This window comes from Lutra lutra, chromosome 1, assembly GCF_902655055.1.
Source record: "Lutra lutra chromosome 1, mLutLut1.2, whole genome shotgun sequence".
In the NCBI taxonomy this organism is placed as follows: Eukaryota; Metazoa; Chordata; class Mammalia; order Carnivora; family Mustelidae; genus Lutra; species Lutra lutra.
Genome location: NC_062278.1, coordinates 109,478,372 through 109,766,729, shown reverse-complemented (window position 1 = coordinate 109,766,729; position 288,358 = coordinate 109,478,372). Strand labels below are relative to the sequence as shown.

General features: G+C 40.9%; 2 protein-coding genes across 9 annotated transcripts; one reads left to right on the top strand and one right to left on the bottom strand.

Annotated features, from left to right (window-relative positions):
• The first annotated feature begins 78,445 nt into the window (after positions 1-78,445).
• On the top strand, positions 78,446-243,199 carry IGF2BP2 (insulin like growth factor 2 mRNA binding protein 2). Of its 4 annotated transcripts, none has more exons than XM_047732243.1 (16): positions 78,447-78,765; positions 80,362-80,422; positions 199,280-199,328; positions 200,517-200,568; positions 203,783-203,864; positions 206,306-206,578; positions 208,469-208,603; positions 217,827-217,949; positions 218,286-218,421; positions 221,047-221,175; positions 231,798-231,866; positions 232,796-232,912; positions 236,618-236,692; positions 237,985-238,116; positions 239,832-239,945; positions 241,363-243,199. In XM_047732243.1, the coding sequence occupies exons 1-16, from the start codon at positions 78,588-78,590 to the stop codon at positions 241,453-241,455; spliced, it is 1,818 nt and encodes a 605-aa protein (XP_047588199.1). In that variant the 5' UTR covers positions 78,447-78,587; the 3' UTR covers positions 241,456-243,199. The 4 variants fall into 4 exon arrangements, with proteins under 4 accessions (XP_047588217.1, XP_047588199.1, XP_047588226.1 ...); XM_047732253.1 differs by having other exon boundaries at positions 78,448-78,765; positions 203,801-203,864; XM_047732261.1 differs by lacking the exon at positions 221,047-221,175 and having other exon boundaries at positions 78,446-78,765.
• A 10,269-nt stretch (positions 243,200-253,468) lies between these two features.
• Positions 253,469-287,747, bottom strand: SENP2 (SUMO specific peptidase 2). 5 transcript variants are annotated; one of them, XM_047732157.1, is made up of 18 exons: positions 287,457-287,747; positions 285,184-285,239; positions 279,833-279,966; positions 279,366-279,432; positions 277,200-277,290; positions 272,730-272,898; positions 270,848-270,951; positions 269,215-269,309; positions 268,733-268,784; positions 267,844-267,910; positions 266,091-266,267; positions 264,665-264,796; positions 263,213-263,416; positions 262,089-262,168; positions 259,069-259,153; positions 256,297-256,392; positions 255,735-255,772; positions 253,469-254,773 (listed from the first exon to the last, which is right to left on the bottom strand). In XM_047732157.1, exons 1-17 carry the CDS (start codon positions 287,555-287,557, stop codon positions 255,758-255,760), a joined length of 1,725 nt encoding a protein of 574 aa, XP_047588113.1. In that variant the 5' UTR covers positions 287,558-287,747; the 3' UTR covers positions 253,469-254,773; positions 255,735-255,757. The 5 variants fall into 5 exon arrangements, with proteins under 5 accessions (XP_047588113.1, XP_047588103.1, XP_047588137.1 ...); XM_047732147.1 differs by lacking the exon at positions 255,735-255,772 and having other exon boundaries at positions 287,457-287,746; XM_047732181.1 differs by lacking the exon at positions 255,735-255,772 and having other exon boundaries at positions 287,560-287,625.
• Positions 287,748-288,358: the final 611 nt, after the last annotated feature.

Below are 288,358 nucleotides of genomic sequence, written 5' to 3'. Positions count from 1 at the left end.
TGCTATATACTTGAAATTTGCTAAGAGGGTACATCTCTATTGTTCTCACACACACAGAAAGGTAACTACACGAGGTGATGAATATGCTTGACTGTGGCAATCATTTCACAATGAATACATATACTAAAACATCACATTGTACATCTTCAATACATGTAATTTTTATTTATCAATTAAATCTCAGTAAAGCTAGAAAAAAAAGCCAGGATAATAAAAAAGCCATTCAGAATATATTACAGCACGTGACTCAGAAGTGAAAAATACTGACAAAGTCATAATAAGGTAAACACTGCATATTAATACACTGAGAATTGTGATATACCTATATTGAGAGGACAGGGAAGAAGAAAAGTATGGATATGTAAGTAAAGGGTGCTAAGATCTCAATTTCCATAACAAGAAATGGATAATGTCTAAAATTGAGACAGGAAGATATAACAATATAAACACAATATTTAGATATAGAGGTGGATACTAGGAGAAATACTAGAACAGAATGGTAAAATGAGTGTTGCTTGTTGTCTCTGAGAAAAGAACTGAGAGGAAGAAAGGGATAGAATCTCCTGCATTTTTATTTATTAAATATGATTTTTAAGTTATTTTGACAAAAACACATTTCATAAGATAAATTAGAAACAAATTAATTCTGTTCCTCCCTTCTTTACTTGTTAATGGGAATTCTACACATTCCAATTGAAGAAACTGATTTCACCAAGTGATATAGAAATGTATTGTGTTTGACTTGAAGTAAAAAGAATACCGAATATGCAAAACGTGTGCACGTGTAGGTGTGCGTAATGTGTGCATGGGCACTAATGTAGACATGTTTGCCATCACTTTCCCTGATTAAATTTTCCTTAACTGACAAAGAGGTTGTTTAATGCTTTCCAAATTTCATGAGGTTCTGGGAACTCTGAAAACAGGCTCTACTGTCTGATGTCCCTCTTGTTTCTGTTGAGAACTTTGGCTCAGCTGTGTGGCATTTCAGGAAATTCAACCACCCTGCTAGTGATCAAAACTGACCTGCTGGGAAATCAAGAAATGGACAAAGGAGGGGCTTGTTATAGCTCAAAAGAACAATGGAAAAGAAAATTAAATTCTACTTAGATGAAGCAAAGGTTATGAGAAAATAAAACTTATTCTGGAGGACCGGCTGTGTTTCTGAGCTGTGATCTTGCTGGTGATTGCAGTGACTGGCTTGTTCGTGAAGAGTTACATGACCCAAAAGCGTGGAATTACAGATTAAAGGAGAGAATACAAATGCAATGCTGTACACAGAATCCTTTTGTGAGCAAGTGTTTCCGTTGTTTTAAATTGGTAGGAAAAACTGAAACAGCTACGGATATCTGTTACAGAAATCGTTCATTCATTCAACAACCAGTGACTGTATTAGATCTTCCACTAGGCACTGAGAGTGAGGGAAAGAGGCTGGGGCAAGTGCAGATACAAAGAGAAACTTGCATAGGCAGGTCTCTGGCTGTAACAGAGGAATCAACACAGGTAGTGAAAGAAATACTGTACATGTAGAAAATGATTAAAAAAAAAAAAGGCACAGATAAAAGCTGAAAGCAGCAGCCATTACTGTGAACTGGGGGACTCAGGCCTGGTGTGAGGTGATGCTATTGGAGCCTGTGCCTTGGAGAATGGGTAGTGCATGTGGGCTGGACCTCATAAAAAGGAGTCACGTTGGGAGGGAACTGCAGATATTTCTGGTGCTTATTAAGGGATTAATAATATTTACAGAGTTAATTGTCCAGCTTGGATCTGAGAGCTGGAATCAATTTTTCTGAGACACTCATTTCCATCCAGCAGAAAGCAGGAGGGTGTCCAGCAAGTCACTCTCTGACCGGAAACTGCTGACACCAGGCACCAGCAGGCCTGCTGACTCAGGGCGATAGGAGCAGCCAAATCCTCGTCAGCCTGGGCACATGAGTCTTTACTACAGCTGTTGGGACATGGCCAGCCTTTGCAAATTGCCTTTCATGTCACTTGCCAAGTGTGAGTGTTCACTGATTTTTCTTCCCCCTGGGCAGAGGAATAAATGATAGTGAGTCCCTTGGCTTTCTCTCCTGAGAGAATGGTAGTTGTTTCAAAATGTATAATCTGGTCAACTTCATGCATGTCAGGCTCAAGTATAAAAGTCAGGCCTAATGCTAGAGGTTATAAAAGTATAATTATGTTTGTGGGTCTGCCTATTTATTATCACAGCATTTAAAAACAGCTGGATGGATGAAACATTGATGTCAAGTTTAAAAAACAGGTGAAACAATATCATATTTGTCAAGATACATACATCTGAAGTAAGATGATACATACACATTAGCAAGGTGGTAAAAACAAGCACAAAGTTCAGTATGGTGGTTAATTCTACAAGAGACAGGGATACATAGGGAGCTTCTGGATGTATTTGGTTGTATTATCTTATTTTGTAACCTGAGTGATAACTGTAAGGGCATTTCCTATACTATTCTTTATGCTTATTTGTGTGCTGAAAAATCTAATAGTATTATTACTTGCTTGCAAAAGTCTTTATTTTGCCTTTTTATGAGCTTTATTGAGATTTAATTTACATATAATAGAGTTTACCAGTTTTCAGTACACAATTGTGTACTCTTAAAATGCCAAGAATATGGTCATGAAACTGCCATTAAAATAGGAACTTAGAACATTTCTGTCACCTCCCAAAATTAAAGATATAAAATCAGACAAGAGGCAGACTTACGGTTCTAGCCATGACAGAAATTGATATTCGGGGCATGTGGGTGGCTCAGTGAGTTAAGCCTCTGCCTTTAGCTCAGGTCATGATCTCAGGGTCCTGGGATCGAGCCCCAAATTGGGCTCTCTGCTTGGCGGGGAGTCTGCTTCCCTCTCTCTCTCTCTGCCTGCCTCTCTGCCTACTTGTGATCTCTCTCTCTGTCAAATAAATAAATTTTTTAAAAAAGAAATTGATATTCCACCAGCCTTCCCACTATAACAATCATAAAATTGAATAAAATACATTAAATAACTGTTCTCAGATGTTACATAACAGGTAATGCAGTACCATGATCCCTGGGAAAAGTGAAAAAAAAAAATAAGATGAGCCTCATATTCCTTTACTTTCTATCTGGAGTCCATTTCTGAACTGTGGCGTAAGGAGGGGTTACCTAAGCAGAGCACATCAGTCTCCTGATTTACCAAAATAGAAACCAAATACTTAGTTATCTGGAATCTGTGAGCAAAGTAACAAAGATAAAGGAGCAGCACCCAGGAGCTACTCCAGAAATGTATATAGGGACCCTCTTGAGTCTGGGCAAATATTAAACTGTGTATGTATAAGACAAGGCTCCAGGAGGCTGGGCAAAGACCAACTATCAGTTAGCTGTGAGCTAAATAACTACTGAATATCACAGGGGGTAGGAAATGTTCAGCTTTGAACTGGATTGAGTGAAATCACTTACAAAAATGATACCTTGATAGAGGCTTCAGAAAGATGATATCTTAGGAGAAAAACTAATCTAGACTAATCTAAATTTTTCTTTATATCTATCCTAACAAATCCTAAAAACTTTAAGTCTCAAAAGGTTAGGCTAATCACCAAGACAGAGTAAAATCCCAATCTAGGCCCCCAATAAGGTAACATTCATGATGCTAAGCACATAATAAAAAGTTACTAGATATGTGAAAAAGCAGGAAAGTATAATTCATAACTAGGAGAAAAACCAGTGAATAGAAATACACCCACAAAGGATGGAAATGATGTTATTATCAACAAGAATTTTAAAATAGACCTTTCCCTGGGGTGCCTGGCTGGTACAGTCTGAACACCATGTGACTCTTATCTTGGGGTTGTGACTTCAAGCCCCACATCGAATGTAGAGATTACTTAAAAACAAACAAACAAACAAACTTCTAAAAAAATAGACCTTTTTTTCTAAAGAAGACATAGAGCTGGCCAAAGACACATGAAAAGATGCTGAACGTAGGGATGTCTGGGTGGCTCAGTTGTTCAGTTTCTGCCTTTGGCTCAGGTCATGATCGCAGGGTCCTGGGATCAAGCCCTGCATTGGGCTCCCTGCTCAGCAGGAAGCCTGCTCTTCCCCTTCCCACTCCTCCTGCTTGCGTTCCCTCTCTTGCTGTCTCCCTCTCTGTCAAATAAAGAAATAAAATCTTAAGAAAAAAGATGCTGAATATAACTAACCATCACGGAAATGGAAATTAAAATCACAGTGAGATATCACCTTACACCTGTCATGATGGCTAAAATAAAAAAGACAAGAAATAACAAGTGTTCAACAAGGATATGGAGGAAAAAGGTATCCATCCCCATGCATTGCTGGTGGAAATGTAAACTAGTGCAGCCACTGTGGAAAACACTATGGAGGTTCCTCAAAAAATTAAAAATAGAAATACCGTATGATCTAGCAATTATATTACTGGATGTTTACCAAAAGAAAACAAAACACTAATTCAAACAAATATATGCACCCTGGTATTTATTGCAGCATTGATTAAAACACTCAAGATAAGAAAGCAACCTAAGGGGCGCCTGAGTGGCTCAGAGGGTTAAGCCTCTGCCTTTGGCTTGGGTCATGATCTCAGGGTCCTGGGATCAAGCCCTGCATCGGGCTCTCTGCTCATTGAGGAGCCTGCTTCCCCCTCTCTCTCCATCTGCCTCTCTGCCTACTTGTAATCTCTGTCTGTCAAATAAACAAATAAAATCTTAAAAAAAAAAAAAAAGGAAAGCAACCTAAGTGTCCATTGGCAGGTCAATGGATAAGGAAGTGGCATGCACATAAAATGGGATATTACACAGTCAAAAAATGATGAGATTTTGCCATTTACAACAACATGCAGGGACCCAGCAGGTATTAAATTAGGTGAAATAAGTCAGACTGAGAAAAACAAATACCATACAATTTAACTTATATGTGGAACCTAAAAAACAAAACAAACAAACAAAAAAACAGACTTGAACTTATAGAGAAGAAAATGGTGGTTGCCAGAGGGGAGAAATAGGGAGGGGTGGACAAAAAGGGTAAAGGGAATCAAGAAGTATAGATTCCCAGTTACAGAATGAATAAGTCATGGGAATAAAAGGCACAGTGCAGGGAATATAGTCAATATACTGTAATAGTGTTGTATTGTGGAAGAAGGTAACTATACTTGTGGTGAGCACAGCATAATGTTTAGACCTGAAACTACTGTAACATTGTGTGGCACCTATACTGAAAAAATACTTTTTTAACAGTATTATAAACAAGTTTAACCACTTTGAGGAAAAAATGAGCAGAATGAAGAAATAATTTGGAAATCCTGATAGAAAATTTGAAAATGCAAAAAAGAATCAAATAAAAATTCTGGAATCTAAAAGTAAAATATATCAATTGAAAATTTCATTGAATAGGTTTAGCAGCAGAGACACAGAAAGATTAGTGAATTTAAAGATATTATAGAAATGATTGAAACTGAAGCACACTGAGGAAAGAAGCCTCAGAAATTGTTAATTAAATCTCAGTGATCGGGGTGCTTGGGTTGCTCAGTGGGTTAAAGCCTCTGCTTCACCTCAGGTCATGATCCCAGGGTCTTGGGATCGAGCCCCGCATCGGGCTCTCTGCTCAGCAGGGAACCTGCTTCCTCCTCTCTCTCTGCCTGCTTCTCTGCCTACTTGTGATCTCTGTCTGTCAAATAAATAAATAAAATCTTTAAAAAAAAATCTCAATGATCAATTATTGGACAATATCAGGCCATCAGTTATATGTGAAATTCAATGACCAGAAGATGAGGCAAGAGAAACTAAGGCAGAAAAATATTTGTTGCAATATGGGACTTGAATAATGATCAATTTTTTTTGCAATATTTCCAAAATAAAAACTCACAGATCTAAGAGTCAAAGAACACTAAGAAGGATAAAAATAAAGGAAAATACACTGAAGAACCATCATAATCAAATTTCTGGAAACCAATGAAAAAAAGAAACGTAAAAGCTGCCAGAGGGGGGAAAATGCATTAAAAAGGTAATAATGATAAGAATTATGTCTGGCTTCTGAGCAGAAAAAAATGCAAGCCAGAGTACAATGTAGCAACCATTTAAAGTGTTGTAAAAAACCCTGTTAAACTAGTATCTATATTAGGCAAAAATATCCTTTAAAAATGCAGAGGAAAAACAGGCATTTCCAATAAACAAAGCTCAGAAAATTCATTGTCAACAGACATGTTCTTTTTTTTTTTTTTTTTTTTTTTTTTTTAATTTAACAGACAGATCACAAGTAGGCAGAGAGGCAGGCAGAGAGAGAGGAAGGAAAGCAGGCTCCTCGCTGAGCAGAGAGCCCAATGCGGGGCTCGATCCCAGAACCCTGGGATCATGACCTGAGCTGAAAGCAGAGGCTTTAACCCACTGAGCCACCCAGGCGCCCCCAATAGACATGTTCTATAAGAAATTTTAAATAGATTCTTCAATCTGAAAGGAAATGATGCCAGGTGGAAGCATGAATGAATAAATGTAGGAATAAAGAATAAAAAGTAGTAGAAGTGGTAAATAGGAAGATAAGTGTAAAAGACTGTTTCCCTCATTTCTTAATTTATTTAAAAGATAACCATTTCAAGAAACAAAATAACAATGTATTGCAGGGTTTATGATGAATGTAGAAGTAAAATGTATGTAAACAACACCAAAAAGAATGGAAGAGGATGAAAACACATATTATAAGGCTCTTAAATTATGTACAAATTTATATTATTTGAAGGTAGAGTATTTTTTTTTAAAGATTTTATTTATTTATTTGACAGAGAGAAATCACAAGCAGGCAGAGAGGCAGGCAGAGAGAGAGGAGGAAGCAGGCTCCCTGCTGAGCAAAAAGCCCGACGTGGGGCTCGAACCCAGGACCTGGGATCATGACCTGAGCCGAAGGCAGCTGCTTAACCCACTGAGCCACCCAGGCGCCCCTGAAGGTAGAGTATTAAAGATGAACACTACAAATCCGAGAATAATGATTCACAATATAAAACAAAGAATGTGTACAGTTAGTAGGCCAATAGTATAGATAAATTTGGATACTGGAAAACACAAATAATACAAAAGTAGGTAGGGAAGGAAGAGGAGAAAAGCAAAGCCCAAATGAAAAACAAAACAAAACAAAACAAAACAAAACAAACAAACAAACAAAAAACAAAAAACAGCGACCAGAAAACAATTAGCAAAATGACAATTTAAAACCAGCCATAAAAAAATTACATTAAATGTAAATTAATATTCTAACTTAAAAACAGAAGTTATCAAATTAGATTTTTTAAAAAAGCAAAAACCAAGTGTACACTCTTTAAGAGGTTGCCAATAAATAAATGACCCAGAGAGATTAAAAATATAATAGAAAAAGATATATCATGCAAATACTAATCTTATGAAAATCTATGCAAACACTAATACTCTTATACAAATACTCTTTTTTTAAAGATTTTTTTTTTTTTATTTTTAAGCAATCTCTCCACCCAATTTGGGACTCAAATTTACAACTGAAATCAAGAGTCACATGCTCTACCAACTAAGCCCACCAGGCACTCCAAAAACACTTATTTTTTATAAAAGATGGAATAGCTATCAGACTATCAAACAGACCTCAGGACAAGGAGATTACCAGACATAAAGAAGGACATTTAATAATGATAAAAGGATCATCTCATCAGGAAGACACAATCATAGTTTGTATGCACCTTAATAACAGAGTTTCAACATACATGAAACAAAACTGACAGAACCAAAAAAAGAAATACAAATTTATAATTATTTTTAGCAATTTCAACACTTCTCTCTCAAGAAATAATAGGATAGAGTATCAGTAAGACTACAGAAGACCTGAACAACACCATAAATTAAATTAATCTTTAATGACATTTATAGAACACTATATTGAGTGACTGAAGAATACACATTTTTTCTAAGTGTGCATTGAACATTTATCACAAATGGCCTAGAGTGCAAGACACACAAAATTTTAAAAGTTGAAATGATATAGAGTTTGTTCTTTGACTGCAATTTAACAAAAATAGAATTCAGTTACAGAAAGATATCTGGAACATCTTCAAGTATTTGGAAATTAAATAACATGCTTTAATTAACTCATGGATCAATGAAGACCTGCAGGGGAAATTAGAAAATCTCAAACTGAATGATAATAAAGATATACCATATCAAAATTTGTGGGATTCAGCTAAAGCAGTGATTAGGAAGAAATTTATAAATTAAATGATTTCAAGTAAAAAAGGAGAAAGACTTAAAATCAATAATTTAAGTTTCCATGATTAAGAAGTTAGAAAGAAAAATGAGCATATTAAACCCAAAATAAGTAGAAGGAAGGAAAAAGATAAAGAACTAAAATCAATGAAACAAAAATCATATAATAAATGGAGGAAATAAGTGAAACTAAAGTTTGGTTTTTGTTTAGTTTAACAATATTGCTACACCCTAGCTACACTAACCAAGAAAAAGAAAAAAAGAGGATACATACTATTAATATCAGAAATGAATGAGGAAACATCATTACAGAGCCTACAGACACTATTAAAAGATGAATTTGTAATTTAAAATCTTTCCAAAAAACAAAACAAAACAAGAGCAACAATAGCAACAAAAAACTTCCATACCCAGTGTTAGCATCACCAAGTGAATTCTATCTAGGAGAGGGACACCTGGATGGCTCAGTTGGTTAAATGTCTTCCTTTGGCTCAGGTCATGATCCCTGGGTCCTGGGCTTGAGTCCTGCATCAGGCTCTTTGCTCAGTGACGAGCCTGCTTCTCCTTCAACCTGCCACTCCCCCTGCTTATGCAATCTCTCTGACAAGTTAATCAATAAAATCTATTAAAAATATCTAGGAGAGACATAATACAATTTTAAGCAAACTTTTTTTTTGGTAAATAAAGACCAGAACACTTCTCGGCTCCTTTTATGATAACAGCATTACCCTGATATCAAAACCAGATGAAGACACTATAATAAAACTGCAGAGTAAATACTTCTCATGAATGTAAGTGCAAGATCTATTCCAAAATAATGACAAATTTACTTCACCAATGTATAAAAATTTGCTGCATCACAACTAAATCAAATTTTCTGAAGCATCTAAGTTTGGATCATCATTCAAAAACCAATTGATGTAATTTGCCACATAAAGAGGGGAAAAGAGAGGAAAAACTTAATGACCATCTCAAAAGATGCAGCAAAGGCATTTGACAAAATTCAACACACATTCGTGACAAAAAAATCAACAAACTAATAATAGAGGAAAATAATTCTTCAGTCAAAGGGCATCTATGACCATGCTTAGTGATTAAAGACTGAATGTTTTTCTCCTAATATTAAAGATCAAGGCAAGTCTATCCACTCACATCATTTCTATTCGACATTATACTGGAGGTTCTAGCTAATGCAACAAGAAAAAAGAAAAGAAAAGCATACATATTGGAAAGGAAAAGTACAACTGTCTTTATTAAAAAATTACATGATTGTTTTAACAGAAAATCTTATAGAATCTACAAGAAGCTATCATATTTAATAAATAAATTTAACAAATGTCAGAAAATAAGATCAGCATATGAAAGTCAATTGTATTTCTATACAGTAGCAATGAGAAAAAAGAATATTAGAATTTAAAAACACCATTTACAGGGCACCTGGGTTGCCTTAACCCACCTCAGTGGGTTAAGCCTCTGCCTCCAGCTCAGGTCATGATCTCAGGGTCTTGGGATCGAGCCCCGCATCGGGCTGTCTGCTCAGTGGGGAGCCTGCTTCCTCCTCTCTCTGTGCCTGCCTCTCTGCTTACTTGTGCTCTCGGTACATCAAATACATAAATAAAATCTTTAAAAAAAAATAAATACACCCAATAGCACCCATTAAAAATATTAAGGAACAAATTTTACAACGTGCAAGATCTTTGCACTAATTTCTACACAACACTGCTGAGAAAACTCAAACTTAAACTAAATAAATGGGAAAATATACTATGTTCATGGATTGAAAGAAATCAAGGTTAAGATACCAATTCTCCACAAGATTTTTAGAAACTGAAAATTTGATGCTGAAATTATGTGGAAATACAAATAATCTAAAATAGTCAATACAATCTTGATAAAAAAGTAGAAATTTTGAGGACTTCTATATTTCCTTCAAAGATCTACTTTGAAGCTCTAGTAATCACTGACAATATGGTATTGACATAAAAAATATGTCAGTAGGAGAGAACACAATCCAATAATAGACCTACTCTTATATGGTCAATTGGTTTTTTACCAAAGTATCAAAGAAATTTTTTTTTTTTAAGATTTTTTTTTTTTTATTTATTTGTCAGAGAGAGAGGGAGAGAGAGCGAGCACAGGCGGACAGAATGGCAGGCAGAGGCAGAGGGAGAAGCAGGCTCCCCGCCAAGCAAGGAGCCCGATGTGGGACTTGATCCCAGGACGCTGGGATCATGACCTGAGCCGAAGGCAGCTGCTTAACCAACTGAGCCACCCAGGCGTCCCAGTATCAAAGAAATTTAATGGGGAAACAAACTTTTTCAACAAATGGTGCTGACACGAGTGGTTTCCTATATGGAAAAAGTGAACCTTGACTTTATTCGATACAAAAATTATTTTAAGATGAATTATGTAAATTTGAAAAGATAAAGCTGTAAAACTTCTAGAAGAAACCATAAAGTTAACCATCTAGTTAAAATGGAGTAAGCACCTCTCAGCTCTCTCACTGAATGTAACTAAGAAACCCAGAGAGAATGCATGGTGTGACTGAAGGCTCTAAAAAAGCAAATAATAGCAAATAAATTGATGAAGAAAACCAAGACAGAAAGTGTTGCTAATTTGGGGTACCTGGGTGGCTTGGTTGGTTGAGTGCTGGACTCCTGGTTTCAGCTCAGGTCACAGTCTTTTGGGTCATAGGATTGAGCCCCATGTTGGGCTCCACACTCAGCTCCAGGGTTGGGGGTGGGGGCTCTGCTTGGAAATTCTTTCCCTCTGTCCCTTCCTCAGGTCATGCCCTCTCTCTCTCTAAAATAAGTAAATAAATCTTTTTAAAATTTATTTGTTTGAGAAAGAGAGCATGTGAGTGTGAGAAAGGGCAAAGGGAAAGGGAAAGCAGGCTACCCACTGAACAGGGAGCCTAATGTGGGGAACCTGCTTGGTGGACCCTGGGACCACCCTGGGACCCATGACCTGAGCTAGAGGCAGATACTTAACCAACTGAGCCACCCATGTGGCCCAGCATAAACAAATCTTTAAAAAAAAAAAAGTACTACTAATTCAGCAATAAGTTTCCTCATTTTTCTTCTTCTGTTATCTACTAGCCTGAATGCAAAGGCAGCCCAAATCCCAGAACTATGCACCAGTTGTAGATAGCAAGTTTCAAGAGAAGCCCTCTCTTTCTGTATAAAGGAATGGATTTAAGACTTCTACATGTCAAAGAGAGTGGAGAAAATATTCTTTTTCCTTTTTCTCCTTCCAAACCCTCTGGCAATCCCCACTCTTGAGTTGCAATCCTGTGGTGGTGGTTAGTGTAGGCAGGGAAAGTCATATGGACACCTAAAATCTGAGATAAGGGAATACCTCTGTCTGATTAGAGGAACCATGGTCTGAAGAGAAAGTGTTGATTTTTTCTCTAGATTGCCTTCAATTCCTCAGTCCCAGAGGCAAATCTAACTATGGCAAGCTGGAAGAATAAAGTATCAACTTTATAGCCAGGGTATCAAAAGGATTCCCTGAGTGTTTGAGAATGTAAGGATATTGTGGAGAAGAGGGAGCTAAACAAAAGTTCTGCATGAACTCCTTGGCTTACACTCAGGCTATGGATGGATAGGTCTGATCTTAAATAGAATAGCAAGGTTTTGAGAAATGTACTGTGGGGCAGATCACTGCTCATGAAGCAAGCTGGTCCTTACATGGCAAACGTGAAGGATTAATCCCAATAGCACCACAAAAACTTTAAACTATGAACTTACACTGAAATGACAGAAGGTGAGTTACAACTTATATCCTGAACCTGCGTAGGCTGATTTCCTGCTAAACAAAAACAACAGCAATAATAATAATTGAAAAATAAAAATTCTCTATAGTATTTAAACAAAACACAGTCTCATAATATATTTTTCAAAATGTCTATGATGCTATCTAAAATTATTCAGCATAGAAGAGCCAGGAAAATCTCGACAATTCACCAGGGAAACGACAAGCAACAGAAGCCAACTCTGACATGACCCAGATATAAGTATCAAACAAATGCTTTCAAGCAACTATTATAAATAACCATACTCCAAGAAGCAGGGTGTACATTGTTGAAATGGATGGAAAGGTAAAAAAAAATCTCAGCAGAGAAACAGAAGCTGTAAAAATGAACCCAATAATACAGATGGTCAGCAGACACATGAAAAGATGCTCAACATCACTAATCATCAGAGAAATGCATATTGAAACCACAATGAGATATCACTTTATATCTTCCTGAATGGCTAGCATCAAAAAAGACAAGAAATAACTAGTGTTGGTGAGGATATAGAGAAAAAGGAACCCTCATGCACTGTTGGTGGGAATATAAATTGGTGCAACCACTGTGCAAAACAAAATGGAGATCCCTCAAAAAATTAAAAATAGAAATACCCAAAGAAAATAAAAACACTAATTCACACCCCTATGTTTACTGTAGCATTTCAATAGCCAAGATGCAGAAGCAACCTAAGTGCCCACTGATAGATGAATGGATAAAGAAGAAGCGGTATATACATACAATGGAATAATACCCAGCCTTAAGAAGAATGAGATCTTGCCATTTGCAACAACATGGATGGACCTAGAGGGTATTAAACTAAGTGAAATAAGTCAGATTGAGAAAGACAAATACCATATGATTTAACTTATATATGGAATCTAATAAACAAAGCAAAGCAGGAACAGACCTATAAATACAGAGAATAAACTGGTGGTTGACAAGAGGGGAGGGACATGGGGACTGGGCAAAAAGGGGTGAAGCAGAGTGGTAGGTACAGGCTCCCCATCACAGAATGAATAAGTCATGGGAATGAAAGGCACAGTGTAGGGAATACAGTCAATGGTATTGTAATAGTGTTATATGGTGAGCAATGGTAGCTACACTTATAGTGAACATAACATAACATACAGAGTTGTCAAATCACTATGTCATACACCTGAAACCAATGTAACATTTTGTGTCAACTATACTTCAATAAAACAAACAAAACCAACAGCTATTTGAGAACTAAAAAACATAATAACCAAAATTAAAATTCATTAGATGGATCCAATAGCAAAATGGAGATAACAAAGGAAAATATCAATGGACTTGAAGACTGAGCAAAAGAAATTATGCAATCTGAAAAAAAGAGAAACAAAACACTGGAGAAGGGGATGAAAATGAGCAGAGTTGTAATGAACCTTTGGGACATACAAAATCATCTCACATTTGTATCACTGGGTTCTCAGAAGGAGAGGAGAAAGTGTGTTGCAAGAGTTAAATTGAGGAAACAATGGCCGAAAACTTCTCAAATTAGTGATAAATGTAAATGTACAGAATCAAGAAATCCCACCAACCCCAAAAGGCTAAACTCAAAGAAATCTATGCCAGACATATAGTCAAACTACTGAAAATCAAACACAAATTTAAAATCTTGGGGTGCCTGGGTGGCTCAGTGGGTTAAGCCTCTGCCTTCGGCTCAGGTCATGATCTCAGGGTCCTGGGATTGAGCCCCGTGTCGGGCTCTCTGCTCGGCAGGGAGGCTGCTTCCCTCTCTCTCTCTGCCTGCCTCTCTGCCTACTTGTGATCTCTCTCTCTGTCAAATAAATAAATAAATCTTTAAAAAAAATCTTTTGAAAGTTACTAGAGGAAAACAATATATTATATACAGGAGAATAATTATTTTTTTAAGATTTATTTATTTATTTTAGAAACACAGAGAACCTGCACAGTGGGGTGGGGCACAGAGAGAGGGAGACAGAACCTGAAGCACATACTGTGAATAACATAGAACCCAATGTGGGGTTTGATCTCACAACCTGAGATCACAACCTGAGCTAAAACCAAGAGTCAGACACTTAACTTATTGTGCCACTCAGGCACCCCTTAGGAGAATAATTATTTTTAAAACTTCAGATATCTTATTAGAAACCTGTAGAGGTAGAGGCCAGAAGGCTTTGGAACAAAGACTTCACTGTGCTGAAAGAAAAGAACTTTCAACCCAGGATTCTGTATCCAAAGAAAATGTCCTTCAGAAAGCAAAGTGAAATAAAGACATTCACTAGTAAAAGAAAACTAAGATAATTTGTTTCCAGCAAATTTTCTCTAAAAGAAATGCTAAAGGAATTTTTTTTTAGGTATAAGGAGAATGATAGATCGAAACTTCAAACTTCAGGAATAGGGGAAGAACAATAGAAATGGCAAATCTGGGTAAAAATAGTACATGATTTTCTCCTCTTCATTAAAGTATATGTGATAGTTGAAGGCAAAAATTACAATATTGTCTGGTAGGGTTTTCAATGTATATATAAATGTATCATATGTGACAACATGACATAAAAATGGAGGGTAAGAGACTTATATGGTGGTAAGGTTTTTCGATTCTGCTTGAAGTGGTAAATATTAATTCTAAGAATACTGTGAAAGTTAAGTATGTATTATAATTCCTAGGACAAGCACTAAAAAAAAAAACCTGTACAAAGGGATGCAGCAAAACAAAAACAAAAATAATGTATTTGATTACAATGGAATCCTTTAAAAAATCAAATAATTCAAAGAAAAAGCAGGAAAGGAAAAAAACAGAAGTCGTAATGGGCAGTAAGTAGACTAGACCTAAATTCAATTATATCAATAATTATACTATATATAAATGGTCAAGTACACTTATCAAAAGATAAGATTGTCAAATTTAATAAAATAAGAAGACCTAACTGTATGCTATCCATTAGAAATTTAATTTCAGTGAAATGATATGGGTGGGTTAAAAGTAAAAGGACAGAAAAAGTGTGCCATGTAAACAATACAGGAGTGGCTGTATTAATATCAAACAATATAGACTTGAAAGCAAAGAAACTTACCAGAAATAAAGAGGTATATTACATAATGATAAAAGAGTTGATTCACCAAGAAGATATAACATTCCTAAAACCGTATGTACTTAACAAGAGAGCTTCAAAATAAAAGCAAAAATGATAGAATTGAAAGAATGTATGGAAAAATGCACAACTATGGAGCCTTCAACACTCTTCTCAGTTATCAATAGAACAAGCAGACAGAAAATTGACAAGAACATATAACTTAAAAACACTATCAACTACCATAAAAAGACATGAAATCATAGAGATGTTTTCTGACCATATGGAATTAAAATAAAAATTAATAACATTAATATCACAAAATGCTCTTGAAAGAAATCAAAGACAACCTAGAGAGAAAAATATACTATGTTCATGGATTGGAAGGCTTAATATACTTAGAATGTCAATTATCTTCAAATGTCATACTCCTCTCCTACAAATATAACCTCACCAATATCATGCACATTGAGTATGAAAAGCCCATTTGTGCACTATATTGTTTCTACTATCACTGCTCAATAAATGGCCCTACTTTTATTCTGGCTCTAGGTTTTGGGGGATAAATGTAAGTGGTTTCTGATCTCCTTAGGTAGACAAAATGTGAATATACAAAATACATGAGAAAATAATGGAAACTCTAAAAGGGAGACAGGCTATGGACCAATGTCAGAAGTTGGGTAAGACAAGATCTCCTACCAAAGCCAGGAATGTGAAGTTAAAACAGAGGCAAACATGATCTGGAGAACCAGAACAATTTAACAATCAGCAATTCCATGTTTAGGTGTGTATCTAAAGAATTAAAAATACATGTCTACATAAAATCTTATGCATGAAAATTTATAGCGGCATTATTCACAATAGCCAAAACAATCAAAAGCACCCAAATGCCCATCAACTGAGAAACGGATTTAAAAAAATGTGGTATATCCTTACAATGGAATATTATTCAGCAATAAAATGGAATGAAGTCCTGATACTTGCTACAACACAAGGATGACCCCTGAAAATAGTACTCTGAGTGAAAAAAGTCAGACAAAAAGTGCCATATCTTATATGGTTCTAAATGGCCAAAATAGACAAATCTATAAAGACAGAAGAAGATTAGTGATTGCCTATAGATGGAGGAGATGGATTAGGGTTTATGGGTAAAAGCTATGGAGTTTCTTCCTGGGGTGATGAAAATATTCTAAAAATGATTGCGGATATGGTTGCAAAACTTTGTGAATACACCAAAAACCACTTAATTGTACACTTTAAAAGGGTGAATTGCATAGCATGTCAATTATGCCTCAGTAAGACTATTATTTTTAAAAAAAGAAAAGCAACAGAAAGGGAGAGCTATAGCCAAACTATTCTAAATATTTGCACAAGGTCACTGTGTAAACGGTGCACTGAACCACGCCATGGCCAATGTCAGGTCTCAGCAAATTCAACAGTGTATTGGCTAAGATTCTTATTGCAACTAACCAAAATCCAACTGTAGCTGGTTTAACCAAGTACATGGGGAGTTTTTTATAACCCTATAAGAACATCTCACACAACCCAGAGGCATTTAGAAATAATCTACAGTTCTGATAATTTCCAGAAGTCTTATTCTCAAGTTTTTCTCTGAATTTTCTCAAAGAGGTTATTTTTTTTAACTTTTGAGTCTTTTTTTAAAAGATGTTATTTATTTGTCAGAGAGAGAGAGAAGGGGAACCAGCAGTCTGAGGGAGAAGCAGGCTCCCCACTGAGCAAGGAACCTGATGTGAGACTCAATCCCAGGACCCTGGGATCATGACTTGAGCCTAAGACAGATACCTAACAGGCGTCCCTACCTTTTGAGTTTTATTTGAATTTTAGGAATGACCAAATCCCCTCAGTGTCCAGTCTGAGGCAAGGTGGATAATTAATGTAGGAGTTAACTTTTTGTTCAAAACAAGGTAAAGAAATGACACTGGAGCTGATTTTGAAAAGGAGTGAGAAAGAGAATCCTCTCAGCCATGATGCCTTGAGAGTGAAGATGTTGTCCTAATCTGAACATGGCCCATTTACACTGAAACAGAAAAGACTAGAAGGGCAGGGCACATTTGATTGCCTAAAGGTATCTTCCCCCCTCTATTTCTGTTTTGCATACTCAAAACAGTCCAAAATGATATTCTCTAGTTCTTTAAAAGGCAAAATTGATCTTCTTATAACACAAACTTTTCTCAAACTTTTCCAAAAAACTGAAGAGAAGGAAACACTACTAAACTCATTTTAAGGAACCAGCAAACCCCTAATATTAATGCCAGACAAAGACCCTATAAGATGACAGACCAATACCCCATATGAGCATTAATGCAAAAATCCTCGGCAAAATACTAGCAAAACCAAAATCAGTAGCATATTTAAAATGATTATACTCCATGTACAACTGGGGTTTATTCTTAGAGTGCAGAGATGGTAATATGTGAAATCAATCAGTGTTATGCACCACATTGACAAGATGAAGGGAAAAACCCACCTGTTTATCTGAATTGAATTGATGCAAAAAAAAAAAAAAAGCATTTGATAAAAATTCAACACCCTTTTGGGGCTCCTGGGTGTCTTAGTTGGTTGAAGGTCGGCCTCTTGGTTTCTGCTCAGGTCATGATCTCAGGGTAATGGGACTGAGGCCTGCATCGGGCTTCCTGCTCAGCGTAGAATCTGCTTGAGATTCTCTCTTTCCCTCTCTCTTTACCCCTCCCCCCACTCATGCTCTCTCTCTAAAATATATCTTTTTAAAAAATTCAATACCGTTTTATGATAAAAACACACAACAAACTTAGACTAGAAGAAAATCACCTCAGTATATTAAAAGCCATATATGAAAAACCCAAAGAAAACATACTATTCAATGGTGAAAACTTGAAAGCAAAATCGATTACTATAGTTGTTTTATACCACTGCTTTGGGGTAATTTGTTATACAGTAATAGGTAACCAAAACATTAATAAATTGAAGATTCATGTGGGGCTTATTATAGTAAATGATGTGAGGTAGAAATCAAAACTAATTCTTTTCCACATAGTGACTCCAGCGTCTCAATACTTGTATATTTTCTAGGACAGAAGATTATGCCTTATTTGTACTTTGTTTCAGCATAGAATATAATGATTAATACATAATAGTTACTAAAAAATGCTTGCTAAATTGAATTTATACTGAAAATGTGTCATCCTTACTGATGCTTCTCAAGCAAGATTTCTCTTTTATATGCATGCTTGCTTTTTTTAATCCCCTTAGGGTTGTGTCATTTTCTTTAAATCTCTTTGATTCCAAGTCAAGTCAATAAAAATTTTATTACTATTGTAAACAGAAGTTATTTATACAGCATTTCTAGTTATATGAAAATATAACAGCAAAATTTTATCTGATAAAATATTTTGCTTCAATATAAATTTTAAATACCTCTAGTAATTTAAATAACTTTGTAGTATAAAAAGATACCATTAAGAAAATTTAAAAAAACAAGGCAAGGACTGGGAGAAAATATTGGCAAATCATATATCTGAGAAGGAACTTGTATCCAGAATATATAACTTCTACATTTCAATAATAAAAGGAAACTCAATTTGAAACATGGGTGAAAGACCTGAATAAACATTTCACTAAAAAGATAGACAAGTGACTAATAAGCCCATGAAATATGCGCAATGCCATTTGTCATTAGGGAAATGCAAACTAAAACTACAATTTAAAAAAAGCTACAGTGAGATACCATTTCACACCCACTAGAACGGTTGTAATTATAAAGGAAGAGAATAACAAGTGTTGGTGAGGAAGTGGGATAACTAGATCCCTCATACATCGCTGGTAGAAATATTCAAGGGTAAAAAAGTTTCTTAAAAAATAAACTTTCCATACAACCCAGCAATTCTACTCCTAGGAATCTACCTAAAGAAATAAAACACACATCCATACATAAGAACACATGTGTGTAAATTGTTCATAGCAGCCTTCTTCATCATAGCACCAAACTGGAAATCACCTAAATGTTCATCACCAGATGAAGGGATAAACAAAATATACTATATCCCTTTATGCAAATGCTATTTAGCTATAAAAAGGAAGATAATTCCAGTACATGCTTCAGTGTGAATAAACCTCCAAAAGTGCTAAATGAAAGAAGCCAGACACAGACACTGTATACGATATGATTCCATTTACATGAAACGTCCACAAGAGGCAAATTCATAGATACAGAAAGCCTGGTAGTTGGGCTGGAGGTGACAGGACGGGATGTGAAAGGTGAGATTAACTACAAATAGACATGAAATTATTTTTTGATGTGGAAATAGTCTAAAAAATGGAGTATAGTGATAGTTGTACAATTCCATAAGTTTATTAGAAGTCATTGAATTATACCCTTAAAATGGCTCACTTTTATAATTGTAAATTATACCTCAATAATGCTGTTTTTAGGGAGAAAAAAATACTCATATACTTAATTATGTTAGTGTTTTAATCAAGAAAGGATGCTAGATTGTAATCAGTACGAGCAAGCGTGGCAGAAATCCCCATTTAGTCAAAGGATATGACTTTTTTTTTTAAAGTGGGAAGCAATTGTCCCAGAAGAATCTATTCAGGAAATTCTGAGCCACCTTGTTTAAAAAGAATGTTCAACTATATATCATTGGTGCCAACTGTTTCTTTGGAAGCAATTTGGCTATTAACTCCATTCATCCATTCAGCAAAAGTCATAGAGCGCTTACTTATTTGCCAAGTATTATTTGTCAAACAAGAGGGGGATAATAAAAAATGAAAGGCATGGCTTGGCCTTTAACCTGCCAACATTTCAAAACTTGTGGCTCCATTAGGATTTTGGCCCTTCTTCCCTTTCTGACTGCTGTCCTCTCTCCTTGACTTCAGAGTCAAGAGGCTCACTGCTTTCACGTCCTTATCTCCCTTACTCACTGTTTTTTCCCTTTTAACAATATTTCAAACATACAGAAAATTAGAGAGGAAAAAATATAATAAACATCCATGTGCCTGATTAGCTCTTAATCTTTTTAGATCTCTTTTAGGTTTTAATCTTGGGCATTAAAAAAAAAATCAAATATTATAGACCCAGTTAAAGCGCATTGTGGTCACTTCTTTTTTCACAGAGGTAAATGGGATCCTGAAATTGGATCCTGAAATCATTCACACACATGTTTATATACTATTATTTTGTGCATGTATTCATAAATAATGTATAGCAATGTGTACCATTATTTTATAATTTATAAACTTTATCTAAGTGATATGATCCTTTATATTTCCGATCGTTTGTGTTCTTCACTCAACATGTTTTTTGAGGTTGATACATATTTTAACTTCTATTTAGTATTCCAGTATATGAATTAAGCAGAATTTATTGAACCTCATAATGTTGGACATTTAGGTTATTTCCATTTTTTAAATTATAAACAGTGCTACACAAACACTCTTATGCATATTTTCTAATGCAAATATGCAAGGTTTTTAATGGGCTCTACACATAGGAAGGGAATTTCTGGACCATCAGGTATACCCTATTTTTCACCTTTGGTAGATACTTCCAAAGTGCTCTTCAACAACTGTTCGATTTACAGGACCTGAGAATTCCTGTTTGTCTACATCTTTGCTAACGTATGGTTTTCTCAGATTAAATTTTGTCTATATGAAAAAGTGTAATATAGTGTTTCATTGTGATTTTAATTTACTTCTTCCCGATTACTAGGGAGGTTGAGTACTTTTCATGTTTTTTGGCTCTTGAGATTTCTTCTTCTGTCAGTTATTGTCATTCTTTGCCCATTTTGTACTGGACTGTTGGTCTTTTTCTAATTAATTTGATGTGGTTCTTTTTTAAAAATATTTTTATTAGTTTACAGAACAGTTAGTTAAATAATTTATTTCTTTTTTTTAATTTTTAAAAATTTTTTATTAACATATATTATTAGCCGCAGGGGTACAGGTCTGTGAATCGCCAGGTTTACACACTTCACAGCACTCACCATAGCACATACCTTCCCCAATGTCCATAACCCAACCACCCTCTTCCTACCCCTCCACCCCCCCCCCCCCGCCCCTGCAACCCTCAGTTTGTTTTGTGAGATTAAGAGTCTCTTATGGTTTGTCTCCCTCCCTGATGTGGTTCTTTAATCTTGGACTGTTATTTGTATTTATCTTTTCTCAGTCTATCTTTTCTCTTTTTTGTGGTGACCTTTGATAAATGAAATTTTAAAATTCTTAAGTGTCAATAAACGTATGAACTTTTTCTCTGCGATCTGTGTTTCTTATCTTGTTAAGAAATCCTTCCCTAAATTATTTTTAATTTTGTTAGGTGTGCTACTGGTTCCATGTTATTTAGAAAAAGGTCCTTACCAATTGGAAATGAATACTGGATTATTTACAAGTAAAACTAATGTTCATCAAAAAATGGTGGGGTGCCTGTATGGCTCAGTCCAGTTAAGATTCCAGACTCTTGGTTTTAGATGGGCTCATGACCTCTGGGTCAAGAGATCAAGCCCCGCATCAGGCTCTGCACTTAGAGGGGACTCAGCTTGAGATTCTCCCTCTTCTCTCCCTCTACCCCTCACTCCCAGTCTCTCTCTTAAATAAATAAATACATGTTTTTTAAAAAATGGTGGAGGTAACAACAGTGGAAACAACACTGGCAAAATTTTAATAATTATTGAAGCTGGGTAACAGATACATGGAGGCCTGTTATTCTAACCTTTCTTTACTCTTGGTTTAAAATTTTCCATACTTAAAAATTTAGAAAAAGGGAGAGATAAATGCTCTGTTAATTCTAAGGCATAAGAGTATTCTGAATCATCCACTTTTTCAAGTTTTTATTAAAATTCCAGTTAGTTAACATATAGTGTAATATTAGTTTCAAGTGTAGAATTTAGTGATTCATCACTTACATACAATACCTAGTGCTCATCACAAGTGTACTCCTTAATCCCCATCACCTATTTAACCCACCCCCTACCCACCTCCCCTCCAGTAGCCATCCAGTAGTCTCTCTTTTTCCCCTTGTTCATTTGTTTTGTTTCTTAAATACCACATGAGTGAAATCATATGGTACTTGTCTTTCTCTGACTTATTTCACATAGCATAATAGTCTTTAGCTCCATCCATGTCTTTGCAAATGACAACAAATCATTCACTTTTTTTTTTAAAGATTATTTATTTATTTATTTGACAGAGAGAGATCACAAGTAGACAGAGAGGCAGGCAGAGAGAGAGAGAGAGAGGGAAGCAGGCTCCCCGCTGAGCAGAGAGCCCGACGCGGGACTCGATCCCAGGACCCTGAGATCATGACCTGAGCCGAAGGCAGCGGCTTAACCCACTGAGCCACCCAGGCGCCCCCAAATCATTCACTTTTTAACCTGCTAGAAACTCTCTTCTGCCATAACCATTCCATTGAAACTGCTCTGAAAAAGCCACCAATGACCAGTATGAATGCAATCTTCTTAGTTTACATCTTATTTGATCTTTCTGTGTAATTTCATAATGTTTGTAATTTCTTTTTTTCTTTTAACTTTTTATCATGGGAAAATGTAAACCTATATAAATGGAGACAAAATAATATAATGATATCTCAAGTCTTCATTACTATCTTTAACAATAACCAACTCATCTTCTGCGTAGAAAAATAAGCAACTAACAAAATGAAAAGCCAACCTACTAAATGAGAGTAAATGTTTGCAAATCATATATATTGGATAAGGGGTTAATGTTCAAAACATATAAAGAACTCATACGACTCAATAAATACCACCACAACAAATACGATTTAAAATGGGTAGAGGAACTAAACAGACATTTTTCCAAAGAAGATAATCCAAGTGGCCAACAGGTACAGGAAAAGATGCTCAACATCACTAATAATCAGAGAAATGCAAATCAAAACACACTGAGATATCATCTCATACCTGTTAGAAAGGCTCTCATCAAGAAGACAAGAAATAACAGTTGGTGAGGATGTGGAGAGAAGGGAAGTCTTGTGCACAGTTGGTGGGAATGTAAATTGATTCAGTTGCTGTAGAAAACATATGGAGGTTCCTAAAAAAATTAAAAATAAAACTACCATATGATCCAGTAATTCCACTTCTGGGTATTACCTAAAGGAAATGAAAACAGGGCCCTGAAGAAATAAATGCACTCCCATGTTTATTGCAGCATTATTCACAACAGCCAATACATGGAAACAACCTAAGTGCCCACCAAGGGATGAATGGGTAAAGAAGATATGGTGTATATATATAATGGAATATTATTCAGCCCTGAGAAAAAAGGAAATCCTGCCATTTGTGACAATATAGATGGATCTTTTTTTTTTTTTTAAGATTTTATTTATTTGTCAGAGAGAGAGGGAGAGAGAGAGAGCACAGGCAGACGGAATGGCAGGCAGAGGCAGAGGGAGAAGCAGGCTCCCGCTGAGCAAGGAGCCCGACGCGGGACTCGATCCCAGGATGCCGGGACCATGACCTGAGCCGAAGGCAGCTGCCCAACCAACTGAGCCACCCAGGCGTCCCAATATAGATGGATCTTGAGCATATTATGCTAAGTGAGATAAGTCAGACAGAGAAAGACAAGTACTATATGATATAACTTACATGTGGAATTTACAAAAGCCAAACTCAGAGCAGGGGACCTGGCTGGCTTAGTCAGAAAAATGTGTGACTCTTGATCTCAGGGTTGTGGGTTTGAGTCCCATGTTGGGTGCAGAAATTACTAAAAAATATAAGTAAACTTAACAAAAATGTTTTAAAAATAAAAGTAAAAAAGCCAAACTCATAAAAATAGGAAGCAAAATGGTGCTTACCAAGGTAAGGTGGCTGAGGGGGATAGGGCAGATACTGTTTAAGGGTACAAACTTAAAATGAATAATAAAAAAATCCCTGGTGATCTAATACACAGTATAGTGAATATAGCCAATAATATTGTATTATAACATTCAACCTTGCTAAGAGACCAGAACTTAAAAATTCCAACTACTAAAAAGAAAGGATACTTACATAATGTGATAGCAATGTAATTATTGCTACAATGGCAATCATACTATAATATATAAATGTATCAAATTCACAAATTGGACCCCTTAAATTTTCATAAAATTTTTAAAAGATTTTATTTATTTACTCAAGACAGAGACAACAAGCACAGAGGCAGTGGGAGAGGGAGGGAGAGGGAGAGGCAGACTTCCTGCTGAGCAAGGAGCCCGATGTGGGGCTCCAGCCTAGCACCTTGAGATCATGACCTGAGCTGAAGGCAGACCTTAACCAACTGAGCCACCCAGGTGCCCCAAATTTTCATAATGTTATATGACAAATGTATTTCAATAAAAACAACAAAATATGTTATTAAGCACTTCTCCACATGAGAAAGAACATTTTTTTAGAAGCACTATCTCAACTTTCTAAAACAAAATAATCAACTCATAACCATGTGTGTCATCTATTCTCCAGTTACTTGCTCACTTCCCATTTTTTAAAAAAACACAAATATTTTACAACTATTTAATATGCATTGCTAAATTTTAAGGCTTGCTTTAAATTTTTGAAAAAACAATGCTGTATTTTTTAAAGTAAAAAACAGTATCTAGAAAAATAAGCAATTTCTTAATATCAAATATTCAGGGTTCAGTTTGTAATTAACTCAAATGTTATAAATGTATGTGTACATTTTATAACTTACTTGAATCATGATCAAGAAAAAAATCTATACATTGTGATTTGTTTTTGTTTTTGTTTTAAGACTTTATTTAGTTGAGAGAGAGAGAGCAAGTGAGGGAGCATAAGCAGGGGAGAGGAGTGGAGGAAGATGGAGAAGCAGACTCCCCGCTGAGCAGGGAAGACAATCTGGGACTTGAGTCCACACCCCAGGATCATGACCTAAGCCAAAGGCAGACGCTTAACTGACTTGGCTACCCAGGAGCCCTATCATTTGTTGATCTATCCCTTAATTCTTTCACACTAGGATCCTCCTCTGTTTCTCTTTTTTTCCTTGAAATTTATTTTTTTTCTAATAAAATGACTTGTTTGTCCTGAAGAGTTTCCCACAATCTGTATTTTGCTGATTGTATTCCCATGGTGTCATTTAACATGTTTCTCTATTTTCTGGGTTTTTTCCTTACAAATTGGTAATTGGATGTAGAAGACTGGTCACATTCAGATTCAATTTTTTTTTGTTTTTTGTTTTTTTTTTGGCGCAACTTGGTGCTCTTGTGATCTTCCATTAGTAGACACATGATGTCTTGTGGTCTCCTTTTGCGATGTTAGTAGCTATTAAACACCAATAACTAGATCCACTAATTCATTAGAACTTCTAAATGGTGATATGCAAAGTCTATCATGACTTTCTCATTTGTTAGCTGGAATACTTTTATAAAGAAATACTGTCATCTACTATTTAGTTACCCAGTTCCTTTATAGTTCATAAAGGAAAAACAGAATACATGGTAATTATTTGTCCTTATTCACCAACTCTCAAAAAGATGAATTGTGGTTCACTTGTATCTTCCAATAGCAACCAATTTTTAGTATTACTAGGAACAGTGTTGACAAATACATTGATACACTGTACATATTACCCCATCTTGGCCAGTGGGAGGATCTTAAAGTTGTAAGTTCTTCTGATAAAACCTTAGTGGTCTTTGATAACTTTCTTGCTATTTGGTAATATAGGCTGCCCCAGACATGGAATCAGCCATTTCTCCAAGGAATCCTAGTTCCTTTTAGTGGGAAATAGTATTTTAAGATCATGATCTGGTTGCCAGCATACTCATTTTTACTTATTGATATAAGGCCTTTGAAATGGACAGAATACTTTTTTTCCAAGATAAATCCATCATTAATTTATAATGACACTTCCAACTCAGAGTGTACACTTAACTTCTATCTTGTATTTCTCTTACCCATGCTGAGAGTGCTGGTTTTCAGTGACATTGGGAATGATACTGGAGTATCACATAATTACTTACTTTCTTCACCCCACGATATACATTCAAGTCTCAGATTAATGAAGTCAACACTAGTGCCAATAATATGACTGCCATAAACAGTTTAAAATTCTTTAAGTAATTTTGTCCTTAGGGTAATTCCACTTGGATAAGCAATCAAATTACTATTTTAAACTCACTTGAAATAGGTCCTTTTTTTTTTTTTTAAGACTATTTATTTGAGAAAGAGAGAGAGTACAAGCAGGGAGAGGGGTAAAGGGAGAGGGACAAGCAGATTCCCTGCAGTGTGGGGAGCCCCACGGGGGTGGGGGCTCAATCCCAGGACCCCGAGGTCATGACCTGAGCTTAAGTCAGACACTTAACCGACTGAGCCACCCAGGCACCCCAAAATAGGTCCCTTCTGTTTGTCTTTGCCAGTAGCCTGATCTACAGTTTGGTTCCTTTGTTTTATTTTGCTTTTAATTTTTATGAGACTGTTTTTAAATCTTAATTTTGTTTTATAATTATATAAAATGTTTACACAGTTGCTAAGTAAAATCTACAAACAAGTCTAGCTTTTATTCCTCCCCTCTTTACTCTATTCCTCCCGCCTTCTACAGATAACCTTTCAAAAAATATTACGGCTTATCTTTCCATATTTCTTTAAATATAAGCAGTTCTTTTACATACATAGTTTTTACTCTAAGATCCATTTTATTTGCTCTCTTCCTTCATTTCTCTCTCAAGATATTTTTTAGTATTCCAGAGGACCCCACGGACAACCCACCTTAAATCCCCTGATACAGAAAGAGAATCTGATGAAAGAATCATGCACAATTCTTGGGACCAATCAGGATTTCCTGGCCAGAAGGGATGCGGGGGGGCGGTTCAGGGGAGAAAGTGGTCCCGCTCAGCTCTCAGCATCTTCTGTGTGGCCAGTGGAAGTGGAAGGGTAGCTGGAGACATTCTTCTCACCAATGCCCTATCTTCTCCTGTCAGACAAGTAACTGGAGGTTCCACTAGATGGCTTAGTTTTGTGTTTTGTTTTGCTTTCTTCTGAAGATTTGGCTATTTGCAGAAATGTAAGATCAGGTTTATGGAGAAATATGAGAAATAACAGTTTTGGTGTCCTAGTTGGTAGGGTATAAGGGGTACTCAAACCACTGCTGTCCAGGACCTAGTTTGGCCTCTACTTTTTCAGTGGTCCCACCTGTCAAGGGGCTGTCTCCATGTGTGGGTGGAAGAGTCACAGCCCACTACACTGTAGTATGTTTGCTTCTTGCTGGAAGCTAGAATGGACAGAAACCTAACTGTGTGGTCTCAGCTCTTCGAGGGCCTCAAAGATTATAAATGGGCCAGATACTCCAGATTACCCGAAGGACTATGACACTAGATTCCAGCTTTAAACTCCATGATATAAAGTCACAGCAACTTTCAGATTCCTACTAACCCCCAGATCATGTCTAGTCCTATCTTCCCAGAATCCCTGCTCTGCCCGGTCCTTGAAGACACCCCTCTACTCGTACTCAGAAACCAACTCCACTGACCCTAAACAGTGAGTCTAAGTATTATATGAGTGAGGTATGAGATTCCTGGTGATACCAATTCTACCACATGGTCTCTTGTGAAGGGCGCAGGCTGGAGGACAGCCCAGGGAACTGGACTCCTGCCCTAAGCCCTTTGCTATTTCTAGGAATTCTGAAAGGAACATTTCTGAAAGTAACAGTCTCTCCAGGGTCAACAAGGCCCTCGATGTCAAAGCATCAAAAATACAAAAAATAAAAAAGCATGACTAATATATACCATGGACCAGGGCTCAGAACTCTGCTTAAACATGTACTTATTTATTGACATGTCCTCTTCTTCTGGTAGTCTATTAGAAAAAAAATTTATTATAATTAATGTGTCTTAATATCTTCACTACACAGTGCACAATGCATTCTTGCCCATAATAAGCAGCTGGAACCATGTAGTCAAAATGGAGCAGAGCAGGAGATGACAAGAAAGCAGCACTGGTTGTTTGAGCATGATTCTCTTCCTTCTGTCCACATGTAAATGTAAGGCCCTTCAGGGTTCTATCCTAGGCCATTTTCTCTTCTCATTATACCTTGTTTCCTGACACAAATTTATTTATAACCATGGCTCCCATTGTCATAGCAAGCAAATAACTCTCTTCTCTAAATTCCCAACTCAGTTTCATGTATCCAGGAAACCACAGGACTCCTCTCCTTGGACATCTCCCTGGCATTTAAAACTCAACATGCTCAAAGTAAATGACCAACTTCTTCCCCAAACTAGCTCCTCCTCCCACACTGTATTTCAGTTTGTGTCACTCTCACTCTCCTTCATGGTCTACCTGGAAACCTGAAGGGCATACTTGACTCTTCCTCTCACTGACCTCCCTTACCCATCAATCAACCTGGATTACCGATTCTATCTTCTTTTTTTTCCCTTTCTGATCCTATCTTCTAAATACATAGAGGATGGGTCTGTTTCTCCATCTCTCTTAATCCCCTGCACAAGGCACCATCCCCTCTCAACTGGATACACAGTAACAACCACCTAACTGGCTTGTCTTCAGCCTTCTCTGCAATATAGACATACTTTCATTTAAATCACAGAGTCAGAGCGTACTTGAACTCATAACAGTCTTACATTTTTTTCATTAACATTTTTAGTAGTTTTAGAATGCTGTTAGTTCTAAATACAGAAAAGAACATAGTTGGCTTATTCTTTATATAATTCTGTGTTTAATGACCTGTTTCAATGCGCATGTTTTCCTGTTGTATTTGAAAGGAAAATACAATAAGCTCTATTAAATCGGGCAAGCTCACATGAAAAAGAGACTGGGATGGAATTGCCAGAGAAAAGGAGAATGTTATGAAAGCCAAGGCAAGAGCAGGTTCAAAGAAGAGGGGTGGTTAACAATGCCAAGTGCTTCAGAGAGTATTCGGGTTGGATGACAACTCAAAAGCACCACAGAAGTCGCCACATATGAAGTCTTTGGTGACTCTGGCAAATGTCGTTAAGGTGGAATGGTAGAAGTGGAAGCAGCCGCCGTGGGCTGTCAAATGAATGGGGTATGAGGAGATGGAGACGATGAAATCTGCCAACGAGGGGCAAGAGAAAGATACGGCAGTAGCTGGTGAAGAACATCTTTGGCAGAAAATATTTTGAAGGGTAGGAGAGACGAATGGTTTGATTGAGGTTACAACGGTCAGCATGCTGAAAGAAATAAATGGGCAAGACCGGTGTCTCAACAGTCCCTTTACAAGGCTTTCAACCTTGTGAAAGAAGGACTTCCTCTACTTCGTCAGCTACAGGGATGACTAGATGACACGGGTGATGAGAATACCAATGCCAAGAGGCTGCCACAGCCAGGCTTTCAGAGCACGGGATAGTGAGAAGTGCACGAGACTACCAGGGTGCTGGGTCTGGAGCCAGGGCAGAGAACGACACTTCTGGCAGTGGAAACGTGGGTGCCTCTAGCTTCAGAAAATTGGGGTTGAGGGATTAAAAAACAACAATCTTCAAGTATTAATACTTATTAATATTCCATCCTCTTTTGACTGTGACAAGAAATCTATGTTTTACATTGTGACCTCATAGAAATATACATAAGAAACAAAAATTCCACAAATGAATACATATTTTTCTATGTATAATAAAGAAAAAATTACGAAGTGTGTGTAAGTATTATTAATACTTAAATACAATATGGAGAAGCACCAAATAAAAATACAAATAGAAAAATTGGGAAAGACAATAATTTGAAAAATGTGAATCTCATTTCTAGGTTTATATAACCTGCCTACTACTTTCCCTAAAGACAACCAACAAACTGGTTATGCATAGTTCCAATACTTGAATAAAATACTCTTATTTATTTTTATTTTTAATTTAAAATTTATTTATTTATTTTAAGGAATCTCGACATCCAACGTGGGGCTCGAGTTCATGACCCTGAGACCAAGAGTTGTGCTCCTCTGACTGAGACAGCCAGGTGCCCCTGAATAAAATATTTTTAAAGGTCAGGGTATTTATACTAACAAAAGAAATAGCCCAAATATCCATTGGATAAACCATATATGATAATAAATAATGGAATACCATGCACATGTAAAAATAAATAAGAACTACATTTGTGTATCACTACAGAGTGATACTCTGGACATACCAGTAAATGAAAAAACCAACCAAAACAAGTACGCATGGTATGCTATAGGGAAGGAAAAGCTAAAGAATAAAGGGACAGAAACTAAAGCTTTCTGAATATATTTTGTTTGGCGGGCGCCTTGGTGGCACAGTCGGTTAAGTGTCTGACTCTTGATTTCACCTCAGGTCATGATCTCAGGGACAAGGGATCAAGCCCTGCATCGGGTACCCAGTTCAGTAGGGAGTCTGCTTGAGATTTTCTCTCTCCCTCTCCCTCTGCCCCTCCCCTCCAAAAAAAGAACATATCTTGTTTGAAGCATTTGACAATGAAATCATGTAAACATTTTACATAGTTATAAAATATGTGAGTTTTAAAAGGCAATCCCTAAAAATCAAAAGCAAAGTAAGTAAATCTAACTCTACATTGAATTGGCAGGATACACACAAATTTGTGTGTGCACGTGGGGTAAAGCAAAAAAGTCATTATCTCGGTTTTCTTTCTTCCTTTTTTAAAAAAAATTATTTATTTGACAGACAGAGACAGAGATCACAAGTAGGCAGAGAGGCAGGCAGAGAGAGAGGGGGAAGCAGGCTCCCCGTTGAGCAGAGAGCCTGATGCGGGGCTCAATCCCAGGACCCTGGGATCATGACCTGAGCTGAAGGCAGAGGCTTTAACCCACTGAGCCACCCAGGTGCCCCTTATGTTGGTTTTCCAGTGTGAGGAAAAAAAAAAGAGAACTACATTAAGATAGATGAGGTTAAGTCAAAACCCTAAGGTCCTGAATTTGAAGTTCACTATAAACTCATGATGTGTTTTATCATTTAAAAAAAATATTTCCTAGCTATATCCATTGAAAAGGCCTAGAAACAAGGCCCAGTTAAGGACCAGTGAGCACCCTACTGAGACTGCAGTATCCAAAATCTATTTCACACTTAAAGAAACCAGAGCTCTTTGGAGAAATGATTGATTGATTCCATACCTGGGATAGGGATATGTAAATTTAGCCTGAAATATGTCAGAAAACAAGAAAGCTCCATTAAAGCTGAGTGAGGGTTTGTTAAAATGACCCAAAACCCAATCTTAAGAGACATCTATTGCCCAAAAATGGGACAATTGCTTGGTGGCCAAAAAAATGTCCATAAGAATAATAAATGGGGAGGGTGTGTGGATGGCTCAGTCAGTAGAGCATGTGACTCTTAATCTCAGGATTGTGAGTTCAAGCCCCATTTTGGGTGTGCAGCTTACTTAAAAAAATAATTAAGTGGAATTATTTGAAATTCTTCAAACATGTTCATGAATTCATAATGATCCTTAAACAAACAACAACAAAACTTATTAGTCACTTTTGGAAGATGCTAAGGAGCCAAATCATTCTTTTGAAATCTTGTCAAAAGGTTTTTCTTATACAAATTGTACCAGAGAGTAAACAAATAGTTGAAGTTTCTCTTAATATAAATATTCCAGATAATAAGTGAAGAATGATATAACATTGCCATTTTGCAAACAATAATGAAATCGTGGGTCTTGCTATTGATCACCAGTGATTGCTAGCATCACATAAAGAAAGACAACCAGGGGCATCTGGGTGGCTCAGTGGTTAAGCATCCAACTCTGGATCTCAGCTCAGGTCTTGCTTGATCTCAGGGTCGTGAGTTCAAGCCCTGCATTGGGCTCCATGCTGTGCATGAAGCCTACTTAAAATAAAATAATAATAACAATAACAATAAATTTAAAAAAGAAAAACAACCAGACATTATATACCTCCCAATAGAAATATACACCTGCTATTTATGTCTTGTCCCCCACCCCGGAAACTGAACCTCAATCAGATGCAGCCTCCAGATCTAACTACCAATCTAAAGGAAATAAATTGAACAGAGGAACGTGGTAAGCAACACTATAGGGACACAATCAGCAAACAAAATCCCAAATCCAGACTATGGGAAACTCTGCCAGATAAATGAATTGCTAGGAAAAAAAGAAAAGAAATAGAGGAGAGCTATCAGCTAGGGTTCGTTCAGGAAAGCAGAACAATTTTGGGTGATATAAAGGATTATATGACTTAGAGCCAACATACTTGGGAGAGCTAGTTGGGTAAGCAGTCTGTGTAAGTCAGTTGCACCTGCATTGGGCACTGGGCTTGAAGTCAAGGAGGCTGACCGGGAGACCAAGAGCAAGCTGGGTCCCTAACTATCTCTCACTGGAACACATGTTGGTCTCTCACTAACTCAAAGCCTCCAACTTTGATGATGTGGGTGAGCCACAGAAAAACTACAGCAGTGTTTTTGTTGTTGTTGTTTGTTTTGGGGTTTTGGAGTTTTGGGGGAGGGAAAGGGAGAGAAAGAATCTTCAGCAGACTCCATGCCCAGTGCAGAACCCAACCCAGGGCTTTATTTCATTACCCTGAGATCATGACCGGAGCTGAAACCAAGAGTCTGACCCTTAACCCACTGAGCCACCCCAGGCACCCCAAACTAGTACAGCTCTTAATAGCACTGTACATAAAGCTGGTCCATTAACCATATGTCTATCAGTTAAACTTGAACTTGCCTCTATTTTTCACTTCATCATTTTTTACTCTTAAATAATTTTAAAGAATTTTGTACCAGTTAAAATGTTACAATCAGTTAAAATGTTACAAACTCAAAATATGTTGCATTAATAATGCCTTCTCTGAAAAACACAAAGTTCTTATCTAAAATCCATTATAAAGTATCAATAACTTTGCCAACAGCAAATAAAATTATACTAAACTTTCCTTCAACCTTAGCTGCAATTGTAGAACATTAACCCTTCCATTATGACATTCAAATTGATCATCATATACCAGGTAACAAAAGACCAAATGACCCAGTCCTCACCAGCTCATGTATTCCTCACACTCTTCTCTCTACCCCCCTTCATTGCAATTGGTGCAACATCATGCAGTTTTTGCTAAACACCCTTGATGAAATTCTGGTGTTTGGGGTGCCTGGGTGGCTCAGTGGGTTAAAGCCTCTGCCTTCAGCTCAGGTCATGATCCCAGGGTCCTGGGACCGAGCCCCGCATCAGGCTCTCTGCTCAGCGGGGAGCCTGCTTCCTCCTCTCTCTCTGCCTGGGTCTTTGCCTACTTGTGATCTCTGTCTGTCAAATAAATAAATAAAAATCTTAAAAAAAAAGAAAAGAAACTCTGGTGTTTTCTACTCCGTTATAGTCTAGTGTATTATATTTCATTTAAAAGTAAAAAGCTGGTTAAGAGGTACTAACTTGATTTCATGGCCTACTAATGGATTGTGCCCTAAGCTGGATTATATCTACAATATTAAAATTCTCCTTTTATTAACATTTAAATTCACTGAGGTCTTTTGAGTCTCTGTATCTTTATTTTTATCCTCCATATATGTGCTTTTTGCTTTCCACAGTTCTTACTGTGATCTTTTTTTAAAATTTTATTTTGAAGATTCATTTATTTATTTCAGAGAGAGAGAGAGAAAACACACATGGGCAAGCATGGGGAGGGGCAGAGGGAGAGAAAAACTTTGGCAGACTCCTCACTGAGCTCCATGCGGGGCTCAATCCCATGACTCTGAGATCATGACCTGAGCCAAAACCAAGACTCAGATGCTCAAATGACTGCGCCACCCAGGCGCCCTAGTTCTTACTATGATCTTTACAGTTCAGGGATATGATGGAAATTCTGAGTGTGGGTGATTTTGTAGATCATGCCATGGTTTGTTTCTGCCTTCAAAGAGAAAAGTCAACCTTGCTAAGCAAAAACTCAGTTCTCTTCAATTTCCTCTTATCCAACATCTCAGGGACTGGTCTTAAAGTCCCTCTTATCACTGGGTCTCTAAAACTTAGTTCTCATCTTCTATTTGCAACTCACACAATTCTACCTTTGGAGGTGGCTTCCCTGGTTAAGCATCTGCCTTCAGCTCAGGTTATGAACCCAGGGTCCTGGGACTGAATCTGCTTTGGGCTCCCTGCTCAGCAGGGAGTATGCTTCTTCCTCTCCCCTTGCTTCTCCCCCTGCTCATGCTCTCTGTCTCTCTCAAATAAGTAAAATCTTATTTTTATTTATTTTTTTATTAGCATATAATGTGTTATTTGTTTCAGGGGTACAGGTCTGTGATTCATCAGTCTTACACAATTCACAGCACTCACCATAGCACATACCTTCCCCAGTGTCCATCACCCAGCCATCCTATCCCTTCCAACCTCTTCCACTCCAGCAATCCTCAATTCATTTCCTGAGATTAAGAGTCTCTTATGGTTTGTCTCCCTCTCTGGTTTCATCTTGTTTCATTTTTCCCTCCCTTCCCCTATGATCCTCTGTCTTGTTTCTCAAATTCCTTTTATCAGTGAGATCATAATGATATTTGTCTTTCTCTGACTGACTCACTTTGCTTCACATAATACCCTTTAGTTCCATCCACATCATTGCAAATGGCAAGATTTCATTTCTTTTGATGGCTGCATAGTATTCCATTGTATATATGTATGTATGTGTATGTGTGTGTATATATATATATATATATATATATATATATATATATATGTGTGTGTGTGTGTATATATATATATATATACACACACATACCACCTCTTCTTTATCCAGCATTTGTTAATGGACATCTAGGTTCTTTCCATAGTTTGGCTATTGTGGACATTGCTGCTATGAACATTCGGGTGCACGTGCCCCTTCGGATCACTACGTTTGTATCTTTAGGGTAAATAACCAGTACTGCAATTGCTGGGTCGTAGAGTAGGTCCAGTTTCAACTTTTCAAGGAACTTCCATGCTGTTTTCCAGGGTGGCTGCCCCAGCGTGCATTCCACCAATAATGTAGGAGGGTTCCCCTTTCTCTGCATCCTTGACAGCATCTGTCATTTCCTGACTTGTTAATTTTAGCCATCCTGACCGGTATGAGGTGAAATCTCATTGCCGTTTTGATTTGTTCAAATAAGTAAAATCTTAAAAAAAAAAAAGTCTACTTTTGTAAAATTTAAACACCGAACAAAGAGGAATCTTGAAAAGTAATGAATGGATATTTTTTCTGAGTATTCCAGTGCTAAATGACAAAACACCCCAAACCTGATGGAGTAAAACTACAATCATTTTATTATGCTATGGATTCTATGGGTCAGTAATTCAGGGAGAGGACAGTAGAATGGGGTTCTCTCTTCTCCACATGTCTGGTGCCTCATCAAGACAAGACTCATGTGGCTGAAAGATGGATCATCTGGGAGTTTCTTCACTCCTATGTCTGGGGCCTGGCTGGGATGACTTGAGGCTGGGCTCTGTGGTGTCTGTCAACTGGAATGTCATACTGTAGCCTCTCCATAGAGTGTGGATTTGTTTTGTACCTTTGTGAATAAATGCCCTGAGATTTAGGTTTCTAGGTTGTTGTTTCTTGTCCATCACTTAATTGTTCAGTGATATCTATTCAGATTTTTATTACTTTCCTTGATGTCTTTGGTTCATTTATTCATCCCCAAATATTACAGACCTACTTGTTTCAGGCGTGATGCTGAGTACACAGTTACAGAGCTCAGACACAGCTCTCACTTCAGGCAGGAATGCATTTTAGTGAAGGAGCAGAGACTCTGATATCAGGCAAACTGTAACTAGAATCACAGCTCTATCACTGACTAGTTGGAACCTTACCTGAAAAATTACATAGGTCCTAGTCTTCTTTTTCCTCCCAAGGATGGCAATACTACTCACTCAACTAAGATAGTTCCTGGAACTTGGTGGAAACCTAATGTGTTTATTCCCTTTAACAACAAGAACTCAGTGGAAAATTAATAATTACATCAACACATTCAAAACAATGTGAAAGGGTTAATATAAAGGTGTATATAGGGGTGCCTGAGTGGCTCAGTCAGTTAAGCAACTGCCTTCGGCTCAGGTCATGATCCCGGGGCTCTGGGGTCGAGTCCCACATGGGGCACCCTGCTCAGTGGGGAGTCTGCTTCTCCCTCTCCCACTCCCTCTGCTTATGCTCACTCTCTCTGTTTCAGATAAATACTAAATAAATAAACATTTAAAACAAAATAAAGGTGTATTTATAAGATTCTTTGTGAACAGAGAAGTGCCACCTAGCCTAGGCTGGCATCTTGAAAAATTTTCCATAGGACAGTAATTTCCATTTTGGGGTGGGTAGGAGGAAGGAGTACAAAAGCTGATGGGGAATCTTTGCACTGAAGGACAAAGGCTAAAAAAAAAAATGCATTCAATATTATAACATTACTTTATATATGAGGAAGTGAAAAAGTATTGTTCTGATTATGTAAACTATAGAAAGTAAATACAGAATCACTCCATATGGTAGAAATATTCAAATGTAGAGGATATATTCTGTATATCAGCAATTCTCAAAAAGCTATAATCAGAATCTTTAGGGAAGGTTGGTATGAAATGAAGACAGACATACATCACTTTAAGGGTATGGTTTTTGTTTTTTTTTTAAAGATTTTGTTTATTCATTTGACAGACAGAGATCAGAAGCAGGCAGAGAGGCAGGCAGAGAGAGAGGAGGAAGCAGGCTCCCTGCTGAGCAGAGAGCCCAATGTGGGGCTCGATCCCAGGACCCTGAGATCATGACCTGAGCCGAAGGCAGAGGCTTAAACCACTGAGCCACTCCGGCACCCCAAGGGTATGGTTTTTTAAAAGATTAAGAAACTCAGGACTCCTCTCCTGGGTGGGTCAGTTGTTAAGTGTCTGTCTTTGGCTCAAGTCATGATCCCAGGGCCCGCTCACGCACTCTCTATCTGAAATAAATAACTCCTAAAAAAAAAAAAGATTAAGAACTTCACTAAAAAATTTAATGACTAAGCCTTAAATAATGAATAGGAATTGGCTAGGTGGAAAAGAGAAAAAAAGAAAATTCAGGGAAGTAGGAACAGCACTTAGAACAGTTCTGGGGTATGACAGAGCTGGGCTAGTTGGAGGATTACAGGTGGTTTTACATGGCTGTGAGGGATGAGCATGGAAAGGCTGGCAGGGGCCAAATCTTAAATCACTCGTATGCTCTACTGAGGGAATATTGAAGGCAGCTGGGGGCCACTAAAGGATTTGGAGGAAGAAAGTGACAAAGGCAGATTTATTTTTCTAGTAGTACCCATAAATTTCCTTCCACTGTCATGATTTTTTTTAATATTTCAGAAAGTAGTTAAGTGCGAGTTTACTGACCCTGGTTGGACTCTTAATGGGTAACCACTTCTGCCATGGTAGATGCCCTATTTTTTATGCTTTCTCTGTCACACTTTGAATCTGGATTGATTGCACAGGTGGACCCGGATAGTTGTTCTGCTATTTTGAAGCAGATCTTACTCAACTGTTACCTTTGAATTGTCACTATTTTGGCTTTGGTGAGTCTATCTAGGAAGCTTCCAGGTCTGTTTACTGGGAGGTCGTAGGAGGAAGTGAAAAAGCACATTAGGCTTGTCGTTCAAGTACTTGATTCCATACTTTGCTCTGCATGACTTTGAGCAAGTCCAACCTCTCCGAGCTATAGTGACTTCACTTGAACCACGGAACTAATAATAATCGCCATGTAAAATTGTTGAGGGACTTGAGAAAATGTTCTTCAAGTGCCTGAATCAGAATAGGTGTTGCATGACAGTAACCTTGGCAGATGTGGTCTGTGCCCCACCTGGATGCCCTCAGCATGCCTGCAGGCTTTCTCTGCTCCAGAAGTGTGATCAGTCTTTGCTTGGGGTAGGCTGGAAATGCCAAGGAATTAATGCCTGCTGATGCAGCCCTTTCAACCAGTGATCATTGGAACTTGCTAGATTAAGACTCCTTCTTTCTTGTCCTCTGAGTGAGACAAACTAAAGCCCATTTTCCATATTCTTCAAGAGGTCCCCAGTGGATTGTGAGTCAGTAGTCCCCAGGGTACTTTCTCATTCAAGTGCCCTGTATTGGCTTCTTTCCCTTCCCAGCCTCACTTCTCCATGCCCTACCAGTGATCACCTCCCAAATAAATTACTTGCACTCAAGTCCTTGTCCCATGGTTGGCTTCTGGGGAACTCAGCTGAAGACAGTAACTACTGTTCATGCATTCAATAGTTATTTAGTACAGACAACGTAGCAGGCATTTTTTATTATTATTACTGCTCCATCTCCTGTAAAACTCTACACCTGGGATTTCTGGTTTCTTGCATTTTAAATATTCTATTATTAAAAAATTAAAGGAAGAATGTAAAGAAAATCCTTTCCCATAATCTCAGCAGCTTAATACAAAAACTACTTTTGTGGCTTCCTATTTCCTTCTTTTCTTTATCCACATGACACATATTTCTCAGTGGCAACAACAGGTACAAGCTAGTATTCCATGTTTTATTCTTCTCCTTAGTTTCCTACCATAGTCATTTCCCCTACCTTTAAAATTAGCATTTAAGGGCTGTGTTATATTTTATTACCCTATTGTAAGATACCGTGATGGTTAATTTTATGTGTCAGCCTGACTGAGCCATGGAGTTCCCAGATAATATTTGGTCAAACATTATTCTCAGTGTTAAAGTGCTTAGATGAGATTAACATTTCAGTTAGTAGACTAAGTAAAGCAGATTGCTCTTTCCAGCGTGGGTTGGCCTCATCTAATCTGTTAAGGGTCTGCATGGAAAAAGGCTGACCCTACCCCATGTAAAGAAATTCCTTCTATTCCGCCTGCCTTTGAAATAGGACATCAGCTTTTTATTTCCTCAGACTCCAACTGAAATATCAGCTCTTCCTGGGTCTCCAGCTTGCTAAGTCACTCTGCAGGTCTTGGGGCTTGTCCGCCTCCATAATTGCATGAGCCAATTCCTTATAATAAATCTTTTTATATACACATACACACTACTGGTTGTTTCTCTGGAGAATCCTAATACAGATGTGGAGGTTGGTTTTTTAAAATTTTTTTCCCCATTATGGCTAGCACTGCACATAAAGTCTTTATGCTTGTTTTGAATTTTATTTATTTATTTAATATTTTTTTAGATAGTTGGGGGAGGGGCAGAGGGACAGAACTTTAAGCAGACTCCACACATAGGTCAGAGCCTGACACAGAGCTCGTTCTCATGACCCTGAGATCATAACCTGAGCTGAAATCAAGAGTCAGACACTTAACCCACTGAGCCATCCAGACACCCTGATTCTATTTATTTTAAATGGACAAAATGTGAGCATTATACAAACTGAAAAGAGTTTCTTTCCTCCACAACAAAGTTAACTACTACAAGTTTCTTTTTTTTTTTAAAAGATTTTATTTATTTATTTGACACGAGAGAGAGAGATCACAAGTAGGCAGAGAGGCAGGCAGAGATAGAGGGGGGAAACAAGCTCCCTGTTGAGCAGAGAGCCTGATGCGGGGCTCGATCCTGGGATCGTGACCTGAGCTGAAGGCAGAGGCTTTAACCGACCAAGCCACCCAGGCGCCCCACTACTACAAGTTTCTTGTACCTCATTCAAGAAGTAGACTATGGGTGTATCGCACAACTGATCTTGTATGCTACACATACAGTTCTGTGCTTTTACCATTCATTGACATGATCTGGTCATTTTTTTTAAAGATTTTATTTATTTATTTCACAGAGAGAGATCACAAGTAGGCAGAGAGGCAGGCAGAGAGAGAGATAGAGGAGGAAGCAGGTTCTCTGCTGAGCAGAGAGCCCGATGTGGGACTTGATCCCAGGACCCTGAGATCATGACCTGAGCTGAAGGCAGAGGCTTGACCCACTGAGCCACCCAGGTGCCCCAATATGATCTGGTCATTTTATATGCCAACCTGCACTGCCTCAGTGCTTCTGAGAGGCTTGTTCCCTCAGCAACCCTGGCTGCTATTTTTGTAACACCACCTCTCTGTTAGGCAGATAAATCACTAATTTTACTCTACTAATTCTAAAATTCTCTACTAATTCATGTAGTCACTCAACAAATGTTCACTGAATATTTGCCATGAGCTTAGCACTGTGCCAAGCAATGGCACAGAATGGTGAGCAGAATAGGCCATAGCCTTGCCCTCATGAAGCTTGGTGTAAGGACACAGAAGCCCTGAGCCAGAGATTTCAGAGAAACCAGGAGAGTGAAGTGATGATGTTTGGGGTGCAACAGAAGACACAAGAGGGATGGCCCAGAAGGGCTTTCTGAAGAAAGTGTCACCTTACTGACACCTGAAGAATGAAGAGTAAGCTAGGGGATGGGACTGTGGGAAAGGTGTCCCTGGGAGGAGAGAGAGCAGAGGGAAGAAGAGACAGCATAAAATGGAGAAAGCTTAGTGGGCTGGAGAGATGAGGCCAGCAAGGTCAGCAGGGGCCAGATCATGGAAGCTTCATGCACTCTTTCCTGGAGGCACTGAAGGCTCTGCTTTTTGTTAATTCCTTCAGTTTGATGGGTTTTGTCTTTTAAATATTTTAATATGTATAATCTACTGACTTTTGCACTACATTCTCTGCATTATTGTTCAGTGCTTGTTCTGGGGTTTATATTGGCATCCTTAACATCCGCAGCCTAAGTTAGCATTTATATTGTATCACTTTATATAAAAGGTAGAACCTTAAAACCATATGGGTCCATTTGCCACCCACACCCACTCACCTTTATGAAACACATGTCATATGTATTATTTCTGTGTACCTTATAAATCCCACAAGAAACTGAAATTTTGCCTTAAACAGTCTTACTTTTTAAAAATTAAAAGGGAGAATGTAATCTGCTATCTGCATGTTTACCATTCCTATGCTAATGGTCTTCATTCCTTCCTAAAGATGAGTTTCCATCTTAGTATCATTTCCATTTAGCCTGAAAACCCCATTTAGCATTTCTTATACCATAGCCCCAGTAAAAAATTACCTTAATTTTAATGTGGAAAAGTCATCTTTTTGTTTGCATTATTGAAGGATATTTTTGCTGGCAATATAATTCTGGGTTGACAACATTTTCTAGCATTTAAAAAGTGTTACTGTTACTATGAACAACTATATGTCAACAAATTGGATAACCTAGAAGAAATGGATAAATTCCTCAACACATACAATACTCCAAAACTGAATCAGAAAGAAATAGAAAATCTGAACAGACCAATTACTATTAATGAAATTGAGTCAGTAATCAACATATTCCCAACAAATATCCAGGACCAGTTGGATTTACAAATTAATTCTACCAAACATTTAAAGAGCCAATATCTATTCTCCTCAAAGAATTCCAAAAAATAGAAGATGAAGGAAAGCTCTCAAATATGTTCTATGAAGCTACCAATACCCTGATACAAAACCATACAAAGACACTACAAAAAAAGGAAACTAGAGGCCAATATCCCAGATGAACACACATATAAACATCCTCCACAAAATATCAGCATATCAAATCCTACAGTACATTAAAAGGGTCATTCACCACAAAGAATTGGGATTTATCCCTGGGGTACAAGGATGGTTCAACATTCACAAATCAATCAATGTGATACCCCACATTAACAAAATGAAAGCTTCAAATGACATGATCACCTCAATAGATGCAGGAAAAGCATTTGACAAAATCCAACATCCATTTGTTTATTTTTTTAAAAAAGATTTTATTTGTTTATTTGACAGAGAGAGATCACAAGTAGGCAGACAGGCAAGCAGAGAGAGAGAGGGAAGCAGGCTCCCCACTGAGCACAGAGCCCAATGAGGGGCTCAATCCCAGGACCCTGAGATCATGACCTGAGCTGAAGGCAAAGGCTTAACCCACTGAGCCACCCCGATGCCCCTCCAACATCCATTTATGATAAAACCTCTCAACAAAGTGAGTACAGAGAGAACATACCTCACCAAAATGAAGGCCATATATGATAACCCCATAGCTAACCATTATACTCAATAGTGGAAAAGTGAAAGTTCCTGGGGTGCCTGGGTGGCTCAGTCATTAGGCGTCTGCCTTTGGCTCAGGTCATGATCCCAGTGTCCTGAGATTGAGCTCCACACCTGGCTCCTTGCTTGGCAGGAAGTCTGCTTCTCCCTCTCCCACTCCCCATCCTTGTGTTCCTTCTCTCGCTATGTCTTTCTCTGTCAAATAAATAAATTAAAACCTTTTTTTAAAAAAGTTCTTCCTGTAGGATGAGGAAAAAGACAGGATGCCAACTTGCACCACTTTCAATCAACATAGTACTGGAAGTCCTACCCAGAGCAATTAGGGAAGAAATTAGACAATAAAAGCCATCCAAATTGGTAAAGAAGAGGTAAAATTGTCTATACTTGCAGAATACATAATACTATATATAGAAAACCCTAAAGAAAAACAGTATGGGGGCGCCTGGGTGGCTCAGTGGGTTAAGCCGCTGCCTTCGGCTCAGGTCATGATCTCAGGGTGCTGGAATCGAGTCCCGCGTCGGGCTCTCTGCTCAGCAGGGAGCCTGCTTCCCTTCCCCTCTCTCTGCCTGCCTCTCTGTCTACTTGTGATCTCTCTTTCTGTCAAATAAATAAATAAAATCTTTAAAAAAAAAAAGAAAAAGAAAAACAGTATGGAGTTTCCTCAAGAGGTTGAAAACAGAGCTATCCTACGACTCAGCAATTGCACTACTGGGTATTTACCCTAAAGACACAAATGTAGTGATCCGAAGGGGCACATGCACCTGAATGTTTACAGCAGCAGTGTCCACAATAGCCAAACCATGGAAAGAACCTAGATGTCCATCAACAGATGAATGGATAAAGGAAATGTGAGATATATATAGATAGATAGATATATCTATCTATATATATTATTTTACATGTATATATAATGGAATACTATGCAGCCATTAAATAAACCCCAAAATATTGCCATTTGCAACAACGTGGATGGAACTAGAGGGTTTTATGCTAAGTGAAATAAGTCAATGAGAGAAAGACAATTATCATATGATCTCTCTGATATGAAGAATTTGAGAGGCAGTGCAGGAGATAGTGGGGGATGGGGAGGGAAAAAATGAAACAAGATGGGATCGGGAGGGAGACAAACCATTAGAGACTCTTAATATCACGAAACAAACTGAAGGTTGCTGGGGGGTTGGGGGGAGGGATAGGGTGGCTGGGTTATGGACATTGGAGAGGATATGTGCTATGGTGAGTGCTGTGAATTGTGTAAGACTGATGATTCAGAGACCTGTACCCCTGAAGCAAATAATACATTATATGTTAATTAAAAAAAGGAAAAGAAAACCCTAAAGATTCCACCAAAAAACTGTGAGAACCAGTAAGTAGATTCAGAAAATTTGCAGAATATAAAATCAATACACAAAAATCTCTTGCTTTTCTATCAGAAAGAGAATTTTTAAAATACTAATTACAGGGACGCCTGGGTGGCTCAGTGGGTTAAGCCGCTGCCTTCGGCTCAGGTCATGATCCCAGCATCCTGGGATCGAGTCCCACATCGGGCTCCTTGCTCAGCGGGGAGCCTGCTTCTCCCTCTGCCTCTGCCTGCCACTCTATCTGGTTGTACTCACTCTCGCTCTCTCTCTCTCTCTCCCTGACAAATAAATAAATAAATAAATCTTAAAAAAAAATAAAATAAAATACTAATTACAGTTGGATCAAAAAGAACATACCTAGAAATAAGTGTAATGAAGGATGTAAAACACTGAATATATATATTGAAGAATTCTGAAAACTATAAGACAATGAGGAAAGAAACTGAAGAAGACACAAATAAATGAGGAGATATTACATGTTCATGGATTACAAGAATATTGTTAAAATATACATAGTATCCAAGGCAATCTACAGATTCATGTAATCCCTATCAAGAGTCCAATCGTATTTTTCATTAAAATAGAACAAACAACCCTAAAGCTTACACAGAACACAAAAGGCCCAGAATAGCCAGGGCAATCTTGAGAAAGAAAAACAAAATTGGAGGCATCACATTATGATTTCAAATTATATTACAACTTTATAGTAATCAAAACAGTATGGTATCGGGATAAAAACAGACACATATATCAGTGCAACAGAACAGAGACTCAGAAATAGACCTATGCACATATGGTCAATTAATTTATCACAAAGGCACTAAAAATATACAATGGGAAAAGGATAGCCTCTTCAATAAGTGGTACTGGAAAAACTGGACAGCCACATGCAAAACAATGAAACTGAACCCCATCTTACATCGTATTCAAAAGTCAACTAAAATGAATTAAATAATTGCACATAGGACCTGAAAACATAAAACTAGGAGAAAATACAGGGATAAGCTTCAGACAATAGTCTTGGCAATTTTTAAAACTTAATACCAAAAGCAAAGGCAGCAAAAACAAAATATAGTCAAGTGGGACCACATCAAACTAAAAAGGGTGCCTGGGTGGCTTAGTCAGTTAAGCATCCAACTCTTGATTTCGGCTCCAGTCATGACCTCAGGGTCATGGGACCAAGCCCCTACCAGGCTCTGCACTCAGCAGGGAGTTCACTTATTTTCCTCTCCTTCTCCCTCTGCCGTCCCCCTGCTTGCAAACTCTCGAGCATGTGCTCTTTCTAAAATAAATAAATTTTTAAAAAGCTTCTGTATCGAAGAAAAAAGAATCTGGGGTGCCTGGGTGGCTCAGGTGGTTAAGCATCTGACTCTTGATCTCAGCTCAGGTCTTGATCTCAGGGTCATGAGTTCAGGCCCCATGTTGGGTTCCACACTGGGCATGGATTCTACTTAAAAAAAAAATCCATCCAACAAAATGAGAGGCAACCTATATCAGAGAAAATACTTGCAAACCATATCTTCAGTAAGGGGTCAATATCCAAAATATACTTAAAAATTCATAATTTAATAACAACTTGTGCACAAGAAATGAGGGAGAGCACACAGAGAACAGGCAAAAGTGATGGAGACCTGGTAATGAAGGGAACACCCCCTACTATCCCAATCATGCTACAAACTACAGTGGGGAGGGATAGTACCCAGGGAACATGAGCAGATTTGTCTGTGCTGGGGTTTGGGAAAAAAGCTGTAGTTTAAAAGGGCAACTAGAATATAAAGGAACCAGCCCTAGAGTCCTGCCAAATATCAGGGAAGCTGCTGGAATTCTCTCTAGGTCAGAGGTGTGGGCAAATGCCACAGTTACTACTCCTCCCTCTCTGCCATGATAGCACAGATGGGAGCACACTGCAAGTGCCATAGTATGCCTGCTGCCTCAGTGATATCTGAGTCTACACCAGCCCTAGATGCCCTGGCACAAGGAAAAAAAAAAAAAGCTGTGGAAAAAGAAAGCAACTAGAATATAAAAGATCCAGCCCTAGAACTTTGCCAAGTAGTGGGAAAGTTACTGGAATCCTCTCAGGGTCAGACGGGCTGGTTAATGTCACAGTTTATGTTCTTTCTATACATGGATAGTGAGGACAGGAGCAGTGTCCAGGTATCCTAGCCAGCCTATCTCAGTGAGCCCTGGGCCCCTGGCCAACACTAACCCCAGCCATCCCACCGGGACCACCCCAGCATGGAGCACAGTTGAAAACATCCCTAAACTGAGGAAGGAAATAGTCATCCAGGTTCAGGAAGCAAAGACAGTTGAAAACAAGATAAACCCAAAGAGGTTCATACCATATAATAATTAAAATATCAAAGGTTAAGAAAAAGAGAGAATTTGGTAAACAGTGAAAGAGAAGCAAGAAGTTACATATAAGGGAAACCCCATAAGGCTGATTTCTGCTGATTTTTCAGCAGAAATTTTACAGACTTTAAGAGAGCAGCATGATATATTCAAAGTGCTAAAAAGAAAAAAAAACTTCAACCAAGAATACTCTACCTTGCAAAGTTATCATTCATAATTAAAGGAGAGATCAAGAGTTTCTCAAACAAACAAAAGTTAAAGGAGTTTATCACCACTAAATCAGCCTTATAAGAAAATTTCTTTCCGTGGAAAAGGCCATAATTAGAAATAAAGAAATTGTGAACAAAAATATATAAAATATGACAACACATATATAAATGTTTTTTATTATTTTATTTTATTTATTTATTTGACAGAGACACAGTGAGAGAGGGAACACAAGCAGGGAGAGTGGGAGAGGGTGAAGCAGGTCTCCTGCCAAGCAGGGAGCCCAATGTGGGGCTCGATCCCAGGACCCTGGGATCATGACCTAAGCCAAAGGCAGATGCTTAACAACTGAGCTACCCAGGTACCCCTATAAATCTTTTTTTGAAGATTTATTTATTTATTTGAGAGACAGTGCAAGCAGGGGGAGAGGCAGAGAAAGAGGGAAAGGGAGAGAGGCACACTGCCTGCTGAGTGATAAGCCCTACTAGGGGCTCAATCCCAGGACCTTGAGATCATGCCCTGAGTTGAAATCAAGAGTCAGTTATTTAACAGGCGGAGCCACCCAGTGGCCCTTGACAACAATATATTTAAAACACTGGAGGCAGGGGGAGAGTAAAAAAGCAGTTCTTTTAGAATGTGTTAAAACTGAAGTGAAGGGAACCTCAGTGGTTCAGTTGATTAAGCTTCTGACTCTTGGTTTCAACTCAGGTCACGATCTCATGGGTTGTGGGATCAAGACCTGCATTGGGCTCTGTGTTCAGCAGGGAGTCTGCCTGAGGACATTCTTCCTCTGTCCCTCCCCCTCCACTCTCTCTCTTTCTGATAAATAAATCTTAAAAAGAAAAAACCCAAAAAACTTGGGGCACCTGGGTGGCTCAGTTGGTTGAGTGTCCAGCTCTTGACTGACAGCCCAGCATGTTGGGCTCTGTGCTCAGCACAGAGTTTGCTTCTCTCTCTCCCTCTGCTCCTCCCCCTTCATGCTCTCTCCCTATCTCTAAAATAAGTAAGTAAATAAATAAATAAAATTAAAAAAAAAAAAACTTAAGTGACCACCAACTTAATATAGACTGCTACATACTTGGAGTGTTATATATGAAACTCATGGCAACCACAAACCTGAAACCTATAATAGATATACACAAAGAGAAAGAAAGTCAAGCATAACACTACGGAAAGTCATCAATCACAAAGAAAGAGAGTGAGAGAAGAAGAAAGGAGCAAAGAAGAACTACAAAAACAACCAGAAAACAATTTTAAAAATGGCAATAAGTACATACCTACCAATAATAACTTTAAGTGTAAATGTTCTAAATGCTTTAATCAGAAAATGGATAAATGAATGGTGGAATGGATAAAAGAAAAGACCAATCTATATGCTGCCTCCAAGAGACTCAAATTAGATGTAAAGACACATACATACTGAAAGTATGTATGTATGTGGAAGCTTCCATGTAAATGGAAGCAAAAAAAGAGCAGAGTTAGCAATACATACATCCAACAAAATAGATGGTAAGCAAAGACTGTTACAAGAGAAAAAGAAGGGCATTACATAATGATAATAGGATCCGTCCAACAAGAGGATATAACGATTGTAAATATCTATGCACCCAATAGGGGAGCGCCTAAATACATAAAACAAATATAAATAAACATAAAGGGAGAAATTGACAGTAATACAATAATAAGAGCAAAGTTTAACATCCCACTTACCTCAATAAATAGGTCATCCAGGCAGAAAATAATTAGCCCAGATGGACTTTACAGATATACACAGAACACTCCATCCAAAAATAACAGAATGCACATTCTTTTCAAGTGCACATAAAACATTCTTCAGGATAGATTGTAGTAGGCCACAAAACAAGTCTCAATAAATTTAAGAGGACTGAAATTATATCATGCATCTTTCCAACCACAATGATATGAAACTCGAAGTCAATCACAAGAAAAAAACTAGAAAAAACACAAAGTGGAGGCTAAACAACATGCTAGTAAACAACCAATGGGTCAATGAAGAAATCAAAGAGGAAATAAAAAAATACATGGAGACAAATGAAAATGAAAACACAGTGGTCCGAAATCTTTGGAAAACCATGAAATTAGTTCTAAGAGGGAAATTTAGAGTGATACAGACCTATCTCAAGCAACAAGAAGAATCTTAAATGAGGGTGCCTGGGTGGCTCAGTGGGTAAAGCCTCTGACTCCAGCTCAGGTCATGATCCCAGGAAGCTGGGATTGAACCCCACATCGGGCTCTCTGCTCAGTGCAGAGCCTATTTCCCCATCTCTCTGCCTGCCTCTCTGCCTACTTGTGATCTGTCTGTCAAATAAATAAATAAAATCTTTTTAAAAAAAAAGTTTAAAAAAAAATCTTAAGTAAGCACTCCAACCTTACACCTAAAGTAACAAGAAAAAGAATGAACAAAACCCAAAGTTAATAGAAGGGAGAAAATAATAAAGATAAGAGCAGAAATAAATGAAATAGAGACAAATAAAACAATAGAGAAGATCAATGAAACCAAGAGCTGCTTCTCTGAAAAGATAAACAAAATTGACAAACAGATTCATCACAGACAAAAAAAAGAGGGAGGATCCAAATAAAATCAGAAATGAGAGAGAAGGCGTAATAACCAACACTACAGAAATACAAAGGATTGTAAGACTACATGAAAAATCATATGCCAACAAATTTGGCAACCCCTAAAAAAAGAGGATAAATTCCTTGACATAGATAATATTCCAAAACTGATTCATAAAGAAATAGAAAATCTGAACAGACCAATTACTACTAATGAAATTGAATCAGTAATCAACATATTCCCAACAAACATCATCCAGGACCAGATGGATTCATAGATTAATTCTACCAAACATTTAAAGAAGAGCTAATATCTATTCTTCTCAAAAGATTCCAAAAAATAGATAACGGAAGAAATCTGAATACATTCTATGAGGGTAGCATCATCCTGATACCAAAGCCAGACAAAGACACTACAAAAGAAGGAAACTAGAGGCCAACATCCCTGATGAACAGGCATGTAAAAATCCTTAACAAAATATTAGCAAACTGTTTTCAACAGTACACTGAAAGGGTCATTTACCATGATCAAGTGGGATTCATTCCAGGGATGCAAGGATGGTCCAATATTCATGAATCAATGAATGTGATATACCACATTAACAAAATGAAAAATAAAAATCATATGATCATCTCAGAAGATGAAGAAAAAGCATTTGACAAGATTTAACATCTGTTTATGATAAAACCTCTCAACAAAATGGATTTAGATGGAACACATCTCAACATAATAAAGGTCACAAATAACATCACACAAGAAAAAGAAATAAAACATATACAAACTGGTAAGGAAAAAGTAAAACTGTCTCTGTTTGCAGATGACATGATACTATACATAGAAAACCCTTAAACTACACACACACACACACACACACACACACACACACACAAACCCTGCTAGAAGCATTAAATGAATTTGGTAAAGTTGCAGGATAAAAAATTAATACCCAGAAATCAGTTTCATTTCTATACACTAATTATAAAGTAGCAGAAAGAGAAATTTAAAAAACAAGCTCACTTAAAATTGCATTGAAAAGAATAAAATCTCTAGGAATAAATTTAACCAAGGAGGGACGCCTGGGTGGCTCAGTTGGTTAAGCAGCTGCCTTCGGCTCAGGTCATGATCCCAGCGTCCTGGGATCGAGTCCCACATCGGGCTCCTTGCTCATCAGGGAGCCTGCTTCTCCCTCTGCCTCTGCCTGCCATTCTGTCTGCCTGTGCTCGCTCTCTCTCCCTCTCTCTCTCTGACAAATAAATAAATAAAATCTTTAAAAAAAAAAATTTAACCAAGGAAATGAAAGAACTGTATTCTGAAAACTTTAAGATCCTGATGAAAGCAACTGAAGATGACAAAAAGAAATGGAAAGATAGTCCATGTTCATGAAATGGAAGAATATTGTTAATAATAAGCTGGTAACAACAATTCCAGATTTCAAGATATACTACAAAGCTATAGTAATCAAAACAGTACAGCGCTGTCACAAAAAGAGAGACATAGATCGACAGAACAAAATAATACAGAAATAAACCCATGTTTATATGATCAATTAATCTAGGACAAAGGAGCCAAGAATGAAAAGGACAATCTCTCCAATATATGTTACCGGGAAAACTGGTTAGCTATATTCAGAAGAATGAAATTGGATTACTTTCTTACATCAGACACAAAAATGAACTCAAAGTGGATTAAAGAACTAAATGTGAGATTTGAAACCATAAAACTCCTAGAAAAAAATGTAGGCAGTAATTTCTTTGAATTGGCTTTAGTGACATTTTTCTAGATAATGTCTTCTCAAGCAAGGGGGAAGAAAACAAAACTAAACTTTTGGGACTACATCAAATTTTTAAAAACTTTTTTTTTTTTTTTAAGTAAGCCCTATGCTCAACGTGGGGCTCAAACTGCCAACCCCGAAATCAAGAATTGCACACTCCACTAACTGAGCTAGCCAAGTGCCCCAGAAACAACTTATACAACTCAGCACCAAAAACCCAAATAATCCCATTTAAAAATATCCCATTTAAATAATCCCATTTAAAAATGGGCAGAAGGGGCGCTTGGGTGGCTCAGTGGGTTAAGCCGCTGCCTTCGGCTCAGGTCATGATCCCAGGACCTGGGTTCGAGCCCCACATCGGGCTTTCTGCTCAGCAGGGAGCCTGCTTCCTCCTCTCTCTCTGCCTGCCTCTCTGCTTACTTGTGATTTCTCTCTGTCAAATAAATAAATAAAATCTTTTAAAAAAATTTTTAAAAAAATTAAAAAAATAAAAATGGGCAGAAGACAGGAACAGAGATTTCTCCAAAAAAGACCTATCGATGGTCAACAGACATGTGAAAAGATGCTCAATGTTGCTAATTATCAGGGGAATGCAAATCAAAACTACAATGAGCTATCGCTTCACAGCTATCAGAATGGCTCAATCAAAAATACATGAAACAAGTGTTGGTGAAGATCTGGAGAAAAAGGAATCAATGTGCACTGTTGGTGGGAATATAAATGGGTGATGCTAATATGCAAAACAACATTGAGATTCCTCAAAAAATTAAAAAATAGAAATACCATATGATGCAGTAATTCAATTATACCTATTTACCCAAAGAAAATGAAAACAATTAAAAAAGATACAGGCACTCCTATATTTATTGCAGCTTTATTTATAATAGCTACGATATGGAAGCAACCCAAGTGCCCATTTGTAGATGGATGGTTGAAGATGTGCATGCATGCGTGCGTGCGTGTGTGTGTGTGTGTAGAATGGAATATTACTTGGCCATAAAAAAGCATGGGGTCTTATTATTTGAAACAACATGGATGGACCTAGAGGGTATCGTGCTAAGTGAAATAAGTCAAAGAGAGACAAATACCATACGATTTCAGTTACATGTGGAATCTAAAAAACAAAGAAACAAAAAGCAGAACAGTACTATAAATACAGAGAACAAATGGATGGTTGCCAGAGGGAAGGGAGTGGGGGAATTGGCAAAATGGGTGAAGGGGAGTGGGATATACAGGCTTCCAGTTATGGAATGAATAAGTCATAGGATAAAAGGCAAAGTATAAGGAAGAGAGTCAATAATATATATATTTTTAAGATTCTATCTTTTTATTTGACAGACAGAGATCACAGGTAGAGAGGCAGACAGAGAGAGAGGGGGAAGCAGGCTCCCTGCTGAGCAGAGAGCCCGGTGCAGGGCTTGATCCCAGGACCCTGGGATCATGACGTGAGCTGAAGGCAGAGGCTTTAACCCACTGAGCCACCCAGGCACCCCGAGAGTCAATAATATTGTAATAGTGTTGTATAGTGAAAGATGGTAGCTACCCCTGTGGTGAGTATAGCATAACATAAAGACTTGTAACATCGTGTGTCAACTATATTTCAATAAAAAAGTATAAAGCTCAAAAACTAGATAAAAAATGCACAGAGGGGGCGCCTGGGTGGCTCAGTGGGTTAAAGCCTCTGCCTTCGGCTCAGGTCATGATCCCAGAGTCCTGGGATCGAGCCCCACATCAGGCTCTCTGCTCGGCAGGGAGCCTGCTTCCTCCTCTCTCTCTCTGCCTGCCTCTCTGCCTACTTGTGATCTCTGTCTGTCAAATAAATAAAATAAAATCTTTAAAAAAATGCACAGAGGCCCAAATAAACAAAATCACTAATGAAAGACAAGAAATAACAACCAATACCACAGAAATACAAACGATTGTAGCAGAATATTATAAAAATGTATAGGCCAGCAAATTGGACAACTTAGGAGAAATGGATAAATTCCTAGAGACCTATAACCTACCAAAACTAAAGCAGGAAGAAACAGAAAATTTGAATAGACCAATTACCAGCAATGAAATTGAGTCAATACTAAACAAACAAACAAACAAACAAAAACAAAAAACACCAAACTCCCAACAAACAAAAGTCCAGGACCAGACAGTTACATAGGTGAATTCTACCGAACATTTAAAGAAGAGTGAATACCTATTCTTGTCAAATTATTCTGGAAACAGAAGAGGAAGAAAATCTTCTGAATTCATTCTATGAGACCAGTATGACACTGATACCAAAACCAGATAAAAACACCACAAAAAGAGAGATGGAGAGAGAGAGGAAAAAAAAAAAAACCTATAGGCCAAAATCTCTGATGAACATAGAAGCAAAAACCCTCAACAAAATATTAGCAACCTGAATCCAACAATACATTTAAAAATTCATTCACTATGATCAAGTAGGACTTATTCCTGGGAATCAAAGGTGGTTCAATATTCACAAAACAGTCAATGTGATACATCACATCAATAAGAGAAAGGATAAAAGCCATATGATCATTTCAACAGCTGCAGAAAAAGCATTCAACAAAGTACAACATCCATTCATGATAAAAATCCTCAACAAAGTAGGTTTAGAGGGAACCTACCTCAACACACAAAAGGCCTTATATGAAAAACCCACAGCAAACATCATACTCGATGGTGAAAAACTGAAAGCTTATCCCCTAATGTCCAGAACCAGACAGGGATGTCTACTTTCACCACTTTTATTCAGCATAGTACTAGAAGTCCTAGCCACAGCAGTTAGACAATATAATGAAATAAAAGGCATCCAAATTGGTAGAGATGAAGTAAAATTCTAATTATTTACAGATGACATGATACCATATATAGGAAACCCTAAACGCATCACCAAAAAACTACTAGAACTGATAAATGAATTCAGTAAAGTTGCAGGATACAAAATCTATATACAGAAATCTGTTGATTTCCTATACACTAATAATGATGCAGCAGAAAGTGAAATTAAGAAAATAATCCCATTTACAATTGTACCAAAACCATAAAATACCTAGGAATAAGCAAAGAAGTGAAAGACTTAAACTCTGAAAACTATAAAACACTGATGAAAGAAATTCAAGATAATGCAAGGAAATGGAAAGACTTTCCATGCTCATGGGTTGGGAGAACAAATACTATTAAAATGTCTATACTACCTAGGGTGCCTGGCTGGCTCAGTCAGCAGCACATGTGACTCTTGATCTCAGGGGTTAGAAGTTTGAACCCCACATTAGGTGTAGAGATTACTTAAAAATAAAATCTTAAAAAATTAAAATGTCTATACTAACAAAATCAATCTGCAGAATTAATGCAAACCCTCTCAAAATACCAATATCATTTTTCACAGAACTAAACCAAACTGTCTTAAAGTTTGTACAGAACAACAAAACACCTTGAATAGCCAAAGCAATCTTGAAAAAGAAAAACAAAACTAGAGGTATCACAATTTCAGATTTCAAGTTATATTACAAAGTAGTAGTAATTAAAACACTATGGTACTGGTACAAAAATAGATACACAGATCAATGGAATAGCGTAGAAACTCCAAATATAAACCTATAATTATATGGTCAATTAATCTTCAACGAAGGAGGAATGAATGTACAATAGGAAAAAGAGAGTCTCTTCAACAAAAGATGTTGGGAAACCTGGACAGCTACATGCAGGAGAATGAAATGGGACCACTTTCTTTCACCATACACAAAAATAAACTCAAAATGGATTAAAGACCTAAATGTGAGACCTCAAACTATAAAAATCCTTGAAGTGCATACAAGCAGTAATTTCTCTTACACTGACCATAGTTAACATTTTTCTAAATATGTCTCCTGAGGCAAGGGAATTAAAAGAAAAAATAAACTATTTAGACTATGTCAAAATAAAAAGTTTCTGCACAGGGGCACCTGGGTGGCTCAGTGGGTTAGAGCCTCTGCCTTCGGCTCAGGTCATGATCTCAGGGTCCTGGAATCAAGCCCTGCATCGGGCTCTGTGCTCGGCAGGGAGCCTGCTTCCCTTCCTCTCTCTGCCTGCCTCTCTGACTACTTGTGATCTCGGTCAGTCAAATAAATAAATAAAATCTTTTTTTTTCAAAGATTTTATTTATTTATTTTGACAGACTGAGATCACAATTAGGCAGAGAAGCAGAGAGAGAGAGAGAGAGGAGGAAGCAGACTCCCTGCTGAGCAGAGAGCCCGATGCAGGGCTCCATCACAGGATCCTGGAATCATGACCTGAGCCAAAGGCAGAGGCTTTAACCCACTGAGCCACCCAGGCACCCCTAAATAAATAAAATCTTAAAAAAAAAAAGTCTCTAAAAAGTTTCTGCACAGTGAAGGAAAGAGTCCACAAAGCGAAAAGACAACCTACTGAACGGGAAAAGATATTTGCATATCACATCCAGTAAAGGGTTAGTATTCAAAATATAGAAAGAGTTGATACAACTCAAAATCCATACAATCCAGTTTAAATGGGCAGAAGACATGAACAGAGATTGCTCCGAAAACATACAGATGCTCAATAGACACATGAAAAGATGCTCAACATCACTTATCATCAAATGACATGTGATATCATGTGGTATCTCCTCACACCTGTCAGAATGGCTAAAATAAAAAACACAAGTAGCAACAATTGTCAGTGAGGATGTGGAGAAAAAGGAACTCCTTTGCTCTGTTAGTGAGAATGCAAACTGGCGCAGTCACTGTTGAAAAGGGTACGATGGTTCCTCAAATAATTAAAAATAGAACTACCCTATGATCCAGTGATCACACTTCTGGATATTTACCCCAAAAATACAAAAACACGAAATCAAAGCGATACATGACCCCTATGTTTATTGCAGGATTCCTTAAAATAGCCAAACTAAGGAAGCAGCCCAAGTGTCCATCAACATATGGATAAAGAAGATGTGGTACATATCTACAATGGACTATTATTCAGCCATAAAACAGAATGAAATCTTGCCATTTGATACAACATGGATGGAGCTAGACAATATATTTCTAAGAAATAAGTCAGAGAAAGACAAATACCATATGATTTCACTCATCAGGGGAATTTAAGAAACAAAACAATCGAGCAAAGGGAAAAAAGAGAGACAAACCAAGAAACAGACTCTGAACTATAGAGAACTGATGGTTACCATATGGGAGATGGGTGCGGGTGGAGGGATGGCTGAAATAGGTGATGTGAATTAAAGACTACACTTATTGTAATGGGAAGAAAACCAGACAGAGGAACTGCATAGACACGTTGGCCGTAAAAGGCCAACATGTACGTGAAAACATGCTCAGTATCACTAATCATCAGGGAAATGCAAATCAAAACCACAATAAGATATCATATCACACCTGTTAGGATGACTATTATTAAAAAAAAAAAAAAAAAGAAAGAACAAGTGCGGGCAAGGATGTGGAGAAAAGGGAACCCTTAGGTACTACTGGTGGGACTATAAATTGGTGCAGGCATTACGGAAAGCAGTATGGAGGCTCTTCAAAAAATTAAAAATAGATTGACCATATGATCTAGCAATTCTGCTGTTGGGTTTTTATGTGAAATAAATGAAAACACTATCAGAAAAGGCATCTGCACCCCTATGTTCACTGCATTGCAGCATTTTTTACAATAGCCAAGATACAGAAGCAACCTAAATATCCATTGATGGATAAAGAAAATGTGAGATTTACTTTATTATACAGATAGATAGATAGATAGATAGATATAGATATAGATATAGATATATGGATGACCAGTAACCAATATATGACCAATATGAGATATATATATATATATCTGTGTGTGTGTGTGTGTGTGTGTGTGTGTGTGTGTGTATAACAAAGAAGGAAATCTTGCTTTTTGCAATAACGTGCATGGACCTTGAGGGCATTATGCTAAGTGAAATAAGTCAGACAGAGAAAGAGAAATACTACATGATCTTACTTTCGTGTGGAATTAAAAACAAAAAAAAACCCAAGCTCACAGATACAAAGAACAGACTGCTTGTTGCCAGAGGCAGAGGGTAGAGGGTAGGCAAAAGGGTGGAAGGTTAAAAAAAAAAAAAATTGTTTCACTATCTCTGTAGTCTTTACTAAAAGTCAGCAGTTAATTGAAGCATTGTTCCCCTCCATGTAATGTTTTTGTGATCTTCCCTTTATCTTTTTTAAGCAGTTAGACTATGGTGCTTATACACATGGCTTCTTTATATTTGCCCTGTGTAGATTTCACTTTCTTTACTCTGTAACTGTCTGTCTTTTACCAAATACAGGAAAATTTTATCTATTATTTACTGAACTATTTTCTTTGTCTCACTCTTTTTTTTTAATAGCTTTTTAAAAAATTTATTTATTTAAGAGAGATTGAGAGCATGAGCAGAGGGAGGGGCACAGAGAGAGAGAGAAGCAGACTCCCTACTGAGCAAGGAGCCTGATGTGGTGATGAACCCAGGACCTCAAAATCATGGCCTGAGCTGAAGGCAGACACTTAACTGACTGAGCCACCCAGGGGCCCCCCATTTTTAAAAACTTATTTATTTATTTGCGAGAAAGAGCACAAGTTGGGGGAGGGGCAGAAGGAGAGGCATTATGTTTCTCTTGAGAATGGGTCACATTTTCCTGGATCTTCAAACTGTATTTTGGACCTTGTAAATATTACATTTTACGAATTCCAGATTTTAGGGATGCCTGGGTGTCACAGTCGGTTAAGCATCAAATCTTGGTTTCAGTTCAGGCCGTGACCTCAGGGTCATGAGATGGAGTGCCATGTTGGTCTCCTTGTTCAGTAAAGTCTGCTTGAGATTCTCTTTTCTTTTCCCTCGCCTCTCCCCCCAACTCATGCTTTCTCTAATAAATAAACATAAAACGTTTTAAAAATCCAAATTTTGCTATATTTCTTTAAATAATGCATTTTGTTATTGTTGTTGTTGTTTTTATATAAACCAATTTTCTTGGACAAACTGTAAACTCTCTTTTAAATGGTAGCTCAAATGTCAGTTCATTTCTTTTCTTCTTAAGCTTAAAGTCTCTCCAAGGCATATATAGTTCAGGGGTCAACCAGAGATCTGGACAGTTTATACACAGAATTTAGGGGTCTCTCTCCATGATTCTCCCCTTTCTCAGATTCCACCTTCCCCTTTCCAGTACCTGGGGTTTCCCTAAACTTTGTCCTGTGGTGCTTTAGACCAGAGAGAGTTGTGTTTTAATCATAGCATATAGAGCTGTTACGTGTATTTAGGCAAAAAGCTCCAAAAGTGGTAAATTTTTCCTGTGATATTCTTTTCCTGAGTATTTCCAAAATCTGCTTGCTTTTGATTACTCTCCAATGTCCTTAGGTTTTGTGCTTTTGTATTTTGTCCAATTTACAGTAGTCTGTGGGAGGACTGAGTCTGCTAGGAGCTACTAAGCCAAATACCCAATGGTCTATTCTTGTTTTGAATCATATGCTTAGGATAAATTTTCAGAAATGGGATTTATGGGGGGAAAAAGGTATAAAATTGTATGTTTTATAATTTGCTTGCTCATAGATATTTCTTTTAAAACACTAATATTTAGAGAAACTCATTTAGATTTGTTTAGTCTTGTTTTATTGTTTTAATTTTTAAAAATATTTTATTTGTCAGAGACAGACCACAAGCATGGGGAGCAACAGGCAGAGGGAGAAGCAGGCTCCCCTCTAAGCAGGGACCCCACACGGGATTCAATCCCAGGACCCTGGGAAATGCCCTGAGCCAAAAGCAGATATCTAACCAACTGAGCCACCCAGACATCCCTGATTGAAGTTTTGTTTTAAGTAGGCTCTATGCCCAGCATGGAGCCCAGTGCCAGGCTTAAGATCCAAATGAGCTGAGATCAGGAGTTGGATGCTTAACTGACTGAGCTACCCAGGCACCCCTGAAATTCTTCTTAAAAGGTGAATGGGTAGCATAAATGTCGGACTAGTAGTTCGACTCAAAGGAAACAGTTCACGGACTGAATAAGAGTTCTCCAAATCTCACACGAGGTGTCCACATTGACTTGGTTTCAGGATCTTCCAGCTTCAACCTCCAAGGTTGTTGACCCTAGAACCTTCTCCTCTTTAGATTCATGCCCTTGCTGTAGCCTCATGCTAGGCAGAATATATTTCCACGACCCCCCAAAGAAGGACTTCCTTTTAAACTCTGGAAACCAGCCTATTCTCTTTTCCCCATTGGTCATCCTTATTCTGGGCCTGGCCCTCAACTGGCTTTCCCACCCTAGAACCTGAGAGATTTGGGGTTTGTTCTCCTTTTTTTCTCAGAATGTCACGCAATTCTTGTGACTCTCTCCCTCCTTACTGGAGACTAGCCCTCGTACCAAGTAAAGAGGCACTATGTATTAAATAAAAGGCTTGGTTATACCCTTCCCCAGATGGTGAGAACTTGTAGACCCTACATTTACATAACCAAATTTGGACTTGCATCGACATATCAAGGGATTCTGTTTTGTTATATAATACAAACATCTTTGTGTTCCCTATCTGCCATAATAATTATATATAAAATATAACAATCCATAACTCAGTGACTTTAAACCATAATCATTTGTTTTTTACTATGTATCTTCAGACTGGCTGAGACTGAAGCTTTATGGTGTGGGCTGGGTCTGTGTTTGCTCTGTGTATTTCTCATTCCCCTTGGACCAGAGGTTGCCTGATTATTCTCATGGCAAAAAGCAAAAGTATAAGAGAAAAGGCTCCAGTGTGCCACTGTAAGCCTTCCTTTTCATTATTTTCATTCTTAACCCACCGGCCAAAGCAAGTCACATGGCCAAGCCCAAAATCAAAGTCCATGGAATCCATTCCATCTATCATGAGGCCACGACAAGGGTGTGCATGTAAAATACTCCTACAGGGCAGTGAATAATTGGGACAATAATTCAATCTACCACACTCAAGGTACTACATTTGTATTTCTTTTCTACATGGTTTTTTAATATTAAGAAATATTCAACAGCTGTTAGAGCATGGAATTTATAGTCAAGTAGACTTGGGTTTCAATCTGCACTCCAGCATTTTGTTAACTACAAGAATTTGTAATAATAATAACCTCACTTCTCTGAATCATGGTTCCTCTTGAATCATCCATAATTCCATCACCCATATTTAAACCCTGTAAATATTTTGGTGTGCTTATTTTTTCTAAGTACATTGTAATTTTCTCCACAAATTTGTAATAATACAGTGTGTTTTAAAAAAAAATTAACTTCAAAATAGCATTTCCCCAGACAGCAAAAATATTTTGAAAGAATGATTTTTTTTTCTGCTCCCCTCCCCATTTCTTTCTTTCTTTCTTTTTTTTTTTTAAAGATTTTATTTATGTACTTGACAGACAGAAATCACAAGTAGGCTGAGAGGCAGGTGGGGCGGTGGGAGGCAGGCTCCCTGCTGATCAGAGAATCCGATGGGGCTTGATCCCAGGACCCTGAGATCATGACCTGAGCTGAAGGCAGAGGCTTTAACCCACTGAGCCACCCAGGCACCCCCCTCCCCATTTCTTTAAAGACTTTATTCATTCATTTAGAAAGTGCGTACACACACACACACACACACACACACACACGAGCACACACGTGAGCAACAGGAGGGGCAGAGGGAGAAGAATCTCCAGCTGACTCCGTGCTGGGCATGGAGCCCAATGTAGGTCTTGATCTCACAACCCTGAGATCATGACCTGAGCTGAAACCAAGAGTCAGATGCTCAAGGACTAAGCCTCTCAGGTGCCCCTGCTCCCCTCCCCAATTCTTTTTTTTTTTTTTAAAGATTTTATTTATTTATTTATTTGACAGAGCGAGATCACAGGTAGACAAAGAGGCAGGCAGAGAGAGAGAGAGGAGGAAGCAGGCTCCCCGTTGAGCAGAGAGCCCAATGTGGGGCTCGATCCCAGGACCCTAGGATCATGACCTGAGCCGAAGGCAGAGGCTTAACCCACTGAGCCACCCAGGCGCCCCCCCCCCCCCAATTCTTGTCAAAGTTAAGACCCTGGTGGTGAGGGTATCAGGGGGGTGGCGTGTATCTCAGGTTGTACTCGTGACAGAATCACAGGGAAACCTCAGTAAAAATATGGACCCCCAAAGCCCCTAGACTTGCAAAGACAGAACTGGGGCGGGGCTTCAGTCCCCCCACTCCCACCCTCAAGATGGCCTGATTTTGACAGTCTATGAAGAAAAGAAAGAAAGTTCCTAAAGGGACCCAAGCCACTCCTACTTTCCACACTGGAAATCCTGGAAACTCAGAATGGTTATCCAAATATTTTAAACCACCTGCCAGTTTCAGGGAAAAGCACAGTTTTTAACTGCCACGTAATTTTTATCATATGGTTGTAACAATTTATTTTCCTTTTGCTGGGCATTCAGGTTCCAATTTGTCCCTATCTCAAGTAAATCATGTTGCAATAAATATATTATACAGAAATCTTTGGCCATGTTTCTGATTATTTCCAGTAGAAAGATTCCTAGAAGTGTGATCACTGAACCAAAGGGTATAAACATTTTGAAGGCTCTTGATAAGAACTATGTTGCCAAATTGCTTGACAGAAAGGTTATACCAATTCATTCTCACACAAGCATAATCTTTACATAGTGTTGCTAATGCTTTTAGATAGAACTCCAAAGGGATTATTTTCACTTAGGGTGAGAATGTGAAACTGTCACAGAATAGAATCGAATATGGCACATTTAAATATAAATTTCTTTTAAAAACTGAAGTTGGAAGCAATAAAATCTTTAGATATAAAAATCTGAATGACAAATGGAGGAGAGGAGTAGGAAATAAACCAGAACCTGTGTCAATACACTTCTAAGAAAAGAGGAAAAGAAACAAAACAAGAAAATGAGGTCAAGTTAGAAAATAACTTAAGGACAATACAGAGGGGTTTCAGAAACGCACTAAAGGGGGAAACGCCTGTGTTCTGATCAAACTATCAGTACACACAAGAGATCAAAGGTCTCAGACTACCTCTTAAATTCACATGCATTCGAGGAGGGTGAAAACACTCCAGATGAAGCTGGCAGCCTGCAGATTCCCCATCATCAGGGTAACCTAAAGGTTAGCTGGGCTCTGTTCATGTCTTAGATCAGATGGGCTAGGGCCCCACTATACCCAACCAAGGTCCACAGCCCTAGCAAACCTTCTGCTAATTTACAAGGGCATTTATTTTGGAAGGCCCCTCTGCCTCCCAGTTCTGGCTCTTCTGAAACCATCTCTGTTCCCCAACATGTCCATATGGTTCCCTTCTTTCAACAAGCTGCCACTCACACAGAACATTAGTGTGCTCAAGTTCACCAAGATGTGGGGGCTTGGGGGATGGGTCACATTGCCCATTATGCCACAAAAAGTTTAAGATTACATTTCAGGCTTTCTGGTTCATAAACATCCTTTTGATCATTCCTTACTGGTTTCTCCCTGGCTTTTACTCCCACAATATCCTACCCCTCCCCTCTCTTCACTCCCCCATCCTATAGGGAGCACCTTCTCCCTACCCCGACTCCCAAGAAAAATTAATTTCCTGCTTCTGTAAGTGCAGTCTTCTGGTCCTTGTTGGTTGCCTGAGCCCTAGCCAGCCCTTACGCTTTAGGGGCTTATCATGGTATTTCCTGAAACTAAGACAGCTACTTTCCCAAGAATTCTGCTAATAGATCTTACCCCTGAAAGGCACTCCCAGAAGATGCTTAGAGCCAGCCCTCTGCCTTCAGCAGGTAACTGAGATTCAGATTAAATGAACTGTCCCAAATTCTTAAGAATGAAGTGGTGAGAACCAGACTCTAGGTTTTCTGTTTCAAAAGCTGTGCTTTTCCACGTCAAATTTATATTTACCAACGGATGGCAGCTTGTTTGGCTTCTGAGTTAGTAAACCTACTTAGAGAGCCTTGGTCCCTCATCAAAAGCAGAATCTCTACCACCATTCTTTATGCCTTTTGATTCTGACAGGACTAATTGAGTTGGACAATTCAAAATTCTTTACTGCTGGATTCAAAAAGTCTGAGAACTGCTCAACTGAATACTATCACAAACCTTGTAGATGCATTGATCACCCACTGCTACCTCACTCTCTTCTCTCCGAAAAGGCAGTGAAGCCAAATGAAAAGCTTCAATGGAGTTGGGCATAATGCTAGTTTTGAAACTTAATCACACTTCCCACTGACTTCCACATCAATTTGATGATGACTTATCAGAGAAAAAATGCTTTGTGTGAAGAGAAACAATATTTAAGCCCACAGTAAGATTTTATAAGCTAGTTTTTTTTTTTTTTTAAAGACAATTTCAGAGAGAGAGAGAGCGCAACAGCAGAGGGAAGAATAAAGGGAGAGAGAGGAGCAGAGGGACAAGCAGACTCCTTGCTCAGCATGAGCCCCACCCAGGGCTTGATCCCAGCACCCTGAGATTACGACCTCGGCTGAAATCGAGTTAGATGCTTAACCGACTGAGCCACCCAGGTGGCCCTAGTCTTTTAAAAAAATAATCAAAGGGAACCACAATGCATAGTTCTTCTACTGAACCAAAACCAAATCAATATCTTACGAAGTTACAGCAACTCTCCTACCTCTGACTGGAGCACAGTCAAAAGACGCTCACTGGTGTCCTGCCTGACTTTTACATTTAGTCTTTCAGTCCAGCTTGAGTCCAAGATAAACTTCGGTAGAGGCAGGGGTTCGCTATTTGTTTATTTCATTGACATGGTAAGGGCTGTTAATAGGTCTGTGTTAGTTGTTCTTTTTAAAACAGCAAGAACCATGAAAAACTGCCTATAGCCGGCTGCTTGTGTGTTATTTAAAATGGGCCATCTGACTAATGGCAAATTTCTGATAAAAACAACAATTTTCATTTTGGCATAATATTTAGCTGTTCTCTTTGACAATGATTAGCTAAACAGACCATCTACTTCTGGAAACCATTTCTGGGGTGATTGCTAAAAATGTCTTTCATATAAAGGAGAGTGATTTGTTGTAAGTTATCTAGAAGGGTATATATCCAATTTGTCTAAAATGGGAAAAAATTGGGGCACCTGGACGGTACAGTTGGTTAAGCGTCCAACTCTTGGTTTCGGCTCAGGTCAAGATCTCATAGTTGTGAGATTGAGCCCTGCATTGTGCTCTGTGCTCAGTGCAGAGTCAGCTTGAGATTTTCAATCCTTCTTCCTCTCTGAAATAAATAAAAAAAACTTAAATTCTAAAAATGGGAAAAAATTACAAAATCAATATTTAAAAATTGAGTTACCTGGGATATAAAAAGATACTTCCCATTACAACTAGAATTTAGTCTACCCATTCTACTAACAATGGGTATTGGTTTTTAATATTTAGAAAAGAAAATCTCAAAAACCAATGACCAGACATGGTGCCAATCTTAAAAAAACAAAGTAGTGAGGATTATTCAGTTGAATACAGTAAGATGTTCAGTCATGCTTCCTCAAAAACATTGTGAAAACCAGAGATAATTTGCCTTGCTTTGAACAAAAGGACTCGCCAGTGTTATTCATCTTATACCAGGTAGATCTGTATTGTATCTTTTCTATCAACATTGCCAGAAAATGCCAACAATGCCGGACTTCTAGAAATTTTGCTTAGGTATATTTTAAAGTCACGCATTAGGTCAATACTTTATTTGGGAAAACTGTAAATTAACAACTCTGGTTTTGAGGCAACAGATCTATTTCTTCCTTGACATGTTCCCCTACCCACCACCCCACCCCTTTTTATGTGTATGTTGAGAAAACATTAAAATTAAATCTATAATCACAAATATTACTGAACGCCTTCTTTAAACTGGCATTGAGGTTTTAGAAACACAGAAGACAAATTATAAGTGTCCGGTGAGAAGGGCCACAGCCAAGAGGGTTGTGAATAACTGTGACCAATCCTATTTCTAGGAATTACCTGCTGGCTTGTCAAGCTCAAGCTCTTGCCTTTCTAGGTCTAATGGCCATCCCTCATCCCAGATATGACTCACAAATAGCCTCATTTCGCTCTGCTGAAGCCAGATCACAGTAAGAGTCAGATTTAGTTCTAAGCATCACAAGTTTGCATAGGCAAAGGTGGGTAATCAGAGTGGTGAACAGTGGACCCAGGCTCATGGTAGGGATGTTGAAGGATGGAGCATCTGAAAGAACTGGAGACCATGATAATTGATAACACTAAAGGGCAAGGAGGAGGCTGTTCTTTGTATCTCTACAATGCATTACCACCAAGAACACTGCCTTGCCTCACGTCCCTGACCCTCAGCTTCTTCATTTATAACATAAGCCGGTGGGCTGGAAGATCTTGCTCTAAATGGCTTTGAGTCTATAATTAGCGGGGAAGCTGATTTCAGCCCAACTCAAGGAGAATCTTTCTTCCAATCAACAAATCTTCTAGTAACAGGCAGCTTCAGGAGGTGGTGCTCCCGTGTTGGTATGGGTAGAGCTGGGACAATCATCTCTTAGGAAGCCTATGGCAGGATCTCATGCATCCCCTGGGAAGATGGACCAGATGACAGCTAAAACCCTTCCCAACTTTGTCTAGAAACTTTTTCTGTTTCAAATAGTTGCCAGGAGAGCAACTCCTACTGTAGCAATGTTAAAGGGCTCGAAGTTAAGAACCTCAGTAGGAAGAAGGAAAGGAAAAACAGTCTGCAGTAAGAAAGTAATATCCTCATCTGGGTGACAGGCCTGGTGCCAGCTACTTGACATCTTTAAGTTACAACATCTTGGCATCTTTAAGTTACAACAGTTCCATTAGGCATCGTTCTCCTTTTACAAAATGAAATTGAAGCTCAGAGAGGTTAAGCCACTTTATTAAGGCCACAGAGCTAATAAGTGAACGTTGGGAAATTTAATTCTAGGTGTACTGACTTCAAAATAGCATTTTCCACAATGCTTTCCTGTCTCAAAGGAACAGTGTGTAATGGGAGGAGGCAAAGAACATAGAGAAGTAGAATATCAAGGAAACCCAATGCAATTTAAATCAGAAACCATGAGCTAAAGACTAAAGTTCCATGGCCTGTAGGCAGGGGAGAGGCCACTATACCAATAATGAACATTCAGTCATAAAACAAGAGGCTCCTGGTGTTTCTGCTGACACGATTGTTTTAGACTGAATGTTTGTCTCCCTTCCAGAGAATCTGCCAGATTCCCTCACTGGGACTGCCCCCAATCTCTTCAGGCATTTACCAGTTTTCGACCTTTATTATAATTACTTGACTCATATTCCCTTAGACCACAGATTCATTTTACAGTTACTTTATCATTTTATTATGTGCTGTATATCTACAGACTTAAATGTATGATACTTTGCTTGGATATCTTCCATGTGCCCCTCCAAATCCACTCTCCACTCTTCCCTGCCCTACTGTGTGCTGGAGGCTGTCGGTTACAAATGGCACTAATGGGCTCCCTTGGCCTCTGCCTTCTGCTTCGGTTCAGCCATTAGGGAGCACAGGTAGGAGTGGGAGAAGACTAAGAGGATACTTACTGCCTCAGCTCCCAACCTGTCATGCCACAGTGAGCAGTGACTGTGCTCTCCCAAGTGTGAGGTTTCTAGTAGGTAGTCTGCCTGTCCTGTAGCTCTCTTGATCCCATCACTCTCAAGCCAAGCTCCTTGTTGCTGCTTGAGGCAGGTCGCTTCTCCAGCCCTTGTTTATGCCACCTAACTCCACCCAGACTTCCACATGGTCCTTCATTAGATTTTCAATCACCCTGAGTGTGTCACATTTCTTACCAGGACCTGGACTGATATATGTACTTAAAAACCTCATTAAAAAAGAAGGAAGGATGGAAGGAAGAAAAGAAGGAAAAAGGAAGGAAGGCTGCCCTCTCGTACTTGTAGTTCTTTCCTTTGGCAATTATCTATGTATTTGTAACTAATTTGCTTGTACTATTCCTTGATTTATCAATTTTGTCTATTATCTCATCGTTTTCCCCTCGAGGCCAATGACATTAACTCTTCCTCAGCTTCCTCTTTCCAACACAGAAGCCAATGTCTTTTGTTAAATGAGATTGGTGAATAAAAAGGCAGCCTTTGTTCTTAGATATGATGATTCAACACCAAAAAGATGTCGATTATCCTGTTAATTTATAATGTAATGTTATCTCAATAAAATATCAACTTTTTTTAAAAAAAGGTTTTATTTATTTATTTGACAGACAGAGATCACAAGTAGGCAAAGAGGCAGGCAGAGAGAGAGAGAGGAGGAAGCAGGCTCCCCGCGGAGCAGAGAGCCCAATGCGGGGCTAGATCCCAGCACGCTGGGATCATGACCTGAGCCGAAGGCAGAGACTTTAACCCACTGAGCCACCCAGGCGCCCCAAAATATCAACTTTTTATGGAGCTTGACAGGCTGGTACTAAACTTCATATGGAGAAACAAACATACAAAAACAGCCAGGAAAACACTTAAAAAGAAAGAACAAATGAAAGAAAAGAAAAAAGCCACAAGGGGGACTATGCATCCTGGACTTGAAAACATACTATAAAGCCTTTCTAACTAAACAGTGGAGTATGGGCACATGAATAGACCAAAAGAAAAGGAAGTCCACACTTAGAACCAAGTACTTATGAAACTTTAGTATGTGATAAAGTTGGCATCTCAAAATACCTGGCTAAAAGGATTTTTAAATAAATAGTACTGGAACAAATAGTTAGCTGCTTGGAAAAAAAGGTAAAATTAGATCCATACCTCATACCACACACAAGAACAAATTCTAAATGGATCTAAATATAAAAATGAAGCCACAAGAATTTTATTTTAAAAAATGAGCAAATTCCTCTTTAACCTGGGTGTAAAGGAAAGCTAACTCAAAATCAAACGGAATGCAAGAAAAGACTAATAAACTTGACTATGTAAAAGCAAAAATTTCTGCATGGGAAAAAACACTATAAACAAAGTCAAAGATAATTAAAATCGGGAAGAAGAAAATATTTGCAACATGTATCACAGATAAAGGGCTTCTATTTCTTTCATTTAAGTAACTCATAATAAAAATTGAGGAGAAACAGGGGTACCTGGGTGGCTCAGTGGGTTAAGCCTTTGCCTTCAGCTCAGGTCATGGTCTCAGGGTCCTGGGATCAGGCTCCACATCAGGCTCTGTGCTCAGCGGGGAGTCTGCTTCCCCTCTCTCTGCCTGCCTCTCTGCCTATTTGTGATCTCTGTCAGATAAATAAGTAAAATCTTTTAAAAAAACGTGAGGAGAAACATAGATCAAAACCCAACAGAAGAACAGGCAAAAGACATGAACAGAAAACACACCCCCAAAAAGGAAATAAATGTGGTTCATTTTTTTAAGAAAATAAAGGTGGTTCTTAAACATATGAAAAGAAGTTTCTTCTCACTCATAATAAGAGAGATACAAATTAAAACTAAACTGAGATACCATTTCTCACCTATCAGACTGGCAAAAAATAAAAAGTAGAATCATATACCTTGTTGGCAGGGTGTAGGGAAATAGGCACGCTTATATATTGCTGGTGAGAAGGCAAATTGGTATAACCTTCATGGAGAAAGATTTCATAACGTTTATTTAAAACACACACATGTGCACACATATATAATCTTTTGACCTAGCAATCCCACCAAGAATTTACCCTGAAGATAAACCCCCAACAACACAAAAATACATATGTACAGGTTATTTATAGCATCACTGTTTGCAAAACTAAAAACTCCTGGAAACCACTGACAGGCACATATATATGGCATATGAGGAGTAGGCAGTTGTTAAATAAAAAAGAATGAGAAAGACCTCTGTGAACTGGTGTGGAGTGATTTCCACAATATATTAAGGGAAGAAATCAAAGTGCAAAAGAGTATCTGCAGTATGTCTTTCTGTTGGAAAAAGGAGGAATAAGAAAACATACATGATTATGTTCATGTGTGCAAAAAAGAAACACAGGAAAGATAACCAGAAGTTATTAAGACTGGTTACTCTCAGGAAACAGACTATTTTTTAAAAAGATTTTATTTAGTTATTTGAGAGGGGGAGGGAGAGAGAGCGCAGGAGCCTGGAGGGGGGTGGGGCAGGAGAAGCAGACTCCCTGCTGAGCAGGGAGCCAGATACAGGGCTCAATCCCAGGACCCTGAGATCATGACCTGAACTGAAGGTATATGCTTAACTGACAGAGCCACCCAGGCTCCCCAAAAAACAGACTCTTAACTATAGAAAATAATTTAATGGTTACCAGAGGAGAGGTTGGGAGGGGATGGGTTAAATGGGTGATGGTGATTAAGGAGCACACTTGTTGTGATGAGCACCGGGTAACATATGGAATGCTGAATCACCATATTGTACACCTGAAACTAATATAACACTGTATGTTAACTAATTGGAATTAAAAAAAAAACTTTAAAAAAAAAAAGACTGGTTACTCTCAGGAGTTGGGTGGGAATGGGTTGGATAGAATAGAAGGAATAGAAAAGGGGTGAAAATCATCGGACTATATCTTCTGCATTTTGGAATCATGTTAATGTTTTAAATACTCAAAACAGGGGCACCTGGGTGGCTCAGATCATGGTCTTGGGATCCTGGGATCGAGCCCCGCATGGGCTCTCTGCTCAGCGAGGAGCCTGCTTCCCCCTCTCTCTGTGTGCCTCTCTGCCTACTTGTGATCTCTCTGTCTCTCTCTGTTAAATAAATAAACAAATAAAACGTTAAAAAAAATAAATACTCAAAACAACAACAAAAAGAGAAAGAAATTAACAAGTATGGGGAAGACTAAAATGTACAAAACAAATGAACCAATCAAATTTCAAATGAATAAAATAACTAACACTGAAGGGGGAAATAAAACACAAGTAACTTTTGAACACTGTAATTGGGCCCTATACTCTCAGGCTTAACACAAAAAAACACTAAACTAATATTAGGTAACAGGAGCTCAGTTAACAGCCACCTCTTTTTTCCCACAGAAGCATGGATTAGCAATTCTGTGTATTCTGGGACTGAGCAAATAAGTAAATATATTGTGGACAATGGGAACTGGGTTTCTCACTGTTGAAAGAGTTACAAATAGGAAAAGTGGGAGGGAAGAGAAAATGACTCCTATAGTGTTTCACTGGAATCAGAAGTATTGGTATGAACTTGTGATTTTTTAAAAAGATTTTTATTTATTTATTTGAGAGAAAGAGATAGCACATGAGACAGGGTGGGGCAGAGGGAGAAGCAGACTCCCTGCTGAACAGGAAACCCAACATGGGGCAACCATCCCAGGACTCCAAGATCATGGCCTGAGCTGAAGGCAGATGCTTAACCAATGAAGCCACCCAGGCACCTCTGGTGATTTTTTTTTTTTTTTTAAGATTTTATTTACTTATTTGACAGAGATCACAGGTAGACAGAGAGGCATGCTCCCTGCTGAGCAGAGAGCCTGATGTGGGGTTCGATCCCGGGACCCTGGAATCATGACCTGAGCGGAAGGCAGAGGCTTAACCCACTGAGACTCCCAGGTGCCTCCACCCACCCCCCAGTGATTTTTAATGTAGTAATACCCTGGCAAATATAGACAGGAATAGATCTGCATGTGTGTGTATCCACGTAATCTATCTCCTAGCCTTTTTGATTGAGAGGGTCTAGAATCAACAATATCCCAGCAGCAATGAGCATATCTAGCATGCAGATGTTTGTTTCTAAATACTGTTCTCTACTAAAGAAGCACCAGGGCACCCTAGGTAAGTGACTGATTAAAGGACTGAGGCAGAGAAAGTGCAAACCAGGAACAATGCCAGAAGTTTACATGAGCCCGTCTGAAGGGGCTCTTACTGGCTAAAAGTGGGACAATCTGAGCAGAAAAATACTTAATGATAGTAAAAGTTTGTAACAGTTTGAATAACATATGCATCCACACTGATAGATTTAATGGGGGAAAGGGGAAAGCTCTTCCTTTCAGTAGAAAGCCAACTAATATAAAAGGAATGATGAAATTAGGATCACCATTTGGCAACCATCAGTCTAGGCAAGAATCAACAATTGATACTAAAACTAGTGGTTGAACTTTTGAGGAATAATAGAGTATCTACCATTTCAAAGTATCTCCCTAAGAGATACTTAGTAACTTTATAACAGAGAAACCTGGCATACACACCACTCTCAGTAAATGAGCAAAATTTGTATCACCAAAGTTAGTAAAGGGACAAATCAGCATCATATGCCTATTGACACCAGGTACAGTATCACTGCTACGGTGTTCCTGCAAGAAAATCTATAGTCTAATCATCTAATCACAAGGAGACATCAAACAAACCCAAATTGAAGGGCATTCCAAATAAGCTGTTTTTTTTTTTTTTAATCAATAATGTCAATGTCATGAAAAACAAAAGACTAAGGAAATGTCTAGAATAAAAGAAATAGACAAAATAGTAAAATGCAACAAATGATTTGGGATTTTCTCTTGCTCTAAAACACATTTGGTGAAATCTGATAAGGTTTATAGATAGTAGTGTTGTTTATTTCCTAGTTTTGACAATTACAGTGGGGTTATATAAACACTACTCTTTTCATTTTAAAGGGCAGTTTAAAATTTTTTTTAAAGCTTTTGAGAGAGACAGACAGACAGACAGACAGCATGAGCAGGGGGATGGCCAGAGGGAGAAGGAGACAACATGGGGCTTGATCCCAGGACCCTGAGATCATGACCTGAGCCAAAGGCAGATGTTTAACAGACTGAGCCACCCCAGATGCCCAAGACTGCTGTTTTTTTTAAAGTAGATGTAAACTGATGTTTTTAGGTCTATAAGGGGACATCCTGCCCACAGCTTACGCTACTCTTCAAATAGAGAAAAGTTTAAAACAAATGTGATAAGATGTTAACATTTGGGGATCTGGGTAAATGGTATATAGGACTTCTTTAGAAGTCCAACGTTACATATATATGTTATATATGCTATAGACATGTTATATACATTTATAAATTTACATTTGTATATATAAACATACAAATATAATTTTTCCATATGTATAAAACAATTTTTAGTTTTTAAAAAATGTAGATTCCTGGGCTCAGCTCTGAAATTTTTGGTTTAGGATTTTTAGTAATGGGTCTTGGGAATCTGTATTTTTAACATTTTTCTGGTGGTTATGATGCTTAATCTGGTTTGAGAATCATTCCCTACCAGATAAAGAAATAAAAAATTTACTACTAAAGAGGTAAAAAAGAACAAACCATTTACCTCCACCCAGCTTTAAAAACAAAACCAAAAACCAGTTATAACAGAAAATGTGTGCCTTTCCATCTCCTATTCTGTTTTTCCCTCGCAGAGGTAATCATCCCAAATTTGAAGTTTGTCTTTCCAATGCATGCTTTTATACATTTATGCCATATAAATATGTTTGTATCAGCAATGGATTTTCCACATTTTCAAACTTTATAAGCGGTTTATAATAAATACTCCTTCCTACAATATAACTTTTCATTCAGCATGATATAGTTTGATGTTTAACATTGATACAAGTAGCCAATCATTGATTTGAGAAGACAGGAAAAAATTGATTCCAGAAGAAATGAATAACATCCATATTCTTTGACCTGATGTATAATATTCAATTTTTGACTATACCACAATTTTAAAAATCCTTTTTTTTTTTTAAAGATTTTTATTTATTTATTTGACAGAGAGAGATCACAAGTAGGCGGAGAGGCAGGCAGAGAGAGAGAGAGGGAAGCAGGCTCCCTGCTGAGGAGAGAGCCTAATGCGAGACTCAATCCCAGGACCCTGAGATCATGACCTGAGCCGAAGGCAGTGGCTTAACCCACTGAGCCACCCAGGCGCCCCCCCCCCTTTTTTTTTTAGATTTTATTTATTAGAGAGGGCACATGTGCTTGAGCAGGGGGAGGGATGGGGGGAGGGAGGGGGTAAAGGGCAGGGGGAGGGAGAGGGAGAGGATCTCAAGCAGACTCCTCTTTGAGCACAAAGCCTGATGCAGGGCTGGATCCCACACCCCTGATATCATGACCTGAGCCAAAACTAAGAGTCAGACACTTAACTCACTGAGTCACACAGGTGCCCCTAAAAATCCATTTTCTTGATGATGGAGCTGGGTTCCAGTTTTTCACTATCCTAGTGTGATAATGAACCTTAGATATGCTTATACACATGCAGAATTTCGTTAGAGGAGAAACTGATAGGCCAAAGGGTGTGCATGTTTATTCATCTTCTCTGGATTCATCAGTTTTCCCCTCTTTTTTTGAATCATGCATGGTCATCATAAGAACAGAAGAGAAAGCAGGGTCTATGGGCATAGATGCAGATATGAGGGTTTGATAGAATTTGTTGAAGTGTTCTTCTCATTGTTTCTATTTTCTCAGTGAAACAGAAAGCAAGGTGATTAATTGAGAGCTAGGGTGGGTGAGGAGCCACTGGAGATTAGAGGATGTGAAGAGAGGTGAGATGATAAGTAAAGGCCATCTAGGAGAATGGGAGAGACTGCCAGGGAGTGCTAAGATCCTAGATCGCCAGTTTCACTAGATACTGACAAATTGTTCTTTAGAGGAATTGTACCAGTGTACACTCTTGCTGGCAATGGATGTCTGTTTCTGACGCTATACACCTTCACCAATCCCTGTACTCAGAATTTTAGAATTTTTGCCAAGTTAATGTTTGTGAATGGTTTTAATTTCCTCAATTATTCATGAGTTGAGCTTACTGTCCATTTGTTTCATCTTCTGTGAATTAGTCCATTCGTATTCCTTCCGATTTTTCTAACAGCTGTCTTTCTCTAATTTATAAGTTCTCTTTATAAAGTTTGGATAATATACCAATGTTTACATTATGGCTATACAAATATTTTCACTGTTGAGCCTATGACCACTGCTTCTTTCTTGTATGACCATGTATTTTCCCTAGAGTTATTGATTTCATTTTCCATCACCTAGTTTTCCATATACCTATGTTTTTTTCCCAAATGCTCCAACATGCCTGGCATCTGATCAGAAATAATTACTATGCATTCATATAGAAGTTCCATTTTTTCCCCCTTAAAGTCTTCTCTTTCTTAGCCATCTATCTTCTTGTTCCAATCTGTGCTGGTTGCTCTTTGGAAACCTGCACTGGTGGCATTGTGGATCTTCTATTCACAATCTCCTGGGTTGGATTCCACGTTCCCAAATCTCCTATTTTCCTCTTCCATGGTTTTGCTGGTCCTTATCCTCCAGCTTCCCCCCAATGGGGACATATTTGAATCTATGCATTTTTTCCCCCCCAAGTCAACTGTATGCCCAATGTGGGACTCAAACTCAGGACTCCAGGATCAAGAACTGCATGCTCTACTAACTGAGCCAGGCAGGGGGCCCCTGCTCTTGACTTTTCATGCTGTGCCTTCAATAAACTCTTCAATCTGAAGATCCATATCTTTGATTCTGCAAAACTTTTTGTTGTTATTTTTTTGGTAGGGGGCATTATTTTCTCTGTTCTCTTTTTCTCAAACTTAGTTCTGAATCAACATTTGAATTTGATTTTAGGCGTGGAGCAGATGCTTTCTTATGTTTCTGTGCCTTTGCAATTGTTACTTCTGCCTAGCATGCATTTTCTTTCACTCCTTCTCCTATCCTAGCATATCCCTGCTTATCTTTCAAAACCCATTCCTGATATCAGCTCTTCCCTGATGATGATCCTCTCCCTGACCCTAGCTGAACGAGATGGTCTTTCCTCTATGCGTCCAAAGTCTATTATGGCACCTCTAAAGGCATACCATAATGCGTTTATACATCAGTCTCCCCTACTGATCATGAACTCTTTGGGAGCAGGACAATGTTTATCCATTTCTATATCCTCAGTGCCTAACATTTCCTCCTCCCACCTGTTAAGGACCATGCAAGACACATACCATCTCATACATCTTCATTTAATCCGGAGAGCAAATCTCAGGTAGTAATTGTTTATGCAACAATTATTACCTGAGCTTCTATTACATGCAAGGTTTGCTACTTGGCCAAAGAATAAAAAAAACAAAATCTCATTTCTCCTGAAATTCACCACAGAGAAGCCTTTTTTTTTTCTCCTCATGTAATTTTTGCAAAATGACATTTAATTCACATACCAAAAATTCACCTGTTTAAAATGCACACTTCCATGGTTTTTAGGATATTCACAAAATCATGGAAATCACCACTAGAAAAAATACTTTTTATCTGTATGAAGCTCTGTGTGTATACTGGGGTCAAGTTAGAGGAGGGGGCAATTTACCAGGGGAACAATTTCCAGGAAAAGGAGAGTATGTGCAAAGAAGTAGAGCTCTGAGAGCCTAGTATTTGGAAAAATATGAAAAATACAAAGAAGCCGGAGTTTATGTTGAGGTAGTAAGTGAGATTATTTTACAAATGAGGAATCTGAAGTTCAGAGAGGTGAATTAATTCAACTAAGGTCAGACAAATTTTCTCCTGCTACCTCAAGAAAAGGTATCTAAAGGTTACTCTATGACCACCAAATCATCCCCATTGAGTAAGCTGACACCACAAACACGGATATGGCTCCAACTACATTTTTTCCCCCAGCCTTCCAGCAAATAGGCCTCATTTTCCCTCCCAAATCCTTGTATTACCCATACAGACCACCCTCACCAGTTGAGCAGAAACATTTTCACCATGGTTTTATAAATTCAAACAGTTAAGGCAGCCAAAGTGATGCTATCAGAAGGTGTTCTGTCCCTGGACAAAAATATTTTGGTCATGGAAGTAAGTCCAAGGAGCACCAGGTTGGCTTGGTTGGAAAAGCATGTGACTCTTGATCCTGGAGTTGTTAAGTCTGCGCCCCAGGTTGGGTGTAGAGATTACTTAAAAAAGAAGGAAAGAAAGAAAGACAGTCCAAATTGAAGCCCTAACACTTCTTCATAGGCTCTTTGTTTAGCGAGACTATGTTGCCAGTCACGTTTCAAGCTCTGTATTGCCAGGAAGAAATTCGACTTTCCTGGGCCTCAGTTTTCCTATCTGCAAAGTAACCTTAAGAAAACTTGTCCCAGCTACCCTACTGTGGATCCTGCCCAAAGGAATCACTGAGAAACCATGAGGATCTGTACTGCCTTCAATGTTCTTAAGGAAAAGGTTAATATGCCTAATAGAAAAATGTCTCCAAATTTCTTACCTCAGTTAAACATTCATAAAATCTTAGCTTAGTAGGCTTAAGTTCAGTCCAGATCTATTTCTATTTCAATTCTCTGGGAGTGGATGAGTTAGGGGAACTCAGGAGAAAACAGGCAGAAAATAAAGTTTTGTCAGGTAGGGGCAATGACCTCTGGATTTCTGGTTTTGCATTTGGAGGCTGTCCCCTTCTCTCTCATGTGAGAGAGCAACTCTGCATTCAAAGGTAAGGAACTGTGGGGGCTACAAATCAGAGGAATGGTGGTAACTGTCCTCCACCACACTATTTAAAGACTTCTGCAGCACCATGGTTTACAGACCCGTGGCAGAATAGAAGACACAACTGTAGCAAAAACAGTTATTTCTTAGAAAAAAAATTGAAAGTGACCAGGTAAGACATGGCAAAAGAGTTCACTAGAAGCCACCTCGGCCAAGAATCTTTAGATGCTTGCTGCCCACTAAAGAATCCATGCTAAAATGTTTGTGGTTTTGCAGTAGGACCAAGGAATTGATATGCCTGAAAATATCACAGAACAAAAAACAGCTTTACTTTTTACTTTCAGAGAAGAATGAGACCAATACTCCTGCCACTCTCATTTCTCTTTCAGAAGGTGCAAATTTGGATTATCGGAAATAAAATGAGCAAACACTATCCTATAATACAAAGGTGACTATACTAATTAGGGGTATTTGTGTGAACAATCTGAAGATCACTACCTCTGGGTCTGCTGAGGTTTATACACACACACTAGTTTTCATTTGTGGTTCTCCAGTACATCTTGGTAGGGAAACATCCATACCTAGTTTGCCTATTAGTTTGGGAAATAATGGCAAAGTCCATTCTCAACTCCAGGAGCAGTGCAATCCAATCGTTTTTTAGAGAGAGGAACTATGTGAATATTTGAGACCACAGCCAGAATTCAAATAACTGCAATATCTAGTTATACATTATTTTTCCTGCGGACGACTAATTATTTAAGGAGACCTCCCTCTGCCAAAGAAAGTATTTTAAAGTTTGTTTTTTTTTTTTTTTAAGATTTTACCCATTTATTTGACAGAGAGAGAGATCACAAGTAGGCAGAAAGGTAGGCAGAGAGAGGGGGAAGCAGGCTCCCCGCTGAGTGCGGGGCTTGATCCCAGGACACTGAGATCATGACCTGAGCTGAAGGCAGAGGCTCAACCAACTGAGCCACCCAGGTGCCCCCAAAAAAAGTATTTTAAAGCTCATAGTTCCTAAGAAGAACATTATGTGTGTGAGCACTGTGTTTCTACAAACTACTCAGTTCCCCTTCATAGAGACTTCACAACAGCCCTGCAAGGATTGGTTGTTTTATCCCAAGCCACACAGCTGGGGACAGAAAGGAGGAAGGTTTGAGTCCTATGCCTATGGGGCCTTCCACCTGCCAGTGCGTCCCAAACAAGAATCACCTGGGAGCACTTAAGGAAAATAAAAAATCCAGGCTCTCAGACTCAGTCTGCAAAGGGGCCTGGAAACAAGCATTTTTATTTATTTATTTTTAAACAAGCCGCGCTCCCTCCACCCTCTTTGTCAACAGGAACGACAGTACTTCACGACCCAGCCAGGAGATCTGAACCTGTTTCATCTTTACCAAGAGATCCCTAATGTCCTCAAGAACTGTTATTCCTCAGGTCAAACCATCACCACCGCTAAGGTCCCCCAGAAGTCCAGATCTTGGAATCTTCTGCCCCTTGTTCACCTCTGAATCCTGCCAATTTTTTTTTTTCCCCCTGCCCTGTGTAATTTCATTTCCTGGCTGGGCTCTAACCACCAGACTTCCAGCCGGGCCCCGGAACTCCCAACAGCCTCCAGCCCTTCTGGCTCCTTCCCTAGCCCCTCGGCTCGGGCTGCTATCATCCCAACCCTGCCTCTTCCGTCGGTCACGTTGTTTCCTCCGCTTGGAAGGACCTCTTTCCTCCCCGGGCCCTTCCCAATGCTCGGGGAACTCCTACACAGCCCGAGCGCCTCCGCTTCCAGCCACCCTCGCCTCCCACCACGCCAGCTCTGGGAGCAAACCCGGCCTCCGAGCCCGGCACCGAGCGTCGGTCCTCCCGGCCGCAGCCCCTGCCCCCTCCCCGCTGGCCTCCCTACCCGCCACCTGGCTTCGCAGCGGCCGCTCGGGAAGCCCTCGGCACTTCCCAGAATAGAGAGCAGCTGCCAACGTCAGGCTGCCGCCCGCCGCGGGGTTCCGGGCGCATGGGGTGCGGGCGGAGGGGACGTGACTCCGCTCTGGCCTTCCGTCTTCCCCCAGCGGGCCGGGAAACTGAGGCCCACAGCCAGCGGCAACTTCCCCGGGGTGAGCAGTCCGCGAGGGCCCGGCCAGTCCCGGGCCCCAGGCATCCCGACTCCTGTCCGCGATCCCCCGACCACACGCGACGCCCGGTCGCCCCGGAGAGCCCGGCGGGGAGCGGGTCTCTGAGGGAGCGCTCCGCCCGGGACCGCGCAGGGCGGCAGACGCGGCCAACTCGCCGCGAAAGTTGCCTCCCAGCCTGCCCTCGCCTCTCACCTCCGAGACACACCTTCCCGCGGGCCCTGGCAGCCGCACTCTCACATCCGGTCCACCTTGCGCACACCCCTCTCCATGCTCTCCCACGGCCCCTCTCCCTCCCACGCCTGCGGCTCGCGGCCGCTCCCCCGCGCCCCCTCGCGCACTCCCACCCGCGCCCGGGGCGCGCCTTCCCCGCCCCGCCGCACGCCTGGCCTCCGCGCCGCGCCCGCCAGGGCTTCTGGCGCCCGGGAGCCCCAGCGCCGGGCGGCGACCCGCTTCCGCCCGCCCCGCGGGAGGCAGAAGCCCGGGTAGCCGTGCGGTGGGCGAGGGGCTCGGCGGCGCGGGGCGGGGAGGGGGCGCTCGCTAGCTCTCTCTCGGCTTCGCACACGCCCGTACAAACTCTCACACAGACACACGCGGGGTGCGCTGCCGCCGCCCGCCGCTGCTCCTCCTCCCGCCACCGCCTTGAGAGGGAGAGAGAGAGAGAGAGAGAGAGGGAGAGAGAGAGAGAGGGAGGCAGAGAGAGCGCTTTGTCCGCGCGCCGCCGCCCGGCCCGGGACTCTGCCCCGAGGAGGCAGCCGCGCCGAGTCCCCGCCTCCGCCTCTGCCCCCGGGCGGGCCGGGCCGGCCGCGGTGGGGGGAGCCAGGCTGAGGGTGGGGGTGGGTGGCGGGCGGGCGGAGGGCGGGGAGGGGGGGCGGAGGAGGAGGAGGAGAGACGAGGGCAGCGGAGGAGGCGAGGAGCGCCGGGTACCGGGCCGGGGGAGCCGCGGGCTCTCGGGGAAGAGACGGATGATGAACAAGCTTTACATCGGGAACCTGAGCCCCGCCGTCACCGCCGACGACCTCCGGCAGCTCTTCGGGGACAGGAAGCTGCCCCTGGCGGGACAGGTCCTGCTCAAGTCCGGCTACGCCTTCGTGGACTACCCCGACCAGAACTGGGCCATCCGCGCCATCGAGACCCTCTCGGGTAAGCAGTCGCCGCTACCCCCCTCCCCCCGCCTCGCCTAGCTCAGGCCGGGACGGCGCCCGGAGGGAGGCCGAGCCCTGCGGGCGGCGCCCGGCGGGGGCTCCCGCGCCGGCACGCTCACTTCCACGCACCAGACCCTCAACTCTCGCCGCCGGCCGGATCCCGGGACGGCCCTCTCCCCTCCCCCCACCACTCGGGACTCCCCCCCCTGCCCACCCAGCCGCAGCCCTGAGGCGACCCCCGAGCCGCTCCGAGGGTGCCCAGGGCTCGCTCGCTCTCTGGGGGCACCCTTCCTCCGCCTGGCTCCCGGAGCTGCTCTCCAGAGTTTCCCCACCCCCATCCTCAGAGAGCCCCCGTCCCCTCTCTTCCCTGACCTTCCCGTCACCCCCTTTGTCAGGGACCCCCTCCAAATCCTGCATCTCTTTCTCCCTTGACCGGACCTTACCCTTTTCCGTGCCTCGTGCCCGGGACCTCTCGCCCTTTGGCGTCCCCCGAGCCGCACTCTCCTTTCAAGCCCCCCTCCCCACCTCGCCTCGCGGTCCCCCACTTTCTGCACCCCCCCGGCGCCACCCTGATGATCCCCTCCGAGGTTTCGGGGCTTCCCCAACCCCAGCCCCTGCACGACGGCACATCTCTCCCGGTCCTCTCCCGAACCTCAGTCCCCTCTCGCTCGTCTCTCAAGCGCTCCTATTTTTCTCTGAATTTTTTGTCCGATTTTATTGAGAAGAACTCGGGGCTGGGGGCTTTCCGCCGTCTGTCCCCCCGCCTCCCGCTCGGCCAGAAGCACCTTTTTACGAGGTGCCCTGTCTCAACTCGGTGGGGGCTCGGGCTGAGAACCGGGAAAGAGGCGACCGGGGGGCCCGCGAGAGCGCTGGAGCCCAGACGGGAGACGGAGAGCGACACACATACACACTCGCGCGCGCGCGCACTCACCAACTCTCCCTCTCGCACACGCACCGCTCGGAGCCGCGCTCGCCCCCGGGCGGGGAGCCTGCGCCCCCCGAATCCCGGCCCGGCCGGAGCCCCTTCCCCACTGGCGAGCGAGGTGGGGGCGGGGCGGCAGCGAGGCCAAGGTGACACCCAGGAGTCGGCCGGGACTGGACTCTCGCAGAAGCAGTCCCCCGGGTGGTGGTGGGGCAGGAGGAGGGGGTCGGTGCGTCTTCTCGGGGCCACCGGGTGGAGAGGGCAGGGAGGGGAGCGCAGAGGAGCCTTCGGGGCGCGGGTTAGCGGTATGGAGAAGTGGGGGCCGGGAGAGGAGCGGGGCCGCGCCAGCCCTGCAGCTTGAGTTTCAAATGAGCTCATCCTTTCAAATTGGCGCCGCTCTTTATTAAATTTGTTTTTCCGGTAGTGCCACCCACAGCTATACCTGGGGTCGGATCCCGGCTCTCGCCCTTCCCACCTCGTCCCAAGACTAGGGGCGCCCACCTTCCTTCCCACTGGGAACCAAGTTTGCCCAGCTCGAGCCGGGTAGGAGACCCCTGGAGGGCGCCCGAAGGCGGAGCCCGAGCGTGGAGTTATGTGCGTGCCCCTCCTAGACCCCCGCCGGTTTTTATCTAAGGAAGGTTCTGTCTGAGTGCTTTAATTTCTGTTTTAAAGGTAAAGTGGAATTGCATGGGAAAATCATGGAAGTTGATTACTCAGTCTCTAAAAAGCTCAGGTAAATATCTTTTACTTAGTTATTTTGTGATACGGCCTACGTAAAAATACAAAAATACACTCCGTTTTTTAAAAAATGTGCTTTTATAGTTTAAAAAAGGGCTTTTGTTTGTTTTGTTAGTGGAGATAACACAGTTTAGAAAGTTACACTTTTTACTTTCATTATATAAGGTGTTGACTGTGCTTGGGAAATATCTGGTGCCTTATTGGGGGTGAGGGGTGGCGAACCCTAGCTGTGTGAAATTCGCTGGGACCGTTAAACTTGTTTATCAAAACTTGCCTCCCACCCCTACCCCCAGCACAGTGGCAACAAATGCTTGTCAAGACTTCCTGTGAGATGTTAAGAGTAAATATTTACTTTGTCAGCTAAATTGCTTAAGTAAACTTCGCGATTAATTAGGTTTTTTTTTAAGATAGCTTAACGTTGAATAATAAAATAATTTAGTAAGGGGTCAATATTTTGCATAGCACTCTAAAGAAGAAGGTTGTTTGGATTGGATGGCAGTTAAAAAGCCAGACTTTTTTAGTCAGTGAAACTATTGACTATTGCTTCTGAGCGTTTTGTTGTTGTTGCTTTTAAGATATGTTTGAGGCTGAACAAGAATCTGTGAAATCTGTAGGTTATATTTAAGTGCACTGTTGTTAATGAAGGAGTAAAGAGCTTTGTGGAAGTTGGATTTCTCCACAGTGATTTGCCTACGTGAGAAATATCTATGAGGAGAGAATGAGGGAGAACATCTTTGTTTAAAGTTTATTGTGGACTTTAAATCGGGGCCCTTTATTACTCATTCTAGATTTTTTTTCTCCCATGTGTCGTAACTTAGTTTATATCCCATTCACATACATTTCTTCACCATTAGTCATTAAGTAGCTGGATTGAAAACTCTAAGTGAAGTCTTTGATTTACCACCTTTACAATTTGTGATACTCAACAGTGTAACCACTAACTTGATTTTTACCAGGATTGAATAAGTTTTAAAACAAACTGACTAATTTTATAAATACTTAGATGTTGTGTTAAAGAGGTTTTAAAAACTGTGGGCGTCTTTTCAGATACTTTTATTTTAACTAAGCAACAGAATATCTTTTGTTTGCAAATGATTCTGTGAGGTGTCACAAAGCTACTGACTTTAGAAAAAGGTAAAAGTTATGATTTGCAGCTTCATGTGTAATATTAAGCTAGTTCTTCTCTCCAGGAACAGATGTAATGTGTAACTGGTTTTTCAGTTAAGTGTTTTAATTTATAAACTTTTCTATAATTTTTTTTTTTTTGCCTGAGAAATTCAAGTTGAAACTTTCTGATCTATTAAGTACTTATTGTAAGTTTAAATTACTCATCTTACAACACTTGAAAATTTGATGAATATATTGAGTAAAGCTTGAAAGAACCACCTATAACATTTGATGGGCTATTATTCTATAAATGCCTGATTCTATGGGGTGTATGTGCTGGGGGTATAGCTGTTTTGAGCCCTTTCTTGGGTTATAATTAATAAAAATCACTCAAATTTTAACTTTGTTTAGTTGGTGTCTCATTTCATGTTGCAATGTAAGTGAAATACTAATGCATCTGAAGTTATTAACTTATCCTGAGCCTTCTCACAAACAAACTTCTTCTGAACTTTTTCTTTCAAAATGAAGAGGTTATTTGTTATTAGTCAGAGTATCATTTAAGTAATTTTGCTGTGTTTATGTAAGAGTTCAGAATTAAAAGCATTCCCAATTTTTTAGTATTAAATAAAGAGCCAACTAGGACTTACATAGTCCTATTAGTACATGATTTCTTTGAACATGTGGGCGATGTGAAATACCTAGGAGGTAGATTAAATGCGCTGTGTATGATTCACTACACTGAAGACGTCTGACATACCAAATGTATGCATAAGCTGCTGCTGTAGAGGGTTGCATCATTTCTGATTGGATGGTTTTACTCTTTTTTCCCCTTTCCTTTATTGGTTTAAAATGCAGGAATTAGTTGCTTGTCCTGCAGGCTAAGGGAGAGATGGCTAATGACTGGCGTTGTGTACTGAGCTCGGACCCTGGGATGAAGCAGCTGTATGTTCTCATGTACAGGGCACTACCACAGTGCTGGCTTTGAAAAAGCAGGGTGCTGTGACATTAGAAACTAAAGCTTTTATGTTATATGGTGACTATTCTGGTGTTCCTTTGTTGCATTTCCATGAAATCTCACAAGTTAGAAGTAGATTTATCAGTGCTAAGTCAGTTCTATGTGTGGTTTTTGTGTTAGTTGAAGGGAAAATGTGAAGAAAACAATTCATGCTCATTGCTCGCTTCCTTAAAAAAAAATCATTCAACAATTGAGTGCTCATTTTCCTTATATTGTTCTGATTTCTTTCTGTTTGCAAGAATGAACTTTAGTATCTACATTCCAAATAAATTTTTTTAAGCAAATGATACTTTGGGAGGAGATGTTTTTATCTTAAGTCATGAAATTATTGGCGTGCCATTTGCTTACCAATTGGGTCTTTTGTTAAGTATCCTTCTAGCATCATTTTACATGTGCTATTATAGCAGACAGACTAGATAACCATTATTTTCTCGGGGTCCTCAGAAGCAGAAAACTCTTTTTCTTTTTTGCCACATGTGTTTCATTCTTATTAGATGCAAATTATTCTAATGCAAACCATAGACAAACCATCTATTTTTCTTACTTGCTAAGTTGGTTTCAAGCTTTGTTGAATATAAATCTTTGGATTGTTTTTCTCTATTCATATTTCTTGGTACTATATATAAATCAAAGATTGCTTAAAGAGGAAGAACCTGGTAGTGACTTTAAAATTCTGTTAAAAGTTGTGGAAACTTCCTTGAGAGAAATTTCATTTTTGATGTCGAGGAGAGTTTAGTTTAAAAACATATACAGATATCTGCATATCTACCTACACACATGCACACACAAGCACATGTCACATAAATCATTTTGGGCTAAGACATACGTGAACCTGAATGTGCTTTGTAACTAAACTTGAATGATTCTGTGAGAAACAAAACTTTGAAAAATGCAATTTCTGCCCACTGCTAGGAAGTAACCAAGTGTTGCTAGACATGCTTTCACTGAGATGGTGTGAATACTATGAGGTAGTGTAGGAAAAAGCTATGAATTTGTCTTTCATGAGTTAAAAATCAGTAATTGTGTTCTATCCAATGCAAATGAATTCGGTCTCCTATAGGAATGTTAAAGAAAACAGTATCTCAATTGTATTTTGCTTGTATGTACTACATTGTGTATAGTTGAATTAAATACCAAAAAGAAAAAAAAAAATCACCCAACCTCAAGCCCTCCCTGCAACAAAAGCTTTTGCTGCATCAATTTTTAATTTTGTAGCAATAGAAAAGACTTTTAAAGGTTAAAATCATATGATAACCTTCTATTTAAAGAATTTGTTGAATTAAAAATTAATCCCTGAATTTAATTATACGGATTACATGTGTGGATATAACATATATTAATATAAAATACATGTCAAAGTGTAAGGTAACTTATGATTTGACTTTGAGTTGGACATTTAGTTTCCCATTTTAAAAAAAGCTAATAATTTTTTCATATGTTTCTAGGTAATGCCATAAAGAATTACACATTTTTGTGACCTTTAAGAGATAAGAATTAGAATTGAAATAGAAGCAATAAAGAAAAAAACTAGTTGATAATTTAGGTGATAATGTAGATTAAAAGTTGTCGCTTACAAATATTAAAAGACTGGCCATTTGATGTTTTATATCATTTAGCTAAATTTTAAAAACCATTGAAAGCTGCAAATCAAAATCCTTTTTATGTGCTGCTTGATTTCCAATTGGTCAAATTCATCTCAGTTTTAAATTTGTATTGTAGCAATTTATAAAAGTACTAAATGACTACATCTCCCCACTAATTCTAAAAGGAGGTTTGGTGAAGTTTAATACATTTTTCAAATGGTGTTTTTAAAAATAATGTTTCCTTGTAATTATGGCTGGATATAAGATGACCAGTAAGGGATGGTCTCAGGGTTTTGTGATTTGTTCTTTTAACCTGAGATTATATGAGAGAAGATTAGTAGTATTTGTACAATAGCTTTTATATATGCTGATAAAATATGTTTTCTTTAAGAAGAATTTTTGAAAGGACATTAGGTGATTAGACCTAATCGTGAATCAAAATTTATATCTAACTATTTTGAGTAGGTGTTTTTGTTTTGTGGAGGTTGCTGCAGTTTTTCAGCTGGGGGGATATAAATGAGGTTGAAAGTACAGAAGAGGATAGTAACTTGGGCACATTTATTAAAAGTCAAAACAATGAAAATCAGATTTCTACAGGAACTTTTTACACATATCTGATACTTTTCAACTTTCTAAATATTTGCTGTCTATTGCTGAATCACTCTTCCAAGTCTTCTAATGAAATTCTCAAAAGTAGATGAGCAATTGGTCAGAGTTGTGAGAGGATATTATGTGAGCTAAGTGTGTCATCTCTGTGATTCAGTGGGGTGTGTGCACATGGGTGTCTGTGTGCATGTGTGCTTTGTGGGGGACAGTATTTTCAGACAGATGGTATCAAGAGGGAAGAGGAGGAAACCTTTAATTGAGCAACATTTGCTCTGAATTTTAGAATCTGACACGGCAAATGAAAATTGCTAGATATTTGAACCTTGTGACAAAGGGACTCCGTGTTTGCTTTGAGTGATACATAACTCTTGTGGGTGGTTGACCTTTTCGAAGCCAGGTCTCAGGCACCTATAGTGGCTTCTGCCCTAAGTGTGCTGCTGGGAGGACGATGCAATGCACAGTCTACTCTCTTCCTTTTGCTTGGATAGCCCCTCTCACTCATAGAGTTAGCTCAGTGATTCTGTGAAGGCTCTGATAATGGATAAGCCATTTTTATAAATGTTAGAAAATTCAAGATTTGAATATGCATTTTCATTTAGAAATTCTATACTGTGGAAGACAGTATATTATTTTGCACAACAGAAGTACTCTGACAGAATCAATTTCATTAGAAACATAAATATTGAACTGGTTTCTTCGGAGACTTTTACAAAAGTTTCAAAATATATTTTTAAAAATTCCATTTACATGCCACCAAAGTGTCTTTACATTCTTTTTGGTGTTGAAGAAGAGAGTGGTGTGGCTTGGCTAAGTCAGTTTGTTAAACCAGTTTTCTGAAACTTTTAGTCAAAAGCATAATTTCTCAAAAGTTATGATTAACTTCTTAATTTGAAGTATGGGATGGTTCTGTTTAACAAAACATGCCCAAGTAATTTATTAGTCAAGGTTTATCCTTTTTACACTGAAATTCAAGTCCAGTCAGTTTGGGTAGTCATTCAGAACACTATCATTGAAAAAAACGTAATAACAAATAAACAACAAACACCTACCAGTAAAGATAGCAGTCTTTCCTCCCATTTATCATCATTAAAATATTTTTAAAAATCTTTTACTTTATAATTTGACTTCGTGCTTACAAACTTGTAATTTTCATTTGGTGGCATGGACTGTATGGGTTCTATTTCGGGCAGCAAAATTGTAGAGTGCTCAGAGCATTATTTTTAAGGTTTTTCTTTTCCTGTCTTGATCATGTACTTTGGTCTTTCCGTAAAATAGTGAAGAAAAATTATTTTCTTTTATAGAAAAATTCAGGTTCTGTTGCTTTGGCTTCTAAAGACAAGGGAGGATATGATAATTGTTTCTTTAATTTGGTTTAGAGTTTGAGGGCATATTGAGGTAAAGATTAAGTAGACCGGAGAAAATGGATGCTTTTACATTAATAGCAGGCCATCAGATCGAAAAGCTAACCCAGTGCCCATCAGTGAATAGATATATGTCTCCTTCTCAAGCCTCTCTTTCTCACTGCGTAATAGTCTTGCATTTTTGAGATATATTTTGTTCATTTATTCCTGGATTTCCTTGTTATTTATCTATGCTGTACTTTATTCTTAAAATGTGATCATTCCTTAGAATTTTCCCATTCTGTGTACTATCAAGAATATTTCATAAAATAGGTGTTTTAATGAGTCCAATAAATGAAAATTAAGAGTTCTGATGCATGTTTTAGACTTTTTGATATTTATCTGTGTCATAAGAACTGTTGTACCTAATGACCAGGAAAATATTTTGGGACCATTGCAATGAGAATATTTTCAGCTTTTCTCATTATGATATAATTAATATGTGGCAGTGTGCGAGAATTTGCCTCAGGGGGAAGCTTGGATTTTTAATTTTTGTTTTAAAAGTGATCAGAAAGGTTGTTTCATGATTCCATGTGTTGATGTGTAAATAATGCTAGTAGCGTTCTCTTGGGGAGATACATGTATTTTTATGTGCCTGCATTGTATATTCATATAGTACGGTTGATGTCCCAGCCCCTTCAACACATTATTTCATTTATTCCAAATAATAATTATGTCAAGAAGATAAGACAAGTAATTTCCTCCCTTTTTTTCTGATGAGGAAACTTAGTTTCAGAGAGATTTAATAATTTGCCTAAGGCCGCATGGCTATTAAATAGTGAAGCTGTGGCTCTAGCCATAGGTCTTCTGATCCTCAGTCCAGCATGCTGAGACTTTTTGCTCCCTCTTTTTTAAGTTAAAGAAGTCAGTCAAAAACATTGGAAGGCTCAAAGGGTGCTTCTCAAGAGTGATGAAAATATATGAAAATAGCTCTGTTTGTGAATGACCCTTTGCAGTCTTATTCTTACATCAATCTGAGTGATCTGTACTTTGTTACAGTTTTTTAGAAACAAAAATAATTAGAAACAAACAGAGGCAATTTAAATGTTACCAGCAGCATTACCTCCTCCCAGCACCATGCTCGCCCATAGACAGAAGTGGGGTTGGAGTTTGTTGCTTTTTTCAGTGGTTGCATTCCTTGTGCTGTGAAATAGAACGCTGCCAAGAAAGACGTATCTCTCTACATCTTGCGCCACACGCATGAGGCAGTGAGCTATAGCTCTGGTCAAGACTGTAAGCCTTGTGGTAAAGGAAAGTCTAGCTCAAGGAATCACTTGGGTGGGTTCTTCCTGGGTTTTAACCACCCCATTGCTGGAGGTCAGGACTATGTTTTGGTTTCTTTTCCTAGTGTCTGCCAGGTCTTTCCCTAGATGTGGTGTCTCTCTGCTTCCCTTGCTGTACAGAATATGGCCTTTGGCCTCTCCTGTGGGGATGGAAGGAGTATTGGTCGGATGGCACCTGTGAAGTTTTTAGAGGTTCTTCATTAATTATATAATCACTCAAAAACATATACTAAATAACAGTTTGTGAAGTGCAGTTCATTTTCCCTTAATTGTAAACTTCTCCTGCGTTTATCCTCTTGTTTTCTTTAACTTTGGGATACTGTCTTGTGTATATGGTGGTGGTGGAAGGGAGAAAGGCACTATCAAGAAAATAATAGGTGAAAAGATTATTTCCAACTCCCCACACATTTCATTTCTTTAAGTTAGGATAGTGTGGAGTAGGATATTGCATGATCTGTGGAATTCTGACTCTGAAGATGAGGAAGGAAGGTAACTAATACTTAGAAAGCAATTCCTGTGTTAGGGGCTGCCCTAGGCTTTCTGTATCTTATTTTATCCTCACGACAGCCAGGAGAGACCTGTACTTCATCCCTATTCCAGATAGGGCTGTAAAGCTTCAGGCTCAAAAGCAATTCCTCCTTCCACCTGACCGAACCTGCTTCAAAGGAACAGTGGTCCTATTACCTTTGCTCTCCTAATTTGAATATAGTAACAGCACCCTACCAGTTAAGCAGGAGTTGTGATAATGTTTACATAGGCTAGAGAGTAACTTTGTATGTTTTTCCCAACTCAGAATAAGAAATAAAATTTACATGTATACAACAGATACGCTGAGGAAGATAAGGGGCTGAAGTTCGGTTATTTTAAAATATAATATAATTGAAAAACAGCTAAAAGTGTTAGTCATAATTGGAGGACACTTTTTGAAGTAGTCCTTCCTATTGTAGAGACGTTAGTAATTATGAAAGAGAGATGTTTTTAAAAGTCATTGTGGCTGAAAATTTAGTGTAAAAAAACATAATGTGTATGCAGTGTGGGGAGAAGGTCTGTATTCATGCCTTTGGCCCAGATATATATTTTTTAAATCCTGAAAAAAGACTCAGGCTTTTTTGTTTAGGACTTAGAATATTGTACAAAGTTTGGCATGGTTTCATTTTCATCTGTATATAAAAAAAATGTATATGTTCTAGAGAAGGAAAATATGGGATTCTCACACATTGCTTTTCATAAAATGATTCATCCAACATTAGAAAAGTTTAAACCTTTCTGACACATGAAAATGTCAGTGAAAGCATAGGGAGTAAAAAGATCTATATGTTCTTTTTGATACAATATTTAAACATTATATATATAATACATTGGTCACTTTTTTAAGTATATAAGACATAAGATACAATTATACTATCAGTGAAATATGAGATATACAAGAATTTTGCTTCTAGATATAGAGGTTGTGCTTTTTTTGATAAAATCATAATCTTATGAGCTTTATTATGATTAAAAAATAATGACTTTTCTCCATCAAGAACCTCTAATAGAGCTTAAAATGTTATCAGAGAAGACATTTTTATTATCTTGCTACATCTCTTTTCTCTTTCTCTTCAAAAAGTAAAGCAAAAAATATGTAATCGAATGGTGATTCTGCAGACAGGTTAACTTCAAACCAATTCACAAAATAACAGATATTTTGAGAAAGCTCATGTGAGGACAGGCGATAACTATATCATATGGAGACCTTTTAATTGAGTCCCTCCTGATTGTTGTGATTTTAACAATGCATAATGAAAAATGGATGTTTTTCTTCATTCTCCGGGTAAGATTTTGGAGTTAAAATATTTGTGCATCTTTGAGAGAGTCAGAGGTAGATGATTCAACAGTTTAACACTAAAAAAAAAATGGAGTTTATCCTCTTCAAATAGAAGGAAGGAAGAAGGGAAAGAGAGAAAGAGAGATAGTTGGAGGGAGAGAGGGAAAGGAAGAGGCCAGGAGATAGGCGGCCATAGGAGCATAGGTGACTGAGTGAACATGTCACACAGCTCGTGCATTCTCTAATTTCGGAGCACAGGGGAAAGACTGGTGTTCACTGATAGTGCATAGAAGACAGTAAGTGACTCCAATGGTGCCAGCAGGACTGAAAATCTCACAGTTTATTCTTTGACGTTTAAAAACTCTAGGAGTATGTGGCTGGCCTGCCCCACAAAAGGTTTTGCATTTCTTTCTATGAGGCCCTGTACTGGCCACTTCCCCCCTCTCTCTCTCTCTCTTTCTCTCTTTTACTCTCATTCTCCTTCCCCTTTACATTTCCGTGGGGATGGCTGGGCAGGTGTCTGGTGTGCAGGCCTGCCTCCAGTGTAGTGCCCCCTTGTTAGCTGAGTTTGGGGAAGCCAGGGAGGCGTGTGTGTGCTTGCTCAGTGTGTTGGAATGTGTGGGTTCTGTGGCATACACTTACCAGGAAAGTGTAGTAGACAGACACACACATACACACACACAACACAGATACACACACATACACACGCACACACACGCACGCACTCATCAGTGGTTGAGTGGTGGTGTCAAACATTGCTGGCTTTTATGAAGAGCTGAAAATTTGGGAAGGAATTTCACAGTGTTGAAAGTTTGGGATATTCCTCCCCACCCCACCCTCTCCGCCACCGAGTGCAATTGTATTTATTCTTTGTAAAGGGAAAACATCTTTTTTCCCCCCCAAATACCATTGAAGGATAGAAAAAAATTTTGTGGATGCATAATCTGGCCTTGCTCCTGGATCTTGCTGTACTTTTTCCACCTCTCTCTTTATATGAGTAGTGATGTCTTCAAATCATGGACATGAATTTGTAAAATAAGCTTTTGAAAACTCTGAGTTGTGTCAGTGCTAATGGTGATAGAATCAAGGATCTTTAGAAACCAAGTTTTAAACTAAGATATTTTAAAATGTAGGATTTAGTCTCCCTTTTGAAGAATAAATAATAAAATACTAGTCAATGAATACTTCTAATTCTTTTGCCCCTTAATATTTTTTAGTATTTTACATTCATTTATTTTTTTTATTCACAAAAGATTTGAGATGACAACGGTGCTGTTTATTCAATTATTTGAAATAAAGAAGAGAGGGATTTAGTTTTATGAAGTAGGTAAGTGAAACTGACATTTTCTTTTAAGGGCTGTAAAAGAACTGGGAACAGGTGGTCGGTTCTAATATAATTCTTTATATATCTTGGGAGATTTGCCAGGAAGAGTTGGTTCATTGATTTTTGTATTAATGGTTTGCTCTCCATGTCTATTTCAGTGATTTCAAAACAATAATTTTGATATTGGAAATTTGTGGCTTCAGTTCACTATTATGGACAAGATGTTAATATCTGCCTTAAAAATTTCCAGGCCTGCCTGGGGTGCCTGGGTGGCTCAGTCGTTAAGTGTCCGACTCTTGATTTCAGCTCGGGTCACGATCTCAGGGGGATGAGATCGAGCCTCACGTCAGGCTCTGTGCTCAGCAGGAAGTCGAGCCTGCCTAAGATTCTCCCACTCCTTCTACCTCTCCTCCTTCTTGTGTGCTCTCTCTAAAATAAATAAATCTTTAAAAAATCTTTCCAGGCCAAAGTCCTACCTTTTCTTCCCCCATGGTAGTATGTTTTACAGTATGTTCCACAAAGCCTTAGGATTCTGAGAAGATGCCAAATTCATGGGAAGGAAGAAGTGGACATATGTACATGGGAGATCCTGGCTTCTTAACCACCTTTCAGTCAGAAAACAGCTATATTCATTGCAGTTTTATGTATCGGAGTTCAGTCTAGATTTGGTTCAGAAAACTGCTTTAAAGAACAGTTTGAATGTTATCTGTCCTATAGTATGTAATTCCATGCCTTGAATCTGTTCCTTGTTCAGGCATTCCAGCAGATCCAAAGCTCTTTCTCAACGAAAATTTAGACCCTGCCTTTGCTACTTCTAAGTCTACTTCCTGTGGAATGGCCTGTCACTTTCACTTTAGTAACAAATGTTTGCTTTGCCAACTGCATGCCAGACTAAGTAAATCTATGGATTTTTCTATAATCAATAGCATAGAATGTTTGCCCTTCGGGAACTTTCTAGGGAGCTCCTTGGCCAATGATTGCAGTCCAGTTATTGGCAGAGCCAGTAGAGTCAACTAACTCTGAAGAGTCATGGGTCTGGTGACATGGGACCCACTCATTCATCAACAGCACGTTTTTGGTTCAGGAGGTCCAAGCACGTTGGCCCTCCTGCCCCTTCTTCAAGCACAGCACCCCTCCTTTTATCTGTTACATTTGGTGAGTTTCCATAAACACAGAGGTGATCTTCAGAATATTTTCAACTAGTTAGAATGGACACCTTGCAAGTCAGAGGGAACATAAACCATTATCTAATACACACTTGCACAGCATCAGTCCTGCATGCATGAGTCTTGTTCTAAAACAGGGTATTAGGGACCCCTGGGTGGCTCAGTTGGTTAAGTGTCTGCCTTTGGCTCAGGTCATGATTCCAGGGTCCTGGGATGGAGCCCCACATCGAGCTTCCTGCTCTGTGAGGAGCCTGCTTCTCCCTCTCTTTCTCTGAGTCTCATGAATAAATAAATAAAATCTTTAAACAGGATATTACTTCAAACAATATATGTTATTCTCTCAGTGATTTCTTAACATGTGGTCAGGGACTCTTGGGGGCAGTATCTAAAGTCCTTGGACTTTGCCTTCTGTGTTAAAGAGACTCCTGAATGGTTTTCATGCCCAGAGAGAGGAGGCTCCCCTCTGAGTTGTGTTCTGTGCCCCGTGCTCCATTGCTCCTGCTTCCTGAAGACTGGTCTTTGAAGATTGCTGATTTCATATCATACATTCAAGTTTCATAGTAAGATTGTTACAAGAAACCACTATATATTTACAGGGGTCCACACTCAAATCCCTGCAGATGATGTAAGTGGTGGCAAGGGGGGGCTTCTGTGACGTACAGGAGAGGTAACTCTTAAGTCAGCCAACTGCTACCATGTGGAAATGTAAGGCCAGTGTTCTCAAATCTGATTTTTCAGAAGAAGCTGGAATTCCAGTCAAGGTCTTATGTTAAATATTGGCAACAATTCAAAAAATTTTGTAGAGACTGACTGGGGTCAAAGAAGATAACTTGTGGGTTGAACCTGGCCCATGGGTTACTGTTTTGCAGTTTCTGCCACATGAAAATTCTGCACCTTCTGTAAAGACTCTCTCCATTATGTCTAGTATCTCCTATCCTGAGGCTTGCCTATGAGTGAGAGGGGAAAGTCCTTCTCTTGATAAACTGGATAAACTCGTATGTCTCTTATCTAATGATGATGATAGCTGTTTGGAAGCTCAAAATTAAAATTATGTCTCCGTTGCAGCAGCCTTCCTTAGTCTAGATAGTTTCCTGAAATAATTATTTTCTCTACTGTACCGTACCTTATACTTTAAATTTTATATAATTATTATGTTTCTCTTATATGAAACCATCTGAAATCCTTTTGTTAATTTAGAACATACATATGTAGAGTATGTGGCAATCTTATAATCTTATGTATATGCTATTTCATTATACATGTTCATGAGGAAAAAAAAAGCCCTATTTTCGTATCATTGGAGGAACATAGTTCCTCATCAGTCTCAATTACACCTTCTCCAATTAAACACTGGGCCATCTGTAGATGAAGTTTTAAACTGTTTTCTAAGAAAATATGATTCTCATATGTCTAGCAAACATTTTTTTAAGTAAGAGCTTGAATTCTGCCTGTAAATCAACATCTGATGTAAGGCAGGTAATTTTATTTTATTTATTTTTTTTTTAAAGATTTTATTTATTTATTTGACAGACAGAGATCACAAGCAGGCAGAGAAGCAGGCAGAGAGAGAGAGGAGGAAGCAGGCTCCCTGCCGAGCAGAGAGCCCGATGCGGGGCTCGATCCCAGGACCCTGGGATCATGACCTGAGCCGAAGGCAGAGGCTTTAACCCTCTGAGCCACCCAGGCGCCCCAGGCAGGTAATTTTAAAAGCATAGTGTGTACTTGGCAGGAAAATTCAGTGGTGAAAAGTAGTGCTTTTAAATATTTTGAAAAGTTTTGGCTACTGTTACACTTTCTTGTATTTAAGTTGAGGAAATTGAAAGCCGTATGGATTCTGCTTCTGGGTCCTGCATGCAGTAAATACTCATTAAGGCCAAACTAAACGGAAACTGCCAGTTACCTAAGGGACCTTAAAAAAAAAAAACAAAAAAACACACACACACAAAAAGCAAAAACAGCACAAACCCCAAGAAAACTGAAAAACAAAAACCTAGTAGAATATTTGGATTACCATTTTAAAAATGTATCTTTTTATTCTAAAGCTTACATTAAATGAAATTGCTCATTTGGAGGAATCGCTATAATGGTGGTGAGGAGTGCGTCTTGGAGAACATAAATTAGATCACCTGTGGTAAGACAAATAGGGGGCATATAGGAGTCTGAGAATTCAGGGTTTCATTTGGTTTTCCTCAATTGTGAAGGATCTAATGGTCATCGGTTCCACAAAAACAGCCAACTGTTTTTTGGACTGATCTTTGAACTTTACGGTTTTGAAGTTCCACGAGATCTGGCTCTTGTCTTGTTTTTTATTTCCACTGGTGCATCTTGAATGCCTTGAAAAGTGAAATTAGCTGCTCATTAAATATTTTTCAACTTTTAAACAATTAGAGCCATAATAAGGTATCCTTAATAATTTGCTTTTATTTCTTTTCCTTGTCTTTATTTTCAGACTGAGGGAGGGGAGAAATAGCAGTTCAAAGATTTTACTCTTTTGTGAATGGGTTTGGCAGTCTCTGTACTGAATGAATCTTTGGCCTAAGTGGAATGAAGACTTCATGGGCATTTTAGGTACAAAGGCCCTTTAAAAACAAGAGTTGCACTGCAAAGAGCTGTTGCACAGGGCCACAAAATGAGTTTTGGAAGGTAGAGCTTTAGATCTGGTGGAACCAGAATAGGTTTTCCAAATCAGTCTTTTTTTTTTTTTTTTTTTTTGTAAAGATTTGTTTATTTGACAGACAGAGATCACAAGTAGGCTGAGAGGCAGGTAGAGAGAGGAGGAAGCAGGCTCCCTGCTGAGCAGAGAGCCCGATGCGGGGCTCGATCACAGGACCCTGAGATCATGACCTGAGCCGAAGGCAGAGGCTCTAACCCACTGAGCCACCCAGGCACCCCCCAAATCAATCTTTAAAAAAAAAAAATAATTATAATAATAATAAGGATGGGTTAATCTTAGTATTACTGGATTCATTGAGATTACTCAAAAATACAGTTTTTTCTGTAGGTATTTCTTTCTCCAACCCAAATTACATTAAAAATCTGCCAGGAATCACAGAAGAAACACACACATGCACACACACCCAAAACGGCTATCCTCCTATTGCAAGATACAAGAAGCAAGTTAAGGTATGTTTTTATGTAGTAAATCCAAGATGATCTGTTTATGCAGACAGCGTCTGAAGTTGTTGTGAGAAAACAGACACGTGCAAAAATGACAGAATTTACCAGTGGGTGAGATAATTCATACCCAAGGAGATGACTGATCTTAAAATACATGTTAATCGCAAAACAAGATGCTCAGGATGCTCTGTATTAGTAATCTTTCCCTGCATGCAAATTATCCCCAAACTGGGGTGCCTGGGTGGCTCAATGGGTTAATTGTCTGACTCTTTTTTTTTTCTTTTAAGATTTATTTATTTGACAGATCACAAGTAGGCAGAGAGGCAGGCAGAGAGGGAGGGGGAAGCAGGCTCCCCGCTGAGCAGAGATTTTTTCCCCATGCGGGGCTTGATCCCAGGACCTGAGATCATGACCTAAGCTGAAGGCAGAGGCTTAACCCACTGAGCCTCCCAGGTGCCCTAAACGTCTGACTCTTGATCTGAGCTCAGGTCTTGATCTCAGGGTTGTGAGTTCAAGCCCCTCATTGGACTCCATAAAAAACAAACAAATTACCCCCAAAATGTATCAGTTTAATGCACCGAACGTTCATTATGTCTTGCATTTTCTGGGGGTCAGGAATATAGCAGCAGTTGAGCCGGGTTGTTCTAGCTCAGCATCTTTCATGAGGTGGCAGTCAAGAAGCTCTGCTGTCAGCCTCACTCATCTGGTGGCGGAAAGCCTCCTTTCTCCGTGGCTGTGGATAGAGCTTTCAGGCCTTCACAGCAGGGGCCTCTCCATAGGCCGGCTCCCAGCAAGGCCCTGGGCTCCCCGGAGTGAGTAGTCCAGGAGAGCCTAACATGGTCTACAGTGCCTTGCACCACATAGTCCATGAGTTGTGCATCATCTTGTTTTGTGTGTGAGACCGGAGATGCTAGTCCAGCCCGCACTCAGTGGGAAAGGGTCACTCAAGAAGTGAGTACCCGGAGGCGGGACTCCTTGGGGCGCCTAGGATTTAACTAAGTCAATCAGGAAAAGTCAGCAAATCAAAGAGAGCCTTGGTTGATCTGGGGTTTATACTGAGGAGAATAATGCCCTTTTGTTCATATTGATATGTAGCCCCTTTTGGAGTAAAACGAATTTCTTATAAAATACCAGTAATAACAATAACAGATTATTGAATCCTTTTATAAACCTTACTTAATTTTTCAGAACCCCTTCTAGGGTGAGGAAGGCAATGCTCTCCTTAGTTCAGAGATTGGGGACCCGAGGCCCACACTGTTCAAACTGCTTCGACAGGTCACATATTCAGCATTCGACCTGAAGTGTCTCCTCCCCCTCTCCCCAACTTTTTACCCTCCTTCTCTTCTTTGCTCCAAAGAATGATTGTAGTTACTTTCTCTTTTATAAAACACAATTTAATTTTTCCCTTTCAGCCTTATCTGTAAGAGCTGATTTTTTAAATGCAAAATTGAAAAGTTTAAAACTCTGTTCTTAAAGTATCAATAAAGATGTTAGCCATTTTTCTGCCAGCAGTAAGAGCCCTTTTTGCTATTTTTGTAACTGGGTGAGGTCTGATTTCTCCAAAATTGTGCCATACTGTGGTTAGCCATGGTCTACAAGAGGAAAATAGATTTACCCTTCTTTAAAATGACTGGTTTTCTAAGAAATATGCTATTTACTATACCAAATTTGAGTAAATCTTTCTGGGACAAAATGCAGTGGTCACTTTGATATCAGACGAGGCCAATTCTCTTGTCCACTGAAAATGCAAAGCATCAGGGGTGCCTGGTTGGCTCAGTCGTTAAGCATCTGCCTTCGGCTCAGGTCACTATCCCAGGGTCCTGGGATCAAGCCCTCTGTTCAGCCCCCTGCTCAGTGGGGAGCCTCCTTCTCCCTTCCCCACTTCCCTGGCTTCTGTTCCCTCTCTCGCTGTCTCTCTCTGTCAGGTAAATAAATAAAATCTTTTTTAAAAATGGAAAACATCAAGCCTTCAGATCTTTGGTATCTACCTAAATTTATCATACATTTATTTCTTGAAGAAATTTGATCACGTTTCTGGTGTTAGTCAACAGATGAGTGTTTTGCTAAAATCACACAGACCTGTCAACTTTGCTTATAGAATGTCCTGACTTTGACTTCACTCAGATATAGTACGTTAATAGTCAAGTCTTTAAATTTTTATTGAATCTCAGTACTTACTTTACTTACATTACATCTTCCCATAACCCATCTAACTTTTTCTCTCAAAGGTCCTAATAACAGGATAATGTGAGTGAGGAGTTATTTTGGTTCTTTCCTTTTGAATTCGTATAGACTGAGGCTTATAGAGGGTTTAGGGTCCTTTAGGAATGATTGCTCTCAAGGAAAGATGGATGGGCCGCATCTATATAACTTCTTATATTGTTTAAGAAAAACCACTAGGGGTAAATACTGAATTCTTTTAAAGATTTTATTTACTTATTTGAGAAAGAGAGCACGGGTGGGGTGAATGGCAGTGGAAAAGCAGACTCCCCACTAAGCAGGGAGCCTGATGCGGAGCTTGATCCTAGGACCCCAAGATCTGAGCCAAAGGCAGACTTTTAACCAACTGAGTCACCCAGGGGCCCCCTGAATTTTTTACACCCTGTGTATTCTAGTTAAACAGAATATATCCTGAGTTACCCTTTTTGGGAGAGGGTTGTCCTTGAGTGGGTTCTCAACCTCTCTGTAGTTTAAAATCTTGATGTATTTTTTTTCACAAAGCAATCAAATGATGACATTAAAAAAAATTTTTTTTTCTTCAGAGATTTTAGAGAGAACTCCCCAACTGCCCTCAGTGGAAGGACCAAATTTAAGATTTATTTGAGATTTTTGTCATCTTCAAGTGTTAGGAGATTAAAGGTGACCATGAACAATTCTGGGAGCCCAGAGGATGACCAGTGTGATATGTAACTCTACACATTTTTTTATTATTGTTAGTTTTGTAATATTTTGACTGCCTGTAGATATTCACCCAAAGAAATGTATTTTTTCTTAGTCTTCCTCGGTGACTTGTCTGTTAGAATCCCAGCCTGGGGGAGAAAGAGGAGGGCAAAAATCAGAAGAATGGGCTGAATGAACTGCCACAGGTGACCTGCCAAGACCTCGTATAATCTCAGTTATTCCTCCTCGAGTTTCCCCTCCAGCTGATTTGTTTTTCAAGTCTAGAAAAGCAGCATTTGGGGGTAGAGGAGAATGTTTCCTTCTTGGCTGCCTCACAGAGCCTGTTTCCCAGGCCTCCTCCCAGAGCCACACAGGTGTCTCTACGTACCAAACACCTCAGTACAGGAGCTGTCCACAGAGTTCCGCTTAGGCCACCGCTCCTCTGAGTGCCTCTGGATGTGTGTCGTGGCTCTCCTGTAGGGTTGCATGTTCTTTGGAAACTTACATGTTTCCTGGTTTTAAGAAGTGCTTGTGGGCTAGTGCAATTGATGTGTGAACCTCAGACATTCTCTCTTGTGTCTAACAGCCTAGGGACCACATAATGTACAGTGAACGTGGTTGGGTGTTTTTCATCATCAGATACATCAGATCCTCTCTGAAAACACAAGCAGCATCGGTTTCTCTGAATCTGGTTGGCGCTGCTCAATTCTTGACCTGAGGTTATGGTTAGAATTAAATACATTGAGGCTTTATTGATGCAGGTTAGGGGAAGATCAATGATAATTCGTCAAATGTCTGAATGGGCAGATTTTTAAAAAAATGTATGTTACTTTCAATTAAGTACTGCAACCTGAGTAGTTAAAGAGCAGTCCTACCAGACCTTTTTATTGAATAGAAAAATGATTTATATTCATCATATCAGTTATATATAAATACTTCTGAAATGTGTTTAAATAGCTTATTCTCTTGAGTAGCTTAAATTTCCCTCTTATGAGCTTGTTTATATTGATCCTTGGTTAAATCAGCCACTCTTACCATCTTTTTAAAGAAATGGTGGAATAAATTCCAGTTCTGTGCTATTACAATTAGAATTAATGGGGGCGTCTGGGTGGCTCAGTGGGTTAAGGCCTCTGCCTTCGGCTCAGGTCATGGTCCCGGGGTCGTGGGATCAAGCCCTGCATCGGACTTTCTGCTCAGCGGGGAGACTGCTTCCTCCTCTCTCTCTGCCTGCCTCTCTGCCTGCTTGTGGTTTCTGTCTGTCAAATAAATAAATAAATTCTTTAAAAAAAAAAAAACAATTAGAATTAATGGCATTTCACTATTCAATGGACTATAATATGATCTCAGTTCTTTATAGGTTTCCAATGCCCTTAAGATGCAAATAATTTAATGTCTAAGTATCAAACTATTCTGGAAGAATTTAGGATGATGCTATTGTAAGTTTCACATGACAGGAAGTCGTCCATTCAAAACAGAGTTCAATTTAAATCATGGCAATCCATTATTATTTAATTGACAGAAATGAAGGCAGTTTGATCAGAATAATTAGAGCTTAATAATTATTCAGTATTTTTATTTGGGAAATATTCACCAACAAGAATCTAATAACCCAATCATACTTTAATTTGGGGGCTATTTTAATGTTTGATCATTTGACATTTGATTCTGTACTACCCTTTAAAGGCAAAATTTATGTATGTTTTAGTTTTGAAGGAAATATGGGAACTTACAAGTTTGAGCATAGCAAACTACATTTTTCAGAGAGAGGATGATAACCTTCAATATCCAGCCATTAAGGGGAAGGGGCTGCCTGGGAGCTGTAGTCTAGTAGGAGCTATGGAGCCTAGAGTTGGCTAACCCCTACTATACCTGCACTCCAAAGGGTGCTTCTAGCATTTAACTTCTACATTTATTTCAGTTCTTCTAGCAACAAAAAAGTGTTTGTGAGTGTGCTCAACTTGAGAAAAGCTTTTACTTCTGGCTCTTTTCTCTGTGGGGGAGGGGGTGTCTTTAGAGACCTAAGCTTTGTTGATTGTGCCTCAGTCTTGCTGGTGGGTAAGAGGGATTCTATGCCTACTTGGTGATACTACATTTTGAAATTCACTGCCTGCCTGCTCTCAATATCGCAGGTGACTGTTACATTATGTCCCAATAGTTTAAAACATGTTTTTGAGGCTCAGTAAGGAATTCAAGTTATTTCAGTTTGGAAGAGCATTACTTGAGCACCTACTATGTGTTTAGCCAGAGTGCAAGACACAGAATGTAGGACATGGAAGAAGCCAACCCTCAGTCTCCACATTAATGAGCTAGGTTCCAAAGAGTCTTCTCTTATTCTTTCCAAAAGTACAGAAGCAAACCATGAGGAAGGTCCTGCTTTTCATCCTTAACATCCCCATACCAGCTTAATGTCTTGCCATATTTCTGATTAGTCAAGAATACTTTTCCAAGTGTCTGTGGTGTGTTAAGCTTGGAAGGGAGCAAGACTCTCAACCTGCAACTGAACCGGATCCCCTCCCCTGTGCCTAAATGCACCCCTGAGGTGCACTAGATTTATTTTCCACATTACTTTTTTTTTGAAGATTCATTTATTTCAGAGAGAGAGAGAGAGAGAGAGGGAGGGAGAGCATGCAAGTGAGGAGAGGGGCAGAGAGAGAGGGAGAGAGAATCTCAAGCAGGCTCCCCGTTGAGAGTGGAGCCTGGTGCGGAGCTCGATTCCATGACCAGTGAGATCATGACCCGAGCCAAAATCATGAGTCAGGTGCTTAACCAGCCAAGCCACCCAGGCGCCTCCCCACCCCCTTTACATTTTTTTCATCACTTACTCCCAGGTGTTCAGCCACACTTACTGTGAGGCATTGGGCTAATTGTTGTAAGAAGTACAAAGGTAGATAAACCACAGGTCCTGCCTTCAGCCTGGAAGTAAAATTAGCCTGTAGTTCCTGATCACACCTATCATGCCTGGGGACAAGGTCCAGATGCACCCTCATGGGGCAGGGAGGACACTCACTGGTGTCGTAAACTTTGTTGTGGATACTGGGAAACTGGCAACAGGGTGACCTCCTTGAAGATCTAGCTATAAGGTTCCCTCCTGTGTAAAACTCCTTCAGCTCTTTCTGAAATGTTCCCAGTCAGGTTTTCACTGTTCCCTCAGCTGTCACCGTCTGGCTGCAGGTTTATCTGTGTGCAGAGCAGGCTGGTCTGATAGTCTGTTCACTGCTCTAGGAAGGAAATAATGACTTACTCATGGTGTGTTCCCAGCCATCACATGGGTGGTGCTTGCTAATGGTGGGAGGGAACTGTGTCTGATTTTTTCCTGGTTTAACTTTAGTAACTAAAATTCTCAAGGGGTGGTACGTTCTGATAAACTAACTGATGGTTAAGCAGAAAATCCTTTCTTTGGCCTGTTTTGTTGAAAAATTTCTAAAATTTTAGACCTCACCTTATTGAGGAGAGGTCTAATATTTTTCTAATGAAATTAAGTTAGAGTAACTATTAATATTCAACTAAAGAAAGTATAAGGAAGTGATTCTCAGTGTGGCCTTTTGGCCATCAGTATCACCTAGGAAGTTATTTTAGAAATGCAGGTTTTTCTACCATAGCCCAGGCCTCCTGAATCAGAAATTCCCAGATGGGTCCAACAGTCTGTGTTTTAACAGGGCCTTCAGGTAATTCTGATGCACTAAGTTTAAGAACCACTGGTATAGGTCAGTTGTTCTGAACCTTGGGTTCATAGTGTAACACTTGGGGAGCTTTAAAAAAATGCAGCCCTGAGCCCACTCCCAGAAATTCTGATTCCTTTGGTCTGTGGTAGGCCTGGGATAGCTATCTTTTGAGTGCCCCCAGGTGATACGACATGTAGCCAGAGTTGAGAATCAGTGATGTAGGGAGTGGAATTATTCCACATTATCATCTGCATCTCTCTTAATAAATCCAGGGACACCTGGGTGGCTCTGTTGGAAGAGCAACTCTTGATCTGCTATTCTTGATCTTGGGGTTGTGAGTTTGAGACCCATGTTGGGTGTAGAAATTACTAAAAAATAATAATTTAAAAAAATCCAAAATAATGCTTCTTTCTCCTAAAGAAAAATTTATAGTTGTGTTTTGCTTAATCGGGGTTTCATTGAGTAAGGAGTACCCACTTTTCATGGCATTGCGTTAATAAAAAAATGGGTGTTTTAAAGCCAGTGGTGTTTTGCCACAGAAACAATGTCATAATTGGGTGTTAACTTCCTGATCAACTCCTTGGCATCAAATAAATCATAGATGGACCAGTAACATGTCATGAAATCAATGATACAATAATTATAAACATCTATGGTCATTTAAAATCATAGAATTATGCTCCAGGTCCAATAAAATCATCATAATGTGATGTGCAAACTAGGATCACCCCAGATGTCTCAGTGCCATAGAAAAATGCATGTGGAAATAGGAAACAAAGGTTCCTGAGTCTATTACCTAATAAATATTCATTAACAGTATTTGTATGCACTCAGAATTTGGAGGGGAGAGATTCACATCGTCTAAGTCTCTAAAAATGCCCAGGGGTGTCTTGAATGGATGCCTTTTCTCCCAGTAGATTGACCAGGAGTAAGCTTGAAGGTGGATAAAAATACAGGGACTTAATCATTGTCTGCTGCTATTTGAGTTGGTGGTAATGTGGGTGTTTCTATCCCTGGAAAGCTCTTTTTTAATTTTTTTAAGATTCATTTATTTATCTGTCAGAGAGAGAGAGTGAGCACACAAGCAGTGGGAGCAGCAGAGGGAGGGGAAAGCAGGCTCCCCGCTGAGCAGGGAGCCCGATGTGGGACTCGATCCCAGGACCCTACGATCATGACCCGAGCCGAAGGCAGACGCTTAACTGACTGAGCCACCCAGGTGTCCCCCTGGAAAGCTCTTTTTAATGAAAGGACTGATCTGAGATCTCTCCTCTTGGCCTTACTTAGAACTTCAAGGTTCTGCCTATCTGCAGAAATAAAGGTAAGAGAATAAATGATGTGATCAGTACACTTCATGCTTGACTGAAAAACCATAAATTAATTTTTAAATCATTAGGGGCTGCTTTTTGAGGGAGGAGCCTCAGATGTTCTCTTCCGGGAGGCCCAGTTTGGCATAGACTTGTGAGAGTGTGGGCAAATGGTGTGGCGGAAGAAGTGCTGGTCTCGGAGCCGGCTTAATCCGGCCGTGCTCCTTCCTACCTGCTGGCTTATGATAGGACGCTTCTCTGAGCTTCCTCTGCTTTCCTGTAATGTGAACATGAACACACCCTGTTCCCAGAATTGTCAGTATTGAATTGGTTAATATAGATCATTGTACCCAGCAAGGGAAGCTTTCCATAAAGGTTACTTTAAGAAGTTGAAATACTGACTGGGAAAACCGACCTGAAGTCTATCTTTATCTTGCCCCTCTTGACCCTAGAGTGGAAAGCCTGCTTCATGGTAGGTGCTCAAGAAGGTAGAGTTCTGGGAAGCTGGGGAAAGTAGGGTGCAAATCCTTCCTGAGAAAGACAATAATAATGTCTTTGGGTCGTTAGGAAAGGCCCAGGAATGGCTGGGGTTTGGAGTGTGCTGTCTCACTTGCAGCCAGGTCTGCATTTTGATTCTGAATGCCTTGTCGGTTAGGGACCTTGGTGACTGTATGTTGCTCAGTAACTGAAGTGTTGTTTGGACCAAACTATTGTTTCAAACTTTTCCTGGCAGGTATTCCCTGTTGATACTGAGCTCAGTGGTGTACATTCATATCAACTACTATATCAACTACTATAAAGTAATCATAAGTCCACAGTGACTTAAATTAAGCCCCAGTGACTTAGAGTATACAGATACTACATTGTAGAAAATTCTAAGGCAATTATCAAATAAATGTGCTACTAGGGAAAATTATTGCCTATTATATTAAGTTAGTCTCAATGATTTTATCAATTAGTCTCAGTGATTTTTTTTTTTTTTTCTAGCTCAGGGGTTCTCCTTGCCCTTGAAATTTGTTTTTCAAGAATACCCTAAGTTCTTTAACTGGAGACAGTTCTTTGGGGCACCTGGGTGCCTCAGTTATTAAGCGTCTGCCTTCAGCTCAAGTCAGGATCCTAGGGTCCTGGGATTGAGCCCCATATTGGGTTCCTTGCTCACCTGGAAGCCTCCTTCTCCCCTTCTCCCCTCCCCCACTCTCCCTTGCTTGTGTTCCCTCTCTCACTGTCTCTCTCTCTGCATCAAATAAATAAATGAAATCTTAAAAAAACAAAACTAGGAACAGTTCTTTAAGCTTTAATACAATTGCTTATTCAAACAGAAGGAAAATAAAAATGAAGAAGGAACATAGTAATTCTCTAAGTTTTTCCATAGATTCCTAGAACCCACAGAATCTATAGACATTAGGGATTGTCTAGACTGCTTTCCTCCCACTGTCTCCTACATGCTCAGGGAGATCAACAGTTTTACATTATGCATTAATACAAAGTCATTCTCTTCGCTATCATTGCTGTGCTTTTTCTTCTACCTAACACAATCTCTAAAAGAGATCTCACAAAATTTGTTTTTAAGTTAAGCTAAGTTCAGGAACAAAACACTCAGTATTTTCCTTTCCTTTCCTTTTCTTTTTCTTTCCTTTTAAAGGATTCACCAACCAAGATAATTTAGTTTCTTCTGTTTCCTTGAGACACATTTCAAAATAGTACTGGTATACCATATGATCCAGCAATTCCATTTCTGAGTATGTACCCAATATAAAAGCAAGAACTCGAACAGATATTTGTACACCTATCTGAATAGCAGCATTATTCACAATGGCCAAAATGCGAGAGCAGTGTAAATGTCCATTGACAGATGTATACATGCAATGGAACATTTTTCAGCCTTAAAGAGGAAGGAAATTGGACACATGCTATAACATAATTGAACCTTGAGGACATTATGCTAAGTGAAATAAGCCAGACACAAAAAGTCAAATACTATATGATTCTACTTATTGTGAGGCACCTAGAGTATTCACATTCATGGAAACATAAAGTAGAATGGTAGTTGCCAGGGCTGGGGGCAAGGGGAGAATGAGGAGTTAATGTTTAATAGCTACTAAGTTTCAGTGAAGAAGATGAAAAAAGTCCTGGAGATGGATGGTGGTGATGGATGCCCAGCAATGCAACTGTATTTAATACTGCTGAACTGTATACTTAAAAATGGTTTACAGGGCTCTTGGCTGGCTCAGTGGAAAGAGCTTGTGACCCTTGATCTTGGGGTCTTGAGTTCCATCCCCATGTGGGTGTCAAGATGACTTAAAGTTAAAAAAATTTTTTTTTTAAAGATTTTATTTATTTATCTGACAGAGAGAAATCACAAGTAGGCAGAGAGGCAGGCAGAGAGAGAGGAGGAAGCAGGCTCCCTGCTGAGCAGAGAGCCCGACGCGGGGCTCGATCCCAGGACCCTGAGATCATGACCTGAGCCGAAGGCAGCGGCTTAACCCACTGAGCCACCCAGGCGCCCCTAAAGTTAAAATTTTTAAAAAATGGTTTAAATGATAAATTTTATGATGTATATATATGTATATATATATGAGATATATATGTAAATGAAATATGTATCTCATATGTATATCTTCACAATAAAAGGTGTTTGGGAAAAAAAGAGGTTTTCTTCCAAATAAAGTCAAGACTTTGAAAGGCTTTAAAAAAAAAACAACAAAACCCTGAAAGAAGGGAACTGGCTGAATGAGATGGTAAAGTTTGGTGGAAGGAATGCTGGTCTGGGCTCTAATTCTGGTTCTGCCATTAACCAGCTCTGTGCCCTACCCATCTGGCCATTAGTTTTGTCATCAGTAAAGTGAGCATGTAGGCGGGTTCACGTCCAGCCTTCCTGTCTGCTCTAGAATTCTGGGAGTCCACACTCTTTGTAAAGAAATACTTTATCAGGAACAACTGCCTATGCAAAGACAGGGAGCCGGGAGCACCTGTGAATTGTGGGCAACTTAGTTCTCTAGAACTTGTTCTGACCAGCCCTTGACTCAGGCACATTTGAAAATAGAGTGATTATTTTTTTTTAAGATTCTTTTTATTTATTTGAGAGAGTGAACACAAGCAGGGGAGAGAGGGAGAAGCAGGCTTCCGGCTGAGCAGGGAGCCCGACATGGAATTCCATCCCAGGTTCCTGGGATCATGACATGAGCTGAAGGCAGACACTTAACCGACGGAGCCACCCAAGTGCATGAAATATAGAGTCATCATTTTAACCTGTCCATCTTCGCCTCATGGCTCCAGAGTTGTCGGGTTCCAGAGCTGTATTTTAGTGTCCTGTATCTGCTTTTGACACCAGGCCGGAAGACAGGGATTTTTTCTCTAAGTGTTTTTGACAGAGTGGTTGTGGCATCAGAAATCAGTTTCTGCCTTCAAGGATGGAGGCTGTTCCTTCTGAATTGTCTTTCTTTTCACTCATCTGTGGAAAAGGTTCTCTCTTACCTGGGCTAGTATATCAGTCACATAAAAGTTGTTTCTTTTGGCTTTAGAGCATATAGTTTTGTACGAAGTTAATCCTTCCTCTTAGGTTTGGTGTAGGCTCATGTGAGCAGAGCTTTGGTTTTATTAAGCACACACAGGCTGAGTGACATGACAGGCTGCAGCTTCCCTTCAGCACGCTGTGAGTGCCGTGTATGGACAGCTTGTGGCTGTGTTGTGTGAGAGGAGGTGCAGACAACCTTGCATGTCAAATAGAGGCTATTGACTGGGCTGGTTGCTTGTATGGATTGTTTCCCACCTCTCAATAGCCCTGTGAGGCCTGGTGGTAACTTTATTCCTCAGAAAAGAAGATTGAGAGGTTCAGGGAGACTGCCGTTCTCTCAAGGCCACCAGCAAGAAGGGGGACAAACCTTAGATCTGAACTTACATCTGTCTGACTGCGAAGCCTGTATAGTCTTTCTGCTGTACCACATTTCATAATATAGAGAGACCTATAACTGTACTACTTTATAATGTAGAACTGAAAGATTGTCTCTAAGAAGGGAGTAATAGAATCACTAGCTAGTTCTCTTTGTAATTTTTCTCCCCATAAAGCTGAGCTCTGAACAATTTGTAACTAGTGAGCCATGTTTGTGATACCTATGACCAGAAAGTAACAGTTCTTCCATGCCCTTGTATCTTAGGACAATAGAATATTCTAGCTGGGATAGAGGAGGAAGTGGGGTAGGCTGCTTAGGGGAAGGTCTCAGGTGGTTCAGAACTATCCCAGGAGTCTAATGCTGCTAGTTCTTCCTAGGTCTATTTGTGGTGTCTTTTCGGAATGCTTATGGTGTGACCAGATACTCTCCTCATTTTGTTTGCACCTGTGTATTTCTAAGTAATAGTGGCTCTTACTCCATCTATTTTTATCTTCTACTCTAAGTCTGTAATTTATTATAGGATAGTACTTGGAATTTATCTTCCCTTCCTATTCCACTCATTAGTCATTCATCTAGACTCTAACAAGTCAAGATGAGAAATAGAAAGAATGCTACTTGATGTGACTAGTTGAGGGTGTGTTCCCTTTGTGTGTCCCTTCTCCCCTCCCCTCCATATTTTTCCTAAGGCTAATGTACTATCTGACACATAATTTGTGTTCCATGGATTAATTTGATGAATAGATGAAGGAGCTTTCAGTTTGTAGAGAATCACTGTTTATGTCTTTGATAACATCTATGTTAAATGAATATATGTGCAATTTATTTTACTTTTGGTATGGGGGGAAAAAGGCAGATACTCAATCCCAAAATTAGTTAGACTTTTATTCTGTGTATCTGCTGTCTTTGGAGGGGTTGTAATTTGTGGCGTTTGAAACCAATAAAGTAATGGTCTGTTTTTAACAGGATTTGCTATAATTTGATGACTGTCTATGATCATGCATTCAAGCCAATAGCAGTATAGTAATATCTTTACTCTTTCACTAAAGTGGAATTTGGTGTGCAAACCAAGATGCATCTGGGTTGAATGAGGTTCAGAATTAAAGTGTAGCAACTCCTGTCTTCACGTACTCAAATGGTCCATGTCATACACAGGAATATTGCACCCACCTCATCTTTCCTTCTCCTCTTTTCCCACCCTAGGAGACCCCCATTGTCAGAGGTGCCCTTTATGTCTTTTCTTCCACTTCTGCCTGAGCAACTGAGGCAGAAAGAGGAAAGAAGAGAAATTAAGAATGGGGGGACCTGTTCCTAGAACTATATAGCCTCCCGGTTAGAATTTTTTTAGAATGTATTTCTCTGTAGAAATGATACTATGGAAATAATTGGTTATATGATGATCCTATAAGCTCTTAATGGTTAGTTAGGATACTTAGGTGCATTTAAAAATCACCATTCTGTTTTCCATGGTCTTCTCTCCTTCCCACTTTTATAGTCCTACCTAGGATGAACCTCCTGGTGAGCTGCTGGGTCCTGTGAGAGCTGGGCCTCCGGCCGATGTCGGCTCATTCTGACGTGCACCCTGGGATGCACCTGTATCTGTGTGTCAGCAGCTACCAGTCTGTTGCCTGGCACAGAGCACATCCATCCAGTTCTTGCTTAATTAGGTTGAATTTAAGGAAGAAAAATGTTTACATTCTCTATTTCCGTCCTCAGTAGTTTCTCAAGAACTTTCTTAGGTAGAACTCATCAGCATGGGAAGTAGGCCATGCAGTTGGATTTACTCATTGATCCCCTTATTTACTTAATCACCAAACATTTATTGATCACCTGTGATGTGCCAGCACTACCAGGCTCTAAAAGCATAGGAGTGGACCAGTACTGATCTGTCGCCTGCTCTTGGAGCTTATAGGCTGGTGGGAAAAAAGGACCATCATCAGGAAGGTCCTCACTGGCTCAGGTGGGACTGTTCCTAGAAATACATACACTGCTATTTTAGAACTACATGGATGGACTTTGAATTAGCCTATGTGACTGATAGCAAAATCTCTTTTCTTAAATACTAGTGATGAAAAAGTGACTTTTAAAATTACTCAGAACTGTCCTTAAAAGTAAACTAATGAAAGATATGTGGGCGCTTTGTTTTTATACAGTGTTTGATTAGAGTAATTCTCATTTACTTTTTTTTTAAAATAAAGTCTTAAAGTAGTAATCTGAGATTATTAAATAATAAACTTTTCCAAATATTTGCTAGCAAATTATTAATTTTCTGAGTTTTCTATTAAGGCAAGTAATCCGTTTTCTTTGTGTCTGGTAACATTCAGTTGCATATTGTGTCTACTCATAGTTCCCCAATCTTAGGTAAAACTGAATCGATTTAATGGTGAATAGCTTTATCAGTTTCATATGGGTGAAAACAGAAAATCATGAAAAATAAAGTTAAGATCATAATACAAAGCTGGAAAGATAAAGGGTGAGTAGGCTGGTGGCCGGGTTGGAAGAAAATGAAATTTTTTCTTGATATTCTTTCTGTGATGCAAGATTTCTTTCCGTAGATTAGTATAATTTACATGAGCTGTTTGAAAAGATTACATTCTCAACAGTTCCTATAGAGTTCTTTATTACATACAGATAGCTGCCCCGTCACTTCTTCACACGTGTTTCTGTGAGTAAATGCTCTGTAAAATGTAGAGGGGCTTTCAAGATAAACATAATTCTGTTGGGGGATCTTGGGAGAGCTTCTGAGAACAAACATGGATAAACAGTACCTCATGTCAGATCTGCCTGTGTAAGGAATTTGAGCACACCTGCCAGCAAAGAGGTTTAACCTAGTTTCTCAGATAAAAACTTGAGGTGGAAGAAGGATGAGGAACCACCCAGGGTGAGCTAAGGCGGTGTTACCTTTAGCCTACTTTCCCTGGGATGACGTACTTTATCCTCAGGTCAGTCAGCCTTCTCAGCCCATGTGTTAAGATTCTTGGTTGCGGGGCACGTGGGTGGCTCAGTCAATTAAGCCTTTGGTTTGAGTCATGATCCCAGGGTCCTGGGATCGAGCCCTGCATTGGGCTACCCACTCAGTGGGGAGCCTGCTTCTCCCTCTCCCTCTGCTGCTCTCCCTGCTTGTGCTCTGTCTCTCAAATAAATAAAACCAAAGAAAGAAAGAAAGAAAAAAGAAAGAGAGAGAAAGGAAAAGGAAGGAAGGAAGATTGATTGATGCTTGGTCGCAAGTAACAGAAACTCATTTCATCTAGCTTAAGCAAAAGGGAAATTTTTTTTTGCTTACTTAACCACCCTACAGAATAAGCTGGGATGGAGGAGTGGGTTTTAAGGACCTTCAGAACAAGGGACTTGAACACAGCTGTATATCTCTGTTTGGCTCCTTTCCTCTTTCTTGCCACCTTTTGTCTCTATCTGTCTCGATCTAGCCTCATTTTTTTCATACCTCAGATAGGCTTTCTTTCCATGGAAGGTACTACCACATTCCCTGCCAACCTGTAGATGTCTTGAAAACCTGTGATCCAGGAGAAAATAGCTTAAGTTCCCTCCAGTTTAAGTTTGAAAAATCTCAGGGGAGAATTCTGATTGGCCTGGCCTAGGTCCTGTGCCTGTGACAGTTTATACAGCCAAAGGGATAAGGTATATGACAGGCTTGGCTGGTGTCCCGTGCCCAGCAAAGTCACACAGATACTGCTGTGAGGGAATGGTTACAAACAGCTTAAGCTATTTCTTGTTTTTTGTTGTTGTTGTTGTTGTTTGTTTGTTTTTTAAGTTCATAGGAGGCCCAGTTCAAACAACTAGTTAAGATTCTTTCTCTAATTCATTGAAAATCGTTTAAAGTCTTTGGTTGTTGTCATTTTTGTCAGGTTATGGATTTTACACCCAGCTAACCTATAGGCTCCTCTTTGATTTGATTGTGTTTTCATAAGAGCACAGACTAGCAACCTGTGCCATACTGGGTTCTTGAGAATGGTGGTTGATTGACTCCATGAATCCCACCAGAGTAAGTATACTGAGGCAGAGAATCATAAAACTCAAGCGATGAAAGAGATCTAAGATTCCCTCTGCCTTTGAAAGTTTCACATCTAGGGGCGCCTGGGTGGCTCAGTGGGTTAAAGCCTCTGCCTTCGGCTCAGGTCGTGATCCCAGGGTCCTGGGATCGAGCCCCACATCAGGCTCCCTGCTCAGCAGTGAGCCTGCTTCCCCCCTCACTCTCTGCCTGCCTCTCTGCCCACTTGTGATCTCTGTCTGTCAAATAAATAAATAAAATCTTTAAAAAAAAAAAAGTTTCACATCTATTATGGTGTCTCCAAAACATGAAGGATCTAGAAATAAAAGAGGGCGAGGACTTACAAATGTTCGTACCAGTTCTGGGAACAGAGGATAGTGACATGAAACCTAAGGAAGGTGCTAGCCCTTGTGGACCTGACATTTATTTACCTAAAGAAAAATCTTGACAGGCTAACCAAGGATGCCGCATTTCTTTGATTTTTGGCTGAAATCAGACCAGTTTAGAATTTGTCTTTTAAGAAAGGGCTGATTGAGGAACAGAGCTGAAGTTCTGATTACCAGTATGTATCTTCAAATAATTGTTTAAGAAGCAAAACAAATTATTAGTGAGTGATGTTTGTTTAGAAGATTCAATCTTTTGAAGTATGGCATCTTTTGGAGAAAATAAATAAAAAGAGTTCTTGGGGGTGAGAATGATTAAGAGCTCAGTCTTTGAAACTAACAAACTAGGACTCAAATCTAAATGCTCCTCTTGCTGATTTGGTAACTCTGGCAAGTTGCTAATACTCTTCCAGCCTCACATTCTTTTAGTTATAAAATGAAGATATCTATTTTTTATGGCTTTTTGGTGGGTATTAAGTAAAAATTAAAGTTATTTTTAATAACTTTTTCTATTATAAAATACACATAATATAAAGTTTATAGTTTTAACCATTTTTAACTGTACAATTCAGTGGTATTAAGTACTTTCATATTATTATGCAAGCATTACCACCATCCATCTCCAGAACTCTTTCATCTTGCAAAACTGAAACTCTATACCCATTAAACACTAACTCCTCATTCCCCTCTCCACCCAACCCCTGGCAACCACCATTCTACAAATAGTTACTTTTTTATAAATGGTAAGATCTCAAGAAATGTTAGCTGTTATCCCTCTAGATCAGGCGTCAGCAAACTCTAGCCCACAGGCCAAGTTTGGCCAGCAGCCCATTTTGGTAGGGTCCTTGAACTAAGAAAGATTTTTATATTTCTAAAGGGTTGTAAAAACAAAACAAAGACAAAATAAGAATATGCCACAGAGTATGTAGCCCACAAAACCTAAACTATTTACTGTCTGGTCCTTTCGAGAACAGAAGCTGACCCCTGTTGTAGATCTATTGTATGTATATATTTTATCATGGGGTCCTTAAGGAATTTTTTTAAAAGTGTGTGTGTGTGTGTGTGTGTGTGTGTGTGTACGTACTTGTCTGTGTCTGTAGATGTACCCCTCCCTGTATCTTATGGGGGTTATGTGAACATCTCTCCTGGACCATGTATTCTCAGTAGGGCCATGTTACCCTGAGAGAATGAGGTTGGTTCTTGGAGGATAAAAATCTTAGATATGACAATGATTTGCAGACTTGCAAAGAGCTTCAGTATATAAACAGATACACAATGTATCTTTGGTATTAAAATTTCTTGGGGAGAGGGGCTGGGGTGATTAGAACAAATGTTTAGTTAGGTACTTAGGCTTGTTAGGGAAATGATAATGAAAAAAGTTTGAGAAACACTGCCCAACACTGAATTCTAGAAAGCAAGATGTGTGTCTTATTAGTCTCTGAATATACCAGCATTTAGCAGAGGATCTAGAATATTTTCTTCAGTCTGTTAAATTCGTTATAGCATAGTTGAATGAAAGAAGCCTCTGATCTAGTTCAGTGATCCATTCTGTCTAGAATTTGCTTTCACAACAAACTCCGTAGCACTAGAATTTTTTAAGTTCTTTTTAACCTTTAAGAAGTTTGTCAAATGAGGGATGCCTGGGTGGCTCAGTGGTTTAAGCCTCTGCCTTCAGCTCAGATCATGGTCTCAGGGTCTTGGGATCAAGCCCTTCATCAGGCTGTCAGCAGGGAGCCTGCTTTCCCCTCTCTCTCTTCCTGCCTTTGTGCCTACTTGTGATCTCTCTCTCTCTCTGTCAAATAAATAAATAAAATATTTTTTTAAAAAAGTTTGTCAAATGATTAATCTTTCTGATATAACAAACAGATGTTTCTTGCTTATTAGGATAGAATTTTTATTCTTACTTTTCCTTATATTTGGTACTGGCACAGTAAAATGAGCGTAGGTATTAGAGTGTAAAGACCCCTAACCTTAAACCTCCCTGTAAAGCTCTTTGCAGTTATGTCAACTCTAGATTGAAAAGAAAACACAGATATACCATTATTTTACTTGAAAAAGAAGTCAGACTTAGAATATACAGATTTTGATAGCAGGCCACTGATATGTCAGGAACTTAGGTCATCCTGATCTCACCTCACATGCAAGGACTGTGTCCTGTGTATTTCTGTATATCCCCAGTGCTGAGGACATGGCCGGTGATTAGTGAATGTGTTTCTGATACTGGCTGTACTGGTGATGTGCCTGCACATGCCTCATCGTACCTTGGAGTTGTTTCTACTAGCAGGTTTTCTTAGCCCCAGCCTATTCTCACTCACAGACTTATTCCTGTAGACACATCCCTTCTGTCTCATTTTGGTCCCTGGTACCAGTTCATCTTTCCACCACTGTCGTAGAGTTTGATGATGACGAATAGCAGGGTAGTGTTCAAACAGCCTTCGTTGCACAGGGAACGTTTTCATGGCATAACAAATGCTAATGTAGTAGTGCCCAGCTCCGTGGTTGACTTAAGAAAGTAGTGTGGCGGATGGCACTGAAAAGTCTGAGCTGAGATTCATGCCTTCTCTGGGAGCTGGAAGTGGCATCTGGGGAGGGAGACCTTCCATTCCAGCCTGAGGCTCTGAGGGAACAGCCTGGCAATCCAATAGGCCAGTAGTCCTCAAATATCTCTACTAATATTCCCCTTGGGAATCAGAAGCAGTCCACCACAAAGACCTTTATAAACATAAAACTTGTCTCCTGTTACATTTTTTTAAACATTTCCGTGTGTTTAGCAATGCACTCTATCATATATGTGTTTGCTTTTATAAAAAGATGTCAAAAAATAATATAAAACTTTACATGGAATTGATATTCCACAAAAATTAGCATTCATCCTGTATCTTGAGCCCATCATTATGGAGGCCTGGGAAGACTTATATCATAGATGGAGAAGCATAGTGAGGCTATTGGTTGGGCACAAACAGATATTAGCCCTTGTGACCAGTCAGATCTTGGGGATTGAGGTGTTTTCATGTGGAGTGGTGAAAACCAAGGACTAGCTGCAGAGGCCGTGGCCTGTGGCTAGAAGGACAAAGTGATAGCCCTCTGGCTCTCCCTGGTTTGTGTCTCAGAGTTTGTGAATCAGTGGTTGGGGTAGAGTGTCTGGGAACCCTTTGTCCTGCCCTCAAAGATGAGAACTCTGGTGACCAGGGCAGTCCCAGTGGTCCTGGGTGTCCCCCTCACCTGAAGTCCTTCTGCACGTCCATGGAGCTCCACGCAGCCCCGGGGAGGCCCACAGCATTCTCCTTGCTGAGGGCCAGGGTGCAATTAGGCTTTCTCAGAGCAGAGGCACCATTCTCTTTTCACTTAAGAGTCCAAATGTCCAGAAACTTCTGGATGTTTATATTGCTGTAATGGAGCAGGAGGGTCCACTTCTGGTTTGCAAGTATCCCATGTGTCTCAAATTTGAATCATATGTATGATAACCCCCAATCTTATAGTTATCGTTTTCTGTAAACCTTCTTAAATGGCCTAGTTTCACTGTGACATTTTAGTGGAATTAAACTTGAACTAAAAATTATATAATTAATTACAACTACTAATTGAGTCAAGCCTGTAACTTGATAACACAAGGCCCACAGCTGACAGGTGGTTAATCCCTACTGCATAACTTCTTCATATTTGTTTCTTCAGATGGGATTTAAAGAACAGGACTTTTGGTTAAAAATCTCGAGTTAGTGTATTATTTGGTGACCAGGCTGGAAAACCAGTGACTTCCACCTTCCAGCTCTCAGCCTCAGGTCCTAGTCTGCCTTCATGGAGGCTCCCCTCTGCGAAAGTCCTGCAACTCATGAGTCTTGTGCTTTGACATACTCTAGTCACTGTGTGGACATAGTTAGTCATGCAGCTATTTTCAGATAAGATCAGTGTAGCTGTGCCCCTTAATTTACATTCTGAGCTTCTGGTGATGGACTAAAATTACTAGGGAATAACCATTTCTTGATGACTACCTTGTAAGTGCCATGGTGTAGTGGAAAGGCTTCTTTCTCAAATATAATTTTCTATATGAATGAACATGAACTTCTTAAAAACATGATGCATTAGAGAAAGCCATGGTCAGGGCGCCTGGGTGGCTCAGTTGGTTGAGCAACTGCCTTCAGCTCAGGTCATGATCCTGGAGTCCCAGGATTGAGTCTCGCATTGGGCTCCCTGCTCAGCAGGGAGTCTGCTTCTCCCTATGACCTTCCCCCATTCATGCTTGCTTGCTCTCATTCTCTCTCCCTCTCTCAAATAAATAAAGTAAAAAATCCACGGTCAAAAGATTAATGCCAAGCAGAGATGGTGAGTAAAACTTACTTCAAGACTATCTGAAGCAAACATAATGGGATTGTTGGTCTATTTGAGTGTCTTTGTGGTAAAGAGGAAAGATTGTAGATTTTGGAGTCAAACAGACAAATGTTGGAAATTAGCTGTGATGCTAAGCAGGTTTTTCCAGGGTACAACCAGTTTTTATTCAGAAGAAAGCAAGGGGGGGAGGCTAATAAGTCTCTACATCATTAAAAAGTTCCTGACACATGAAGTTCTTGGCACATAGAGAGTGTTGTTAGCAGTCTTCCCTACTGGGGCATCTCTTCCACTCTTCCCTCCCCAAAAGAAGAAGGAAGGACTTGTCTTACTCTACCTAGTCAGGGTTTTAATTTAGCAAGATCCTAGAGTCAGTACATATATGTTTAAATGGTTATCAGAAATGTGCCCAGTATTTGAAATGAGCTGTACATGATTCACGGTTCTTAGCAATCTATATATTCAGTCCAATTCTTTAAAAAAAAAAAAAAATTCTTTTTTAGGCAGTTAATTCATTTCTTAGTCATACTATGAACTCCCAGGACTTTATCCCACGAATGCATCCTGGGTTAGAGGCACTTTCTTGAGCCTTGAATGCTTCAAACCCACTAACCTCATTTTGCATATTTCCCCAAAACAGGCGTGTGTGCACATGCGCACACAGGCGTGCACACACACACACACACACACACACAATTCATGACCCAATTTGGGGGACACAGTGTTAAAACAAACAAATAAAATTCTTAGAAAGTTGTGAGGTGCTTAAAATAGTTTGATTTTTAAATGGTTTAGGAGCTTTTCCCATAAGACGTGGTGCTTGCTGCTATAAATAGAGGCATGCATGTGTGTCCAGAGTGTCCTCTGTAGTCCCAGTGCTTAAGAGGATCAAGAAGTCAGTTGTATTATCTTGGTATCTAAAGTCCAGTGTGAGATTTTAACCTTGTTAACTCCATACTTTAAAAAAAATAACCATAACTTCACAAAACCTGTAAGTCCAGTGGAGACTATTTCATATGAGCAGTTTTCAGATGTCTTGTCACTTTCCTTTATTAAGAGCAAACAGCTAGTTCCCCTCCCCCCAACCACTATTTTCATCACCATCAGGATTTTTCTAATAGGCTTTGATAGTTGTTAAAATTGGGAGATTAGAAGATGGCCTGAGCCTGTGCTCTTGGGACTCCAGCCTGCTCCGAATCTCCCCTTCCGGACTCACCGAGGACGACAGTTTTGGATCATTTCAGTGGGGCTGAGCTTGCCCGTGATCTTCTCCTCTACTCCTGTGCTGTGAATCTTGGACTTGCTTAGCCAGCCTCCACAATTACATAAGCCCTGCCCTGCAATAAATCTTAACGTATAAAAAAATAAATAAAAGCTGTGAGATGGGTACATAGTATCTATCTACACACACACACACACACACACACACACACACACATATATGTATGTATGTATGTATGCATATATATTTTTTTTTTCAAGATTTTATCTATTTATTTGACAGGGAGAGATCACGAGTAGGCAGAGAAGCAGCCGGACGGGGTGTGGGGGGGAGAAGCAGGCTTCCTGCTGAGCAGAGAGCCAGATGCAGGCCTCGATCCCAGGACCCTGAGATCATGATCTGAGCCGAAGGCAGACACTTAACCCACTGAGCCACCCATGCGTGCCATATATATATATATATATATATATATTTTTTTTTTTTAATAAAATATTATATATTATATTAATATTATATATATTTTAAAATGTAAATTAGAACAGATAAATTTTTTAAAACTCATAATTGCCAGAATTCATCCTTTTTTATTTATTAATGGAGTATGGTGGTAATATTACTTTCTATAGTCTCATCTCCTTGGGTTGTTCAAGGCAAGGTATTGGAAAAGAAAAGAAACTAAAAATAATTGGACATGAGATCCCCGAAGTGTACATATTTTTGAATTTTAATATTTCTCCTCAGAGTTTCCATTCTGAAACAATCTAAAAACTGCTGGGAAATGTGCGTAAGAACCGTACTTGAGTATGGTGGCATGGCCAGTGTAGTATAACTGAAAAGCAGAGGACGTGGAATCACAAATGGAGAGCCCAGGTCTGGCTTTGCCACTTACTAGCCAAAGGGTCCGTCCGCACACCACCCAACCTTTCTAAGCCTGTTTCTTCAGCTATAAAATGAAGAGAGTATGTGCTCTGCCTCTTAGGAGGTTTTTTTTTTTTTTGAGCTATTATTATTATACATAGACTGGTGGGTTATTCATTTAGCTAGACTGCACGATCATTTGTTGAACTAGGTACTGGGAATATGCAGCAATAAAAGCAATCACATACAGAATTTATTTTCAGGTAGCTTGCAGACAAATGAAGGGAATACAAAAAAACACAGAAAATAAGCACCACACCGCTTGTTAAAAAGATTTCATTTATTTATTTGAGAGGGGGAGAGAGAGCAAGCTAGCTGGTACACACATGGGCAAGCAGGGGTAGGGGCAGAGAGGTAAAGGGAGAACAGACTCCCTGCCGAGCAGGGAGTCAGACATGGGGCTCCGTTCCCAGGACCCTAGGGTCATGACCTGAGTCCAAGGCAGATGCTTAACCAATTGGGCCATCCAGGTGCCCCCAAATACCACTTTTGAAGACAATTTTTAAATAGTGTAAAATGTGCCCAGTACCATCTGAATGCACATGTTGAGGAAAACAGAAAAAAATGGTCCATCATATATGCATATATGCAAACAACTAATTTTTAAATACCTACAGTTTGTCAAAGGTCTTTAAAGGTCTTTAAACTTCCTATCCATCTTTCTACAACCTTACCGTGATCATAATTCCTCTAGATAAACTCACTTGGTATAAGAAACTATATAGCGGCTTTAAAAATATTTGTCCCACAAATGCCTTCTTCTTTCCATACAAAGCATATAGGTCCTCCTCTAAGTCCACATCCGTATTCCCACTTCCCTTCCTCCTTTCCCAAGTGTAACCACTGTTTCCTTTTGGTGTCTGTTCTTCTGTACTTTTCCTCTTCCTTTACTCATGCATATATGTAGCAGAGAAAATACATGATGAAGCATCTGTTTTTCTTTTGTTTTGTTTTAAACAAGTGTTGTTATACTAAGTGGAACATCCTGCAACTTGCTTTTTTCACTCAGCAACATGTTCAGGAGAACTTTCCATGATCTGGCTCATTCATTTTAACCTCTGCTATCTGTCCTTATTGTTCACCATTTATTTACTGATGGACAGTCAGATTGTTTCCAATTCCAAACAAGGCTGTCTGTGCATGTTTGCAATATCCTCTTTAAGCATATATGTAAATTCTTCATGCATTCTTAGGGTGGCTATTGAGAAGGTGGAATTGCTAGGCTGTAAATTATGTACTCTAAAATTTGACTGGTTAATGACAATTCGGCCTCCCAAGTAAGATGAACATATTTGTCACGCTTCAGTTTTTTGCCCAGCTCCTCGGAGTAACTTAAATAGGGAAAGGTTTGCAGAGGATAGTGATGGTGGTCTAGAGTAGATCAGTGCTTCTTAAATTTTAATATGCAGACTAATTACTTGAGGATTTTGTTAAAATGCAAATTATGATGCAGTTTGAAATGGGGCCAAAGATTTTGCATTACTTAAAAGCTCCCAGGTAGTACTGACACTGCTAGCCAGGAACCACATTTCGAGTAGCAGAAATCTAGAAAACAGATCTCATTCCAGCTTGTTTCTACATAGTACCGAAAGCTACAGTTTTCTTGGGTATGTATGTCCATGCCTCAATACATGGACATGAGCATGTTTCCAGAGGGATCTATGTTTTGCCATAGTATTTAAACTCGGGTCCTTGAAGGCTAGACCTTTAAGTCCTGTGAACACGTACGGCAAAAAGTTGATGGCTGTTGAAACTGGATGATGGGTACGTATAGGTTCTTTGTACTATTCTCCCTACTTTTATGCAGAGCATTTTGTAGAAATGCTCATAATATAAACTTTAAAATAAGAGAAAGATCCTTTGAAAGTTGAGTTGCTCCTAAGAATTTTCACCTCGATACATGCTACTGTGTCTTTCCTAGATTTCCTCTGGCAGGTGATTGGAAAGTATTCTGTGTTAATCAGTAGTATATTTTGAGTCATGTGAGTTTTAATTTTGATACATCCCAAGTATTTTTAGAAGTTTAAAAATAAGTGCCAGGAGAGCTTTGTTGTGTACTTACCTACCTTAGCAGCTGCAGTCAGATCCTCCTCAACATTCCTCATTCAGAGAGGATGTCATGAACTATGACTGACACCATGATCGTAGCATGGTAGTGTGTGTGCGTGTGTCTGTGTGTGTGAGAGAGAGAGAGCATGATGGTACTGTAGGTACTTTGAGAGCCTCGAGGGTCAGAATGCTTGTGTGCTGGTTGATTGGTGGTTACCTGGAACACCATTGGCAGGATTTTGAGGTCTTTTTAGGATTCAGCAGAAAAAAGCTCTATGATTCATTAGCAATGTCTGTCGAGGTGTGCTGGATTGGAGAATGATAGCACACATGTTGTCTGTGGTTGGTTGATGGTGGCTCAGTGAAAGCACTTGTTTTATAGTTGAGAAAACAAGGCTTAAAGAATTTCAGTGATCTTGGGGCACCTGGGTGGCTCAGTGGTTAAGCCTCTGCCTTCAGCTCAGGTCATGATCTCAGGGTCCAGGGATCGAGTCCCACATCGGGCTCTCTGCTCTGCAGGGAGCCTGCTTCCTCCTCTCTCTCTCTCTGCTTGCCTGTCTGCCCGCTTGTGATCTCTCTCTGTCAGATAAATAAAATCTTTAAAAAAAAAAAGAATTTCAGTGATCTTGAACTCACAGGTTATGAGGCTCCTGATAGGTTCATGGTTAGTAGAAGAGCAGGTGCTATGATCACTAAGCCTCCTGATTCCTAGTCCAGTTCCCTTCCTGCCATTCTACCCTGATGATGGGAATCTAATTATGCTCAGGGTTCTTCACTTGTTGAAGGAACTTGGTAGAGTCCAGGAGCCATTCACCTTTTAACTGGGTGATGTTGGGCCAGTTAATCGTAAGGAGGAGTGTAGTTTCTTCTTACAGAGGTATCTCTCTTTTGCTGAACTTGGACTTCTGATTCAACTCTCTGGTCCCACTTGGCCTGCATAGTTCTATTCTAATCCTCCCCCCTTCTCCCACCTTCATTTCTTAATCTAATCCCCTGTTTTCTTGCTCTGGTTCATTTTTATTTCTCTGCTTTATTGTATGTCTTTACCACAAGCCGCCTCAAATATTTGTGAAACAGATGGTATATGAATAAAGAACATTGGAATGTTTGAAGAAGTTGTTATTGACAAGGCTGATGAGGATGAAAATAGTGTCCTAGTTCTGAGAAAATGTTGGTGCCTGTGGTATCTGGTCTCTTTTTCTTCCTGGTCGTCTTTTCTCCCTAATGGATCCATCTTGGTCACTTCCGCTCCTCTTTCTCTGCGGCTTTGGCTGCATCCCAAGCAGTGACATTTCCAACTCTGCAGCCTCACCTGAATTTACAGATACACACCCATATTTCTGACTTCCCTCCTTCAGATGGCTCCATCTAAATGACCCACAGGTCCCTCAGCTCAAACGAAGCTCTCATCTCCCAAAATCCCCAAACCTTCCTCTGCCTGAATTCCGTTGACCCCACCATCTACCCCATTTCTTCAATCAGTCACCAGTACTTACTTTTTACTTTTTACCTTCCATAATCTACCACATCAAATCAGCATCTAAGACCTGTGACTTTACCTTTTTACCCAATTTTTGGGTCTATTCACTCTACTCCATCCTTTCTGTCTCCTCCTTCTTTTGTTCCCCCATTCCAGCCCATCCTTTGTCCTAAAGTCAAAGGTCTGCATGTCTCTTCAGGCTAAGGTTCAAGTTACTTAAGCCTTTCAAACACTTGCCTTTGCTTATTAGTCTTATGTTTTGCCATTCCCCAACCTTGTCCAGAATGACCGTTTCTTTCCTCTTCCTTTGGTGTACTCCAGTCTGCCTTTTAAGGCTTGGCTCTTCTCCCTTTCTTGGATGTCTTCAAGCTTCTTGCTTCTTGAATACTCTACACATCTCTGTCGTAGATCTTACCACTCTGTGACATATTGTATTTGATTGGATGCTGTTTGAGGGTCTGGATTGTGGCTTTTGAGTCTGTATCTCTTGTGTTTAACACTACACACATGACACACATGGAGAGTGCTCATCAAAATGTTTGCTGAAGGGATGCCTGGGTGACTCAGTCGGTTAAGCATCCGACTCTTGATTTCGGCTCAGGTCATGATCTCAGGATGGTGAGATGGAGACCCACGTTGGGCTCCATGCTCAGTGTGCTGCCTGCTTAAGATTCTCTCTCTCCTTCTGCCCCTCCCTCTCTAAAAATAAAATAAGAAATAAAAAAGTAAAATGTTTGCTGAATGAAGGCATTGCATTCTTTTGGAGAACTCTTTTGGAGAACAACATGAGTCACAGTAGCACATCACATCAACAGCTATTACCACCATCATTTAACTCTTACCTGCCAGGTACTGTTCTGAATGTACAACCTTTGGTGGCCAGTACTGTTACTATCCTTATTTTACAGATAAAGAAACTGAGGCACGGAGCTTAAGTAACTTGGTAGAGTTTACCCAGATATAAATGGTGGAGCCAAGATTTGAACCTAGGTTCCCTCTTGACCATCATATATATACTATGAGACTTATTTATCTGTGGCAAGGCAGAGCTTTAGCCAGGAGTTATTTTTTGAAGTCACTTCTGCTTTTTCAGTATGTAATTTTGCAGTAGCAGAGGAAAACAAGATGATGTTTGAAACTTAGTGAATGGCACTGATATCCTGTGAGCCCCTGTATAACAGGCTCCTTGCTTCCCTCCCTTCTGCTCTGGACCCTTCACACTCTCCTCAGCTGTGTGAACTGGAATAAGGATGTGGCCACAATTCTTTGCTTTTGTAGAAAGCACACATTCTGGAGCACCTCCAGAAAACTGTGTTCAGCACTTTATTAAGGAGAGGTGGAGAGTGGCAGGCAGCCCTCACCCCAGCATATCAAAAGAAATTTGTTTCCCCCCTTAATCAGCAAACTCAGGACTTCCTGGAAGGGAGGGCCAAAAGTGAGAAGTCTGAGATAATGAATGGAGCTAGACAAGTATTTGCTTTTGTCAGATCACTTACACAAGTGTGCTCAACACCTTACAAGTATGACAAAGGGCTTTTAGAGCCCTTGTTTTTAGAGTACTCAGACTGTAAGAAATTAAGATTGAGCTAATGCATAGCCACAATAGGGAAAAAAAATTCTAAGTGTTTAAGCCCAAGAAGTTACATTAAGAAATTAAAACAAGAAAGAGAATGTGGCATGAAATGAAGTGATAGAAGGAATTGTAAGGAACTGTAGGGATGAGGCCACTTTATCCATTTGTGATGATAAGGCTCATTTACCCATTTGTGATGATGTTTCTTTCTACCTTATAAATAAAGCCCCTCCTTGGTTTCCCTAACTTGGTTTTTATGTTGGGAATTTAATCTTACCTCAAGTCTGGGGTGTTTTTTTTTTTAACCAATTGATTTTAAACATTAAACGCTAATTTATCTTTATTTTTATTTATTTATCTTTTTTTAGTGTTTAGTGTGTGTATGAGCATGGGGATAGGAGAGGGACAGGGGAGAGGGAGAGAGAGACTCTTAAGCAGGCTCCATATCCCATGCAGAGCCCTATGCAGGGCTCCATCTCACAACCCTGAGAGCAAGACCTGAGTCGAAATCAGTAGTTGGGCGTTTAAACAACTGACCACCGCCCCCCCCAGGCACCTCTACCACTAAATTTTAAAGCTATATATTTGGGGAAATTTTCTACTTAAAAAAAAACTTACCTATTTCTTCATTATGTTTCCATTTGAATATGTAATATAGACTTAAAGTTTATATGTGAGCGATTTATATTCCTTTAGCACTTATGCTTTTTAAAATACTTAAAAATCTGGGGTGCCTGGGCGGCTCAGTCAGTTAAGCGTCTGCCTTAGGCTCAGGTCGTGGTCTCAGGGTCCTGGGATTGAGCCCCACATCAGGCTCTCTGTTCAGCAGAGAGTCTGCTTCTAACCTCTCTCTCTCTGACCCTTCTCCCCACTTGTTTGTTTTCCCTCCTTCCTCCCTTCCCCCCAAAAATTAAAAACAAAAAACCAAAAATAAAATACTTAAAAATCTAATAGATTATTTCATTTTAGCCAAACACTCAACTACTGTAATCTAGGTGTTATTATAGTGATTGTTCCCTCTTTACAATATGGAGAAAGAGGACTGATATGTTGTACTAATCAGCACACAGAGCAGTTAAGTGGCTCGGATATAGGAGCTGGTACAGTGTCTGGGAGGTATAAAGATTTGGCCAGCTGTCTTTTTGCAGTTTGCATGCTCCCGACCTCAGTGAAGGGATTTACAGGTATATTGACGTGGTTTGGCCTACTGGGTGGTAATCACATGTTTTGTGGCTCTTGGGAACCTGATTGGTACTGTAACGAAGTCAGCAGGGCTCACACAAGCACCTCCTTATTCCCTGGCTGGCATCATTTAAATCCTGGAACTTAAGAAGCAGGAATGAGTCTTTTGCCCATTTATTGAGAGATGGCCCAGCCAGTGACAATATTGAGAGCAGACTTTTGGAAGGATAAAAGGAAGGAAAGGGGAATTTAGCGTTTATTTTATGATGATGATAATAGTATAGTACACTGTATACAACAGATGTACTAAAGAACTTACCTTCTTTTAAATCTTTTTTTTAAAGAGTTTGTTTATTTGAGAGAGAACATGCACAAGAAAGGAGGAGAGGCAGAGGGAGAGGAAGGAGCAGACTCCCCGCTGAGCAGGGAACCCCATATAGGGCTCAATCCCAGGACTCTGGGATCGCGACCTGAGTGAAAGGCAGATGCTTAACCCACTGAGCCATCCAGGCATTTAAAGTGCTTATCTTTAAAGGAAAAATGAGGGGTGCCTCGGTGGCTCAGTGGGTTAAGCGACTACCTTGGCTCAGGTCATGATCCTAGAGTCCTGGGATTAAGTCCCACATCGGGCTCCCAGCTCCACAGGGAGTCTGCTTCTCCCTCTGACCTTTTCCCTTCTCATCCTCTCTCTCACTCAAATAAATAAAATCTTTTAAAAAAAGGGGGGGGAGGGGATTTTTCAGAGGTAGAAGCATAGGGAACAGATACTTGCAAAATGATGGATTTGAAATCTTTCACATATTGTGTAGAAACATGATAAAGACAGGGACTGGGTCTTCTCTCTTACGCAAGTGGAATGTGTACACTGAATAAAACTTACAGTGTAGAAAACTAAAACAATATTCATTACTCAGCAAGATTTTTGAGTATCTAATATGGGTCAAGCATTGTTGTAGGCACTTGGAATATAACAGTGAACAAAACAGATAAAAATCACTGTCCTCATAGAGCAAACAATTTGGGAATCAGAAAATAAATACATAAAACGTTTGACTTCAAACCTTTTGGTTCCAAGTGGTAAAAACAGAATCCAGCTAGTTTAAGCAAAAGGAATTGCTCGGGGGAGGTTTCTGATTGGCTCTCTTTGGGACAGATGTCTATTCCACATCAATCAGATATGGCCCCAGGGACAGGGTTCCAGGATATAAACATTGCCTCCAAGAGCCACTCTGGATATGAAGAGGCAGTTTCTGAGGGTGTGGGGTGCAGTGTGAACTACTGAGTGTCTCAAAAATGTGTCTCTTAAAGGCTACTTTTCCACTTCCGTTGTTTTCTTTCATTACTGAGAATGAGTCTTGCAATGCAAATAAGCTCACAGGATTTGAAATGTTCCATCTTAAAAACACCAAATACAAGACTAATTATTCAAATAGGGGAACAGAGAGCCATAGGAAGCAGAGAAAAAGATTGATTGAAATTGCTGGGAAGAGGCTTTAAGCAGAAACTTAGTTATCCAGAAGGTTTTTGCAAAGTGGAAAGTTTATCTCCTTTAGCAAATGTTTTAATAGTTTTGGGTAGTAGTCTTTTTTTTTTTTTTAAGATTTTATTTATCAGAGAGAGAGAGAGAGAGAGAGAGAGAGAGCACAAGCAGGGGAGCAGCAGGCAGAGGGAGAAGCAGGCTCTCTGCTGACCAAGGAGCCCGACATGGGACTTGATCCTAGAACCCTGGGATCATGACCCAAGCCAAAGGCAGCTGCTTAACTGACTGAGCCACCCAGGGGTCCCGAGTAGTAGTCTTTCTAAAATGGACTTAGTAGAATGCACGTATTTTAATTGTAATACAGTGATTACCTTGGACTCTTTTCAAGCTTTATAGACCTGTTTTTCCCTATTCTGAATGGTCTCAGGCCTCTTGCTTTTTTTTTTTTTTTTAAAGATTTTTATTTATTTATTTGACAGAGAGATCACAAGTAGATGGAGAGGCAGGCAGAGAGAGAGAGAGAGAGAGGGAAGCAGGCTCCCTGCTGCGCAGAGAGCCGGATGCGGGACTCGATCCCAGGACCCTGAGATCATGACCTGAGCCGAAGGCAGCGGCTTAACCCACTGAGCCACCCAGGCGCCCAGGCCTCTTGCTTTTTAATTTCTGTGGCTGTTTCTTGGATTTTCAAAAGCCTTTCCACCATGTCATCTGTTAGTCTTTCTCAACTTTCGCAAGCTGCTCTGTGACTACCTATAGGACCTCATTCTCTCCTCTCATAATGTATAGTGGCTAATTAAGCCACTTCCCACTTGAGTGTCACAGGTGCTTTGGGAAACATGATAGACCTCAGGGTGAGTCTTGAGGCTGCTAATTTGCCAGATTTTACAAACAAACCACTTAAACTTCTCTAAACTTTAGAGTCTTCTCTTTCTAATCTATAATGTCGGAATGAAGGTACTTTCTCTACCAGGTCTTAACTAAAGGAGCAAATGAAATGTTTGCCAGAGTTTTCTGCCGTGTATTAAAAAATCTGCAAATATTGGGGCGCCTGGGTGGCTCAGTGGGTTGGGCCGCTGCCTTCGGCTCAGGTCATGATCCCAGGTCCTGGGTTCGAGCCCCACGTCGGGCTTTCTGCTCAGCAGGGAGCCTGCTTCCTTCTCTCTCTCTGCCTGCCTCTCTGCTTACTTGTGATTTCTCTCTGTCAAATAAATAAATAAAATCTTTAAAAAAAAAAATCTGCAAATATGAAATCCCTGTTACTGCTGTCACCAGTGTGATGGTCTCTGTTCTCTGGTTTTGCCTGTCCTGCCACATCCCATTTTCCCTGGGAGAACCAGAGAGTTAACTGTAAATCACTGGGCATGTTGCCTGGGGTTGGCCAGTCCTGCTTGACCATTCCTGAATTCCAACTCTGTGCTTGTGCTCCTGCAGACCAGAGATATAGGCTACATTTTCTCATGTCAGTTCTACACCTACTAGCACATGGATTTTCTTGGCATTTGAGCTTAAGAGGGAGAAAGTCTCCCAAGTCTATTCACTGAGGGATGTGGAGAAGGGAGTTGTTTCTCTGCTGGGGCAGCTGGATCTTACCTGGTTTGTGTGGCCCTTTGGTCCACAACAGCTGAACTGTGGAAAGAAAAACTGTAGCAACTCCTGCTATAGGCGGTTAGCACCATGTTGGAGATAAACTATGAAAAGATGGTTCATTCATCCTTATTTTGTGGTTTTTGCCCAATAGGTAGTAAGCATGGAAGAGACATAGTATTCTTGGTTTGTGTGGTTTTGTGACTGACATGAAATTTCTAATCTTTGAGACTGTGGTTTCTCTATCTGTAAAATGGACTTGAGAGCAAATCAAGGAATGGCTTTAAAACGGAATACCATTGGGGTGCCTGGGTGGTACAGTCAGTTAAGCATCCAACTCTTGGTTTCCGCTCAGGTTGTGATCTTGGGGTCGTGATCTCAGGGTTGTGAGATTAAGCCCCGCATCAGACTCCCCACACATCGGGGAGTTGGCTTAAGAGTCTCTCTTTCCTTCTCCCTTTGTCTCTCCCCACCGCTCTCTCTCAAAAGCAAAAACAAAAAAACAGAATACCTTTGTTTGATCATGGCTTCACTATTTAAGAGTTACAGGTTTGTAGCAATGTTTGCTGTCTCCTTATAACTTTATTTTTGTGGATTCAACCTTTTGAAGATGCTTATTGATCTGTCAAAAGCCTGAAAGTGAAAGTGTGATGCTTTGCCACTAGGGGGCATTGCTGCCTTAGTCACATGATCTGAACCTACAAATGGCTGAATTTGAAGCTCCTCCCTTCAGTCTTCCATTTACAATTTGTAGTAGTTCTTTATGTTAAATATACACAATAAATACAACATGCAAAGTACAAAATGCAATAAATAACTGTATTTAAGTAATACGAAATGATCTTTTAAGAAATACTAAAATTAACTTCAAATATAAATATTTATCACACAGTTCTTTGTTGTGGTGTTTACCCAATTAACCTGAATCCTGGAGTAAACTGTCTGTCTCATAGGTTTGTGGTTTGTCATCAGCCTTTAGATTAACCCAGGGTCATACCACTACTAACTACTTATCTAGTCACCTAGGTTTCTTCTCCCTGTTTCATTTATGGGAATGCTGTGTGTCTGGCCTAGGATGCTTTAATTAATAATGGAGATATTCTTGGGAAAGTTTCCAACTTAACTTCTTCCTTTTTAGGCAGAAGGTAAAGAGCTAAAGAAATGTTTATATAGTGTCATGATGCTACTAAGGATATAGACACACTTTTGTCTCTTTTCCCTGCACCATAAGGAAGTCCTTTTTCTATCACCTGAAAAGAAACATGAAGTAGCCCCTTTTTGTTTTTCTCAAGTCATAGCATAATTGTTTTTCCTTTTCACAGAGTGACAAAGGTATCTTAAGAACTGAGGGTCTGACATTTGCCCACATTTCAGATTATATGTTTTAGGATAAATTTCTAAAAGTGAAGTTATTGAGTCTAAAGAGCGTAAATATTAGGACATCTGCTAATTATTATTAAATTGCTTTCCAGAAAGATTGTACTAATGTACACTCTTCCAGCAATCTACTGTTTTTTTTTTTTCACTGTACACACTCTGGAATTGGATTCCTCCTTTCTATGGCCTTCTTTCAAAACATATTTTAGAACTATGAACACTTTTTTCTTTTTTTTTATAAACACTTTTTTCTAGGTAGAAGATAAGTTGATCAGTACTTCCCAAAATGTATTACTAAGCTAATGCAGTATTAAAAAATGGTTCAGTAGTCCAATAAATTTTTAAAATGTTGCATACATTTTTGTAGATTTATGAAGCACACATGTATGTTAAGGCTCTGAGAAATGCTGTAGTAAACGAATCTATTTAACTTGGTGTTTCCCAGTTTTATTTATCTAATTACAGAATCCTCTTTTAAGAGTAACATCTGGGGGGCGCCTGGGTGGCTCGGTGGGTTAAAGCCTCTGCCTTCGGCTCAGGTCATGATCCCGGAGTCCTGGGATCGAGCCCCGCGTTGGACTCTCTGCTCGGCGGGGAGCCTGCTTCCTCCTCTCTCTCTGCCTGCCTCTCTGCCTACTTGCGATCTCTGTCAAATAAATAAATAAATAAATCTTTAAATAAAACAAAAAAAGAGTAACATCTGGTAATATCTCATGAAAACAGAATTGGCGATAGTCATTCTGGAAGCTTTTAGGAACCACCATATTATTATAAGGATTTCTTCTCAACTTAAGTTATATTCATGTCTGATCTTGATTCTGGAGGATAGAACCCGGAGTAGCTTGATCAAACAAGGAAGATGCATTAAGATATGTAGATAGAGCAAGAGCTTGTCCGGCCAACTGAGGAAACAGACTTCAGGCTAAGCTTCCAGGAATTCCACAGAACTAGTCGGCCATGGGAGCTGCTGCCTCTGCTGGAGCCATCTCTGCCAAGATGGGAAACCACTGAGTCCACGTTCGTGTGTCTCTGCCCAACCAGAAAGAAGGATTGGGAGTGTGGTGTTTGGGATCCTATTTTTGGAAGGAGGGATTTTACGCTATGGTGAACTATCAAATATGGAGAGAATGTTTAAAAGACTTTTGGCAGCCACTGTTGGCAGACATCCAAGAGGACAGAGTTGTGTAATGTGAACACCTCTGGATGTAGGTCAGGAAATTGGAGTGTAACTCTGGCCTAGCCACTTAGTAGCAACATGACCTTGGGCAAATCCATTTTCAAACTTCTGTGTTCTCGTCTCTAAAGAGGGGATAATAATTTCTGCTTATCCAACTTACAGGCTTGGAGTAAAGAAGAATAAGAGTAACAAGTGTGAATTTACCTGAAAAACTATAATGTATGAAATAAGTGAAAGGTGTTTTTTCACACCCTAGATATGTCTCTGGACCAGGGGTTGGCAAACTTCTTATGCAAAGGGCCAGATAGTAAATATTTTTGTCTTTGTAAGCCATATAGTCTCTTTCTTACCTACTTAACTCTACAAAAGGAGCCATAGATAATATGTAAGTGAATGAGTGTGGCTGTGTTCCAATAAAATGTTATTTATGGAGAAATTTGAATTTCATATAATTTTTTACTTGTGGACTAGTATTCTTCTTTTGACTTTTTTCAACCATTTTTAAAAAGTGAAAACCATTCTTAGATTGCAGGCTGTACAAAAAGCAGGCGGCAGGCTGGACTTGGCCTATGGTCCATATTTTGCTAACTCCTGTTCTAGAACATGATACTGAAAATATTTTAAAATGTTGAATTGTTTTGCCTTATAGTCACAAATACATTTGGAGCTTTTTCTGATATTGTCTAAATAGAGAGTATACTATCTTTATTGCTCCCTAGATTGGATTTGATAGTAGCTGACTCTAAATTAAATTAATTCAGTGGGCATATATGGAAACGGGGGTGGGTACATTTACGTAAGAATTTCTGTGAAGGGGAGCCTGGGTAGCTCATTTGGTTAAATGTCTCACTCTTGGTTTTTTTGTTTTTTTTTTTTTTTTTTAAGATTTTATTTATTTGAGAGAGAATGAGTGAGAGAGAGCATGAGAGAGGAGAAGGTCAGAGGGAGAAGCAGACTCCCCAAGGAGCTGGGAGCCCGATGCAGGACTCGATCCTGGAAGTCCGGGATCATGACCTGAGCTGAAGGCAGTCGCTCAACCCACTGAGCCACTCAGGCGCCCCCACTCTTGGTTTTGACTCAGGTTGTGATCTCAGGGTCCTGGGATGGAGCCCCTCTCTCCCAATTTGGGCCCTCCCCCCAATAAATAAATAAAATCTTAAGGAAGCCTGGGTGGCTTAATTGGTTAAGCATCTGCCTTTGGCTCAGGTAATGATCCCAGGGTCGGGATCGAGCCCCGCATCAGGCTCCCTGCTTGGCAGGAAGCCTGCATCTCCCTCTCCCACTCCTTCTGCTTGTGTTCCCTCTCTTGCTGTGTCTCTCTCTGTCAAATAAATAAATAACATAAATATCATAAATAAATAAAATCACAAATAAATAAAATCTTAAAAAATATAGGGGCGCCTGGGTGCTTCAGTTGGTTAAGCATCTGCCATTGGCTCAGGTCATGTCCCAGGGTCCTGAGATTGAGCCCCGCATCAAGCTCCTTGCTCAGTGGGGAGTCTGCTTCTCCCCCTGGCTTGTGCGCATGAGCTCTCTCTGTCTCTCTCTCAAATAAATAAATTTTAAAAATCTTTAAAAATAATACTCTGTGAAACTTGAGTTTGCTACCCAACCATTAGGCTCTTAGAACATCCACATTTTCTCTCTTCTGTGCCTTTGGTTTTGGGAAAGAGATGGGGCCATCAGGTACTTCTTTATGGAAGAATAGCAAAGTTGCATTTAGTGCCATTCCCCTTCCATGCCCACAATTCATGCCCCTCAAACCCACCCATTTCTTCTTTTAGAATGTTCCGTATTTGGACAAGAAGTTCTCCCCCAAAATCCTGATTGCCACTGTAGTCTCATTGTTCCTATTAGAAAACCAGAACCAGAGTGTTTCCCTCCCTGGTCCTTAATTCTATAGAATTTCCTTTAGTCAGCAAAAGCCCAAGATCCATTTTAAATAAAACAACTAAAGTAAAAATGTATACCATATAGCAGTTACAATGGTATGCTTCCAAACTAGCTTGGTTTAGAATTTCTTGGTCATCAGAGCACTTTTCTGTGCTTCCTTTCATGTAAATGTAACTTTCTCAGTTTTTCTTTTTTTCTTCTAGGTGCAGGCAGAGAGTCAAGGGTGGTGTAGGTCTCTTGAAATCTAGAAATGGAGAGTGGAGAGATGGGGGTGGCAGGGAAGGGGGGCTAGGGAGATGTGGGAACAAGAAAGGAAAGGGCAGTCAGAGATTGAAGAGGGGAGAGGATGTGCCTGCCTTCCTGTTGTCCTGCCACTTGGTGAAGCGTGCAAGGCTGAAGGCCACTTCGGAGGACAGTGCATCTTAGGAGTATATGTGTATTTATACAAACTTCACTTTCTTTCTTTTTTTTTTTTAAAGATTTTATTTATTTATTTGACAGACCCAGATCACAAGCAGGCAGAGCAGGGGAGAGCAGGCTCCCTGCTGAGCAGAGAGCCTGATGTGGGGCTTTATCCCAGGACCCTGAGATCATGATTGGAGCTGAAGGCAGAGGCTTAACCCACTGAGCCATCCAGGTGCCCCCAAACTTCACTTTCTTAGCTGCTGCCATATAGGCTAACTCTGGGATTTACTGATTCAAAGAAGCTATATTTAATTTTGCTTTGCCTGTATCCCTTTTATTTGGGCTTTACTAAATATAGCTGGATGGAAGGGAGGGAAGGAGAAAACAGTGTGTAGAGCAGAAGTTAAAACACGCCAGAGCTTTGGCAGCTTTGGGACAGAAAAATAAAACTTTAAACCTGCTTTCTATTTTGAGGCCATCACAAGATGTTTTGTGCTTACGTTCATTCCTAAGTCACAAACAGGGATAGGAGGGGTTGGGGATTAAGTAAGTTATCTCTGGAAAAATATTAATTTGAAATTGAGTTAAAATTAGCAAAGGGAAGAAAGGGGAGGAATAAAACATTGGACTTAGCCTATTTGGAAGCAAAATAATAAACACCTCACGGGAGTACGGGAGTAGAAGAGGCACGCAAATTTCCTTCCAGTGTTTGGCCTCTGCTCCTGCACAGAGCCCCACTGTCTCCGAGTAGGGGCAAGGCTGAGTGCCGGCAGAGCCGACTTGGCCAGTGAGGCCTGTCAGTGCGTTTTGACATAGGTCCACCTCTTCTTGAGGCTGGGATCTTGGAGTCAACATGATTTCTGACCAATAGGCACTAGCTATCATGCCACGAACTGGTTTATCGTAATGTAATTATCACATACTAGATGCAGTAATCACCTATTTTTAGGCATTTCTGTACTGGGAATCCTGCGTGGTGAGGATGGTCTCAGGAAAGCATTCTCTGTCTTGTGAAACAAGGCCCTCCAGAGGTGAGCATTCCCTTCCTGGAGACCTGTTGTGCTTTACAGGTACCTCTCTCTACCTCTGCCGAGGTCTTTCAGCTTTACTGAATTGAGGTAGGAATGCCTACCCTAGGCTTTGGCCTGGGGCTTCCCCCTCAGGTGCTGCTTTGCCCGTCAGGGTGTATTCGCGGGTCGGCTCTGAATACCCAGTCTCTCTTCTGACTTGTGCAGGTGCAGAAACGTAAGCAGGAGAAGCTGTGAACATGTGTGCGGAAGCCTGAACCGGTCACCTCCATACCCAGAGAGTTCACTTTGCACTTAGACTGTCTTTGAAGATTTTATTTATTTTTATTTTGAGAGAGAACAAGACAGTTAGCATGAGCAGGTGGAAGAGCAGAGGGAGAGGGGGAAGCAGACTCCCTGATGAGCCGGGAGCCTGACGTGGGGCTCGATTCTAGGACCCTGGGACCATGACCTGAGCCGAAGGCAGATGCTTAACAAACTGAGCCACCCAAGTGCCCTTGTATTTAGACCATCTTTAATCAGCCTTCTTAAAGCATAGCCCTAATGATGTCATATTCCTGCCCAAAAATCTTCCATGAGAAGAGACTGGAAAGGAGGGTGCCAAAATATTAATACCCGCTTTCTCTCTCTCTTTCTGGTGATAACTTTTTTTTTTTTTACTCTATGATTTTTAGACTTTTCCAATTATCTTTACAATAAATGTATAGTACTGTTTTTTGAGAAAAATATCATTTTTGTAATGATAAAAAGTACCATTTAAAAACATTTACTGGCTCCCAGGTGCTGATTGTAAACACCTAACCCCTGCACCACCACCCCTGCCGACATTCAGGGTCTTTGCACTGTTGCTCCAGCCTGTCCAACCTGACCTACTCTCTCTTGGTCCTGCCCTCCAGGTTACAGCAAAACAGAGCTACTCATGTTGCCAAGCACATATGCTGCTTTGGCTTTGCTTGTGCTCCTCTCTACCTGTCAGTTTTCCATTCTCCAAACTGATTCCACCACCTTTAGAGAGTATTTTTATCATGTGCTCCTTGTAAAAGATTTGCAAATAGAAAAACACAGATAACAAAATCCTTTATCGCTAGGAAGTGCTCCCACTTCCTAGCGATAACCTCTGTTAATACTTTGATATATGTCTTCCAGAAATATTTTTGAGCTCTGCAGCTAAGCGTGGTCAAGCTCATCTTGGGTCTCTGTTACAGACTTCATATTCTTTTTTTTTTTTTTAAGATTTTTAATTTATTTATATGATAGAGATCACAAGGAGGCAGAGAAGCAGGCAGAGAGAGAGGGGAAAGCAGGCTCCCTGCTGAGCAGAGGGCCCAATGCAGGGCTTGATCCCAGGACCCTGAGATCATGACCTGAGCCGAAGGTGGAGGCTTAACCCACTGAGCCACCCAGGCGCCCCATCAGACTTCATATTCTTGTGCTGTTATTCAGACCTGTCTCCTCTCCATTCTGGATTTTAGGTTCCTTGACTGCATGTGTAGCATGCAAGATATAAGAGCAACATATAAGAGTGACTTTCCGTCTTTGCGCCCTCCATAGGTTTTGAGCACAGTGACCTTCACATAATAATCAGTCTAAAGTAATCTAATAAATCAAACAAGAGAGCTAACACAAGCATGTTGCTTAGCACAAGCCATAGTAACAAACACAGACATAATGGTTACGTTATGAATATAATGCTGGATGTTTTCATAAATAGCCACAGGAGAAATACAGAACACATAGTATGGGAGGTATACCTGGAACGGGTAAATGACTAGGGCCCCACTAAGGTGCGACCATCTGGGTACACTACATGAAAGAGATTCACCTTTGAAGGAAGGAAAAGCTTCTTTGAGGCAACTGTATAGACCATTGGCTCTCAACCCTGGCCCACTTTGGAATCACTGGGGAGCTTTTTAAAAATATCAGTGCCTGGGCTCAATCCCAGACTATTCAATTAGAGTCTTGGGTGGTGGGGGAGGGGGCTTAGCTGTTTGAAAACGCTGTCCAGGTGATTTTAGAGTGCATCCAGGAATGAGGACCACAGTCTAGGCAGAGAATCCTCCTTTAAAAAAAAAAAAAAAAAAAGTGAATGCGTCACTGTGACATTGTTAGAGAAGCCAGTTTATCATCTTGAGGGTGGGAGAGCTCGTCTTGGTGGTGAGAAGAGCCAGTTCACATCCTTCTGTTATGTGTACTTTAAAGCATTTGGATAAAATTCATCTGTTAGCTTTTATTAAGATAATAGCTTTTGTACATCTCAGATTGCCCACACTCTTGTCCTCTCCCAATGGCTGCTTTCTCCTAGAGCCATAACTGAAATAGAATATGGCCCATACAAGTTACGTTATCATGTTCACCTCTCTTATTGTAGCCAAGGTTCTTCCAAGGATTTGTCCCCTATTCAAATACCGTCAAAATCATGTGTACTCTCAGACATGCTGTTTCCCACTCTTTTGTCTCTTTTTCACACGTTAAAGCCTAATACTACCTACCTGCCCCCCAACAAAATAAACAGAGACCACTGGGCAGTTTTTCTTCACACAAGTTGTCTAAAACCACAAAGTGGGGTGGAATATCTGTTGCAGTTTATCATATGGAAAAGGAAATCTCAGCCCCTTGCTGTAGCTGTCAAGTAGCCACGTACTTGACAGGACACTTTGCACTTTCCACTGTGTGCCTCCTTGGATTTAATACAGGAAATGTTATTTTGCTAAGTTGTGCTTTCATGTTCTGAAACATGCTTCCATGTTGTCATATAGTAGTGTTTAAATCCAAACCAAAGTGATTTTGTTGCAGTGGAAATATTTCAATTAATGTTTACAGTTGGAACATATAAACAAAACTTGGGTTGAAATTAGTTGATTAATCATTGCATTCCTGGGTACAGGAAGAATTTTGTTAAACTCTATCAAGGGAAGGATTAATGTCTCTGTCTGTGAGGTCCTTCCAGGCAACTTTTCCTTGGGAAAGCCTGGGTTTTCGTGTTGCTTCGTACAGGATATTTTTCTTTTGGCAAAAGCAGAACAACCAATACCACCAAGTAAAATGTGCCAGCACTTGGAAGGGGGATGAGTACATCACACTTTTATCAGTAAAGCTGCAGTTCTTATTCCCGGAAATTCACACACACACACACACACACACACACACACACTCCCTCCCTCCCTCCCAGTAAATGCAGTAGTAACTTATTGAGGCACTGCCCAACATCCCAGAGCGATCCCTCCCATGTCTCTTTTCTTCTTCCTCTTTATTTCCCCTGACAATCAACTCTGTCCTATTTAGTTCTCTAAACCACTGAATCACCAACTCTTCCTTCACAGATTCTTCTGCACGCATACACCTCTTTTTTTGTGTGTACAGGAATAAACTTCACATATTCTCACTCAAGTCACCCTTTATGCATTCATATCCTTTGGTAGGAGTCCTTGGACTGTATTTTTGGGAGTACTGGTAAGCATGCATCATCAAAAAGAAATAATTATGGCCAAATGGGAGAGATTTTCCTAGACTTTTAGGATATGATAGGATCATATCAAAATGTCTGGAGAAAAATTTAAATCTTTCCTTGTTCCAAAAAAGCATTTGATGTAAAGTACAAAAATTCTTGGGAATATAAGAAAAAAAAAAAAAACAAAGAAAACAAAACGAAAATTAAGGTAGAATAATAGTAAAGTGAGGACAGAGGGAAAGTTTGGTCAGAGAAAGGTATATGATAATATGCTACATGGTCATAAAACTGGGCCACAAATTTGACTCTGAGGTTTCTAATAGGAGAGCAAAAAGAAATGGCTGATTCTGTCCCCAAAGGAGGGGAGAGAGGAGCTGCCCCTTGCTCGGGCATCTTGTTCCCAAGATGAGTGTTAGGTACCACGATTACCCTTCCCGGATGACAGTTCCTGCCTTGGTTGGGAGTGGAAGGAGCAACCCCTAAACAATTTTAAAGCAGTGTGAGAGTGGGGTAAGAATGTCCAGAGAAATGGATGAAGTCCACAGAGGCAGAAGGCAGATGAGTAGTTTCCAGGGGCTGGAGAAGGGAGGTAGGGAGTGACTGTTGACAGGTACCAGGGTTTCTTCTGGGGGCGGTGGAAGTGTTCTAAAGTTAGATAGTAGTAATATTTCAGAACCTTGTGGGTATACTAAAAACCATGTTAAATGGGTAAATTTTGTGGTATCTGAATTATATCATTATAAAATTTTTTTAAAATTTGAAAGTTGTAATTACGAAAGGTAGTAAAATAACATACAGGAAAAACATCAGCTCATGAGTCTAAGATTCACATCTTCCACAAGGAGCACACTTCATTTTTTAAAATTTAAATTAAAAATTTTTTTTTAAAGATATTATTTATTTATTTGACAGAGATCACAAACAGGCAGAGAGGCACGCAGAGAGAGAGGGAGAAGCAGCCTCCCCGCTGAGCAGAGAGCCCGATGCGGGGCTCGATCCCAGAACCCCAGGATCATGACCTGAGCCGAAGGCAGAGGCTTTAACCCACTGAGCCACCCAGGTGCCCCTTAATTTTTTTTTTTTTTTTTAATTTGAGAGAGAAAGAGAGAGCATGAGAGGGGAAAGGTCAGAGGGAGAAGCAGGCTCCCCGCTGAGCAGGAAGCCCCATGTGGGACTCGACCCTTGGACTTCTGGATCATGACCTGAGCCAAAGGCAGTCATTTAGCCAACTGAACCACCCAGGCACCCCCAAGGTGCACACTTCTAAGGGACAGTGTCACCGCTTCAAGGGGAATTGGGTCATACTGGGTAGAAATTGAACAATGCAGTCTCTTAAGTTTCTTTCTATTGTGAACACTCAATTTTTGATCAGTTGCAAAAAGACGATTAGGTCATGGGACAGTCAGGACATATTTGAACATTGGTGAAATATTTGAGAATACAGAGGAATTATGTACTTAACATTGTTATGATAATGGCATGGTGATGACTTTCTAAAAGTCTTTGAGAGATGCATTCTGAAGTGTTTCTGTATAGTTGTGGGGATTCTGGGTTCAGCTTGGAAATAATCCAGTAGATAGGGTGTAGATGATATGCCCATAGCTGCTCAAGTCGAGTCCACTACAGTATCTCTCTACTTTTGTGTAAGTTTGAACATTTTCCTGATAACATGTTAAAACAGATTTTTATCATTCTCTGTTAAATACAAAAAAAACTAATGTCATAGTCAGGGTTCTTGCTCATGAGAAAGTATGTTCTTTGCAGCACTTGTCTCATTTGCTGATTATGGGTGACTTCTGAGAGACTGGAAGCCCAGGTGCTGGCTCTAAGTTACACATGTAAGTAAGCGTGAAATTCCAGTAAGGTCATCCACAGCTTTTCCAGCCTTCCCTGTGCTTCTCAGATCGTGCTACATGGGTTATGGAAGGAAGAGGTGCTGCTCTTCAGAAAGGCAGAGGGGAACACTCTTCTTCTTAAAGGTAGTTTTGGTCTTGACATTTCTTTGTCTCCTCTTTCTCCCTGCTCTTTCAGTGGGATTCAAGGGCTAAAGTACTTAAATGTAGTATCTTCTTGGGAGGGGAACTGAAAGAATAGCATTGGTCCTTGACCTCCTATGTGAAGTTGAGACCCGTGCATCCGAAACCCATGCCCACACCCGTTAAGACTGTGGGGAAAACGGGATAATGCTGATGGTGGCACGTGATTGCAAGTGAATGCTGGCTTCTCTTGCAGGACTTTCTTCAGGCGCTCTTTGTTCTCAGGAGAGACGGAAGCTGGGCATGTGTATTTCCTTCTCTGATTCTCAAGACTGGAATTCTTATTCATAAACATGTATGACCTTGCGATCCCACGTGTTCATTACACTGGATGTCCAGGCTCATTGCATAACTGAAACTCATTTTTATGTTCAGCAGACATGTGTGTATCTACTGTGTGCTAGATGCCCTCCTTACAGTGGCCCACAAGGGAGCTGAATTCTTACACGAGTTTTGGATTCCCACATTACCTCCCCTAAAGAACCAGCTTTGGTTTTTGGAACAATATTGGCTTTCTAGGAGTTTACAGGCTATACTTAGCTCAAGGTAAAATAGATGAAGGTACTTTGAAGTGCAGTCAAATGTTCTACCACTGACCTATATCCCCCACAGCATCTTGAATTGCTGAAAGCACGGAGTGACTGTGACCTGAGAGTAAAGCTGGAGATGTTTTACTTCCTAATAGTTTGGGTTAATATCGCTTGTGATGTCAATGAAACCTCCACATTACTTAATTTTAATGAGAGTTCCAAAGCATAAGATGGTCTTATGTATATTCACCTTATTTCTCTAAGGCGGGCTCTCCCTGGAGCTTGTCTTGTTGGCAGTGCTAAGAGGTGGCAATGCTAATTAAGCACGATGCCCGGCACTGGGAATACCACTGCTGGTTGCTGTTCTTCTCCTTCAACTGTAGCAACAACTTCCCACCTACTGAACACCTGCCTGTGCCAAGTAGTTTGCATGCATTACCTCATTTAATCCTCAGAGCAACCTTGTGAGGTACCTTGTTTTACAGAGGAGGAAACCAGAGCTAAGCAAGGACAGACGTCTTTCCACACAGCTAGTTAGTGGCATATCTAAGAGTCAACCGAGGTTTTCTTAGTTTCAAAGACCATACTCTTCTCTATAAAGTGTGTTGCCTCTTCTTGGTGTTCGGTAAATATTTGCTGAATTGATGCATGTTTTGGATGCTTGACAGATCTTTTGCATATTTCCTAAATTTATATGAGATGAAGTAGTTATGAGTCTATAAGAAATACCAAAGGCATTATATGAATGGGAATCTATGACCAAACCCATGTTTCGTGGCCTAGACCCTATAGGAAGGCACAACCCACCTGTACTGTCTCCTGTTGCCGTTCAGAAGTGACTTTTGCTGCTGCATCAGGGTTTCATAAAGTGTTTTTAGTGCCAAAGGCAAACCGCTCACATTCTCTGTGGGAAAGAATATTATTGTTCTTGGTCAGGTTGCCAGGTAGCCTAGCTGGTTTTGGAGAATAGTGTTACTAAAGGTTAGCCTCTTCAGATATGAGCCAGTTAGCTTGAATGCATAAACAGCTTCTGTCACAGGCAGGTCAGCGTACAGGTGTATGGCTAAATCAGATCTCTAAGCACTTATCAAAAATCAATCAGCGAACATTTACTGACCAACTGCCACATGGCTGACACTATGCTAGGAGTGCTGGAGGATTAAGGGGGGGGGAAGTGTGAGATCTACCCTCTCAAAAGTTTACACCCAGTTGGTGCAGATATGACTCACACAAAGAGAAAAAATAAAAACAGGAACCATATCTATGGGTCTTTTTCATGTCCTCCTGCTCAGCAACCGGCTTAGTGCCTGGCGCATCATTAGAACTTGATAAATAGTTTTTGAATGAATGAAAGTGCAGAGCAGAGAGATAGGTAGCTTTTTTAAATGGCTTTGTAGAAGTTGGATTTCAGCTGGACATTCAAGGATGAATACATTTAAGGAAGAAGAGAGGGGTGGGAAGGTGAGAAGGACATTTCAAATGTAGAAGATGTTGTCAAGAGTACTCTGGAAACATAGGAGTGAATGTGTAAATATGCCCAGGAAGAGAAGATACCGAAGAGACCAGTTTTGCTGGACCAGAGATACAGCTGGAACCATGGAGTATCTTGAGTGCTGGATGAAGATATTCAGTTTTTATTCTGTAGCCACCTGAATTTCTGATCAGCAGGAAGGTATGATCAAAATGGATGGTCGAGGATGAAACAGACTGATGGGTGGGGAGCCCAGTTAAGAGACTGTGGTTATATTTTGGTGTTTGGGGAGTAAGGACCTGAATTAGAGTATTGGCCAAGAAAGCTGGAAGAAAGAGGCAGATGGACAAGCTATTATGAAGAGAGAAGAAACAGGGCTTGGTGAGTACTGACTGGATATGTAAGTCTAGTGAAGATAAAGAAGAAGAATCAGAGGTGGCTCAGTGATCCTGAACCAGGAATCTTGGGAGAAGGGTGATGGTATTGTTTCATTAAGTGTAACATGGAAATCAGAAGAGAGGTGGGTTTGAGAAAGTAGGTTTTTTTTTTTTTTTTTTTTTTTTAATTTATTTGACAGAGAGACACAGCGAGAGAGGGAACACAAGCAGGGGGAGTGAGAGAGGGAGAAGCAGGCTTCCCACCAAGCCGGGAGCCCGATGCAGGGCTCGATCCCAGAACCCTGGGATCATGACCTGAGCCGAAGGCAGACGCTTAACGACTGAGCCACCCAGGTGCCCCGAGAAAGTAGTTTTAAATTTGAGGCACGGGGACATCAAAAGGAAGTGTCTACTTAGTAGTGGGGAGAGAATGGCTGTGCCCTGCTTGTCTCTTTGGATGGGACAGGGACTGTGTCTACTACTCATGACACAGTGGTATATCCTTGGGGTTCCCCCCTCCCTGGGTTGACTTGTTACAGGAAGTGATAAATAGTTCAACTTTTCATAAGGGATATATGAGTCAATTCTTATAGGTAATATATATAATCTTTTCTGTATCTTTCCTAGTAATATTGGTCCTCCCAAGCTGGGGAAACATACATGCTTTGAAGCAGTTAGTGAGAAATGAGACTTGGAGGGGTTGGGTGGAGGGCAGGTGGTCCCTTTCAAGCACAGTGCACCCCTGAAGGTACTAGAAGTGATGTCAGTGCTGGATGTGAAGCCCATGGCTGTACCTGCTTCCTGGAATGGGATTCCTATACTCATGATCATCAGTTTTATGAGAGCTTTTTGATAAGCACAGCATAAACAGGAGAGTTGGACTTTTTCTCACATGGGGTCGCTTACTGTTTAACAGCATCAACTAATTAAAAGTGCAGTTTAAGACTTTGATTTGTCTCCCCCAACCACTCTGTATTGTCTCTGTAGCAATTATAGAGCTAAAGCATGGTAAATAGCTCAGATAAGTCTTCATTCTTTCTCTTTTTTATTTAAAAAAAAAAAAGTTTTAAATGCTCTTATTCTCTTTAGACCCTGGGGAATGTTTGTAAAGTATATTCCTATTTAATGTCATTCACAAGATTAAACTTCTCATTAAAACAAAAGTGGGGGGAAATGCTCCACCTACATTGAAGTACCAAAAAAGTGTGTGACTACCTGCTCTCCAATATTAGAATGTATAGAAACAGAAGTATTTTTTAATCAACTCAAATGTTTTTCCCTGATTTAATAAAGTCAAGCTGTAGGTTCATTAGGTAATGATTCCTTTAGCCTTATCAATCCAGCACTTCTATCCTTGCACATGGCCCAGTGATGGAGAGCAGGGATAGTAAATACACGTATTAATTCTTCTGGATCCCAAATGTGCGTAGCAAGTATGAAAGAGAAAAGGTTCTAGGGGGTTAAGTAAGTTATTGTACAGCCATGCCAAGAAATCTTTTGCAGCCATTAAAGTTAATATTGTAGAAGAATATTTAAAAACCTATACAGTATACTAAGTGAAAAATATTGCAGAACAGAAATAAATAGTATGATCACATTTTCATGAGCACATACCCAACTGCAGTAACACTCATCAGTTATCTTGTGATAGAGTTACTAGGGGTCTTAATTTCCTAATTTCTTCTCTATATAATAAAAATGTTGCAAAACTGAAACATTTTTTAAAAGGAAAAAATGTGCACTGAATTACATAGATTTCAAAGGAAATGGCATGCATTCAGGTGGTAATGGTTTGCTTATCTTCAGATGACTGAATTAATGATGGCCCACAGCTTTCTTCCCTTTTTCCAAAGAGATGGTTTTTTTGAACAGTGATGAAAGAATTTAGGGTGCCTGGAGGATTTAGGTGAAAGTATGCCAGTTAGACCTCATACATTAACATATATGGAGGATCTGGATTGGAGCAAAGATACAAGGATGGCTGGAAGACAAGAGTTCCAAGGGGACTGGTAATGATGTTTTCTCAGGAGATGCTTTCTCCCGCCTTGGCCTCTTGTTGTAATCCGGGTAGGTGGGAGTTATCAGTGGAAGAAGAGTTCCTGGATTACAAATGTGGAATTCAAGAAATCTCCAGCAAGGAGTAGGCATGATGGCACCAACCTTTGCTGAATATTCTGAGAGTTAGACCTAGGGCTAAAAGCTGTAGATACATAATTGACCCTTGAACAACATGGGTTTGAAATGCATGGTTCCACGTAGGCAATTTTTTTGTACTACAGTACTGTAAATATAGCTTGCATGTGATTTTCTTAATATCATTTTCTCTAGCTTACTGTGTTATAAGAATACCCTGTATGACACATATGCAAAATATGTGTTAACCAACTGTTTATGTTATCAGTAAGGTTTATAGTCAACAGTAGGCTATATTAGTAGTTAAATTTGGGGGGAGTCAAAAGCTATATGGGGATTTTTGACTGCATGGGGTGTTGGCATGCCTAACCCTGTGTTAAAGGTCAGCTGTATTATTCTTTCACTGAATTTTTACTATCACACTATGAGTTATAGGTATTATTATGAGTCCCATTTTGTAGGTGAGGAAATGATGGCTCAGAGATGAAATAACTTGCCCAAGAACTTAGTAAGAGAAAGCCAAGATTTGAATTCAGGTATGTCTTATTCTAGAATTTATACTTGTAGTGGACGAGATGCATGTTGTCCCAGGTGAGATTGTTCCTAGGCTGAGGGAATTGCTCTGTTTTGCTGGAAGTTCTCAGAGTTGTCTGGAGAAGTTTATGATACGTAGATTAAAGATCAACAAACAGTAAATTTGCAGTGTCAGAGGCAAAGTGTGGACCTATAGTGGTGGGCATTTCCTGAAGGATCCTTTCACCTTGGAAATTTCCAGTGCTGTTGAGGGAATGTTCCCCACAGAAAAGTAAGTAACCTCTCACCTTTATACACCCCATGGAACATATAAGCTGGGATAGTGATTCTCAAAGTGTGGTGGTCTTACCATCAACTGGTAACTTTTCTGGAAATGCAAATTCTTTGGCCCCGCCCCAGATCTGTTGTACCAGAAACTCTGGAGGGAGAGAGGTCCTGTGTCAAATCCTCCAGGGAATTCTGATGCATGTTCGTTTGAAACAACTGAGCTAGGATATAGCCCCACTTTTGAAGAGTTTCTAGTCACATATTAAATCAGCAAGAGGAATAAAAGCTAAAATGCTGCTGTGGTTTTGGTGTACTTTTAATTTTTGTTGAAGATGCATGCTTGCCTGATTTATCTCAGGAACAGGCTCTTTTCTCCCTGAGCCAAGCTAATTCATGTTTTTGGCTTGGTATCAGGGACCCTTTTAACACACTGCAGCTTTGCTAATTTTAATAGTACCTTTGTCTTTCCGTGAGAGATCATATCCTGGCTAATTCCAAAACTGAGTGTAAGTACTAATTTTTTTTTTTCACACTGGTTAGTAAAACAACTTGAAGTTTTTTCCTAAGAATCACCCAGAGGAAGAAGTGATGGTCATAAAAACAACACCACTCTGCATTCCAGAATATTACTAGTTTTCAGAGTTCTTAAACACGTACCTGGAGGAAGTGGCATGGGAGTTACCACTGAGATTGCAGGATAGATGGTCAAAAAGTCTCCATGAAGAAGAGGCCAGTCTCCATTCACTTAATTGTTTAACTTCTCTTGTAAGCCTTAATTACTTGTTTGAACTATGGACTCCAGCATAAATTATAATCATTAGTGTCTAATCAGTAATTGATCATATGTCTTTATTTCTTTAAGTTGAGTTTTATCTTCAAATGAGGACCCCCCACTTCTTGCTTTTTTTCCCTTCTTGACATTTATTTCTAAGGCCAAGAGTCTAAGAAATAAATAAACTAATAGGTAATTACATCATTTACCACATAGCCTTGGCATGTACATGTTTAGGTTAAATTACCATTCTCAGTGCAAACAGTCAGAAAAAGGGAGAAATTCTTGAGTTACTGTATATATTTTAAAAATAATTTTAATGGCTGGAGAGAGGTAAAAGGGCCTTAGGGAATTTCTGACGTTGCCAATGACATTGGAGTTCTTTGTGTCCACAACTTAGAGAATGGGTTTCTCAAAATGTGATTTATCAGGCTGATTTTGAGATTATGCGGGATTGGCAGACCTGTTGGAACAGGGTTGCCACCCATCAGGCTGTGTGCGGAGGCTGAGGTTGGGGAGACAGTTGGTATATTCTAAATCCACAGTTGGGGAATTCATCCTCCAGTGATTGTTACATAATATGCCCTACCAGTAGGAACTGCTAGCCTACAATTTGTTGGTTGGTAATTTTTAGAAATAAAACAAGCTCAGGACACCTGGGTGGCATCTGACTTTGGCCAGGTCCTGAACTCAGGGTCTTGAGATCCAGCCCCACATCCTTGTCTCCCAGCTCAGCAGGGAGTCTGCTTCTCTCTCCCCACCATTCCCCTTCCCCTATCCCCCCCCCCCGCTTGTGTGTGCACTCTTTCTCTCTCTCAAATAATTTTATAGAACAAATTCTATAATTTGTTATAATTCTATAATTCTAAAAATCATAGAACAAATTCTATAATTTGGAAGAGAGGGTTTATATAATGTTATTGGGGGAAAGGAAGTTAGTACCTAAAACAGTTGCTGTTTGACTTCCCACAATAGTAACAGCTACAGGCTTTGTGGCATATTTTTCTGTCTGCCAATTGCTGCTTCTGGTGTTAAGGCACAAAGTACTTGTTTATGGACAAACTGAGCAGAGGCAGGCAGTACATCATATATTTAATGGTGTGTCCATTACGCTGACCCATTAGTCCTTCCTTTGCCTTCTCTGCTGCTGCTGAGGGCAAGCTGAATAGGACCACCTAAAAATGTGATAGGAAGCAAACTTTCATAAGTTATATTTGTGACACTCTCAACCTACTAAAGAGACTAAAGTAGTCCTTAACCGTACACACGTGTTTTAAATCCTATAAGAATGAGTGCCTAGACCATAAATACCAAAGACTTGCAACCCCAGGGATAGTGTCTGGACCAAAGCATAAGGAGAGTAAAAAGAACTGATGTCAGAGTATTACTGGTTTTCAATAAAATATGTTAACAGTTTTTAGTTAAATATATTAACATCTTAAAATCAAAATTTCTTCAAAGTAGGGGTGCCTGGGTGGCTCAGTCTGTTAAGTGTCTTACTTTTGGTTTCCGCTCAGGTCATGATCTCAGGATCCTGAGATGGAGCCCCAGGTCTGCCTCCATGCTCAGCCTGGAGTTGGCTTGTTCCCCTCCCTCGCCCTCTGCTTCTTTTCATTCTCTCTCACTCTCTCTCTCTCTGTCTCAGATAGATAGATTAATTAATGTATTTTAAGAATTTCTTCAAAGCAGTAAGAAAGTACCTGTTTATACGTTTGAAGCTACAAGTAACAGATAATTAATATTGAAAGTGTAGAAGTAATAGAAAATTAAAACATAGTAATTCCATTGATATTTAATAGTTTGATAATTCCATGGGTCATTGTCCATAACTCCTAGTGATTTGGAGTTTTCTGTGTCTCTGACTTATTTCTTTGTTTTTTTTCTGTTTTGCTTTTGTTTGTTTGTTATTTTGCTTTTTGCCCAGTTACACTTCCAAAAGAAGGCAGGTCCAGAATGAAAAAGAGTCCACACTCCAATTTAGCATGACCACCTTTGGATACCTAGATCTTTACAGATCAGCTTTTCAACTTGAAGCATTTGAGAAATCCTTTTCTTGTCCTACTTCCAGATATTAGAGTACTTTCTCTTCTCCCATAAAATATTTCAGGTGATTTCTACAGGCATCTGTAGCTCCAGAATCTATCCTTTAAATGAAAACCTAAATAAAAATTGTAAATAGGTGTCGTGTGTAAGATGGTACGTGTTCTTGTTAGCTTTGTCCCTGCTTCTGTTCCGCTCCCATATAGTCTTTCTCCTGGAAGCTCACAAAGTTTGTAAATCAAAGTATGCCTCATACCCATGGAGTCGCCTTTTTGGATCCCAGAATAGAGAGATACTCCGTTTAAACTAGGGTTCCAGTGCTAGAAAGGCTAGTCCTTTTGAATTATATTCTATCCTAGCTGTCCTCCCCAGTGCTATTCAGGAACATAATCAATCACCATCTAGTGGATCAGTGCTTTTGTTACGGGGAGGATGCGGAGTTGCCCATGTGAGAAGCACCTCTGCAGCAGAACAAGGCCTGCCCTTTGGAGCCCTTGTCCTTGGAGTGCTGATGTTTGGAACCAGCAGGTTTTATGTCCATGGTTGCTACGAGCAGTCAGGTATGCCTGGCTTCAGTAGCTCTGAGAGGTGGCTTCCTGTACCGTTGAATGCCCCCACTGACTCAGGATGTCCCCAGGCAAAATGTATCATCCCACATAGACTGTATCTTAAGTTATATGGAAAAATGGGCTTGTTTTTTAGAATTGCATTAAATTAGAGTGTACTAGGGGCAAGAAGGGGTGGGTTTCCCCGGAAACTATAGCTCCACATTTTTGTGTTTTCAAGAAGTTTTGGGGGGGGGTCTGTGAGGTCCTTAGATGATAGGATAGAGTCTCTTAAGTCTGGAGTGGTTTAATTGTGGTTCTACCTGAAGGAAGGTCACCTTCTCAAATCTAGGTTCTTGGCTTTTCAGTTAGCCAGGAGTGTAAAGGAACGGACGTGTCCTTGTCGAAAAGAGACCTTTCAGACCACCCACCAAACCAGTCAGGTTAGGACTTTTTTTCTATGTATAGCCTCCCACAGTTTATGATTTTTTTGCTATCCAGTGGCATTTGCAGTCTAACATGGTGCCAGTGACCTCCAACCTGTTGGGAAGCAGCTAACGTGCATACTGCAGTCAGAGCTGTTTGGTCAGCTACCCCAGGCTCTCGTTTTTTGTGGCCAGTGTTTTGTTTATGAATGTTTTCTCCTCTATGGTTTCCGGCTTCAGGGACCAGGGGTGGGAGTTGTGGGGGCTGAGGGGAGAAGGCAGACAGAAGATGGTTGGGCTCATTTCATTTCCTGAATCCTGTTAGGCATTCTTGCGTTTCATGGTTCCATCTTGGCTGGACAGCATTTCCCACTGGTTTGTCAGATCAGTGTTCCCAGCCACCTCCGGGGGCGTCAAGGAAAACCACACCTTGCTCTGTGTCACCAGTTAACAGGCAGAGTTTTGTTCAGTAAATATTTATAGAACCTCCCTATTAACCTCGAACCCTGCAACCTTGTACCTTTGAAAAGTTTATTCTCCCTCCCTGGCCTCCCAAGTAACTGTTTGGGTCCAGGCAGTGCATGTCAGAAGGACAGCGATGGTGCCATTTATCTCAGGCTGGGCACCGCTGAAGAAACATACTCTTCCTGATCTTAACCCTGAACTTGGTAGACTATGCCACTTTTTTAGGGTGAGAGAGCGTTTGTGGGAAAGGGACAGGGGCAGATCATCTTTCACGATTTCCCTCTTTGATTTGTCAAGTTAAACCCTTGTGATCAGAGAAGTGCAGAGCAGTGTAGGGAGAGGAAGGAACCTAGCCTGCAAACCCAGTGAGCTGCAGCCTTCCCTGGCTCTGCACACAGCAAAAATGAGGTCATCGACCTGCATGAGCTGTCACCTTGTCCATGAGAGAGAGAGAGAGAGAGAGAGGTGCCCTCTGGTAATTTTGGAAATAAATTAGATACAACCTAAATATCCAGCAATAGGGGGCTAGTTTATTAACTAGGGTTTATCTTTAAGCACTACTATGTTGAATTTTTTTAAAGATTTATTTATTTAGTTGAGAGAGAGAGCACAAGCAGGAGGGGCAGAAGGAGAGGGAGAGAGAGCCTCAAGTAGACTCCGTGCCCAGTGCAGAGTGTGAGCTGGGCCTCCATCTCACAAGCCCTGACAGCATGACCTGAGCCAAAAGCAAAAGTCCAACGTGCCCCCTATGTTGAATTCGTAATGCTTTGTAAAAATGAGATATGTTGGAGAGAGAAAGAAGAAATATCATGGAAACATGATTTTTTTAAATTTTATTTTATTTTATTATTTTTTTTATTTTATTTTATTTTTTAATTTTATTTTTTATAAACATATATTTCTATCCCCAGGGGTACAGGTCTGTGAATTGCCAGGTTTACACACTTCACAGCACTCACCATAGCACATACCCTCCCCAATGTCCATAATCCCACCCCCCCTCTCCCAACCCCCCTCCCCCCATCAACCCTCAGTTTGTTTTGTGAGATTAAGAGTCACTTAGAAACATGATTTTTTTAATGTAAAAAAAATCATGTTTTATTAAAAAAATCAGTTTTAGGGGCGCCTGGGTGGCTCAGTGGGTTAAGCCGCTGCCTTCGGCTCAGGTCATGATCTCAGGGTCCTGGGATTGAGTCCCGCATCGGGCTCTCTGCTCGGCAGGGAGCCTGCTTCCCTCCCTCTCTCTGCCTGACTCTCTGTCTACTTGTGATCTCTCTCTGTCAAATAAATAAATAAAATCTTTAAAAAAAAATCAGTTTTATAAAAACAAAGAAGAGAGGCGTGCCTGGGTGGCTAAGTCAATTAAGCATCCAACTCTTGGTTTCAACTTAGGTCATGATCTCCAGGTCAGGAGATTGAGCCCCACATTGGGTTCCTGAGCAAGGAGGCTACTTAAGATTCTCTCTTTCCCTCTGCCCCACCTCCCCTGATTGTGCCTGCATGTTCTCTCTTTCCTTTCAAAAAAAAAAAAAAAAGAAAAGAAAGAAGCATCAAGTTGTTAATAGTTTTCTTTGGGAATATGGGAGATTTTTAACCTTCATTTCAAATCTCCTGCAGTGGACATTTATTACCTTTTGTTCTTTTCATTGCAGACTTACTTATACACAAAAGTATTATATGAAGGTTCATAAGTGTCTAAAGTGAATACCCATGTAAACACTCCAGGTCAAGAATAGTAAAAGCGGGCACCTGGGTGGCTCAGTGGGTTAAGCCTCTGCCTTCGGCTCAGGTCATGATCCCGGGGTCCTGGAATCGAGCCCCGCATCGGGCTCTCTGCTCAGCGGGGAGCCTGCTTCCTCCTCTCTCTCTCTGCCTGCCTCTCTGCCTACTGTGATCTCTGTCTGTCAAATAAATAAATAAAATCTTTAAAAAAAAAATGGTAAAAGCAACATGACTTTAGCATTGGAATACTGATAATAAAAATGGTATTGAAAATTACTTTTCCTGAGTCCCTCATATGGCTGTGGTAGAAATAAAATAAGACTGTGTATGAACATGCTTACGTTGATTAAGTCTTTTTTTTTTTTTTTTTTAGATTTTATTTATTTATCTGACAGACAGAGATCACAGGTAGGCAGAGAGGCAGGCAGAGAGAGAGGGAAGCAGGATCCCTGCTGAGCAGAGAGCCTGATGCGGGGCTCGATCCCAGGACCCTGGGATCATGACCTGAGCCGAAGGCAGAGGCTTTAACCCACTGAGCCACCCAGGCGCCCCAAGTCTTAAAACATCTATCAAACATAAGCAGTTATCTTTCTCCTTGAAAGTGCCAAATAGGATAGATGCACGTGAGCAACAAGTCATTGCTAACGTCTGAGGCTGCTTGTGTCAGACAGAGATTTGCACTGAAAAATGTCCGTGAGTTCACATGTCCTATCTGCTTGTTCTTCCCTCACTGGGAAGCCCTGCTGCACAGTCTTGGCCTCTGGGAGAGGTCTGTGGCTGACTTGACATAAAAATCTTTTTCCTCCTTTTCAGACTGGATACCCTTGGTTTTCTGTGATTCTCTGGGTGGTTGCATGTGGTGTAAGAAGGGTGTGTGTGTGTGTGTGTGTTGATGAGTTGATTTCACCAAAGTCAGAATTCAAGCAGTCCTGTTTTTTTGCTTTATTATTGAATTATCAAGTCTTTCACCTCTTGATTTGAAGTTTGACTGGACAGAGGCAATCAATCAATCATAACTTAATCTTTTCCTCTGTTATTGTTGTCAAGGCTGCTCCAAATTTGTTGGGTCATGTGCAGAGTGAAATGGAAGTGCCCTTTTGCAAAAACACAGGGAACAATTCTTGTTAAAGGTACTAAAATATAGAGCTTTTCCCTTTCTTCCATGGTTTCTGTCTTGACTTGTTATAGTGTACTTTATTTGCTATTTCATGTCACTCTAAATAAGGGAAATTTTAAAATTTTAATTATTATGATGAATTTTACTATTTACCTTTATAGGGTATGATGCCAGTTTGTTTTATTTTTATTAAGTTTTTAATTTAAATTCCAGCACAGTTAACATACAGTGTTATGTTAGTTTCTCAAATATATAGTGATTCAGCAGTTTATACGTTACTCAAGTGCTCATGATGATAAATGTACTCTTATTTCACCAACCCCCCAACCCACCCCTCCCACCCTTTCCCCTCTGGTAGTCATCTGTTTGTTCTCTGTAGTTAAGAGTCTGTTTCTTGATTTGTTTCTCTTTTTTTTCCTCCCTTTGTTCATTTGTTTTGTTTCTTAAATTCCCCATATGAATTTAAAATGCAAATATAAGCATTTAATTCATATGCAAAACCACCATTATAAAACTTATATAAATTTATAAAATTTATAAAATTCATACATTGTTCTTTTTAAAAAAATTTTATTTATTTGACACAGAGAGAGAGTATAAGCAGAGAGAGCAGCAGGCAGAGGGAGAGGGAGAAGCAGACTCCCCACTGAGCAGGGAGCCTAATACAGAGATCAATCCCAGGACCCTGAGATCATGACCTGGGGTGAAGGAAGCCGCTAACTGAGCCACCCAGACGCCCTCTCAGACATTGTTCTTACTGCAATAGTGGAAATTCTGCACCAAATTAACCTAGCCAGTTTTATTTCAGACGGTGTGTGCATGTTCTACCAACACTACCTTTAGCTTACTATTGGTAAGGACTAATGGAAAATAAGCTACAGGTTGCCCTATCTTGTCCCTTCCTTTTACATCAGACGTGATCATTTTAAGTATAAGTGGTTGGCTAACATGGGAAAGTAACATGAGTGAGAAAGGACATTAGAGGGTTCTTTGTTTTTTTGTGTTTCTCGGGACTGTATTGCCTTACTTCTACCTTCCAGACAAGTTCTGGTGCCAATGGAAAGCATTCCTTGGGTCTGCACCTCTACTCCTGCAGTTATAGACCTTACATGCTTACCTCGGGCTTGCTCTTGAGTCTTGCTGAAATCCTATGTGTTGGTGGGTCCACCAGAGTTGTGTGCTCCTAGGACGGTGTAAACGCTGTACGCAGTTGGGATGATAGCATAGAACAACGCGCCCATTACTGGCATCTCCTCTGCTCATACTCATGTTCTGCTATTCTATTGGACTTCACGTTCAGAACACAGATTCAGCGGTAAAATGATTAAGAATTCCCATGTGGCCCCAGGACAGCATTAAACAAAGTGCAGGCCCTTTGGGGAGCAGGGCCCTGAGGGATCTGGCAGCCTGCCATGGCTGGGAAGCTGGCCCTGACTGTTGTCATGTTTGTGATCCTAATTACTGGTTCTTGTTGTCACCCTCCCACGGCTTTCTCTTCCGGGTGTCGAGTCCTCCTTATCTGTAGTCCTGTTGGGCCCAGAGTTCTGTTCAGGGTGAATACTAGGTTTTTTGACAATGACAAATAGCAGTCATTCATAGTACAAGGTACTCTTGCTGTTGGTACCAGTTCATTTTTCATTGTGCGTTTATTAGTCAAACACATTAGCCCAGGGATTCTGAATAGGAAGGAAAAAATATGAGTCAAAAAGTCCAAGCTCTTGGAATTTAAGAAGTTTAATAAACAGAATTTATAATTAGCAGCCTCAAAACTGTACTTTTGCTGGCAGCAAGGTATTCTCCCTGTGTTCCTGTTGGGTTTATAAAATCATCAGTGTACGGGCGAGCTGTTGGCAAACCAGTAACTTTCTGAACTTATCTCTGAGAGGTTATTGGAATATTTTGCCCCTGTGCCTTCGATAGAAAATTCCTCAGAAAATATCCAAAAATTATTTCCATTTCCAAATAATCTTGACAGTCTGTTGAGTAAATGGAGGCTACAAAGCTTGGTAGTCAAGAGCATAATTTCTTGTCAGGGAGACCCATCCTGGCTCTACCTCTTAACTTGGTATATGATTTGGGACAAGTCACCTATGGTTCTGAGCTTGGATTCCTCACCTGTGAAGAGGCATAGCAGAATAGCTAGCTGAAAGGATTATGCTTGTTAATATAGAGAAGATAGGTTTATTTGATGTTTGACACAGAATGGGCATTCACTTTTAACTATTATGCTTAGTAGTATACACTAGAAATAACAAGTCTTCAAGTGACTGTATTTGTGACGTTAGAAGGTGAATAATATTAGCAGATTAATAAATAGTCTTGTCTAGTTCTGTAGGAAATCCAGCAGATAGCTATGAAACACAAAGGAGAAAAATGGTGTTGTCTGTATGAAACTGAGTGTTTGAGAACAGGAGCTGCGAGCCGTGCATTTCAGTATCCTTAGCCCAGCACAGTGGCTAGCACATAGTAGGTGCTTGCTGATTAAATGATGAAGGAATAAATAGGTAAATATTTTATTTTTCACCTTGTGTGACTTCTGTCCTTCTAAATTACAAACAAACCAAGAGATACATTTTATGGTTTTTCCATGTGTGAGGATCCCTTTGCTTTTTGACAACTGGAGGGAAAAAGAACAAAAAACAAAGGAATAAAACAGACAAAACCTGGCGGCATCTTTACTTTTAGTAAAATTTCCCATATCCAAACACTGGGCTCGCTGGCAGATGGTCTGAAGTCTCAGCTGCATTGTGGGCCTGGACAGAAACCAAAGTTCTGTGTGGTTGCTTACCTGGGCTCTAGGGTCCTAGCCTTCCCCTGGAGCTCTGGGCGGGAGAAGCTGTCTCCATGCTGCATGCAGCATCAGAGATGTTAAGTGTCTGCTCCTGGCCAAGCCCAGCTTCATTCTAGCAGGTGGTGGTGATTCCTAGGGAGACCGGAGAAAACCAGGCTGTCGTTCAGATTGAGGCAAGGTTAGTTTGTCTTTTGACAGCCAAGCCTTTAGGAAGATATTGGAGCCATAGGGTACAATTGAAGGGCTTAAATTTAAGTGAAAATAATTGACAAAGTAATTCAAAAGCCATTTTCTAATAATTTATAAGAGACCAGAGAGGCCCTTTTGTATGTGATTTTCTGCCAAGCCTATTTAAGTCCTCTGAAGTTTAAACACCAGAGGATTAGTGACCTGGAGAGGTGTTTTCAGCTTCAAAAATTAGGGAATAAATGAGAGGCTTTTGACACAATATAGTTGCAGTTGTCCCCTCTACCCACATTTAAAGTGTGCTGCAAGAATTCACGTTCTGCAAGAGCTTTTCGGAGCAGTTAGATTCCAGACATGGGTATTTATATTTGCCACTAGTGACATATGAAAACACATAAAAGGGCAGCTTTTAGGGATATTTTTATTATTAAAAATGATACGGTGTCAAAATAGATTTTTATACTATTTTTTTAAGACTTATTTATTTATTTTAGGGAGTGAGTGAGCATGAGTGGGGGGAGGGGCAAAGGGAGAGGAAGAGAGAATCCTCAAGCAGACTCCCTACCGAGCCCAGATTCCCAACAGGGCGTCAGTCCCAGGAACCTGAGATGACAACCTGAGCCACTCAACCAACTGAGCCACCCAGGTGCTCCACACTGTTTTTAAACTGGATTTTGTGTTGGTCCAATTGATTATTTTTTTAGGAATAGAAGGGAGTTACTAATCTCATTTCTAATCCCTCCTACCTTACTTGAGAAAACTAATTATTTTTTAAGTTTTCATTTAAAGTCCAGTTAGTTAACGTGTTATATTAGTTTCAGGCGTACAACGTAGTGATTCAACACTTTCATACAACATCCGGTGCTCTTTGTAGCACCTTAACCCCCATCACTTGTTTAACCCATCCCCCACCAACCTCCCCTTTGATAACCATCAGTTTGTTCTCTATAGTTGAGTCTATTCCTTCCTTTGTCTCTCTCTTTCTCTCTCTTTTATTTTTTCCCCTTTGCTTGTTTTGTTTCTTAAGTGAGGAAACCATTTAAGGGTCATTAAGGATTAAATATCCTCTTACAGCTTGACAATCTAATTTTTAAAGATTGTATTCAACAAAATGGCTTCCTACTTGTTTTTGTGCTGTGTTCTCTGTGAAGGAAGCAGGAGAAATCCTGTAACTTCAGTTGTTGGATGGGATAGCGGGAAGATTTGCTGATTGCTTTTCCACGGACAGAAATGCAACTGCAAATGATAAAGAGAGATGATAACACTAGAACTACCCATGAAGCTTGAATCTGGATTGCTAAGATTTTATATGATAAAACATTTTCTTGGGGAGGATTCTAGTGGCTACACAATCAGCAACTGGCTCCTGTGCCTGGATTACTCTCCTCCTCTCTTCCTTTTCTGGTTGTGGCCTAAGCTTACCCCAAAGCTTATCCTTCAAAACCCATTTCATATGTCACCACTTCCTTGAAGACTTCCTGACCATTCTCGGCTATTTTGTGTTACTTTTGCATTTTAGGTGCACTTCTTAAGGAAGGAGCACTTTTCTGCAGTGTTCTGTAATTATTGGTATTTATCTTTTGCACTGAATTTATGAGCCTTTTGAGGGCAGAGTCATCTTTGTGGTCTAACCCCCAGTATATTGCCTGGAAAGTAATAAGCACTCAAAGATTCTATTGAACAGGCAACTACCAGAAGGCAGAACCAAAATAGGTTCCACATGAGGATATTTTGTGTTGGTAGAAATGAATTTATTTTAGATTTCCTCCTGTTTATTACTGCTAAAAACAATCCCTTAGATGGGGAAAAAGCTAATACCCAGTGTTGGCAATAGTATGGTAAGAGATATTGGTGATGAGGGTATAAATTGGCACACCTTTTTGGGAAACTATTTGAAAACTATTTGAAAATTTGAAGTTTAAATATGGGCATAACCTTTGACCTAATAATTCTGTTTCTTTCAGTTTGTTCTAAGGAAATAATAAATCACTCGTGTTTCAAAGCATAATCAAAGGAACAACAGTTATGTGTTAATTATACCTCAATAAAAAAAATTTTTTTAAAGTACAGCAGGAGGGGCTTTTTAATATTATGTGATCCAAAACAAGTATGTAGTGAGTTCCTGAGAACTTGAGATGATGATAACTCCTTGAAGTGCTTCTTTTATGTTTACCGGATCATCTAGCCCATTGTCTTATGTATAGTAGAGGTTGAATAAATACTTTTAATGAGTCGATGAGTAACTCCATACATTGAAATAAAAAAAATATCATGTCCATGTTCACCCATATCATCCAGCCCACTGTCCTGCATGTGGTAGAAGTTTAATAAATACTTTCAGTGAGTAAATAAATGAGGAATTCCATAAATTGAAATTTAAAAACCCATCAAGTCCATAGAATAATGTAACCATTGCTCCTGATGCTACCACCAGATTTAATAACTATTAATTGGTATACTTGTTTCCAATCTTACTTTTCTTTGTGTACACTTTTAAAATTATATGAGTAATATATATGCATATCCTTCATGAATAGTACTTTGTAATCTGCAAAGTGATTTTTATATTTTATCTTCTCTTGAATCATAAGAGGTACCACTCCCATTTTATAGAAGGGACAACTGAGGCTTACAGCAGAGCCAGGATTAGAACTACCACGTCTCACTCCTGGCCCAGTATTCTTTTTACTATAGGGGCTTTGGAAAACTCTTAGGAAACAGGGAGTACCTAGCATGTTTATTAAGGGAGGGTGTGCATCAGTTCCAGAAAGATGTTGACAGATTAGAAGAATTTAAAGAGGAGCCAACACTGCTGGAAGGAAGGACATAGGAGAGATGAAAGGAGCTAAATATGTATAGCTTGGCCAAAGGATGATTAAAGGGGATATGATAACAGTCCCTAAGAATGTGAAGGATGTAAACATCATGGAAAGACAAAATGTATTTAGAACCAATCAAAGCAGTATTTAAAAAGAAATAAAAATTAATGCTAAACATCAGGAAAAGCTGTTTCATAGAGAGACTTGCTAGCTTGTAAATTGGAATCCCCAGAGAAATATCGAAAGCCCCATATATAGGAGGCATTTACGACTGAGCTCTCCTGCCTACATTTGGGGAGGGCTTTCTAGTTCTAATTTTGATGGCTGAGATCATGGCCCTTCCTAGCATGGATTTGCCACCCAGTTCTGATTGCACAGTTTTGCATATCAGGGTCAAAAGAAAGAGTCTTGTTACACTCTTGTAGAAGCCAAACTCAGGCATGTCCCCAGCGTCATGCAGTCCAACGTTGTTGACTGTTCACGAAGCCTAAATTGAAACCCTAAGAGTGTAGCGGTTTAAGTCTGCAGTCAGGTGAGTGATTCCTCCCTCCATGGTGCCCCCTGCTGGGCATTTCAGGTTGTGAGCAGGATACTAGGAGCCTCCTTGCTATAAAATTAACAGCCACACTTGGTGAGCAAGTGGAAACATTCCGGAGGGAGCCTGGGAGCCACTGCAGTCCTTGGTCCTGTGAATGCACTTAAGGCATTGCCATTGCCTGAGGAAGGAGTGATCTTGCATATATTGTGTGTGTGAAGTCATGTCCCGGGAGAGGTACCGGAGCCCGTGGGGACATCAAATAAAATCCGAGGCTGAAGCTGTAAAAGGTATTCACCATTCATTGGGATGTCACCACAGAATTATCTCTGCCCCACAGGAGTCATGCAAGAGAGATGTTCAAACTAAGCAAGAGTTTAGAGGGTGGTCCTAAGAGGAGGAGTGTGATGTTTGGGCCCTTGGAAGGAGCTGGAAGGCATTACTTGGAAGGCCACCCCACCTCTGAGCCCACATGAGGCTAGGCCCAGTGCCATCTTAGACCAAAAGGTGCCAACACGGCTTCAGCCAGGCCCATGAGCACCCAGCCTTAACGGTCTGGTGAATTTGATTTGGAAAATTGAATAGGACTGAAAATGGTGATATGGGGTCCCTTTGGGGCCTGTGACATCACCATTAAGAAAACCTGAGAGAGAGGGAAGACTCTTAGAGGTCAGACCCAGCGCCCTGGTGAGGCAGAACTGGGCTAGGATTTGAGTTAACAAGTATATGCATGTAGTGTGTAAGTTAACCTTTTCTCCCGCCCTTGCAGCCTTCCTCCCCATTGCCATTCTTCCCATTCCTGCTTATCCACTCACTCAGCAAACTCAGCCCACCCTGCTTCTGTGGCCAGTGAGGAGCTTGATGAGAAGGAGATGAAGCCCGTGATGGTACAGGATCTGGGGGATGCTGGGTAGTGGCAGAGCTGTGATACAACCCAGGTCTTCAGGTTTCTAGGTCAGGGAGCTTCCCCTCTGCTGCATAAAGCTTATTATCTCCTCCCAGAGGAAAGCAGTCATTTTGCTTTTCTTTCCTGACTGAGTACTTGGCATCAAGGCAGCCACAGATAAGACACACGGTATCATAAAAGCAAAGATAGGAAAACTGTATACTCCTTAGCAATTTATATCGATATTCTAAATCCTTTAAGATAAAATCTGCTGTGCACATAGGTTATTAAGGATTTAAATATATTTTCACGTGTACATATTGTCATAAAATGCACTTCTGTGACATAAAGCACATAAAGTTGTTTTCTTTAGCAATCACTGTAATTCTGAATTCTGTCCTTTAGAATAAGGACTGCGTTTCATGGCTTGAGAGCCTACGTACTCTCTGGTGCATGGATGATCTCGGTATCTTCACTATTACATGGTAAGGGAGGAGTTGCTCCTCCCCGCCATTCTGCCACGGGGAGACTGAGACACACTGGAGTTGAGGAATTGGCCAAGGTCACCGGGTAAGTGGCAAAATCTGGATTTGAGCTCATGCAGTCTGGCTGCAAAGTTCAAGCCCTTGACCATTGTACTATACTGTCTCTCACAAGAGAAGGCTTTTGGAGTTACATTTTAGCCTCAATCTCATAGGATCTGCCCGAGAAATTTGAGTTTTTAGTTAATTTCCCTGTCCTAAGCAACACTTAAAATTATTCTAGTCCATGTGAATGCTGCTGTAGAACACTGTGGACAAGTGTCAGCACACTTCTCACCTCATTGGAAACCCATAAAAGTAATTGCCAGGTGTTAACACACACACTTTAAAAAAAAAAAAAAAGAGCTTTAACACCGCAAAGGCTGCAAAGTCTCCTCGATCTCCCCAGTGTATGATCTTTGCTCAAAATAAGTGGAACAGATGGATGGAGGCACTGAATGATTGAGATAATGGGTTTTGATTTTGCTTTTAAAGGGAACTAAGGAAAATGTGTATAGGATTTGGAAATCAGAAGACATTAGTTCAAGTTTGGGCTCTAATGTCATTCCCTCTTTGCCCTTGGGCAAGTCACTTTGCCTCTGAGTGTGTTTCCTCTTCTTTAAGATGAAGTTGGTACTTTTCACCCTTCCCAACCTCACAGAACTATTGTTAGAATTACATGAGGTAATACATGTGAAAAGAGTTGACCTACATAACTGTATGCTCATTATCCTGAGGCTCTGGGGTCCCAGAGAGAGGTCCCGGAGCAGAGGTGGGTATTTAAGAGTTTCTCTTGTCTACCCTATTAATAAGGAAGTGTGCACCCTCTTGTGGCAAAGTGTGGGGGTTAAGGGAACCTTCTGAAAAATACTGGAAATGTTAATAGGGTTTTTAAAAGTTGTCTCCAGAAATCCTTTCCCATTAATGAATGTACACACTCTTTCTAAACAAATCCCTAAATTGTGATGTAAATAAGTTGCTACATCTTTACTCCATTTTGTTTGCAGTGAGAGACACATTTTTTCCTTAATCGGAATAAATGTTATGTTTTCCTCCATTTCTTTCCTGTTTCATTCATAGAGAGTCTTGCTATTTTTGTTTTCCTAGACTGCTGTATTTATTTTGTTTTCTTTTGCCTGTTTGCATTTGCTTTTTAAAATGTGATTTAATATCTGTTAAATTTTTAATGCACGGTTAGAGTGTACAAGGTCTGCATGGGCTAACACAGGGTGTCAGGCTCCCACCCATATAGTAGAAGCTCGATAAATGGTGTTGAGTGGATGCTGAAAGTCTTCTTAAGCATTCCTCAGCTCCTTTCCCTATTTTATCTGTGGGTACCCCCTTTTCCTTGGCATCAGTTTTCCTGAAACATACAGAAATAAATTAAGGAAATGTGACATTTCAGTCACTTAACATTATTTTTCTCAGTCCCCTCTCTAGTAAAGTGAGGGGATGAGAATAGGTAATTTCCAAGGTTCATACTCTGTAGAAATAAAGAAATAAGATGACATTCCTTAGCAGAGGTTGTGAATGTCTTATTATGCATGTCAGCTTTTTTTTTTTAAGATATTTTTAAAAATTTATTTGAGAGAGCAAGTGAGCAAGACAGAGCCCAAGCAGGACAAAGGGCAGAGGGAGAAGCAGGCTCCCCACTGAGCAGGGAGCCCGATTTGGGGCTGGATCCCAGGACTCTGGGATCATGACCTGAGCCAAAGGCATACACTTAACTGAGCCACCCAGGCGCCCTTGTCAGCTTTATTATATCCTCCCTCAGTTCCTAGGTGAATAGAGGAAGGAGGCATCAAACAAGGTATAGTGGAAGGAAAGGCAGAAGGAAGGGTAGAGGCGGGATGAATTACAGGATGAGAGATCATTGTGTGTTGGGTGGGGGTGGGGAGTAACAGGACAGTAGCAACATTCCAGAAAGAAGCTGTAACATCCTGAGCTTGTGAAAAATTTTCATAACTTATGCACATTGTATTGTCTGTGATGCTCGCAGGGGATTATCTGACTCAACATCCTTTATTCCCACACGTTGCTTACACTAAATTTGAGGAAAAAATCTTTTTCTCTAATTGAGTTATAAAGTCCCTGATCATATGGCCATTCAAATGACAGCATTGCTTTTTAACTGACTTTATATGCTCTTCATTTTGCTAAAAGTTTCTTCTTCAAACCTGCTTCTTTAAAAGCCTGTGTTGTTTTAGAGAACTTGTGACACAGGTATCACAGAAGGAGGCTGGTGTCCTTACAGGGAGGGCCCTTGTGATTTGTGGAGGTCATGGGGTGGTGGGGGGAGGCTTGCCTGGCATTGGGTCTCCACTGGGCAATTTCAAGATTCACACCAATCTTATAACTAATAAAAGACTTGATAGTCAAAATGCCAGTCGAGGGACATACTGAGAAGCACTGAAAACCCCGCACTCTTCCCCTAGGTAGTCTAGTCTTCCCCTGGAGAGATCAGGTTGCCGTTGCAAAATGGCTTGGTGCATGGTGGGGAGTTAATTAGTTTCATTAATTAAACAGACCTTTTTTGAGTTTCACTCTGTGTGCCCAGTACTGAGCAAAATGCTGGAATTAAGACAAAATTCTACCTTTTAAGGCCTTACACTTCATCAGAGAACCGCGTAAGCAAATATTACAAGCATGGGCTTAGTGCTGTAGAAAAGAAAAATACTGGGTGCTTAGAGGGAGAAGGAAAAGGTGAGCGCCCACTGGGCTAGAAGTCCCCTTCTGGGAGAGTAAGAGTTTCTCTGGATAAAAGCGAGAACACATACACTCTGGGAGCTGCAAGGAGTTGAGAATGATCTTTAATGCTCATTGTCATTAGGCCATAAAACCTGATGAGAAATGGAGTCCTTGAAACTTAACTTGCTGAGAAATCTAAGAGGTTCATGGTTGCTAGTCATGGTACCCTCTCACCTGGAAAGTGATGCAGCTCTACCATCTGCTCTTTGGGCTTCTCATCTTCTGGATTCATGCTGTACAGCAGTAGTTTCCAAACTTCTGGTCTCTGGACTTCTTTATGCTCCTTCAAATTATTGACTCCAAGGAACTTTTGATATTCACCAAATGTGAAGTTAAAAACTAAGAAAGTTTGAAGGTATTTATTAATTCACTTAGGATAATAATAAAATGATTACATATATTAATAGAAATAATGCTTTTTTAGAAATAGCTATATTTCCCCCCACCTCAGGTCTCCTTTTATTTTTTTTTTAATTTCTTTTCAGTGTTCCAGAATTCATTGTTTATGCATCACACCCAATGCTCCATGCAATACGTGCCCTCCATAATACCCACCACCAGGCTCACCCAACCTCCTGCCTCCCTCCCCTCCAAAACCCTTAGATTGTTTCTCAGAGTCCACAGTCTCTCATGGTTCGTCTCCCCCTCCAATTTCCTCCAACTCCCTTCTCCTCTCCAGCTCCCCATGTCCTCCGTGTTATTCCTTATGCTCCACAAATAAGCAAAACCATATGATAATTGACTCTCTCTGCTTGACTTATTTCACTAAGCGTAATCTCTTCCAGTCCTGTCCATGTTGATACAAAAGTTGGGTATTCATCCTTTCTGATGGAAGCATAATACTCCATAGTATATATGGACCACTTCTTCCTTATCCATTCGTCCATTGAAGGGCATCTTGGTTCTTTCCACAGTTTGGTGACTGTGGCCATTGCTGCTATGAATATTGGGGGTACAGATGGCCCTTCTTTTCACTACATCTGTATCTTTGGGGTAAATACCCAGTACTGCAATTGCAGGGTCATGAGGAAGCTCTATTTTTAATTTCTTAAGGAATCTCCACACTGTTTTCCAAAGTGACTGTACCAACTTACATTCCCACCAATAGTGTAAGAGGGTTTCCCTTTCTCCACATCCTCTCCAATACACATTGTTTAATGTCTTGTTAATTTTGGCCATTCTAACTGGTGTAAGGTGGTATCTCAATGTAGTTCTGATTGAATTTCCCTGATGGCCAGTGATGAACATCTTTTCATGTGTCTGTTAGCCATTTGTATGTCTTCATTGGAGAAATGTCTGTTCATGTCTTCTGCCCATTTTTTGACATGATTATCTGTTTTGTGTGTGTTGAGTTTGAGGAGTTCTTTATAGATCTTGGAGATCAGCCCTTTGTCTGTACTGTCATTTGCGAATATCTTCTCCCATTCCGTGGGTTGCCTCTTTGTTTTGTTGACTGTTTCCTTTGCTGTGCAGAAGCTTTTGATCTTGATGAAGTCCCAAAAGTTCATTTTCACTTTTGTTTCCTTTGCCTTTGGAGACATATCTTGAAAGAAGTTGCTGTGGCCGATGTCGAAGAGGTTACTACCTATGTTCTCCTCTAGGATTCTGATGGATTCCTTCCTCACATTGAGGTCTTTTATCCAAGAAACAGCTATATTTTATAAGGCTAGAAAATTTAGTGAGAATATTGGCTTTTTGTAAGTCTCTTTAATGCCCTGCTTAAGAGAAGGCATATATGTTTGTATATCTGCTTCTGCATTCAGCCTGATATATTATTTTGGTTGAAATATATGGAGGAAATCTGAGCTCACCCAGATATGTAGTTGGAAAAAAGAGTCTTTCAGTAGCTTTTTCAGATAATTATAGATATTCCTCTTTGATACTACATCAAACCTGGACAAGTAGTGGTCTCTTAAAGATTAGTTGCCATACAGTATCTGAAACCATACAAATGAACTTTAAGATTCTCTTACATTAGAATTTCTAACTAATGCAGGAATTTGTAATACCAAACATTAGTTATTTAGAAAATACTGGGTTATTCAGGTCTTCCAGATGTTGATGTTACATTATACGTATCAAAAAATCAATCATTTGCTATTCTGACTAATCTCATCTCAGAAGTCTTTAAATATCGGTAAGCTTCAAGCTCATGATGATAAAATACAAGTTTCCCCAAATTCTCATCTTTGCTTGAGAGGTCCTGTTTCATCATTAGCAGCAAAAATACTGTCAGTTGTTATCGTTGAAGTCACATGCTCCCTTCATTTATTTTCAAGAGTATGTCAGGTACCCAGTTCTGAATAGCTGTAGCTGCCTGTCAGCCAGTTTTTTTTAGGTAAAAATGGTATTTCTATGAAGAAAGCCCACAACTCAGTCACCAAAGTTCCTTTTCTTGAGACAGCATCTTACTTCAGTATGTACAAAAGTGTCTTATGTGTAATATCCATTTTATCAGACAGTATTTGGAAGACCAGTGCGCCAGGGTCAAGATTTTACAAAAATTAGTAAATTTTGCTGCTTATCAAGGACTCCATTACCAAATGGGTATGGGTGAGAATTAATGACTGCAGGTACATTTTGGTGCCATTGCTGTGATTCATGCTAAGGTTTCAGCAGTTTCAGTTATCATATATGCTTTTGTGCCATCTATACAATTACCAACACAGGAGAAAAGGCAAATCGTATTTTGGTATTATTAGGAAAATAGTTTTAGCCTTTTGCAACTCCTGGAAGAGTCTTGGGGATCCCAAAAGTCTGTAGATCACACTTCAAAAACCACATGATGGTTAAGAACATGACTTAGGGGGCGCCTGGGTGGCTCAGTGGGTTAAGCCACTGCCTTCGGCTCAGGTCATGATCTCAGGGTCCTGGGATCGAGCCCCACATCCGGCTCTCTGCTCAGCAGGGAGCCTGCTTCCTCCTCTCTCTCTACCTGCCTCTCTGCCTGCTTGTGATCTCTCTCTGTCAAATAAATAAATAAAATCTTAAAAAAAAAAAAAAAAAAAAAAAAAAGAACATGACTTAGGGTCCAGGTTGCCTAGGATTTGATTTCTGCTTCTGGTGCTGATTAGCTGTGTGACTTTGGGAGGTTATTGAACCTCTCTGTGGCTGTTTCCTCTCTGTAAAATAGGTATAATAATAGTACCTACCTCATTAAATCAGTTAATCTGCTTAATAGTTAATCCATCAGTAGGTGTTGGTAAAACTTATTACCTAGTTGATTGATTATCTGGGGAAACGCCTATAGGCCAGGTTGCCCAGAAGCTCTCTCCTGTGTCAGTCTTCCAGGCTGCCTGAAATGTCCACTGTTATCATTACTTCTTTGTATCTTTATGGTGGTAATGTACTATTTACTGAATTATACCCATATCCTAGCTAACAATTTAGCAGAGGTTCGTTTATTTAATTAACCCAACACTCTTGCCAACCAAGTCAAGGCTCTGAGGGAATAGAGGAAATGGACAGTGCTTGGTGAAGGGCCGGGGATGGGAGAATCTAAGAGCAGTGAGGGGGTCCATTGGACTGCCAGCTCTCTGGGGCGGGGAGGAATGATTAGTAACTTTGCCTCTCATACCCAACTGGGATTGGTCCTGGTCACGTCTTTATCCTTTGTGAATTGCACACATAGTTCAGGCATATGTAATGTAAGTGCCCCTCCCTGCACGTTCTCCAGCTCCGAGGCACCGTCATCTCTGGGGCGGTACAATAGACCTCATTAGTTCAGACCTGACTAATGTTGAACTTGTGACTATTGGGAGGTAGGCGGTGCAATGCACAGAAAAGAACATGGGCTTTGCAATGAGGCATGTCAGGGCTCAAACCCTGGCTCTGTCATAACCTAGCTGTATGGCCTTGGGCAAGAGGTGAACCTTTTTAGGCCTTGGTTTCATCTCTGTGAAATGGGGGTGCCACTACCTCCAGAGGGGGTTGCAGATCTTAAATGAGATAGCCGATGGTAGGTACTCAGTAAATGCCTGGGACTTTGCGCATGACAGCTTCATTTATCTTAAACCCCATCACCGGTCATTTATAATAAGGCTGTGACTACTGTTGAGTGTGATCCTTAATTTTTCACTTTTATTAAGAAAGTGAGTTTTTTGAAAAAGTTAGGTGCAGTACCAGAAGAATTGTTGTGATGCTTCTGGTTCTCCAGGAATTTCAAGTAAATATTTCACAAAAGCATGACCTCTCTTCTTCACTGTTCCTGGGGACACAGGAAGTGCTCTGATCCAGAACCCCTCTGCTCCTAAGGACTGCCCTTTTGTTCACCAGCTCAGCCTGGAAGTAGCCCAGTTACTGTTCAGTTCACCTCAGCTTCCATGCTATCTGCCCAAAGTGAAGAAGCAGAAGGAAGCCATGTGTGGCACAACTGGTACACAGCCACCTCTCCAAGGTCTGTCCCCAACAGCCTCTTCCCTCCTGGTTGCCACCCAGACTGATTCTTCCCCAGTGCCTTGTCTTTCTGGCTGTTCTTAGAATCCTCGCTGTTCCTGGAATTTAATTGTTTCTAGACTCTGGGTGGCTGCACTTCTTTTTTTCCCATATCACCCTCCGTGAGTTTCAAAAAACCCTATGGTCATTAATGAATCTATTTTCACAACCTCCCCAGAAACAAGCCTCTTCCATGTTACAGATCAAAGAACCTATTACTGACATAAAAGGAATCCCGCCAACTGGCCTTCCCCACCACGGGAGGCAGGCCCCATTCTAATCTTGCCTTGGCTTTTGACTTGCTGTGTGGCCTTTGTTTCCTCATCCAACGATAATATCTACCTCACAGGAATGTTGTGGAGTTCAACAAATGCTAAGAACTGCTCCTCTTGATGGCTGAAAGATCAGGATCACATCTACCACAATGCCAGAGAACTCAAAGCACTTTATAGGAGTCCTCTTGATGGCTGAAAGATCAGAATCGCATCTACCACAATGCCAGAGAACTCAAAGCACTTTATAGGAGTCCTCTTGATGGCTGAAAGATCAGAATCGCATCTACCACAATGCCAGAGAACTCAAAGCACTTTATAGGAGTCTAATCTGTCCCTTATCTGGGTGAGGTAGATTAGTGGCAGGTGTTCCCTGTGCCCACGTTGTACCCTTACAAATGTGCCTTTCACCGTCTCATTTCAGCAGTTCCTGTTCACTTCCTCTTTGCAAGCTCACAGGAGATTGTCTGAATGGAGACTAAAAACCGATAGACTAAGCAGACTTTGTGACATTTCACTCTTCAGTTTGTGTGTCTGATCCCACTTGTGGTCGGGGGTGGAGATGCTCTCCTCTGACCCTGGGTCCTTCCCTCGTCTCCTTATTGGTTTCAGTCCCCTTTTTCAGTTCTTTATCCTTTGACCTCTTGGCAGCATTTGGCACGAATAATGATCACTCTTCCCAGAACTTGTTAGTGATGTTATACCCCCAGAATTCTGCCTCTGTAACCTACCGAACCTGGTCCCTCTCCACTGTTGTTCCTCTAATAAAGACTGAGGTTAAAACCTTTTCTCAGCACAGTCTCAGAGCTAATCTCATCTGTTTTCAAGGTTTTAACCAAAACCAGTGTTCCACTTCTAGTCCTGAATTTCTTCTTGCTCGATTGGCACTTTTTAGATCCTCTTAACATCATGCAGATTCAATATATTCAGTATATTTAGAATGGAATCAACTTTCTCTTCTCTACACACCAGAAATCAGTTTCTCTTCTGGAGGAACTTAATTCTGTCAGGGCTTCCATCAATAGTTCAAATGCTAAAGTCATGTGAATTCTTTTTCTCAACCCCTACATTTAATCTGTCCCCTCTGTAAAGACTCTCCCTGCCGCAACATTTGGGTTTGCGTCATAGAAAACCTGCCGTATTGTATCAGTAGTTCCCTACTGGGTCTCTCTGCCAGCAGTGTCAACCCACTGAAGTCAAGTTGGCCTTCTGGGGAAAAGCACTTTCAGACCTTTGCAGTCCCTTTGCTGCCTTAAAGCGATTGTAATGATTAACTGTTGCGGTAGAACAAATCCAAACTAAGTGGCATAAAACAGCCACCATTTTTTTAGACTCACAGATTGTCTGGATTAGGGATTTAGAAAGGGCACAGTGGGTCAGCTTGTCTCTGCTCTGTGATGTCTGGGCCCTCTGCTGGGAAGATTTAAAGTTGGGGTGTGACTTGACATTTGAGAGCTTACTCACTCACGTCTTTGACAATCTGATGCTGGCTCTTCGCTGGGCCCTCAGCTGGAGCTGTCAGCTGGAACAGTGGTCTTTCCATATGGTTACTTGTGCTTCCTCACAGCATGGTGACAGAGTTCCAAGAGCAAGCATTCATAAGCGAGACAGGGTATGATCTAGCTTCAGAAGCCCTATACTATCACTTTTGCCATGGGCATAAGCCTGACCAAATTCAAGGGAGGGAACATAGAATACCATCTTTCAGTGGGAGAAGTGTCAAAGTCACATCATAAGTGCATGTGGATGATTTTAGTTGCTGTCATCTTTGGAAAATACAGGTTGAAGAAGCTTGTCAAGGGTCTTCCAATTAGTAAATAGTTGGGTGGGGTTTGATCATAGAACCTTTGGCTCCAATTTCAACCTCCAGAGTGTCTCCACTTAATCGGGGCAAAAGCCAATGTATAGAAAGAAATGGGAAAAAAATGATAGCAGTTATAAAAACTTACTAGGAATTAGTTTTAAATTCTGATCTCCTCTTGTCCAGTTGTGGTCCCGTAAGGTTCACAACTCTAGGGAAGGAAGATTCTTGTTGGCAGATAGCTTGAGCCAACTTAGTCCTTGGACGGCACTGGCCCCTGTGGACAGGAGTCCAGGGAATCTCAGTGACTGTCTCTGTGTCTGCTTCTTCGGACCTCATTCTGGCTATTTTGCCCATGTGCTTTCTGGGAAGCTTGCTTTCTTCTCTGTTCTCTCCGTCTGTTCATTCCTTCCTAGTTCTGGTACCCACTTAGACCTCCCTGCCTCTACTATGTTTGCTTTGACCTCATCCTCATTGCAACCCCACTGAGAGTTAGAGATGTGTCTCAGCATGGTTTGGCTTCTCACTGGAGTTGGCTCCTCTGGCTTCCCTGGGCTTACTCAGGCTGAACCTGCTTTTCTGGGCTTTCCTTCCCACCTTGTTCATGCTGTTATGTCTACAGGATGAATGTCCTTTCCTCCTCCTCTTTACCTGAATAATGCCTACGCTTTCTTTATGGTTTAGGTCAGGTTCCTACTCCTCTCCCTTATGGCTGGTTGTGGCCTCTCCTCAGAGCTCCCAGAGTTTCCTGTACATTCTTCTGGAATGGTTTTTCACTCCACTCTGCACTTATCTGTTGTTTATTCCATGTGACCCTTACTAGGTTGGGAGCTCCAGCAGGGAAGAAACTGGAGCCCTCTAGTTCATTGTTTATCGTGGAGCCCTCCATGCCTGTTCAGAGCCGTGCATATTGAAGACAGATCCTCCTGAGGTGGTTGACGTGTGGCTGGAATACCAGTGCTTGCTCGTGTCTGTTAATGGATGGACTGGTTGGGGGCACTGAGGTATTGGAGTGGGAAGAAGATTCAAGGATCTTGAGATCCTTCTCATCCAAAAAGCTATTGTATGTCTTTGGACAAATCATTTCTCTGGGATGCAGTCTTTTATTTATGAATGAAAGGATTTCTTTAAGGACCTTCTCAGCCTTAATACTCTATAAAGATAACTTTATCTGATAAGCTTTCGAGTATATACTGCTGTGGAGCTAAGTAGTGAGTTCTGAGTATTAGAAATATGACCCAATATCATTACTTCCTAAGGATAGGATTTAGTTATTTGCACAATTTTTTTTAAATATTTTATTTATTTATTTGACAGAGAGAGATCACAAGTAAGCAGAGAGGCAGACAGAGAGAGAGAGAGGAGAAAGCAGGCTCCCTGCCAAGCAGAGAGCCCGATGCGGGACTCGATCCCAGGACCCTGAGATCATGACCTGAGCCGAAGGCAGAGGCTTATTAACCCACTGAGCCACCCAGGCGCCCCCCTATTTGCACAATTTTGATTGTGTCCCTGGTGGGGGGACTGTGGTTGGCTGGATTTGATAGAGTCATAAACACATCCACAGTCCATAAACCCTATTCCCTCCTCATGTTAAATCTCAGTGGATCCTAAGTCACATGACTTGTGAGTCTCCATTGAATTTTATTGTCTTCTCTCCAGTTTAGCCATTAAGAAACATTTCAAGAATTTTTGACTCTTAGCAAACAAGACAAAAGCACATATCCCTTTGGAAACAAGACAAAACAGTGTTTTTATAGCTAGCAGATTTCCCTTACGATGAAGTCTGCTCTTCAAAGTACCCTAATATAGTAGGTTCTCATGACTCAATTATAATTGCGTGCATATATAACGTATACATAATAATTACATATGATTATGTAAATGAATGTGTGTTAATGTATATTATATATGCACATAAATATGTGTATGTGTTTATATACATATACACTTGATCCTTTAACAGCACAGCTTGAACTGCGCAGGTCCACTAATATGCTTATATGCAGAGTATTTACAGTACTATAAACGTATTTTCAGTTCTTTATGATTTTCTTAACATTTTTTCTCTCTCTTAATTATAATTAGTTACAGTGTATAATACATATAAATATAAAATATATGTTTATCACCTGTTTCTGTTATCAGTAAGGCTTCCAGTCAACAGTAAGCTATTAGTAGTTACATTTTGGAGAGTCAGAAGTTATATGCAGATTTTTGGGGCACCTGGGTATCATAGTCATTAAGCCTCCGACTCTTGGTTTCAGCTCAGATCATGATCTCATGGGTCATTAGATGGAGCCATGCGCTCCCCACAGAGTCGTTGCTCTCTGCCCCTCCCCTGCACATGCACATGCCCTCTCTCTTTCTCTCTCTCTCTCAAAGATTTTATTTGTTTGAGAGAGAGAGAGTATGTGCACAAGTGGGGAGAGAAGCAAAAGGAGAGGGAGAAGCAGACTCCCGGCTCAGCAGGGAGCCCGATGAGGAGCTTGATCCCAGAACCCTGGGATCATGACCTGAGCTGAAGGCAGACGCTCAACTGACTGAGCCACATAGACACCCCCTCAAATAAATCTTAAAAAAAGAGAAATTATTAAAAAAAGAAGTTATAGGCAGATTTCTGACTGTATGAGGTGGGGTTCAAAACCCTTAACTCCTTGTTGTTCAAGGGTCCTCTGTATTTATATAATTACACAGCACTGGGCCTGAAGACTCCAGCCACCAGCCCTGATGTAAAGAGGCCACATAATTTTCCAATGAACTTACACTGAGTACAGCTGAGGGTCATTTCCTGGAGTCTCTGTGTAGTCTCCACCAGACTGATCATTCTTAGTTTGATCATCCCATTCTGGATCATACAAGCCTCTTACTTTACTTCTCTTCTCTACCCTCCCACTGTATCACCCATTTCCAAACTCAGTATACTACCTCCAGAAAACACAACATGGCATAAAACTGAAAACTTCAGTCTGTCAGTGTTGCCTCTCGTTCAAGTTTCATTTCAAGTTGAAGTGTGAAGGAAGTGGTATAGAAGGCAGTACTCTATTAAGAAGTGATTCCATTCTTATTACAATCCCTTCTTTAGTTTTTGAAAATAACCCATGAAGCTGAGTTACCCTTATTTTGTATATTGCTCCCATGGCATGTCCTGACAGTGATTTCCTCTTCTTGTGCCTCAGTTTCAGCCCCTACAAAATGGGGATAAACAAACATTGCCACCTGGATGTTTCTAAGGGCTGCCAAGGAGGCTGGTTAGTGGTGAGTGAATGGTTGTTAAATAGAAGGCATTATCTGCCACCCAGAAGAAAAGCGCCTCACAAATAGACCGAAAGGCTGCCCTAACTTGCAAAGGAGCATTCTTTGTAAGCAGGAAGAGTCAGGAAGGAAGCTAACGTGGGTAAATTCTCCCTACGGTCTGTTGGTCCTGATGACAGGGAACTCACGAGGTGGGTGTTCACTTCTTTTCAGATGAAGGTGAGGGGGGTGGTGGATAGAAATGCAGGAAGACATAGTAACTGATCAGGTACATAAGAGACCTACTTGAGGTTTTTGTTCTGTTTTTGTTTTGAGAGAGAGAGAATGTGAGAGGAGAGAGAAAGCGGGGAGTAGGGAGGGGTAGAGGGCAAGGAGAGAGAGAATCTTAAGGAAGCTCCACACCCAGTATAGAGCCCAATGTGGGGTTCGATCTCACAACCCTGAGATCATGACCTGAGCCAAAATCGAGGGTTGGATGTTCAACCAACTGAGCCACTCAGACTCCCTGAGGTTTTTGTTTGTTTGTTGTTGTTGTTGATGTCTTTAAAGATTTTATTTATTTATCAGGGAGAAAGAGCACAAGTAGGGAGCAGGCAGAGGGAGAAGCAGGCTCCCCGCTGAGGAAGGAACCTGATGTGGGGCTTGATCCCAGGACTCGGGGATCATGACCTGAGCCAAAGGCAGGCACTTAGCCAGCTGAGCTACCCAGGCATCCCACCCAAGGTTTTGGTTGTCAAACAACGTTATATTAGTGTGAAGGAAACCAGTATTGAGGTACAGTTTTTAGAGAAAGAATTCATTCCCATAAAATTCATTGTTCATTTGCTGAAGTGAGCAAGTAACAAAAGTAAAAGTTTTAACCATAAAGATAAGAGACAAGAAAAAAAACCCACCTGGAAGGAGGAGTATGAGCCTATCCTTTCACATGTGATATTAATTGGTTAAAATTTACATATTAATTTTTTGTTGTTTCAAATAAGATACCTGGAGTATTTTGCTCTCTTGATAGTACATAGGAAGTGGCATTTGGGAATGCTTTGTGGCCTCTGCTCACTTACATGTGCACCTGTGTGTACATGTGTATACACATACACATACAGCTTCTAGACGTCCTAGATGGACTTTCTTTGCTTTAACTAGACTACCCTGGGAGTAGTTTGCCAGCCCTGTATAAGCTGAGGCTTAACTGTAGGCTACCTTCTCAGTCTGCGCTTACTCCATGTCTGGCTTCAGAATTTGTTTCTGGTCGTGCAGAGCATGCTCCCAGCCTTACCACATAGCCCAAGGTGAGCAGTTCCATAGTTCTGAGCTAGTTTCCTTTTCTGCAAAATGAAGTTCTTTTGAGATTTGAAAGTAAGGTTCGGACGCCTGGGTGGCTCAGTCGGTAAAGCGGCTGCCTTCAGCTCAGGTCATGATCCCAGGGTCCAGGGATCAAGTCCCTCATGTGGCTACCTGCTCAGCAGAGAGCTTGCTTCTCTGTCTCTCTCTGCCTGCTGCTCTGCCTACTTATGCTCTCTATCTCTCTGTCAAATAAATAAATTAAAAGAAAAGAAAGTAAGGTTCTTCAGAACCTTTTTGAGAATGTCACCTGAAAGATCTCAGTTTCAGCAATGGGGTGGGTAACTTCAGCAGCAGGACTTCAGAGAGATCTGTCCGGGTAGGAGCTGCTGTGAACAACTTGTTGGATTTCTGGTGGTTTGCTGGAGAAGGCTCGCTCTGCTCACTAGAGTCAATTGTGAGCATCTCTTTCCAACTTTCATTTGGTGACGTCATGTTAGTGGGTTTAAATGAGCTGTGCTAAGAGTATTTACACCATGGAAATTGGCACAGCTACAGATTACTGCCCTCCCCACTAGCCTAGCCCCTGCAAGTTTGTGTACTCATGGCTCTTGGATCCAGTACAGCTTGGTTCTCTCATTTGAATTTGTCTCTAGCAGGGCCTACTTATTTCTCCCCAGGACAGTACTGCTGGTCACTCCTAGGGCATCACTGTCTTATTTGTGTTTAACTCATAGAAATGTCTGTGCAAGGAGATGAGGCATGTGAAAGAAGAGCTGGCATAGGTGTTGTGAGCCTGTGACTGCAGCAGTTTCTCACACTCTACTGATAGACGTCTTATTAACACCTTTATTCTAGCAAATCCAGTCTGTTTTGTCTTTTATACTATTGTCACCCAAAGATAGGTAGTATTTTGCTGTTTTGTAGAGCTTTGTCACCCCCCACTATCTGCCTTACAAATTATCTCCCTGCTCAAATGCCTGCAGTGATCTCCCATAGCCTACACAGTAGTGCAAACTCCTCTCCCAATGGAACAAGGCCTCTGCACTTGCCCCAAGTTAGTATTCATCTCTCCTCATTGTACCCAGTTGGCCCTTGCCCAAATACAAGCTGTTATTTCCTCTTCCTACCCAAGGTCATGTGTGACCATCACAGTCGTCATGGTTCACGCTCAGTACCACCTGCCAAGGCAGGACTGGGGTCCCCAGTTTCCCAAGGATCTGGCTCCTTTAAGTTGCAAAGGACAGCAACTTGGGAAGGTCTGGAAAGCCCAGAACAGCTCATCACAAAGGTGGTTTTGGACTCCAACAGATGCAAAACTGTCATCTCTGTTGTTACCTTACCCCTCATTCACCTTCCCTGCTTGTCAGATTTCCATCATAGCTTTGCTCTTCCCCTCTTCGACATTCAGTTTTCCATTCAGATTTCTTCCTTCGCACCTATCTGCCAGTTCCAGGGGGCCATTTCTGACTTAATTTCTGGTGGAGTTATTGCTTTGGTTCTTGAACTACACTCCATTGGCTCTGATATACAATGCCTGCTCTCCCAAGTGCAAGGGTCAGGTTTTTTGTTTGTTCATTTGGGGTTTGTTTGGTTTGGTAAAGAGCCAGATAGTAAATGTATTGGGCACAATGCTCAGTGTGCCATTGTAGTGACAATAAGCATATAAACAATATGTTTGCCGTATGTAAACAAATGTGAATTTCAATAAAACTTTATTTATAAAACCTGTCTTTGGGCGAGATGTAGCCAACTAGCCAAGTTTGGTGAACCCCTTTTCTAGTCAAACACTTGTTAATATCTACTTCTCACACCTGTTCATGTAACTGTCTGCCAGCCTGAACACATGATATTCTTCATGTAACCCGTGCAAGAGATCATGTCTGGGACATGCCAAGTTGGGAATCTTGCAGTCTCAGACTTGAGGGTCCTAGAAAATATTACTTGTCCTATTTACCTAACCTATGAAGGAGTACTAATTTGGAGCTGGGGAGGAGCACTGTATTCTGAGGGCCAGTGTGATGTAGAGCAGCATTTCTCAAATTTCAGCCTACCAACTATCTCAATTTCATGCTCTACCAACTATGACTCTTGATCTTGGGGTTGTGCATTCAAGCCCCATGTTAGGTGTAGAGCTTACTTAAACAAACAAAAAAAAATGTAAGTTTAGTTTAAAAAGAAACTTTATTTCATTTATGTAAATGGAAAACCAGTACCATTTGCAATAGAGAGAAAGTAACAATAAAAATTAAAATATACTGTGGGGGTGCCTGGGTGGCTCAGTGGGTTGGGGCCTCTGCCTTTGGCTCGGGTCATGGTCCCGGGGTCCTGGGATCGAGCCCCACCTCGGGCTCTCTGCTGGGGGAGCCTGCTGCCCCCCCCCCCACCTGCCTCTCTGCCTACTTGTGGTCTCTGTCAGATAAATGAATAAAATCTTAAAGAAAAAAAAAGATTAAAAAATATATATACTGTGAACAAAGTGTTATTAAATTCTAGGTACTGCTGCTTGTTGAAAGGTTCTGCTTTCAATATGATCTCCTTTTTTTAAAGAGAGAGGAGGATTAGTATTGGTGAGGTATTAAAAACGGTCCAGCCACCGCCTGAGACTTTTTCCTTGATGTACAAAGAAATACTAGAAAATAAGTGAAATGTGATACATTGTTTTTTATTGCTGTATTTGCTCACCTCCTGCAGTTACCACATGGAACTGTGTGTCTCATGTGTCACCTAAAAACACTACCAGAATGGAAGGACTGGTGACGTGGGCATCAGATCTGTGTTCAGATTCCTGGCTTCAGGTTAGATACCCCAAGGGCAAAGTGCAAGCAGTTAATACTTCACCCTCATTTATGCAGCAAATAGGGGTCAGGTGCTGACTGGGTCAGGCTGAATGGCAGTGTGGGGCTTTTTTAGGCACTGTGGTTAGTGTTCGTAGGGTAGCCAACACAGTGCCTATCCCTTGTGTAGGCACTGTTGTCCTTGGAATGCCTGTGAGTTGGCAGTATCTCTTATAGTTCTTACAGTGTTATCTGTGACATTGCTGCAGCTGAGCCTATCCCATCATACCTGAGGGACCTTGGGCAAGTTACTTACATTCTCTGCCAGCCCGCTGGCCAGAGTGAGAATCACATGAGTTGGCGTGTGTAAACATGCTTTGCAATGGTGAAGGCTGCACTGGTTTTATCCTTGATAATACCTCGGATGGTAGGTTCTGGTGTCCTGTCTTCCAAGCCTCCTGGACTGAGTTCCTGGAAGGCAGAGACTGTAGTGGGAGCCTTCTATCTACATCACCCTTTGCATTTACAGCTTATGCAAAAGTGTCAGTGAAAGGAATGGAAAATGTAATTCCTGCTCATTCTCACTTCCTTTTCTACCTCCCAAGACCAGAGCTTTTGGCCTTACAATCTCTAATGAATCTCAATAGTCCCTACTTCCCGTGTGGAAAATACAAGTATGGTAGATGAGGCCGTGCCTACTGGTGTGGGCCTGGGATGAAAACGTGTCTACTTGTCCGCAGCGGGTGCTGCTTGGGTCTGTGTGTGTCACCTCCCACAGTCCCATTCTGCGCCATTTGCCCTTTAGCCGGTTAATTCTCTGCCATTTCAAAGCTCACTCTCCTGTGATCCTGCTGATTCACAGTCTTTCCCTTAGAACTTTTGTTTGTTACAGATGTTTTTACAAGTTCTTAGCCATGGGGTTCTTTTCTTCTGGCCTTTACAAACCATTTTTCTTGGCCCACAGATTAAAGTCTGTCTATCTATGTCATTGAATGAAGATTTCTAAGACTTTTCTGAGTCCTATTCTCCGAATAAACCACTCACAGCATAGAAATTCTTCCTTCAAAGGTTGGGTTTTTTTGTTTTGTTTTGTTTTGTTTTGCCTGGACAACTTAGTTCTTGTACAGATTTCTATGGGAGGAAGAGACATCTGTGGTGTCCTTGAGGGAAGACAGCAGGCAGGACTGGAGAATTCCTGACACTGAGCAGGTTTGTAGAAAGAGGCCATCTGGCCCCAAGAAGTGAAGTAGCCTGCCGTAGTCCTATATTGAGGAGGTGGCCGCGTGCTCAGCAGTCCTGGTGCCTCACCTCTCTGCCTGTGACCTCCCAATAAACTTGGGTCTCAAACACTGAGGGAATGAGCTTTCTCTCAGAGCTCTCTGACCCTCAGAGGGCTGCAAGGAACCTGGTCAGAGACAGAGTGGTCTCTTCCCATTCCAGTGACCTGGCCTGACCAAAGTGGGATGAATTGAGAGGCCTGGTGACATGGGCTTCCAGGACAGCTACTCCTGCCATCTGCTCACTTGTTTACATCCAGCATGGAAGGTGCTGGATGGTGGGATGAAGGAACCACAGGGAGCAGAGTCTGGCTGGGCAGTAGAGATGTAAACAGAGGGTTGTGATAAGTGCAACAAAGAAGGCTATGGGAGCACTGACCTTGCCAGGATAGGCAATCTCCCCCCAGTGAAGGTGAAATTTTGATCCTGGCACCTAAAGTTAACCACACAATACCTGGAAATAACGAATGTCCCCCGCCCCCATCCTGATAATCAGCGAGCACTGATGGGGTTGACTTCCCCATTCACAGCCTAGCCCTGAGTAAATACCCCCTCCTTAACCAGACCAGGAAGCTCAGGACAGCCAACGGTGTTCTCCCTGGTGCTGCTCCTCTCCACCCTCCCTAAAGGAAAGTAGGAGGTAAATCCCCCATGAGGATAGGTTGACGACACGGATATGGTGGCCAGCAGCCTACTCCCCAGAGATCTGTGCTCTGTGCTGTTAGCAGAGGCAAGAGGAGCCAACTCTGAGTTTTGTTTCTGTTGAATATAGAAAGAGGAAGAGAAAGGAAAGGAAGCCTATTCTGCTTCAACACGCAGCAGATTTGCAATTGTACTACAGACCAAAGGCAGATTGGCTAGATCCGTGTTTATTGGATAGCTGCTAAAGAAAATGTCAATTTAAAAAAATCCAAAAATATGTTGGACAGAAGAATTATTATTGGAGTAAGTAAATATTGGGCATTACTTTGATGGAGGCATTATTTACATTGAATTTTAAAAAAGTTCTAGTGCATTTGTTAAAAAAAAAATCAATCGTTATTTAATCGTGACTTTCACTAACCTAAAACACTCTTAATATTTTTAAGGGATTTATCTGTTGTACTCTCAATAGGTGTGGTAAATTTTTGCTGGAGACAGAAGAGTATTACAGTGGTAGTTGGTGAGATGCTTTTGTTTTAAGTGCAAGAGGCTCTTCATTTGTTGGTTAACTGTACGTGGTAGCCCCATGTCCAGGAGAAGTGAGGAATAGTCAGCAGAGGTCCCCGGCAGTGGTGTGCACCCAGCCACAGGAAAGGGTAGAATTATGCTGTACCCAAATTTTCAGAGCCACAAGGCTCTTTTCTTGGAGGAAGGAAGTCAGTAAGAAGAAAAAAGAGAACAGGTTCTAGAAAGAAAGTTAATGCTGATGGCTGTTGTTTATGTGTCTCCACTCTTTCACCTGGTGTTCAGTGACCCTGCAAAGGGCCTGATCTTTCATTTCTGGATCTTGGTGAAAGGTTTAACATTTTCATGGTTCAGCTCAGGAAATAGGAAGCTTTTCCTGATCTGGTTCCTGCCAGCCTCTCCAGCCTGCTTTCTTGACCCTCCCTGGAAGCATTCTTTGCTCCTCTCAATCTAAATGACCATGCTTCTGTGTACCTCATTCCCTTGACTTGGGAGACCTTGCTGGATCCTTCAACAGTTTTGACCTTGCTTCTGGACCCCTTACCTTTGTTCCTGTGGCCCATTCTGTCTCCTGTTGCTCAGGACTCGGCTGAGGTGTGTCTGGCCCTTGCTGAGTTCCACCCCGGCTCCGTCCAGCATGACGCAGGCCTATCCTGGATCCAGGATGTACTGACTGCATATGTGGCTGTCTTCCCAACCAGACTGTGAGATCTTCATGGGAGAGGATAGGCTTTTCACCTGTTTCTCTGGTGTTCAGCATAGTAAATGCACATCAAGTGTTTGTCAAATAAATGAAATGAGTGAGGTTAATTAAATCTAGAAGTCACTTCCTAGAATACTGAAGAAAAGCAGGGGAGAATTCTGTCAAGTTTCTGGGGCACCAGGGTGGCTCAGATGGTTAAATGTCCAACTCTTGGTTTTAGCTCAGGTCATAATCTCAGGGGTCATGAGATCCAGCCCCATGTCAGGCTGCGTGCTTAGCGGAGAGTCTGTTTGAAGATTCTCTCCCTCTGCCCCTTCTCTCTCTCTCTGTCTCTCTCTCTCTCTCATAAGTAAATAAATCTTAAAAAAAAAAAAAAAAATTCTGTCAAGTTTCCCAGGGTGGGTGACATGAGGGAGTTTCTTCAACATACAAAGAATGAGCAACCTCATTTGTGATTAAAATGCAAGATAGTACTTTTCACATATGAAGAGGCAGAAATTAAAAAATTTGATAACTATATTTCCAGATGTATGGAAAAAGAACCTTATGTTGCATTTGTATTTTAACATTATAAATGCAGGCCCTTTAACCCAGTGATTCCATTGCTAGGGGCTCATCTTCCAAGATGGAGTCACACATGTGCAAAATTAGTAGACAGATATTACAGCATTTGGGTTGGTTGTTTGGAAATAGCATAAGAATAGAAACATTATACGTCCATCAGGAGGCCAGTTAAATTAATTATGGTACTTCCATAAATTGAGAATTAGGCACTTATCAGAAAGAATAATACAACTCTATGTGTATGAGTATGAAGCAATCTTCAAGTAAAAAAAAATATATACAGAGCACAAACATATTGGGGGGGGAATATATACATCTATGTTTATATATAGATACTCTGGAATGATTTTTTAAAAAACTGGTATCAAGAACAAGAGTGCAGAAGGATAAGTACCGAAGAGAATTGTTCTACTATACCTTTTGGTATCTTTTGAACTTTGTGCAACGATGATAGAGTATCTGGGGCACCTGGGTGTCTTATTTGGTTAAGCATCTGCCTTCGGCTCAGGTCTTGATCCTGGGGTCCTGCAATCAAGCCCCATATCAGGCTCCCTGCTTAGCGGAGGTTCTGCTTCACACTCTCTTTCTCCCTGTTTGCTCTCCCTCTCTCTCAAATACATAAAATCTTTAGAAAAAAAATAAATAAAAAGTACATTTGTTTGAAAGAAACCCGTTAAGTGGTAGATATAAATGTTCAAATTTGCTGAATTCTGCAGGACCGCTGTACAGAAGTCACTGAAAAGAATTCTGTCCCATAAACACTTTTCCTCCTGATGTCTCCCCACACCCTTCCACCCTCTGACCCCTGCCTGTAAAGTCTTTCTTGCTTACCTGTTACCTAGACCCTTATTGCTAGAAGGAGCCTTGGACAGTTATCTTGTGGTATCTTCATTAAATCAAGCTGACCATTGCTACTTTTGAAATAAATGTGCTATGCCTGAAGTTTCACCTACTGCTAAAGCATGTTACTTTAAAAATACGAATGTGGGCTTTACAGAACTATTTAGATCAAAGTTGCAATAACAAGTAGACTATCACCACAATACTAATTAACCAACATCTGAATTACGGGCCAGAGCTGTTTCTAAGTAGTGGAAACATAGGCTTTGATCTGGTGGTTTCTGACATCAGTGGAATTCCTTGGAGGCAATTATAGTCTCCTTATTCACAGTCCCATGCCAAGACCTACATATACCTATAGGATGTAGACGAGCTCCTGCTTGGCTGTGCCATACCCGTCATTCATAGTAGATGAAATAACATCACACCTTCAAAATCCAGATACCACAGGTTGTGCAAGAGTAACCCTACAGTAGTGAGGGTGTAAAGATAAAGCTTCTGTAATCAGGTAGAAAGGGAAATAAATGGGATAAACTGTGGCTGTTTGGATGGGTTATGATACAAGTAGAGTCAAAACCCACTGTTTTTGGAATACTGCTCAGCCATCAAAAAAATGAAATCTCACCATCTGCAATGACATAGTTGAAACTAGAGGGTATTATTCTAAGTGAAGTAAATTGATCAGAGAAAGACAATTATATAATCTTACTCATATGTGGAATTCAAGAAACAAAACAGAGGGTCATAGGGGAAGAGAGGGAAAAATAAAGATGAAATCAGAGAGGAAGACAAATCATAAGAAACTCAAGCATAGGAAGCAAACTGAAGGTTGCTGGGGGGAATGGGGTAACAGGGTGATGGGCATTAAGGAGGGCACATGATGTGATGATCACTGGGTATTATAGGCAGCTGATGAATCACTGAACTCCGCCTCTGAAACCAGTAATATAATATATGTTAATTAATTGAATTTAAATTTTAAAAATGGGAGGAAACCCACTGTTTTTGGATTGTAAGCCATCCTATTATAAAATACGATGGACTCTGTCATCTAACTTATTTATTGGTTTGTTAAAAATTATGACCCAAACAGGGGCGCCTGGGTGGTTCAGTGGGTTAAAGCCTCTGCCTTTGGCTCAGGTCATGATCCCAGGGTCCTGGGATCCAGCCCCACATCGGGCTCTCTGCTCGGCAGGGAGCCTGCTTCCTCCTCTCTCTCTTTGCCTGCTTCTCTGCCTACTTGTGATCTCTGTCTGTCAAATAAATGAATAAAATCTTAAAAAAAAAATTATGACCCAAACAAAATGCAGGCTTTGCTGAATTGGGTGTGTGTTTGTCTGTTTGTTTGTTTTTCCAGTTCTCTTTGTAGCTTAGGTCTATGGAGATACCTCCTCTTCTTCTTACCTTCTGTTTGTGACAGTTCTGTTCTGCTGCTAAGATGAAGTAAATTTTAATTTGAGAAAGCATTTGGTCATCTTGTCTAACTGCCTCCAGGTCTGCGGAATTAACCAGAGAGGTTAAAGGACTGGCCTCAACATCTGTCTGACAACATGTCCAAAAGGGAGTGGGATTCGAACTCAGCTGGGCAGGCCTTCCACTCTGTTGTGCTGAAATAATGGTAGCCTTTGGGAACAAAATGTTTTATTAGGGGTGGGGAGAATCACGGAGTTAGGAAATCCGGGGAATATATTTAAATTTGTATTTTTTCTTAAATCGTATTTCTCTAGGAAATCGGGGCCTTTTCTTTAGCTTGCAGATGGTAGTTAATAAAGGGTTTGCATTTGCACAAGTTTCTAGCGAATATTACAACTTCTCTATTTCCCACCAAGGAACAAAAGTACTCTCACTTAAGCATAATAATCAAGGTGCTCTTAAATGAAGAAGCATAATCCTTCTAAACTAACCCTGAAATAAATTTTTAGCCTGACTCCTCAGGTGGCTCCATATAATTTCAGTAACGTCTCCCCTGGTTCAGAGCTGGCTCCATGCAGTGCCTTCTTTTTTTTTTTTTTTTTAAGATTTTATTTATTTATTTGACAGAGAGAGATCACAAGTAGACGGAGAGGCAGGCAGAGAGAGAGAGAGAGAGAGAGAGAGAGAGAGAGGGAAGCAGGCTCCCTGCTGAGCAGAGAGCCCAATGCGGGACTTGATCCCAGGACCCTGAGATCATGACCTGAGCCGAAGGCAGCGGCTTAACCCACTGAGCCACCCAGGCGCCCCCATGCAGTGCCTTCTAATGAATGACATGGTTGTGACTCATTGAATGAAGTCAGATTCACTCGCATTTCATAGGAAAACCAGCTCTCCTGGGCACATCAGAACCAAAGCTGGGAATGAGAGATGCGAGCGCAGTTGGAGGCTTCTGTGCATCTGTCAGAATAATCCTGCCCCCATTGGTAGGGTACACTGCGGTCGACAGAGTACTTTCTCATAATTCCTTGCAGTTTGGCAAGGGACAATTGAGAGGGCAGTTGCTCATCACAAAACTAAGGAGACTGGGACTCTACAGACAGCAGAGGGGAGGGCACCGCTGAACTCTCCTCCCTCCCCCAGTCATGTTTCTGAAGACCTGGCTCCAGGCAGAGAAAGAAGGAGCATCCTGAAGTAGGGGGCAGCCCTGGCTGCATCCAGGGAAGGGGAAAGAGATGGGAAAAGGAATTGGAAGCTGTCGTAGCAGGACCTCTTATGGCCACCTGCTGAGCCAGGTAGGTTGTTCACCTGTATTCAGGTCTGGTGGTGACTTCTCTCTGCAACTTCCCATTGATGGATGGTGGGGGGGCCCCACCCAGCCAATGGTGCTGGCTTAAAAGGAAGTGATGAAAAGTCAGGAACCAACTGAGACAGATGCTCTGTTTACAGTCTTTGTAAGAAGAGAGTGTGAATCAGCAACTGGAAGGAATTCTGTGTTTAAGTGCCAGAGACATTAACCCTGTCATGTACGTTGATTCATTCATCAAATTTATGGGACGCCTGCTGTGTCCATGCTACCAGGCTGGAAGCTGTGGACGTACAGCTGTAGGGGTATGATGTACATAGTTGCGGAAGGGTACAGTTCATGAACCTTGCATTTCTGTTAGTACCCCTGGGAAAATTTTCTGTGTAAAAGTCTAGTCTTCCAAAATTGGTTATAAATCAAACTTATATATTTGGAGTTATCTCCCCGCTTGTTTGTTTCATTTCAGAATTGATGTAAAAGGATCATAAAATGAATCCTCATTAAGATAATGAATCCTTTTTTTTAATATTTGAAAGATAGAATGGGGGGCGGGGGGGCAGAGAGGGAGGGAGAGAGAGTCTTAAGCAAACTCTATGCTGAGTACGGAGCATGAACGTGGGCTTGATCTTACCCCACCCTGAGATCATGATCTGAGCCAGAACCAAGAGTCCGGCTGCTTAATCAACGGTACCGCTCAGGTGCCCCTACATGATGAATCCTTTTAAAAATAAGAATAATTTATATACTCTTTCCCCAGTTCATTCAGATGTTTTTAAAGTTGACTATTTGAGGTTTTAAAAAACAAATTGCAGGGTGCGTGGGTGGCTCAGTCGGTCAAGCGTTGGACTCTTGATTTCGGTTCAGGTTATGGCCTCAGTGTTGTGAGATCCGGCTGTGTGTTGGGCTCCACGCTCAGTGTGGAGTCTGCTTGAGGTTCTCTCTCTCCCTCTCCTCCTGCCGTGCTGTGCCTGTACTCTTGCTCTCTTCTCTCTCTCTCTCTCTCAAATAAATAAATAAATGAAATCTTTTAAAAAAAGTGAATTGCATTGTATTCAGATCATGTAACATTAAGAGCTAGTGACTTTTCTCTCTTTTTTCATCGCAGCTTATGAGATACCAGTTGGTCACTGATTTTTTTTCTCTGTATCCTGTGAACTGCTTTTATCTTTGCATTGGGACTGTGCGAAAGTTTTTCTGATTCCTCTCTCAATTTTGATAACTAACTTTTCCCATGATCTTTTTTATTTTCTCCAGAATACCCCTTTGTATAGCAGAGAAAGCCTTAGGGGGTCCAGTGCCAAGGACAGGCCCTGGGTAGGGAAGAAAGCTTCTCCAAAACCCCTCTGTGGCAGTGCACGCGGAAGTACCTGCCCCAACCGCCACTTCCCTCACAGCCCGTGGGAACAAGGACTTGGCCATGCTCTTTGCTAACTGCAATTACGTTGTAAGAATACTGTGCAGAGGGGTGCCTGGGTGGCTCAGTGGGTTAAAGCCTCTGCCTTCGGCTCAGGTCGTGATCCGCAGGATCCTGGTATCAAGCCCCGCATCAGGCTCTCTGCTTAGTGGGGAGCCTGCTTCCCCCGCCCCCTTCGCCTGCCTCTCTGCTTACTGCTTACTTGTGATCTCTGTCAAATAAATAAATAAAATCTTTTTTAAAATACTGTGCAGAAGTAGGTGTTTAAAGATATTTGGTTCACTTCTAGCTAAAACCTAAAAAATTTAATCTAGCAAAAAGCAGGGATAGCCTTTTTCCTTCCCTATTTGATTAGATCAAGGCGCCAGCTCGGAAGTTCTTTTGTTCTGTTGAGGTTGAGTTGAGAGTTCTCAGGGTTGCTGAGGTCAATAGTGTCCTGTGTTTTTTACTCCCTGGAACATAAGCAGCCTGAGGACATTTTTTTGTTTTGTTTACTAATATACCCCAGAACCTAAGACAAGTGCTTGGCATACAACAGGTATTTAGTGAGCGTTTGCTCAATGAACTTGGAAAAGTTTTAGGTTTAATCTTAGAAATCATACTGTTCTCCAAAATTGGATGAAATGTCCTATATTTAATCTCCTGTCAGAACATTTGGGTATGTGTGGTTTGGGTTGTTTACAACCTAGTATAGGTGAGATGTTACTCTTGTGTGAGGTGGTAAATACTACTTGATTTGCACAGCCAGGGAAAGGAGTTCCCTTGTGAGGGAGGGGTATACAATTTGGCCAACCCTCTCATACCTTTCTCTGCTAATTGGGATTTAGGGCTATGGTAGAGATGCATTTAATTTTTCTTAATCATCATCATGACTATAATGAATAAGATCAAAGTGTTGTATAACTGCTGGGAATGATTCCTTCTTTTCAGAAGTAAAGTATTGTTGGTTTATCACTCATTCCCAGACATTGAGGACTCATAGGTTCCGGCTTGAATTTTTGTGTTCATTGTGAAACGGTTTCTTCAGTAAGTCAAGACATGCTGACGTACTTCTTGTCTGAAGGGGGAAAACACCCCTTTACATGAGTCAGGACACCCAATCACAGGAAGTGTATGTACTGGCTACTGTGCTAGGAGAATCTTCTGTATTTTTCAGTCAGCAGCCTATTGCATTGAGCTGATGAGCATAAACTAGAGTCAAAGAAACCGGCTTGGTTGAGGACCAGTCAGTGTCTTCCATAAGCACATGTTCTTGAGTTGGAAGAGAGAAGATGGGATGGAGTGGGCCAGGAAAAAGAAGCCAGCTGTCAGCAACAAATGCTTCTGGTGAATTTGCTGATTGCTGAGCACCTGCTGTGTTTCCAGACACTGCTTGGGCTGAGAAGGGGGGAAAAAATGAAAAAGACGTAGGTAGGAAAGAAGGAGGGGGACAGAGTTGTGTGTTCTTTGGAAAACTAAAGAAAGCAATTATTTGAAATGGGTTGAAGGGGTGCTGGAGGGATGGCATAGCTGTGGGTGACCAGGCATGTGGCTCCCTTTGCCTTTACAAAGATGATTCTGTGTCTGCCATGCACCACACAAAGCAAACGTTTATATACTCGGATTATAACTTGTGTTGCATCGTGTTTATGGGTATCATTTATCTTGGCTCAAATTATGTGTAAATACGTGTTTTTACCCTGGTTAGTCTTAATTACAGATAATGAGTTGAGGGCCTTGTAAAGAGTAACTAATCACTTCTGTAGAAACACAGTTTGGTTTTGTTAACTTGAATCTTCATCACAGCAGAATTAAAAACATTAAAGAAAATCTTTTCAGTTCTTAACTCTGTTTAGATCTTAAAAAGCAAGAATTTGGTGTGCAGATTTTTGGTTCACTTTACTTTTGGTAAGACTCAGCCTTACCTCTCAAAATCTCACTGTCCTGAATCCAAATGCATGTTTGTACTTTGGCACACATAAATGTCCTAAGCTTCTCAGGACTTCATCCGCATGTCTGAGATCCACTCCACCTTTCCCCATACACCAGTCTGTATCTGGGAGAGGGTTCTCAAACTTTATCATGAGGCTTAGCACAGCCCTGGTTGAAGCCATTGGTAACTAAGCAAAACTGCCAGGCAGATCAGATCCCCCTCAGGTCTTGGCAGGTGTGTCCACCTCCCAGCCCTCGCCAGGAAAGCCTGAATGTCAACCAGGAGTCAGCTGACCTGGTGAAGTGCTCGACTAGGTAAAGCCTTTATCCCTCCCCCCCCACCCCACCTCGCCCCAGCTAAGGGGATTTACATGTAAGCAAATTCTTTTGAGGAGCAAAGAGTGAGCTGCAATGGTGAAGTTTCCAAAATAACCCTTCCTAGAGGTGGTGTTTTTGGTCAGAGTCTCCAATGAGGTTGACACTGAGAGGGAAAGGCTAGAAGCCCATTCCTAGGACCCATTTTCCTAGAATTTGCCTGAAAGTGCACATCTTATCCAAAATTCATTGAACTGAAATCTATACATGAAGTGTAAATTTTGCTATTGGTGAATTGACAATTCCAAAGTGACATTGTAAGAACAAAGATTTAAACTTGCTGAACCTACACCAAAAATACAAGGCAGGGGACTCATCGACTCCTCAGTTTATTTATCTGAAAAATGGGGATAACAATGTCTACTTCCTATGGGAGTGGTAAGGCTTAAATGAGATGCTTAGTATATATGAATGCAAGTAGTAGTGGTGGTTTGGGGAAAGCTTCCTGCTAAAAACCCTGTGATGTATGTTTTTGGTGAAATCTCTGAAAACTTTATGAGACTTCATTAATAAAATAACTTGGATGGGGAAGAGATAGTGTTCAGGGAAACACATGGAGAAATTCTGGTAACACCAGAGTTAAAACTGTTTCTTTGTCATGTCACAAAATGAATTAAGGAGGGTAATGATAGATGGGAAAGGTGATACTATCTGTAGGGAATTGTATACAAACCTTGATAAGAGTGGTCACACTTTTCCTGTAAGCATTTTTTATTTTCCTTTTAATTTTCTAAAGAAGTTATTGGCAAAGAAAAATATTGTTTTCCCCAAATTATTATTTAGATTTCTTTTGGTCTTCCTTCAGTTCAGATAGTTCTCCTATTTACTACTATTCTAGTTAAAGGAACCCCTTTGCCAAAAACTGAATATGAATTAAAAAAAGAGAAGGTTTTAGATACTTCCTTTTTAAAGAGCTGAAATATTGAATCTCTTGAGAAATCTGGTTATCTGCTTTGCTTAAATAGTATATGGTCATTTCAGTCTATAAACTCAAGTGTGCTAATTCCTTTTCATTTTTTTTTAAGATTTTAATTTTAAGTAATCTCTACACCCACCTTGGGGCACAAACCCACAACCCTGAGATCAAGAGTTGCACGTTCTACCGACCAAGCCAGCCAGGTGCCCCCATACTGATTTCTTTTAACTGGAGATTATTTTAACCTTCCTCTTACACTTTCCAAAGGATTTGTAGAATCCTGCAATTGGAATGAAACTTAATGGTCTTTTAATGGGAATTATACTCACTATACCCCTTCCCCATAGGAGAATTATTTCACCATCTTGCCCAGGCGTGGCTGGTCTTCTCATGAACATCTAATTATCATAAGTCATCCCCTTGACTTTTCTCTTTCGCCTTCTCCTTCTTTCAGCAACAATTAAGAATCCCTGGTGCTTTCCTCAAAAGGGAAATCTGGAATTGTGTTAGCAACTTCTTAAAAAGTCAAGGCCTTTTTATAAGCTAGTAGACGGAGAGGGTGTAGGAGGTTACATAAGTTACAAAGTCTTGGGCTACTGTTTTATCATATTTACTGATGTCTTTTCTGTCGCATTCAAGCAACGGATTTTCATGAGCTCCTGGCCCTGAATGTGCAGGAAGTTTGAGCATGTTAGGGCTGCTTGGGAATTTTTGGTTTTGTGGACATGAATTTATAGAGCAAAGGAAGTTACCAGTTAACTGAAGTTCTCCTGGCTCAAAACCCTTTGCAGTAGGTTACCACAATAATATCTGATTTAATCCTCATGATTTGGCCCATAGTACTTACTAATATTCACAAAGACTTTGATCACATAATTTTTCTTCCTAAAAAATCAGAAAACCTTTTTGTTCATTTTCAGCAATTTATATATTGAAAACATTGTTTTCTAATAACTGTTATAATACATTTATTTTAGATCCCATGGAGGCAAAGGCAGTTGTTCTTAATTTTATAAAAAAGAAAGTGACTAAATAATTTGTTAAGTTGACCCCTAATCATTTTCTGTGCCCTGCCTGTGTGTGTGTGTGTGTGTGTGTGTGTGTACATGTGTGTGACAGAGAGAGAGGCAGACAAAGGGGGATTTGGAATTAGGATTTAAATGACAGTTGGCTTAAGGATTGGACTTGGCTAGCACCGGTGATTCATTTGCTTCCCAGGACCTAGGTCCTGGTCCAATTTAGCACAGAATATCCCTTGTACAGACTATGCAGAAGTCTTAAGTTTAAGGTTTTTAAAAATTTTATTTAAATTCAACTAATTAACATACAATGCATTATTTGTTTCAGGGGTACAGGTCTGTGATTCATCAGTCTTATATAACACCCAGTGCTCATTACAACACATACCCTCCCCAGTGTCCATCTCCCACTTACTCCACCCCTTCACGAAGTCCCTTCCCCTCCAGCAACCCTCAGTTTGTTTCCTGTGATTAAGAGGCTTTTATGGTTTGTTTCCCTCTCTGGTTTCATGTTGTTTCATTTTCTCCTCTCTTCCCCTATGATCTTCTGCCTTGTTTTTCTTAAACTCCACTTATCAGTAAGATCATATGATAATTACTTTTCTCTGATTGACTTATTTTGCTTAGAATAACTCTCTAGTTCCATCCACATCGTTGCACATGGCAAGATTTCATTTCTTGATGGCTGTATAATACTCCATTGTATGTATGCCACATCTTCTTTATCCATTCATCTCTCTCTTTTTTTAAATTTTTTATTTCTTTTCAGTGTAACAGTATTCGTTGTTTTTGCACCACACCTAGTGCTCCATGCAATCCATGCCCTCCCTAATACCCACCACCTGGTTCCCCCAACCTCCCACCCCCCACCCCTTCAAAACCCTCAGATTGTTTTTCAGAGTCCATAGTCTCTCATGGTTCACCTCCCCTTCCAATTTCCCTCAACTCCCTTCTCCTCTCCATCTCCCCTTGTCCTCCATGTTATTTGTTATGCTCCACAAATAAGTGAAACCATATGATAATTGACTCTCTCTGACTTATTTCACTAAGCATAATCTCTTCCAGTCCCATCCATGTTGCTACAAAAGTTGGGTATTCATCCTTTCTGATGGAGGCATAATACTCCATAGTACATATGGACCACATCTTCCTTATCCATTCATCCGTTGAAGGGCATCTTGGTTCTTTCCACAATTTGGTGACCGTGGCCATTGCTGCTATAAACATTGGGGTACAGATGGCCCTTCTTTTCACTACATCTGTATCTTTGGAGTAAATACCCAGTAGTGTAATTGCAGGGTCATAGGGAAGCTCTATTTTTAATTTTTTGAAGAATCTCCACACTGTTCTCCAAAGTGGTTGCACCAACTTGCATTCCCACCAACAGTGTAAGAGGGTTTCCCTTTCTCCACATCCTCTCCAACACATGTTGTTTCCTGTCTTGCTAATTTTGGCCATTCTAACTGGTATAAGGTGGTATCTCAATGTGGTTTTAATTTGAATCTCCCTGGTGGCTAGTGATGATGAACATTTTTTCATGTGTCTGATAGCCATTTGTATCTTCATTGGAGAAGTGTCTGTTCATATCTTCTGCCCATTTTTGATATGATTATCTGTTTTGTGTGTGTTGAGTTTGAGGAGTTCTTTATAGATCCTGGATATCAACCTTTTGTCTGTACTGTCATTTGCAAATATCTTCTCCCATTCTGTGGGTTGCCTCTTTGTTTTGTTGACTGTTTCCTTTGCTGTGCAGAAGCTTTTGATTTTGATGAAGTCCCAAAAGTTCATTTTCACTTTTGTTTCCTTTGCCTTTGGAAACATATCTTGAAAGAAGTTGCTGTAGCTGATATCAAAGAGGTTACTGCCTATGTTCTCCTCTAGGATTCTGATGGATTCCTGTCTCACATTGAGGTCTTTTATCCATTTCGAGTTTATCTTTGTGTATGGTGTAAGAGAATGGTCGAGTTTCATTCTTCTACATATAGCTGTCCAGTTTTCCCATATCCATTCATCTCTTGATGTACATCTGGGCTTTTTCCATAGTTTGGCTATTGTGGAAAGTGCTGCTATAAACATTAGAGTGCAGGTACCACTTCAGATGACTACATTTGTATTTTTGGGGTAAGTACCTCGTAGTAGTGCAATTGCTGGGTCATAGGGTAGCTCTATTTTCAACTTTTTGAGGAACCTTCATACTGTTTTCCAGAGTGGCTGCACCAGCTTGCATTCCAACCAAGAGTGTAGGAGGGTTCCCCTTTCTCCACATCCTTGTCAACATCTGTCATTTCCTGACTTGTTAATTTTATCCATTCTGACTGGTGTGAGGTGGTAGGTATCTCATTATGGTTTTGATTTGTATTTCCCTGATGCCGAGTGATGTTGAGCATTTTTCATGTGTCTATTGGCCCTCTGGATGTCTTCTTTGCAGAAATGTCTGTTCATGCATTCTGCCCATTTCTTGATTGGTATAGTTGTTCTTGGGAGCTGATTTTTTTTTTTTTTTAAGATTTATTTATTTATTTATTTGACAGAGAGAGATCACAAGCAGGCAGAGAGGCAAGCAGAGAGACAGGAGGAAGCAGGCTCCCTGCTGAGCAGAGAGCCCGATGCGGGACTCGATCCCAGGACTCTGAGATCATGACCTGAGCCGAAGGCAGCGGCTTAACCCACTGAGCCACCCAGGCGCCCCTTGGGAGCTGATTTTTTAAAAGATTTATTAATTTATTTGACAAAGAGAGAGAGACAAGTGGGCAGAGAGGCAGGCAGAGGGAGAGGGGGAAATAGGCTCTCCATTGAGCAGAGAGCCTGATGCTGCCCCACATGATATCAGGACCCTGGGATCATGACCTGAGCCGAAAGCAGAGGCTTAACCCACTGAGCCACCCAGGTGCTCCTGGGAGTTGATTTTGATAAGTTCTTCATAGATTTTGGATCCTAGTCCTTTTATCTGATTTGGCATTTGCATATATCTTCTCCCATTCTGTCGGTTGTCCTTTGGTTTTGTTGACTCTTTCCTTTGCTGTGCAAAAGCTTTTTATCTTGATGAAGTCCCAATTAAGTCTAAGTTTTAAACACATACTAATGAGTGCGTGGGGTACAGTGGAATCTGACTGTGGCACTATCTGGTGCGGCAGGGCAACACAAGAACCATGGTGGTTTTAGTCTTGGCTCTGCCACAGTCCTGGGAGTTGGTTAATGTACTTGCCACTCTTTACAGATAATGCACATTTCATGGTGCTCTAATTTCCCTCCAGAGCGAGGGCTGTGTGTCATCTGATGGCATCCAGAATGGCTGTGGAAACAGATGGGACCTAGTTAGGTAGACTCCCTCATTGAACCCAAAGGACTCTTTTGTAGGACCCTCTTTACTTCCTAGATTGCCTCTCTTGCCCACAGTTTGCCTGGGGATACTCCAGTCCCTAGACGGCCTAATTTTCAAATGGAACCTGAGAGCTCATGAGCTGCGTTCCCACAGTTTGTTAATTTTGTTCTCCATTCAAGCCATCATCATGGTCAAGGCTTGGGCTAGAGTTCCCAAGGCGCTGATTAGCTAATTCCCATATACCTGAAAAACTATGCCATCATCCTCTGCTCATGCAAGCATGTATTTTACATTTTTTTTTACCCCTAAATACAGGCAAAATGGTTCTTCAGAATCATAGCAATTTCATGACAATTGAATATGACTGTATTTCCCCACATGGTTGGCCACTTACTTTAAGCAACAAATTCTACCATACAAAATAATTTCTGTTGCGTAATTGAAATTCCTAACAATGGACATCTTGTTTATCTGAAATTCACTCTAGTTGGAACTTTCTATCTCCTCTGGGCATCTACAGTACAAAGATAATAACATTCATAAAAAGTAGTCTGAGGCACTTAGATATTGAAAAGTTCCATATACTGTCAATTAAGTCAGTTAGAATTAGATTAATTGAGGTTAAGTGTATTTGTTTTCGAGTTCTTTAAGATTTGATAGTCTAGACGTGTCTACTACAGTCACCGATTAACGAGAATATAAAATCAAAGTAGCCAAGTCCCGCAGCCCGTTCCTGAGATGGCTGTACAACTGACTGTCTTCCCCCTTTCCTGGTAGTGTGAAGGCTGAGCTTCTTTCCTTTTCTCACCCAAAATTCTTACCTTCCTTGGATTTTGAGAGTGAGTAATTCTAAATTCCTAAATCCTAAAGCCACTGGGAAAGAGCCTGTGTATCTCCATTAAAAGGCACTCTCTGCTTGACTGTAGGTCTTACTCTGCTTTCGATTAAAATGAAAAAGAAAAAAATCAAAACTGTGCTTCTGGGGCGCCTGGGTGGCTCAGTGGGTTAAGCCACTGCCTTCGGCTCAGGTCATGATCTCAGAGTCCTGGGATCGAGCCCCACATCAGGCTCTCTGCTCGGCGGGGAGCCTGCTTCCTCCTCTCTCTCTGCCTGCCTCTCTGCCTGCTTGTGATCTCTCTCTGTCAATAAATAAATAAAATCTTAAAAAAAAAAAAAAAAAAGTCCAGGGTTTAAAAAAAAAAAAAAAAAGAAAAAAGAAAAAAAAAAAAACTGTGCTTCTGACTGCCCTCTTCACTCTTGTCCATTTATCCCCCTCGGTTGTTGGATCTCTTTATTCTCTTTAAATCTAGAGCAATCTACAGTTTTTGGATTTTTTTTTTTAATGACCTTGACATTTTGAAGAGTCCAGACTAGTTGTCTTGTAGAAAATTTTACATCGTTTCTTTGCATTGCTCGTCTCTCCTGTAGTATTGTTTTTGTTTATTGTTTTTGTTTTTGCTGTGGTGAAATGTACATAACAAGGTTTGCCATTTTAACCATTTTTAAGTGTGCTGTTCAGCGGCAGTAAGCCCACTGGCAGTGTTGTACAACGATCACCACTATCTATTTTCATCATCCCAAATAGAAACTATGTACCAATAAACAGTAACTCCCCATTTCCCCTTCCCTTAATCCACTGATCCAGATCTAATTAACCTGACCAGTATAAGCCTGAGTGGATTCTCTGAAGTTTGGAGATATATCCAAAACATTCCTTCATGTAAAAAAGTTATAAGAAAATAAATATAAGACCTTAACAGATTAACTTTAGTATGTGTACTGCCCAAGTGAACACACTAACAGATTAACTTTAATAAGCAGTGCAGAGGGATGCCTGGGTGGCTCAGTCAGTTAAGCGTCTGCCTTTGGCTCAGGTCACGAGTTCAAGGCCCTGGGATCAAGCCCCACATCAGGCTCCCTGCTCAGTGAGGAGTCTGCTTCTCCCTCTCCTTCTGCCCATCCCCCAGTTCATGCTCTCTCTCTCTCTCTTTTTCTCTCTCTCAAATAAATAAAATCTTTTAAAACATAAAAATCAGTGCAGAGCATAAAATTTTGATACATGCTACAACATGGATGAGCCTTGAAAATATCATGTGAACTGTTATAAGCCAAACAGAAAAGGACAAATATTTTATGATTCCATTTACAGAGGTGTTTATAATAGGCAAGTTCTTTATTCTTATATTTGAGGTAGACTGATGAAAACATTGAAGGCATGCATATAAACTGCAGATGTAACCAGTTGCTTTTTTTTTTTTTAAGATTTTATTTATTTATTTGAGAGAGAGACAGTGAGAGAGAGCATGAGCGAGGAGAAGGTCAGAGGGAGAAGCAGACTCCCCATGGAGCTGGGAGCCCGATGTGGGACTCGATCCCGGAACCCCGGGATCATGACCTGAGCCGAAGGCAGCTGTCCAACCAACCGAGCCACCCAGGCGTCCCTAACCAGTTGCTTTTGATGAAGGGATAAGTGTGCAAAGTCTGGGCAGTTTGGTGTGACAAGAGAAAGAGATGAGGGAGGCAGTAACAGGGTCATGAAAGGGAATTTGGATGTGTTGACAGGGAGTCAAAAAAGGCAGGAGTAACCAGTCATAGTCGTGTTTTAGAAAGTCTCTGGCAGCCAGGGAGGGATGGATGGGAGAGGAGGGAGTACAGGCGGGCCAACTGGGAGATTGCTGTAATGCTTCTGGGCAGTGAGGATGAGAGATGTCATTACATAGATTTAGAGAAGCTTGATTTCTTTTTTGAAATAAAGGAACTGAGGGCGCCTGGGTGGCTCAGTGGGTTAAGCCTCTGTCTTCAGCTCAGGTCATGATCTCAGGGTCCTGGGATCGAGTCCTGCAGTGGGCTCTCTGCTCGGCATGGAGCCTGCTTCCTCCTCTCTCTCTCTGCCTGTCTCTCTGCCTACTTGTGATCTCTCTGTGTCAAATAAATAAATAAAATCTTAAAAAAAAAAAAAAAGGAACTGAGATTATTCCCCCTTTTTTTTTTAAGGAATAAAAAAAATTATTTTCTTAAAACCAGTCCCTTTCCTGGGGCACCTCGGTGGCTCATTTGGTTAAGCATCTGTCTTCAGCTCAGGTCATGATCCTAGGGTTCTGGGATCAAGCCCCATGTTGGGCTCCCTGCTCAGCTGGGAGCCTGCTTCTTCCCCTACTCCCCTCCTCCTGCCCTGCTCATGCTCTCTCTCTCTCTCTCTCTCTCTCTCTCAAATAAATAAATAAATAAAATTCTTAAAAAAAAAAAAAAAAAAAAACTAAAACTAAAACAAACCAAAACAGGCCTGAGTTACTGTGTACGTTTGGCTTTTTAAAGCAAGGCACACTTTTATGGATTTCAGAGAGAAAAAGATCTACATTTGCTGGTTGAATCTGAGCCAAACACTTTGTTTCTTTTTTAAAGGAAACAGGGAAAAGAACTCTTCCCTTTTCTCTTGACTACCTGGCAAAGGGGAAGTAAACAGTTGGCCTTCCTGGGTGGGGTCAGGGGATCCACAGGCGAGGCAGGCTACAGCCAGCAGGAGGAATGATTTTCCCAGCCGTGGGGGTGCCATGTTCACCTTTTAGACCAGACACTGGGCTCTGTGCCAGTCAGGAGACTAGTTACTGGACAGGAGACTAGTAACCGGGAGACTGTCCTTGAGGAAATTACCTTCAGCAGAGGGTTGGTCGGGGGACATGACAGCCCCAGCAGAGAAATAATGACAGTGGAGTGAGCTGTTAGAAAAGCTGGAGTGCAGAGGAGACTGTTCTGCGTGGAGACACCCTGGAAGCCTCTGCAGGTGTGAGCAGGGTTTGAAGGGCATGTGGAAGTCCCTCCCAGGTGAGAGGGACCCGGGCATCACAGGACACCGGCACAAGAGGGCATACCATCCAGATGGTGCTGTGCAAGCTAGCAGAACTCACGGGTCCTGATCATTCCTGATCCTGAAAGATAATGGCTTGGGATAATCTTCCCAGTGACCCAAGGATCAGTTTAATAGGTTCTCCAGTAGTGATCACCAATTCCTTTTTTAGTTCTTGCTTCTTTTTCTTCCTTTCCATACTGAATTAAGATTAGAGATGCCACACACTAGTTTTTTAGAGATTATTTCTCCTAGAATCCTAAACAAACATTGCAGTTGTTGAACTGATTGCTCGATGTGCATTCTTTTCATGAGTTATTACAGGGAAACATTAGTATTTTAGTTAGGATTTGGGGTAATTTGGACCAGGCCAAGTGTGACGGCTTACACACTAGGAACAGAGTTGGCTAAATAAATTAATATCCTGTGAAATAAGATTTCAAGAATGCTTAACCTAATTATGGAAGAAGTGAGCGGTTTGTTTTTGTTCTTTCCTTTTTTTCTTTTTTTAATTTAGTAGGTTCTGGTGTATTTTTCAAGAATACATCTTATGTATTCACTAAAGCAGCCTTAGTAGGAGTTTTAATTGTTAATTTTCTAAAGCAAGTAAGATGTGAATACATTCCCATTTTATTAAAAATGTAAATGATAGAAGTAGCTAAAATAAAAAGTGTATGTCCCCCTTTTACCAACTGCTTCTAGCTACCTTTTTTAATGCATTTACAAACACATACATTTAATAACGGGTAGCCTGTTTTGGGTGCTTAAAAAACAGGATCAATCTAATCTATAATTAGCTCTCTTGCAACAATTAGCTCTCTTGCAACAACATGTCTTAGAGAGTTCCCTGTGACCATGCCCATGTGTTTACTTCATTTATTTAAAGTAATCTCTACACCCAGTGTGGGGTTTGAACTCTCAACCCCGAGATCAAGAATCGGATGCTCTACTGACTGAGCCAGCTAGGTATCCCCACTTCATTCTTTTTAACAGTCATCTAATATTCCATCTTGTGACTGTCCTATGATTTATTTAATTTTTTTTTATTTTCTCACCATAGCATATAACCTCCCCAATGTCCCATCATCCAGCCACCCCATTCTTCCATCCCCTCTTCCCTCCAGCAACCCTCAGTTTGTTTCCTGAGATTAAGAGTCTCTTATGGAAAAAAAAAAAAGTCTCTTGTGGTATGTCTCCCTCTCTGGTTTCATCTTGTTTCATTTCCCCCTCCCTTCCCCTATGATCCTGTGTCTTGTTTCTCAGATTCCTCATATCAGTGAGATCATATGAGAATTGTCTTTCTCTGACTTATTTATTTTGCTTAGCATAATACCCTCTAGTTCCATCCACTTCGTTGCAAATAGCAAGATTTCAGGGTTTTTTGATGGCTGCATAGTATTCCATTTTATATTTATATATCACATCTCCTTTATCCATTCATCGCTTGATGGACATCTGGACTCTTTCCATTGGCTATTTTGGACAGTGCTGCTATAAACATTGGGGTACATGTGCCCCTTCAGATCACATTTGTATCGTTGGGGTAAGTACCTAGTAGTGCAGTTGCTGGAACATAGGGTAGCTCTATTTTCAACTTGGAGGTTTGAGGAACCTCCATGCTGTTTTCCAGAGTGGAAAATGCAAGCACCAGCTTGCATTCCCAACAACAGTGTAGGAGGATTCCGCTTTCTCTGCATCCTCACCAACACCTGTTGTTTCCTGACTGGTTGATTTTAGCCATTCTGACTGGTATGAGGTGGTATCTCACTGTGGTTTTGATTTGTATTTCCTTGATGCTAAGTGCTATTAAGCACTTTTTCATGTGTCTGTTGGCCATTTGGATATCTTCTTTGCAGAAATGTCTGTTCATGTGTTCTGCCCATCCTATGATTTATTTATTCCTTGCCCTGTTGGTGGATATTCAAATTGTTTGCCGTTTTTGTCATAACAAACAATGCTATTGTGGCTGTCTTTTTTCAAATCTTTGTGTTCATGCATGAGTTTCTTCCAATAAGACTTATACAACTAAATTCTTGGTTAGCATTTAGAATCAATGTTTATATTTGGAGATAACAAAAATTTTTTTTTAAGAAAAATTCAATTTCTTGCAAATTCTGATGCCTTTTCTATAAGTAGTTAGACTTGTGACATCTTCTGTGGAGCAATCCATGTAGCCACTACATGGGATGGTGTCAGCAGTTGTATTATGAACTATTGCCAAGGGCAGTGTCAGAAAAGAGGTTTCATAGCATAGAGGTAGAAATGAATTCTAGGTTCGTTTTCCTCCTTCCTACCCTGATACAAGATTAGGGGTTCTATAGACTGGCTTGTATTGTCATTTAAGCAGCCCTATAGAAAGCATGAATGCATTCTCATTTTTAAAAAATAAGGCAGAAGTACTCTGTCGGCTCTAGAACATAGGGATGGCCCCCCTGCATTTAAAAACAATCTGAGAAAGCTGGAGGCCCCCCCCATTTACTTCATTGTTTGCTTCCATATTTCTTCTCTCTTTTCCTCTCTGCATGAATTGTAACATTATTTTCAGGGGCTATTGCCCAGATTAAAGCCATGCAAAAACATATGTTACTACTATTTGTTACCTCTGACACCAGAAGAAAAGAAAAAGTAATGGGTACTTTGGCTATCACATCCCTTCTCTTGCAACCCCCTCCCAAATGGATATTTAGGAGAATCGAATGTCAAGTCTATCCATGAAAATGACCTCTCTAATATTTAAATGCTGATTTGTGGGGCACCTAGTGGCTTAGTCGTTAAGCACCAGCCTTCTGCATAGGTCATGATCCCAGGATCCTGGGATGGAGTGCCAGATCACTCTCCCACTCCCCTTGCTTGTGTGTGTGGTTTTTTTTCCTCTCTCTCTCTGTCAAATAAATAAGTAAAACCTTAAAAATAAATAAATAAGTGCTGATTTATATTTTCAGGATCTAACATGTTCTTAAAAGGTAGAAAAATTCGTGGGGTGCCTGAGTGGCTCAGTGGTTTAAGCCTCTGCTTTCCGCTCAGGTCATGATCTCAGGGTCCTGGGATTGAGCCCCATATTAGGCTCTCTGCTCAGCAGGGAGCCTGCTTCCCTTTCTCTCTCTGCCTGCCTCTCTGCCTACTTGTGATCTCTGTCAAATAAATAAATAAAATCTTAAAAAAAAAAGGTAGAAAAATTCTTATCCTCCTATTTCTATTCTTTTATCTATCTAATTTTAATGTTTACATAAAAACAAGAAACAGTCGAAATCACTTAAAGTTATCAGACCAGCAGGATGTCCCAGAAAAACAGAAAAATCCTCTGACTAGAAAGGCGGAAGTCCCAACAGTCCATCAGCAGGGGATGGGTTAAATGCACTTTGGTACATCCAGGTAGGAGAAAATAGAATGAGGAGAAATAGTTGCTCTCTCCCAACATGGGAAGATCAGCAGGATATTACTGTTAAGGTGAAAAAAAAAAAAAACATGCAGAGAGTTTGTAGAATATGCAAATATTTCTGTAAGGGAAAAGGAGAAATAAGAATTTATATTTTTATTCGCGTTTATTTGCATGAAGAAATAGAAGGATACACAAGTAATAAGTAAAAGTATTTTCTTCTGGTGAGGGAAGGGGGTACATGGGAGTAAGTCTTTTCCTAGTCTACCTTTTTATAGTGTTCTAATTTTTGGATTATTACTATATTATTTAAAGATAAAAGTAATTTTTGAGAGGAAGTTTTGCATTATTAGGTACGGGGTGAGCTAAATCTGATCTTGGTGAAGCCCACTCTACATGTGACTTGACCTGTCATGTTTGAGCCTAGGTACCTTTTGGGGTGGGGTCAGTTGCTGGGCCATATGTTTTGGGGAGGAAGGTAGTAAATTCTGTAGTTAGAATCTGTATGACAATTTAAGTTCTGACCACTTTGGCAAGAAGTTGAAAAGGCATGTCTGCGTTTAAACTGTTTCTTTTTTTTTTTTTTTAAGATTTTATTTATTTATTTGACAGACAGAGATCACATAGTAAGCAGAGAGACAGGTAGAGATAGAGAGGGAAGCAGGGTCCCTGCCAAGCAAAGAGCCTGATGTGGGGCTTGATCCCAGAACTCTGGGATCATGACCTGAGCCGAAGGCAGAGGCTTTAACCCACTGAGCCACCCAGGTGCCCCTAAACTGTTTCTTTAGCATATTCAGACTTGCTGGGCTTATTCACTTTTTTCCCCCAAGTAATTGACACCATTAAAACATGATGCTCATGAGTCACAGCTGGAATCTCTTGCCAATGCCTCCGTAAGCCCCCTGAGAAGGTGAACTCAAACTCTGGTCTTGAGCCTCTTTTTATTGCTTGTTGAAGTCTGTGTCCTAGAGAGAGTGCTACAGTCTGAGCTTTCGTTTTTTACAGGAGCAGAAAAATTCAGATCCGAAACATCCCTCCTCACCTGCAGTGGGAGGTAAGCCCGTGTCACCTGTGTGTTTACCATCTCCCTGCTCTCTGTCCTCACCTTGCTTTGTAATAGGCCAGCAAAACCTCTGGCCATCTGTTAGTTCCCTGAGGAATTAGAGGTCCTCAAGGTCTTTCCCACAAGGCCGCTGGGTCCTCTCTCTCCCTTTTTCAGTACCCTTATGTATATGATCTGTCATAACACTTAAGTTTGTGTTTGTCCTTCTTGTGGTGCAAGATGTACGCTTTGAGCCCTCCTGCTCTGTCTTCTCAAGCACCAGGCACCGACAAACTGAAACAAAATGTGTACCTGGTTGGTGATTTTTATCTCATGATTTTGTGAACGATTTTTGCCTTTCCAAATTATGATTTTGGAAAAAAAATAAAATCAGTGGAAACTCAATAAAAATAGAAGTTTGTTAGTTTGAATAGGTTTTTCTTTTTAATTAGTTTTGCTATGAGTAGTGGGTAAGATACAGTTTCAGAATTGTAAAACTTTTTATAAAATAGCAACGTTAAAATCAAGAAGATAAAATTCAAAGAGTGGCTTGCATTATTTAAAAACAAACTGCCCAAATGTTTATTTCCAACTCAAAATCAAAACAGCTTGAAGGAAACAATGTTTTGTCTAATATTTTTATTACTTAAAAAAAACCCCTAATCTTTATTATGAAACATTTCAAACATGTATATCCTATTGCTTTGTAAAAATTAGGAGATTCCATATATTATATGTTAATTTAAAAATAAATAAATAAATAGATAGATAGATAAGGAGATTCCCTAGAGAGAGACAGAGGAAGAATGGTTAAAACTTTCAAGAAGGACAAGTGAGCCTTGTATTTTATTCTGCTTTTCATTTCAAAAGCTGTATATTCCAACTGTCATGATGAATGGGATTGTTAACAGTTACTAAGACTGAAATTCTACTATGTCACCTCAGTGAAAAGATTACTTAGGAGTCAATAAGCAAATGCAAGTACCATGTATTTATTCAGTTGTTTTGTTGCAAGACCTGAAATACCAATTTAATTAGATTATTGCCATAACCGTCCTTGTTTTGTTTTAGTTCATTTGCTGGAAGTTATCACTATACCTTGTGTGTGCGTGTGTGTGTGTGTGTGTGTGTGTGTGTGTGTGTGAATATGATCTTGTCTTCCCATTCTGACATTGAAGCTCTCTTTCTTTCTTTTTTCAGGTGCTGGATGGACTTTTGGCTCAGTATGGGACAGTGGAGAATGTAGAACAAGGTAATAAGTGAGGAAATTAGCCTATTGAATTTTGATAGGGATTATTATCTGTTATTTCTTATAGGCTGGGCCAGCTCCAAGGAGAAATAGTAAATTCAAATTCCTTTGGAACAAGCTTCCTCGTATATGAGAGATATTCAGATCTTTTTATCCATATCTATATAATTTATTTTTTCAAGGACTAGGATTTTCAGGTTGTTTTTTTAATACTCTGTTAATGTGCTGAAGCAGTAGGCAAACACTGTCAGGCCAGGATAAGCTTAATTCACTTGGAAGTAATTGAATTTATGCTCTTACAGTTTTCCTCTTCCTGGCTGAGAACAACAGATCCCTAATGTCTCAGTGATTCTCAAGGAATAGGACTCCTACACCAGAATCCCCCACACTGCTTATGAAAATGCAGACTCTTAGGGCTCACCATAGACCTAGAAAGTAAAACTCTTAGGGGCAAGAGTTCATGAATCTTTATTTTAAACAAGCACCACCCCCAAGTGATTTTTGTATATACTCAAGTTTGAGAGCCACAAGCTTAGGAACAGTGTTGGAAATCCGCAGAAAATAGATACTCTTCTTTCTACCATTCGCATCTCATCTAAAACATGAAATGCTATGATTTTAAAAAGAAAAAAAGGTACATTTTTAAAGAAGCTGGCATCTTATATGGCTCTTTAAGTGTCCCAGAAAAGTAGATTCTAGGCTTTTGATGTGACAGGCTGTAACATGTCATAAAGATTATTTTTCCTTTGGCCTAAAAAGCAGGATGTGAATTCAGTCATTTACTGACTATGGGCCCTTGGAAAAGTCACTTACCCTCCCTGACTCAGTTTCCACCTGTACAAAATGGGGAGAATAATTTCTATCCCTTCCATTTTACTGAGTAGTTGTGGCACCCAAAGAGAATATAAATATATGGAATCCTATATGATCTCAAGGGATTGTTGAGGTTCACTTGAAAATCATCACAGAGAACCCATTTTTTTATATGCAATCTGTTCTATCTGCCAGTATAATAATCATTTTAAAGTAGTAAGTATTCAGATGTTCTCCATTCCATGAGTATTAAAAATATTATTATTCAGTTTCATGCTGCTGACTCCCCACGCCCAAAGGTGAAGGGAAAGAGCTCAGAAAGAAGATACGATTTAGAAGGATTCTCTTTCTCAGTTCTTGGTATTTCCCTCAACATGGAAAAGAAGACACTCTAATAAGGATTGGGTGTGGTAGGCAAGACGGCCTCACAGACATGAACCTGTAAAAGTTACTAGCTAAGGTCATGTTATAAATTCAGGACAATGCCAGGCAAGGAAGAATTATTCCAGGTCCCTGGGGGAGTTTACAATTCCTAGTGCACCTGTGCCCCAGAGACCACCCAGTTTCTGGCTGCCTCACAACTACAGGATGGAAGTGTTGGGCTTTTGTTTTGTTTTGTTTTGTTTCATAGGTGACTCCTGATTCATCAGGGAAACATTTTCAGTAGAGTTTTAAGAAACTTTTTAGAGCTTTTATGTCCAGTGAAATAAATTATTTGAATGACAGCTCAGTTCTTTCCAGAATCACAGAACTGTCTGATTTCCTGAAGACAAGTGTCTTTGAATAACAGAGAATATGACTAAGAAGTGAGAACAAAATCTGAGAATCTGAGAATCCTAGTGGATAGATTTATTCAGGAGGTTCAAACCCAACCCTTTCTCCCTGTGTGGGAGTCGACAGCCTCTTCCGGAGCACTAGAAGGCAGCAAATAGGAACCCTGTGTACATTCTGTGTGTCAGCACTGAGAGAGGACATTTACGGGCTGCTCACCCCCTGTTTGGCACTGTGAGGACTTCTCTGGGTAAGTGTGAACTAGAGGCAGCAAGAACACTCCTGGGGAGAGCCGGGCTGGGCTCAGCATTTATGACATGTAAATCTCAGTGGCAGCTCCTTCCCCGAGGAGTGTGCATCCCTTCCTTGGGAAGGCTGCAGCGACTTTGAAGTTATTGGATAAACAGTATTTTTAACCATGGTCTTTAACCTCTTTGAGAGTCTTACAGAAATTATAAGCCAGAGAGATTCATATAGCCACAACTTTGAGTCTTGAGTAGGGGTGGGGTGTGAGTTTATGAAATTCCTGAAGCTCTAACAGCTTCCAGGATTAGGAATTCCTGCACTGCAGGGTTTTAGTATTCCTTTGGAAAGCAGCTTTATCATGGTTTTCTTGAATTATCATTCACTTTTGTGGTTGTTAACTCCAAGCCTCCCAATAGCTTAAATGTTTAAAGGAAGGATCTGATTTAGTCATGGCTACTAGTTAGAGAAAGACCAGGATTAGGGGGTTAACTTTACTGGCTTGGACTGGGAAAGTTTTATCTTGCCTTCCGAGTTTATTTTTAACTCCTAACTTAAGAAGAAGAGGCAAGCAATTAGGAGCCAAGATAAGCCAGCTCACAAGAGTTTGGTATTAGCCACTCTTAGAGTTTGTGTTCTTTCCTTCAGCCAAGTGAGTTATAATTGTCAGTTTTCTTTGTTTATTATACACAGTTACTAGATTTAACTCACAAAGTCATGGAACTCAGTCAAAGGGAAGCAGAAATATTATTAATTCAACTTTAGGAATGAATGAAGAATTAAAATACTTGCTTACTATTTTATGCATATGTCCAGTTATTTAAAAATAAATGCAGACATAACAATTAAAACTCATACCTTGCTGGTAGTGCAGTAAATTGACATAAACTTCTAGGAAAATAATCTGAAAATATGCATTAGGCATTATGTTCTGTTACCCAGTTATTTTTCTTCTGTGATTTTATCCTAAAAAAGTAATTCAGAAGAGAACACAGATCAGATGGTGTTTGCAGTAAAGGTAATTTTTAGCAATACTACTTAGAATAGCAGGTGTTGGGAATAACCCATATGTCAACAATTGAGGAATGGTTAGGCAAAAATCATGGCACATTTACTTGCTAAAATTTTATGTAACCTTAGAAATGAAAAATACAAATAATGTGCATAGACATAGGCACATACAATAGTATTTATAAGTGAAACTATAGCTTTGAGTTGTATATACAATTGATAACAAATGTGTATATACAGTTGATTAATATGAATGCACACGAATAAAGATAGAGATTCGAATGACTGGAGTTAGGGTGATGAGTTTTTTGTGCATTCTTCTCTAAAGTCTGTTTACATTGAGCCAGAGGGTGACAGCTTTTTTTCTATGACAGTATAGTTTTTGCTTCTTTCCTAGTCAACACAGACACAGAAACTGCCGTTGTCAACGTCACATATGCAACAAGAGAAGAAGCAAAAATGTAAGTGGATTTGGGCTACTTTCCTTTTAAATTTGGGGACGGTTGTCTTTGATTCCCAAAAGGTGCAAACGTTTGACATAGCCAAGGAGCCCCAGGGCATCTTGCTCCCTTTGACAAGTCAGTGGAGCAGGGCATTTGTACTGGGATGTCTGTTGGTGGGTGGTATGGAGACTTTATCTTGAAAAATGTTGAGCCTTGGCATCAAATCCGAGGTGGGTGCTGTGTCGTGTGTGACGTGGTCAGGAGCAGAGGCACCAGCTCTGTGAAACCGTGTTCCTCAGATTCTGCTTTGCCAACCACTGAGAGCTGTTTTACCTGGAGCTTCCCCGTGCACCGTGAGGAAGAAGCACAAACCTATTTCTGCCCACACTTGGTGAAGAGATTAACATCCATTTTTCCTCTGTGTAATATTAAAAAATGGGGATCCATTTTGATGACACCAAGAGCAGGGAGAATTGTCTGGGAGTGGTTAGTCAAAGATCACCTGGTTTGGGTTCTCTTTTCCCAACTTCCATTTACTTCCTAGTCCCCATTCATGACTACGTTGCTTCAGTGATAGTTTATTTTGCAGTCGGCAATGAATGAATTTTTAACAACAACAAAACGAAACAAAACAAAGCCAAGTTCCTTTCTGTAGAAGGTCCTTAAAGTGAAATGCCTGTCAGGTCATTGTAACTAGAATTATGGTCAGACATGGTCCTGTTTCATGGATGTGGCGTAACCTTGGTTGTACGCCCCAAAATTACAGTTTTATTTATTTTTCTTAAAAGGTTTTGTTTTTTTTTTTAAGATTTTATTTATTTATTTGAGAGAGAGACAGTGAGAGAGAGCATGAGTGAGAAGGTCAGAGGGAGAAGCAGACTCCCCATGGAGCTGGGAGCCCGATGCGGGACTCGATCCCGGGACTCCAGGATCATGACCTGAGCCGAAGGCAGTCGTCCAACCAACTGAGCCACCCAGGCGTCCCAGTTTTATTTATTTTTCAAGGTGTCAACACACATGAAGACATATTTAACCCATCCTCATACCACTAGTCTTAAAAAAGTTCATTTTGCATTGAAAAAGGCAATAGATCACTTGCTGTGGACTTTAGCCGCACATAGATAAGCAGGATGCATACCAGCAACTCACCATCATTGCTTGTGTCCAGCTGCCACTTAGTCAGGGCTGCCATACACGATATGACTTTGTTGCTTTTATGGAATTCAAAGGTACTGCTTTGTAATAAATTCACAAACACCTAAACATTAACCTAGTGAATAAGGTTATTGTTTTCACATGCTGTAAAAAATTTGTGAAAAAATTGTGCCACTTCCTGTATAATTATAAAAATGCAGTAGTGGGATGTTGTGTATTTCCTATCAAATTAATAAATAATTTTCAGTAATACTTTTTGTTTTCGAGGACTCAAGGAAACAAACGCTCTCTTAGCTGCTGCGGGATAGTAAGTGTTGAAACCTTTCCAGAAGCACACTGGGCAGTACTTAACAATTAGACTTCTGCGTATACTCTCTGACCCAGCAATTCCATTAGGAGTCTGTTCTGCATGCTTAGGAGTCTGTTCTGCGTGCAGTTGGAGTTGCAGAAATGCCCATGGCAACACTGTACATAATAATAGAAGATTGGACATATATACATAGATACCTATGTATCTGTATCTAACAATAGGGAATGAGTTGCAAAAACGATGATAAGTCAGTAAGATGTTAAACAGCCAGTGAAAACTAAATTACAGGGACTCCTGGATGGCTCAGTTGGTTAAGCCTCTGCCTTTCGACTCGGGGCAGGATCCCAGGGTTCTGGAATGAGTCCCACATCAGGCTCCTTGCTCAGCGGGGAGCCTGGTTCTCTCTCTGCCTGCTCTTCCCTCTGCTTGTACTCTCTCTCTCACACACAAATAAATAAATAAATAAAATCTTTAACAAACAAACAAAAAACAACTAAATTACAGGACATTTAATGACTTGGAAAACAATTAGAGTATTAACTCTTTTTTAAAGATTAGAAAAGAGTATACACACTATTAATCCATGTTTATAAATGATAATATTTAAGAAAAGAAAGATACAGGGTGGACTAGAATTTTTTTTCTCATTTGTGCATACCTATTTCTGAATTTTCAATAATAAATATGCATTATCAAAATGAGAAAAAAGGACTCCTAATTTTATACCATATTTATAAAGAGTTTTTGATGAGGGGGTACAGCCTTGTGTGGTGAAAAAAGGCAGAATGCATAGTTGTATATCAGGTGGGACCAGGCCTGTATGTTATAGCTATGTGTTTAATTGTTACGCTCTGAGGGAGTAGAGCTGGCATCTGCCTTGATCATCACTGTATCCTCGGGGAGGATTACCTAGTAAACCAGACTGTCTCCTGGCCTCAGGGTCCTCTTTGATGTCACTCTCTAACAAAGCTTGCCTGCTCCTGCTGCATTTCAGAGCCATCGAGAAGCTAAGCGGGCATCAGTTTGAGAACTACTCCTTCAAGATTTCCTACATCCCGGATGAAGAGGTGAGCTCCCCTTCGCCCCCTCAGCGAGCCCAGCGTGGGGACCACTCTTCCCGGGAGCAAGGCCACGCCCCTGGGGGCTCTTCTCAGGCCAGACAGATTGATTTCCCGCTGCGGATCCTGGTCCCCACCCAGTTTGTTGGTGCCATCATCGGAAAGGAGGGCTTGACCATAAAGAACATCACTAAGCAGACCCAGTCCCGGTACGTGCCTCCGGGGCTTCCTTTGCTTCCTTCTGACAGGCCCCCTGAGTCCTGGTGGGGCCCAGTCATCCTCAGGTGGCTCTTGCTTGCATCAGCAGTGAGGGGGCGGGGGGTGCTGTGCTGTGTGGGATGGTGGCTTCTTAAAACAGAACTACTAACAAACTAACAGAGCTGAGGACTTTAACGCGCTTCCATCCAGTAGCCTAAAGGTCAGATCCTGAAATACTAAAGGTTCATAAAGAAGGTACTAATGACTTCCCAGCAGAGACTAGTCCTCGTAAGCTTATTAATGCTTGTGAAAACATCAGTTTCTAAAACAGCAGAGGTATGGGGCTGAGTTTTGTGGGATCCCAGAAACCACTTCTCGTAGTTCTTACCTCCTGTCTTGAGTTGGATCCCTGAGTGGTAGTAGTTCTTTGAGATCTCTTAGGTGGTCTCATAAATAGCTACATGAAAGAAGTGAGTGGGTCTGCTCTGTTGACCAAGAAATGAAGTACATTAGCCTTATGTTTAGTCTGTCTAAGGAGATTGAAGCAGGAGTTGTAGTTGTAACAGGTGGTAGGAGTTCTGGGTGAAATGACCTGTGGGACTGTTGATTTTTGAATGTTCTTAAGAACACAGCCTGATGTAATGAAGAAAGCCCGGGTCTCAAAGACCCATGTTGAAGACTGACCATTTAAATGCTCTGCGATTGTAGGGGAAAAAATTGATCTCTGAGCATCAGCTGCTCTTTCCATAAGCCAGGATTATTGTTAGACTTAGGACAGCCAGGCAGATTAAAAGAAATAATTGCTATGAAAGTACTTAAATTGCAAAACACCAAAAAGAGTTATTTACATGCCTAGTGCATTTTATTCACGTCATCCAGAGTGTCTTGTAACCTGAAAGAGAAAACACTATTTTCTTCAAACTGTCTGAGTTACTGCCAAATAATGGGCACTTAAATGTATGAGTCCCAGAGTTCACAGTCATGGCAGTGAAATGATGACCCAGTAGAGAGGGGAAATACTGTCTGCTGTTCCATTTATTTTAAAATCATTCCTTTTCTCCCCTCCAAGTTTGCTTCACTGCAAAAGTGCCTTTTAGTTATATGCCTTTTTTTCCAAAAATTTCTTAAAGTGGCTTTAAAAATGCAACAAGTTTAAATAAAAGTGAACTTTAGTTCTCAAAATATGTGCCTATTTTTTACAAAGAGGCAGAAAACTTCGATCTGGGTTTTCTAATAGCCAGAGTAAAAAGGGATACAATCAATTATGTAATTTTCAAAGATAACAAAAACAAGTAGGGCCACAACTACTCTAAAAAGTCTGATAAAGTCATCAAACTTTTGAGCCATTAGTTTTTAAGAGCCTGGAAGAAGGCAGGCTGCCAGTGGCAAGGAAATCAAAAACTTAGAGAGGCAGAGAAGAGAGGGCATGCCTCTGTTTTTAATCCACACTCAAATATATAAAGCTTGCTTGAATTTGGTGTTTGGATTTGGATTAACACATGGCTTTTAAAAGCTACAATCAGTTTAGAGACTGGCACCATGCCAGCATGCAGTGTTACCCCCACTCACTTTACCCTTTGCTTCTATGATCATTTGAAAGACTACACAAAATACTTCATTTACCAGACTGGCTTCATTACCCAAGTTGGCTTGGTGCCTTTGTCCCACAGCACTGCTGCAAGAAATATTCCCTTCTAAATGGAACTGCAAAGAATTCATGTTTGGCACAAGACGGCCTGCCCTGCTTGCCGCCTTCTTGAAGAATGGTGTTGGTTGCACATGTGCTAATGACACTTCATTGTCTGTGTCCTCACTGTCCGTTGGCCCATGAGATGCTTTCTCGGGACTAGCATCCTGTCCCAGATGATGTTGTGTTATGGCTTCTGATTCTTTCGTTACAGGGTAGACATCCATAGAAAGGAGAACTCGGGGGCTGCGGAGAAGCCTGTCACCATCCATGCCACCCCAGAGGGGACCTCAGAAGCATGCCGCATGATTCTTGAAATCATGCAGAAAGAGGCTGATGAGACCAAACTGTAAGTTTGCATACAATGCCCAGATCAATTAACGGTTCTCATTCACTTAACACAAGAAATTTTTTAAGACCTGTAATTTTGTTACTCAGTAAAGGGAGCAGGGGACAAATTATTTTTAAGAAATTTGTTCCCAAGGAGAATGTAGTAAGAAATAGATATTTGTAATATGGCTGTTTCTTCACTTCAATGTTTCTTTTGGTAACCTGAATGCTTCTGTCACTCGTTAGTAACAATTACTGGTAGAAATATATAGATACATACTTCTAATGCCATCCAATGGTGGAGGCATTGTGTATCTGCATATTCAGTATGATAGCCATTAGCCATGTGTTGCCACTGAGTGCTTGAAATGTGGCCAGCCGAATGGAGGAGCTAAATTATTTTATTTTAATTCATTCAGATGTGCATAGTCACATTTATAACTAATGGCTATCATACTGGACAGTGCAGGTGTGTGTGGAATGTACATTGTCATGGAAACCATCATTTACTTTTCTGGAAAAGGTTTTTACTACCATGCTGCACTCTTAAATTTTCCTTAAGTAGTAGAAACTGGTATCCAAGTATCTACTTTACTCTTCTTTCATCTCCTTCCCTCCTTTTCTTTCTTTCTTTCTTTCTTTTTTTTTTTTTTTTTACAAAATACTTCTTGGGATTCCTGAGTGTTGTACCAGTTCAAACAGTGGTACAATTCTTACTAAACCCATTGACTTTGTATTATAAATGAATTAATGGTAATGGAATAGACAACAAAGAAGCTCCCTGTCAATTTGGGGAAAAAATCCACTTATGGGTAGGGGCAGTTTTATAGAGAAGGAGTGAGGGGATAAATTGAATATGAAATTAACTTAGCAAATAATGTCAAATAAGAGTGTTCTAAAATCAAGAGGATGAAAAGAAAAATAAAACCAAGAAGATGAAAATAGTCCTTAAAAGCCAAACTTCACAAATCTATTCTCAGATTTCATAAGGGACTCTAACTTATAAATTTATTATTTATGAATCATTTACTCTGTTTGAGGCCTTGGAAACCCCCCAAATGCCATGGCTTCATTTAAATAAGCCCCTCCCTCAACCAGGTTATTGAGAACTTTATAAATAATACCCTTCTTGGTCCTTCAACCTCAGGACAAGCAACTTCAAATATTCTAAATAATTAAAAAGACTGATGCGCAAATTAAATTTTTGAGTTTTCACATAGAGTCAATATAGAATTTGAATATCTTTGGAATCAGTTTTTTTGAGTGCCACACTGTGCTAAGCACTGGGCTGGGAAATGAAGCTACAGCCATAAACAGGATCCAGTTCCTGCTTTTATGAAGCTTATGATATAGTGGGAGAGACATTCGCTAAATAGATCCTGAAACCAGTGGGTCATTAAGCACAGCCATGGCACGTGTGGGAGTTGAAAATAACTACATGTAAATGGAGGGCCCTCATTAAGGTTTTAGGAGAATAGAAAGAGATTTGAGGGGCTCAGAGAAGACCTCCCTGGGTAAGTGACATTTAAGCTGTGTCCTGAGGGGGATGAGCAGGAGGGAGAGGATGTAGAAGAGGGATCCTAAATTTTCTTTTTATTCATTTATCATTTATTGAGCACTTACTCTGTGCTGGGCACTGTACTCTGTGCCAATGAACAAAGCCAGTGTGTAGTAGCAATGAATGTTAGATTGCTTTTGGCCCTAACGAGCAGAAAACATAAGTGGCTTAAACACTAAGACACTATTATTCTATCACATAACGAGAAGTCCTGAGGTGAGCGACCGCAAGGTCACTTAAATCACAGACTCAGAGACTCACAACCCTTCTCCTCTGTCTTCCTCAGGATGTCTGATACTCCCCTGGTGATGACAGGATGACTGTAGTGATTTCAGACCTTGTGTCCCCACAGAAAGATACTCAAAAGTTGAAAGAGAGGGCATCCTTGCTCTTTCTTTTTTGAACATTTTTTTTTTCTTTTAAAAAACACATAACAAAATTTATCATCTAACCATTTTTTGTTGAGATATAATTGACATATAATACTGTATTTGTTTCAGGTATACAACATAATTATTGAATATTTGTATATATTGTGAAATGTTCACCACAATAACTCTAGTTAACATCCGTCACCATACATAGTTATAATTTTTTTCCTTGTGACAAGAACTTTTAAGATTTGCTCTCTTAGGAACTTTCATATATTCAGTATAGTGTATCAGCTGTAGTCACCATGCTGCACATTGTATATCATGACTTATTTATTTTATATGGAAGTTTGTAACTTTCCACTCTCTTCACCCATTCTGCCCCCGCCTCCCTACACCCTACCCCGGCTCTGGCAACCATTAATCTGTTCTCTGTATCTATGAGCTTGTTTTGTTTTAGATTCCCCATGTAAATGAGATTATGCAGTATTTGTCTTTCTCTGACTTATTTCACTTAACCATTTTTAAGTGTACAGTTCAATAATGTTTATATATAGTCACATTAATGTGAAACAGATCTCCAGAACTTTTCATCTTACAAAACTGAAACTCTGTACCCATTGAACAACTCTCCTTTTCCCTCTCCCTCTAGCCTTTGGTAACACCATTTTACTTCCTGTTTCTATGAATTTGACTGCTTTAGAGACTGCATATAAGTGGAATCATGCAGTATTTTGTCTTTTTGTAACTGGCTTTTTTCACTTAGTGTAATGTCTTCAAGATTCATCCAAGTTGTAGCATGTGGCAAGACTTCCTTTTTAAAGCTGAATGAGGGGCGCCTGGGTGGCTCAGTGGGTTAAAGCCTCTTCCTTCGGCTCAGGTCATGATCCCAGGGTCCTGGGATCGAACCCCGCATCGGGCTCTCTGCTCGGCAGGGAGACTGCTTCTTCCTCTCTCTCTCTCTGCCTGCCTCTCTGCCTACTTGTGATCTCTCTCTCTGTGAAATAAATAAAATCTTTAAAAATAAATAAAGCTGAATGATATTCCTTTGTGTGCATATATCACATTTTGTTTATTAATCCATTGATGGACATTTGGGTTGCTTTCACCTTCTGGCTGTTGGGAATAGTGCTGTTACAAAATGGATGTACAAATAGCACTTCAAGATCCTGCTTTCAGTTCTTTTGGATATATACCCAGAAGTGACATTGCTGGATCATATGATATTCCTATTTTCAGGGTTTTTTTTTTTTAATTATTTATTTATTTATTAGAGAGAGAGCACTCAAGTAGGTAGAGCAGCAGGCAGAGGGTGAGGGAAAAGCAGGCTCCCTGCCGAACAGAGAGCCCAACACGGGGCTTGATGCTAGGACCCTGGGATCATGACCTGAAGGCAGAGTCTCAACTGACTGAGCCACCCAGGTGCCTCTCTATTTTCAATTTTTTTAGGAACCTCCATACTATTTTCCATAGCAAGGACATCATTCTACAGTGTCACCAACAGTGCACAAGGGATCCAGTTTCTCCACATCCTCACCAGTCATTGTTATCTTCTGTTATTTGGATAGTAGCCAAACTAATGGGTGTAATATTTTGTGCTCACAGTATCTCATAGTGGTTTTTATTTGCATTTCTCTGACGATTGGTGATATTGAGCATCCTTTCATATGCTTATCGGCCATCTGTGTATCTCTTTTAAGAATGTCTATTTAAGTCTTGCCCATTTTTAAAATGGGTTATCTGATTTTTTTGTTATTTTTTTGTTGTTGAGTTGTAGGAGTTCTTTATATATTCTGGGTATTAATCCATTATCAGACATATAATTTACAGATATATTCACTTCTTTTCCCTACATTGCCTTTCGACCCCATTGACTGTGTCCTTTAGTGTACAGAAGTTTTTAAATTTGATGTTGAATTTGTCTATTTTGGTGTTTGTTGCCTTTGCTTTGGTGTCTCACTGCTAAGTCTAATGCCATGAAGCTTTCCTCTGTTTTCTTCTAGGAATATTATAGATTTAGGTCTTTATTCCATTTTGAGTAAATTTTTGTATATGGGCTAAGATAAGGATCTAGCTTCATTTTTTAAAAAAGATTTTATTTATTTATTTGTCAGCACAAGCAGGGGGAGCAGCAGGCAGAGCAAGCAGAGGGGGAAGCAGGCTCCCCACTGAGCAAGGAGCCCAATGCAGGACTTGATCCCAGAACCCTGGGATCATGACCTGAGCCAAAGGCAGTTGCTTAACGGACTGAGCCACCCAGGCTTCCCTAGCTTCATTCTTTTGCATGTGGATATCCAGTTTTCCCAGCACCATTTGTTGAAGACTGTCCTTTTCCCCACTGTATTATCTTGGCACTCTTGTCAAAGATCATTTGGTCATATATGCAAGAGTTTATTTCTGGGCTCTCTGTTCTGTACCATTGGTTTATTTGTCTATCTTGATGCCACTACCATAGTGTCTTTTTTTTTTTTTTTAAGATTTTATTTATTTATTTGAGCGAGAGCATGAGCTGGGAAGAGAGAGAGAAGCAGGCTCCCCACTGAGCAGGGAGCCCAACACAGGGCTCAGTCCCAGGACCCTGGGATCATGAGATGAGCCAAGGGCAGACACCCAACTAACTGAGCCACCCAGATGCCCCACCACTACCATAGTGTCTTAATTACTATAGCCCTGTAACATGTTTTGAAGTCAGGAGGTTTGAGTTCTCTAGCTTTGTTCTTCTTTTTCAGAATTGTTTTTGACTGTTCAGGGTCCCTTGGGATTCCAAGTGAATTCTTTTATTTCTGCAAAAAATGCCATTGGGATTTAATAGGGATTGCATTGAATCTGTAGATCACTTTGAGTAGTATGGACAGCTAAACAATAATAAGTCTTCCAGTTCATGAACACGGGTTTGTCTTTCCATTTATTTTTGTCTTCTTTAATTTCTTTCACCAGTTTTATATGGTTTTCAGCATATAAGCCTTTTATCTCCTTTGTTAGGTTTATTCCTAAGTGTTTTATTCTTTAGGATACTATAGTTAAATGAAACTTTTCTTAATATTCTTTTCTGGTTATTCGTTGTTAGTGTATAGAAACAGAATTGATGGGCTGCCTGGGTAGCTCAGTTAAGTGTCTGCCTTTGGCTCAAGTCATGATTCCAGGATCCTGGGATCCAGCCCCTTGTCAGGCTCCCTGCTTGGCCAGGAGTCTGCTTCTCCCTCTACCTCTCCTCCCTGCTTGTGTGCTCTTTCACTCTCTCTTGCTCTATCAAATAAATAAAATCTTTATTTTTTTTTAAAGATTTTATTTATTTATTTGACACAGAGAGAGGGAGATCACAAGTAGGCAGAGAGGCAGGTGGCGGTGGGGGGGGGGGGTGGCGGGCAGCAGGCTCCCTGCTGAGTGGAGAGCACAATGCAGGTCTCCATGCCAGGACACTGAGACCATGACCTGAGCCTAACGCAGAGGCTTTACCCACTGAGCCACCCAGATGTTCCTGAATAAAATCTTTTAAAAAAGAAAAGAAAAGAAAAGAAAAACAAACACAATTGATTTTTGTGTGTTGATTTTATATCCTGCAACTTTGCTGAATGAGTGTATTCTAACAGTTTTTTTGTGGAATCTTTAGAGTTTTCTTCATTTAAGATCATGTTATCTGCAAACAGATGATAATTTACTTCTTCCTTTTCAATTTTGATGCCTTTGGTTTTGATCTTAGAGGAAGAGCTTTCAGTCTTTGATCATTGAATATGATGTTCAATGTGTGCTTTTCACAAATGGCCTTTATTTTGTTAAGGTAGTTTCCTTCTATTCCTAGCTTGTTGAGTGTTTTTATCATGAAAGGGTGTTAAATTTTTGTCATATGCTTTTTCTACATCAATCAAGATGATCATAAGGTTTTTGACCTACATGTATTGATCTACATTAATGTATATTACATTGTTTTTTTTTTGTTTTTTTAATCATTTTTTTAAATTTATTTTCAGCATAACAGTATTCATTGTTTTTGTACCACGCCCAGTGCTCCATGCAATCCGTGCCCTCTCTAATACCCACCACCTGGTTCCCCCAACCTCCCACCTTAATGTTGAACCACACTTACATTCCAGAAGTACATCCTGCTTGGTCATAATGTAATATCCTTTTAATGCATAATGCGTTTGAATTCATTTTTCTTGTTTTGTTGAGGACTTTTGTATCAATGTTTACCAGGGATGCTGGTCTGTAGTTTTCTTTTCTCAAAGTGTCTTTGTTTAGCTTTGGTATTAAAGATGGCCTCATAGAATGAGTTTGAAAATGTTCCCTCTTCTGCAATTTTTTGGACATTGCAGAAAAGGATTGGTGTTAATTCTTCTTTAAATGTTTAATAGAAAAAATAAGTGTTTGCTAGAATTCTCCTGGGATGCCAGCTGATCCTGGGCTTTTCTTTGTTGGGAGGTTTTTAATTACTGATTGTCTCCTTACTCATCATTGGTCTGTTCAGATTTTCTATTCAAGGTTTAGTCTTAGTAGGTTGTGTTTTTCTTGGAATTTGTCCATTTCTTCTAGGTTATCTGTTTGTTGATGTACAACTGTTCCTCATATTCTTTTGTAATCATTTTTATTTCTGTGACATCAGTTGCAATGTCCCCTCTTTCACTTCTGGTTTTAGATATTTGAGTGTTCTTCCTTAAATATTCTAGATAATGTTTATCAATTTTGTTGCTCTTTTCAAAAACCAATTCATAGTTGGTTTTTTCTTTTGTTTTTCTGTTCTCTCTTTTGCTTATTTTTGCTCTAATCTTTATCATTTCCTTCCTTATACTAGCTTTGGGTTTAGGTTATTCTTTTTCTAATTCCTTAAGAGTTTAAAGTTTTCAGTTTGAGATCTTTCATCCTTTTTTTTTTTTTTTAATCCATTCAGCCAATCCATGTCTTTTAGATTGGGAAAATTAATTCTTTTACATTTAAAGTAATTACTAATGGGGATGGATTTCCTCTTGCCATTTTGTTTTTTTCTGTATTTCTTATAGCTTTCTTGTTCCTCCTTTTCTCTCTTTCTGCATTCTTTTGTGTTTTTTACTTTGTTTTTTGCTTTTTGGTGTTTTTATAGTGGTATCTTTGAGTCCCTTCTCATTTTCTTTTACATATATTCTATAGTATTTCCTTTCTGGTTACCACTGCAATTACATAAAACAACCTAAAGTTATAGCATTCTATTTTAAACTGATAGCAAACTTAACTTCAATCGTATTCAAAAACTGCTCTTTTACACACAAGGAACAAGGAGTCACAAATTTAAGGAGTCACAAATTGCTCCTTAAATATTTATGCCCATTAACAGATTTATCATTTTAAAAATGTTTTTGTCATTTATATTCTGTACACCAAAATTATTATAGTACAGATTATTATATTTGTGTATTCACTTTTACTAGAGAACCTTATATTTTCATATGGCTTTGTGTTGCTGCTCATTGTCCTTTCATTTCCATTTAAAGGACTCCTTTTAGCATTTCTTGTAGAGCAACTGTAATAATAATGAACTCCCCTAGTTTTTGTTTATCTAGGGAAATCTTAATTTCACCTTCATTTTCACAGCGCAGTTTTGCCATTATAATATCCTTGGTTGATGTGTTTTTCTTTCAGTATTTTGAACATATCATTCCACTCCCTTTTGGCCTGCAAAGTTTCTCTCAGAAATCTGGAAACTCCCTCCCATGTGAATAATCACTTTTCTCTTGCTGCTTTCAAGATTCTCTCTTTGTCTTTGACTTTGGAAAATTGGCTTTTAATGTGTCTTAGTATGATTCTCTTTGGTTTTATTCCCCGTTGGAGTTCTTTGAGCTTCTTGAATCTACATGTCCATTTCTTTCCTGATACTTGGAAAGTTTTCTGCCTTTATTTCTTCAAATGAGCTCTCTGCCCTTTCTCTTTCTTCCTTTTGGGATTTGCATGAGTATATTAGTCCATTTGATCCTGGCCCCTAAGTACCTTAATGTTTCTTTGTGCTTTGTGGGGACTGTTTTCATTCTTTTTTTTTTTTTCTACTTTGACTTGATGATTTCAAATGACCAGTTTTCAAGTTTGCTCATTCTTTCTTCTGCCTGTCAAATCTGCTGTTGAACCTCTTTAATGATTTGGGGGGGGTGGGTTGGTTATTATATTTTTTAGTTACATTATTTGTTTTTTATAGTTTTTCTCTTTGTTGATGTTTCCATTTTGTTCATGCATAGTTTTCTTAATTTTGTTTAGTTGTCTCTCTGTGTTCTCTTTTAGTTCATTGAGTGTCTTTAGGACAATTATTATAAATTCTTTGTCAGGTAGCTCATAGATCTGCATTTCTTTAGGATTGGTTTCTGGAATTCCAGAATATTTTGATCCTTTGATTAGGCCATATTTCCTTGTTTCATTTTTGTCTTTTAATGTTTTGCTTGGCTTAGGGCATTTGAAAAAAAACAACGATCTGTTTGTCTTTGTGCACTGCCTTCATTCAGGGGAAGACCTTCCTTCACTTATCAGCCCTACTGGAGGTGTTAGGGCCTCTCAAACCTTTTCTGATCTCTTTCTCACCCCTGGCTTCTGATTGTGGAACTGCAGCACTAACATACTGCTCACCTCTTTTTTCAGTGGCTTCCAAAACTCTGGTGCCAGTCTCCTCACTGCTCCCAAGTGAGGCAAGACAGAAACCAGTCCCTTGGGCAGCTCCCACATGAGCCAGAGTGTTGGATGTGTGGTCCCATATTTTGTTTACATCCCATGGGAGGATCTCTGGTAGGGAGATTTCTTCCCATTTACTCCTTGAAATGCTGCATAAGGGAAGGAGCATGTGTAGCCACACCGAACATTGCAAATTTTCCCACCCCTTTTACTGGAGTCTTTCTTGGCTTTACAATGGTCAGGGTGCTATAGCTTCTCAGTTGAACTCTGGAGTTCTCACAGAGGTATTCCAGTCCTTTCTATTGTTAACTTGTCTCTGTGGGGTCAGGAGTGCCTGTAGTGTCCTAGTCTGCCATCCAGATGATATTCTCTCTTGTCTTTTTTTAAGAGCAAGAAAAACCTTCCTAAAGTCATGCAACAGACTTCTCCTAATACCTCGTTGTCCAGACTTGCCTCATGCACCCACTTCCAGTCCATCTTAAAAAGGGAATATAATTACCATGGTTTGGCTTATGTTAATCAGAATTCATGCACTGGGCTTGGTGAGGGAACCAGCCTCACCTAAATCCTGTTGCCACTTGGGACCTGAACAAAGATTTCTGTTTGTAAAGGGGAGAAAAGTGGTTTAATAGTTCTTAGGAGGCAACCAGTATGTCCACCTTGAGTGTTGAATTGTTGTTTGTCTCTTTTAGAGCTGAAGAGATTCCTCTGAAAATTTTGGCCCACAATGGCTTAGTTGGAAGACTGATTGGAAAAGAAGGCAGAAATTTGAAGAAAATTGAACATGAGACGGGGACCAAGATAACAATCTCATCGTAAGCCACCCATTCAGTTTAATTGTGCCCAAATGGAGAACTTGAGCATCTTGATATGCCCAACTCCTCCATCTGCCTTTCCTTAAAATGGTAGTATAATCATAATTAATCTAATTCTCTCCAACACCATCAAAACAAATGCATAAATCATTACCAGTCATACACTTTCTACTGTGGATATGAGCTAAGTCACTTCTAAGATTTGAGATAAGATGGCAAGTATTTGATACCACAGTGTGTGGTGAGGGAATCCTCCACCAAGACTTGTTTGTGATCCTTCTGGGATTTTATTTTTCCTTTTGAAAAAGGAAATCTCTCTCTTTTCCCGGTGGCCAGCTTGCAGGATTTGAGCATATACAACCCTGAAAGAACCATCACTGTGAAGGGCACAGTCGAGGCCTGTGCCAATGCAGAGGTAGAGATTATGAAGAAGCTCCGTGAGGCCTTTGAAAATGATATGCTGGCTGTTAATGTAAGTGCCGAATGCTTTCTTCTCTACTGACTTTCACATGTGTTTTCAGGCAGGACACAAGGCTCTCGAAGGATAGTTGTCATTCAGCTAGTGAGTAAGTGCCTTAGAATAGATATGCAGAGTTATTCCTGTCTTCTTGGGGCAAGAGCATTGAAGCAAGCAGGAAACCAACTAGTGGACTGTGATAAATGCACTGGAAAAAAATAGTGTGAAACTATTAAAAGCATAACTCTGAAGATTATAAAGTGAAGAATTGCTTATGATATAATGTTAATTAAGAAAAGAGCACATAGGAGCATATTTAACTCGGGGCACAGTTATGTAAAATAGTATGGAGCAAAATGACTGGAAGGCTGCTTACAAAAATAAAAACAGCTGATGCTCTAGGAAAGGGGGATTTTTTTTTTTCTACATCACAAACTTTCTGTATTATTGTCCTGTTACTTTTTAAATTTAAAAATACATATTTTAAAATTAAACGCTGATGTTCATCCCTTGCTTACTGATCTACCCATCCGGATCACCTAGTAAATGTCATCCACCACCTTGGCTCTCACTGATGCTTCCAGCACACATCTGGGTTTGGGCATGTCCTTCCTGTTATTGCTAACTAACTCTCACTTTATAATGAGGAGACGCCAGTCTGACATTCAGACGTCTTCAAAATATTTGTCTATCAACAAAGCCCAAGCTCCACTCAAAGGAGTAATTTTTTTCATTTTTTTATGATAATGATTTTCTTTTTTTTTATGATAATGATTTTCTAACATAAAATTATATTTTATAATAAATTATATATATAAATATATAAAATACATATTTATATATAAATATTTATCTATTATTTTATAATTATTTATTATTTATTTATATATAAATATATATGATATATTTATATATAAATATATGTTTTATATATTTATATATAAAAATATGTTTTATATATTTATATATAAAAATATACTTATATATTTATATATTATATATATATATAAATAAATTTTATAATAAATTATAAAACATAAAATACTGCAATAAATCCTCATATACCTATAATCCTACTTGAACAGTTATCAGCTCACAGCCTGTTTTGTTTCATCTGGACCTCCATCTGCTTTCCCACCCTTCTTGAATGACTTTGAAGCAAATCCCAGACCTGATAATATTTCACAGAGGAGTAAATATTGACCAAGAGCTTTGTAGGCCAAACCCAGTGCTATCAGTGTAGCTCTTTCTAAGGACCCTCCTTCTCAGGTCAGACCACTGCTCCCACCTCACCCCAACCGCCCACCCCCAGTAGCAGCCCACATCGCATGATAACTGAAACATGACGAGGACAAGATTGCACTGTCGCCTCCTTTTTGTATTTGTCTGTGGAAATAGCCTCAGATGACCTCATTTTCTTCTTTTGGGCTCTTGACATCATACGATAAACATCTCTTCTGTGAGCACCAAGAAAAGCTACAGAAGGGTCTGTGTGCTCCCCATACCTCCACTTAAGCATACCACTTAGACTCACCCATGTCTGCACCAAGGTCATGTGTTGATAGATGGATAACAAAACTACTGGATCTTAGGTATCAGATGAGGTCAAGGTTAAAGATCTCAGCTTTCCTACTCCAGACATCCTAAGAGAAGGCAAGATAATAGGTGACCCCATTCACAGATAAGAAAACTGAAAATGCTAGCTGCTTAGTGTTCAGGGAGACAAAGGTGGGAGCAGGGAGGACCCAGGCCAGGTGATGACATCCCTCTGCTTCAGAAGGGCTATGCAGTTCAAACTCATCGCAGCCTAGGTGGGTATCCCTGTGTATTAATGGGAAATGAGCAAGATGAGAGGATGACAACACTGGCAACCAAACGGTGAAAAATTTGAAGTTGTGAACCATCCTGAACCTGGAGAATGTAGTTTACATATGCGGTATCCTATTGAAAGGTCTGATATTTCTCTGGATAGGTTGGAAAACCTATTAACCCAATATATTTTAAACATATTAATTCCACAAGTATTTATTGAGTATTTACTATGTACCAGGCACTGAGCACACAACACTGAGTGATACGGTCTCCATCCACAAGGAAATTACATCTAAGAGGGAGAGGCAGCCACTCAGGCGGTGCAAATCCGTGTGACTGATCCTTCAAATCCTATTTGAAGGAAACAGGAATGTTGGTGGGGGCACATAGAAGGGTTTCCTGTCTGAGGGGACATCTGAGCTCAGGTGGGACCCTCATGAAGGGCAGGACTTAGCCCCCGTGACGGGGAAGAGAAGCACATTACTTACACAATGGCTAATGTCTACAGGGGCCCAGGGTTCGAGAGGAGTAGGCTGGGCAGGGGGCAGCTGAGGGGTGAGCAGGAAAGAGGGTGTGGGGGCCTGAGTCCCCCGAGGAGCCTGGCTGGCTGTGTGACGATGTGTAGACATTCTCGGAGAAGCTTTGAAGGAATGCCATGGCGATCTTGAGGTTTGGAGAGCCCACCCCAGCAGCAGGGTGGTCCATGAGGCCAGGGCAGACCTCACCAGGAGGCACTGGTGCCAACCAGCCAAGAAATGGAGGTTGACCCAGGCAAGCTGGGCCTCTCTGCTCTCCTCCCCTCATCTTTTTCTCCATTTCTGTTCCCAGCAACAAGCCAATCTGATCCCGGGGTTGAACCTCAGCGCACTTGGCATCTTTTCAACAGGACTATCCGTGCTGCCTCCACCAGCAGGGCCCCGAGGAGCTCCCCCCGCTCCCCCTTACCACCCTTTCGCTGTAAGTAGCTCAGCATCCAGAGGTTTGCTCATGCTCTGGGCACCCCCAGGCAGCAGCATTACTCTGCTGTGTTGAATCACAGCTAAAGCTTTAATTTGGAGGCCATAATCACAAGTGATTGGAGGATAAATCCAACATTTCTTAGGACTTCTTCCTAACGGGCAGAGAAATATTATTAAACCGTCCTCTAAATGCGTGCTCTTGAACATAGTAGATACCATATCTAGGGAAGAAACTGCAGTGCTAGCAAATTCACTAACTAGAAGCCTCTTTATTATAAAAAAGGATTTGTTAGCTCAAATAAGAATCTTCATGGCTGTTCATTTATCAATAGGGTACCTGGGTAACTCGAATATATATATTTCTCACCTGTTTCTACAACTCAAATGCATCATATTTTATTAATGGGGAGTTTTTAAAAGAAAATAATACAAAGTGTTTGTTTCTGAACACTTAGCACAATGCCTGGCATTTAGTAGGTTCTCAATAAGTATTTACTGCTTGAGTCATAATGAATAAAAAGGGAAATGTGAATGTTAAGAGTTTTTTGTTACTTCCATTTCCATCTACAAGCATTATAGATCAGTACATTGTCAAATTTGGGTTCAGGATACTTGACAGCTTATCTTTTTTCACTTCTAATTCTTTTCTATATGTATTGCTTATTTTTTAAGCAAACTTTCTTTCCTCCAACCTTTATACTTTTTAATGGGAAGAATTAGGTTGATGAACACTACCTTAGCTAACATTCCTTGAGCTGGTCTCTGGTGTAGGCACTGCAAAGTGAGAATTCCTAGCAGCTCTTTGAGTTATCTGTAGAGAGACAGGGTGAAGCCATTAAGCTCTTCTGCCAGCAAAATACAGACATGACTGGCACCTACAGTTTTGGTCACAAGAATATACACATTCTGCAGTCTTGTTTATATACCGATCTTCTGAGTCATTTCTAAACCTCCATACAATTTCTTTGGAGTTATATCCATTTCTCGTAAACTAAAGGATGGGGCCCAATATTGGGCCATGTGTGTGGGGGTGGGGGCCAGGTAAGAGGGAGCTGGGGTGTGCCAGGAGGGATTGTGGCGGCTGTCAGTCATGTGGCTGCTCCAAGGAGCTAGACCTGCTTTGAGAGCTGTACCTCCCCACATCTTTGCTGTGAGATTTGAGAATGACCAAACTTGGTCCATTTCAGTGGTGTTGGAACACATCTCATTTCTTAGGAGAAAGTCTGCATCTACTGCTTACAGAAGATAACCTCAGAACCGAAGTTGAGATAAACATAAATAGTGGGAGGAGAGTATAGTAAAATAGGCCACTTCTAATATTGGTAATCTGAGATCAGGGGGTCAGGAAGCCCTTATTTTAAGATTTGGCTCAGGGGCCAGACTTGCCTACCACTTATTTTTGTAAATAAAATTTTATTGAGGGGCGCCTGGATGGCTCCCTAGTTTGGGCCTCCAACTCTTGGTTTGGCTCACGGTCATGATCTCAGGGTCATGAGATCAAGCCCTGCATTGGGCTCTTGCTCAGCAGGAAGTCTGCTTGAAGATTCTCTCCCTCTGTTCCTCCCCCTGCCCACAAACTCTCTCTCCTGCTGTCCCTAAAAAATAATGCGTATGTATTTTTTAAGATTTTTTTATTCAGAGGGAGAGAGAGAGTGCACACAAGCAATGGGGAGGGGCAGAGCGAGAGCGAGAAGCAGACTTCTCCGTTGAGCAGAGACCCCAGACATGGAGCTCCATCCCAGGACCCCAAGATCATGGCCTGTGCTTCAGCAGGCAGCAGGCAGCAGTCTGCCTTCAGGCAGACACTTAACCAACAGAGGTGCCCATCAGTAAATCTTAAAAAAAAAAAAAAAAAAAATTATTGAAGCACAGCCATGACCTTTGGTTATGTATTGTCTGTTTGCTTTTTTGCTGTGATGGCAGAATTGAAGAGATGCAGTAGGAAACCTGTGACCTGCAAAGTCTAAAATAAGTATTTGACCCCTTACAGAAACAGTTCACAGACCCCTGTACTGAAACAAGGGGAGAAACTCTCATGTGAGAGCAGAATATTTTCTCAACTTGAAAATAAGTTTTGCCTGTTGGAAAGCTTCCTTTCAGCTGAGATCTTTGCTACAATAGGAAGATAACCATTTTACTAAAATACATAGTTCCTGTTCTTCATCAAATAGTTTTTACTTTTTTTTTTAAGATTTTTAAAATTTATTTATTTGTCAGAGAGAGAGAGCACGGTGGAGCCTTCTGCAGGACTCGATCCCAGGACCCCTGAGCCCAAGGCAGACACTTAACCAACTGAGCCACCCAGGCATCCCAGATTTCACTCATCTTTATAAAGCTAAAAGCCATATACTTCTGATCTCAATCCCATTGATTAAGACTGGGTTCTAATCCAGAGCACGTAGTCACCCCGACTCTCTGTGACAATATGGCTCCCTGGGGCAGCTGTGAAAGTGCAGGCCAGGGCCTGGAGGTGGCCATCGCTACCTACCTGCTCAGGACCTAAGACAGGCCCCCAAAGCCACACTTGTGGAGTCTGAGAAGGACAGGGTAGGGTGGGAGTGTTGGGCATGCTTTAAATACTTACATTATTCTCCTGTCACGTAGGCTTTTAGATTTCCAGGAAACTTTAGGGTCCATCTTGGCTTTTATGTATCACAGAACTAGTACTTTTGCTCTTGGCATCCAAAGGTCAGGAAGTCTCTGTATCTTCTCACAGCTGGCTTACACATGCCAAAGTTGGTCTCTGACCTCTGAAATTCTGGAAACGTGTGTGTGTTTGAAAGCTTAATTTTTCTTATTTTCTGGTTAATAAAAGTAATACATGCATAGTATTTAAGAAGCAACTAGCACAGAAATATGGAAAGTGCATGTTTTTTCTCAATATAGAAATAACCAGTGTATGCATGTGTATGGGTATATGTATATATAATTAAATATATACTACATATATGTATATATACTCAGATTTTTCATGCTGCTGCGGAAATCCTTATATATACATTTTGGCTCTTTTCTCCATTTATTTCTTTGGGATAAATTCCTTGAAATAGAATTTCTGAGCCTAAGAATGGATACATTTTATACATAATATATAGTTATATATAAATGTTGATGCCTAATACGTAGATTTTGATACATGGAGGATATACTGCTTTTCCTTCCCACCAGTGTGTGACAGAGGGATTTTTCCTCCCATACTCTTATTACTCATGTAATGAATCCTTATAATCTGATACTTTGAAATACACATTTCTGGGGCACGTGGATGGCTCAATGGGTTAAGCCTCTGCCTTCAGGTCAGATCATGATCTCAGGGTCCTGGGACTGAGCCCCGCATCAGGCTTTCTGCTGGGCAGGGAGCCTGCTTCCTCTTCTCTCTCTGCCTGCCACTCTGTCTACTTGTGATCTCTCTCTCTGTCAAATAAATAAATAAAATCTTTAAAAAAATAAATAAAATAAAATACACATTTCTTTTGTTATTATGAGACTCAGCAGTTTTTATTGGCCATTTTCCCCCTCTGTCTTTCTGTATCCTTTGCCCATCAGCCTTTTGACACACAGTACAGGTTCTGGAGCTGGACTGCCTGCATTTGCATCTCTGCACTAGCACTTGCTATTTTTAACCTCGGGCAGGTGACTTAACCTCTTTGCATCTTGATGTCCCTGGCCTATGTAAGATGGGGGTAGTAATCGTAAACATAGGGGTTGTTGTTAGGGTTATTAAATAAGTTAAAACCTGCATGTAATAATTTCTATGCAAATGTAGTTGCTATTGTCATCACCTTTACTTTCCATCTTTTTGTTAATAATTTGTAACAGCTGATTACATATTAAGGATATTATCTGTTCATCATGTTGTCCATATTTTCTACCAGCTTGTCACTTTTCTTTGCCTTACTCATGGTGTTTTGTGCCATAATAATTTAAAATAGATATATTTTGAACAAATTGTTGTATGAAGTAAAATGTAAACATTTCCCTTGGCCTGCCTTATCTTACCCAAAGTTTAGCAAACAACCACTCCCCAGAGGTATAGCACCTTTAAGTTTACACTTTTTAGAAATGTTTTCTCAGCATAGATAAAATCATATTATTCAAAACTATAAATGTAATCATGTCATACAGAATTACAAGGTTTTTTGTTTGTTTTACTTATTATGGGCATTTTTTCATAGTTAGACTTAATTCTCTTTAACAGTCACATAATATTCCACTGTATGAATTTACTATAATTTTTCTAACAAGCACACTATTTTTAGACATTTGTACTGTTCCATTTTCTCTACTACACATAGTGTCAAAATGAATAGTCTTCATTATGTCTTTGCACAAATGTGTGAATATATCTGAAAGTAAATTCTCTAAGAATGGATTTATTGTATCAAAGGCTGTATGCAGTTTAAATTCTCACAGATTTCCTTTCACCAGAATTCATGTAGAAATTTTAAGAAGTAAGGTAGTTAAATCAGTGATGTTTGTGTGGATTCTGGCCTTTGATGACATGCTAAAGAAAAAAATCTCCCATCCAAGACTATAAAAATACTCTCCCATGTTTTCTTATTGGTTTTTGAGGATTGTTATTTGTATCTGTATCTGTAATCCTTAGGAAATTTATCTTGATTTATACTTTGACAAAAGGATCTAACTTTATTTTCTTTCCAAATGAATAGCCACATTTCCCAAAAACATTGCTTGAGTGATGGACCGTTTTATCACTCAGTTTGAAATTCTAGCTTTGTCATACACTAAATTCCCACCTAGTCATCTTCCTGACTCATCTCTTTGTCTACACTGTAATTACTGTAGTTTTATACTCTCTTTAACAGCATGATTATTTTTTTTCTCAAAGAATGAATTGGAAGGATGACCAACTTTTAATGTGCTTGGGAAAATTAAAGAATATATAGGAGTTTTCTACTTCTTGAAGACTTGATAAGACCTATCTGTGAAACATCTGGGCCTATCACCTTTTGTTTCTCCGTTTCATTTATAAACCTTTTGGTTTCTTACAAGTTTTTGACTTAGTTGTGTTGATTTTTATTTTCCCGTAAAAGTATTCATTTCATCGGATTTTCATATGTGTTGGCATAACCTGTACAGAGTGGACTGTTGGCCTTTTAAATCCCCAAACTTGTTTATTACTCTCTTGTAATTCCTAGCATCGTATATTTGTGTTTTCTGTCTTTTTTTCTTTTCTTTTTTAAGTTTTGTTTTTGTTTTTTTTTAAGTGAACACTGATCCCAACATGGGGCTTGAACTCATGACTTCAAGATCCAGAGCCTCGTGTTCTAGGGTCTGAGCCAGCCGGGGCCCCTCTCTGTTTTCTTAATCAAATTTGCTAGGGCTTTATCTATTTTAAACTTGTAAGTAGTTAATGGTTTCTTTTTTGTTATCTTGCATTTGTTTCCTGTACTTTGTATTCAGACAGTGTCAACAGAACATTTCTGATTTTTGTGGCCCTTACCTCACTCACTCATGATCAGTTTTTGAATTCATGAGCAATTGGAAAGATGTACCTTCTCTGATGGGCTCAGAGTTGTGTTTATAGCTATGAAAACAAGCTTCTCATTGGCGGCTCATGTCCTCTATATAATTATTTTTATCCGTATGATTTAATACGTGACGGGAGAAGTTTGCTGGTCTCCCACTGTGATGATGGTTTTGTCAAATTCTTTATTGTAACAAAGTTTGTTTAATGTGTTTTGGTCAGTTCACTCTAGAAATAATCTGGAATTTTATTACAAATTATTAAGCTTTCTTTCTTAGTGAATACACAGCCTCATCATCTGCGGTTCAGAGTTAACTGTATAACGGATTGCTTCACTCACTGCAGATGGTTTCTTGTGCTCCATATGCTCTCATTTTTTTAGTTACTTGGGGCTTTTTGTTAGTTTCTCAGGAATACTTGTTTAAACAACCTTTTTCAGGAATAGTGCATAAGTAGCATAACTTTTAACTTTATAGATCTGAAAATGCCCTTTTCCCCCCTCATACATGAATGAAAGTTCAACAGGCTGTCTAGAGATTCTAGAGTCCTAGTACCTTTAGAACTCTAAAAACAGTACTTTCAGTATTTTGTTTTTCAGATTCGTGTGCTAACCAGCCTGATTCTCCTTATTTTGTAGATAGCTTTTTCTCCTTCTAGAGTTTTTGCCTTTTTTTTTTTTAGTATTTCTGCCTTCCCCCTTAGAATTCAGAAATCTGAATCTTAGCCTTTTGATCTCAAGATTCAGGTTTTTCTTTGGTTCAGGAAAATCTTTTGCTTCTGTACTTAGTGGTAGTATTACTCTCCCTCCCTCCACTTCATTTTCTCCTTCTGGAACTCTCACTTTATGGCTCATACATCTTTAATTTATCCTTATGTCTGGTTCTTTCTTTTTGTTTTGCGTGGGTTAATCTTCCAGGGGGCACTGATGGGCTTTGCAGGAGGGTCTTTTCTGCTGTTACATACAGCCCTTATTGAGTGTTTACTTTCCAAGATCAATGTAGGCCCCTCCTTGTTTTTTTCTTAAAGCAGTTACTTACATGTGAATGAACTGTCATCTAGAATCTAATTAAGAAGTCAAATCAAAGGGCCCCAGGGTGCCACAGTCTGCCCTCTGCTCAGGTCATGATCCCAGCATTCTGGGATCAAGCCCACACTGAATAAGGAGCCTGCTTCTCCCTCTCCTGCTCCCCCTGCCTGTGCTCCTATGTATGTGCGCGCTCTCTGTCAAATAAGTAAAATCTTTAAAAAAAAAAAAAAAGAAAGAAAGAAAGAAAGAAGAAAAAAAAAAGAAATCAGACACTTTAAAAAAAAAAAAAACTCTTTCTCTTTCATGAATTAATTCACTGGGGTTGTTTGTTTGCCTTGCTCAGCTTTGCTCCCCTCTTTCATGTCACCGATTCTCTGTATATTGTCTAATGAATTTTAATTGTCTATTCATATATTTAAATAAACTCAACAGAGGGCATACTAGAATTCTTAGGGGAGTTTTTCCATAACATGTGTCATGGGCCCCCCAAACCCATGAATTCGCAGTGTTCTAGGTGGGGGCAGCCTTGGGTATAGTGGTTGAGACCTTGGGCTGCAGCGTCAGACACAGATCTGTGTTCAGATCTTGGCTCTGCCTCTGGCTAGCTTAACAATTTCTAGTTTCCATCAGTTCCTGAGGTTGTCCCATGAGAACAAAGAGGTGGGTAAGCAGCCATTGCAGGGAAGCCCTTTGGAAGCTGGGATAAAATGGTGAACCTTCAGAAACTTGGAGAGCTCTGCCCAAGTCCACCGCTCCCCCCCCCAACACCCCCGCCAGGCCCGCGGCCACATCTCTGGTCCTTGGAAGAGCATCTCCTGTCTTTGCAATGTGACATCATTCTGTCTTCACTAAAGCTGTTTCAGTATTTGAACATGATCCATATGCCTGACCGCCACCCTGTCCACTACCCATTTCCTACCCCTCCCTCTTCCTGCCCCCCAATTTCTTCATGCTTCAGTGTGTTACTTAAATCTGGCATCATGATACTGGTCATACATGGCAGCTTGGAACGAAGGGTGCCACAGTTCTTCCAGGAAGAGCCGGTCCAACTATTTGTAATTCCCTTTTAGTTTTTACAAATGCATTTGATATGTACTCCTCTGCTCACACCCCAGCACAGTGAAGCAGCCCGTTTCCCTCAAATGGAGAGTGTAACATGAACCAGTGAGTAATAATGACCCCACCCTCCCCTTGCTGTCTCTTTTGGCAGGGAGTTGGGGCATGCTTGGCACAGGTCACCTTTCCTATGACATCCCTCGCCCCCTCCCCAGCGTCATGATGCTTCTCAAATACTCAAAAGTAAAGTAGCTTCTCCTTTGTAAAATAAGTGGGAATTCTTAAACTGAGACAGTGAGGCCAGCTGCTGAGTTGGGGGTGGGGTTCCGTACCTCCCTGGGCCCTTGGTTTACCTGATGGCTACAGTCTGCTTTCCCAGGAGAGAAAACATGTATTCAAGTCATCAGCAGATCATTTTTCTGATCATTGTGACAAAGCATGTTTTAAAAAACCTCCTTACATTTGAGATTGTAGACTCCATTTAAGCTTGGGGGGATGGGAAACAGAGTGAGCTCTGAGCCATGCATTTCATTATAAACCATGCTCACGTAACACCCCTCATTCAGCCCATATAGTAGCCAGTGACAGACTGTTCATTCCTGTGACCTCTGAATGCTAGGTAGCATCCTTCGGGGGCATCCGTTGTACCTAGGGTCTAATGCACCTTGGCACCAAGGCCTGCAAGGCCCTGCCTGATCTCCAACGGCCCACCTCTCTGTTGTTTGCAGCCGTACTCTCTTACTTGTTTTTACCATCCCCTCCAATATTTTTCTGTTTTTCAAAAGTCCAACCCCTTTCCTAGCTCAGCACCTCTAAGAGCCCTACTTAGACAGCTCCCTCCACAGGGCCTTGCATCCGGTGCTGGTGCTGTGGTCTCCATGGGTCCCAGCTCAGAGATCCCCTCCTGCAGGGGTCTCCCTGGAGCCTCCCAAGGCTGCCCTCGCACCCTTCGTCTCTGTTGCTTCCCTTCCGCATGCTGTCCTGTTTGTTCCCTTCTTGCACACTTGTCTGCCTCCCCCATAGAACGTCAGTGGTGGCAGTGGCCGCTCTGTCTTAATGGCTGTGTCCCCAGCACCTAGAACACTGCTTTGTAGGAGGTTGGGTGCTCAGATATTTTTCTCATGAGTGAATGAGTGATCGAAGGAACCCTCGCAACAATATTGGAAGATCTAATTTCTAGAAGATCTAGGTGATGCTTTTTAGTCTCTTTGTGGATGAGGCTCAGAAGGGTTGGATAAATTATTCCAGCTTATGTAGAGTTGGTGATTCAGACTCCGGTGTCGGGACTATTCAGACTCCAAAAACCGACTTCTGTGCGCAAAGCCAGGAGCTCCGCTAGAAACGAGCTCCTGGCTGCTGAGTCTAGGGTTCCCCCACCCCAACAGTTTTCCTGCTATAATAACTCATGAATACAAGGAGAGTGGGGAATTCGTCCTTCTTACCCTTTTACAGCTAATTCTCTCCCCTAACCCAAGGGGTAGATCTACATTGGATACAGTGTTTATGTTGGGAGTATTTGAACCCAGAATAGGAGCCACACTGTGGGTGGTCTACTCTTCGTCTCGTGAATTTTGGGGAAAGGCAAATATCAGTTGAAAGGAATCATTGCTGCGCTGAGGCCTCCTGCAGGAGGAAGGGAAGCATCCTTTCCCCAAGGCAGCACTTTGAGCAGAAAGCCACAGGAATTCTCCCCTCAGGACAGGCACCTGTGCAAAGGGTCTGGAGCAGACTGCTCTTCGAGGAAGAGGCAGGACCCAGAAAGCCTTCTTCAACCAGACTTCCTGTCCGATGTGGAGAGTGCCAGGAGAAGCTGGTCTCAGAGCACCCTCTTGTGGGTGTAAGGTGTCACTGCAGCCTCTTTGCAAAGCCTGAGAGTTTGCCCCCCTACAGCAAGGCAGACCTTCCCTAGGGCACCCCCTGGGGGAAGCTTCCCTGGTGTCCACACCTGCTCTCCAACCCCCTCCCCGAGGCCAGAAGTCCACTCTCCAGGCTCAGAAAGGGGGGACTGTTTCATTTTGTCCCTAGTGAGTGGTAAGGCAAAGTTGTGATTTGGAGCTAAGAGTGCAACTGGAGATCTGGGAGACCAAGAACGCCATGAAATTTGTTCAGGGGCCCTCATATGAAAGCTAGGCCCTGGACTCGAAGTCTCTTTCATGTCTGACTAGTGTCGGAAACCTAGGAAGTCATCCTGCAAGGCAGGCCCACAGGCATTGGCTTCGTGGTAACCTCCCTTCCTGTAACAGGCATGCCTGTGTTTATGTGGCCTTATTTATGTAAGGCACCGCTAACTGGACCGTGCTAATTCTGTCAGCATCCTGCCCATATGAATATATGAAATCAGACCTCTTCCTGTCTTTTGCGGCTATTGTGAGAATTAAGAGTCTGTGAATAAAGTATCCAGCATAATGCCTAGTACACAGTAGGTAGTCAGTAAGTAGCAGCTACTTTTTAAATCCTACTTTCCTAATAGCTCTGTTGTTTTCTGTCCATATCTACCTTCCTGTACCCCACCCCACACACTCTCAGTACTGTTTATTCACTCATTTTCTTTCCCTCCTCTCCCAACCCCTTTCTCATTTCCTCCATTCTCAATCTCGTCATTCCTTCTGAAATTCTCTGAGGGAGCTCACGGACCCAGCTTCCCAGGAGCACATTTGATGGGAATGCATAACTCCAGATACTGAGCCGCAGTCTCTGTGCTTTGTAGCCCCCAGTTCGTGGTTTCCCAAAAAATAGCAGCCACGGGGCCTGCCTGTCTGAGGGAGAGCAGGTTAAAGGAGTGTGCGTGTGCCCTCTCCTCCACGGCGGTAAGTTCCTAGGGGCCTAATTCGTGGCACAGCTGAGCCGTGATAAATTCAGCCCGGCATTCAGTGCTCCAGCGGGAAAAGTGCAGCAGAGATCTGAGCCAGGGGACAGATGCAGACGTGACAGCGGGGCCAGGTGATGGTGCAAGGAGCCTGTGCCATGTGTGGGAATCTCGCCTCTCTCAGAGTGGGGCATGTCCCGGTGGGCACGTGCTGACTGACCAACTGTTTCTTTCATGCTGCAGACCCACTCCGGATACTTCTCCAGCTTGTACCCCCCTCACCAGTTTGGCCCGTTCCCGCATCACCACTCCGTAAGTGTCCTCTCGGGTCAGCCCCATCTGACATTCTTCCCTGTCCTGTGGCGGGCACTGCAGAGTCCTTGGCCAGCTGATCAGCACATGCTCTCAGTGTGAGTGCCGGGCCCCGTGCTTCCCAGTCACCCTTGGAGTGACACATCACGGGGTAGGAGCACACCAAACTACCCCAGCATCTAGGCCCTCAAGGTTCCTCAAAGTGCTGGTGCTGTCCTTTTCAGCAGTCCTGCAGAGGCTCCGCAGCCGTGGGTGGCAGGAGACTATGCGTGTGAATGATCAGGAGGGCAGGTCAGGAGGCGGTGTTGAGCTCAAGAACAGAGTTTCCAAACGTCTTTGAACAAAGTCTGACATGGAGTCATGTGTTTGGCAAGGACCCTTAGAGCAAGGACCCCTGGTGGTCTGGCCCATGGCTCTCTGGGCTGTCACCATGCAGCCTGGGCAGGGTGGGTTTACTTATCTTCTTTTGAACACGATGCCATGCTCATGTAAATACCGCTGTGGCTCCCAGGTGCTGAGTGGTTTCCCATTCCTTCTAACAGAGGGCCTCAGGAGCCCGTGCTCAGGCCAGCTATATTTAGTCACGGTCTTAATTTCTTGGATAAAGACACAAGAGCAGTGCACATCCCATTTGTATGTGACAAAAAAAACCTGTGAGCAGACTGCTTTGTCAGCAGCGTCCGAGCTGCTCAAGAGGACTTTCCATTTTGACTGTCACTCAGGTGCGCTGTGGTTAGTTAGGTTCATTCCGTAGGCCTCACACCCGCAGAGCCCTAGACCGCAGAGAGCCCCGGGCGCCATTTTGGCCAATTCCTTGGGCATCGGGGCCTTCACAGCAGATGGCTTGTGGTAGATGCTCGGTTAGCTGCTGAGTGCCTGAAGGAGCCATCCCAGTGGGAATGACGTCTTGTCTTGTGTTGCCCTTCCAGTATCCAGAGCAGGAGACCGTGAATCTCTTCATCCCAACCCAGGCTGTAGGTGCCATCATCGGGAAGAAGGGGGCGCACATTAAACAGCTGGCCAGGTTCGCTGGGGCCTCCATCAAGGTAAAGCTGCTCTCGACGGCCACCCTCTTCCATCACCAGCCCCCACCCCGTGTTCCTTGTTCCTTCTGAGGCTCCTGGCCAGTGCTGATGCCAGGGACACGGGCCCACGGGGTCTGGCAACTTTGCCTCCAGGATTAATCCCATTGGCTCTCCTCTTTACCTCTCCCATCCATTCCCTTCTTATTCAGCTGATAACTGAATTAGAAAAAATATTAGCACCACCTAAGCCAACCCAGTCCTCTTTGGGCTAACACAGCCCTTTTCTCAAGAACACAAAGCAAAGACAGGCTGAAGGCTTTCTTGAGCCAAGGGGCAGCTGCCAGTAGAGCATCACTCACACTTCGCCCTTATCAGAGCTTTGACACTTTAATTAGCCTCTGCTTCACAAATCCTTGACCCTCAAGAAAAGTTTGCGTGAAACACACTTTGGAAAGCACTAATGCTGTAGATAACCAGAGCTGGGGACACAGCCGGGTGGGCAGCCCTGGGACCGAACGCAGCAGCTCAGGATGGAAGGCCCCTTGATTTCTGGGAAGGGTCGTGAGTGCCGGCCTGGCAATGGCAGTGCCGTGCCCATATCCTGCCCCTTCAAGCACCCTGTGAAGAAGCGTCCCAGGAGCTGAAAGGGAAGGATTCTTCGCCCCTGGTCCTGCTCCAAGCCTGGCTATCAGCTCTGACTCACAGGCAGAATGCTGAGCACGTCCCAAGCCTCATGAAACACTTTTGAAAACAGAGTTTCCGTTGTTACGTAAAGTAATTTGCTACCATGGGACAACCCGGAATTCCAAACGAGAAGTCTCATGACTTGGAGAGAAAGAATGCTTGCACTTTCTCCTCAAGAAGAGCTGAAATTTCTCCCACAGCGAGTGTGCTGCAGAAAAGGCAAAACCAAAACGTTCTGAGTCAAGGACTGCCGTGAGACCATCAGAGAGTTTCACGTAGGTAAAGCATTTCCCCTCTGTTATCTGCAAAGCACGGAGACCCGGCGGGAGCCCTGAGGCGCGGCGGCCCGAAGCGCTGCACCCAGTGACGGGCAAGATGCTCCCAGCAGGCTTGTTGCCGGGGGACCCCAGCCCGAGACGGACAGCTGTGGCGGGACAGGTACAGCAGGAAAGCCCACGGGGCTGGCTGTTCCTGGGACCCTTCCTGGTATCCAGTCCTGGGGCCTGAGAGGCCGTGGAGCCAGAACAAGACAATTTCAACCACGGGGGGCTTGAGGGATGACATCACATCCCACCCCCCCATCCCTCAAGAAGAGTGGGACTTCGGGAGGCTCCGGGGCCGGGCGGAGGCACACCAGTGGCAGGACCAGCTGGAGCCCATCGGCAGTGCTGACCTCGAGGATACTGAGCACCTGCTGGGGCGGGCTGCGGCAGTAACTCCACTTACTGATGCCCATGAGGAACCGGGCCCAGGGCCTTGCACCGACTGCTGAAGGCCGCAAAGGCGAAAAATGTGAGATCCGACGTTTGACCGGGTGACCCAGTTCTGGCCCAGTGTTTTTTTCTTCCGCAGCAGCCCGGGTGCTCCACCAGAATCATGCCCTGCAGGCCTCAGGGAAAGTAGGAGAGAGAGCAACACTCTGTCAGGCGTTGCCTCACGGTATGCCCAGCACCCTTCCCCATCCTGGGAAGGCTGAATGACTGTGTGTCACATTGCTCATGACCTCTGTGATGGGCAGAGACCGCAGGGCAGAACCAGGGGGCACAATGGGCTCTGCAGTCATCCCCGCTGCTTCCCCAGCGCCCCGCTCCTCCTTGGCCCCGGCCTCTCCCCATAGCAGAGACAGAGAGATAACCAGGCAAGCCAATTCTTTGTGGGAGAGATTTCCTACTTTTAAGAAATCAGTCTGGTTTTTGTTCAGCAGGACTCTGAATGCATTTTCTTTAAAGCAAAACAGAGCATATCGCACCGAAGAACAAACCACCACCCCTTCCTGCTCTGCCAGTCCTCCATGGCTGCAGGGAGGCAGGGAGAGAACTGTGCACTCCTTGTGGGAGCTAGGTGCTGGCAGGGCGTGGGCAACCTAGAGAGGCTTTGACGCTGGGCTCCTGTCGCTCGCCTCCCCTGCAGAATGCCACACGGACCTCCTGAGCCTTGTGTCAGGCCCTGCTTACCCTGGGATCTGGACAGGCACCTCACCTCTGGGTCCCCTTTGCTTCAGTCATAAGACGACATCCTCCTTCCCAGCGCCGTCACAGGAGTTTGCCAGCAGAATGTCATTGCAGAACTGCAGGAGCCCACGAGTAGCTCTGAGACTTCAGGTCTGGGTGGTGGAATCAGTGGAGAGATGGGCTGTTTGCTTCCAAATCAGAGATAGGCAGCCGGGAGTCCCTAGGAGGCACACAGCGACGGCAGACCAGTTTTGGTCAGCAGGAAGCGTGAATTGGCCTGGCAGCCCTTCCCGATTTGGGTGCGTAAGAGCCAGACCCACCATGGCCATGCTCCTGTCTCACTTGTTTCCTCTTTGAGATAAGGACCAGACTTAATACCAACTGTGGATCAAGAAGTAGAGGCAGGTGTTCCCTCCAGTGGTCTCGGAGGCCAGCCTGTGTGGGGCCTGCTGGCGGGCTTCAGTCCTCTGGGGACATGTGATCTTCACTTTTCGGCTGCAGCTGCTGCCCTTGTGCCGCCGGAGCTAGCAGGCCCTCTGCCCACACGAGAGCAAATCCTCCCGAGGAGCGCGGGGCTTGGAGACCTGGGCCTCTTGTTTGTCCTCGTGCCACAGAGTGTCAGTCACAGCCCTTTTGAAGATGCCCTGATCCCAGAGCCAGACGCAGGTCAGAGCACACCTTGGACGCGTCGTCCCTGTAGAGCTGAGAGCCCTGAGGCTCACGGATTCAGCGGATGCAGCCTGGCCTTGGCCATGGTGGAGGTGGAGGTCAGGGTCTTCTGGGGGAGCCCACGTCAGAGGCGCCGCAGATCGTGGTGAATTACATCCACTGTGGACAACTCCTTCTCCAGGCTCCGGCTCAGGATGGGACGTCTCCTGAGCCACTGCTTCTTTGGCTTTAGGAACACTGTGACCCTGTAAATGAGGTTTCTTTTTTTTTTATTTGCTCTTGGTAAGCTTGCCACTGAGTCTGCGGCTCACCTGAGGCAGGTACACGGGACGGCACGAGATGCATTCGTGTGCTGACCTCGCTCCTGGCTCATTTCTCGATGTCTGGTGTACTTTTTACTCGTTTTACTTTGCCTTTAGTTTTGCTACACTGTATTGCCTTCCAAAGCTACCTTAATGGTTTTTGGAACTAGATAGGCTATGCAGAGAAGAGCCAGTAATGCGGATCTAACAAAAAGCGCTTGCCTGGTCTGTCATTTAAGATGTGTTACGAGAGGACTCCAACTCACAAACAGTGAGCACCAGTGGAGGAATTGAGCTTGCCAGGGTTCACCTCCAGATTTCACAGATGAGGAAACAGAGTCCAGGGAGGGGAGGGATTTGCAGAGCAGACACTGGGACCAGAGTGTCCTCAACCCCTGCTCTGGAGCTGTCACACTCAGTTCCCGTGCCATGGATGAGCTGGCCCTAGCCCTCCCACTGCCCAACCCTTCCCCACCCCGGCCATGGTTCCCAGAGTGGAAGCAGCAGGTGTAAAGGCAGTAGTAGTCCCTTGCTAGTGTGCATACCACACACGCAGACGAGAGAGGAGCCTGGGGAGCACAGCCCGGCAGCAGCATTTTCCTCTTGCTTGTAAACTGCAGATTGCCCCAGCAGAAGGCCCAGACGTCAGCGAAAGGATGGTCATCATCACCGGCCCACCTGAAGCCCAGTTCAAGGTCAGTGCCAAGGGTCCCCTCAGCCTGCAGTAGCCAAGGGCCTTAAGCGGGTGGCAGCCACCTCAGAGGCATGTGTAAGACTGTCTTTGGCAGGCCTCGCCTCTACTGGCCTTCCTGCTGCTGCTCCTTCCTCTCAGACTTACCCTGTCTTACCTACCCCCGGCTGTCCCCTCTGCTTGGAGTCCTCCTTCCCTACTCTTCTATGGAGAAGTAGATTGTGGGGACCCAGTTCAGATGGCACCCACTCTGGGGTGCCTCTGACCCCTGAGCCGTGGTTCTGAGGACAGGGGATGTCAGAATCACTGAGTCACTTACACCCTCCCGGCCCTGGGGGCAAAAGCCATGGGTGTAAGGGGACGCAGAAGTTGTCTGGTGGGAGGTGCATTTTGTTTTGACCCTTTTTTCTCCCCTAGGAAATTTATAAATTGAGTTTTCTGAAAGTCAGAAGCGTATTTATGAAAATATAGTCCTTATCATTAAAAATATTTAGATCTGAGAACAAACATTAACACACGTGGAAACATTTTAGAACAGTAACTCCTCGACTCCTGAGCAGATAAACAAAACTTGGTATATCCACTTAGTAGGACATTAGCCACAAAAAGCGAAATTCTGATGTGTGCTGCAGTGTGGGTGAGCCTAGAAGACCCCGCGTGCGGCGAAAGAAGACGGAAGCACAAGGCCACGTGTTAGAGGAGTCCCCTCATCTGAAATGTCGGGAAAAGGCCCATCCACAGGGACAGCCAGTAGGGTGGCGGCTGCCTGCTGGCGTGGACGTGTCCTGGGTAGTGGGGACGATTGCCTGATATAGTGGATACACCGAAACTCCTGGAGTGGACACTTTAAATGATGAATGTTAGGTTATATAAGCTATATCTCAGTTTTTCAGTTTAAAAAAAACGTACATACACTCCTAGCTGCACTGGCTCTGGAGCTAAGACAACGGCGAGCAGCTGCGTCCCCAGCCGCCTCGCCTCCAGCCTTCAGTGACGAAGTCTAGACTTACTGTGTGGGGCAAGGGAGTGAGGAATGTCACACACCGGGCTGTGGGCGCTAGGGCAGCAATGGAACTCAGACCCGGTCGCCTCCACCCCAACCCCACACCCGGCACTTCCTAGCGAGGGCAGTCATGTGCGGCCCTGCAGTGTGGCCCTGCTGGGTCTCTGGAGGAGTGACACAGGCTCACAGCTGCCCCGGGTCCAGCCCTGTGGTGTTTGGGGCTGGGGGTGCACCAGGCCCATGCTGGCCATTTCTGGCAGCCGAGAGTCACCCATCCCTCCTTGCTCTCTCAGGCCCAGGGGCGGATCTTTGGGAAACTGAAAGAAGAAAACTTCTTTAACCCCAAAGAAGAGGTGAAGCTGGAAGCCCACATCAGAGTGCCCTCTTCTACAGCTGGCCGGGTGATTGGCAAGGGCGGCAAAACCGTAAGTGTGCTGCGAGCTGGCTTCGTCTCCTGGCTCATTCCCTGCCCAGCCTCACCTGACTTCCCTCGGACCTCTGTCAGCTCTTCGGGGACATTACTCTGGGGCTGAGGGCCCCAAGTCCTGGGAGCTGAGCCAGGCCACCAAAACCACCAGGGTTCTGTATGCAGAAACCCAGCATCTTGGCCACATGCTGGAAAATGAAGATCCCGACTCCCTGAAGACCAGGAGGCTGCCTCCTGCCCCCTTTAAACTCACACACAGCAGCAGGAAAGTACTAGGGAACAGAATCCATTCAGAGGATACCCACTGGGCTGAAGGTTGTCTGCTCTGAAGTCACGCTCAGAGGCAGCAGGGTTGGTTGTCCTACACTCTCCTCTGACATTTCAAACTCCCGCTGGCCGGTTCTGTGTCCTGGCTATTTCCCCAACTTGCCCATCTGTCTGGGGAGCTAGTTTAGCCATCAGGCGGTGGGTGAGGAGGAAATACTTAAAAAAAGAAAAAAATTTTAAAAAGGCTTTCAACCTGAAGGTGGCAGTAGCACAAAGAATTTATAAAAGTGCCTGAGAATGATCTGTGAAGCTTGTAGGAATGAGCATAGAGTCCATCAGACGCAGGTGTGTTCTAGAACACGACTTACCTACATGGCAGGGCTCTGACCCCCAAGAAGTTCTCATAGAGCCTGTGCACACTACCAGAGTGGCCTGTTGAGTGGCAGGAATTTGGGGGATCTCTGGAGTCCTGCATGTGTGTGCCTGCAGGTGCCTGTTGTTTTCTTTACACAGAAACTCTTGCTAAGCACTCAAAGCCAAGTTCTGGGTATAATGAGTCACCTCTATACAAAAGCATAAAGCCAAAAGGCTTAAAGATCATCCCATCCAGGAACGTGATCAGCATCCGAGGGCACACACGGGCTCTAGACAAGCTAGACTGCGGTAGGCAGGAGAGCTAATGGCCCATGGGGGATTCACATCCTGAGCCCTTGGATCCCGAGTATGGTCATTTGGGAACGAGTCACTGAATTCTGCGCACCCCACCCCCCCCGGCTGTCCGCTGTCCAGGGAGCACTTGATGCCCCCACCTGTGTGTTTGGCACCCTGGGGGCCGGGGCCCAGGCTGAGCCCCACATAGTGTAGGCTTGTTGAGGCTGGAGAGGAGCACCGGAGAGCAGGAAGTGGGCCACAGGTGATGGGGGAGCAGCACCAGCTGGAGGCTTCCTGGAGGAGGGCCAACACAGAACTAGAGCAGCAGGGAGATAAGGTGATGATCCAAAGGTAGAAGCAGCGGAAGGAAGAGCAGAGGCAGGGATGGAAACGAAGAGCCAGGCTCAGAGCAGTGCATGATTAGAAAATTCATTTTGGTGAGTCTGAGAGACTGAGAGTGGGGGCATATTGGCTGATGACTGACACCCAGGAGAGCATGTCCAGGAGTGGTGTTCCTTCCTGGATGACGGGGGAGCCTGGGTCACTGGGAGCATGCATTGAAGGGAATTCCAGAGTAAGAATTCAGCCCCAGAAGGAGCTCCAGTTGGGGGCTGGACCCTCCCTGGGCCACCCATTGAGTCTCCAGGGCTCAAACAAACGTGGCCCTGTGTGGCCAGGGGCTGGGAAGCCCCAGACACGTCCTAGGCTGAAGGAAAGGAGAGGAGCCTCCAGCCAATCTTCCCTTCAGCACTCTCCTCTCCCACTTCCTCCTGAACCCACTCTCTCCCTTCCCAGGTGAATGAACTGCAGAACTTAACGAGTGCAGAAGTCATCGTGCCTCGTGACCAAACGCCAGATGAAAATGAGGAAGTGATCGTCAGAATTATTGGGCATTTCTTTGCTAGCCAGGTACCTGTGCCGTGAGGGTCTGGTCTCTCCTGCCAGCCACTTTTCAGCCACTTCTCTAAGCTGTTGGCCTGTCTGGTGGCCATAGGCCCTGCACACACCCCACGCCCTGCTCCCTGAACCTCACACACAGATGGAACCTTCCTCTGGCTCTTCAGGGACTACCTACAGGGCAAGGGAAGTTGCTCCACACCCTCTCCTTACGGCTCTCCCCAGGCATGCTGGAGGAGCTCGAGGAAGAGCCTAGCACTTTGAAGTCAAGCCGAGCACATCTCCAGCCCCCTGAAATGCTAGAGCATAAGATACCCCCTTCCTTTGCCGCCTACAGAGGCCTCAGTCACAGCCTTCCCCGGCTGGGAACCACATACCAGGCAAGGACCCACCCTCGGGGTTCCCTAGTCAGACTCGGAACCCACGTGGGTGCCAGAATCTCACTGGGTTGAACAAGGGTTGAACGTGCTCGTTGCAGGAGCCCTCCGTTTCTCTGCCGTCCTTCTCCACCTCAGTGTCACATCCCCCGTCAGGGCCCAGGACCTCCTGTCTTCCATTCAGAAGGACCAGTGACTCCGCATCACGTGGCCTGGTTCTTCTCGATGCTCTTTGTGTGTTGGGTTTGGGGATGGAGCAGTCCCCGTCCTTGCCCCGAACAAGTGAGGGTGGGCTAAGCTTACCAGCAGCTTTGTCTGCAGCTTTGTCTGAGCGGGGCCTGCTCTCCAGAGCTGAGCCTGTGCCCCGAAGCCCCACCCCTTCCCCCATCAGAGCCCCAGCTTGGCCCACTCTGCCACCCTTGCTCCCAGCGCCTCCAGTGCCCTGCCTTCCTAGAGGGGTGCAGTTCTGCCGTCCCTGTGCCCTCCTGGCCCTGGAGTACCGGTGCGGGGGCGGGGGCTGGTGGGTAGGGGTGGCAGGCTTGGGCTCATGTGTTTTCTCTAGTTGTACAGGGTAGAGCCAGTTTCTCACTTCCTCCCCATCCCATTTCCTGTCCATCTTTCCCGCCATCACACTCATGTTCTTCCTAGGGGCTCCAGAAAGGCGGGTGGGGCATCCCTGAAAGCCGCAGTGTGTACAGTGGGCAGGGGATGCCATCTGACCTCCACAAGGCCCCCTCGGCACTGGTTCCCTGCCTCTGCTTCCTGGCCTTTCTGTCCACCAAGTACCTGGAAGTTTCTGGCACCCCACCTCCTCATTCTGCACCCAGTGGCCTTGGGGAAGGGTGGGGGGGAACCCTCCACTTTACTTGAGGCAGAAAAGCCCCCTCCACCCCCCACCCCCACCCGGAGTGAGGGCCTCAGCAGGTCAATGACACTCTCCTGAGCTTCCCACTTGCTTTCCCCACATCCCAGCCCCAGCTTCCCACCCCCACTGCTTGTCCTCAGAACCGGGTTCCTTTTTCTCCCCTGTCCCCTCCTCTCCCCTGCTGCAGACCGCACAGCGCAAGATCAGGGAAATTGTACAACAGGTGAAGCAGCAGGAGCAGAAATATCCTCAGGGAGTCGCCTCACAGCGCAGCAAGTGAGGCCCCCACAGGCACCAGCAAAACAACGGATGAATGTAGCCCTTCCAACACCTGACAGAATGAGACCAAACACAGCCAGCCAGCTCGGGAGCAAACCAAAGACCATCCTGAGGAATGAGAAGTCTGCGGAGGCGCCCTGAGAATCCCAGGGCCCAGGAGGGAGGAGGGAGGTCAGCCCGGGGCCCCACCCGGCCTCCTGCCTCCCCCCGGGGCCTCTGCAGGCTTCCCAGCCAGCCACTGCACCATCCACTCGGATCTCTCCTTAACTCCCACCACGCTATCCCTTTTAGTTGAACTAACATAGGTGAACATGTTCAAAGCAAAGCAAAATTCACACCCTTTTCTTTTTGTGGAAATTGTCTCTGTACATGTGTGTACATATTAGAAGGGGAAAGATGTTAAGATATGTGGCCTGTGGGTTGCACAGGGGGCCTGCAGCGTTAATATATTTTAGAAATAATATATCAAATAACTCAACTAACTCCAAGTTTTAATCAATTATTAATTTTTTTTCTTTTTAAAGAGAAAGCAGGCTTTTCTAGACTTTAAAGAATAAAGTCGTTCTTTGGGAGGTCTAATGGTTTAGTGAAGGAGCTTCGAGACCACCCAGACAAAATCCACCCTCGGGAAATCTCGAAAGGACACTCAGCAGTTCTGGATCACCTGTGTATGTCAACAGAAGGGATACCGTCTCTCTGAAGAGGAAACTCTGTCTCTCTTCATCCCTGTCTAGCTCACACACCCATTTCTCTTTGCTTCACAGGTTTTAAACTGGTTTTTTGCATACTGCTATATAATTCTCTGTCTCTCTCTGTTTATCTCTCCCCTACCTTCTCTCCCTCCCCTCCTTCTCCATCCCCATTCTTTTTCATTCCCTCACCCCTCTGTCTCAATTCCCAGTATCTGCGCACCCCCCAGGCAAAGCAGTGCTCTGAGTATCACATCACACAAAAGGAACAAAAGCGAAACACACAAACCAGCCTCAACTTACACTTGGTTACTCAAAAGAACAAGAGTCAATGGTACTTGTCCTAGCATTTTGGAAGAAGAAAACAGGAACCCATCAAACCAACCAACCAAACAAAGAAAAATTCCACAAAGAAAGAATGTATTTTGTCTTTTTACATTTTGGTGTATAAGCCATCCATATTCAGCGAAATGATTTCTTTCTTTTAAAAAAAAAAAAAAGTGGAGGAAAATAGCAATTTACACAAGGTCGTTGGCCCAGGGCGTTAAATTTACAGATTTTTTTAAACGAGAAAAACACACAAAAAAAGCTACCTCAGGTGTTTTTTACCTCAGCACCTTGCTCTTGTGTTTCCCTTAGAGATTTTGTAAAACTGATAGTTGGAGCATTTTTTTATTTTTTTAATAAAAATGAGTTGGAAAAAAATAAGATATCAACTGCCAGCCTGGAGAAGGTGACAGTCCAAGTGTGCAACAGCTGTTCTGAATTGTCTTCCGCTAGCCAAGAACCTGTATGGCCTGCTTTTGGACAAACCTTGAAAATGTTTATTTAAAAAAAAAATGACAAAGAAAAACAGAGAGAGAAAATATTGGAGATGTCCTGAATTTCAATAGGGTACGCGCCATTAGGGCTTTTTGCGCTAAAGGATGAACATGTACTGGTTTATGTGAACAAGCCATTTACCACCAGACTGCAATGCCAGTTTCCTCTACTGCAAACAGTGTTCTGTGACAAAAACAAAAACAAAAAAAATTGAAATATATCCAGCTAACAAGATCCTGGTGTCGTGGTCTCTTATTTTACTAAGCATCGCCCATGCCTGTCAGGAGAGGTCCTGCTCTAGGGGACTGAGGGAAAATGCACAGCTCGTAGAGCCAGGAGGAGGCTGGCTTCTGCAGGAAGCTTTCGGGGAGAAGCTAAACTAGGTCAGTGGTGCTCCAAGTGCGGTCCCCACCTGGCAGCACCCATCTCACCGGGGAACATGTTGGAAATCACATTCTTGGGGTCCACCTTGAATCAGAGACCCTGAGGGGCCCCGCAGTCGGCTGCAGCAAGCCCTCTGGGTGATTCCCGGGGTGGCGGAGTTTGACAGCCACGAACTGGAGGGATGAACGGACTGCACATCAAGGTAGGTAAGACTAGCCCCTCTCTTTAGGGAACGCTGAGCCTGGCCTGGCGAGAGTTGACATTTATGTGGGGGAGAAGGAGTGGATAATACACCTGACAGTTCAAGGCAAGAAGGGCTCACACACCACCCCCCCACCGCCGAAGCCCCATTCCAGGAGGTCGGAGGAGGGCAGGGCCGGCCTTGGACTGGAGGTGGGGACGGGGTGCCATATTGGACACTCCCGTGCATGTGTCGGATGGGTCAGAATAAAGTCGGACAGGAATGGGCCCGTTGCATGTCAGAGCCTGCGTTCATAGACCTATGGGGCCTACCAAAGACGGATGCTCCAAGTCCAAGCAGTCTTTGGAATATACAGGTGACACTAGATTGCCAGCAGTGGCCAGCCAGGCCTTTTGGGGTGACTGTTCATAGCACAGAAAGGACAGACGGAAGGGGCTGATGGGGTTGCCGAGGAGCCTCATTCCCCTTCTAACAAGCTCTGAGGGCTCCTCAGTCACTTAAAGTGTGTTCTTCACCCATGTCCATCCCCATTCCTGATTTTCTCCTTAGTCTGATTTCTGAGATGCTCTTTGTACCTCTAGTGTTTCTGCATGTGGCCGCCAGCTGTCCTCTCCCTGCTGTGCCTGGCATGACTACAGGCAGGGACAGACTCCATTCCTGTGGCCCTTACAAGTCCTGGACCCTCTGGCTGCGCCCTCCCTCCTGTCCCCTTTAGGACTCAAACCCACTGCCCTCTCAGGGACAAACAAACCACAGGCTGCTGTCGGAGAGAAGCCACAGGATTCCTGGCAACCAGGGTTACGTCTGAGAGCTGTGCCCCAGCCAGAGGTGTCCCTGTCAGATGAACAGAGAGACAGAACACCGTTAAAGGTAGAGCTTTAAATATAGGCCCAAGGGCTTGGGAACCAGTCTGTCAGGATGAAGCTGTGAGAGCGAGAAGACAGGACCCTCCAAAAATGCGCTCTTAGCTCTGCTGCCCCCGTTTCATTCCTTGGCCTTTGTTCCAGCTGGCAGAATCTGAGGTTTCCTTCCAGGTCCTAAACTGCCCCGTTGCCAAGCTGTTGTCTCTGAACATGGGAGAGAAAGGGAAGGAAGTACTAAGATGGCGCCTGGCCTGCCGTGGTACTGAGCACCCAGAAGTTGTCCTAGGGTTGCAGAAATGAAGGGGAGGCCACATGGAGAGGCAGAAGACAGGAAGGAGATCGTTGGCTGCTTCCTAAGCAAAGATGTTCACCCTCATTCTCTGAGAACCCAAGTGCTGGACGAAATCCTGCCTCAGCTAACTGTAGGCCAGAACAGCCTCACGCCCGCGCTGGACTCGGAGGGAGCGCTCATCGCATCTGCCTGAGCTCAGACCACTCCCACTTCTGCGAATCCCCGGACTTCCTGTCTTTTTTTTTTTTTTTTTAAAGATTTTATTTATTTGTCAGAGAGAGAGGGAGAGCAAGCACAGGCAGACAGAATGGCAGGCAGAGGCAGAGGGAGAAGCAGGCTCCTGCTGAGCAAGGAGCCCGATGCGGGACTCGATCCCAGGACGCTGGAATCATGACCTGAGCCGAAGGCAGCTGCTTAACCAACTGAGCCACCCAGGTGTCCCACCCGGACTTCCTGTCTTGAGAGGATATCCTGACATCCCAGAAAGTCCTACTTATGTGACTTTATGCAAATAAAGGACAGTTGTTAAATGGGGCCTTAGGTCAACAAGAAAGGTTTTATTCGTGAGCCTGCACTCAAAAAGCCCCTCCCTGCTCCCTTGGACAGATTCCCTTGAAAACCCATGACCCCTAGTTCTTTTGAAGGTACTGCTCTCCCTAGACTTGGTGAGTAGCCCCAAACATCCTTTCTGTCCTGGTAAATTTTCCCTCTAATTAGACTTCTAGATGTTATTTTTCCATCCAACATGGAGCTCTAGAAAAGGACGAGGTTGCTTTGGCCTGCTACCACAGATGTCTAACAACACTGCTAGCAAATTCCCTGGGTATTTACAGTAAACTCTTGCTGCTGCCTTTTATTTCCTCCTTACATTCCCCTTAAGGAGCTGACAAATGGAAATTTAAGACTTCTCCCATTTGCACTACCCCAGGGCAGGCCTGAAGGCAGGGACGGACTGGGACTCTATCTGGTACCATAGCTCCCTTTTCTTTACTGGGGTCTCATGTCCTCATCAGGAACACAAAAGCCAGCCCGGGCCCAGAAATGTTCTCCCTGCTCGCCTGTACGGGAGCAGTATAACCTTGGAGACCAGCCTCTTGGAGACGGGTCTCCTTATTTGTAAAATAAACATTTAAATACAGCAAAGTCCCTCCACGTCAAAAACAGCTGCTGGTTAGCAGCCTTCAGTATTCCTTCTCATGGTTTCTCATCCAGTATCGAAAAGATGAAAACTTAAGAGCACCAAAAATAGACAAAACAACTAAAAGCAAGGGAGACTGACAGTAAGTGATATGGAACTGGAAAGGGAAAACTTCAGTGCCTGGCCTGGTCTAGTTTCACAGAAGCCCTTTTTTGAAAGATAGAAACACACATACTTGCCATCTCCGGGGTCACCCACCACTTCCGCCTTCCCCCTGGAGGGAATGCCAATGGGGGGTGGGGGAGAGCAGTGATGGAGCTACAACAGCCATCTTTAATGCAACCCTGAAGCCAAATGTTAATTAAGGAAAGCTCCCAACACCTTCGAGGATAAGGCCACATCAGAATGCTCGGACTCACTGGTACCTGAGAGAGAAAGCTATCCTTTTAAAGAAACTGTTATTTTATGTCCTTTGTTATAGCAACAAAGCAGCATCTTAATGCGACCAAAAAAAGAGATTCAGACCTAGAGAGATTCTGGCATACTTTTGGATAGAACTGAAGTTCTAATAGGATACAGAACAAAAAAATTATTTACAAAACAAAATAAGCAAAAATCAAGCTAGTTTCAGCTATCTCTGCTCCACCACAAGACTGCCAGAAAGAAGAGAAAGGGCCATGACTTGAGAATTTCAATACCAGTCATCTTTCAGGTGTGAAAACTTCAGAAAGATTCTACTTGCAGGGATTCAGATAAGAGAATTCCTATGTCTTTGAAAATAAGTATGTGAAAATGTTTCCAACTAAGAACTAAAGCCAAATGAAACTCATGTTAAAAAAAAATAATAAGCATTGAAACCAAACTGGAAAGTTCAAATTGTTGTAAATCTATAATTACAACTAAATTTAAAACTGAATTTAAATATCAAAATTACCCTAGAAGAGGAAGCAAAACATAGTAATGATAAAATCCCAAAACACATATTAACAAAGACCAAAAACGTGTGAAGTGTATACGGGAAAAGTAGGGGGAAAACCAAAAGTGTCATAATTGGGACAAAACTGATCACTGTGCCAGAGTGCTAGCTGCAGAACAAAAATCCACGGTCCCCTCTTCCCGGGCACTAGACCCTTGTCTGCTGGTCTCCCTTCTCTTGCGGAACCATGTGAACATGTGAACATGTGACTAAGCACGAGGTTGGAGCCACGCCTAGCCCAGCCCATTGAAAATTGCCTACAATAGCTCCCACAGGGACTCCGTGCTGGCCAGACCTTAAGGATTGCCATGAGGGGGATGACACCCTTTTCCACAAACAGTGTAAATATTTTAGGCTTTGCAGGTAAGACTGTGAAGTGACACAACGATGCTGCCTCCAAGGAGGGACATTTGGCAAATTATATGTGCTACATATCTGACCCAGCAATTCCACTTCTAGGAATCTGTACCAAAGATATGTTCTCAAACACCAAGCGACACAGAAGGCACATGCACTGAAGTCAAAGTTAATCGACTGAGCCACCCAGGTGCCCCTAGAATAAACTGAGTTTTTTAAACAATCAGGCACAAGTGTTTTTAACATGGTATCTTTACTAATGTAAAAAAGGAACGCAACATGAATACTTACACACCTAGCTATATTTTCAAAAAAGGGAAGATTAAAAGCTATTAAGTTACCTAGACAGGGAAAGAACAGGGTGAGGCAAGGAAACTGTTAATGTATCTTGGTGCATTGTTTTGCTCTTGGACCAATGTTTATGTTTTATACAATTAGAGAAGTAAAACGCAAATCCCTAAACACCAAGAACAAATGAATCTAACTGTGTATCAAATTGATACACATATCAAGCATAATTACTAGGGAAAAAAATGAAGTGATTTTAAGAGTATTTTCACATGAATCTCCAGTGGGATATGGTCTAAAAATAAAAAGAATTGCAAAGAAATCTTAAAATGTATTTAGTGACCTTGTTAGTTGTTATGCTGGATATGTTGAAAATTATTTTAAGTATACTGTGGGGTAAAAACAAATAATTATGTGGATGTTGTAAGCAACCAAGGTTTTCAAGATTACAATGTAAAAACAAGAAAATCCTTAGACTCAGGGTGCCTGGGTGGCTCAGTCGATTAACTTTGACTTCAGCTCAGGTCATGATCTCAGGGTCCTGGGATTGAGCCCCACGTCTGGCTCCCTGCTCAGAGAGAAGCCTGCGTCTCTGGCTGCTCCCAGTACTTGTGCTTGCTTTCTGTCAAATAAATAAAATCTGAAAGAAGAGCAAGAGCGAGGAAGAAAGAGAGAAAGAAAAGAAAGAAAATCCTTAGGCTCTCACCTTGGAATTAGAAATCGTCCCTTGGAAGAAAAAGTATTTTCTAGTCTGGCGATTGTAAAGGCCTAGAAGCACCCATAACCCAGTGGTAATCAGCATTAACACTGCTCAAATTCTGGCTCTACAATTTCTCGCTAAAAGAAATCCTTCAATAAATGGCCGTTTCAGGCCTGGAGCAGGAGATGTGTAACGTGAACCTTTAGCATACCAGTTAAGCAAGAAAGCTATCACCCTCAGACTTGTGGGATTCTGTCAAAAGAACGCAGAAGTCCAAAATAGGGCATTTGACATCCAATGGAGTACTGATGAGTCAAAACATATATTCTTTCCTGTATGAAGTGCATTTCAGGGTAACCAAATAGTTTCTTTAACAGAAGAATTCAAGAGTTCAGTGAGCACAGAAGTAAAGACAGAATTAGAAAAGTACCATTTGTACCTTTTAATGAAGTAAGGGGCCATCAAATTTAAAACCAAGAAGAGAAAGATGGACAGGAAGTCTTAGAGCCCGAACCACTGATCTTAGCGCCACTAAGCAGGACAACCAGATGCAATACAACAGGGACAGCAATGAAGTGTCCTCACCTACTTCAACCTGAATCCAGTCCAGCCGCTAGATTACACTTAACCAGTTTCTATGAAATACAAGGGCTGGTAGAAATATCTAAGCACTATCAAGGAGCTCTAAGCCAAATCTGGAAGGTGGGACATGCCACAGGACAAGGCAATTCCTCTAATAAGAGTTTAGGGAGGGAGACCCCTGCTGCCTGTGAGTCTCAAAGAGCTTGGTAATCATCAAAGGTAACACACACATCAAATAAGGTTTCTATCTATCTATCTATCTATCTATCTATTTATTTATTTATTTATTTGACAGAGAGAGATCACAAGTAGACGGAGAGGCAGGCAGAGAGAGAGAGAAGCAGGCTTCCTGCTGAGCAGAGAGCCCGATGCGGGACTCGATCCCAGGACCCTGAGATCATGACCCGAGCCGAAGGCAGCGGCTCAACCCACCGAGCCACCCAGGCGCCCTCAAATAAGGTTTCTTATCTGAAACCTGAATTAGACTCCAGAGACCACTATAACTACCTACCACAGATCGGATGGATTAAAGCAGAAATGTATCCTCTCACAGTTCCAGAGCCAGGAGACCAAAAGCCAGGTGTCAGCAGGGCCTTGTGCCCCCACAGGCTCCTCCAGCTTTCATGGCTCCAGGTTTCCGTGGCTCGTGGCGACATCACCTCAGACGTGGTTTCCATGGTCTTACTGCCTCCTCCTTTTCTTTAAACTCCCAAAACGAGTTTATAAAGAAGAAAGTAACAGCCCAACCAGACCACCATTATTAACACTCGGTATCTTCTTCCAGACTTTTAAAGATATACAGATTTTTTTTCCCCACAAAAATTAGTATAAATATAGACCTTGCCTAGGCCCATTTTAACACCTCCTTTTCTGTCTCAAAACTCAGTCTCTCATTATACGGCCCGTGACTGCATTTGAGCCCACCCAGATAATCCAAGATGAACTCTTTTTTCTCAAGACTTTTAAGTTAATCGTCTTTTGTCACAGAAGGTAATATTCACAGGTTCCAAGAATTAGGATGTGGACCTACCATTTTGGGGGCCACCATTCAGCCCACTATATATCCTGATTAGAGGAATAGAACAAAACATTTGTTAAATGATCAGGAAAATCTGAATATGGACTGAGTATTTGATGATATTAGCAAATCCTTATTCTGTTAGATGTGAAAATGATTGAGGATTTTTGGTTTTTTAAGTATTACTAGGGAGACATTCTTAAATATTTAGGTAGAATGACACATGAAGGTTTTGTTTTAGAATACTTAGGGACGCCTGGGTGGTTCAGTCAGCTAAGCATCTGCCTTTGGCTCATGTCAAGATCCCAGGGCCCTGGGATCAAGTCCCTGCTCAGCAGAGAGCCTGCTTCTCCCTCTGCCATCAGTCCTCCGCTTGTGCACTGCTCTCTCTCTGACAAAATCTTTAAGAAATAAAAAATAAAGATTAAAAATTTTAAAAATACTTAAACAATGGAGATACACATTATCCTGTGTCAGCAGTAATCAGTCAAAATACCAATAGGTGATTTTTCCCCTAATTTGTTTTTAATATATCTAACTTTAACTCGGGAATTTTGAGAATTTCTCCTAAGAGAATGACCCAAACATGGTGCAAGATGGTATGTGCAACAATACTAAATATAATAAATTATGTTATAGCCATATTCTGGAATACTATGCAACACTAAATGTATTTACTGACATGAAGATACGTTCGAGATAAACTAAGTAGAAAGGGGGTTATATAGCCATATATATGTAGTATGATTCTATATTTGTTAATAACAAAAAAGATACATGTGTGAACATGTACAATTCACACTTACTTATATATATAAGAAGGGGCATATACCAAAGGCCAGAATATATACCAAAATGTTAATGTTCAGTTATTAACTCTGAATGGGGAGTTTGCAAATTCTCATTCTTTACCATTTATCAGCATTTTACTTTTCTACTACGAGAACCTATTATGGATACAATGAAAGAAAATCGGAGGCGTGACTCCAGACTGGATGGTCACATGGCCCTCAGGAGGCAGCTTGCGTGCTAGAGGCCGGTGGAGGCAGCGCTTCCCCAGTGTATTTTTGAGGTACGTTCTTCTGCACTTGGTGTTACTTCTGGCACTTTCCAAAGTGTGTTCCATACAATTCCACAAGTGACACACAAAGGAGGGTTCCATGTCCAAGAGTTCAGAAACGTGAGGTTCCAACATTAATCTGTTCTAATGTGTGCTGTGCGTCCCAGGAGGAAAAGCCACGGAACACACACATTCATGGACCATTCTTTCACGCCCTACATAGAAGTAATAGGACTTGTACTTAATATAGTTTAGAAATGCCAGAGCACAAACCTGAAGAACAAGGACTATTTACATATTTCCACTGAGGGTCTGAAAGCTTCTGGCCCATTTTCCTAGACTGAGACTAATTCATCTCAGAAGAGTCCCACATTGACCATAGTTTTGTGGTCTCCAGCTTTATAGTTTTAAACATAATTTGCATCCTGCTGTCAGGTGATTTGGAGCTGAGCTTTTTTTTTTTTTTTTTTTTAAGATTTTATTTATTTATTTGTCAGAGAGAGAGAGGGAGAGAGAGCGAGCACAGGCAGACAGAGTGGCAGGCAGAGGCAGAGGGAGAAGCAGGCTCCCTGCTGAGCAAGGAGCCCGATGCGGGACTCGATCCCAGGACGCTGGGATCATGACCCGAGCCGAAGGCAGCTGCCCAACCAACTGAGCCACCCAGGCGTCCCTTGGAGCTGAGCTTTTTAAAGTGGATTTCTATCCATTAGTGCGTTGAGAAATCAGCTCGGTGGTCAAAACCTACACTTTTATAAAAAAAGAAATGACACTATCGGAGTTTTAGCAAGGATAAGTAGTGTTTTTGTGAAACTTTTGTGTCCACATAAAATCATATTATATATATATGTGTGTGGTGGTCACAATAAAAAATACAAAAAATTTGCAATCAAAAAAATTTGAAAGCCACTGAATTAAATACATGAATTTATTGGTAAATAAGATAAAAATCAACACCTGCTGATTTGATAAAATCAATACTATTTATTTATCTATTGATAAATAGATTAAATCAACACCTATTTCAATACACCCAAACTCTTCATTTTATAAATTAGGTAAATTAGAAGGAAAAGAAGTTATCAAAGCAATACAGCCAGCTAGATCTCTAACTTAGAAACAATACCAAAAGTCTGTTTGAATATTGGGTGCTTAAAAGAATTTTTGCTCAAAGAAACAAGAGATCAGGTTCCCAATTAGTTCACAAAAGCCAATTTAAACTATGTAGCTTAACTATAATACTAAAGTTATTACAGACTTAAATTTCTCAACCTTGATTTATTTGTATTTGAGGTTCAATAGCTCTCCAAGGACACATTCTCCCAGCACCAACCAACTCCTTACAGTGCAGGCAAACAGCCACCACTCAACGTGGCATTCCTCAAGTTGTGCTTAGGATTTCAGAGGAGAACAGATCAGAAGTTCTAATAGTCTTTGGCAACTGAGGTAGAATATAGGGCTCTCCAGAACATCTTCCAAATGCCCCAGGTCTATGTCCCTCCCACCACATACCAGCTCTGGTATAAGGTCAAACATGAGAAAGATACTTGCTTACCAATTGTTTTTGTGGTTTTTTTTCATCTTTATCAATCTTTAGGAGAGACTGCCTACTAAAAAAGAACAATGGTCCACTCAACCTTTTTTTCAGATCCCCAAACTCCTGCAATTTAAAAAAAGTATGTATCTACCACTGGCTTTAATGTTGATAATTGGCTACTGGTAGGATCAGCTGTTGATTTTATCACCTGACTGCTTTTCTCATAAGCTGTTTAAATATAAAAATTCTATTACTGCGAGGCCCTATAGCTCAGGGGTTAGAGCACTGGTCTTGTAAAAATTCTATTACCGACAAGTTTCTCTGCACTGAGAGAGACACATCAGTGTCTAGAGAAGCACGGCCTGTGGCAACTATTCAGGAACTCAGGGTAAACTAGGATGCCACCCTCTAGCTTCACGCTCTGCTCTCACCAATTTCGTTATGTCCTGGGAGATGATTAAGGGCTGTCCTGAAGAGTACACAGTAGTGGGCAGCTCAGCGAAAGCTGCCTGGAGCAGCCCCTCAAAAACTGGTGTTAACATGAACGAAACCCCAGCGTCACTCACTGGGGCAGAATACAAACCGCCATTCCTCGGGATTTACCGCACGTGGAACAAATCTTAACCGAGATACTAAATTCTCAGGGGAAGCCTCCAAGAGCCAAGTGGGGACCAGGTTTCTAGTATAATGCTGACCTAGTAAACCTCTGGCTTTTGGCTTAACCAGCTGCTCGATCCCAGCACTCACTGACACAGCTCCAGTAGCCTCCAGAAAAGGCTCTGTGCAGCCTAAGCTTGAGGGAGACTCAGCAGAGCCAGCTCACCCTTTTAATCAGCATCCAGCGCGGGCTCTCCGGAGTACCTATATCAAGCAGGCACAACACTTTCTGCCCAGCCCCAGATCCCATACCAAGACTCTGACACATCTCTGGGGAAAACTGGCTACAATACCATGCCCCTGGGACCAGCGGCCATGCCCTCCAGGTGACAGACACGTTGACTCATGGCGAACACATGCCCGACTTTTCTGGTTTTACCGCCTTGCTTTTGCGCACCAGGACAAGTTTGGGAGGTTTAGGTACGGAAAGGATTAGAAATCATTTCAGCATATACTTTTCAGGTTCTGCCAGACAACCTTTATTACATCGGAAAAGCAACACTAGGCACTAGATCTTGCAAAATATGTTCTGACCAACTCTAAACTTTCTGAAATTAAAAATGCGTAACCACTGTAAAGTTTTTAATGAACAAAAGAGTTAAATACAAACTTTCATATGCAAAATAGATTATTGTATAACTGGCAGCCTCAGAGCCAAGTACTAAATTTTCTTCCAAATTTCAGTGGGGATGGAATGGGGGGAGGGGAATGTAAATCCTAATGAGTACAAAACTTAATTTCGGCTTTATATATAGAAAAAAAAAACTTTGAGGAAAAATAGCTTTTACAGTGAATAGTATCTTTTGAAATCAACGGCCCAGGCCAGCCCTTACAATTCTGAGGTTTATACTCAACCAGATCTAGGATGAAAATGAAGATTTCAGGTTTACAGTTACTTCAAATCCAGTTTCAAGAGTAGCCAAGTCACCTCATTTCCAGAAAGCACGGTCTCTTTAGGATGACCACAACACTCTTCTGAAGACGCGTGGAGAGCCACAGTTCCACTTTTCCATGCCCCCACACCAGTGCTGTCGTGTCAGGCGTGCTCTGGAAGGCGGCCGAAGCCCTCAGCCACAGCGCTTCTTCCGGCATCGTCAAGCCTCCAACATACGAAGATCTCCAGCTTCGAGCTGGCAGTCTCTGCTCCAGCCTTAGAGAAGTTCATTAACACTTCCTTCCTCCCCACCTCCCTGATTGCCCTCCTGATCTTCAGCTGGGAGTGGAGCTTGATTAACACTCCTTTCAAAAATAAATAGTTCAGGTAATTCAGAGTTAACTGAAAGAGCAGCAGCACATAGCCACAGCCCATTATGTCTGCTAATGAGTGAGCGAATGAACACACGTGAACAAACACACAAAAGACAAATCATAGAATAAATCCTGCATTTCCCACATTCACAGGGGAAAAGAAATCATAAAAAAAAAGTTATTAATTAGCGTTTGTTCTTGTGTGGGTTGAACAGTCCAGGCTCTGAGCAGGCACAGGCTCACACATGGGGTTGCAGGCAGAACCTCCACACAGCACGTCAGGACCAGGGTGCGGGAGAGGCCGGCGCGCACGCCCGACAGCTCAGTACCTGTGAGACAACAGAGGTGATGCAGGGACTTCTGAACCCACGATGCATGAGGTATATGGAAACATCCGTCCTCCGTGACAGAACCACCAGCAGCTCGAGGGACTGGGCGGGGCATTCTCACAGCAACTGCTGATGAAGGATTTCCCACACCATCTTCTTCCGGAAGAGAGGCATCTGGTGCTGCAGACAGACCACAAACAACGTATCACACACTACACAGTAATGCGCCCCTGTCAACAACCTTGTGGTGTAACCATGGAAGAAACCATGTCCTTTACAGAAGCCTTGACTCTTTCGTGTCATGGTTCAGACTTACAAAGCCATAAATAAGGAGGTTATACTGTTATTATTATATTGTATGTCTCAGAAACATTTTTACATGTTAAGGAAAATCAAAGCAGGTTGCAGAATTATACAACAGAATCCCACAACTACTTCATAACAAAGACGTAAACCAAAATGGAAACACCCAAGTGGTAGCATAATACGAAACTTTTCTTACAGATACTTACAGAACATTCTAAAATGAACATATTTTGCTTTTTTGAGAAAACATGAACTTTATTTAAACGAATAAAAATTCAAAAATTTGTTTTACCACATGTTGTACATTGCCAGTTCTCTTCAAACGGCCACTTTTGCCCTTCAAATCTCATGTCAGTAGGTTCAGAGAGCAAGTAACTCCTTGTTATTTAGAAGCATCAAAGAATGACATGGCTTTGTGCGATCTATTATTCTGCTTTATGATAATCACTATATGAGCCAATTTTCAAAGCAGCAGCAACACACAAGACAAAACCAAAATTACCTGTAACTCAACTAGTCCTCTTTTTGATGACATCAGAAGTTCATACCTTTAAGGTACTCCTGGTGTCTCATCATAAGACGGATATACCACTTTACTATGAACTAGTGATTTCCTACTGGAGGGGCCTAAAAAGTCTTAACACATGGATGTGTAAGTTATTTTAAATAGCTCAAAACATGGAGTTTAAAAAAAAATCACACATTTATTCTTAGTAAAACTGCTAAAACTAACCAATAAAAAGTGCCTTATTTTTTACTATAATTGTATTAATTCAGCATAGGAGCCCTAGTTATCCTATTGCTCACCAGCTTGGAATAGGGCCATTAGTCCTACTTAGTAAGTAGTTTGGTAGACATTTATCCAAATGAGATCTGTTAAGAAAAATATATTTTAAAGGGGGTTGGTCCTCAGTTATAAAAAGGTTGAGAATCCACTATTACAAATTCTCAAGAGTTCCCAACACACTCAAATTCCCACTCAAATACAGAGCCATGGAGAACCCTAAGTAACCAGCATGGAAGGGAAAGGCAGCATTTGTAGTTCTAGTTCAGACCCACAGCTTAACTTCTCACAAGGCTTTATTTCCCCGGGTGTCACACACTCTTACTTGCCCCCTCCTTTGGCCAAAAATATCAGTTACACTCAGGAGCTAGTGAACACTGGAGTTCAGAGATAGCAATTTGCCTCACTGGCCACCAAAGAGGAAGAGCAACCTAATCGTAGATGCAGTGACAAACACTGACCCCAGTAGGAGAGGGGCCACCCAGAAGGTGACAACAGTGATAACAGTGGCACGACTGCCATTGTTAACCTCACTGTGCACCAGGCACTGGGAACGAGCTCAGAGGTGAGCTTGTTCCCTAACAAGTCTGGGTGAGGAGGGGGCGTCACTCACCTGAGTAAATGTGATAGGTTTGTCCCTAGAGATATAATCTGCATATTTACAAGTAAACATTCCACAATCACTCCCATTCAACTGTTGAGGAATCTCCTAAAATTACAAAAAGGGGGGGGGGGCGGGCAGGGAGAAAGGGATAAAATGTCATCACACACAAAATCCTTTGACTTCTCATAAATATTACAGCAGATAAACAATATTATAAAGAAATGTTAAAGGTACTACACAAACCATCTTCATGTGGTATAAAAACCCCCACCATGACATGGAATTCATGACCCCCACAGAAAATATTTTTCAGAAAGAAAAAGAAAAGCAAAGTGAGACGACCATCTCTTGGCTCTCATACTAAGAAACCAAACTGAAGGTTTATTACTAGGAGCAGGAATTCTAGTCAGCATGGTTTCAGAAGCACTTTATAAATTCTGAAAAGGGCTAAATATGGCTCAATCAGAAACAGGCTTACAATAAAACTAACCTACTTCAATACTGCAGGGTTTAACTCCTCTTCTCTGCACAGGAAAATAAGAGCACAACTTTTGACCCCTATAGCTACGAGCAGGGAAAAGAAAAAATGCCTCTTAATAGGCTTTAATCAGGATCTCGTTTTGATGGCTCAATTCTGTACTGAGGCAAGAGCAGAGCTCACTACAAGCAGTGCTGAAGGCATCATAAACCAATCCACGTGAGCTAAAGTCATGCACTCTGGGCCTCTGCTGCCCGAATCTTGGCCAGCCCCACATTTTGGTTGTCAGCTCTAAGAAGCACGAGACAGTAAGAACAAAAGTCTGAATCCCCTGCTGGAAAATGTTCTAGATGACAAAAGCTCAATTTTTATTCAAAGAAATACAGATGTATTACATACAGATGTATGGAAACAAAGAAAGGATCGTTTGAACATGCACAACAGCCCCACATATGGGAGGGAGCTCATGCTTTTCTCCTGAGCATAGCATCTCCCACAGAGTGGACAGAACTACAGACTCCGACGTACAAAGGAAGAGAATCTGTTTTCTATATTACATTCCCCATCCCAAAACATGGTATTCATCCTAACAGACACCTTCTATCCGTGCTTTCCTCAGGAAATTTCAAAGCTTAACCTTCTAATTATTCATCCTAGGAAGGAAAATCCTTTGAGTAAAGGTAGGGGAGCCATTATACACAGGTGAGGGTTAAAACTGAATTCATGCAGCCTACTTTTACAAGAAGCCATTAGGACTCAAAAATGTACGTATTCTCAAAACCTGAATGAGATTCAAATCTGGCAAATATAATACAATGCATATTCACTAAAAGCGTACTTGAGTCTTGAGGACCTGTGGCATGGGACCTTTAAGACCTAAATAAGCAAAATTCCCAGTAAGTAACAAGAATTTTAAATCATTAGCACCAACCAAGAAAAATAGCTGACCTCAGTTTATTAGCTTTTCTGCTAATGAAAACGCTACATCCTAGCATAGAGTTATTATTTACAATTTGTTTTTTAAAGATGTTCTCTTATTTACCTGAAAGAGAGAAACCAGGGAAGTGGCAGAGGGAGAAGGAGAAGCAGGCTCCCCGCTGAGCATGGACCCCCCCCCCCCCCACACACACAATATGGGGGCTCAATCCCAGAAGCTCTGGTATCCTAACCAGAGTCAAAGGCAGACACGTAACTGACTGAGCCACCTAGGTGTCCCACAATTTTTTTTTTTTTTTTAAGATTTGAGAGACAGAGAGAGCATGCATGCATACAGGAGGAGGGGCAGAAGGAGAGGGACAGAGAACCTCAAGCAGACTCCCTGTGACTGTGGAGCTCAATACAGGATGGTTCTCACAACCCTGAGATCATGACCTGAGCCGAAATCAAGAGTTGGATGCTTAAGAGAGTCCAAAAAGAAAGGACAAATTGTCTGCACAGGAACGGGAGCTATACATCAGATGTCTCAGTAGCAACAAGGAAACCAGAACACAGTGGACTCACCTTCAGAGTTGTTAGTGAAGATACACTGACAACCTAGAGAAACATCTTTCCTGCATGCAGGTGAAGTAGACACATTTTCAGATTTTCACAGACTAAGAACATTTACTACCAACAGACACTGGCTACAAGAATTTTTAAAGGATATGTTTCCAAAAAATGATCTCCCAAGAAAAGTCGGAAATGCAAGAATGAACCCAGAGCCAATAAACTGGTAAAAGAATTCGGTAAATGCAAACAACCATTGTTCATAGCCAGTGATAATGGTGTGTGAATTATAGGCCTTTCCAACAGACAATCTAAAATAGTGGACAGCAACAGCACGTTCAATTGGCAGGAAGCAGATGAGTTGTGCGGCACGGGCATGGGCCAGGGCCAGGGAGGAACTGGAGGGAAGGGTTCCCAAGGGCCATAAGGAAGCTCTTGGGGTGATGGGCATCTTCATTATCATGAATGTGATGATGGTTTCACATGTATATACCTATGTGAAAACTTGCCCAATGCACTTTTCTTATGTCAACTGCACCTCAGTAAAGATCTTAAAAAAAGAGAGAGAGTCGGATGCTTAAGCAACTGAGCCACCCAGGTGCCCCAGCATATTTAAACAAGAAATATAGGCTAAGAAGCAGATATCTTGGTGAAATGAATTTCTAAAGATTTAGAAGTAGATAATTAAGACATATACTTCAAGAGAATGCATGCCTAAGGGTTATGAGTGAGAGAGGGGAGGGAGGAAGCAAAGTCCACACAATACGCCAGTCAGTAAATACAACAAAGCACTTCAAATACAAATGATCATCACTTACATGTGGCTTCATGCTGTAGTGGGTCCACTCTAAAAGATTCAGATCAATATTCCTTTTGGTCTTACTTTCATCCTGTAAATACTGACTAAAAAAACAACAAAGAAGGAATATATTGATGAATCCTTGCGGAGACTTACCATTATGATTACAGACGGGCTATTCTCCAATCCATCTTCACTAGCTTTTTTAAAAATGTGATTGCTTTGGTTCTTAATATTTTTCCTGCTTACAAAAAATGTACATGCTGAGGCGCCTGGGTGGCTCAGTGGGTTAAGACTCTTTCTTCAGCTCAGGTCATGATCTCAGGGTCCTGGGATCGAGCCCCACATTGGGCTCTCTGCTGGGGAGGGAGCCCAGTTCCCCCTCTCTCTGCCTGCCTCTCTGCCTACATGTGATCTCTCTCTCTCTCTCTAATAAATATTTTTTTAAAAAGTACATGCTTTAGAAAATTAAAACCTATAAAATGTAAAAGGCAATAGCTTTTCTTAATAGCCATCCAGCAGTAATTACTAATAAGTTCGCTACGTATTCTTCTAGTTCTCCACTCCTCACAATTTAAAAACATAAACTTTATTTTAAAAAGTACTTCAAGGGGCGCCTGGGTGGCTCAGTGGGTTGAAGCCTCTGCCTTCGGCTCAGGTCATGATCTCAGGGTCCTGGGATCAAGCCCCACATCGGCTTCTCTGCTCAGCAGGGAGCCTGCTTCCTCCTCTCTCTCTTTGCCTGCCTCTCCATCTACTTGTGATCTCTATCTGTCAAATAAATAAATAAATCTTAAAAATAAAATAAAATAAAAAGTACTTTATTGCACTACTTGCTTTTTCTCACTTAAAAATGGATATAAAATGTGGGGCGATGGGTGAAACAGGTAAAGGGGATTAAGAAGACACTTACTGTGATGTGCACTGATTACATACAATGCTCTGTAATGGCTGAATCACTGTATTGACTACATTGTACACCTGAACCTAATATAACGCTGTATGTTAACTAAACCAGAAGTTAAAATAAGAAAAGATCTAAAACAGAAAGTAGCTATACTTGTGAGCACAGCATAACTAGAGTTGTCAAATTACTAAATTACATACCCAAAACTAGTATATCATTATGTGTCAACTACACTTCAATTAAAAATTAAAGTGAGTATAAAATAAGACAACTGGCCTAGAATCCCCCCCCACAAAAAAAGCCTTTGCCATGAAAAGCGAAAAAAGGATGACTATTCTAAATTAGACTAAAGAGATATTACATCCATGTGTGAACTCTGACCGGCTTCCTGGATTAGGGAAAAAACTATAAAACATACCTGAGGAAATCAGAACATGAGCCAAAAATTACAAAGACTGCTAATATTCCTTTTTTAAGATTAAATAATTTATTTGAGAGACAGGGAGAGGGAGAAAGAATCTCTAGCAGACTCCCCACTAAGCGCAGAGCCCAACACGGCTAAGCACTAAATCCCACCACCCTGAGATCATGACCTTAGCCAAAAGCAAGAGTCACATGTTCAACTGACTGAGCCACCCAGGTGCCTCTGACGGCTAATTTTCTTAAGTGTGATAATGACACTGTGATTACGTAAGAGAACTTCCTTGTTCCTAGGAGATAGAGATATATACTTAAGTATAGTTTATCCAGATCTTCAGAGGGTTATCAAATGTAAGCCAGGCATCTCTCTTCTCACCCTAACCTTCCTGTAAAGGCAACCGGTGCCTGGACTGCACTCTCAGTGGGAGAAATCCCGCCCCCGAGCGGGTGGAGGTAGAAACTGGCTCTTGGGAGGCATCAATCTTGGATATTTCAAAGGTTTGTAGCCCTCTAAACCCAACAGACAGAAAGTCTTATTCCTTAGCACTATTTTCTCTTGTCATGGAGAAATTAAATTCCATTTTTCTCTGAGGGGGGAGGTAATAATGGAAAAACAGGTTAAAAAAAAAAAAAAGCTAAACTAGGAGCATCAGGAAAGGGAATGGGCCTCAGATACCCACAGAAGGGAGAGGGAGAAAGAAAAAGCAAAGAGTGAGGGGTGAAAGAAGTATGATTTTTTTGTATTCTGTTATAATCAGGAAACAAAACTCTGCTGTATGATTTCAGCGAGAACATGTCTATATATGTGATAATATGTATGTGTCTGTGCACATGTATATATGTGTGCATTTTATATACATCTTAAACAGAAAAGACTAGAAGGAAATAACAATTCAGTGTATTGTATAATTTTTTAAACTTTCTTCTCTTTAAACTTTCTATTCAAATAGTAAATAAAAAGTATCTTTTACACTAAGACAATACTGAAAAAGAGAGAACTGAACTAATTGTTATTAAAAACAAATATTCTTGTCATTCACTTAAGAGGTTCCTTACTAAAAAGTACCCTTATAAACTTATTCAAGTATCCTTACTAAAATTAAAAACGAGAACCCCCTTTTGCTTCCAGCGAGCAGAAGGGGTTCAAAACAGACTGCTCTTACTGAACTGCTTCCTCAATGTGAAATTCATGTCACCACTTTACACAGCTTAATAGTGGCTATGCTTTGAAGGCAGGTTTCTAGCAATTACTATTCGAAACAGTTGCCTACAAACCATAAGCTTTAACTTAAACATTGTCTCTTGGTTCTGAGATGAACCCAACTATCATGGAAAGCAGAGACATGAGCAGGTTTAAGAATTCGAGGAATAAGACCCTAGTTAACAGCTCTTCAGAACATTCAGAATAATGTGTCAATCCCAAAGAACCCTAATTCAAATCACAGGAGTCTAGTAAGACATATTTTACATTACAATGCATGACAAACTTATTTCCAATGATGCTACTAAATAAAAATTCTCAGTTAAGATCAGATATTAGGGGGGTTTTTTGACCAGAAGATGAATTCAAGTCAATTCCTGAACAACTGGGAGAATAACCTTCGCTCAACATTATACTACCAGCCACCAGAGCCTCCCTGGATTAAACAGAAGATAGATCACCTAACAAGGGCATAATGACACAACAGTAAAGCTGTTCAGCCTTTACTTACAGGAGAATCTCACAGATCCTGTGGCCCTTTTGTCCCATAGAATCCAGATATTTAAGACACCTTTTTCTTAGGTCTATCACCTGTAACGGAAAAATATAACATCCAGAAACATCTTAATTAACCAAAACAGAATTTTATTTCTAAAAGGAAGAGCACCTTTTAAAAAGTCAATACAAGTACCAACATAAATATATTTCTAAGACACATTTTTTTAATTTTATTTTTTTTAAAGATTTTATTTATTTATTTGACAGAGATCACAAGTAGGCAGAAAGGCAGGCAGAGAGAGAGGAGGAAGCAGGCTCCCCGCTGAGCAGAGAGCCCGATGCGGGGCTCGATCCCAGAACCCCGGGATCATGACCTGAGCCGAAGTCAGAGGCTTTAACCCACTGAGCCACCCAGGCGCCCCTCTAAGACACATTTTTTAATAAAGTATCATATCATGAGATATGAGCTTCATTCTATAAAATTATATACTTCCAGTCCCAGGGAAAAGCCTAGAAACTTAACCAACAAAACATTAGTCATCTTCTCAAAGTGATGAGATTTTTTTGTTCTTGTTTTTTTTTCTTTATACCTTTACTTTTCTATAATAAAATGGTACCATCTTGTAAACAAAACTAAAGAAATCAAATAAAGAACTCATATGTGTACTAAAACTCTTTGCTGTTTTCCTGTATGCCATCTAGCTTTGTGTGTGTGAGATTATAATTTAATTTTTTATATTTTTTTCACACTATTCTTTTTTTTTTTTAGATTATTTATTTATTTATTTGACAGACAGAGATCACAAGTAGGCAGAGAGAGAAGAGGAAGCAGGCTCCCTGCTGAGCAGAAAGCCCGATGCGGGGCTCAATCCCAGGACCCCAGGACCATGACCCGAGACGAAGGCAGAGGCTTTAACCACTGAGCCACCCAGGTGCCCCCGCACTATTCTTTAAATTTAAATTCAGTTAATTGCCATATAGCTTTCTAAGTTGTTCAACTCAAGAACCAAGAAGGGACTCTATAAGGTATGCCTTTATATATACTAACGGATTTTTAATTGGACAGAAAAGGGTAGCCTTCCTTATTCAAGAAAACAGCCATTATACAGACTCCAACAATTAACCCTCTCAACTCACCACCAGGCTCCAATGTACCTTCCGATGAATAGGCACCAGAATAAGTTCCTGTTCAAAGAGATTGACCCCTTTGGTCCATCTTTTCACTGCCTGGTAACCACCAGATTTTAATTTGGGATAGAAAAAAGTACTGAATGCATGAAGTGCTGGATACCCTTGCTTTTTGTTTCTTTCCACCAGAAGATTCATGTAAAAATTAATGACCTGTAATACCAAGGGAATAAGCATCAGAACATGGCGAGTACATTACCAAAACTAAATTTCTACCTAATTAAATTAGGATGAATTAGAAAGTAAGAAGCTCCAGGAAAGAAAGGTACTAGAGATGGGGATGAAGGACTGTTTACAGCAGAATAAGGAAAAAAAAGAATGAATGCAAAATGGGAGGGCTTAAGGAGTAAAATTGTACTTTTGAAGCATGTGAGGAAAAGAGCCAAGGAACTCAAGGAGAAAGTCTTCAATAATGAAAAGGTGTACATAACTTCATCACATGAAAAAAATACACAGAAATACTAACTAGAATTGAATTTTACTATTTATAAATTTTACTATATATAAAAAATATTAACTGGAAGAAAATACACCCAAATATTAGTATTTTGTTTATTTTTGAGTGGTGGCACTTTTGAATGGTATTTTTCTTTTGCTTTTCCTGTACTTCCCAAATTTTCTATAATAAATATATAACATTTACAATGTAAAATAAAAACACTAGTTATATAAGAATGTGTTTATATGTCATTAGTCTGGGGTGGGGAATAGGAAGGAAGGCAAAGGTAAAATGCAGGGACTTTGGGGAGTTAGGGAAAGGACCAGCTAAAATACATGCAAGAACTAAGAGCTTGTTCTAGCTAACTATGTAAGGACACAAGATGACAGTTTGGCAAATTTTTATAGTTATCACTCCAAGAAAAAGAAACATTTTATAGATACATGTATGCATAGTGATCAATCTATCTCTTTACTACTGGAAAAATAAAAAGGCTCTTGTAAGAATTCCTCTAAACTAAGTATCACTTGCTGCTTCTTTCTATTCATCAGCTACACCCAAGGTTATAAAAATGTCACTGAAGAGGTGCCTGGCTGCAGAGTCAGCAAAGCATGTGACTGACTCTTGATCTCAGGCTCGTGAGTTCAAACCCCACACTGGGCACAGAGCTTACTTAAAAACAAATAAATAAAATTGTAAAAAAAAAAAAAAAAGTCACTGAAGACTACTAGTAAATAAAGTGGGGGATGAAACAAAGCACCGATGCAGAAGAGGGACACATGGCCAATCAAAGGCAGCAAAGAATCAGAACAGACCACCGTTTTAACATTTGAGATGTTTCTGTTTTAAATGAAACTAAAAGCTGCTTTCCCAACCCCTTACAATCACGTAGAAATTGCTCTGGTTATAGATGGCAAATGGTTAAGCATAATGATAGAATTGGGGGGAAAAAAACAACTTACTTCATCATTGAGCCAGTGATAGTTCTTCAAGGTCTGGATGTCACCTCGAGTGATTCGCAGCTTGAAAGCACTACTTAGGACCTCATCCTGTGGGCCATGACCTAGGGCATTACTGATTTCCCTTTCCATGTCCTGAATTAGAAAGTCCAGAGGTTGTATTTTAAATAGAACCACAATCAGATTTCAAGAGTCTGAGGCTAAAACAAGTTTTTCATCTCTACAGTACAAAGCAGTTTTACTAATAGTTATAAAAATGTTAGTTCAATTACCAGCTTCTGGAAACAATAATTTGATAATAATATTTACATTTAAAGTACAGTTTCAATTATCCCACTATCCTTTGTTGAGCACTATGAGCCAAACATGGTACCAGACCCTTGAAGCACATCAGTAATCCTTGCTTGTGGGGAAAGTATTATTACCATTTTATAGAAGCAGGGAAGCTCAGAGAACTTAGGTTATGTGCTCAAAGCCAGACAGTTACTAAAAGGAAGAGCCTAGCATGGAACCCGGGGTGTCTAACTTTCCAGACTTTGCTCCTCTCACAATACTCTTTAAGTATTTTCACGTTTCCTTATTTACCTACTAACCTTTTATTTAAAATCATCAAAGTAATAGAATTAGAACCCCTTGGAGATCATACTATACAGTTTGGACATGAAGGGAATAAGCAAACAGGGAGAAACTCTGGTCTACCAATTGAGTCCTCACTGAATAGATAGCTTCATTATTCTGAAGAATTATGCAGATAAATGCATATTTAAGCTACTGAGATGAGTCTATAAACCCAACAGAAATTAGTTTCATTCAAATATTTTAAATCCTGCTTCCTCCACTGCTCACAATTGTGCCGTTTTATGGATCTCTCCACTTCCATGTCCAATATATAGTAAGTGCTCAACAGGTTCTCACTGCATAGGACTGACTGATTACCACCTACTAACACAACACTGGAAAAGGAGCCAAGATATAGGCTCACTTTTAAAATGAGAATTTTTAACTACCTTCATTTCCTTGGTGTTTCAAGTAAGTTTTCATTATTTTCAAATGCAGTAATCAATGAAAGGGACATTTTAGTAACTAAGAATCACTTTTTAAAAATGCAATGAACGTTTCTAATGCCAAACCCATACTATGAAACCCAAAATATTTGAAGAAAAATCTGCAAAGAACCCATTATATTCCAAGATATGTGACAAATATGTCTACTCACATTTGCTGTACATTACTCTGATCCCTTAGGCCACCTTCACAGATCACTAATGATCAATGTAGCCAGTGACTGGACAGCCCTTGGACCTGATTTCTCTCATACACTCGTCCCTAGCCTGGAGAAACTCCTCAAAATAAAACATGTGTTCAATTCTTGGTAACTAAAGTCATTTAAAAACATGCCTCTTATTCTGATCAACACAAGAAACAATACCTCTGTAAGTTCAAGAAGATCCTCCATCCTTTTATCCCTCTCTTTGCCTGAGCAATGTTTTTCTTTTGTCTCAAGTATTGACATTTTCCTCCTGAGTAAGCCATTGCTCCCACTGCCCAGGCGGAGTCGGGCTGACACCTCTTCAGATAGGTCAGGTTCCAGCTGGTGTCCCCTCCTCTGATCAAAAAAGTGTCTATATTCTATTGACATGTTTGATATTTACACATATAAACACACATAACACATGAAACACAGAACAGTGCCATTGTCCTGAGAGCTTTAGCGAATCTCCCAAGTAAGTGAAGGAGATTTTGTCTATCTGCCTGTCCCTGCAAGAGGAACAAAAAATGCTCGAGACCTAAGGCTCACAGGACACCTCAATTATAAACCATGAAACAGAACACTCATCACTCTCCCTGTAGGCAGCAAGAAAAGTATTTTCAGTTCTCTTAGGCCAATGAAAAATAAGATGGTTATAAGACATTTTGAAGTGTTTTAAAAAAGCAAAATCTATGACCCATAATCCTATCACTTGGAATAAAGTACTACTATCCTTATAATAAGTAAACTTGATCCATTTCATTTTTTTAAGGGAATTACTACAGAAAAATGTACAAACATTTACGTACCACCTGATCTTTGTAAAATGAACACATATATAAGCACCATTCGGGTCAGCAAATAGAACTCTGCCAGCATTCCAGAAACTCTGACAATATCCTTCCTTATTGTGACCCTATGTGACCTTAAATAGTGAATTTAAGACATCGAGTAGCCCAACTTTTAAAATTAAGAAACTGAGTTAGCAAGAGAGCTTCAGACGAGAACTAGTGTCCAGAGGCCGAGCCAGTACTCTTCTCTCTAGTTCACGGCCAGGGATCCTGGCCCTAGGAAACCAGCAGCTACTGGCTCCAGACAGCAGAGCCTTCAGGTTCAGCACAGAGAGAAGCACCAGGTAGTCTTTAGCCAGGTTCCAAATATACTCCCTCTCTGTGCTCTCTCAGCCATAATTTCCCCCCTTTCGCGGCTGGTGTTCCACAGGCGAAAAACAGTAACTCTATATAAAAGGCTTCACTCCAAATGACTGGGAACAGGGATGTTCAGAGACCTACACTCAACCTACATAGCGGTCTAATGGGAGAAGAAAAATCTGATTGAAGAGGTACTTCACATAAAGCAGCTCCCTAAATTTTGGTATTTCTATAAAACGTGAAATAATCTAAAACCTCAAGTTTGCCTTCAATTTAGAAATGTATTTCTTTTGGATACAGACTGTTTAGCAAAACACTCTGCTATTATTTAAAATGTTGGTATTGTTATGGAGACCACAGAACACTTTTTATTCTAGTACTTACACTGAAAAATGTAAAATCCAATTAAGCATAAGATTGCTAAATTTTGAAATAAATCTGAGCTCCTGACTCTCAAAAGGTCCTGAACATATCTTTCCTAGAAACCATATGTTTTTTTAAAATTCTCCAAAAGAAGCCAGGTACTACAGATAAGGGTTGGGATGGATACAAGTTGGTCTCTCTTACAAAAACAGTGGCTACTATACAGAGGTAAAAATCTGGGAATTCAGAAGGAAGCCAAAAGTTGTATATCTTCAATCCCTGCTGCTTTTTCAAAGAAAATGATCAAATTAGAAATCAAAGTAATATTTTTCATCTTTCTTTTCATGAACACCAATATTTTAACACAGGTCAGGTGAAAGAGTAAAACAACATAAAATTTAACTAGAGTTTCCACTTACACCTTCATTTTCAAGTCTGATTCCAACTGTCCTCTCTGTATCAGAAATTTTCCCCTTTGAACAACACCTGAGGAAAAATATTGGGAGAGTATAGGCTGGATAATTTTAACTGGCACACATGAGACTAATTTTAGAAATAAGAGTTAATAATTTGTCAACAAAAACCACCTTGAATTTATCTAGTCCTCTAAACCAAGGGTCAGCTAAATTTTTTTTGAAAAGGGTCAGAGAATAAATATTTTGGGCTTTGCAAATCTTACAGGTTTTTTTTTTGTTGGTGTTGTTTTTTCTTTTCTAAGTAACCGGTATGTCGAATTTGGGGGGGCCCAAAGTCATGACTAAGGAACCCAAGATCAAGAGTCACATGCTCTACAGACTGAGTCAGCCAGGTGCCCCAAATCTTACAGCTTTTGTCACATCTTCTCAACTTCCATCAGAGATTAAAAACAGCCAAACAGTATATAAATGAATCAGTGTGAATGTGTTCTAATAAAGCTTTACTTAAAAAAATAGGCAGGTGGATCAGATTTGGACAAAGGCCATAGCTTACCCCAAACTCTGCTATAACTATCATCCAAAATCCTAAAGACACACAGAACTGCCTTCACTGTTCTTATACTAGGGGTGCTAATGTCTACAGATACCCACTACAACCACACTCCTATCCAAGTAGCATCTGCATCTCCAAACCCCTAATGCCCAGGGCATAAGGGCACCCTCTGAGCTAGGGTGGGCATCTAACACAACAGCTACCCGTGTACCCATTTTTATTGACTAGCTACCAGAGCTAAGAAGAATTTAGAATTCTTTAGACATAGTTATTCATCAATATAGCTTATGAAGAAAATAATGGATCAAAAGAAAACTTAGAATGAACTGAACCATGTACCTCTTCTCAGTTCTCACTGAGCATAAAGGTCCCCTTGTTTCAACAACTCTGTCTGTGAAGATGATAAAGAAAAGATTGAATGTTTCCTTCTTTAATCAATAATACAGCTGGAATTTCAACTTACGCAGTTTCCAAAGTATCAAGACATTTACTTATCATTTAGTGCCATTTAGTGAATAGCTAGTGGAAAAATATAAAGAAATTAATAAAATAAATATTAAGAAACTAATTTTAGGCTCACAAAATACTTGCTTAGGTAGAAGCTAGGAATAATAATCAAGAGTTATCTTATGAATCTACTTCGTCCTGAAATAGCCTTTTTACTAAACTACTTATACTGGATAAGCCCAAGTCAAAGCCCTGGGGTCTCCCAATGTTTCAAACTTTGGTACGCCATCTTTCATTAGGATGTCATTTCTCAGTTTCATGTGCACGTGAACTAAGGTCAATATACGGAGATAGGGCTAGATCTGGGAACTCACATTGTTTTGGAACAAACTGAGTTGTTCTGACTCCGTGACTTTGCTCGTCCCCCCAGCCTTTGGTCTTTAATGTGTCCATCTGACTTCTTTGAGAGCTTAGGAACACAAAAAGTGAAGAAGGTCAGATACAAAAGGAAAGTCTACCATAAATATTATCTCCATCTGACTAGTTCCTTGAAACAGGGCTTACTGATTACCCTGTAACATCAAATTAGGAGAGGATGCAACATAGCACCATCTGGGACTAGGATACAAGGAGTGTAAGCCTGATGCTAATATTTTAGTCAAGTTACCCTAACCTCCAGTTTCAATGTTGGTAAAATTAGATGTTCTCAATCCCTAGCACCATCTCAACCAAACAACCTCAGTATGACAAAACTCAAGTTGAAAGATGAAATATTTAAAATGACATAATGAAATGGATCCTAAAACAATACAATAAAACCAGGAATGTAAACAGCAAAATAGTCTGAGGATTTTGCCAACATGACAGGAGCAAAAGCCCGTGAAGCATATTGCTGCTTCCAACAGGGGCCGGTCAAAACAGAGAAAATATTAACATTCTGCCTGAGTAAACGATTTGAAAAAAAAAAAAAAAAAGAAAGAAAAAAAAAACCTCAACAAAAGTTAAAATTCCTAGACAAATAATCTTTTGCTATTTGTACATTCAACAAGCTAGACAGCCTTGTGACTTTTACCTTCAACTTGCCATTACATAATTTCCAGGATCCCCCAACCCCTGCCATGTAGTCTCATATCACTTGTTAGAATTCTCCTGTGTGCCTCAATCTTGTACTCACATATTTTTTGTCCCTTTTTTAACAGGTGAATATAAGGCCAGACATCAGCGCCTTCTGCTACTGTCATCTTTTGCCCAAAGCATTAGAATATTTAACAAGAAGTCTTTTTTTTTAAAAAAGATTTTATTTATTTATTTGAGAGAGAGAGAGACAGTGAGAGAGAGCATGAGCGAGGAGAAGGTCAGAGAGAGAAGCAGACTCCCCGTGGAGCTGGGAGCCCGATGCGGGACTCGATCCTAGCACTCCGGGATCATGACCTGAGCCAAAGGCAGTCGTCCAACCAACTGAGCCACCCAGGCGTCCCAACAAGAAGTCTTATGAAGAAAACCTTCTATAACCTGGGGCAACTTTAATCTTACTTTTAATGTGGAGGACTTCCAATCATGCAAAAATGCATTTGCCGACATGCCACAGAAACTGTGTGTGTATCAGAGAGAAAGGCTAGGGGTGAGAGAGGGAGAACTGGGCAGGAAAGGAGAAGGAGGGGGAAAGAGACAGAAAAAGACAAGAGACTAAGGGAAATGTGTATGCTGGAGAGGCTGAAAACACTCTGCTCCCTCAGAACTTGATTTCCACCTATAATTCTACTTTTCTATATCAGAGTTTCAAGAGTTCATGTGAGCAAAAGATCCTAAAGCTAACAGAAAAATCTATTTTGTAAAACCACTGTGCTCTCTGTATCTTATTACTAGATACGCTGTTGAGGCAAACTATAATGCTAGTTTTCTCAATGTAAACCTCTTTTTTCAACAAAGCCTTTCTCGTGAATCCCCTCTCCAAAAATAAGGAAAAAGATGTGTGGCAAAGCATTTACTTTGTTAGCTCATTTTTACCTGTGGTAAGTAGGAACTACTGGAGGAACAGAGTTTCCATGACCACCTTCTTTAAGTCGCTCCAATAACCTTCGGTATTTCTCTCTTTCCTCTTTTTGAACACCCTAAATAAAAGAAAGGATGTCATTTAAGTTTTAACACATTAAAGCTATCATTAAATCATAAATAGAAACCAAGAGGTCAAATGCAGCCCACAGATGTGTTTTATTTGCCAGCACTTTTTAAATTTCTTGAATTACCAACTTTATAAATTTGAAAAGAAAAATCTAAAAATCTGCCCTCTTTCAGAAAACTGAATGGACAATCTGGAGCTGGGTAGGGCTATTTTCCTTAGATGGGCCACTCGCTCCAGCCCACCCCACTCATTTATGTTATCTGCTAGACTCTGATGGCATCTGGAGTTTTGACAGTTTTTGTCAACCACAAAAAACTCAACAGAAATAATCCACCTGCGTATTCAGAACATTCAGGTTCCAAAATGGATCTGGTCTCATCAGGGTCACCAATGACTTCCACCACCAGAGCAAGCAGACACTTCCTCAGCCCTTATGTCACTTGACCTCTCTCTCTCCAACACCACCCTGCTGACCTCCCTTTGCCTTCCTAGATAATACACTCCTGATTTCTGATCTTCTCCGTCTCCACTGCCAATTATTTCTTCTGCTTGCCCTCAAATGCCGATGGTCTGCCCATTATCTCTTCTCTCACACTACATTCTCTCCCTGAGTAACTCTCTAGCTCCCCTGATTTATCAAACACCAATACATAGAAGATTCAGAAATGCATCTCTAACCCTGCCTTCTTCTCATTTCTCCCATCACCTATATCCAAGAGTCTATGAGACAGGTCTTCTTGAATGCTTCACAGGCACTTTAAACAATGTCCAAAACTAAAGTCATCATCTTCCCACTAAACACATAGGGTATCTTTGCCAGTGACACATATCCATCCAAGACTGAAATCTGAGACTCGGGCTCTTCTAACTTTATATTATCCTTACCCAATGAACATGGACTCGCTAATATTACCGTTAATATTTCTAGAATATATCCTGTATATACCCTATATTTTTGCTCAGCCCCATCTCTGATTTCTCATCTCAGAGATACTGAAGCCTACTTCAGTCTGTTCCTCTCTCTGCTTGCCTCTGTTGATTACAACTATTTAGGTACAAGCTCCTAGGGGACAAAGACCACATTTTATTCAATTTTTGAATTGCTGACAACGAGCACAACACCTGGACCTCCAATAACTCTCTGACCAACGAAACTAAATGGCTCAGAAAACCATTTGGCAAACTGCAATAGGTGATGGTCCTGGGAAATACCAAGTACAGGAATAATTCTAAATTCTCCTAGAATAAGCAAAGATCTCAGGAGAGAAGTAAAAAGAAGATTGCTGATGAAGATATCACACTAAGTGCCCTGAAAAAGGAAAAAGTGGGCACGTTCACTGTTTAATTCTCTTACGCAGTCACAGTTATGCCTTATAAAAGAAACAAGTTAGTAGAAGAATTCAAATACCCAAAAGGAACAGAAACTTCTCTCTCCCTAGCATGATTCCTTTTTTTGTCCTATGGTGAAAAAAAATCTGAAAATTGATGAATTATGTATTTATACAGTATCTCCAGAAGGGTACATACAAGTATATCAGTGGTTACTTGCTAACCATCAGACAGGGTCGTAGGGTCAGGTACTGGAAGGGAGACTGGAAAATTTACAGTCACTGGACACCTTTCCATCCCTTTTGAACTCTGTATCCCAGTACACTTATTACTGATTCCTTGGAAAATTCATAAACTATTTTTTAAACTATTTTAAAACTATTTTTAAAACTCTATTTTTAACTATTTTTAACTATTTTTTAAGCTAAAGGGGCTTACCTCCTCCACGGTACAGTGGGGACGCCTCAGACCCTTGCCACCCTCTTCAGAAATCATCTCTGTTACAACCTGTTCCTGAGGCTTCCAGGTTAAGGAACTCTCTGAAGGGCCTTTGCTATGACGACGGCCACCTGGTCTTCTGTTATACCCCTCTGAGTTCAAAGTAAAACTGCGAGACAGAAAAAAAGAAAAGAAAAAGTTACCAACAAACTCCTTAAATTGCTGAAATTTAAGCTCCCAGAACATCCTGTGATTAAGCTATCTGTCCGAGGTTAAGCCTGCTCTTGTCAAATCAGACAACTACCTGCCATTCACAAAAGTTAAATCTATCTCTAGACCAGAGGGCACCCCCTCCACTATGGAATGTCTGTCTGCGGTCACCAGGACTGCCACACGAAAGCCTCTGCCTTCTTCTTCGTGCCCAACTGTCCAACCATAATTCTGGATTTAGCTCTCCTCTAGTGCTACACTTTTCCTTTAGTCACCTGGCACCACTGGAATTAATTACTGGTGTCATTATTTAATGTGTACAACCCACACTAAACTTTAAATTCCATGAAAACAGAGATTACATCCTTTCACTATTGTATCCTAGTACAGAATCTAGGCCAAATGGCACTCAGTAATTATCTCCTGAATGCTACATTAATAACCATTAAAGAAATGGAAGCCATGAAGCCCCCACCTAGTCCTTGTTGCTGATGACAGAGCCTGCGTCTCCTGCACTTACCAATAATGTGTCAAACTGGTGTCTTACCCATCTTGATGTGATTTTTTATTTTTCTAAGATTTCATTTATTTGACAGAGACAGAGAGACAGCCAGAGAGGAACACAAGCAGGGGGAGTAGGAGAGGGAGAAGCAGGCCCCCCACAGAGCAGAGAGCCCGATGGGGGCTCGATCCCAGGACCCAGGGATCATGACCTGAGCTGAAGGTAGACACTTAACGACTGAGCCACCCAGGCACCCCGATGCAATGTTTTCAAAAGGTTAAACCACCAATGTAGTATTTTTACCAAAACAAACAAACAAAGCAAACAGAACTGCATAATCTTGAACAAGTAATGAGTAAACATCAGACAAAATTAGAGAACATTCTACGAAAGAAATACCTTCTACTCTTTAAAAATATCCATGCCATCAAAGATAAAGAAAGGCTAGGGAACTGTTCCAGATTAAAGGAGACCAAAAAGACATGAAAATTAAATGTACTACATGATCCTGCACTGAATCCTAGACCAGAAAAAAATCATCTCTATAATGGAAAAATTTAAATGAGATTACATAATAGTATTGTATCATGTTAAATTTTCTGATTTTGCTTTTCTATGATTATGTGAGTGAATGTCCTCACGTTTAAGAAATAAACACACTCAGGGGCGCCTGGGTGGCTCAGTGGGTTAAAGCCTCTGCATTCGGCTCAGGTCATGATCCCAGGGTCCTGGGATCCAGCCCCTCATCAGGTTCTTTGCTCAGCAGGGAGCCTGCTTCCCCCCCATGCCCGCACCCTCTGCCTACTTGTGATCTCTGTCAAATAAATAAATAAAATCTTTTTTAAAAATCTCTTATAAAAAAAAAGAAATAAACCCACTTATGCACTTATGATTAAAGGGACATGAGTCTAAGAGACTCAAATGTTTCAGAAAAAAATTCAGGTATATATGACAGAGCATGAAGCAAATATGGAAAATGATAACAACTGATGAATCTGGGTCATTGTACTCATTTGCAGAGTTTTAAATACATGAAGACAATACTGACATAACTAGATGGAGAAATAGACAAATCCATAATTATAGTATAAAATATCAACACTCCTCATTTATCAATCAGCAAAAAAATAGAAAATCAGTAAGACCTGTAAAACATCATCAGCCAACTTGACCTGTGTGGCAATTATAGAACATTCCACCACCACCAACAGAATACATATTCTCTTCAAGTGCACGCTGAACATTACCCAGACAGACCATATTCTAGGACATAAAACAGATATTAACACATTCTAAAGAACCGAAATATACTACAGCGTATCATCTAACTCTAATGGAATTAAACAAGAAATAACAAAATGATACTTGTTCATACTTTCTCTCTTAGCCCTACAATCAGCTATTTATCCAACTCCAAAGAGGCTGCTTTTCAGTTAATGTCTCATTCTTTTTTTTTTTTAAAGATTTTATTTATTTATTTGACAGATAGAGATCACAAGTAGACAGAGAGGCAGGCAGAGAGAGAGAGAGAGAGGGAAGCAGGCTCCCTGCTGAGCAGAGAGCCCGATGCGGGCCTCGATCCCAGGACCCTGAGATCATGACCTGAGCCGAAGGCAGCGGCTTAACCCACTGAGCACCCAGGCGCCCTTAATGTCTCATTCTTAAACAGGAATGGAGGGCCAAACTTAACCAGATATTTGAACAAAGACTCTAATACTGAAAGATAACTTCATCCCCATGTTCACCTAAGCATTATTTACCACAGCCAAGACATGGAAGCAAGCTAAGTGTCCATCGATAGATGAGTGGATAAAGAAAATACACATTGAAATGAAATGTTATTCAACCATAAAAAAGAAGGAAATCCTGCCATTTGGAAAAACACAGATGGACCCTGAGGGTATGCTGTTAAGTGAAATAAGACAAAGACAAATATGATTCACTTATATGTGGAATCAAAAACGCAAATAAAGCCAAACTCATAGGTACAAACCTCCAGTTATCAAATCAGTAAATCATGGGATGTAATGCACACCACGGTGACTACACTTAATACTCATGTTGTATATTTGAAAGTTACTGAAAGAGCCGATCTTTAAAGTTCTCATCACAAGAAAAAAATTTATAATTCTGTATGGTGATAGACATTAACTAAACTTATTATAGTAATCCTTTCAATAATATATGCAAACATCAAATCATTATGTCGAAATTAATATATTATAGCTCAACAACAACAACAACAACAACAACAAAAGACTCTAATATGAAAGAAAAGACCAAAATAAACCAAAGTGGGGAAAGGAATTCAGAGGAAACAAAGTAAGGAGATGAAGAAATTTTAAAATAAATTAACAGTTCTAGAGAGATAAGAAAAGATATGGCATCCATCTTTGCCTCTTTTTTTTTTTTTAAAGATTTTATTTATTTGACAGAGATCACAAGTAGGCAGAGAGGCAGGCAGAGAGAGAGGGAGGAAGCAGTCTCCCTGTTGAGCAGAGAGTCCGATGCGGAGCTCGATCACAGGACTCTGGGATCATGACCTGAGCCGAATGCAGAGGCTTTAACTCACTGAGCCACCCAGGTACCACCTTTTTTTTTTTTTTTTTAAAGTAATCTGCCCAACAGGGGTCTTGAACCCACAAACCCCGAGATCAAGAGTCACATGCTCCACCAACTGAATCATCCAGGCAGACCCTTTTTTGCCTCTTTTAATAAGAATAAGATTCTTAGAGCAAGGAAAAAAACCGTAAGAGGAAGGAGTAGGAGGACTCTTCTGACTTAAAAACTATGACATCAAAAAAAAAAGAAAAAAAGAAAAATCAGTAAAAGATTTCTTTTTTCGGGGAAAGGAGAGCAACAAAAGAGAATACATACTAAATTTAGATCAATCAGTTCAATATAGAGAAAAATTAGAAAAATAATATCCAAGCAATAGAAATTCTAGAATGTGAGAACACAGAAAGGAAAAGAAAATTACTACTAAAAGAAGAACAGTTCACAAAATTGATGTGTTCAGTATATGAAAATTCATCATGGTTTCTGCATTTTCCATATGCATATTGTACTTCAAAAATAAAGTTTAGGGAAAAAATAAAGTTTAGGGAAGTTGGGTGGGGGGGATGGGTAAAACAGGTGTTGCAGATGAAGAGTACATTTAGCATGATGAACAGTCAGTAATGTGTAGAATTGTTTAATCACTAGATTATATACCTGAAACTAATATAATACCATATGCTAACTAAACTGGAATTAAAATAAAAAACTTAATGAAAAAAACCAAAGCTTAGAGGTGCCTGGTGGCTCAGTCAGTTAAGTGTCCAACTCATGGTTTCGGTTCCGGTTGTGATCCCAGGGTCATGGAACTGAGCCCCGTGTGGGGCTCCACAATCAGCATGAAGTCTGCTGGAGATATTCTCCCTCACTCTCCCTCTCTGCCCCTTCCCACTGCTTGTGCGCTCTTTCTCTCTCTCAAATAAATAAAATTCTTGAAAAAAAAAAATAAAGTTTAGAAGTGAGCAAATCTTTTTTAAAAAAGTTTTCAAAATCACATGCTATAAGCATAGGCTGTTATGTAGAGAAAGTAACACACACCTCAATTCAAATCTCTCAATAGCTGTATGATATCTGGGAAGTCAATAACCTCAGACTACTTACTTAACAAGCTTACATAACAGAACAAAACTGGGAATGCCTAAGAGAGAACACCTAATAAGTGCTAAGTTTCCATTTACAAAAAGGCAGGATTTAACACTTACCCAAAGGAAGGCAGGACTCTGCGGGGCTGATCTCGGGTTACAGTCACTCTGATCTTTGGATAGTCACTTATTCCGTTAGGAGATTTATTACCTATTTTAAAAATGCATTTGTAATTATAAAACACACACACACACACACACACACACACACACACACACACACCAAACCTTTGAGCAGTCTGCATGAGAAAACCTGTGAACAGTCTACATTATAGAACTAAATATCTTATCCTTTCAAATGCCATTACCATACCGAGATCCAGCACAAAGTGTAAAAGTTGAAGAAAAAGCAACAGCACTTTGTTTCTCTTTGAACTCAGAGGGACAATAAAAATTCACAGGTAAGCTTTTATAGTGTCCCTCTCTGGGACCATCAAGAAGCATAAGGAACTCAATGATTACAAACTCCATGTAATCTACCCAAATTGAGTGAGTTGTTCAAATCATTTCTTTTTCCCAAGAAAACAGAAGTATTTTTAAACAAAAACCTGCTATATGTTACCACATTTCACCAGAAGCCTCAAGCACTTGTGAGATGGTTACTGGACTTTATAAAAGGGTAACCAAACTCTCATCAGTCACATTTACTGCCACAGCTACTGCACAGCCGAGGAGCCCCTGAGGACTCCAAAATGTAAAGAGATCTAAAACTGAAAGTTTTTTCGTGAAGTCTGTGGCAGCAGAACTTAAACTGACTTGAATTCCTTTGTGTGCAAAACCTGATTTGAACCAATGTTCAATTCTAATGGTACTTTTTTTAAACAATATTCAAAAAAGACAATATATTTAAAATATGAAAAATTCTAAATTCCCCAACACATCTTCAAGGATTTCAAGTAAGAGACTGTAGACCTCTTTATACAAGAAACCTGCCCCCAGAATACCTGTGCTTCCCTGACAAGGCTACACGAATGCACAGATAGACAGTGCTGATGCCTCAGTCACAAGACAAACATACCATCCCATCCATATGTCCATTTTAATAATAATGTTTAACATTTACATATTCAAACAATGTGAATAGATTATAAAATCTAATTTGTATTAACTTTTAAAATGAAATGAAAGACTCCAAAAAAGTATTATCTTTGTTCCAGGTCCTTTGGAACTAGATTCTCAGACTCAGGGGTATGCGTTTACTCCCCTTTGCTCTTCTCTGCCACCAGGAATACCTTACTTAAAAAGCTTGAGAAGGAAACTTACTACTGAAAGGTTTTTATCATTTCCTTAGTTTCTTCCACTTTGACTCCTGAACCCACAACTTTTCTAAGAGCTCTTATCCCTTTATCTCAAACTTTATAGGCTGTGTGACATAGATCTCAGCCATTATCAGGATTCTGGATTCTTCCTGTTTTTCCCCATGATAGAATTTTATACAGTTATGTACAATAACTGTTTTCTGGATTCTTCCTCTTTTTCCCCATGACAGAATTTTATAGTTATGTACAATAAACAATTCAATTTTGGGCTCCAAGAATGACATGGAGGTTCCTATTCCATAAAACTATGAGAACTGGAAACCTAAAGTTGCTCCCCAATCAGATGATGTCCTTCAAAGACAGGGTTTTATCATTATCTGTTTTTTTTTTTTTTTTTTCATTTCTTTTCAGTGTTTCAAAATTCACTGTTTATGCACCATACCCAGTGCTCCATGCGAAACATGCCCTCCTTAATACCCACCACCAGGCTCATCCAAGCCCCCCACTCCTCCAAAACCCTCAGTTTGTTTCTCAGAGTCCACAGTCTCTCATGGTTTGTCTCCCTCTCTGATTTCCCCCAACTCACTTCTCCTCTCCATCTCCCAATGTCCTCCGTGTTATGAAAGGTTTTATGTATTATTTTGTCCTTTTGTTATTCTTGATAACCTAACACATGCCTGACACTGAGTAAGCTCTCAGGAAATGTTTTTATTTGTTTTTTTTTAATGAATGAACTCTGAACCAAGTCATATTAAGGACATTCATAATACAAATAGAAAACACAAACAATAAATTCAATGACAATTCTAAAAGAAAACTATTCAATAATTTTTAGAAGGTAGACAGAATATGTGTGTGCTCTCATCCCAACCCAAATCAGTGTTTGTTTTCCTTTCATATTCTCAAAACTCAGAAAACAGAGGCAGAAAGAGGTATAGGAAAGTAGAAAGATTTTTGACCACCTCACCCAGTTTCAGCATGTTGTTCCAGGATCCAGAACCTGTCAGTTCACAAGATGAAGAGTTCGGAAATACCTTAAAATCAAATAGAATCACCTCTGTAGTATCTCAATTTTAGAATTTAATTAAGTTTTTAATATAAAAAAAATCACTCTATTGGTGATTCTTTCACTAGCTCACAGAAAAAACATTATCAGTAAGACCAAAAGTTTAATTGGTAAAGACTCACAAAATTATGTATAAAATAATAATTTCAGGTCTTTACATATACTTATACAAGAAAAGCAGATGTATTAGTAATTGGGCTCTTTACAAATATTTTTTCTTGGCCTTTATATCAAGGCCAATAAAGACATCAATATTTCTGGAAAGAAATGTCATTCCACTAAATTCCTAAAAAGAATATTTCTGAATTTTAACTTTAATGATTAAGTACAAAGATCAGTAACCCCAATGTAACACTATCCCCACTGACCTCTCCTGAAGGGGCCACATTCCGTGTTCCATTACAAGCAGAAGTTACCATGGGTTTTGTGGTCAGCTGGAATGGGAATCCAAATAAGCTGGCAGCATTGTAGAGACTGGTTTTGACTTGGTGAATGAAATAATCTAGACAATATAATATAGATTATACATATATAGAGAGTAATAAACTTCTAGCAAAAAAAATAAATTATATTTTAGAAAAGGCCTCTCTCAATCTCTATTAGAAGTCCAATTTTCAATCACTGAAATAAGAAGGTATCCATAAAAGTAATTTTTCTCCTATCTGAATAACTAGATTTCCAGTATTGTGATTCTGGGATTTGGGGGTTGTTTTGTTTTAGGTAGGCTCCACACCCAACGTGGAACTTGAACCTATGACCCTGAGATCAAGAGTCACATGCAGGGCAACTGGTTCGCTCCATGGGTTAAGCTTCCAACTCCTGATTTCAGCTCAGGTCATGATCTCAGGATTTTGAGATCAGGCCCTGCACTGAGCTCCATAGTGGTGGTGGAGGCCGCTTCAGATTCTCTCTCTTCCTCTGCCGCTCCCCCTCCCACCCTCTCTGGCACACTCTCTCCCTCCCTCTCAGGGTGGGGTGGAGGAAAGAGTCACATGCTCTACCAACAAAGCCCGTCAGGCGCCCCCATTTTTGTTTGTTTGTTTGTTTGCTTGCTTGCTTGCTTGGTTTTTTAAAGGCCCATCGTGGGGTCTGAACTCAGGAACCCAAGTTCAAGAGTTGCATGCCCTACCAACTGAGCCTGCCAGGAACCCTGTGATTTTTGTTTTTCAAATAAGGTATCCCTTCTGGATGCTACAAAAACATGAAATCAGGGACACGTGGGTGGCTCAGTTGGTTATGCCGCTGCCTTCGGCTCAGGTCATGATCCCAGCGTCCTGGGATCGAGTCCCACATCGGGCTCTCTTGTTCTCCTGCTTCTCCCTCTGCCTCTGCCTGCCACTCTGTCTGCCTGTGCTTGCTCTCTCTCTCTCTCTGACAAATGAATAAATAAAATCTTAAAAAAAAAAAAAAAACATGAAATCATCACTTTAGCGAATCACATACTGATTATTAAGAAATGCCCTAAAATGACAACTTGTAAGCAATGAGTTCTAGCAATGAGTTCTTCAGAATATATAAAATAAATAAACCAAAGAGACAGGGGCATAACCTGCAGCACGCAGACACTAAGTATGGCAGAATCTGACAGGAAGCACTATAATTTACTCACTCATTTGTCCTTACTTCCTAGGCAGGTAACAATGCACTCCTAAATAACTATTTACTAAGTGCCTATTATACACTGGCTACTCCAAGGTAGAATTAGTGAAGTATAAAATATGCAGCTATAAACATCTATGATGAAATAAGGCTATCCCTCTACTGAGAAGATATGTTAGAGATAGCCATGTTAAAAAATGGGCAGAAGACATAAACAGACACTTCTCCAAAGAAGACATACAAATGGCTAACAGACACATGAAAAAATGTTCATCATCATTAGCCATCAGGGAGATTCAAATCAAAACCACATTGAGATACCACCTTATACCAGTTAGAATGGCCAAAATCAACAAGACAGTAAACAACAAGTGTTGGAGAGGATGTGGAGACAGGGAAACACTCTTACACTGTTGGCAGGAATGCAAATTGGTGCAGCCACTTTGGAAAAGAGTGTGGAGATTCCTCAAAAAATTAAAAATAGAGCTACCCTATGACCCTGCAATTACACTACTGGGTATTTACCCCAAAGATACAGATGCAGTGAAAAGAAGGGCCATATGTACCCCAATGTTCATAGCAGCAATGGCCACAATCACCAAACTGTGGAAAGAGCCAAGATGCCCTTCAACAGAGGACTGGATAAGGAAGATGTGGTCCATATATACAATGGAGTATTATGCCTCCATCAGAAAGGACGAATACCCAACTTTTGTGTCAACATGGACGGGACTGGAAGAGATTATGCTGAGTGAAATAAGTCAAGCAGAGAGAGTCAATTATCATATGGTTTCACTTATTTGTGGAGCATAAGGAGTAACATGGAGGACATTAGGAGAAAGAAAGAAAAAGTGAATTGGGGGAAATTGGAGGGGGAGATGAACCATGAGAGACTGGGACTCTGAGAAACAAACTGAGGGCTTTAGAGGGGAGAGGGGTGGGGGATAGGTGAGCCTGGTGGTGGGTACTAAGGAGGGCATGTATTGCATGCAGCACTGAGTGTGGTGCATAAACAATGAATCTTGGAACACTGAAAACATAAAATTAAATTTAAAAAATTTTTAAAAATTAAAAATGAAAGGGACGCCTGAGTGGCTCAGTGGGTTAAGCCGCTGCCTTCGGCTCAGGTCATGATCCCAGGGTCCTGGGATCGAGTCCCGCATCGGGCTCCTTGCTTGGCAGGGAACCTGCTTCTCTCACTGCCTCTGCCTGCCACTCTGCCTGCTTGTGTGTACTCACTTGCTCTCTCTCTCCCTCTGGCAAATAAATAAAATCTTAAAAAAAAAAAAAAAGAAAAATGAAAATTTTAAAATTTTTAAAAAGAGAGAGAGAAAAGACGTGTTAGATCTGATGTACCCTTCCCTGCCACCAGAAATAAAAATTACAAAATAAGTAAGTAAATAAATAAGGTCAATAAGGTAAATAAGGGGGAGGGGTAGATTTCAGTGCTTGCCACACTTCCTCCTTTTATGACACTACCCCTTTCTCATTTCCTACGCTGCTGACTGGTTCTCTACAATTTCCTTTCTATTTCCCAATTAAGGGTTTTAAAGCACTAGTTTGAGAGAAAGAGACTATCATTTTATCCACATTGTGCTTTAGAGGAATAAAGAAGCCTGAAACTGAAATGGTGGCTTTAAAACAACAAGCACTCCAGAATGTATAATGATATAAAACAGAAATAGAAAAATAGGGGAATAACTTAATAGGGAGGATGTGACAGCTAAGTAAGCAGAATGCAATGTGAAGTAATCTGTAACCAGAGAATAGGTAAAAGTATCAAAGTTTGCAAATTACTTGTTTCTCATTTTAAGATTTAGAGAATTCCAGGTTATCCCTCTAGTAATGTTGAGGGTTATCACCTATATTGGGCTGTACTTTCTTAAGTGGAAGAATAAGAGCTTTAGAGATCGGTGCTTGACCCACAGATTGTTATCCAGACCCCAGGGGACATGTGGTATTCCTAATAACTAACAGACTTAAATAGTGGATGCTAAGAAGTATTATAATACTTTTTTCCTAAAATCTAGGTATTCCTTGAGAATTTGCCAAAAATATCTCAATAACTCAAAAAAGGAAGAGGAGGAGGAAGAAGGGGGGGAGGAGGTGAGAGAGGGAAGAAGAGTGAGGGGGAGGAAGAAGGTGGGAAGGAAGACAGGCTGGCCTGCTTCATCTGTAAAATGGGGATAAGACCACCTTACTTTCCTCACAACAGACTAAGTTAGTGCTCTTAAAATTCCTTTCATCTCTAAGAACGTGAGTCTGCGATTCTAAGGTCTTCCTTTTCCTTCTACGCTCCTTTTGTTTCTTCCTCTCAAAAGCAAACAAGAGAGTTGTATTGCCCAACATAGCTGCCAGTGGCCACAAGTAGTCACCTAAGTTTATATTTAATTAAAATTAAATCTAAGTCCTCAGTCACACTGGCCCCATTTCAAGTGTTCAAGAGGCATCATCACGGAGAAGTCTATCAAATGCACTCCTGTAGACCTTTACAAACTCTGCTACCTGCTGCTTGTTCCTTGCCTTAGGTTCCTTTCTATAGTATCCATTCAGAAAACTATAATATATATAATACATATAATACATATTTCATGGAAATCATGGAGGGACGGGTCTTTAACATGGAAGGAAGTCCATGAAATAGATGATCACCATAATTATTTCAGGAACCTTCTGTAATACCACCTTCAAAGTTCTTTTTGTTTTTCTTGTTTTGTTTTGATTGAAGGACAGCCGACACAAAATGCTACATGAGTTTCAGATGTAACCACCGATGACCTGCTATTATTTATTTACATTTTTGTTCAAAATTGACTCCTATTTTTTGCTAAGTAAATGTATTTGAAAGGTAACTTTGTATCACTACTATAAATGTAAAGAAATGAAACAACAATGTAAGTTTTAGGTGGCCTGTTAACAGAAGGGAGAGTCACAGGTAGTAGATGAGTATCAAAAACATACTAGCATTAAATCAAGATTTTTCTACTTGAAATAATCAGAAAATTAAAAACAAATGAAAAGGATACAACATAATTCACATGCTATTTAATGCTATGAAATGTTGTATCCCCTAAAATCACTTCCTGAACTAGTATCTACCCTGTGCTTTGGGAAATACTGTCCTAATGAATTTAGTATAAATCTGGCATTCAAAATCCTCTTAATTTAATACCCTTCTCTCTCACCAACTTTTCCCGAGTTCTATTCACTGTTTCCTGAATTGCACAACTCTCCCATACTGTTCCTTCTGCCTGGAATGCTTTCCCTTCCTATTGCTCTGTTGATATCTCACCCATACTTTAAGATCCATCTCACATACTTGCTCTTTCACCAAATATTTACTGAGACTTTTTATCAGCTGAAAATTAGACAGTATTTTGTTACTGTCTTTCTTATTTCATTTATCATATCCTTACTGACATTAGTAATTATTTATATGCTTGTCTTACACCCTCGATGATACAATCATATACCTATACAACTCTTAAGGTCCCTAAAAATAGAGACCCTGTCTTACTCATTTTTCTTTTTCCTGCAGAACCTAACACATTGCTTAGCAGTAAGACATGCTCAATAACTACTCATCAAATTTAAATGAAATCTTAACAGACATGTTTACTCCTAACTACCAAATCTGGAGGTAGATCGAAATTTACATTCATTTTTGAAACAAAGTAAATACTATTATAGCACTCCATTGTGCCTTTTTCCTTTAATCTAGGTTTGATCTCTTCTATTAAGCCACGTCTAGCCTTCTGGATACAGAGAAATAAACAATTTGGGCAACACATTAGATTCATTCACTCAGCTATGTGAACTAGATGACTCATTTTGAAGGAGATTTTTACCATGTTTTGTCCTCAAAAATAAAAAGTACCTTTTTCTTTATAGGAAGACTGAAAATTTTAAAATACATGTTCAAATACAGCCTTATTTATCTGGGCAGATAATCAAGTCCCTGATAACAGTGGTTACCTCTGGAAAAGATAACTGAGTAGAAAAGGAACAGGAAAGAGACTTACTTTTCACTGTACATACTTTTTACCTCTTGAATTTTGCCTCACACATATACTTTTCCTACTTAAAAATTTTTAATTTTAAAAATTATCATATTCAATACCTAATCTTGGTCTTTTGGCTGGTATTTCATCAGGGTCCACTGTAGAAAACAAAGTGCTGAAAAGAGAGAGAGAAGAAAAAAATTATATAAAATCTCTCTATATTTACATATACATACATCCATTTTTATAAGTAAACCTAGGATGCATACAACATATCTCCTCCATTCACTTTGTCAAAAAAAATGAGATTCAACTGATGCTTAAAAAGAAAACACTCTTCTATAGTAGGCCTTTACCATTTGAAGACTTAACACTATTGTTTAAACTATTTGAAAAGGCACTCAAAACTCCCTGTCAAATAATAATCTGTAATCTGGCTAAAGTATAAACCTGAAACTGGCCAGAAACCACTTGGCTTAGTAAATGAACATAGGTAAAAGCCTAGGACTAGTATTTCCTTTTCCTCTCTAGAAATGATTTTATCTTTTTAAAAGATCTTATTTATTTATTTGACAGAGAGAGAGACAGTGAGAAAAGGAACACAAACAGGGGGAGTGGGAGAAGGAGAAGCAGGCTTCCCACTGAGCAGGAAGCCTGATGTGGGGCTCGATCCCAGGACCCTAGGATCATGACCCGAGCCAAAGGCAGATGCTTAACGACTGAGCCACCCAGGCTGCCCTCCAGAAATGATTTTAAAAGAACAAATAATTTCCTTTTGAAAGAAGACATCTCCTCATCTCTCCCCGAAAGGAAAGCCATCTTCTACTTTACTAGAAGTAGACAATACAAGAAGCCTTAAAATTTAATTCTTAGAGAAGTTGTTCTATTTAACTGCACTTCTATCATGGAAACGATATTACAGTGGTAATAAAAAACTGGGGTATTTGGGAAAGTTTTGGACCTATACCTCAAGAATGTTAAAGGCTTAGGATATACTATTAATCATCTTTTAAAAGATGATTATAATTGATCAGTTTTACCAAAAAAATGAACAGAATAAATCCTAGGAGAATACCATTCAGTTCACAACTTTAAGCATCCCTAAGAGCTCCTGGCTTTGTTTCGACTGAAAAATGGCTTACATTGTAAAGAACCGTTTAGATTAAGGATATGTGGTGAAGAACAGGTTTTGATCTCCAAATCATTGTTCCATATTTGAAAGTAGGGATTCAGAGCGAAAAGAAAGGACAAGGGAGAGGGAATTAACATTCTCTCATTCAATAAATACGCAACAAATGCCTATCATGCACCAGCCTCAGCGCAAGGCCTATGGTGTAGAATAAACAAACACTATCCTTATATATATTAAACATCACTTTTGGCACTTTACAACATGTTCTCAAATGATCCTCACAACAACTTCACAAAAAGACAGAAAATAGGATGAAACCTTGGGCTCTCTAGAACACATGATGGAATTCAGCCAACAGCCAATTTCATCAATGACCTGTATTCTCAGACTCATGTACTAAATCATCTTGTTCTCTCAAGCTCCAAGAAACCACCCTTCAACAATCTTGAGGCTTAATTAAAAAAAAAAAAAAAAAAAAAAAAAAACACGACATGAACATTTGATCACTAAAAGTTGATGGTGGGGTGTGCAGAATTGATATGGTATTTTATTCTCCAGATTAATTCTCCAGCAAGGTGGTATGAAATGAGACAAACCAACTTTTAGGTTTCCCAAAATTTTAACTGAATTTTAGAGTACAATTTTTAAAGGAATGAGACACCTAATTTTTCTCCGTCATACACGAACTCTAAAGCACGGTACCACCCTCCCTCCCTCCCTCCCCCGCGAAACACACACACACACAGTTTGACAGCTGTTTCAGAACAAAACAGCTGCTGTTTCTTGGTGCTAAGAGAACAATTCTTGCAGTCAAAACGGCTTTGGGCAAGCTATGAATCTCACTTCCCTTAGCTGCATTTATTGCCTACAGATGACGCTTGGGAGTGTGCTTAGTAAACAGTGAGCCACAACACAGACAGTATTCCTTCAGTTTTTAGTTTTCAACCTAAGAGTAGCAAGATACGATACAGCCCCATTTGACATCAAGCAGCCTGGACTCTGACAAGAACATCAAAGATCCTAACCATCGCTGGCCACTCCAGAGACAACTAGCTCGCTCCATCATCCGGAGCGCATCCGCACAGCGTGGAGGGAGCGACTACGTCACCAGGACACCCGCCACTCGCACCTCCACAGCCTTGGCCCCGCCAGCTGTTTTGGCCGAGCAGGGCCTGCCTGGCTGGAGCAGCGCTCTCCCGGCCGAGCCCCGTGTGGGGGAGGGGGTACAGCCAGGCTGGCGCTCGGCCCCGTCTCTCTCACCTGTTCGAGCGCCGCCTCTTCAGGAGGGCCCGGGTTGGGGGCACCGGCCGGTCACAGAAACGGAAAATGGTGCCGAGAATCCTAACCAGCCATTTGTACATACCAGGCCCAAGCAGCAGCGGCGGCCGACACACCCCGAGAAGCAAACCCCAGAGCTGTCGCCGCCGCTGCCGCCTTCGCCGCCTCGGCCACCACCGCCTAGGCTCAGTCGCCGACTTGTGACGCGATCGGAGGGCCCACAGATAAAACGTCCAGAGGGCTATAAGAGCCCCCCCGCCAACCCCGCCACCACTCCTGACGTCACCTCCTCCCGCCCGACCGGAAAGCATCTTCGTCCTCAATCTGCGCAAGCGTAGCTTCGCCCCACCTTCTCCTCCCGAACCTAGCAACCGGAATGCGTGCGAGACGGTCCCAGTCCAATCGCTGACGAGATCGAAAAGGATGTGGGCGGGGTTTTCTCTTCCCTCCGAGCCAGTCGCCAGACGGCCCGCGGGGCAAGGCCCACTGGCCGCACGTGAGGCTTCTCCACCCGGGAGGGAGCGCTCGGGACGCCTGAAATACAGTAGGTGTTCAGTAACCGTTTGTTGAGGGCACAAAATATAGGTAGTTCACATCAATTAACAAATGTTTATCCTGTTAACCGCCCTTTAGTTTGCATATACGTTACGTCTAGTACTTTACACACATGGTCACCTGCGTTTCTCCCAGCACCCCCAGGCGATGGGGAGTAGTCTTGTGCCCATTTTTATTTTTTTTTAATCATTTTTTAAACTTATTTTCAGCGTAACAGTATTCATTGTTTTTTGTACCACACCCAGTGCTCCATGCAGTCCGTGCCCTCTCTAATACCCACCACCTGGTTCCCCCAACCTCCCACCCCCGCACCTCTTCAAACCCTTCAG

What these genes read in the sequence shown, in the direction of transcription:
- SENP2 (XM_047732147.1), bottom strand. Translation starts at nt 287,557, where the DNA reads ATGTACAAATGGCTGGTTAGGATTCTCGGCACCATTTTCCGTTTCTGT. An exon ending in AGCCAAAAGACCAAGATTAG is followed by an intron (nt 279,967 to 285,183) that starts GTATTGAATATG and finishes TATATTGTCTAG; the next exon opens with ATTATTTCATTCACCAAGTC. An exon ending in TCAGTTTGTTCCAAAACAAT is followed by an intron (nt 268,785 to 269,214) that starts GTGAGTTCCCAG and finishes TCATCTTCACAG; the next exon opens with ACAGAGTTGTTGAAACAAGG.
- IGF2BP2 (XM_047732243.1), top strand. Translation starts at nt 78,588, where the DNA reads ATGATGAACAAGCTTTACATCGGGAACCTGAGCCCCGCCGTCACCGCC. An exon ending in CGCCATCGAGACCCTCTCGG is followed by an intron (nt 78,766 to 80,361) that starts GTAAGCAGTCGC and finishes TCTGTTTTAAAG; the next exon opens with GTAAAGTGGAATTGCATGGG. An exon ending in GGCATTTCTTTGCTAGCCAG is followed by an intron (nt 239,946 to 241,362) that starts GTACCTGTGCCG and finishes CCCCTGCTGCAG; the next exon opens with ACCGCACAGCGCAAGATCAG.